The sequence below is a fragment of the Mytilus trossulus genome, chromosome 3 (genome assembly GCF_036588685.1).
Source record: "Mytilus trossulus isolate FHL-02 chromosome 3, PNRI_Mtr1.1.1.hap1, whole genome shotgun sequence".
In the NCBI taxonomy this organism is placed as follows: Eukaryota; Metazoa; Mollusca; class Bivalvia; order Mytilida; family Mytilidae; genus Mytilus; species Mytilus trossulus.
Genome location: NC_086375.1, coordinates 21,003,351 through 21,291,708, shown reverse-complemented (window position 1 = coordinate 21,291,708; position 288,358 = coordinate 21,003,351). Strand labels below are relative to the sequence as shown.

The 288,358-nt window shown below is 31.6% G+C and overlaps 10 protein-coding genes and 1 long non-coding RNA gene across 24 annotated transcripts; 4 read left to right on the top strand and 7 right to left on the bottom strand.

The window, feature by feature from the left end:
* Positions 1-35,487: 35,487 nt before the first annotated feature.
* On the bottom strand, positions 35,488-38,263 carry LOC134710367 (uncharacterized). Of its 2 annotated transcripts, XM_063570722.1 has the most exons (4): positions 38,188-38,263; positions 37,334-37,480; positions 36,584-36,955; positions 35,488-36,538 (listed from the first exon to the last, which is right to left on the bottom strand). In XM_063570722.1, the coding sequence occupies exons 2-4, from the start codon at positions 37,467-37,469 to the stop codon at positions 36,441-36,443; spliced, it is 606 nt and encodes a 201-aa protein (XP_063426792.1). In that variant the 5' UTR covers positions 37,470-37,480; positions 38,188-38,263; the 3' UTR covers positions 35,488-36,440. The 2 variants fall into 2 exon arrangements, with proteins under 2 accessions (XP_063426792.1, XP_063426791.1); XM_063570721.1 differs by having other exon boundaries at positions 35,488-36,955.
* A 13,536-nt stretch (positions 38,264-51,799) lies between these two features.
* Positions 51,800-56,775, bottom strand: LOC134710365 (keratin, type I cytoskeletal 9-like). 2 transcript variants are annotated; one of them, XM_063570720.1, is made up of 4 exons: positions 56,670-56,775; positions 55,921-56,041; positions 54,479-54,567; positions 51,800-54,433 (listed from the first exon to the last, which is right to left on the bottom strand). In XM_063570720.1, the coding sequence occupies exons 2-4, from the start codon at positions 56,036-56,038 to the stop codon at positions 54,128-54,130; spliced, it is 513 nt and encodes a 170-aa protein (XP_063426790.1). In that variant the 5' UTR covers positions 56,039-56,041; positions 56,670-56,775; the 3' UTR covers positions 51,800-54,127. The 2 variants fall into 2 exon arrangements, with proteins under 2 accessions (XP_063426790.1, XP_063426789.1); XM_063570719.1 differs by having other exon boundaries at positions 51,800-54,567; positions 56,670-56,773.
* An 11,586-nt stretch (positions 56,776-68,361) lies between these two features.
* LOC134710528 (uncharacterized) lies at positions 68,362-80,009 on the bottom strand. Its single transcript, XM_063570899.1, has 6 exons — positions 79,986-80,009; positions 79,435-79,519; positions 78,417-78,857; positions 70,726-70,772; positions 70,056-70,140; positions 68,362-69,097 (listed from the first exon to the last, which is right to left on the bottom strand). Exons 1-6 carry the CDS (start codon positions 79,992-79,994, stop codon positions 68,613-68,615), a joined length of 1,152 nt encoding a protein of 383 aa, XP_063426969.1. The 5' UTR covers positions 79,995-80,009; the 3' UTR covers positions 68,362-68,612.
* A 10,013-nt stretch (positions 80,010-90,022) lies between these two features.
* Positions 90,023-91,806, bottom strand: LOC134710364 (keratin, type I cytoskeletal 9-like). Of its 4 annotated transcripts, none has more exons than XM_063570717.1 (4): positions 91,741-91,806; positions 91,432-91,516; positions 90,599-90,898; positions 90,023-90,547 (listed from the first exon to the last, which is right to left on the bottom strand). In XM_063570717.1, exons 2-4 carry the CDS (start codon positions 91,511-91,513, stop codon positions 90,417-90,419), a joined length of 513 nt encoding a protein of 170 aa, XP_063426787.1. In that variant the 5' UTR covers positions 91,514-91,516; positions 91,741-91,806; the 3' UTR covers positions 90,023-90,416. The 4 variants fall into 4 exon arrangements, with proteins under 4 accessions (XP_063426787.1, XP_063426786.1, XP_063426788.1 ...); XM_063570716.1 differs by having other exon boundaries at positions 90,023-90,610; positions 90,644-90,898; XM_063570718.1 differs by having other exon boundaries at positions 90,023-90,610; positions 90,707-90,898.
* Positions 91,807-94,744: 2,938 nt separating this feature from the next.
* On the top strand, positions 94,745-98,454 carry LOC134710362 (uncharacterized). Of its 4 annotated transcripts, none has more exons than XM_063570709.1 (2): positions 94,745-94,970; positions 95,540-98,454. In XM_063570709.1, the coding sequence occupies exon 2, from the start codon at positions 96,696-96,698 to the stop codon at positions 98,229-98,231; it is 1,536 nt and encodes a 511-aa protein (XP_063426779.1). In that variant the 5' UTR covers positions 94,745-94,970; positions 95,540-96,695; the 3' UTR covers positions 98,232-98,454. The 4 variants fall into 2 exon arrangements, with proteins under 4 accessions (XP_063426779.1, XP_063426782.1, XP_063426778.1 ...); XM_063570708.1 differs by having other exon boundaries at positions 95,534-98,454.
* A 22,020-nt stretch (positions 98,455-120,474) lies between these two features.
* On the bottom strand, positions 120,475-123,111 carry LOC134710363 (ctenidin-1-like). Of its 2 annotated transcripts, none has more exons than XM_063570713.1 (3): positions 122,883-123,111; positions 122,402-122,522; positions 120,475-121,797 (listed from the first exon to the last, which is right to left on the bottom strand). In XM_063570713.1, the coding sequence occupies exons 2-3, from the start codon at positions 122,517-122,519 to the stop codon at positions 121,319-121,321; spliced, it is 597 nt and encodes a 198-aa protein (XP_063426783.1). In that variant the 5' UTR covers positions 122,520-122,522; positions 122,883-123,111; the 3' UTR covers positions 120,475-121,318. The 2 variants fall into 2 exon arrangements, with proteins under 2 accessions (XP_063426783.1, XP_063426784.1); XM_063570714.1 differs by having other exon boundaries at positions 122,879-122,897.
* A 9,696-nt stretch (positions 123,112-132,807) lies between these two features.
* On the bottom strand, positions 132,808-203,064 carry LOC134710358 (proteasome activator complex subunit 4-like). 2 transcript variants are annotated; one of them, XM_063570705.1, is made up of 47 exons: positions 202,779-203,064; positions 201,073-201,213; positions 199,420-199,536; positions 198,874-198,918; positions 198,096-198,245; positions 197,245-197,308; positions 196,777-196,851; positions 195,200-195,319; positions 192,662-192,751; positions 192,133-192,191; positions 191,170-191,376; positions 188,446-188,632; positions 187,007-187,096; positions 186,284-186,348; positions 183,212-183,356; positions 182,775-182,873; positions 182,240-182,312; positions 181,100-181,167; positions 179,827-180,042; positions 179,117-179,271; positions 176,684-176,776; positions 174,737-174,795; positions 174,010-174,072; positions 173,062-173,117; positions 172,425-172,523; positions 168,056-168,118; positions 167,619-167,714; positions 167,153-167,278; positions 166,627-166,818; positions 157,939-158,078; positions 157,574-157,627; positions 156,081-156,210; positions 150,248-150,486; positions 148,280-148,475; positions 146,414-146,578; positions 145,613-145,717; positions 144,526-144,617; positions 144,115-144,246; positions 143,251-143,402; positions 142,411-142,515; positions 142,034-142,110; positions 141,156-141,284; positions 139,410-139,562; positions 139,094-139,168; positions 137,372-137,575; positions 136,445-136,586; positions 132,808-134,900 (listed from the first exon to the last, which is right to left on the bottom strand). In XM_063570705.1, the coding sequence occupies exons 1-46, from the start codon at positions 202,970-202,972 to the stop codon at positions 136,452-136,454; spliced, it is 5,490 nt and encodes a 1,829-aa protein (XP_063426775.1). In that variant the 5' UTR covers positions 202,973-203,064; the 3' UTR covers positions 132,808-134,900; positions 136,445-136,451. The 2 variants fall into 2 exon arrangements, with proteins under 2 accessions (XP_063426775.1, XP_063426776.1); XM_063570706.1 differs by having other exon boundaries at positions 136,451-136,586.
* LOC134710361 (uncharacterized) lies at positions 169,158-171,266 on the top strand. The gene is made up of 3 exons (XR_010106120.1): positions 169,158-169,376; positions 169,892-169,960; positions 170,723-171,266. It is a non-coding gene; the product is annotated as an uncharacterized LOC134710361 (long non-coding RNA).
* A 45-nt stretch (positions 203,065-203,109) lies between the features above and the next one.
* LOC134710360 (acylphosphatase-2-like) lies at positions 203,110-213,615 on the top strand. Its single transcript, XM_063570707.1, has 4 exons — positions 203,110-203,284; positions 204,829-204,845; positions 208,094-208,203; positions 211,858-213,615. The coding sequence occupies exons 1-4, from the start codon at positions 203,218-203,220 to the stop codon at positions 211,979-211,981; spliced, it is 318 nt and encodes a 105-aa protein (XP_063426777.1). The 5' UTR covers positions 203,110-203,217; the 3' UTR covers positions 211,982-213,615.
* Positions 213,616-216,874: 3,259 nt separating this feature from the next.
* LOC134710357 (crossover junction endonuclease MUS81-like) lies at positions 216,875-245,136 on the bottom strand. Of its 3 annotated transcripts, none has more exons than XM_063570702.1 (21): positions 245,006-245,136; positions 241,098-241,245; positions 240,207-240,279; positions 239,719-239,775; positions 239,150-239,304; positions 238,241-238,345; positions 236,909-236,989; positions 236,167-236,255; positions 235,566-235,727; positions 234,935-235,011; positions 233,742-233,826; positions 231,040-231,185; positions 230,147-230,447; positions 228,508-228,629; positions 224,579-224,691; positions 224,127-224,243; positions 222,714-222,809; positions 220,482-220,607; positions 218,689-218,792; positions 218,072-218,155; positions 216,875-217,341 (listed from the first exon to the last, which is right to left on the bottom strand). In XM_063570702.1, exons 2-21 carry the CDS (start codon positions 241,233-241,235, stop codon positions 217,275-217,277), a joined length of 2,298 nt encoding a protein of 765 aa, XP_063426772.1. In that variant the 5' UTR covers positions 241,236-241,245; positions 245,006-245,136; the 3' UTR covers positions 216,875-217,274. The 3 variants fall into 3 exon arrangements, with proteins under 3 accessions (XP_063426772.1, XP_063426773.1, XP_063426774.1); XM_063570703.1 differs by having other exon boundaries at positions 245,062-245,107; XM_063570704.1 differs by lacking the exons at positions 240,207-240,279; positions 245,006-245,136 and having other exon boundaries at positions 241,098-241,183.
* A 149-nt stretch (positions 245,137-245,285) lies between these two features.
* On the top strand, positions 245,286-277,469 carry LOC134710355 (Bardet-Biedl syndrome 1 protein homolog). 2 transcript variants are annotated; one of them, XM_063570699.1, is made up of 16 exons: positions 245,286-245,399; positions 254,965-255,131; positions 255,649-255,738; positions 256,438-256,562; positions 257,675-257,721; positions 258,437-258,548; positions 259,471-259,602; positions 260,271-260,377; positions 262,387-262,404; positions 264,011-264,134; positions 264,893-265,121; positions 266,887-267,045; positions 267,492-267,625; positions 271,501-271,635; positions 272,680-272,766; positions 273,541-277,469. In XM_063570699.1, the coding sequence occupies exons 1-16, from the start codon at positions 245,350-245,352 to the stop codon at positions 273,625-273,627; spliced, it is 1,803 nt and encodes a 600-aa protein (XP_063426769.1). In that variant the 5' UTR covers positions 245,286-245,349; the 3' UTR covers positions 273,628-277,469. The 2 variants fall into 2 exon arrangements, with proteins under 2 accessions (XP_063426769.1, XP_063426770.1); XM_063570700.1 differs by lacking the exon at positions 262,387-262,404.
* Positions 277,470-288,358: the final 10,889 nt, after the last annotated feature.

Here is a 288,358-nt window from a genome sequence, read left to right as displayed (position 1 = left end):
AGAAAAGTTTAAAATTTCCTCTGTATAAATTTAAAATAATGATTATCATTAAACCACAGTGACTCAAGTATTAAAAATTATTAAGTAAAAGTTCACAATACAATCAACTGGTAAAACAAATTGTTCATAAATTTCAAAATTTACAAAAAATCAATGAAAGCACCTCGGAAAAAATATGTCTTAAGATCCTTTTTAAAAATGCAAGAGATTGTTCATTTCGTAAGGATGAAGGTAAGCTGTTCCAAAGAGTTGGTGCAGCAATATCGAACCGTCGTTCACCATAGCGTTTTGTCATAACATCGTTTGGTAGTCGTAACAGCATGCTTTTCTCCGATCGCAAGGCTCTACCAGGTTTGTAATGTTCAACTAATTCCTGTAGGTATGATGGTGCCTTGCCATGAATTGCTTTAAAAATGTACAGCAGGAGTTAGCAACCTAAACATAATTATAAAAAAAATGAACCTGTTAAGGGAAGACAATTCTCGTATAACTTTTTCGAATTGGCACATAATACCACGGAATGTCACTCATCATACAAATGGCACATCCATATAATTAATTAACTGCGCAATCGCGCTCCACCTTCAATGATGATTCTGAATTATAAATATAACCAAAAGTTGTTAATCTATAGATAGTGAAGACTAATGAAAGCTAACCCACTGTAAAAATATTTTTTTGCACTTTTTTAAAACTTCCTCAGGAAAAATTCTCAAGCCACTTGACTTTCATAGCTCAAAATTAACGTTTTAACAGAATATTTGAATAAAGTAGTTACAGATTATTTGCTTCTCAAAGTGTACGACGCAATAAAAATCGTATGCTTGCACAATCTTACCGAAATACGGATTTAATTAAGTCCTAAACATTTTGACATTTCTTCGTATATTTTTATCGAAAACCGGTTTAAACAAATCACACGTACGTGTTAAGATTCGACTAAATACCCATTTCCCGATATGGTCAGGTAAAATTGCTAATTAAAGGTACTACTTCCTTTGTTAGAATAAACATGACTTATCAAAGGGGTTAATATAATTTGGTTTAGGGTAGCTATTACTTCCATTTAGAATACTTTATTATTTCGATTGATATTTGTAAGGGATGATACAATCTTCAATAAATAATTACGACCCGAGTAATAGTTTCTTGTATAAACTGCAATGAAGTTATTGACACAAGATAATAACATAGTTTCTTGAATGACAATATAAGTTTCCTTTTGGGGAAAGAAATAACAGGAACCAATCTATAAATGTGACAAGCTTGAAGTGAGGACAGTCATAATTATGATATATCATTTAGCACTGAATGTAATCAAGACTTATTGAGAAGAAGACACCCAAAGGGACATAAGTAGTAGGCTGGTTTTTGTATGTTTGTGTTTTTACCGGGGATAAATATTGAAACAGTTGTATTGATAATAGGCATTCGGCCACTCAAAGGATTCGTATATCTTAATTGATATAGAACTTCCTTGACTGTGCAACGAAAGGAGTTAGAACACATATTAACTGTTTTCAAAACTTTTCCTTTTAGAAACACTGAGGTTTTTCTAACTCAGGAATTTGTTACCTTAGCTGTATTTGGCATCACTTTTAGGAATTTAGGGTCCTCAATGCACTTCAACTTCATATTTGTTTGGCATTTTAACATTTTTTTTATCGAGCGTCACTGGTGAGTTTTTTTTGTAGACGAAACAAACGTTTGGCGCATATACAAAATTTCAATACTGATATCTATGATTGAGTTAAATTGTCACTTCATTCAAATAGGGATAACAAGTATCGCCCTGTTTAACTAAAAAATAACGCGTAAATTATAAATTAATAGTTGGTGTTAAACGTCTCTTTATGGGTACACTATGTAAGAAATAAATGATTTCGATAAAAGAAATTCATATGTTCATGTGTGGTGTGGTATACTTTGAAAGTTTCAAATCCACTAAATATGTTCTGGATATTGTCAAGCACTTTACTGTATACCCTGGCGTTTTTATTCTGATCTATTCTGGATAATAACATTCTGAATTAAATCCGCAAACAACTGTGCAATTTTATTTTCGTTTCCTTTAATAGCTGTGAGTATCATTAGTCCGTAATCTATAAATATTGCCAACAAAAATGAAAGGTTTGTCTTCTTACTTACTGTTGCTTTTATTTATTGTGAATTCGATGTTTAAGAAATGATTTCCTACATGACAATGGCAAATTTCTCAGATAAAGGCATATTACACTCAATTGCAAAATTTAATACTCAAAACTTTTTTATTTGTATAAATAAGGCAGTACCTTTTCAATGCTGTTACTTGAACACGACCACCTTCTCTAATAAGAATACTGATTGTGAAGTATGTAAAATTATAAATTGATATTAAATATTTGTTCATCTAAAAGATGTATGACCAATTTCCACAGGTTTTACTCTACACCAGGGTCATATCAAAAAACTTTTTGTCAAAATTTACTTACAATTTATTTATCACAGTTCCATGTGTGTTCTCAAAGGTTTTATCATAAGTATGGTTTATTATTTTTGTATCAGACATCCAAACTATAAATATCGATTGATTTGGAAAAGGTGCCGTATCTATCCACATATGTACAAGAAGGACATCTTTTTGAAAAACCAAAGTTCCGTTTAAAGTTAAACCATACACAGGTTGTTTTTTTCCGAATACGAAATATTTCATAAAAGTATTTGACGTGTTTTGATGCATTGTTTTATTTCTCCTTATAAAACATGAAAATTTGCAATTTTGTATGAAAATACAGAGATGTATCTGTATTTTTATACAAAAAAAGTTTGATTTTTGAACATATGTAAAATTGTTGAAAAATGTTTAGTAATTTGATATTGACTTTTATATTTATCTCGAGCGCTACAGTTCAGCGATTCAAATCCCACTAGGGTCGAGCTTAAATTTGAAAACGTTTCTCTAAGCACGCTGCATAAGCAAGTCAAGAGAACAAAGACTGGTTGGCTCGGAGTCCAAATGATCCATGGTTCATATTTATTTCGAATTAACATGTTCCCTTCCTAAACATACAATTTCTCTTTTTCTTTATATAGATTAGACCGTTGGTTTTCCCGTTTGAATGGTTTTACACTATAGTAATTTTGGGGCCCTTTATAGCTTGTTGTTCGGTGTGAGCCAAGGTTCCGGTTTGAAGGCCGTACTTTAACCTATAATGGTTTACTTTTTAAATTGTTATTTGGATGGAGAGTTGTCTCATTGGCACTCACACTACATCTTCCTATATCTAATTAATTTAAGGAACACATAGGATCAAGAATAAAACCACAAAAACTATCAAAGGAAAACATAAAGCGAGAATGTAACCGCCAGAACCGTCCAAGGAACACTATACGGATCGAGAATTTAACCACAAAAACAAACAGCGAAGGAACACAACTGATCGAGAATTTAAACGACCAAAACCAGTTGAAGAGATACCAAGGATCGAGAGTGTATAACTACCAATACGACCTTAGAAACATCTGTACAATGAGAATGTTACAATAGAAACTAGATTCTGAAACAGCAGTTTCTATTGTGTGCTGATTCCTCTTCAAAATTTACTGTCAAATTATATATTCTTACTTTTAATGAACAAAACAAAATTACAAATTAGATAATAACGTGACAACCTTACAAATATTCTATTCATGGCATTATGGTTTGCAAATGATATTGAACTCAATATTCAGTATTATAGAAGAATATATGAATTTTGATGATGTATGTCATAATGAATGAACACAGAAACGAACGCGACTTTGTTCTATGAAACGTTGACCTCTTGAATACAACAAATCAACAAAAGAAGTGACAAATATTCACTAACCATCTTGTTTACTCCATTATAGTCAAACACTAAGGAAACATAATGTATATTATATGAGGACGTAATAACATTGGGAATAATGTTTTGAACAAAACATTTTTCAAGAATCAACATTTCAACCACATCAAAAGTTTATTGTATCAGTATAGCCAGGCACTTTGTGCTGGCAGGAGATATTTGTTTAATTTATTTCCATTTTTTGTAGACTGGAGACTTACATTTAGAGAATGACATTGATGCATTAACACCTGTCTATTGTTGAAGTTCTTTCCAATGCTTATTGGTTTTGCCTGTCGTTGTTGTGCTGTATCATTGATGTACATTCCACTTTTCTCTTTATTCATACAGTTTGATAGCCATTTTGACAAAATAAAATATTATTAAATCTCGTACAGCCTGTCCTTTAAAATCAATGTATGCTTCTGAGAAGTATTATCGTGTTGAATAGAGGATTTCGACCATTTTGACTTCAAAATACTACTAGTATTTAGATCTGTTTGAATTGAATTTAATTAAGTTAAGACTGAATTATTCAGCATATGCTGAAATATTGAAGCGGGGTCAGGTCATGCATATTGAATTTAGCATATCATGCTTTGATATAATATAACATATGCTAGTATAAATTAAGCATTTGCTCAGATCAATAACTAAGGGTGCATTTCTTTATTACACACACGATGCAAACGGCTTAGCGCGCACATGTTTAAACGATGTATTTGTTTCTACTTTTGTAGCGTTTATAAAACAACAACAAACGCCATAAAACTTTTACAAAATGTTGGTAATAAAGAAACGCACTTTTTATCTGACCTTGATTCCGCGCCAAATGTCCGATAATCAAACGTTTACAAGCGCACATGTAAAATCAAACTTGATTAGCTTAGATTGTCCTAGAAGTTGTAGGATATGAATCATCACTCCAGCTCATGATCGGTTTATCCACGTCTATTCAATCTACGTAAAATGACAGTCACTTCGTTGGTATCAGGAATTGAGGGGCTGGAGTTGGAGCCGAATTTTGGCACAGCAATGAGTCGCATTTTATTCGTTAAAGATAAACAGGATAGACACTAAATATATATATAAATACGTACGTCTGAGCCAGTGACAACTCTACAACAGATTTATCCATCGGATCACCAGCAGTGATGGGGATACATGGCTGTGTACATAATGTATATACAACTCGTCTAAACATCATCCCAACAATGTTAGATCAGTAAATTTGCTTTTGCAAATTTTTTGTTCTTCCCTCGCCGGGATTCGAGCCCATGCTACTGAGATATCCTGGCACCAAATCGCCTGCACTGTAGCCGTCCCGCTAGACCTAACGACCACCTGGTCTTCATGAAAATGAAACTTTCGGTGGCCGAGTGTTACCTTTCCACGTCAGTTTTTATCTAGCGTCGTACTACAATACATTATATATAAGACATGGAGATGTTATTTTTACAGATCAGCTAAATTATCTAAAGTGAAGGATCCTACAAATTACTGTAAGATATAGTCACAGAAAATAATTATATTTATGAGTACGTCTGATCCAGTGACAACTCTACAACAGATTACTCCATCGGATCACCAGCAGTGATGGTGATGCATGGCTGTGTACATTTTGCATATACAACTCGTCTAAACATCAACCAAACAATGTAATTTCTGTAAATTTGCTTTCGCAAATTTTTTGTTCTTCCCTCACCGGGGTTTAAACCCATGCTACTAAGATATAGTGACACCAAATCGCCTGCACTGTAGCCGTTACGCTAGTCCACACGTCAACCTGGGCTTCGTTAAAATGAAGCTTTCGGTGGCCGAGTTTTAACTTTCCACGTCAGTTTTAATCTAGCGTCGTACTACAGTACATGATATATAAGGCATGGAGGTGTTATTTTTACAGATCAGCTCAATTTTCTATAGTAAAGGATCCTACAAATTAATGTAAGATACAGTCACAGAAAATAATTATATTTATAAGTACGTCTGAGCCAGTGACAACTCTACAACAGATTACTCCATCGGATCACCAGCAGTGATGGTGATACATGGCTGTGTACATTATGTATATGTTCATGACCGTCTGAGTATTTGGACTGTACGCGTACGGTCTGGACCATATGCGTATACTCGTACGGTCCGACCATACGCGTACGGTCGGACCGTACGAGTTTACTCATACGGTCTAGTACGAGCTGGACCATACCGGTATTTGGACCGTATGGGTATATTTTAGACAAACATTTATCAACAAACTTTTATTGAGTTTTACAAATTTAATAATTTATTACAATTAGATAAATAAAGTGAACCAGTGAACATTTAATTGAATTCAATAGTTCTGAAATTGATTGTCTATTGAAATCCTGTTTAGGCACTCTCGGCCCGGGTGATACTTGCTGCCACAAGGAACGTCTGAATTCTTACATTTGACGGTTTTTCTAAATCTTCTAAAAACTTTTCTCTCCACATTTTGTTTACTTCTAAACAATCTAACTTCAATTCAGTGAGCAATATTCAATTTCGTGTACATGTATTTCTGACATGCTAAATACATGAGATTAACGAATTAAATTAACGCGACTTTTTTTAATAATTAAAATATTATGTTTTTATTCCAATTACTATTTTAAATTTATATTAATTCGAGATTTCAGTTATGTTGACCTGTTATATACATTCGTATCTAAGGAACTTGATCTATTTCTTAAAATCAGTCAGACCGTACGCGTACGGTCCAAATACTCATACGTTCTGGAACATATATACAACTCATCTCAACATCAACCTTACAATGTTTGATCTGTAAATTTGCTGTCGCAAATTTTTTGTTCTTGCCTCGCCGGGATTCGAACCCATGCTACTGAGACATCTTTACACAAAATCGCATGCACTGTAGCCGTCCCGCTAGAAGTTTTAATGAAGTCCATGTGGTCGTGTGGTCTAGCGGGACGGCTACAGTGCAGGCAATTTGGTGTCACGATATCTCAATAGCATGGGTTCGAATCCTGGCGCGAGGGAAGAATATTAAATTTGAGAAAGCAAATTTACAGATCTAACATCGTTGGGTTGATGTTTAGAAGAGTTGTTTATATATATATAAATATATTCTTGATGACAACTACAAAATTTAAACAGTATAAAATCTACATAAAAGTATGAATAGTTATCAAAGGTACCAGCATTATAATTTAGTACGGCAGACTCGCGCTTCGTCTACATAAGACTCATCAGTGACACTCATATCAAAATAGTTATAAAGCCAAACAAGTACAAAGTTGAAGAGCATTGATGACTCAAAATTCCCCAAAGTTGTGCCAAATACGGCTAAGGTAATCTTTTCCTGGGATAAGAAAATCTTTAGTTTTTCGAAAAATTCAAAGTTTTGTAGTTTCGTATTCAATAAAAGGTGTTTGTTTCAATATGTTTTGGATATGCCATTATCGCTTTCTCTGAATTGATTATGTTTAATCGTGTTTTGTAAATCTACACTCGCCGTTTTTCTGTTTTTTACACAATAATGCCTGTAATTCCTAAAGTAAGACAAAATTTCATTTTTTTTTTATCCCAATTAAAATAATGATAGCGAACATAGCGCATTAACCACAATATATTGGTGTAAACAAGAGACACCTCTATCTGTCTAATGTCCTCGGGGATAAATCTTATTCACATAGTTATCATTTCAACCTTCAAATGAGACCATGAGAAGTTATTGTTTATTTACAATGCAATGAAATATATGGTTACCTACTCGAAACGATAGACACTCGAGTTAACGAGCACCAAGGACATATCAATTTTGATGATATTTATATATTACATATCAACAATCAAAGTGACGTGAGACAGATAATGTAAGTTAACAATAGTGTATAGTTGAATTACTTTTATTCTGTAAAACATTGCCCTTTTATAAATCAATGACAAATACAAAACCAAGTTCCCAGTTTTATTGTCATTTGGTACAGATTTATAGCTTAGACCATTGCAATGAACATGCTCTAACAAGAACAACGATACTTTAATGAAAGTTTAATGTTCCCGTTTATAGTATTTGAAGCTAAGAAGAAAGTGTATGGTGAAATTGATAACAGTGATATTTTTTGTGCATATGGTACTCAAATACTCTGCTATATATATATGTAGGACTCAAATCTATGGTGGGTTCCAAATCTATGGCAGATTCGTAATCTATGGTAAATGTGACGTCAGGCCATCCCAAATCTTTGGCAGATTTTTTCAATCTTAATCTATGGCAAGTTTTGTAGTTTCCTAATCTATGGCAGATTTGTTTTGGTTTCCAAATCTATGGCAGATTTTGTGCAAATTTAGAAAAAGGCAGTACCTATGCGATCACTAACTTGTCTTAAATAAGTTGACATGTACAACAACGGGAGCATGTCTAAATCATTTGTGAAATAAAAATTCCATTATGGTCAACCAAATCGTGATGCCAAACATAAAAATGTGTAAAAGTGATATACATGTACCATAAAAAGGAAATAAGGATTAAAATGATCTTTTCTGAAAAAAATAAGCATTTCTTAATCTGTGCATTGTACCAGTTTGATCCATTTATTAAAACAACTAGAAAAAAGTCCATTAACAAACAAGAAAAACGAGACAGCATTTTTAATATAAAAAAAAATAAACAGTATAAATATTTATTTTATCGTTAATCAATCTTTTTTTACTGGCGACAATTTATGTCAACTTGGTGGTATCCTGTAATTTCATTTTCTCACACTAAATACTTTGCTAGCCGTAGACGCTAAAATATTTACTATAACTCTATTTCCAAAATTTGCACAACTAAACCAACTATGCCTTTCTTCATCGCGAGATTCGGACGGTATATCAAATAATCATTATCCATCCCATAGATGAAAGATTACATCTTTCTTTAAATTATCGACAAATTGTTATAGAGGGAAATTTTTAAACACAGGACTGCAGGAAAGTTAGCAAAAGTCGGCGACGACTTATATATGGCGTTATTTTATTGTGACGTTATAATTTTCTATTTTTTGCCGGATAATAACGTAATTCATAAATCTTCCATAGATTAGGAGAAAACAAAAATCTACCATAGATTTGACGTTTGTAACGTCATATTTGCCATAGATTAGGGATCTCCCTTAGATTTTGAACCCGCCATAGATTTGAGTTCAATATATATATATATATATAAAATGACTGAATAAATATATATATCTTGTGTAAACAGAAATCGTAAAACACAAGTTGAATTACTTTCATTCTGTTAAACATTGCCCTTTTATAACTCAATGACAAATACATAACCAAGTTCCAAGTTTTATTGTCATTTGGTACAGATTTATAGCTTAGACCATGTTTAATGTTTCCGTTTATAGTATTTGAAGCTAAGAAGAAAGCGTATGGTAAAGTTGCGAACAGTGATATGTTATGTGCATATGGTACTTAACATTACAACTCTGCATTATATATATATCTTGTGTAAACAAAAACCGTAACTCACACGCTATTAATTTCAACACTAGTTGAATTACTTTCATTCAATAAAACATTGCCCTTTTATAAATCAATGACAAATACATAACCAAGTTCCAAGTTTTATTGTCATTTGTCACAGATTTATAACTTAGACCATTGCAATAAACATGCTCTAACAAGAACAACGATACTTAATTGAAAGTATCATGTTCCCGTTAATCTAATTTGGAACTAAAAAAGAGTATGGTAAAACCATAAGAACCTGAATTATATATGTCTTGTGAAAACAGAAATCGTAACTCACACGCTATTAGTTTCAACACTAGTTTATTTTTTTTTTCATTCTGTAAATCATTGTCCTTTTAATAATCCATATCAAAAAATAACCAAGTTCATAGTTTTATTGCCATTTGACACAGATTTATAGTTTACAACTGTGGTCCATTGAGAGGAACATGCTATAACAAGAACAACGATAATCAATTGAAATTGAAAAAGCTCCCGTTTTTTTCATTATTTGGAACCAAGAAAGAGTATGGAAAAAAAGCAAACAGTGATAAATACGTGTATATGGTATTAAACAACTCTACATTACGCACACACATATATATATATATCACATCTAAACTGTCACAACCTTTCGAAATTTAGAGATGTACCAGTTCATATCGCGAATAACTATTTTTATTTTGAATATCTTTGTTATCTTTGCTCCGAGTTTGGACATTTTAAAATTGTATCAGCGTCTGTGGTGTCCGCTTAAATTGAATAAACGTTCAAGATTTTGATAGTGTCTCAATTTGAATATATTGACATGATTCATTTGACATCGTGCTATAACCGAAGAATGGTATCTGTTATCCGAAATATCTAATATTTGTTCATTTTATAGTTATTTAATGGCGATGTTGTACCCTTTTTGACTTGTTATATATTATATTTTGTAGTGTACAGAATCATATTACATGTCCCATCGCCCTGTACGATTAATTGTTGACTATTTATTCAGTTATTTTATATATATATCATGTACTATAGTACGCCGCTAGATTAAAACTGACGTTGAAAGGTGTGGAAAGGTAACACATGGCCAGCGAAAGCTACATTTTTATGAAGTCCAGGTGGTCGTGTGGTCTAGCGGGACGGCTACAGTGCAGGCGATTTGGTGTCACGATATCGCAGTAGCATGGGTTCGAATCCCGGCGAGGGAATAACAAAAAATTTGCGAAAGCAAGTTTACAGGTCAAACATTGTTGGGTTGATGTTTAGACGAGTTGTATATACATAATGTACACAGCCATGTATCACCATCACTGCTGGTGTCCGATGGATTAATCTGTTGTAGAGTTGTCACTGACTCAGAAGTACTTATATATATGTAGATCCCAGGTGGTCGTGTGGTCTAGTTGGACGGCTGCAGTGCAGGCGATTTGGTGTCACGATATCACAGTAGCATGGGTTCGAATCACGGCGAGGGAAGAACCAAAAATTTGCGAAAGCAAATTTTCAGATCTAACATTGTTGGGTTGATGTTTAGACGAGTTGTATATACATTATGTACACAGCCATGTATCACCATCATTGATTGCGATCCGATGGATACATCTGTTGTAGGGTTGTCACTGACTCAGACGTACTTATGAATATAATTATTTTCTGTGACTGTATCTTACTTTAATTTGTAGGATCCTTTACTATAGATAATTTAGCTGATCTGTAACAATAACATCTTCATGCCTTATATATCATGTACTGTAGTACGCCGCTAGATTAAAACTGATGTGGAAAGGTAACATATGCCCACCGTAAGCTCTTTTTAAGAGAGCCCAGGTGGTCGTGTGGTCTAGCGGGACGGCTGCAGTGCAGGCGATTTGGTGTCACGATATCACAGTAGCATGGGTTCGAATCCCGTCGAGGGAAGAACCAAAAATTTGCTAAAGCAAATTTACAGATCTAACATTGTTGGGTTGATGTTTAGACGAGTTGTATATACATTATGTACACAGCCATGTATCACCATCATTGATGGCGATCCGATGGGTACATCTGTTGTAGGGTTGTCACTGACTCAGACGTACTTATGAATATAATTATTTTCTGTGACTGTATCTTTTATAAATTTGTAGGATCCTTTACTATAGATAATTTAGCTGATCTGTAACAATAACATCTTCATGCCTTATATACCATGTACTGTAGTACGCCGCTAGATTAAAACTGACGTGGAAAGGTAACACATGCCCACCGAAAGCTCTTTTTTTGGGACCAGGTGGTCGTGTGGTCTAGCGGGACGGCTGCAGTGCAGGCGATTTGGTGTCACGATATCAAAGTAGCATGGGTTCGAATCCCGGCGAGGGAAGAACCAAAAATTTGCGAAAGCAAATTTACAGATCTAACATTGTTGGGTTGATGTTTAGACGAGTTGTATATATATATATATATATATATACAGAAACCGTAACTCAAACACTATAAGTTATCCTGAATGGGAGTACCTGTCATTATGTAAGTTTATCGCTATTTTGTGCATTTTTTCTTTGATTTTGTATTTGTGATACTTTTCATATCATGCATCTCGCTTGAGATGGAAAAACTATCGCTAGAAACTAAGGAGTCCACGTGGCGTTGTTAACGAAATTGACATGAAATTGACAACGTCGTCATAGGTAAAACAGCGATAAACAGATTATCATTGGTCAATTCAACTCGATTGCTTTTCTCACTTTCGCTGTATCAGCAGCTCAAGCGAGAAAATCAATCTCGTTGAGATGATCAACGATAATCTATAAATACGTAAACTAAAATGTGAGTTTTTATGAATGATATATATTAGTAGAATACCAATAACGTGGTCGTCATCATAAACATGTAACATTTAAAAAATTTAGAAAAAATACAAAATGCTTATTTTTGCGCAATAACTAATAACATGTTTGCGCTACTGGTCTCGAACCTACCTATTAGTTTGGCTCTAAAACTGTAATATGTGTTAAAATTGAACCAATATTTAGATATATTTATATCTTATTTAAAAACAACTCCCTATATCCTATCTTTTATCCAGGTTTAGCGATGCTGAAGTTTTTGTGAATTATCCATGTTGGAAATCTGGTGTTTTATATATGCTGTCTGTCTTTTTGTCGTTTTTTGTTGAATGATATGGCGTTGTCGGTTTGTCTTCAATTTATGGGTTTGAATACTACTTTAGTATTCTTCGTCTCTCTTGATACTTGTTTAAAATAAACTTTGACATATTTCAATCCAATACAATTTGAATATAAACTTAAGATACAAAAAAATCAATAATACAGAATCAAAATACACCATGTTAAAAGAATGAGTTAGAAATTAACGATGATTTTTATTGATTTCAGGCAGGATCATCAAATTTAATTTATCAGACAGATAATTCTATGACAATAGGATCAAAGGTCTTACATGAATCAAGGACCAATAATATCATTAAGGCAATCGCGGTTTACCAAAACATAGAAGCAATCTAAACTTGCATGTATGACATCTTTTTTAAGATATCTTTATGGCAACAGTCACATTACGTCAGAGAAAAAATGTACGAGTATATAGAATATAATCGCATCCCATGAAACTTTCATCCCTACATGAAAATTATTGTTTTGTTATGTAAGTATTTATATGTTTGTTCTTTTTTTATAATTGTTTGCATTTGACTTTATGGGCATTATCGTTTCTTTTAAGCATTTTGTTTTCGATGTTAATCGTTGTGATGTTGTCTTTCAAAATCTTCATTTCATTGTCTAGCAAATGGTAGATTAGATGTCTTTCACTAGCTTGGAAATTTTGAATTCCAACCCAGACAAGAGACTTAAACAAAACAAAATTGTGTGCAAAACTGCATGTCAAAACCAAGAAGCTTTGCTTCCTTGTATATAGCCAAAACTAATCTACTATATATATTTTCACCTTTTTTAACGATGTATCATCATTTTTCATGAAATGTTTTCATAATAAATTATAACGTCTGTCTTCTGTGTTATCATTATTAATGATTTTTAGTCTTCGCAAGATTTACATACACGATGCAGTTACTGTAAATAAATCATATCAACTGTAAAATGTAACTATAACAATTGTCATACAAGTGTAAGGCTTATATAGCTATAAAGCGAGATTTCACCCACCAAAACAGATTTTGGAAAATGCTTGTACCAAGTCAGGAATATGACAGTATCGTTGCTTAAGTTCTTTTGTTAGATTAATCGATTGTCCTCAATTGCTTAAAGTTCTGTATTTTTGTTATTTTTTTTCTTATAAACTAATCGTTAGACTAATCGTTTATTAAGTTCCATTTAGTTATTTTACATTCTCTATCTGCAAACAGCTCATTTTAAACTAAATACGAAACTAGAATAACAAGATAAATATGGTTCCACTAAATCAGATTAAAATCTTAATGAAATACAATAAAGTACATCTTAGAATAAAACAGAGTCACCAACAGACTTCAGCAGTGTCAATAATTCTAAGTGATATATCTATTGGGTGTTTAAAATTACAATGTTTTATTAAAGGATGCCTGGTGATATCCGTATAAAAACAGATGAATAAACAAGATAATGAAAAAGTCGAAAGATCCCATTTGTTCAACATTGCTTCGTCTAAATTTCTTGTTGATTTATATTATTTCGAAATAGAGGTCGTCTGTATATATCCAAACATAGATGGTTATTCATAAATAGAAATCAGAATATCCTACAGATTTTTTTTTATTTATATGTGAATGTTAATTCACCAAACAAGAAATTATCCATGTGAAAATGTATTTTTATAGTTTTACATGGTTAAAATCAGCTTTATTGCTAAAAATAGCAAAGCTTGAAGTCGTTAATTAACTACATGAATAGAGTCGCTTACCCATTCCCTCTCCTAACCCAACACTGTTTTTTCCTTTTGTTTCTTTTTCCTTCAAAGTTATGATTCTAGTCATTTGGTTATATTCTGAAAATGTTTTACATGCAGCCGATCGCTCAAATGCGCTAAAAAAACAAACGTAAAGTCTTCTTGACAGACAATGTAGATACCTGAAAGTTCGCAAAAAAGGAACTAAAACATTTTGATTGGTATATTAGTTAAATAATTGTATTTTTCTTTAGCATAAACATAGTTTCGTTTTGGGGTTAAAGTCGGAAATTTAAAAATAATATTGTCGCCACATAAAAAACCCAAATTACTCGTATGGTAGATTAAAATTTGTACTTGTTTAAAAACGGAGACGATAGACATTTACATTTTAGTGTTGCGATTGATATAAGTTTGTAAGACCTTTATGTAAATGTATCTTCAGTAATATAAAGTGTTCGTGCATGGAAAGTAGTGTTTAAGCACCGAAACCTGCAGACAAATATTTATAGATATTAAGATGTAAAACATTTACTTGTCAAAGTATTTTCTATATTAACCATACTAATATCAACCTTCTTGTCAGCTGTTAAAATATTAAAGCCATCTTTAACAATATCAGCAGTATTGTACAAATAAACATCAATCAAAATGTATTAATATTAAAAGCTTTAAATATATTATACTCTTTCGTCGAGGTAGCCTCTATGCGATGAATTCTAATAGTTTTACATTAATAACTCTCTATACTAAACAAATATTGCAATAAATTTATAGTGTAAATTTTCATGAACTGATATGATATTTTCCACACATTATAGTTTAAATAGACACCATTAGATTCGATATTCGTGTGCTAATTAAAGCTTTAATGTGAAAAGTAATATTTGTTTAATTCTGTCATTAAGATTTTAATTAACCGGTGCCTATCATATTTTGAAAACTAAAGAAAACTTCACAGAATATTTACAACCATCAAACATATTTTGGAATCAAAACCATCATTATTATCTGTTAACCTGACCCCCTGTTTTATGACTTCATACAGGAACTTCTTAGGAAGAAAGATAAGAAGTTAGCAATATCCTTCAACCCTACTTTCCGCTGTATAAATGATGTTCTTTTACTAAAATATTCAAAATTTGGTGACTATGTCGAACGCATCTATCCCATTGAACTAAAGATAAAGGATACATCAGATACTGTTAGGTCTGCCTCATATCTTGACTTACATCTAGAAATTGACAATGAGAGTCGATTGAACACAGAACTTTACGACAAAAGAGATGATTTAAGCTTTCAAATTCTGAACTTTCCATTTCTAAGTAGCATTTCAGCAGCACCTGCATACGGTGTATATATCTCCCAATTGATACGATATTCCCGTGCTTGCATTTCCTATCATGATTTTCTTGATAGAGTGTTGTTGCTCACAAGGAAGCTATTAAATCAAGAGTTCGAAATAGTGAAGTTGAAATCATCTTTTCGTAACTTTTACGGACACCATCACGAGTTGGTTGACCGTTATGGAATAACCGTTTCACAAATGACATCGGATATGTTCCTTACGTCGTTACTACAATACCATTCCCTTTAATAAATGTGACCTACCGAATTAGACTATTTAGAGAGTTTTCTATGTTGTGTCATGTGTACTATTGCTTGTCTGTTTGTCCTTTTAATTTGTAGCCATGGTGTTGTCAGTTTATTTTCGATTTATGAGTTTGACTGTCACTCTTGTATCTTTCGTCCCTCTTTTATGGTCAATAGATGTATTCGCCAAGAATACATTATGGCAATGTAACCAAAAAAAATACTTGAAAGTATAAATGGATTCGCTTAAATAGATGAATACATATGAAATGTGCATTAATGTATACAACTTGTTCTGTTTGTCTGGCAAATTTCTTATCACTTGTTTTAATCATTCTTGTTCATGTCTTGTCACTATATTTTTCAATTACGAAATTCTGTCATACAATCCATCTTGGAGTGGACATTTGATGTGTTTTGTCTATAAGCCTTTTTGTTTTTCTTTGTTGGCATATTTGTTTGTTTTTATAGTGATTAGAACTATAACAATGTTGAATGCTGTACCCCTATTTTTGAAATTTCTACCTATTATGTCTATTCGTTTTGTTCACACATCGTTGTCAATATAATGGAATTGTATGCGACTATCATACAAGTGAAACTTTTAGGTAGCTTTAAAACCAGGTTTACTTATTTTATACATATGAAAATTCCTGTACCAAGTCAGGAGTATGACAGTTGAATTCCAATCGTTTGGTGCTTTTGATTTTGCCATTTAATTAGGTTCTTTCCGTTTAAAGTTTTCCTCGGAGTCTGGTAACTATAAATGAGTTAATAACTTTTTTTTTAAATTGCGAAACTTTTGTCAATAAGAACTGTCGTTGCATTCATTAGAAGTGTGTGTGTGTGTGTGTGAAGACACTAAAGAAGTTTTTTTAGATCATATCACTGTGTATTTAATCAGTTAGAGACATGTGAAGTAAAATGAAAATAGATTAAAACAATCGGATCGTAACAATCTTTATGTCAATGTTAATTTGTATGCGTCAGAACAATTTGTTACAGAGCAAGTCTTTTGCCAACGGTTAAAGACCTACTGCTGAGTTGTTTCCGTATTGAATTAAAATTGCTATTGGCATACAGAGTTAAGACCTTATTTATTGTGTAACAACTGCCAAGAACTTGAAGCTGTAATACAATTTTCTGATATATTATCCTCATTGATCCAATCATTATTGTAACTAGTGTTCGCAGGCAATGCTTAAATAACTACAGAAAATATTAAATAGATTATGATCCTTCCAAGACGATTGATGGGTCTGTGACGGATATGATGTTCCTGAATAATTCCATATAAATCTTGGGTAAACATTCAGTTATACATTTCATACTGGAGTGACTGGCCTTCGCTGATTCAATGCCATTCATATGAGAAATTAATACATTGTTGGCTGGCTAAATATCGTTTGCTTTACTTGACATAAACCAGGAACTATTTTTACATTTAATTCAGTACATCACATAAAAAGTAACAATACAAAATGATATTCATATTGCAAAGCATGACTGATCATGTGTTGGTCGAATGGTTAAGGGGGGTTAGGTGCTGGCAGACTCGTCTATCAAGTTCGCAGATGTTCTTTGGAATTCACATCTAGCGACTTTAATGGTCCTGACAATATTGTTCTGAGAAGGAAAATATATGTTTACCCTAACAGTATGGGTCTCCGTATAGTTTGGATTTCTGCAGCAGTGTTTGTACCATTGACTGTTATATTACGCAGTTGGAAGACCGGGATATATCGATTTCAAACTGGAGAAGTAATGCGTCACCATGGCGATCTTAACATAGTCCAGTTTGTTTTAATCTCAATCATACGTCGTAAAGCTATACTCTTTCAAAGTTTCAATCGTCGGGCGACTTCAATTTTTGTAGGGTTTAATTTTATAGTAACGACGACAATTGCCTGTTCACCACACGTTTTTACACGATTGGTTCAGAGTTTTTAATACCAAGAATCTCTAGGAATACATATTCAGATTTGCTTTCAAGGAAGCTGCAACCTTCATTTTCAATGTCTGGATAAAGAAAACCTCTTGTTATAGTAGGAAAGGTTTTAATAGCCTTTCGATTGACATCAGAATGTTGCTGTAAATGTATATACGAGACTTTCTGGTGATTATGTTGATATCATTTGCTGTAGCGAATTATTTTTAAAGATGCTAAAACTGTATTGTCAGTTTCCGGATAACAGCAAAATATGAAACAGACTGAACTTGAAGTATCTATAGAATCCTTGATATCAATTTCAGTAAGATTAGCGCTTCCCTTATTAAGATGTCTTTTCGAAATATTTACGGATACCATCTTCATTTGGTTGACTGATATGGAATATTTTTGTTACAGACGACCGTCATGTTTCAATTGTCGTAACCTTAATTCCTTCATATTTTCCTCGTTTATTATAACCGAGAACTATGACCGCATATCTTGGATAAATCAACTTGGAAGGTCTACAATGTTACGGAATAAAGTGTATAGAATATGTATTCCAGCAGGAACAGATATAATTACAATATTTATAACAAAGATTCTACTGAGGGGAAAGTCTGTTAGACGGAATAAATATACGTTCACAGTGTTGTCTTTCTGCCTTCAACATAAGTTGTATTTCATTTCATGCTTATTTTTGCACTATACACGAATGAATTTATCTCATTTTTTTTTCTAAAAGAACTCAAACGTAGCGCCATCAAAGTGACTTTGTTTGTGTTTACGAGTACAATTATCTTAACTAATTGTTCCTAGAACGAATATTGTTATTTCAGACAGTTTATGACATATTCTTTATAGATGACTATTAGAATTGGTTTAGTGAAGAAAATCGTGAATAAACGAAGCAGTTAAATTATTAGAAGAAAACTTACGTGATCTTTTTGAATATATTACCATAAAAAATTCAAATAAAGTAAAATAATCAAATAGGATAAGCATTGAGATAAGAAATTACTCTTTTGAAAAAGACATATATATTAAAAAAAATATGTATGGAAATGAAACTAGATTATAAAAAGAACAGCTAGATGTGACTACTAAATAGTGAAATAATTAAAGAGTTATAATAGAGCAAATATAAGCCTCAATACATAAATTTTCAGCTTGAATATTTTCTCTCAGCGTGAATTGTATTTCATTCATTAATCATATTTTACAGAAATGGGAAAGATGTGTTCTGGAGTGACTATCAAAGATCTGCTTTCGAATCCAAATGATTTAAAGGACAATAACATTTAGGTTTAACTAAAGACAACTGCTGATAAGGTTCCTGGATATGGATCGGTACATGGACACGAAGCTGGGTTGAACTAGCTTTTTACGCACTCAAAACTTTTTCAGGCGTGATAAATGCAATTTCAAATAGTCAGTCTATACCATTTTTTAACAAGGAACAGTATAAAAGGGAACTTTAACACTTATACAAACGTTCAGGTAACTCGTATCAATATAACATACGTTATCAAATAAACGTTTAGTTACTCAAAGTTCAAAGTATTTCATATGCTGAATATCGTCATACGCTTTAATATCGGCAGCTGTTACAAATTTGAAGTTGTCATTCATGATATAATTCAGTCTCGACTCTCGCTGTGGCATCCTTTATATCAATTTTGTTATTATAGATTGTTCAGCATTTGCACCAAATTATGAGCTATTTAGTGAAAAGCTACTGTTATACAGTCTTCTTTTCAATCTTTCTGTGCATCTTCGTACGTTTACAAAAAAGGATCACAGATCGTTGTTGTAGGTATGCCAAGTGTCTGTTGGAAAATTACATCCTTCGAACGTTACAAATATGTTGTTGATTGAAATGTCAGTCCGACAGATATTAAATGCAACCAGGGTTCATTAAGAGAACCTATTTGCTTAAGCAGAATGGTTATTTATAGAGGGGTATTTATTCAATGATATATCAAGAAGATTTGTATCTTCATTGTTAACTTATTCATAAAAGAAAGTTTTAAAGTTTAGAATGAGAAATTACAGTGGAAAGGTCAGAGAAGTCAAATGATTAAAATCCTTGCAAGATGAAATCTACTTCGATTGTATATTTTTACTCTGACTAGTCTTTGAATACCATTTTACTACTGTTGCCTTTTTTTGCAAAAGTTTAGTATCCATTCCAACAACCCTAAAGTAAGATGTTTCGCAGTATGTTTGTTTTCCTTTTTTTATCATATTTTGATTATAATGATTAAACAGTCTTGGACAATTTTGAAATTTGGGTATCCAATCTTTCATCTCTGGTTGAATTTTCCAAAGCAACAACAGACTTATATTTCCGTTTTTGTAAGTTTCGTGGTGATATATGTTAGGATTTCAAATGAGTTGTCAATTATTCGTTTTCAAGCATTTAAGTATGTCATGTGACTAAGTTAACAAACAAATTCTAAATCATACTTCGGCGGGTTCATGTGATATAGGAGATGTCTTTTCATAGTTTTTCTTCTAGATGAGAAAATATGGCCACAACAAAATAACCGTTTCCGGCTATTCTAAATAATAAACAGACAGAATTCAACGCCAAGGAAAGTTCACGCAAAAAATGTGTACGGTGTTAGTAACTTAATTTTATCAAACAAAAACGTTTTGAAGTAATACTGGCTAAACTTTACATGCTAGTTAACGATTTTGTTAAAAAGAGAGAGAAAAAAATCAGATTAATTATTCGTGCACCGTACTCCTTGTTGTGTCGCTTATGTTTCATTAGCAAGAAAGATTATTGAATGAAAATACTATATGATTATAGAGGTTAACATTAATTCCATTTTTTCAATGTTTAGTTAAAACAATCGTCTTCTTATACATTCATGTTGCAAATCTATTTCTCCTTAATCCGAAATTTTTCGTAATATATTGAATATCCATTATATATTTCTTATAGACCAGTTATCTGACTAGAATTTTTAGGGCATATACATGAATCAACATGCGTGTTGGATTATAACTTAATTAAAATCAGTTTTTCAATTTGATAGAGAGATGAATAATAAGGGCTGTCAAATTATTGTGCGCTTCAAACTTGTTTTTGATGGAAAAAGATTTCTACCAACGATAACCTAATCTTTGGTGTTAGAAATTAATTGTTTCCAGCAAAAAAGTTGAAAGTGATATTTCATTCACATCAAATCTCCCAATTATGTAATGTTTCAAAGAATCAATCTGATTATAGAATACGACTTTTCCATTTTAGAATTAATCGCTTACAACATACATAAATTATCCCTTAATCGTTGCACACTTGCTGCTTTGAGAAATCAAAATGGAAAAGTACTTAAAATGACTCGCCTCCAGTCAAATGTCAAGCTTATTTAAACTTTCAGATTAACTACTTTACATTGACAAGGTTTTAGGTGCAAGTTATGAACGGTTTCTTATTTAAACAATTTAACATGTACAGCGATTCTGCGGTGGGCAGGTTTCTGGAATGACTTTGAAAAGTCTTATTTCAATAGAACTGTTTTACTACTTAGTATATATATGATAATAAGGTGTGGTTTAAATGCCAATGAAGCAACTATTCAACATAGTCTAAATGAATCGGATTTAAGCAATTATATGTCATCGTTTTTTACTAGATCATTTTTTCTGTTCCAAGTCGTCTTGACTCTCGCTAGTGGAATGGAATGTGAAATCATAATTTGTATTGATTCTTTGACAGATTAACATTTATTTCTCATCGTGCTTGTGCTTCAAACACGTAAAAATTACTTACACCATGTTTGAAAATATATCACTTAAATTAATCATCGTATTACAGATCCCAACCCAGTTACTCTGTTATGATTTGCATAATTATTTACAAACTTCAAATAGTATTTGTACTTTTAGATAACACTTCGATATCGGATGATGAGCGAGTTACATTTGGGTGCATTGGGTATAATTGTTTTTACGATTGCGCGCCAGTTTTTATTGGATTTGCTGGTACTTGTTTACAGGTAACATAGATAGACAATATTATAGATTGTTATGATTGATATGAAAATCTCCTGGAGTAAAACAGATCTTAAACAAACCGAAGGAAAAGTTAACAAAGTTATGGTCAACATGTATATATGTATGGTGTGCAGACAGAAACAATAAGTGTAATACCAGCATCGTTCACATTGTTTATGCAGTTGTAATGTACAATGCATATGATAGAATGCTGTCGATTTCATTGCTTGGAACTATTTTGAAAGGTCAAGCCAAAACATATATGAAACTAGCATTTCATACAAAGAATTACGAAAGAGAAAACTGATTGCTTATTAGCCAGTTCCGGAAATATCACAGTTATTACTGGAAAGCTGTTAATTTCAGATATACAGCACGTATTCTGGCATATAGAATTATAAATATGTGTTAACAAACCCATATTTATCATTATATTTTCTTAAAATTTAGCTGGTAACTGAATGTACGCAAAAGGATTTGTGCATTATTAATACGCTCAAATGTAATGATAATACGACCTAATGTAATGACAATACGATCAAATGTAATGAACAAACGATCAAATGGAATTGCGATACGATCAAATGTAATAGCAATATGATCAAATGTAACGACAATACAATCCATCGTAGTGGAACGATCAAATATAATGACAATACGATCAAATGTATTAACAATATGATCAAACGCAATGACAATACGATCTAATGCAATGACAATACGATAAAATGTAATGACAATACGATCAAATGTAATAGCAATACGATCAAATGTAATAGCAATACGATCAAAGGAAAAAGCAATACAATCAAATGTAATGAGCAAACGATCGAATGGAATTGCGATACAATCAAATCGAATGGCAATACGATCAAATGTAAGAGCAATACAGTCATATGTAAAGGAAATACGATAAAATGGAATGGCAATACAATCAAATGTTATTACAATACGATCAATGTGATGACAATACGATCAAAAGTAGTGACGATACGATCAAATGTAGTGGCAATACAATCAAATTTAATGGCAATACGATCAAATGTAATTACAAGACAATCAAATGTTATGACCAAACGATCAAATGTAAGGGTAAAATGATCAAATGTAATAGCAAAACAATCAAATGTTATAGCAATACGCACAAATGTATTGCACCGGATTGATCTTATACATTGTTATACTTTCTGAACCTATGTTAACACTAAGCGATTTCACAATGATATGTTCATCTTGGATTCCAAGAACATTGAAGTTGAAAGAAAACATCAAATGGTGTGTTAAGAATTATCATTATTAAACACTTTTGTTCAAAAAGTAACATGAATTTGTGAGTGAATTGGGTCGCTGACTCGCAAACTTTACACAACGTTAGCCTATTTTTGAATCCACTGTCGACTTTGTTATCGTCTGTGTATGACAGCAATCAACCACGACTTGTACCGTGCAAATATTGAAAAATGATCAACAAATTATAGAATATCCGAATTGCTTCTTTTACTTGTTGTGTAGTCAGTGGTATGATATATTACCACAGAAAAAAAATTCCAAATATACCAGACGAGACGCACTAGAATGAACCTGCTGTAGTATCTTTAAAGTATCACATACGCATTTTTTTTCTCTTTTCTTTTGATATAGATCGACGCCTACAATGTGATATACAAGGCGTCTGCAGCTTGAGTGTTAAAAGTTATGTTATTATTAGAAAGAAACACGCCACACATTATCAGTTTAACTTTTATACTAAGTTATCGTTGTTTTTTTGTTATTTAAAAACAAAGTAGTTTAGGAGAATTTTAAAGTGAACTAGTACATGTGTAAAGACGTATGGTTACGACTGTCTGTAGTCACTTATTATGAAACGGTAACGCATCCAACGTTTTATGTATTTGTCTTCAAAGTTTGATTGCAAAGACTGTTCTTCGTGATGAAATGAAATAATACTCCCTCGACTTTCGGTGTCAAAATGTAAAATTGAGAACGGAAACGGGGAATATGTCAAAGAGACAACAACCCGACCAAAGAGCAGACAACTGCCGAAACTGTGTCTGTATCAACCTGTCGCTATTAAAACCTTTTAATACATCTGCTTAATCGTATTACTATAATTTGTACTTCCTGTCAAATATATGTATTAATTATATATACTATTATTGCACCTTTGTTAACCATGTTGTTCTAATGTAAATACGTTCACACTTTTTTTGTTTGTTAAAAAATGTTGTACTAACATACCCCATGTGGGGACTTTAGGGAAATAAAATGTCTTATGTCTTATGTCTTATGTCTTATGCTAGGCAGAGTGGCTTTATATCTATAGACATCGAAATATTAATCTCCTGATACATAAAGCTTAGAATGTCGATCTAAGAATACTCATCAATAACAAAAATAACACAGAATTATACTTTATTCTGATGGTTTGAATTGTCTTCAAAGCCCAAATTAAAGATAAATCCACAAATAAAAAGTATCGAATTAATGCAGAATTTCTTCCTAAGATATGCAATTTTGTCATTATTGTTTCAATAAAATTCCTTCATACGGGGACATCTTTGAACATTTGGTTTTATGCTATTCCTCGTATCTAAGCTTCTGGTATTTGTCATGTTTCCATTCCAAGAGGTTATAAATTACAGAACAAATAATATTTTTTCAATTAAGATTTTAATTGGTGAACCTTTTTGATATCCAATGAAGATAAAAGACGACATTGGGTGCTTGACAGTCCATTAGAACTGTCAGCAGAACAGGAATGTACCTCTTCAGAAATCAATGTACAAAGATCTGTCATATGGTTTTTACATTTGCTCAATTAGCTCGTATCTCCGTAGCCTTTTCTCGGCAAATCTTAGTATAAGCTGATTGCTGCTAATGAGTAAAATTAGTAATGAATATATTAATGTTGCTGTTAACTAAGCTAATTGGGGGTTAAGGATCAGAACTTCGCTGTAATTACTGTCTACTTGTACATCACAAATAAAAGTATAAACAAGCTGAAACAACAATATTATATGTTTTTTTTACTTTTGTACTACATTTTGAACTTCTATAAGATACAGAGTGTTTGTTGTAACCTTCAGTGTCATTGTTCTGTCATTTAAGATAGAAATGATTTTCCAGCATTGATTCAAATCAATAAATGTCTTTGTTTCAGTTAACGTATTTTATCTTTACATATAGCACTTTGTCAATGAGGTTTTGACTTTTTCACACCTACTAAGTGCTTATCTGAACTAAACTCTGTCTGGAAAAAGGCATGGACGTTCATTTATGAAAAGGCATTTAAGGTGGTAGAACTTGGTTCAGGGAGATAACTCTTTAAATCAGTAATGTGTTTGTTAAAGTCAAGTTTCATCAACGTATTTTAAGCATTTACCTGAAACAGATTGAAAATAATCTATGTGTCCTAGAAGCTTAGAACTTATTTATGAAAATGGTTGACACAAACGTACTGATGATTTTAAGAGTTATTTCCCTTAACCTAGGTCTACCTCCTTAAGGCGAAGTGTACGTAATTGCACGCCCCTAGCGGAATACGGGATTAATAACGTTCGACGTTAGTTACGCAAGTTATCTTCCTTACTCCAAGAAAGGACACACGAAAGAGAAAATACTTCGTGCGGTCCATCATAAATCCAACAAGCACGCCCGTGCTGTCTTAAAAAAACCTAATCATGAGAAATTATCTGAATTACTCCAGTTAGAATTCAAAACATTCTATTGTTTCGTGCAGCCTGACTTTAATACAAGTTGATTTTGTTTTTGTTTAGACGCATGGGACATGAAAGGCATTTCGTGTAAAACTTATGATATCAACAGATTGTGAAAACGCCTCACAACAGAATTATAGATAAATAAACATGTGACGATTCTACTTCTATTAATATCAAATTAATTAAAATGAAACCTGAATTGACCCAACAATATCGTTTTAAAAGCCGTAGTTTTGAAGAAAACACACGTACAGTTCTCAACATAAAGTTTTAGGTTACCGAACAAATAATGAATGACATGTGAAATTAATTATTAGATTAAAAAGATGTTGACATGTTCGTATTTTGAGCAAATGAAAATTTTAGGACTTGTATTTTATCCATTTAGAAAATAAGACGATACCAAGAGAATATAATTTGACCACTAGTCTAGGGCAACACTTAAAAGTCGGAAGAACAAAGACAAAAATTAACAAATTAGGCCCCAAAAAAAACTCATAGTAAACTAAAAAGGGATCACTCTAAACATTTATCTTAGAATCAGTAAAAAATGTGTCATTCAACTTCCAGTTTTAAACTTTTTCTACATGTGCAGAAAATAAACAGGTGTCTTCTGTCTATTCCGTCCGAAATTTATGGGAAAACTGAAATTATAAGAGAGTATAAAAATGCATAGATGTACAATATTAAACAATATGGTTTTGGCACACACGCGCATCATATTTACAAATCTGAGAATAAAACACTATTTTTGGCATTTAGTACACAGGTTTTAATAAAGGTTAACCTATTTCATTTTGGAAATGACCTGCTGTATCTTTGCATATTTCAACAACTATATCAATTACAACTTATTTATAATAGCTGACATAAACTTTGAAAGAAAATGTACCGCAATCTATATGATAAACCTTATAGTTTCCGTTCTAAAGTGACAGTCATATTTGATATCTTTTCTAACATTGCAAATATTGAAATTGTGTTACTAAAACTAGGTTAGGAGAAAAATGCATTAGAACACTGTATTTAAAGTCGCACGGACGTCCAGCGGTGATTTTACAGCTACGCGTCATTGGGTAATCTCGATTTGCGACAAGAAAATGGGTAATTGCAGAGCTTTAGATTTTAGATGTATACAGACATCTCAAAATTTAATGCGTTGCCTTCGTCTATTAAATAACTAATCTCGCAATTCCAGTTGAGTTTGGCGAAAATGATATATGTCAAACATTTCTCAGTTGATTCCGGTTTCCTAGATGAAAAAAAGGACTTCACAGGTTTTTGATAGTCTTGAGTTATCGAATTCTCCCTATTTATTTTAAAGATATGAACTAGAATTGATTTTTTTATAGTTTGTTTTTAATATGAACATCGTTACAGGTAAAGGGAAAGGGCACCAATTAACATGACTTTTTTGTTAATCCACGCCACATTATGTATGTCCCTATCCTAACACAAGAAGCTGTAATCTATGCAGGGGTTTTCGTTGCTTGCTGTCTGTCATAATTGTTTCGATTTTTTTTTTATCTTTGTTGTAGTATATTTAAATCAAATTGTTGGTTTTCTCTTTCACATTTTGTCAAGCTTACTATACCTAATCAGTTTTGCTCTTTGTTGAAAACCTGATGGTGACCTAATATATTTGGCTCTTGTTCTGTATATGGATAGTTGTCTCATTGGCAATGATACCACATCTTCTTACTTTTTGATGTAACACACACAGATAAATAATTGGAAAACTGCAGAGAAGATTTTTTTTACAATAAACCTGCAAGTGTTAATCTAATAAATAAACATAAATGATAGTTGAAGCATATATTTTGAATTGGGCCTACAGACGTAACAAATTATAATATCACTCAATTTTGGTTCTATGTCATTTGTACTGTTGCTCAAGGGTTTATAAAATGTACGTAACATTTATATTCTGACAAGTTTGTTTTAACTTCCGCAATACTAAAATGCAGAATGACAATTATCAGACAATTTTGAATTTGTGAATTATAGAAAAGTTTCAATGATTGAAGTTCATTACAATTCTCTTAGAATAATTAGCGAATTTTATTTTTAACCAGAAGGCGATGCACATAAAAAAAAGGAAAGGTGGATTTGCCTAGTGCACAAATATACCGAGTATAACTAAAAATCATGGATACAGTATAACTTTATTTATGCGACGTCTTTAAAACTTCATACACTAGGAACCATTGCTTTTTTTACTTTATCAATTTCCTATTTGTCGAGAGGTTTGCTATAGTGTTTCTTTGATTAACATTGCAGCTAAGCGAACCATTTTCTAATTCAGAATCAGCTAGTTTTCCGACATTTCCAATAATTTACTTTTTATTTTGATAAAGCGTATAAAGCCTTAACAGCCTTCTCATGTCAAATAAATGTACAGTTCAATTGGTTTTGACATGCAGGTTGAAATGTACAAATTATATTAATCTTAGTCTATGAAGAGAGAAATAAGTTGAAATGTAGTATCATGCTGAAAATTAAAATTTGTTGAATTGAAAGTTAGACAATATGCCTTCGCATGACATTGAATAGGTTGTTTTAATTACAGTATAGCGATACTATTAGATCAATGTTTCCTTTGTATCAAATTAATGCCAACAAGTGCACAATATTTGTTTGCCTTTTTTAGATTACTAAGAATAAAAAAGTTTATCAATTCCAAATTAGAATATGATTGTCGAATTTCCGTTTTCTGTTTCCCGTTGGCATACTTTAACTGCTTCTGGTATTCAATATGCATATATATGACATAAAAACAATTATGTATCAATTGATAGAAGGCCGGAAGATGCATGGGGGAAGAACATGGTAGTTATATATACAATTCTGCACTTATATTTCAAGTGGTTAATACAAAATTCTTCTCAGTTGGATCACTGTTTAAAAAACATATAGGTCGCATTTTTCACTATTGGGTTGTTTGGTGAACATTAATATTCTGTACTTTAGTATCAATTGTAGGAAGATCGTGTTAAATTCATTGTTGGAAATTAAATTGCTGTTTTATTTATAGCCCAAATGTGGTCATAATCATCAATGTAAACATTTTCTTTCATTTCAATTCCCATTTCCTAGCTATATATTTGTCACTTTGAATAATGCTCACCTTTGATTTTTCTCTTTCTATTACGCAATATGTTTGTAATAGCAACATTATTTAACTTAGTATTCTATTCATCTTAGACACAGACATACTGAAGAATTAATCGTCATTCAACATCGCTGCTATCAGAGAGAGTAGAACGAAATTGTTATCTCAAATTCTGGTTCAGTGATTAATTGTTGTATAGTGTCGCTGAAGCTGACTTTCCTTTCTCTAATGAACAATGCGATGGTCAGTTTGTACGGACAGAAAGGCCAATGGTCATTTGTTGTGATGGATTGAATTCTTATGCGGGTTGAAATTAAACCAAGGAAAGCAGAAAGTGTTCATAATGTAATTTTCACTAAAGGCATAGATTAACTGGCAGAACCCCGCGGAAAGACATATGTCCCTGCCACTCAATGTAACTTTGTCCTTTCGTACAACTGGGTTAATTAACACAGTCTGTTGTATTCAGATGTATTCTGACATTTAATTGTATAAGGATATCGCGTGTGTAAAGTCCTTCCCATTGAAAGTGTGGCAGCTTATATCTGTCTGCGTCAATGAGACAGTTACCGAATATGACAAAACAAGTACATTCGGACAAAGTTAAAGAATGATCAAGTTGTATTAAAAGGATGTAAGAAAAAGTATATTATGCTACATTATATTGTAAAGTAATTTATTTTTTAATAAAATGAAATATTTGGTGGGTTCAGATAAAAGATGCAGTGATCATAAACTCACTAACATAATTTTATTTTAGTAATTATTATCATAATTAGTTTTCGTTGAATTATAATATAATTTTAAAAATATGTATTGATAAATGAATATGAACACTTTTTGGTTTATGCCATGTCGGTATACTAATATTTATTGGGGTTTAACTAGAGCATGGATTTTATATATATGTCCCTCCTCTTATTAACAGGTACATAATTGAACAAACTACAGCAGTCACCTTAACGAAAACGGTTGAATAAATAACAAAAAGACAAGTATTTACCAAAGCAAAAAATAATAATTCCGTAACAATTTGAAAGAATGTTCGAGTTACTTAAAGCAATACCTATTATTTTATTTATTCAGATTTCAGTTTTTCAAATAGAATGTATACCATGAAATATTAAAAAAAAACACGTCAAAATGAAATATTAGTAGTACGAGTACATGTATCTTGCATACTGCATGCGCAGTAATAAAGTGATTTCTGACACGTTTGACTATCGTTCCTTTGACGAGGTTTAAACTGGTTATTGTTCTCTGTATGCAAAATATTGCCGTATTGAGCCAAAAATCTTTTTTATACGTGACAATGTTAGCATGAATTTTTATTTTGATACGTGCGAGTATATAAGCAAATAGATCATCAAATTTAATATAGGTCAACAGTAGAACGATAATTAACGTATTCAACATTAAAGTAGATTTATCTTGCTTACACTGTGTCCTCGACTGACGAAAAAAATCTTTATCGCTCGAAAATTACTTCACAATGCAATCAATCATTGAAAATGCCTTGAAATTATCTTTGGATGACAAATTGTTATATTTTACGGCAAGCAATATGCGAATGATTGTGAATACAAGAGAAGCATTAATGAGGTTTTCTCCCTGATGTCGGAATTCGTTTTACAAGAAAAGTCAATTAAATAATGATACTGTTGTCTGTTACCTCTCCGGAAAAAATTACTATTTACTATTGGCCTATTAAACTAATTAAAGTCAAATCATCCTTAGTTGAGAACATACAATAGAACTGTTTTCTGCAGACGAGACGGAAGCTTTTGTCGCACATTTCAATGGTTCGTTATTGTGGAATATTGATTTTGTCTTTGTAATTACTAATTCCAAATCTCTATAATGTTTATACGACAAGACATTATTCAAGTGGATGTTTTATTTACTTAACACTGATTGCAAAATGAAATATAAAATTGAATTATAGTGTATGGTGAACATACAGAAGTAATCATAAAAAAAACAAAGTCTTCAAAGAGGACAGTCATTTTTTATGTATTTCCATATTATGAAAATTTATATTAAATAATTGTAATCTGATAAAAGAATGTCGGGATCGACTGCAGAGATGCATCTTTTAAAGAAAAGGCTTGAACACGCCAAATATATAAAAAAAAATCATGTGTTTGCTTGCTGTCCAAAGGTAATTTACTTGTTTGTTATAATGAATTGTTTTAAATGATTACAATAAACCATCTTATGATAGCATGATCAAACTCAAACGACACCACTGATAACGCGCGTGAACTTATTCAATCAACGTCACGTTGGATTGGCGTTTTAAAAGCACCATATCGTTTTTGTTACATTAACTTTGTTTCTCTGTATATCTGAGGTACCACATTTGTCTTCGAGTTGTAATTGTATAGAAGTCAAATTAAATATGATCAAGTACCAAGGAACATCAATCTGTTATGGTTATTAGCGAGACAGTCAATAATACAATTCTTCATTGTTTCAGAATAAGCTTGGGTAGGTTTTGCACTAATTTTTAAGGGCATGCTAGTGCAGTCGATAACTGTTTAGTGTCTTCAAATATCAGCTGTTCGAGTCTTATAAACAAATGTAATGCGAGCTTCAGCGAGTCGTTACCCCTGGTTCAAGCCGATTACAAATACAGCTGATATTCAAAGACAATAAACAGTTACTAGTAGTATCTTTATCTTCCAATTAATTTTTAATTGTTCTTGTTTTGAAAGACAAAAAAACTCACATCTAATGCATATATTTTCGATTAAAATCCTTTGAGGCCCGCGTATTAATATTAAAATCATAATAAAATCACTTGATGACGGAAATGCCGAAAAGAATCTCGTATGGTCGACACCTTAATTCGCAGGAACAAATGACAAGAATATCAGAACAACATTTCTACGATAACATTTGGCAACAAATTGGTTGATGTTGAAGTATATATAGCGCATTCAGCCATTAATTCTATATTTCATACTTGATTTATTACAAGATGAATTTGTTTAATGCATTATTTATATCATTTCGTACTATCATTTCTGTGTATGCAGTATCAAGCAATGTTAAATCGGAGCGAGTATATGAAACGATTGATTCAGCGACCCGGTTAATAAGAGAGCAAGCATATTCATAAAACAGTCATATTAATAGCTTATATGATAGATGAAAAAGTTAAAGGGAAGTCAGCAAGAAAACATGAATCAATAGGGACAATTGTCCTGGATTAACATTATTATCCCAAAAAATAATGTAGATATTTAACCTTGGTGCCAATAAAACATTTAAAGTTCGTGTCTGATGTTTTCGCTTTATGATGCTTCATTTGCGGAAAGCAATACAATACAAAACTCTGTCAAGGTCAAGTTGGACATGTCCATTATACGGAAGATGGATCAAAAACGCAATACTTCAATTGAGTAGACTATGTTCATACTATTTTAGTGTTTACAAAATCCAAAAAAAAACATGTTAATGTGATGTTCAATAACTTACATGACATTAGTGATATCGTTCTTATCTCGATTTCGGAACTTTATACATATACCCGTGAATATTGCACAGAAACTGTAAAATCGAAGGCTTTGGGTTTGTAGTTGCTGCTCATTTTACAACAACATATGCCAAATATATGTTTTCCAAAGGATAAAATCATTTCTCCAATAATTTCATTGAACTGGTTAAAGATTGACAATCTAAATATGATAAACATGTAAGTGCACACTCAAAAGAATATTTGATTAGAGTACAAATAAAAGGTTTTGTCCGATTTTATTAAAGTTACCATTTATAAACTCTAGAGGTTACTAGAAAACTACGAAGTTTGCAATTAAGTTAAACACTGCAACATGTTATATCTAATACTGGTTGATAGGTGCATTTATTGACCGGATGTGTCATTTTTTTGGTTGAAAAAAGAAGAAAATTTGTCATGCATTAGATTAATATGCGCTACTTAATCCAACGAAGGATATATACAACACTACAAAACGATCTTAGTTGAGGCAGGAAGATAGATGTTGAAACATAAATTCAAGTCCTTTTACTTTGTCGGTCGCGATGTATCTTAAATTACACCAACTTCACTTTTTAATATTTTTCAAATCCTAGCATGGTTTAAACATTTTACCAATATCTAATAACTAATGACTTAACCCACGACTCTCAAAGTTAATGTATATCTGGGACCAAATCTCATCAAAAGTTAATATAAATACCAATTAATTTGTCTGCAATTTAAAAACTAATATTCTACTTTCTTAAAAGTAATCAGCTGTGTTGAAATAAATTCTCGAAGGACTTACTGGCAGACAACCAAATATCACATCTTGATAAATTTGTTTAACATCATGTTCATAGTAAGCACAAATGTATTAACATCATTGTCCATTGTTGCAGTCTGTTTGGGGGCGTAAATTCAATTTTCCTTACAATCGGTCTACACATTTACACATTTAAGAACCAAGTTACCGCAAACTGGTTTTACGTGATTAAGCGCTTGTCACTACGCGGTTGTCCACTGAAACCAAAAATCATCACAACAAGGAATCGTAAACAAACGATGCTAAAATGTGTTGTAAGCCATATTTTATAACATTTAATACATATAAGTAAATTATCATTTAAATTCATCCAAAACTATCTAAATAGCAAATAGATAAAGTATGTCACTAACTCAGTTTGCTCCGTTATTTTAAGGCAATTTAATAGTGCGTTTATTAATAAGAACGGCAAATATTTGCCTCCACATAGGCGGCGCTTCGGTCCAAAAGAATTGCCGTATTTGTCCTATTAGAATCGAAATAATTCATGGGGCTTGAAGATATCGTGATTTTACCACGGATTGTCCCTTTATTCCGATATTTTACCCCTAGCTATCGCTCAGGGTAAAATATTTTGCAGAAAGGGCCAACCTGTTGTAGAATCACGATTTATTTAAGCCCCAAATAATAATTTCTTAATTCTAACATGACGTTCTTCAAACGCTTTGAGTACACATCCGTGATACAATATGAATATATTGCTCTGTCTTTTCTGATCGTACTCCCACATATGTTTTTTTTTACGCTTCCGACGTCATAGAACGATTCTTTTCGCCAATTTAATACTGCGTTTATTTATGGGAACGGCATGTATTTGCCTCCACCTACAGCGCTTCGATTCAAAAGAATTACCGTATTTGTCCTATTAGAATGATTGGGGGCTTGAATATATCGTGATTTTACGGGCGATATCTTTTTGCGCCAAAAATTAACTCATTTGCGCCACAACTTAACTGCGCCAATACCTCTTTTGCGAGTTGGGCCTTTATGCCATTATTTTACCCTGAGCGATATCCTTCTATTCGTGTCACTGTAGTCACTACTTTGATCTGTCCAATGCTATACATGTATATGGAAAACTATACTGCTTTCAAAATATAGAAATTGTCTGAATAGATGATTACATACAAGGATCGTCATGATGATAATGCATTGTACAAAGAGTTCCCATCTCTATTTTCATGGCACTGGATAATGAATTATTTTTTTTATGTAAGGTGTATGTACTTGCGTGGAAAATGCCCCAGATTCGCATTTTGGCAATTAGTATTTGATCAAAGATGCCTAAGTCTAAAATCCAAATCTTATCAAATAATCATGATCATCTTATAAAACAAAGAAAGACAAAAGGTATAGTCAAAGTCGGGCACGAAATCAGAGCGTTGTATTCACTTCAAGGAGATATATTCCTTTACCAAACGGTTTCGAAAAACATAATTCTTCTGTAACATAATGTGTTTAAGTATATAATAAAAAGTTTAATCAAATAGAAATAAAAGTAATTTTATACAAGCATGTAGCATTTCATGATATTTTAATAAATAAAATTCCCACCATGAAGAAAAAGTATGTTAACGTGTTATAACGAAGTTTAAAACGTTATCCCTTCTGATAACTGCTGAAATTGTATTTCTATTCAAACATAATTTGCGGAAATCTTTATGAACAACTTTTATATTTCAAGTCATTGGGATAAGAAAATATAGGAAGAAACGCTTAAAAGAAATTTAATCGAGGTCAGTATCCAGAATGATCAAAATTAACTTTGGTCTTTAAAGGTAATTATAGAACAATTACAGCCATTCTAATGCCAATAACTGTTTGTACGAAGAACAATTATAGCAAGAATAAAGATATAACTCCTCCGGTTATGGCATTATTTCCTATCATATTAATTCAAAAGTAGTAGACTATAAAAAAAAAAGAAATGATTGCTATAATAGCGATAATGATAAACTATAGTTCCTAGACTATTAGTCATCACAAAATCCACCAGTTTTTATTTGTCAACCAATTAAATCATAATTGTTTAAAAGCTGTAATCATATAACATTACGACAAGAAATATAGAGCAATGAATAATATTTGATAACCAAATAATAACTCAAGAACCCAAAAACTAAGAGTCTTTGTCGATATTTATTTTTTCTGGCTTTTTAGCTGATATTGTCACTAGGTGAGATGTATGTGCTCCAATTTTTGTTTCAATGCAGTACAATAACTGATTACAGATGGCATTTTGGTTATTTGTATCGTTAAGTTGCTGTCTTATTGACGCATATCCAACATTTCCTGTTATTCATTCATTTATCCTGATTTTGACATCGTTACGAAGCAAAATATTTGATAAACTGAAGCTGATATTAGAAAACAATCTTATGAATATTTAAATGTTCCTTCTTGCAATAACCTGCTGATGTAAATGTAGTTAATTTATTCACCAAGGAGACAGAAGAAAGCATCAGTTATTATTTATTTGGCTTCCCATCTTTTATGTATCTTATGTTGTACTAGATGGTGATTGCTTTAAACATGAATGTCTTTGCTTCTCTATTACTGAAGCCTCAGTTACAGTCATCCTAATGATCTAATGACATATAAAAGAAAAACTATACACAGTTTAAATACATTTATTGTAAATAGTAGTACATTTAAAAGAATACTTTAAAAACATTGAACACTAGTTTAAAGCATCACACTAAAAGGAAGAATTAACTAAAACAAATATACGCGGACTTCCACAGGCCTGTGGAATATAAATAATCTGACGATAATATTGATTGGGTTTGCTATACTCCGCATGAGCGCAAAAAGGCTATATCGCGACAAACTTACGATACTAAAAACAATTATCCTGATATTGATAATTTTTTGCAATTTCATTAGCTGATATTATTGTCCTAATAAATTTCAGTACATTTTTTTATTACGTCAATTGGAATTATCTCCCCTATACCATTGACCTAATCGCCTCACACCTGCTATGAGTTTTATTGACCCGATAAATTCTCGTGTTGCACAATTGCACACTGTAACTTATATCATCAGGTCAGCGTAAATTACGGAAAAATAGTTCTTTTTCTGTTTTTTTCCCCTATGTTAAATTTGATTGAAAGGAGGCAATATGGAACAAAATCCGAATTAGTCGATATTTTTTTTAAAGCTAGCAAAATAATGCGTTTTATTTTAGATTTTCAAAGACATTTTCGACTCGATGTTTTTATTTGGTACTTTTGTGAATTACACATACTACATGCCGAAGTTAACAAATAACAATGGTAACAAGAAATAAAGAAATTATGCAACTTATTTCTAAGAATTCGTTAAATTTGTTATTCATTCCTAGAAAAAAGTTTTTTTCTTAAATTATTATTTTTTTTAAATTTCAAATGAATATTTGAATTGTACAGATGTCGAACAAATTAATGTAATCGAATACGTGCAGATACCACACATTTCTATTGGAATACATTAAATTATTTGGATCTTTTTTTATAACTCACAAAAAGTTCATATACACATATATCACAATTGATACTCCAAGCAGTAGATTTTTTTAAGTCTAATTTAGTAGATTGGTAAAGAACCTCCTGATGAACCTTGATAATAACTGCCACCACCTGCTCCTCCAAGTGATGACTGTCCAGCGAAATAACTGCCACCACCTACTCCTCCGAGTGATGACTGCCCAGCGAAATAACTGCCACCACCTACTCCTCCGAGTGATGACTGTCCAGCATAGTAAGAACTACCCCCTCCAATACCGCCAGCTGACTGGCCGAGGTAAGAGGAACCACCTCCAATACCTTGTCCGTATTGTCCTTGACCTTGATAAGAATTTTGCATACCACTGTATTCACCTTCGTATGATCCAATGTTCTGGCTATACTCTCCTCCTCCCATACCTGATTGATATCCACCTTGATATCCTCCAATACCTGATTGGAATCCACCTTGATGTCCGCCAAATCCTCCCTGGAATCCACCATAGCTTTCTTTAATTCCACCATTTCCTCCCATACCCCATTCGTTATAACCATAATCACCATACCCATCATCTGAAATACCTTTTACCTCATAACCTGAAATACAAATGATAGATTTAAACTCATAATTTGGTGAACATCTTTTAGTATACTAGTAGTGATTAAATAGAGGCAAGTGGAAATAATCCAGATAATTATTAGTCCAGACTCAGCACTTTGCAAAGATTTATTTATGGTATGCAATCCACGATGGTTTAATCAGAATGCAATTATTGTTTGAATTGTTGCAATGATTTTACAGGAGCTGCAATATAGACGTTATCTTGCCCATTACTCGGTTTTGGAGATTCAATGACTTTAATTTAAAGATAATTAAACAAGTCTTATTGTCGACCGGGCAATCATATTATTTTAATGTTTGATTCCTTCATGATTATTTGAAAATTATCTCTACAAAAGTGTTATGATCCATACCATAATCTTCTCCGTATCCTCCATGACCATATCCCCCTCCGTATCCTCCTATACCAGATCCTTTGTGTTGTCCATAACCGCCAGCTGACACCATGGCAACAGTGGCGAGGGCGAGAATAACTAGTTTGGTGTTCATGGTTATACTGACTGAAAGGTGTTACAAAATAAAAAGCATGAATATACAGTCAGGTATATTTTTCGATCAGGTGCAGGAAAGCATTTAATCCAAAGATTGTGCATCATTCAAACTCTAAAGACGTCTGCGAGAAAACGGTTATAACTATTATATTATAACCCTACGCACAGTACCAAAGAAGGTATCTAGAGGGCACCGTACAGTCTTAGTTGTTTAACAGTTATGTTGTAAGATCTGCAGTGTGGTATGTCGTTTTTCAGCTATAACAAAATGTTTTAATTCTCTCGGTTTTGTTGATCTTTCATTTCGTTTTATCAAAGGTATTCCACGAAATGTTGTATTTTTCAAATAATCATATGAATAGACAAATGCATTAAAAGTCATCTAAAACCCATGAGTACGTTTGTTCACAGAACAAAAATGATTTAAAAAGAAAGAACGAATTGTAATGATTGCGGCTTACATTTACAAAAAAAATGTGAACATATGACATATATACAAGTATAGAAAATAAAAAAAACATACTAGACCTACTAGACAAACACCTTTATGGTGGTTAATTTATATTAACAGAACTATTTTACTTTGAAATATTAGATCGCAGGAAAATATTTTGAATAAAATAAATAATTGATAATGTATTAGAGGATATATAAAACTTTATGATAAATATAATTTTTTAGGGGACACCAATATCGAACTTTTTTTTTTAACTTACGATTACTGGAACAGAATGTGTAATGATTGAATACACGTTAAACCTGTAGTATTTATAGCTGTCAAATTGAACAACGTTACAGGGGAGTATAAGGAAGACATGTGTTATTGTTACATATGCATAGAGAGTAATACACATGTAGTGTCTGGAATAATTCAATTTGTCTGTCTTTATTTGTTCGGTTTATTACTAGAATTCAGTTAATATCGGATATGGCATACTTTTGAATTGTTTTGGCGTAAAAGAAACGTGTCAAGGCATTTTTAATGTTATTTTATACATAGTATTAAACTTTCTTGTGTGAGTGTAATTAAAAAAAATATTAGGACACATAAGGACTATTTCTAAAGGATATACATGTCTCAGGAGAATTACTTGTCTCAACAAATGAATTGGATTTGGATATTGGACGACACAATATATAAGCTTGACACCATCCCTTTGTTTCACCAATTAATGATGCTATTGTTAATCACAGTTCTTTATCAATCGAAGTTCTAACCAGCACAGACTTTCAGAAATATGGGTGACCATAAAAAAAAAACCCAAAAAAAACCACCTAAGTCAGTATAAATTATGGACGTCTGAAACGCATATTTACAGGGGGAAAAAAACTTTAATTTGTAATATTTTTCATCTCATTTTTGATATTAGGTCTTATAACTTTTAAATGTTGTACACACGAATTATTGGACGTATTGCATTTCCGCTAATTTTTCAAATTCTCAATACTACGTTTCCGCAAATTTTAAGTATACGTTTCCGCAATTTGCATTTAGTACTTTTCCGGAAATTTACCTGGTAAATTATATATAATATTTAAATATAAATATTTCTTTTTTTTTAATAAAGAAAAGGTTCTGATCTTATATCTTCAATATATTAGATATATAGTTGACTCTGGATTTTGGTAAATAGCTTACACATTTCTTTGGTATGGCTTGCTTGCCAACTGACATGATTAAAGCATGATTTGTTGAATTGATAGCCGATTCTTCATCTGACCAGAAATGGATTAAGTTTGCCATTATATGTTGGAATTTTATATACTAGTAGATAGTAATTCGATATTTCCACCAACCATTTGGGCATCACATCCTGACAACGACCAAAAGAGAACAACGAATGGTGCCGAGTTTTTTCATGCCAACCTGAACGAGCAGAGTGACGCTAGCCATCCTACTATATGTTTGTCTGTGTCGATGTGTTATTGAAACTGCAAACAACATCATTACATAAAGATGAGAATTCTAACTGAAAAAGCACCCGTTCGGAAATATGAAAAGGAGAAGATGGACTAACTTCTTGAACAAAATAAAAAACTTGTAAACGGTGAATGTACTACTGTGGACTTTGTACGACGCTTTTATCCATTTTAATGATGACTTTTACTTGCATGTTTTGATGACCTTTAACTTAATAATTATTGTTTTTTTGTTATTATGGCTTTGCCTCCGATCAACAGTTATTCCTGAATTATTTGCGGAAAAGTAATAATTATATTTTTGCGGAATAGTTATTTTTTTCCCGGAAAAGTAAGATATTTATTTGCGGAAACGTAAACTTTTTTTTCCGTAAACGTCATCTTTTTTTTTCGGAAAAGTCATGCCAATTTGCAAACTCCGGACAGTGATCGTTTCCGTTCCGGAACTTTTTTTCCCTTACTCCATCAGTGTAGAGTAGTATTCGGGCCCGTATGCGGATCGGAACTGGAACTGCCGGGGAGTTTGGCCAATTTGCGGAAACGTAAAACGCCGGAATTATTTGAATTTTACCTTTAATTTTTTTCACAAATTCAAATTCAAATCTTTATTGTCATAAAACTACATATATATAGTATGTCACACAACATAACAAAATGAAAATAAAAAATAACAACAAGACAATAAAAGTAAATATTTTAAGAGTCCCATGTCCTTAGTTCAATAGACTGCTTTAAAAAGGAATTGGGTTGAGTATATATGTTATTTTATCTATGTCCTTTAAATTTATTAAGTGGATATTTTCCTTTATCAAAAATTCAAAATAAACTTTTCTATTATTATGGTTTCTATTACAATATAAAAAGAAATGAATTTCATCTTCAATTTGTTTACAGTTTTTGCATAATCTTTCTTCTCTTGGTATTTTAAGGTATCTTCCCTTTTCTATTAATAAATTATGGTCACTTAATCTAAATTTTGTTATCAGTTTTCTGAATTCAAGTTTTGAGCAAGTTAAATACTTTTCTTCTGTATTATTTATTTTTACATGTTTATAAATAGTGAGTTTGCTGTTATCCTTTATATCTGATAGTTTATCATTTACTAGTTTTTCATAAAAATGCTTCAATTCTAACTTTATTTGTTCTCTTATATTTTTAGTTATCTTTTGTGAGGAATATGTTTTCCAAGTGTCCAAATCCATACCAGTTTCTTCTACTATATGTTTTACATATGAGAACCAAGAATAAATTCCTGCCGAGTCTTAGTTTTGAGACAAAATAAAGGATTCTTTAAAGAGAGGATTAATTTCACCAGAATATAATCTAATAATATTCAATATAGATTGAAATTAAAAATTAAGTTCCAGAGGAAGTCTCCCCAGACCAGCTCTTGCACCTAAATTTGATGAAGTTTTCCCTATACCAAGTGTATATTTACAAAACTGTAGGTGTAACTTTTCTATAGGTGTTTTATCAATGAAATAAAAGGGATCCAATTGTTTTCCAGAGTTATTTGCACATTTTTTGCCCTAACATATGTTATATAGGAGTCTAAAAATGTAACTTCTGAATTATATAAAGCTATAGGTTTAACTAATGAATCAAAGAGATTATTTGCAACTTTAACTGGTATATTATTCAATGGACTAGTATATGACTTCATCGCAAAGAGAACATTTTTTTAGCTTTTTATGTTACTAGATCAATAGTACTGTGCAAAAGATTTCCATTATTTTTAATCAACATTCCTAAAAATGTATACTCATTTGTGTCTGATATTGGAATATCTTTGTATTTTGCCAATGAGTTAGCGGTTTTGCAACAGTTTTGCTTTAAAATCATAGTTTTAGTTTTATTTACACTTACATTTAATTGCCAATTATCACAAAAAGCACTTAAATTGTTTAAACTATTTTGTAATCCCTCTTTAGTTTTAGATATTAAAAGAAGATCATCTGAAAATAGAAGAGAGTTAATATTTGAAGAAACTAATGAAACTGGATCTGAATGTCTTTTATCTAACTTTTTGATTACATCATAAATAAAAGGGTTAAATAATGTGGACTCAATGAATCCCCTTGTTTTAACCCTCTTGAAATGTTAAAATATTTAGAAAAAATGACTTTTATATTTAATTTAAGATTCTGGTTTTTTTTAATATTATATTGCTCTTTTATAACATTGAAAAACTGTTTTCACTAATTTATACAAAAGACATATTCTCCATACAGAATCAAATTCAATAGTAGACCACGCTTTATGGGGGAGAAAACCTTTTACACACATTTCTGTTGAAGGACTGTTGTATGAAAATATTTCTCACATACATCTCATGACGTAACTAGACACTTCCAAGCATAACCTTCCCATCAATAATAGTTTACAGTAAAAAAAAAAAACAATATTTTGATATGAATGAAGCATATGTCGCTTTGTTCTATCAGTAAACTATACATCAAAATCAAATTGCTGTTTTTGAGTTTCTTCCCAAAGTGATTGAAGTTAAATAAGAAACCACAACCTTACTAACGAACCATGATATCTTTCATTTATCTACTTGTTTCTATGATTTTATTTTTTTCCAAATGACAAGTGCTCAACATAGATAATATGTATTAGCACAAACACTTTTACATTAAATGGTTATGGCATATTACAGTATTGAGGCAATAAACTGACAATAATTAAATTACATATGCATGTATATTCAAACAATGTGAATATTTAGCAGTGTTGGGTGCCAGTATGTTTCCATCTTATATATAGATCACAATAGCACGCTAAAACATTGGCTCAAACCGGCTCATTTCCAAGCGAAATAAACAGTTCTAAACTGATCTGATTCTCTGGTTTGAAATTGTTTACGGTCACAAGTCCTTTAAATGAGACGCCTGATCCGAAGGTCGGATTTGACCTTGTTGGAGTCATAGTATTTGTAGATAAAATAGAAAGAATAGAAAATAAGATATTAACACAAAATTCAATTGAGTGTGTCAATGTGTTTAATCTTAATTAAGATAGTTTCGTTTTTCTATATTTCATTGGAATAAAACTTCAATTTCATCAGGTATTGACCAAGACCAACATTGGGATATCAATAATGATATGAAAGAAAGTAAATGTGGTTTTAGGTTTAAACACAGTACAACAGACAATTAATTTACATTGTCAGCTTTTTTTAATAAAAAAAAGTTATTGTCAGCCTTTATAGATTTTACAAGAGCTGTTGATACCGTTAGGTGTGATAGGCTCTGGTTTAATTTGCTTACTCAACATATAATCAGGAAAAATATATAATGCAATACTAGATAATTATCCATGGATAGGAAAATATTGAATCATATATTGTTTACAATACTTATGTTTCTTACATGTTTGTAACAAATGTGTCCATCAAGGCGAACACTTGTCCCCTATACACTCTTTTTCTTATGATACAGTTCTTAAAAACAATCTACGGGGGCTTGAGATAATTTCTTAAGAAATCGATTCAAAGCTTCAAATTTTTCTAAATATGAAAGAATCCATCTGAAATTCGGCAAACATCTTTCGAAACTGAAAAATTCTACAACATCCTTCACGGTTTATGGGGAACTAGGTAGGTATCCTTCGGAAATTAGCATCTAGTTAAAGATAGTATTTTGTTGGTGTAAATTAGTATCTGCTAAAGAGTTTAAAGTATCTCCATCTGCATATATACGCTTTTAATATACTATTTACTGTTAATAATGTATATACGTTTTTCGTAAGTTACTTTAAAAACATATCGGTTCTAGATATTTAGTAGTGTTGTTAACGATTTGTTTTGAAATAAAATGACCAATTTAAATTGTACCGGAGTACACAGTTACAAAATTCTCCAAAAGCAGTTAATTACAGAGTTTTAAAGTTGGAATTAATTTAAAATATACTTTGAGATCTTGGATGTAAATATAGAACCACAAACCAGACTCCTGATAGAAATAGGCAGATGAAATAACGTTGATTAACTGGTAGAAAAGTATGTCATCTTGTTAATCTTGGTAGTTGGTAGCATTGGAGAGGAATTTCAGTATCTGCTAGAATGTCCATTTGTTAACTACAGTATTTACTATACATGGATAAACTACTATTTGGCTCGTGTTACAAATTATATCCAGTTTATAAAATTGATTAGCCAGTGTGAAAAGACATAGTTGATGTATCATTGACGATGCCTCAGTTGACAATGTTTTCTCGGGGTAACAATCGGCTAAATGAACCTCCCAGCTACGTGTTATTTTGATAATGTTATGCAAGACTCCACTTTTTTTATTATGTGTGACACAATAATAAGTATATATTAATACCTAAACTATTTGTCATGACAACTATTTGGGTAATTAGTTATGTGTTGTATACCTCAAATGTTAATTTAAAAAGAAAACTTAAATGTCGATCTAGATTTGCTGTTTCTACTTTTGAAGATAATAATTTATCGGTATCTTTTTTTTTCAGTTTTAAATGAATCATGTGTTTTCATGGTGCACATTTAAAATCATAATGTCTACTAATCATGTGTAGTCCTGTTTGAAAACATTTGTACAATGTTCTCGCAATAAATAAGGTATGATTCGCGTTGTACTGAAACTACTGTATGTTCCTTCGAAATTAAAACCCAAACTAATACTTACTTGTATCCTTCAGAAAACGCATGAATTGGGAATTTGGTAAAATTATACGTATGTGATCTATTTTCAAATTCTATTTTTTTATTTTTTCTATTTAGAAAATAACATTTTTGCAAATAAACTAAAGGCAGATATCTATATTAGCCCACAAAACCTATGCTTTTCATTCCAACATGCCACGATGATATAGTTATATGTCTCTACTATGGCGTATCTTTCTTTGGTTTTTCTCTCATCCGTTTTTCAAACATTCAAAAGTACAAGTAACTTGGAAATAAACTAGTCTCCTATTTGGTAAGTTGGTCATATTACGTCAACTGTTATTTACGGCTATATGAATGTTACATGCGTTTCGATGTAATAAAACATAATTAAAGTTGAATTTTTACTCGGAGGGATGGTTTTATGATGCTCCGATATTAATTAAGACGTACCTACTAAGATTAAATTTGAGAAACTTGAAATCAGTTTGTCTGTAGGAAAAGTTATATTAATCAAAGTGTGTTTGATTTTTAAAAGATCATAATAAGACTAGCAAATATTTGATTTCTGAGATTGCACAAAAGTCATATTATCGTTTATACAAGCGAGGCATTATAAAAGTCGGAAATCGTGTTTCATTTAGAAAGACTTGTCTTTCAAGCAAACAATATGAACAAATCAAATAAGCATTTCTATGTGCATCTTTTTTTAATCCTTATAAAATCAACTGACGCTAAATTACAAAAGTACAGAAATAAAGTCGGACAATTGTGTGTATTGTCAACATTATATTTTGGACAACATTCTCTGGGTAAAATTAGTTCATAAGACGATTTCCTATGAGGGAAAAACGGCAATATTACGCTTACCCAGCTTCAGGTTTGTCTTCTAAGTACCCAAGGCAGGTGAAAGTAGCCAACTTTTTGGAGCTCTGTGATTGGATATAAGGGTTTAATATATTTAAAAAAAATTATTCACGAATAATTGCAGTGTGTATATTTACAACACACATTTTAAAACCCATTGAAATGTTTTCTTGAGAATTATCAGACAGACTTTTAAATTTTCATAAATTTAATGTAAAATGACTGTAGGCTATATGTTATCAATTTCTAAAATAGAATGATAAGGTACTTATACCACACATAACTGTTTTTATTATAAAATGTAGCAAAAGAAAGTGTTAGTAATGTCGCCTATGGAAGTATAGTTACAAACATTTCCCCTGATGATCGATTGTAATCTTCTATACTATTAAACGAGAAGACCTCATTTTGGGTGTCGCTTCTTTCCTTTCCACAATAAATTAATCAACACGCCTCTGTGTCCTATAGGTACAGTGCATAGTGCCATTTGTCATCCATTCATATGATTATTCAGTTTGAGATATTTTTGGAGAAAAACGAGAAAAAAGGCATCCGGATATTGTCCCGTCATTGGACAAAATTTTAAGTCAGATTAGACTTCCGGTTTGTATACTTTGAACGTTCACATACAAAGAATAAAAGTGTATTTTCCGAATTCTATCTGTTATCATTTTCAAGTTTACTATCCACGGTAGTCATAGAGTTTAATAAATAGAGAGGGTATGTATACTATATCAATGACCACTATGGATTGATTAGTAAACTTAGAATTGAAAGTTAATACACTATATTTTTATATAGTAAGGCAGCAACCATTTGATTTTCTGGGGGGGCTATGAATTTTTTTTCTGTGCAAACTTTTTTTTTCGCCTTCGGCGAAGAACAATCTATTTTTTTAGCGACAAACCGAAAACAATTTTTTTCTTTCACTTTTAGCATTACATATAGTGGCAGCTGAGGGTGAAACAAATATTTTTTTTTCTCAGGGTCCAAAACAAATTATTTTTTTCACCAAAAACTGAAAAACAAACTTTTTTTTCCAAAAAAAACCCCCCCAGAAAATCACATGGTTGCAGCCTAATGAATTTTCATAATATACAGATAAGCGCTAAAAATATTCATGTGAACTTTTGATACCTTTTCTGAAATTCTCCAGTCATTAAATCTTTCACGAAATTCATTGATTACAAAAAAAAAGAAGATGTGGTGTGATTGCCATGTTGAGACAACTCTCCACAAGAGACCAATATGACACAGATATTATAAACAACGGTAGGTTACCGTACGAACTTCAACAACGCGCAAAGCCCATATCGCATCCTCAGCTTTAAAAGGCCCCGGACTGACAATGTAAAACAATTCAAACCAGAAAACTAGCGGCCTTATTTATGTTCAAAAAAATGAACGAATGAACAAATATGAAACACATAAACAAACAACAACCACTGAATTAAAGGCTCCTTACTTGATGGTTCATAACATACTTAATGTATGTTCATATTGAAATTGATAGAAAACCAAAAAATGGGAATATTGGAAATAAAGGAGGAGGGATTAAAAAAAAAGCATTTTCCTGTCCCCAATAACCTATGACTTATGATACTTTTGCTGAAATTCTCCAGTCATTCAACATTTTACAAAATTCTTCCAACAACACTTTACATATTTTAAACTACGCTCTGTATGCCCGCGATTTCGCGGGTGTGTTCTAGTACATATAAATCGTTTACATAGTGTAAAATATTACTTGATGAAAACTTCAAACGGTGCTTATTTGTCTTTTTTCAATATTGGTCCTTCTTTTTTTTCTTTTTAGGTCAGATTTGTTAACTACAAAAGATATTATACATCATCTGAACAGCCAGCAATCATGATTTCGAAGAACAGGAGCAAACACCTTACTGTAAGACGGCATCAGGTCAATATCATATTTTTCTTATTTGCCACTCCGTTTTTAATGCTTATATTTATTTAGGGAGATCCTTTTCCTTGAAAGTCTTAGAATTCAAATGTAAAAAAATAAGTTTGCAATTGCATATAAGGAAACTAATTTAGTATTGACCACTATTGGCTTCGAAATAACACTCGTTCCTCTTACAAAACGTGTAATTGTGAATTGTGAAGGTAGATTTGTTTTATATATATATTCCCTGTCTTATAATCCTTAACTGAACCGGATATATCAGGCAAGTTTTAGTACATTGAAGTAAACACTCATCGAAAGGTTAGTTATTTTCATTTATGTTCTAATTCGCCAGACTTAAACGAACATAAATTATTTATACAATAAAACTCAACACATGTATCAGAAATGAGCTCGCCTTGTGAGGGTAGCATACTTTCGAAATGAGCTCTCCTTGTGAGGGTAGCATACTAATTTTATTAACGAATGTATAATAAATTTATCAAATCAAACAGTTCGTTTCAAAAGCCATTCAAGCACACTACTGCTTATTCTCATTATTGAGACACTAAAAAACAGTCATACTGGCTCAGTCACAGTCAGCCATTCATAATAAATGCAAAATATATACACCTATACACCAATCTACAAAACAAGAAATACAAGTTAAATAAATCATAGTAACTAAATTACTACTTTCAACATGAAAAACAATATAAAGTCTTGTTGATAGTGGTTGGGGTGGGGGTGGGGGGTAATACAGGCAATGCAGTAGTACGGCGTATGCTAACCAGCGTAAGGCAGAACTTCGAATAATGACATTATAAATTCCATTTAATTTATATCAAACAACAAGCACGAGAAACACGGGCCAAAATCATACGATACCTAGACTACCTGTTTTTAAGTCGCAATGCGACAAAATATTGTCCAATGGAATATATTGTAAACATTACAGGTATTCTAAAAACACGTGTTGATGTAAACAATAAACAAACACACGTGTTTTACCAAAACAAATACATGTGCTCCCGTACTATTAATAAATATATTTATGTTTAACATATCGCTATGTGTGATCGATGACAAATGGCAATATGCACTGTACCTATAGGACACAGAACCGTGTTGATTAATTTATTGTGGAAAGAAAAGAAGTGAAATCCAAAATGAGGTCTTCTCGTTTAATAGTATAGATGTGACCGCCGTGGATACCATGGTGGTCATTGATATAGTATACAGACCCTCTCTATTTAATAAACTATGTGACCGCCGTGGAAAATGATAGCAGATAGAATTCTTACAATACAGTATACAGAAAAACGCAAACCGGAAGTCTAATCAGACTTAAAATTTCGTCCAATGACGGGACAATATCCGGATGCCTTTTTTCTCGTTTTTCTCCCAAAATAACTCAATCTGAATAATCATTTGAATGGATGACAAATGCGACTATGCACTGTACCTATAGGACACAGAGGCGTGTTGATTAATTTGTTGTGGAAAGAAGAGAAGCGACACCAAAAATGAGGTCTTCTCGTTTAATAGTATAGATCAGTCGCATAAAGTTCTAGTTAGACTATACTTGTTGGTAAGCCTCAACTAAAAAACTCCCTAACCTAACAAACAAACAAAAAATAAAATGGGAAACCAAGTGCATCGTCTTGGAAATTAAATGAGTTATCTATGAATATATCACACATTATATATACTGTCAGTAGGTCAAGGAAATTGTTGATTGAATATTAGCCTGAAATATCAGACCTTTGTATTCAGGACAGTGGCAACGGTTATGAAAAATACTCAATCACAACAGCAAAATATCTTTTCAGGGAAACTAAATATATAAATGCCATGAATTTTAATTTAATTGATTTATATTAACAATTGCAGAATTGAAAACATTTTCTGACCTGTCTACAATCAAGAAAACCATTGAAACTATTGATTTTTTCAACAGCGAGTTCGTTTAATGTCATTCGAGTACAAGCAAAAATTTCCAGTCTATGAAAAATATCGACAGCTTTTAACAAAGTACCGTGATATTATTCCTTAAATAAACAATGCCACATATATCGTTAAGGCTATATGATATTATTATGTCACATCTATAAATTGCAATAAGGGTCGATTGAGAGCAAAACCTAACGACAAAATGGCGTATTAAAGCTTCCAAATTGTTAACTTTCCTTTTATATGCAGCAGCGTTACAACAGTCCCTGCATATGGAGTAATACTTTACTCGTATTATATACTGTGTTTTCTATCATTGGTAGTGGTAAGGTTAAAGACTGCTCTGGAAAATTTATTCGGACGCAATCAACATATAGGAGTCGGTTCACAAAAAAACTAACAACTATGATTGATCCTAATTATACTGATTTTTTCATTTATTACGACCAATCTAAGTCATAAGTTTTTTCAATGAAACCAACTCCAGGCTGACTGTTATGAAACATCGGTGTTTCAGATGACAACAAATATGTTCAAAAAAGTTAAATCACAAAAGTACTGAACTTTGAGGAAAATTCAAAACGGAAAGTTCCTAATCAAATGACAAAATCAAAAGTTCAAACAACTGTCATATTTCTAACTTGGTACATGTATTCTGTTGTAGAAAATGGTGGATTGAAACTGGTTTTATAGCTAGCTAAATCTCTCATTTGCATGAAAGAGGGGCGAAAGATACCAGAGGGACAGTCAAACTCAAAGATCGAAAATAAACTGACATCATGTCAAAAAATAAAAAAGACAAACAGACAAACAGACAAATAATAGATTCTGATATGTATGAAAGAACAAGCTATACATTCGAAGAAACATATGCATGAGTATTTATTAAAGAGTTTACATAAACTTTGTTTTTGTTTACCGACAAAACTAACCGGAACAACAAAAATTAACAGATAAAACATGGTATCATCAAAACTATTTGTATGTTCAATGCAAAGATAAACAAAAGGCCAAAATTTTAAAGTTTTGTAAACAGTTTATTTATATATATCAATGATAATTGTAAAGTGCGGAGTTAAAGAGCTAGAATTGAGGACAAATAATTCCTAAGAGTGTTACCAAATTCAGCTTAGGTCATCTATTTCTAAGATAGAAAAGCCTTCGTATTTAAAAAAAATCGGTTTATTTATAACTATGACCATATCAATTATTAGGGAAAACGGTACTATTTATTCTGCCATAGGCGACAATACTAACATTTTCTAAATTTACCAGTTTTTATAATAAAAACCTGGACAAAACAGTTATGTGTGGTGTTACAACTTTATTATTGTATTCTAAAAATTAAAGCCAAATAGTATCATGACCAATTTCCAACGGAGCTAGTTTATGTTATCCATGCCCACCGTCATTTTGCACCAAATTTTTGAAATTTTGTAAGCCTTTTCGAATAATTCTCTAGAAAATATTTCAATAGGTTTTAAAATTTATTTTATAAATTTACACACTGCAGTTATTCATAGATAAATAAAAAAATATATTGTACCCTACATCCAATCACAGCGCTCCTAATTTGACTTCCTTCACCTGTCTTGGGTACACAAAAGGTCAACCTAATGCTGGGAAAATTAAATACTACCGTTTTCCCTATTATTCATGTCAACAAAGAAGTGCTGACTACTGGGCTGGTGATACCCTCGAGGAATAAAAACTCCATCAGCAGTGGCATCGACCTAATTGTTGTAAATAAACTCATCATAGATAACAAGATTGAAATTTTGTACTTGCGCGATACGCGCGTTTGGTCTACAAAATCACTCACCAGTGACGATTGATTAAAAAAAGTTGAAAAGGGCAAATAAAGTACGAAGTGAAAGAGCATTAAGGTCCAAACATTCCAAAAAGGGTTGCCAAAAATCGTTCAGGTAATCTATTCCTGAGGTAGAAATGTCTAAGCATATTAAATTTCAAAGTTTTGTAAACGGTTGGTTTATAATTGTGATCATATCAATGATAATTCATGACAACACAGAAGTGCTGACTACTAGGCTGGTGATACCCTTGGGGAATAAAAACTGAACCAGCAGTGGCATCATAGATAACAGGACCAAACGCGCGTTTCGTCTACAAAAACACTCATTAGTGACGATCGATTAAAAAACGTTGTTATGGCCAAATTAAGTACGAAGTTAATGAGCATTGAGGACCAAAACTTCCGAAAAGTGTTGCCAAAAACAGTTAAGGTAATCAATTCCTGAGGTAGAAATGTCTAAGCATATTGAAGTTTTAAAGATTTGTAAACGGTTGTTTTATAATTATGATCATATCAATGATAATTCATGTCAACACAGAAGTGCTGACTACTGGGCTGATAATGATGATGGGGAATAAAAACTCCACCTCTGTATTACATCGATTTACTAAAAAAAAAACCTGACACTTCAGGATTTTTTGTGTTATTAAAATTTGCTGTTACAAAATGATAGAAATTACTATAAATTAAGGAATGTATCTCCCTCGTGCAAAGCTCTGATTTCTTTCACGGATTTGGCTATACTTTTTGGACCTTTTGGATTATAGCTCTTCATCTTTTATATAAGCTTTGGATTTCAAATATTTTGGCCACGAGCATCACTGAAGAGACATGTATTGTCGAAATGCGCATCTGGTGCAAGAAAATTAGTACCGTTAATTTTATTGATACATGTAATATATTTATATGACACCGATTTCCTGATAAGTGCTTTAAATAAAAGAGAGGCGAAAGATGCTGAAGGGAAATGCAAACTCAAAAGTCGGAAATAAACTGACAACGATATGGCAAAGAAGAAAAAATATCATTATGACCGATATCGTAAAAAGTTCGACAATCTAAATACGTTTCAGAGTAAATTCTTTCGAACAAGTTTTTAGCTGAATGTCTAACAGAAAATATTTTTTTATTTCGATAAAACCATACTCTTCTGTTTCGTTGCACCAAGAGATATTCTTAAAAACGGTTACAGCATTTGAAAATATTCACGAACAAAAAAGGGACACAAATACATCAAACATATTGTTGTTGTCACATTTTTATTATTCTGTGTTTTTCTCTGTCAACATTCAATAATATAATACTAACAGCAACAACTGATAAAATACATTTATGCAATGGATACTTAATTCTGACTAAAAATCAGATGGAATGGAGTCGTAAGTTTTTACCAGTAAATGAACAAAACAAATGCCAAGATCTTTCTCATATGAGAAGGCCACCGCTTAGTTTTTATAGTGTTCTTATTCGATTGTCATACATTGTTTTTGTTTTAATTTATCATTTAGTCTGTCATTAAATGTAAAAAAAAAATACAAGTGCCTTATGTTGGTTTTTAGTTACATAAAAAGTATTTGAAAAAATAATCTGTGTATGAAATAACACATTATACAATAGTTTGATATAAAGGACTTTTAATTAATTTAAAACAATCGGTGATCAAAATATTTTGGTGTATACATTGAAGATGATATACGCTCATTTAATAATAATGCTTGTATACACGACACCAACATAAATTAGAACTTTCAAACTTATTTTAACGCCGCAGACATTGTTTTTCATACATAACAAAATATTATGTTTGTGTTATTTTTAAAATTAATCTTTTCTCATTAGTGTTTATTCTTTTCATAATCATTTTAAAAAAACTCCCCTAATTGTGTACGTCATCCATGGGATGTTGCTCAACAAAATTTGCAACGATGTAGGGGTAATTTATCATATTTATTTTACATCGTGGCAATTTCCTGAAAGTTGTCGAAACTTTTCTAAAATCCACGATATCATCGACGAATAAAACAGGTGTATTTTGTATCATGTTACTAAATAATAAATACATACAGAAGCTTAATAAAACTGAAATTTTGATAGCTTTTGATTAATGCACCATTATTTAGCCCCAAAATTGAAAAATATTTTCACCTTATTCAAGCCTTCCAATTTGAATCAGTTGACCTTATATAGAAACTTTAGTAAACTTATAATATCTTAATAACTTGATAAGCATGTAGAAATTACGTATTTCACCTTAAATGGTAATCTAACCTATATATATATATAAGGGCTATTACTCATATCTAAATAATGATGAAAAGGTCATAAAATGAACTACTTTTTTTTGCATTTTTCATGTTGTGCTATAAAAATTAGAAGTTTGTAACTAATATTCAAAGACAATATCAAAAAAACATTCAACACTGATGTCCGACATACTAATGTCTTATGATCACACGAAGGATTTTATTTGGTAGATTTATAAACTGTTTTATTTTCAAAATTCAAGGGGCCAAGTAGTTATCAAAGGTACTGGGGTTATACTTTATAAGTTACCTTATCTTACAATATCAGTTTTACCTTTTATCAAAAATGTTATAAGGAAACCAAAAATTTGAAGTAAGAGTATGCGGAAAGTGATAACGTCTCTGGGCTTCCAAAATGTTGTAAATAACATTTTATTCAAGAAAAAAATATCTCACAAACAGGCTTTTAAAATTTTGACAAAATGCATGCTTCCAAAATGTTGAATGTGAACTTGAACATTTTGCAAATAGCAGTGAATTAAAAACTTTGACATTTCTAGATTAACCGAGAACTTTAATCATTCTCACAGAAATTAAGAAATGTTTAATTATTTTATTCCCAAAGCTACTACACAACGATTTACAAATTTTCACACAACATTTTGGATGCAAACTTTACAAACAACTGACATTGGCAATTTTGTAATCTGTCTTAATTTAAGCGTTTTGATTGGTCTAACTGTATGCTATTTTGTAATACCGAAGAGTTCCTCCCGCCCAGACCATTGGTTTTAAAAAAGTATTTTAAGCCGAAAAAGTCATATACGACATTTTAGAAGCCCAGCGACGATAAGTAAATATAACGTTATTATTGATGGTTCGATCTTTAGTGCGAAAAAAAAAAGACTTTAGAAAATAGGCAATATTGACTACAGGAATGTATAGTACTGAGAAACATTTTTATCTAATTCAAAACTGTAAAAAAAAATTGATTAATTTCGTCCATAATATAATCTTTAATAATTGATTAGTAGTCGGTTTTAACCATATTTAGATATTAACCTTGAGAAATTGAGGGGTAATTTGACCCTACCTCTTTAAAGGAATCTTTAGGGTGAACCATAAGTTTGAAAGAGTTATATTCATTTCATTTTTTTTTTCAACAGGTGAGATTTCATCTCAGTACATGAATTTTATCTTGATACATTCATTGTCACTTCTGTGTATTTTTCATTCATTATCATAATTCTGAATAGTAAAAAGGCAATTGTCGGATAAAATGTGCATGACATTTTTAATTTTTCCAGGATATTCCAGGATAAGAAGGTTAACCTTGGTAATAGGATCCTCCAGATCCACTTAATCCTCCATAAGATCCACTTAATCCACCATAAGATCCACCTAATCCTCCATAAGATCCACTTAATCCACCATAAGATCCACCTAATCCTCCATAAGATCCACTTAATCCACCATAAGATCCACTCATACCACCATAAGATCCACCTAATCCACCATAAGATCCACTCATACCACCATAAGATCCACCTAATCCACCATAAGATCCACCTACTCCACCATGATAACCTCCAATGCTTCCTCCATATCCTCCCATACTTCCACCATATCCTCCTCCATATCCTCCCATACTTCCACCATATCCTCCACCATATCCTCCCATACTTCCGCCATATCCACCACTATAACCTAGAGAGTGTCCTCCGTATCCGCCACCATGTCCACCGTATCCCTTTCCGTATCCTTTTCCTAAAAAGATATAAAAGTTCTTTAAGCCAGAACTTACTATGAACTTCCATGTAGGTCTTAAAATATAGATCCCGAAACTTAGCAATTATAAACAACCCTTTCTAATTACAAAAACAGTTTAGATTTTAAGCAAATGATGAACGGTTCCAACTATCACCTCTTCTGTGATGCTCGGGGCCAATTCTTTGACATTTCAAAAATGAATTATATAAACGTTGAATAACCGATTTAAGTTTTAAGGACCAACATTATAGTTCAATCCGTATACGGAATTAGAGTTATGTATGAGTAAGATGCTCTTCTTTATTCCGATGATTTTCTAAGATTAATAACAGAAAATGCTAATAGAACAATATCCGTATTTGCAAGACAGTATTGAAGTTATCTGCTCATGAACTTAGCTGATGATACCCCCGGAGAACAAAATTCCAAAAACAGATCGGCATAATGATAGATAAACATTAAAAGAAATAAAGCAGTTACATAAACAAATTCCTAATGGAAATACTAACGTTATAGTTAAGTTCGAAAGTGTCATTTATTTCAATATTATCAAATAGTGAATGTAACATTAAAAGTGTATTTTATTTTGCACTTCACAAATTATTCAAAGAATTTTTGATGTTGAAAAGATATAAACTGAATCAGATCCTCGCATGGTTTCGAAACTTATTTATTAATGAAAAATGTCCTCAATTCTAACCGCATATCTATCTTGCATTACTTATTTTCAGTTCAAAATTAGCTGTTAAAACTATAACTACTAAAATCAAAGTTGCCGAAAATAATGTATATACCAACCTATTTGTTAAATCAGAAGTCATCATTTTGAGAGTAAACCGATTCCAGATAAAATACATATGTAATTTAAACTATTTTAAAGATTTCATATCAATTATGACACAGAAATTATAGAATATCTATCATTTTTTAATATTCTGTATCAATTGTTTATATTATGCAATTTTGTAAATGCATTAGCTTTGTAAGTTGTTTTGAGCAAATATTTTAAAACTATTTTTTAAGCTTTTTTAGTTTTAAAAATGTAGCAGTGCAATTTGTAATTTCTGTCACTTGTCTTAATTTTTCTAACGGTCATATTTTTACCAAAATGTTTGATTGATTTAAATTGACTGGCTATTTATTCAGTCTCTGATACGAAACGATTTTTTCTGAAATACAATTAAGATAAGTTAATGTCAGAGCAACTTTGTGAATGTTTTATCAATGTCAAACTTGTATAAATTTATGATGCAGTTTTCAACAGTTTAGGAAGCATATATAAAACACATATATATATATAGAATACGATAAACAAATGTTTTGTTGACATTTTTCGAATCACTACTTTACCTCCATGTCCATATCCTCCTCCTCCATGTCCGTACCCTCCTCCTCCGTGTCCATACCCTCCTGCTGAGACAACAGCGGCTAGGGCAACAGTTACAGCAACAGCAAGGATGAATCTCATTTTCTGGACAAAAACATAATTCAATTAATTATCGTCATTTGTATTGGTTATCAAATAAGAATTATATTCATAAAATTAATAACAATTAAGACAACAACAAAAACAACAACTACAGTATAAGTTGTAAGAATGCTATGTGTCTTAGCTATAAAGCTAATAGTTATATCAAAGGTATCAGGCTTATAATTTATTCCGCTTATCTTTATAACATGTTGTTTAAGTTGCGAAGAAAAATACCAATCATTCTATTTACGATACACTTATTTGAATTTGTCACAGTTTAAACATATGCAGCTAATTATTCCTGAAGAAAAGGACCAATAGTATATGTTAGAATCGAACTATTAACTTGAATTGCATTGAAGAATTTGTAAGGGTCAATATTTTTAAAAGGGAACATTTGTAGGATGAAAAAAAGATTCCGTCCAATACAATGCGTTATTTCTGATTTTTTTACTGCAATATTTCAACTTTCTCTTATTCCTTTAACTCACCTTGAACCAAACAAAAACCCAAAAGGCATTGATTAACATAAAATAATAATGCTAAAAATATATCTATGTTAATTTGTTATTCATATTTGTATCGTATTATATTGTACATTGAATTTTAACTTGGAAAATATACTTACTTTTCCGTTAGATAGTTTTAAGTTAGTGAGTGAACTGTGGTCGCTGTTCTATATATACATGTAATTGGGTTGATATGTCACATGATCATGTGTATTTTAGACCTAAATAATATTGTAACAAATTATAATAATGTAATGTATATCAATAAGGACGACTTCTGGTCAGCCGTAATCATGTCATTTTATCTAATGATTTTATATTATGTGAATAGACATAATTGCACTCTTTAGCAGAACATATTAACATTTAAGGATATTTCATATGTTCTCATTTGTTCTTATACTTGATTTTGTTGGTTTTCCTTTATTCTTGATCTTCTTCAAATTTCAATACATTCTAAAAAAAAAAATACTATTGGTAAAAAAATGGATGTTTTCTGTATATCTTATAAGACGAAAGCTAAAGTTAAAATCAGATTGTATTGCTGATTTATTTAAAACTAAACAAAAAATAGCGTTAATGGTTCATTTCATATATAAGACTGCTTTATAACGTCGTATGCATTTAACAAAAATGAATGAATAATAACAAATATAATTGTTACAAGGACGAATGCAAAATAAATAAATATTGTATGTTTTTAATATATAACAATTTACGCATTAAAAGATTCTATATATTTTTTACGTATGACTATTGAGTCATACAAATATACCAATTTGAACGCCAGACTTGCATTTCGGCTGCATAAGAATCATAAGTAACGGTGAAATAAAATAAATTGGAATGACAAATCAATCTCTGTCGATGCACATCTCAACTATATTTAAAACTGCAAATTCCAAAAGGTAAAATATACATTGTTCACCTAGTCTTTGGGTCCTTTTACTCGTTGACTTACTTAAAAATGTTTGATACTCTGTTTCAATATAACAAGTTTTTAAAAGATTATTTTGAATTGATAGTATATAAATAAAGGAACTAAATAAGCAGACAAAAATGAAAGGTTTCTTTCAAAAAGTACGAAAAAGTGACAATGAAGGCTATTAGATATTCAAATATGACTTTTGAAGCTATATGTAATAATACTATGAAAAGATAAGTAATGGTTAGCGGGCAAAAATTTTTAATGGTACTATATGGATAAAAACAGAGGATTATGAATATCTGTCACAAATTCAAAAACAAGAAAAGAGAACTTTAAGGGTCCGAACTTAAAATAAGGTCAGTTTCACAATTTCGTAAATAAACGTTTGTAACGTGTGGAGAGTATTGCAATTGATTTCCAGTTGTTCCGATAGACTCATGCTTGTATCAATAGATATCCAGATGTCTCCATAGAAACTGGAACCATTCACATGTGTCTATACAATATACAATTATGGCCCGTTGAAAAGGTAAATATCTAAAATTGTCAACACGAGAAGGTTATTTCACTGAGGGCGCAGCGCGAAGTGAAATAACTTTTAAGGGTTGACAATTTTGGATATTCATCGATTCTTAAGGGCCACAATTGTTTTATCATACCGAACTAACAGTGGAAGGGCCTTTTGTACACTTACAGTACATATTATATTTTTACATAAACAAACACAAGCTGACGTTTGAAAAACATTTTGTGTTTTAGAAGGTAGAATCTTTTTGTAAAATATTGATGGCCCTGAAAAGGACCGTTACTCTGTGAGAGATATCATCTGCTGCTGGCACTCTATTTACTTCCAAAGTCTTATTTCCTCGTCTCTCGATGAGCTGTCAGTGTAACGTGAACGCTGCCATTTTGTTTATTTACGCCTGTGACGTAATTTTCATGGGAGGTAACTCGAGTGCAAATCTAGACATTCAAAAGGTTATTCACCGGTGAGTAATAGGGTTATTCACCGCTGGTGTAAAATTTAAGGGTTATTCGTCCTCCCTTACAATTTAATGAAAATTATCTGAATATCCATGTCACGTGAAAAGGTGTTATCCAATAAAATTTTTGTAGTATATGTAAGGTATAATAATAACAGATATTCTTTTGTGCTAACAAACATTTGTTTTTAAATAATACTTACTCAGTATAAAGCTAAATTATGGCGTATCAAAATATTCTTATTGTTTGTAATCTATGACTTTTCAAGTGGTATTTCATATAAAGTTTTACTGATTATGACTTGGTTTACCGGATTTGGTACGAATTTCTCTGTAAGTTCATATAAAGTTTTACAATTACGACTTGAAATATAGAATTTGGTATGAATTTCTCTCTTTATTCATATGAAGTTTTACAAATAATGACTTGAAGTATCGGATTTGGTAAGAGTTGCTCTCTCAATTGAGTATGGTATCATATGTGGGACATTTTAATATAAGTATATTGTAGGATAATCACTTCATACAACTCACATATAATGACTTTTCAAAATTGCATTTATACATATTAGGCGTAGCAGACTTGAAATCTGCTGTAATAACGCAAAAGATAAATGATATTATTAGGAAATAAAAATAGCATTTAAATAAAGGCAACAGTAGTATAATAAGGAAACAACAGAAAAACTTCAGTTAAACTAAAACAAATTCCAATGCAACATACATATAAAATAACGATAAGAAAACAATTGCCATATTCCTGACTTGGAACAGGGCATTTTAAGAAAAAAATGAACTTTAATAAAAAAAAAAAAAAGATCGATTTCATCATGAAATTTTGTTGAATAGCTCACATCATGACAATGGTCAGTTGAATATTCCTTGAAGTTCGATATTTTTAATACTGTCTAAATATAGTAATTAGAGGTCGCACTGTATATTTCTCTCAGGTAAAATCAGGAACTAAAGTTTTGAATGCCAAATTAATTGACGTTTGCTGTGGAATTCAATCGATTTCTGCTTAAAGGCTTGTCAAGTTATAATACACATGCAGCAGTTCTTAATAAATTGCATAATAAAACCTATTAAGTTATACTTTAAATCTTGTTTGTCGATTCCTTACATGAAAGAGCTATATCGTTAAATCGACTGCCACAGACAACCATAGAAAGTCACAGGCCACCATCAAGATATTTGTTGTGAATCGTCTGCAATTAAATTTCAGATTGGTTAAAAGTTTTATGGGACAATAAACAGTATTTGTAATAAAGAATAAAGTAAAAAAAATCATGTTATTTTTGGACGTCTATTCCATACCATAAAAAACTTTATTATTACACCCACTACATTTTTACCACTTGAAAAGTCATAGATTACAAACAATATAAATATTTTGATACGCCGTAATTTAGCTTTAGATTGAGTTAGGATTATTTTAAAACAAATGTTTGTTAGCACAAAAGAATATCTGTTATTATTATACCTTACATATACTACAAACAGTGAATACCCTTTTGAATGTCTAGATTTGCACTCGAGTTACCTCCCATGAAAATTACGTCACAGACGTAAATAAATAAAATGGCATCGTTCACGTTACACTGACAGCTCATCGAGAGACGAGGAAATAGGACTTTGGAAGTGAATAGAGTGTCAGCAGCAGATGATATCTCTCACAGAGGAACGGTCCCTTTCAGTGCCATCAATATTTTACAAAAAAATTCTACCTTTGTTGTTCATTCGAGAAATTCTAAAACAAAAAATGTTTTTCAAACGTCAGCTTGTGTTTGTTTATGTAAAAATATAATATTTACTGTAAGTGTGCAAAAGGCCCTTCCACTGTTAGTTCGGAATAATAAAATATTTGTGGCCCTTTAGAATCGATGAATATCCAAAATTGTCAACCCTTAAAAGATATTTCACTTCGGGCTACGCCCTCTTTGAAATAACCTCGTGTTGATAATTTTGGATATTTACCTTTTCAACGGGCCATAATTCACGGTATATTATTTTTACTTCAAGAAAAAGTTAATAGAATATAAACAAACTTTCTACGCTACATTATTAGGGATACATATTTCGTTAAAAAAAACTTCATATATTATGCATATTTTACCACATTTAAAATAAATCAGATGATGTTATTTTACCATGGAGGAATATTCAACTTTTCTAATACATAGTTCATGCTCAAGGCCAACCAAAGAACTACTGCATATACATACTACAAAGGTATACACGGCATAAGTGGAAACAACAATATGATATAGAATAGTTGCCAAAAATCGTTTGATTGAAACAGCCAGTACTACAGGTTAATAATACGGTTTATCTCATTTATAAGATAAACCAATTTAATTTAAGAGAAATGATTATTGCCTCATTCGGATCCGGTTATTGTTTCCCGCCAATCAACGTCTCATGACTCGTCAGCATTACATTGCACTAGTCAATCTTGTAGATATGTAAAAGTTTCAAAAAATGCAATCATAAAATATCAATGAAATCCGCATACTATATTCTAAGATCATGAAATGAAACTATCGTAGTAGAGACAAGACAATTTTCCAAGAAAGGATTTTCATTTGCAAGGGTCAGCAAACGACGATATTAAAAGGTAAACCGAACTGTCACCACACGATCCGATGCCATCAACACGAGGAACACATCCAGCTTCTTTCGACGTCATGTTTATGTTTTTGATATTATTAGAACAATTTAATAAATTATTGTATCTTCGCCATAAAAGTTATACAATGCTCGAATGACAGGGACAGCTTCCAATTTGTCAGTGGCTCATTGACCGGGGATCAATTTAATGGCAGAATAAAATCTTCACACCAGGAGCCCCCGTTAAGAATTCCACACAGCACAAGATGCACTTGTAAGGAAAACACGATTTAAAAGAAGGAGAACCACTGATCCAAAGAATTCACTACCTGGTTCCAGCGGTTTGCAGATTTCGTCAAGCTCTAACCTTGGTATGTTGAACTTTTATATAAAAAAAGAAGTTGATGTTTTGCGGTGTATAATTATTCTAATTGATATTTATCTCATTAGGAATAAGATTATCTGATGGTGATCAGATAAGATTACTGAAAGGATTATTTATTATTATAATTTGATGTCATATATATTTAATTCGTGGCCTATTTTACATGTTTCTGCTTTAATGTACATAAATTATGTAACCATGCAGTCGTTTTGAAGACGCACCTAGCGCTATTATACAAGATACACACGAGGGCAATTCCTCAATCTTTATTTACTTTATAGATTCTACAACTATTTATACACAATTATACACTATGTGTTAGATTGCTCAGCTGACGTGTAAATGAAATACCCTATATGAGAGTTAGAAGGCAAATTTTGTGGCGGATGAAAGCGATAGCTTTAGATTAAATCCATCAGGCTTAGATTAAAATATTTACAAGTGGAAATCCTTTGAACATGTAGTCTTAAATATTTCCTAAACTATTTGATACACTTAAATCGGCATTACTATATAAAAAAAATGTACATAAATTATGCCTACTGTTTTCTCGTTTGACTTGTTTAACATTTTTCTTTTTGGTTTTGAATTGCTCATTAATGCAGTATCATGGGCTCTGCTCATTGTTGAATGCAGTACAATGACTTTGTTTAATGTAGTATGGGCCCTGCTCATTGTTGTAGGCAGAAAAGTGATTGAATGTTATTAATGCGACTTGGGCTCTGCTCATTGTTGACGGCAGTACAATGACTTATTGATATTAATGCAGTATGGGCCCTGCTCATAAATGAAGGCAGAAAAGTGACTATTTATAGTTAATGTGGCATGGGCTCTGTTCATGGTTGAAGGCAGTAAATGACTTTTTGTTATTATTTTATTTGCTGTTTCTTCTACAGTGAAGAGTTGTCTCATTGAATCATACCAATTCTATTTACACGAGTGAGCTTCTCAGTTACATGTATATATTTATACTTTTCAATTTGTGTTTATTTTCTTGTTAGCTTGCTTGTTTTAATTTTTGCATGTTTGCCTAGCTATTTACATTATGCATGTGTTTCTGTTGTAAAATATGCTTATATTAAATTTGATATTTGATTTTGATATGAAATATCAAGTCAGTTGAACATGTTTACGTTGCTGAATCCTACATACCAAGCCCGACCATAAATTGCCTGACTTACGTAAATATAGTTCATAAAGTGATACAAGCAACAGTTTGTATAGGTTTCAAATAGCTTACTTATGCTCATGGACAGGACAGTAAGTTTACCAACAAGTCAACTTAGAGCAAATAAATGAATTATGTGCACTATTCACACAATTATCAAATTACTTTATAACTCACGAAGCAGCAGACAGAGCATGGTACACAACATCCTCTTTACTTGAAGTGCGATAATGTTATTGTTAATATATATACATGTACATGTATTGTTTAAATTATTTTTTATAGTCTTATCTAACTCAGATATGTGAACATTGAGGTTTTAAACGTTTGTATTTTACTATCATATTTATTTTACATGTCGGCACGAACTATGGGTTTTCCCCACATCTATTTTTAGAAACAAAACAAATAATTATGCGGTATATAAGTTACTGTTAAGGACTTTTACAAACAAACACGCATATTATCCAGATGGGAAACTCGATGAATTTTTAAATTTATTTCAAATACTCTTGATCTATTTCCTTATATTAAAAGGAACATTTAGCATTCTTATCTATATACAAAGCTGATGGACACTTTTTTAATTCTAGTCGGAATTACTCAACTATCTATTACTTAAAGTAATACCATGGAATTTTACTCTAGCACCTTGTTCTTTTAGGTCACAAAATATATTCAACGCAAAAACTATTCAAGATTGAACTTTCCAAAAACATGTATCCCATTTTAAAGTACTACTAGGAATGCATGGGGTTGCCAATTTAGTACGGGAAACGCCTAGTTCTTTTAGGTCACAAAATATATTCGACGTAAAACTATTCAAGTTTGAACTTTCCAAAAAAGCGGCACATACTGCTTAGCTATATCCGAATTTTAAGTACTACTAGGAATGCATGTGATTGCCAATTTAGTCATTTTATTACAGGATATATGGTACTTTCTATGTATTGATTGGTATGATTTTATTTTTTGTGTACGTTCTACACCCTTGGTTTTTAAAGTATTGGTGACGTTACTTGTTTAACATTAATATATAGCCTATACAAATGTACACGACTTTGAAGGAGTGCCTAGAATAGCACATATTATATATACAGGTAATGTATTTTCGTAAACTTTGTAGAGGATAATAAAATGGAAAATGGAAAACTAATATTAGTGCATATTACAGATTAACAAAGCAATTGAGTAGATTCATGGCATACCACCATCTTGCATTGTACTTTTGCATTGACCAATCAGTCTAGTTTACCCAAATCTCCGAATGTGTACACAGATGTTCAATTTTATTGATATTACTGTTTATTTTTATGAAGAAACTTCCTGATTTATCGCATTAAATCTCTTGGAAATATTTAACAAGTTCCAAACATATGTGCTTTAAAATACATTTTGTTCAACTAAGCCGGTTAAGGCGAGATAACTCTTTTAGTAAACCCATTGATAATTCATGATCGGTTTATCAGTGGATGTATTACTGCTAAAATAATGTGTTTTATGATGATTCAAATATATATATAACATCATGGATGATACAACGAAAGAAGTGATATCTTCAAAAACAGCACCTTTATAACAAAGATATTACAAAAGAAAAACTATGATTGTCTAAGATTCAAACATATTAACAGAGAATAATGCCTTCTTAACTAGTTCACCTAAATGGACCTTTAGGTGTGGGAAAAGGGGGGGATTCTGATGAGTGTGTATAGACACACTCAAGTGGCAAGATTAAGGGGTTATGATCGTTTCCCGTAATTGTACGTCGGATCATATTAGGTTTTTACTTTCCTGCGGTACCGCAGGAAGTTCTGTTGAGACCATCTCATGTCTACCCTGAGTGGCCGGTTCTGAATTGGTACCAGTTCGAGCTTGACTGTTAATGATACATAATATGGCCTATGTATTCAGTGTTTTATAATATAAAAAATGTTAATCTTTACTCCCCTGAAACCAGGGGGTGATGCGAATAAGACCCGACGTATTTGGGGATCATAACCCTCGTTCTCTTTAGAATTTAACCTGGAGGAACTTGAGCATCCATTGCTACCAATGGTGCACAGATTTGTCAGTTAAAAGTAGCATGTCGGCATTCTGTAATCATGTCAGACCTCGTCATTCTTATTGAACTGTGGCCGTTATTTCCACATTAGTTATTTGTTTGTTATGTTTTTGCCTGAAAATGGATTCTTTGATTAATACGGTTTATCTCATTTATAAGATAAACCAATTTAATTACAGAGAAATGATTATTGCTTCATTCGGATCCGGTTATTGTTTCCCGCCAATCAACGTCACACGACTCGTCAGCATTAAATTGCACTAGCCAATCTTGTAGATATGTAAAAGTTTCAAAAACCCACCCACCTCCCCTTGCAATCTGCCATCTAATAGCAATTCTTGTGTCTGCTGCTGTTTTATTTATCTTTTCAGAATGACCAGAACATGCCGGATCTATAACTTTTTTGACAAAAAGAGGAGACAATCAAGCCGATGGATTTGCTAGCTGAATCATACGTTCGAGAACTATAACTATTATGTAAATGCTAATTTTCATGGATGGCTACCACCTTTATCATAATATTTAGACACAATCAGTGTGAAAATGGAATTACTAATGCCTGGTATTAGTTCTTCGCCTAGATGCATTTAACTTTTGACTTTATTTGGATAAAAATCATGCAGAATTTATTTTAATTACTCGATTGTAATTGTTCATTGTTTTGTAATAAAATCATTCGTCACAGTCAAAAAGGATGTCGAGATTTGGCAAGATTCAGGGGTTATGATCGTTTCCCGTAATTGTACGTCGGATCATATTAGGTTTTTACTTTCCTGCGGTACCGCAGGAAGTTCAGTTGAGACCATCTCATGTCTACCCTGAGTGGCCGGTTCTGAATTGGTACCAGTTCGAGCTTGACTGTTAATGATACATAGTATGGCCTATGTATTCAGTGTTTTATAATATAAAAAATGTTAATTTTTACTCCCCTGAAACCAGGGGGTGATGCGATAAGACCCGACGTATTTGGGGATCATAACCCTCGTTCTCTTCAGAATTTAACCTGGAGGAACTTGCTACCAATGGTGCACAGATTTGTCAGTTAAAACTAGCATGTCGGCATTCTGTAATCATGTCAGACCTCGTCATTCTAAGTGAACTGTGGCCGTTATTTCCACATTAGTTATTTGTTTGTTATGTTTTTGCCTGAAAATGGATTCTTTGATTAATATAAACGTATAACCCATATTTCTCTGCACACGACACATCTGGATCAACATTTAGCGCTTAACTGTGTCATTTTATGTAAAAATCTATTTTATGAGAATTGACAAAGTTATCGGGCATCTGAACATGTTTCATTTTGTGATATTTTATATAACACATTTAGAAGTTCGCGCTAAACATTTTGAATACATTTTACAAGATTTATTTTAACTGTTTAGATAACTATAGGTTCAATTATTCAATGTTTGAGGGTAGCTTAGTCAATGTATACGATATCCTCGGGCTTTGTGTTGCCAATCATTGTTTCTTTAATCGAGGGTTTCTGCTCACAATATAAGCTTTTAAACCAAGCGTTCAATATTGTAAAGTTCAAAACATCCCTTCGTAAACTTTACGCAAGACACTCTCTGTCGTGTTTTCTGTACTATTGTTTGTCAGTTTTTCTTTTTCTTATTTTATCCATAATGTTCAAATTTTGATTTATGAGTTTAAATTGTATTTTTCGCCCTTTCATTTCAAGTTAATTTTAAGTAATAAAGTTCTATACATGATAAAAGAACCATAACTGTTAACTGAAAACTAATCCTAAAAAAACAACTTTATCACCTACTTTGAAATACTCTCAACCATCATCCACCCTTGTTTATATCATATACAATTAATGTTTATTGATCACAATATCTGATATCAAGCTTCTTAATGATCGAAATAAGTGTAGTTGTATTTTTTCTAGAAGCAGATATGAAACGAAATTTATTACTTTTCTACTTGTTTGGGTTTATAACTATTTTTATCTGAGCGTCACTGGCGCGTCTTATAAAGACGAAACACGCATCTGGCTTATAAAATTATAATCTTGGTATCTTTGGAAACTATTAGAGCAAACCTGATTTCAGATACAAATGTTCATAACGTCAAGTTTCATCAGACCTAATATTTATATGAATCTAGCCATTGTTGGGTAGCTGCCACTAAGATGGTAATTCTAAGGACATTGTCAGTTTTTATGGTCTTGAAGTATATATTCTGCATACTGACGTTGTTTATTATCTTAATAACGTGTTATATGTTCTTTATCTATCTTATTATTATTACTTTTACTGTTTGGTCTAATATTGGTGATATTCATTTGACGTGGCTCTGTACTTAGCGCCCCGTCCTTTTGTTAGTGCTCTTTATTTTTTCATTATCTTTCATCTTTGTTTAAGTGCTTTGTACGTGTGACTTTTTGTGCCTCTTTGATATATATATAAGTTGTCCCTGTACTTAAACATCCGGTCATTGTGTTATTGATCTGTGATAAAATTTGTATTCGTGTCTTTCAAATTTGCTATACTGTGTCTATATGCCCTTTTCTGTTTTTTTTTATTACATACCTACGTGGCTTTCATTATAAGCATAAGGACAAGGGAATTTTTTATTATATTCTGCAGATGATATGCCTATAAGAACTTTAGACTATAACCTTTTCATACTTTGAATGACAAAATTATTTTATATTTACCTGTTTTACGTTTACATTATGATCAACTGATGTACATCATACTCGAAATTCTACAAAAGAGTTAATGTTTATCTCACTTGCCCCAGTACTTCAATTCTTTTAATCCTTTTGGGTGGATTTAACATATATAAATAAACTACTTAAACATAAAAAAGCAATAAAAAAGCAACCTTAAATATGTATGTATATGTCTGCTTCTTTGTTAAATACTGTAAACCAACTTATTTTCGCGGATACTTTATTTCGCGTTTAGCCCTTTAGAGTCCATTTCGCGGCAATTTAATTTCGCGATTTTCTAATTAACTTGATGTTGTTAAATAATAAAAGATCCAAGATTTACATTTTCGCGAAGATTTAACTTCGCGATATTTTTCTACTCGCGAAAGTCGCGAAAATGAATCGCTCGCAAAAATTAGTTGGTTTACAGTATTTGATTGCTTTTTGTTATGTTTTAACACAATGTTGACTGCTGTAGCTCTATTTTTGTCATTTTTATCCATTTTGTCTGATTGTTTGGTTTACGCATAGATGTTAATATAATGAAATTCGATGCGAATGTCATACAAGTTAGAGGTTTAGCTAGCTATAAAAACATATTCAATCCAACATTCTCTACACAAGAAAATGCTTGTACCAAGTTAGGGATATGACAGTTGTTATTCATTCGTCAACATTTTATTAATTGTTTGTAAGTTATTCTATGATGTTCATGACTTACTCGTGAGTCTTTAGTGAAAAGATCGATCAATATATGAATATTTACGGACTGAAAGGCACACAAATACAACATATATGTACACTTTGTTAAATCTTTATTTATTTATATTTTTTCACTGTCAATATTCTTCTTGAGTATTGCAACATATAACAAAATACCATTATGAAATTGATACATACTTCTGTAAGAAAATAACAGGATTTTGATTGTTTGTTCCGGCTTTTATTATAAGTTAGCCAAACAAAAATCAGGTCTAAAACATGAGTGACATGAATTTTAAAAAAAAAACGTAGTGTCTTCATATAAAACATTTTATCCGTTTTTCTGCAGTCTCTTTTTAAATGTTAATTTTAAAGTTTATTCCAAATTCATTATTTTTCTTTTAAGTGAAGTTGATTTATATTTGAAATGTTAATAATATATAACACTACATATGTTTGTTTTCATCGACTTCGTTCTTTTAACTGCATGTAATCCTCATGTAAGAGAAGATTAACATCTCATTTTGGTCCATTATATGGCTTCTACAGTCATTTAATAAATTGACTTGGATATTCCACCGGATTGGTAGTATGAACCACTTCCTTGACCATAAGATCCACCTAATCCACCATAGGATCCACCTAATCCTCCATAAGATCCACCTAATCCACCATAGGATCCACCTAATCCTCCATAAGATCCACTCATTCCACCGAAATATCCATTTCCTGATCCACCAGAATATCCTCCAATGCTTCCACCATATCCTCCCATACCTCCACCGTATCCTCCAGAATATCCTCCAATGCTCCCACCATATCCACCAGAATATCCTCCAATGCTTCCACCATATCCACCAGAATATCCTCCAATGCTTCCACCGTATCCACCACCATATCCTCCGATACTTCCACCATGTCCTCCGATACTTCCTCCATATCCTAGAGTGTGTCCTCCGTATCCGCCACCATGTCCACCGTATCCTTTTCCATATCCTCCGTATCCACCATTATGTCCACCGTATCCTCCGTGGTATCCTAAAAAAACAGAACCATGTAGAAAATTTTACAAAACTACCTTGCAATTCACTATATTTTATGTGAAATAACACCAAATCACAATTTGTCACATCCAGTTCAACGAAAACGAGAAGAAAAAACATTTGTTTCATTGCATTTGACAGTTATAAGAAATCAACCCTGCATTTCATTTCAGAAAATGATATTTTTTCATATAAATATATGTTGGGTCCTAAAGAGTAATTTCGTGTTTCTAGAAAATATTTTGTTAACTTAAGGTGACATGGTTATAAAAGCTTGTAAATTGAAAGAAGGGGGAGGGGATAAAAATTAAGTTGTTTACTTCCGGTGATGGTTATTATCTTATAACGAAATGAAATTTCATTTGAAATTTTCTCTGTAGTACGGCAAACAAAGACTATTTGGGGAAAACAAAGATACGTGTAGTAATACATCTTCGAACCATTTAGATGATGAAATTTACAAAATGCAAACCCTCTAAGAATTTGTCGTGAAAATAGAAACGTTTATCAAGGTTATTCAATCTAAGCTCTTTTCAATAAATAAAGATATAATTGATATAGAAACATTTAGCTCAAACAATGTTCCTTATTAATGTACAAGCATGTTTTTTTTCTCCAAATAAGCATATCCATCTCTAATATTCCAGAGCTTTTATCGATACAACTTGTATAAAGTTTAGTTACACAATTCTCCAACTTTAATACCAGTAACCATCATTAAATGAGTATACCGAAAATGGTTGATTCGAAGGAGATTAGCAAAATAGCAAATTCACTTTTAAACGAAAATAGATGCGTGTAGGGTATTTCGAACTATCGTTATATGTGAGTTTATTTGAGACTAGACTATACTTATGACGTGTATGTCATCAGATAAAAAATAAAAATATATTAATAGACATTATTCGAAGTTAACAATTGCATTTTGGGTGACATTTATACAAAATCCTTACCTCCATGTCCTTTACCATATCCTCCTGCTGATACAACAGCGGCTAGGACAACAGTAGCGACGACAGCAAGGATGAATCTCATTTTCTGAGAGAAAAAATTGAAGTATTCATACATTAGTTAAACTCACTTATTTTCGAGAATAGTGCAAACTTGTATTATCTTATATAATTCAAAGAAAAACGTGAGAAGAAATTGGCGCACATTTGGAAATCTAAATGTTTACACAAAAGTATTATCCTTTAAAATGAGGTCTACAGCTTTAGAATTATTTTTTTTAATCGGAAATACCGTTCAAAATACAACAACGAAATATTTAAACTAATACTAATATTTTTTTTAACTTATAATGATTGGACGATAAAAAAACATTAATGATAATATTAACCGATCAGTTTTATCCTTTTAAATAAAAAAAAAAATGACATGCAAAGAAAAATACATTTCAGCTAAATGTACATTTTTATTCTTTATTTTTAATATTTTGTTTCAATTTTTGTTTTTGTTTTCGGGGTAATTTTTTTTCAAATAGAAGCAACAATTGAAAATAAATTTCAAAAAACTAATGAAAATGCGTAGGAATAATTTTACTTGAATAACTGTTTTCAATTTTTAAGTCATAATTATAATTGGTTATATAGAACTTAGAAAAATGATATTTACTGTACTCACTTTATGATTAGTTAGTTCTAAATTATTGTAAATGGTATGATTGCTGTCTTATATATATATATATAGCTGGTTGAATTATGTCATCCGAACATGTTTATCAGACACAAAAATATTGTAACATGTTGTCATGCGAATTATATCAAAAAGGATGGGTTTTTGTAACCCGACACTGCGTCATTTAATGTAATTATTTTACATTATATGACTGAACCCATTAACCATATTATTTGATAAGATTATTTTTACATGTTGCGGTGTTTATTATTAGAATAACAGAAGTTTGCGCTTACAAGTTCATTAAAGAATTACAAAAAAATACCCTTTTTGTCTTAATAAGTACAGTCATAGGACAAGAGTGGACTACAAAAATGTCCTATCATTTCAACCAAAATCGATATTAAAAAAATTACTGCCAAGTCATTTTATGAGCGATTTTTATAATATAGATATCATAATATGGAAAAATGTCTAAAGTTTAATTCAATAATTGGCCATAATTTTCATGAGGTTTGTTTTCCTTATCTGATTGGTTACACACAAATGCAAACTTTTATGATTTTAATTAGGTTAAAACACATAGCAAACTTTTCAAGAAAAATTTAACTTTCTGTTTGCCTCATTTAAAAATGGAAATGAGCATGAATAATATCATGGCCAAATAAACAATAAAATTTACCTTCAAACATTTCTACATCTTATGGTATTTATTTGATATAAATCAGACTTGTGGTTATTTGGGAATTATTTTTTGAAAAATATTGATTTTAGTTGAAATGATAGGACATGTTTTGAGTGGGAACTCACTTTTGTCCAATGACTGTATAGTCATTAAATTTTAAAAGTCGATAAAGAACTACTGGTCTTGTCCCTGACATTAAAAATTGATAACATTTTACCGCTGCTAATTTATTTGGGAAAGTACGTGTGAAGATTTGGGTATATGAATATATATTAAACAGTTAAAAAAAAAAAAAAAAAATTTAGAGAAGCTATATGTTTTTTTCTGAAATCCAGGACCCTCGTAAGTTGAAATTTTATTTTTCTTTAAATCTATATTTTGGCCTTTTCAGAAATTCAGATTTCAGAACTTAATATTCCATGAATGCAAATTTTATATACAGATATTAAGATTATGAATAAACTTATTAGAAATGGATGTATTTTACAACCATAAGAATTTTTCGAGGAAAATGTCAACAGATCTTTTCAATGATATAAATTTTTCCAAGTGCTGTTGCAGTTGACATTTTCACTTTCAGAATTGAATACATCTTATATAGAAATTGTTGGAATAAATCTGATTTTATAGCTAAATTTACCATATAATTTGACCAAAAAAAATATTCTTAACTAACATAAACATGATAGATAATACTAGTAAATGATAAAAAGTACCTTGTCATATCAACCAGTAAACATTCTTGGTACATGTGTTGGACAAGAAGTGTGTCAAAAATTAAATGGTAAAACTCAAGGTAAGAAAAGTTATTAAATCATCTTCTTTACGGGAGGGAGTAACCTCCAAATATCAGACAGAATACATATTTAAAAGATCTATAAGTTCCTTATTTTACATTTTAATGTAAAAATAAGGAGATGCGGTATGAATGCCATTGAGACAACTATCCATCAAAGTAAGTGGATGTTAGCGATTATATGAAACCATACGGCCTTTAACAATGAGAAACAACACATACTGTTTAGTCGACTATAACAGGCCAAACATGAAAAATATTAAAAAATTAAACATCAGGCTTATTCATAATCGCACAATTTACGAAAAACAATTATAGCAGAGATGAACCAACGACAACTTCTTAAATGCAAGCTCCATTTAAGGAAAGAATATGGCGGGGTGAAACATGTTCGTGAACGCTCAGCTATCTCCCTAACCTTAGTTAAGGTGTTACAGCAAAAAAAATATTTACAATAAAGATTGCTTAGAACTGACAGTTATTGTCAGATAGCTCAAAAACAACAACATCTATTTCAAACAAATCATGTACGACTGTTTAAAAAAAATGATGCTACTGCTGAATGAGGTATATTCCAAGATAGTATCAGCAATCCAGTAATCTTTTGTGTTGACCTTTATTTAGGTTTGTATAATCGTAATCATTAATCCATTGTTTATACATAGAAACTAAAGGATATTGCTCACTTCTTATCTTTCTTCATAAGAAGTTCCTGTATGAAGTGAGCCTCATAATAAGAAATAAACACGTCCACCGAACTTAACAAATATGTTGTCAATCAAGAAATCAAGCATCTTGATAATGTCAGTTTCAGAGAATTTTTTGTTTGAATCAGAGTGATCGTTTACAAAGTAGGACTAATCCCTTACTAAGACAAGATACTTGTATCTACGTCAGTCATTGTTTTTTATGAAACAAAACAATAACAACTCTTTCAATTTGTCTTTTAGTTTGGAAATATGGAATACTTTTGTAAAGTGTAGAAAAGTCAAATGACTCTAAAAGATCTTTGTTTTTTTTTAGTCTCCACATCTGATTCATGCCACCTCTAGAATAGACAGTTTCCCAATAACTTTGAAGCCCGTCTTTGATTGTTAAGAATAGAAAAATGCAGTGTATACAACAAAGAAATAAATACCCTGTTAGAAAAAACAGTAATACATTTTTCTGCTAAATGGCTCATTCCTAAATTTATGAAAGTACAGTTATGTGAATTTTTGTATCTCAATGCAGTGTTACTTTTGGAAAATTGTAAGGTCACTTGCTTCTATGAATTTATGTATTTCAATGCAAAAACGCAAGAAATGTGGGAGTGTTTTTTAGAAAATATTTGAACAAGAAACATATCGGGTAAGAAACAAGTTTGCATCCTGTAGCAATATTTTTGCTTTGACCATACCATACAAATTTAATCTGTTTGCATGTAAAGTTATTTAAATCAGATGACAGTTAAGCTTATATGCTACTCCGTAAGTTTAAAACATATACCTCAGTCACACTACAGCGGTGACATTTGAACAGGTTATGTGATCTAAATTTTATCAATTCAAATGTGGCGTAATGTTTGTGCCTTTTCGCCATCGTATGTGACGTCATTTTAAAATTCATGATTTACTGCGTTTAGGCCTGAACTGAGTCGGGTGTGTCTATTCTGTGTTGGTCTTAGCATTATGTATTCGGGTTTAGTTTTCAGTAATTAGTTTATACTTCAGTTTCATTATGTATATCTCTTTCATTTGATAAAATTTACTGTTTACAATAGCATTAATTGTTCTAAATAATAAGGATGTTCTTCTCCCAAGCATTAAAACTACGCCGTATTTGGCACAACCTTTTTCAACTTTTGATCTTCAGTGCTGTACAACTTTGTACTTTTTTTCACTTTCGATCTGTTATATCTGGGCGTCACTGGTGAGTCTTGTGTTGACGAGGCGCGTTTTTGACGTATTGAATTTTAAACCTGAATCTTTTTGTTATCTTTTAATCATGTGTTTCTTTGTCTAATATGTTCTCCTATTTATTTGTATTGTAGTCCTGTAATATTATGTTGTCATTTCAATGTTATATTTAACTTTGCCATTAAAGTGCGAGGTTTGGCATGCCACAAAACCAGGTTCAACCCACCATTTTTATTCTCCTTTAAAAATGTCCTGTACCAAGTCAGGAAGATGGCCATTTTTATATTATTGTTCGTTTCTGTGTGTGTTGCATTTTAATGTTGTGTCGTTTGTTTTCTCTTATTTTTGAGATATTAAGATAAGACGTGGCACGGTACTTGTTTATTCCAAATTCATGTATTTGGTTTAGATGTTATATTTGTTATTCTCGTGGGATTTTGTCTGATGCTTGGTCCGTTTCTGTGTGTGTTGCGTTTCTGTGTTGTGTCGTTGTTCTCCTCTTATATTTAATGCGTTTCCCTCGGTTTTAGTTTGCTATCCCGATTTTGTTTTTTGTCCATGGATTTATGAGTTTTGAACAGCGGTATACTTCTGTTGCCTTTATTTGTAGCAGGAAATTTATAGAAATGACCATGTAATTGATATTCATGTTAACATCGAAGTCCTGACTACTGGGCTGTTGATACCCTCGGGGATGAAACGTTCCTTTTATTTTGCAGGTAATGAAGCAATAGGTTCTTCACTCATTGCAAGAAGCTGTATTTTCGAGTTTAATTAATACTCTTATAAACTATTTATGATGCTATCCATGTTTCATGCGACAAGGACGTGAACTTTGATAAATTTTGTGAAAACATTGTAGCGCTGGATCTAAACCTATTATATATCTTTGATTCATTGTATTCAAGCTTTTTGTGTTTTTTTTTATATAATTCGAAGCCGGTTCGTATTAATTTCGGACTTTAATTCCTGTATTTGTTTCGGTTGCTTCATATATTCCATTCTTCAAAGTAATGAGTGACTGTTCTCTTTCAAAATTTCAAGATTGTCGGACCACAGTGGTCACTTCATTCGAAATTTCACAGTTTCACGTGAAATTATAACACATGTACAGTGTGAAAAACAAAGTCATACTTGAAGACAGTTTACAATATTTGCAGTTGTTATCACATAGCTCATTTCTATGAATGTTTGGGTTTGTTTTTGTTGCACATCAGTATTTCTTTCTGTTTTCCTCGGTTTTAGTTTATAAATGGAATTTGTTTCCTTGCAATCAAGTAATTACTTTTGAGCAACGGTATACTAGTGTTGTCTTTATTTTTCAGTCTGAGCATGTAAATTGAAGATTATGTTATATATTTTACAATTAACACATTTGCTGAACAAAAATATGTGTTATTAGAGTTCAAGATAGTATATTAATTGACAGTTTTTCCAATATTCCACAATTGTACCAAGTCTAAGAATATGAAAGATGTTTTCCGTTCGTTTGATGTATTTTATCATTTGATTTTGCCATTTGATTAGGAACTTTCCGTTTTGAATTTTCTTCGGAGTTCAGTATTTTTGTGATTTTACTTTTTAAATAGGAGTAAACGAGTCGCGACTTAAATCCATTGTAGTTCATTGACTGAATTTGTCAGTTTTTAAAGACCATGTGTCCTTGAATTTGAGAAAATAGTATGCAAATATATAGTTACGTGTGAGCCTGACCATTTTTTTTTATGAGTTTAGTATATTATCTCTAGCCTCTTCGGGAAAAATAACGTATTTAAGATAAACACATTATATTCATATTCTATATAAACATTTGCAATATTTACAGATTTTGAAATATCTTAAATAAACCAAGAAAAATGATATTTGCCAAAGAAACATTTTTTTTATTTTCCACATGTTCATTGAAAAATAGTTTTTTTAAATAATTCGTGTGTTCGAAATTCTTTTCTAGATACACTTTCATCAGGGATGTTCAAAACTATACATTCAAAGCCAACCCCGGTTTTTGATGGGTAAATTGTTGCTCAGCTTTTGGTTCTTCATGTTGTATTTTGTGAACTATTTGTCTTTTTTTTCCTTTTTGCCAATACATTGTCTGTTTATTTCAGACTTATGAGTTGGAATATCTTTTAATATATTTCAACTCTCCTTTAGGATAATAAATATGTGGTCACGTCAGAAACTTTTAAATTGTAAACTGGTATTTTTAAGACTTGTTTGCCATAATTATTTTTAGTAGTGTGGCTTAGACTATTGAAATGATGATACATAACACATACAGTTTTAGCAAAGTCGTTGGAAAAAATCTAAGATAGAATATAATAGATAAAATGATTTACAAACCAGAAGCTCATTTTAGGTAAGATAACGAGTTCCGGAAACCTTCTTGAAATATTGCTGTGCTAATATTTTGGAAAGAAAGTTATTAGTGGTATGATTTTTTTTGTTAACTATTGCAAAAAAAGTTTCGTCTGCATATGACTCATCTGTGTGGTCAAACAACACAATATGGAAAGCAAAATCTTTAACGACTATGATAAGCATTGAAAACCGATAACAATGCACTAACAACATGTTAGTTATCTACTTAGATATTCCCTAAACTTTTTGTATCAAGTATTATGAACCTTTACTGGTAAAGCTGAACAAGGGAAGTAATATTTTTCAGCGAGTGATGAATTCTTGATATTATATTTTACAGCGAGTGCTATATTCTTGATGTTATATGCTACAGCGAGTGATATATTCTTGTTGTTAATTAAAACTTAAGCAAAATATATGGTTATATGCTAACATCACCACAATGCTGTATCATACTGATTAACATCACAAAGAAAAGAAAAATTCCAACAGCAATTGTTAACTATATACAGGTCCTTATCTTGAACTGCAGTTTAAACTTTATACAAAAGATAATGTAAGTATTGATAATGCAATGGAAGTGCGGGATTAAAAATGGATACGACAAACGATTGCAGATACATTGTTTATTGAAATTTCATATGGTAAAATATAACTTATTCTCATTTTCTTTATGGTCAGTTTTACTATTTGACTCTCTTTATGTTTTACTCTAGTTATGCAGTTTTATATATCACTAGTTCCTTTATTTGGAAACACAGCGTAATTAGATTTTTTTTGGTTTAGAATGTGTACCCAAGTTAAATCCAACCATTTCTTAAAGATACCGTATGTAACATGTTAAATGAATGCTATTCGATTTCCAGTTTTTCCTGTGTATAAGGTGAGGTTTTGGAATTTTTTGTCAGATTTTTGAACTTGTTTTTTTTTCCCAACGATATAGGTTATACATTTTGCACTAAAATACCTATTTGTCGTTTAATAAAAGACATCAATAGCATATAAATGGTAATTTTCAAAAATGTAAGCAGATTTTTAATTCTTTTTTCTTTGGATTTGAGGCCCAAATAATACCAATGCAAATGTAACGTAAAAGTCAGAGTAAGTCTTTTCACCTAAGTACATAATGAAATGTAGACACCTAGTTAGATTTTCAATGTAACTTTTGCATGGTGTTATTAACAACCAGGTAACAAGTACCTTGACATCGGCCATGAACATTTCAATTTTTTTGAGAAATTATCAGTTGAAGTTTTGAATTTTTCTTTCAGAGACAGATATAGATCTGAATAAAAAAAACTCTTTATATTTTTGTTTCTGTCTTGGGTTGTCGGGTTGTTGTCTTGATGACGTAAACCTCTCATTTCTTGTTGCTCGTACTTGGTGGCCTTTCATCCTTTCCGAATGCGTCCTTTTTAATCATATATCTCCTCATTGTTTTAGATCTTTTATGTTTCTAGCGTTTATGCAATTCATGAACCAAAAGGCAGACAATTACAACATATATATTTTTATTAAGTCTTTTATTGCTTTTTCTCTTTTGTATTTTAAAAATATTATTAATCAGTAATGCACTAATGAACACAATACAGTTATGCAATCGAGACATACTACTGACTAAACATGAAAGGACTTATAGTCAACTATCAAATTTTTTTTTTGAAATAAGAAGGACATACATTATTTTTCATTTTTTGTTTCCAAAATAAAATTTCTTTCTTTACAATTTTTTTAAAGTCTCTCTTCAAATATTGAATAATAAGTTAATCGGTATTCTAAGTTCATTAGGTCTCTTTTAATCGAAATCGAAATCTATTTGAAATATAGTTAATAACACTACATATATTTGTTTGTACCGACTTTTTTGTTTATAAATGCATTAATCCTAATGAAATAGGGGTGAACATATCACCGCTCTGTTTGTTCTACACTTCTTATTGATAGTCATTTCATATTTAATAAATTGATTTAGATTGATAGTATGAGCCACTTGATTGACCATAAGATCCACCTAATCCACCATAAGATCCACCTAATCCTCCAGAATATCCTCCCATACTTCCACCATATCCTCCAGAATATCCTCCCATACTTCCTCCATATCCACCACCATATCCTCCCATACTTCCACCATATCCTCCGATGCTGGCACCATATCCTCCCATACTTCCACCGTATCCTCCACCATATCCTCCCATACTTCCTCCATATCCACCACCATATCCTCCTATACTTCCATCATATCCTCCGATACTTCCACCATGTCCTCCCATACTTCCACCATATCCTCCACCATAACCTATAGAGTGTCCTCCGTATCCACCACCATATCCCTTTCCATATCCTCCGTATCCACCACCATGTCCACCGTATCCTTTTCCTCCATATCCGTTGTATCCTAAGAAGAGACAAATGTGTAAAACCAATATCATAACTAACCGTTAAGTTTAATTTCCCTAACCATTTAGATAAAAAAATCATTCCAAATGCAAACTATTAACTTTTGTATTATAACGCAACGTTAAACAAGGTAAGTTGATGAATAAAGATACATTTATAAATAATACAAAGAAATGTACATAACACAATGTTCCTTAGGAACATATAAACATGTTTTCAGTGCCAAATTATCTGTCATCAACAATAGTCTAGAGCTTTTAACGATGAAACTTAGAAAAGTTTTTAACGATAAAACTTAGAAAAAATTAAGTACAAAGTTTCATAAATCATCATTCAATCAGTATACCGATATCATTTGAAAGAGATTTGTAAAATTTAAAAAGAAATGCTTTTAAACAAAAATATATTAGTGTTCGTATTAAACTATTATTAAAATGTACGTTTATCTAATACTGATCTATACTAACAACGTGTATATCATTAGACATAAAAAAAAAAAAAAAAAAGATAAAATAGTTATTATGAGAAGCTAGCAATTGTATTTTAAGATGACATTTTAATAATCAAATCCTTACCTCCATGTCCTTTACCATATCCTCCTGCTGAGACAACAGCGGCTAGGACAACAGTAGCGACGACAGCAAGGATGAATCTCATTTTCTGAACAAAAATATATGTTATTAGTACAATAGACAAGCTCACTAACGTGAATGTAAATCTTCACGATTAATGCAAACTTGGATTATCTTTTGTATGATCGCGTTAACAGTTTTTGAAAATTAGGAGAACAAATTAGCATTTATTTTAACCAAACTTGCATATAAAAGTCTTATTACATGAGCTTAACAACCTTGTAAATGAAAAAAGGAAGGATAATCCGAAATATAATACCAACCACAACAGCGAAAGTCATCATATAAGTACTTATCATTTTGTATTTATGATAAACACATTTTGCGTAGCCCGTATGAAAAAATCATTTCTGTTAAATTCACGTTTTTTGTTGTTATTATTTATATTTTGACCCTATTTTTTCATTTTTCGAAGTTCTTAAATGTAAAAATTGAAATGAAAAAAACAGCATTAGAAATAAGTCTAAATAATTTTACAAAAGTAAATGTTTTACTTCGTTCATCAAAATTATAATTGGTCTTTAAACATATAACTTAGACGAATATTATTTTCTGTACTTACTTTTTGTTTAGCTTTGAATTAATGATAATAATGCGATTGCTGTGTAATATATATAGGTAGTTGGATTATGTCATCCGTGTATATCAGACCTAAAAATATTGTAACACTTTGTCATGTAAATTTTATCAATAAGGATGTTCTTTTTAACCTGACACTACGTCATTTAATGTAATAATTTTAAGTATTCGAAAATACAGATTTATCTAATTGCCATTCTTTTTACATGTTGCGACACCTACTAACTGAACTTAAGACGCTTGCGCTTAAAATTCGATAACAAAAATATACAAAAAAAAAACCTCCGTCTAGATAACTATAGACCTTAATTCTCAATGTTGATAAAAAAAAAAAAAAACTAGTGCCTACATCATTGGTATAACAAATTATAAAATTCTGTCCCATGATTTCAATTTGTTAAAAATAAGGGTATATAAATTAATATAAGATACTTTAAAATTATTATTAAAGTATCTAATATTAATTTTATGATTTTGAAGGGAAATTAAAAATAACTAAAGGTTTGTTTTTAACTTTTTTTTTAAGTGAGAATCTTGTATTTCTATATCTCTATATTTTTTACTTTACAGGAATTAAAAATTTTAGAATTTCATATTCAAATGAATTCAAATTTTATATAGTAACATTTAAAGTAAGCAAATTAAAGATGAACAGATTTCACAATAAATCAGACTAATTCGAGGGAAATCGAAAAAGCTCTTTACACTAACATATTTTTAGCATGATGGGTTGCGGTCGAGATTTTTGCTTTTATGATAATATACCTAAAACTTGAAGTAATTAGCTTGGAAATTCAGAGCATTCTGAATCCAACTGTTAAGTAATAATTTTGGGTTTATTGGCATATAAAAAGTGTTAGTACATATTTAAGATGCAAAACGTATTGTCAGAAAAAGTACTGTTCAAGCGCAGTTAGAAAAGTCATAGAAGATTATTCCTTACAGGGTGTAGTTCTCTTGAAGTGAATTCAAAGTGCGTATTGTTATGCGTTTACTTTTTTTTACATTGGTTAGATATACAGGGGAGGGTTGAGCTCTCATGTTTAACCCTGCCTCATTTTTGCGCCTGTCCCAAGTCAGGAGCCTCTGGCCTTTGTTGGTCTTGTATTATTTTTAATTCTAGTTTCTTGTGTACAATTTGGAGTTAAGTATGGCGTTCATTATCACTAGTATAAATATTTGTTTAGAACCTGCGGTTGCGGGAATTTCTCGCTGCATTGAAGACCTGTCGGTGACCTTCTGTTGTTGTCTGTTCTGTGGTCGGGTTTTTGTCTCTTTGACACATTCCCAATTTCCTTTCTCAATTTTAACATGAAAGAGAGAATAAATGTTTAGAATGTTTTTGGCAGAAAAGGTCTTGGTTTATCTCTTGGATGTAAAAAGGAGTGTACAGAATTGAATGAAAAAACACTGTTGTAAATAAAAGAAATAACAGTAGTAATCCGCTGTTCGAAATTCATAAATCGATTGAGAAAAAAAACCAAATCCGGGTTACAATCTAAAACTGAGGGAAACACATCAAATATAAGAGGAGAACAACGACACAACAGAAACACAACACTCAAATGCAACACACACAGAAACGAACTATAACATAACAATGGTCATGTTCATGACTAGAAAAGTTATCAATCATTATTCTTTAAGTGAGTGAAATAAAAAAAATGGAATTTAAAATTTATGAAATAAATCGAACAAAAAGAACAAATAAATATTGATAAATTATGGAACTTCTTTTTGGGATATTTTTTTTGGTTAAATGGTGGAAAAGGCAGACTCGGTATAGTAACTATGCTTGCATTGGTTTTATGTGTGTCAAATCGAAAGACAAGAAATCTAGAATCTGCTTAAACTTTGGCATTTTATGAGCTATTAAAGTATTATATGCAAACAAATATGGGTTTTATGGGGCACAATATTAACCCTGTATCGTAGAAAAAAATATCTGAAACAAATTCTCAAAAGGTGTAATGTAACCTAAACATGATAAAGGCAATAAATGTTATATGTAAAAGTATCTTAAAGTTCCTAATTTTACACTTTTAATGTAAGCTGATATAAGAAGATGTAGTATAAGTGCCAAGAAAACAAAAGAGGAACGAAAGATACCAGAAGGACAGTCAAACTCATAAATCGAAAATAAAACTTATACAACGCCATGGCTAAAAATGAAAAAGACAAGCAGACAAACAATAATAGTACACATGACAAAACATAGAAAACTAAAGAATAAAAAACACGAAACCCACCAAAAACTAGGAGTGATATCAGGTGCTCCGGAAGGGTAGGCAGATCCTGTTCCACATGTGGAACCCGTCGTGTTGCTTATGTGATTACAAATCCGGTGAATAGTCTAATTCGGTAGGTCACATTCATGAAAGGGAAGGGGGTTGTAGTTACGACGTAAGGAACATATCCAATGTCATTTGTGAAACGGTAATTCCATAACGGTCAACCAACTTGTGATAGCGTCCGAAAAATTTACGAAGTGATGATTTCAACTTTACCATTTGGAACTCTTGGTTTAATAGCTTCATTGTGAGCAGCAGCTCTTTATCAAAAATCATGATAGAAAATATAAGCACGGAAATATCGTATCAATTGGGAGATATATACATCGTATGCAGGTGCTGCTGGAATGTTTCTACTTAGAAATGAAATGTTCACAATTGGAAGGCTGACATCATCTGTTTTGTAGTAAAGTTTTTTGTTTTCAACCGACACTCATTGTCAATTTCTAGATGTAAGTCAAGATATACTGCCGACTTAGCAATACCTATTGTATCCTTTATCTCTAGCTCGATGGGATAGATGCGTTCAACATAGTCACCAAATTTTGAATTATTTAAGGAAAGAACATCTTCTATATAGCGGAAAGTAGAGTAAAAAGATATAGCTAACTTCTTATCCTTCTTCCTAAGTAGTTAATGTATGAAGTCATGAAACAACTCTCCATTTAAGTTATACAGATTAAACCTGTTTTAATAATGATGCCATTCTAAATATAAGATTTACAACGGCAGATAGTAGTCAGTCTTTGCATAAGTTGTCATAACTATAAATTAACTGTTTACAAAACATCGAACTTTTCTAACTCCTTTTTTTTACCCCCAGAATAGATTACCTTATATGGCAAAATCTCTTTTTTTTCGAAACCCAAAGCACTTCGGCTTTGTACTGCTCTTCAACTTTGTACTTTATTTTGCAGTTTTTTTATTGTTCGTCACTGATAAGTTTTTTAAAAACAAGACACGAGTCTGGAGTTTCAAATTTAATTTGTGCTATCTATGACGTGGTTATGATATATATTTGCATTGGAAACTAAAGTCAAATCTTAAACAAGATGATAAATGAAAGTGCAGAATATGTATTGGTTGATTTACAAAATAAAATAGATATTAGACAACTGCAGATACATTTCATAACTTGACAGTTATATCAATTATTATTAATTTATATAGTTTGACACCTTGACTTATTTGACTATACAAACGAATTTGTGTGAATTCTATCAAAATGTGAAAAGAAAATAACAAAGATATCAAATTCCCAGAAAATGGAATGTCCATTATCAAATGAAAAAAAATCAAATCTAAAACATATCAAACCAATGGAAAACAATTGTCATATTTCTGACTTGGTTCAGACATTCCCATATATAGATAATTGTTTTTTTTATCTAGCTGAAACTCTCACCTATATGGCAGCGGCATAAGAATATTCCATTATATTTGACAATGTATAAACAAATTAAACGTACATAAAAGATAAAAATGTCAAAACGGGGTACATCAGTAAACTTTGTATAATAATCGCTATAAAAACCAAACTAATTTGTCAACAAATAAAAACAAAATGGCATTAAGACTGAAATGAAAGTCAAGAATACCAAAAAATTACCATAACAGAATAACACAATGAACGGTGGGATGAATAAATACCGAGTTACGCCAAAAGGATATGAATAAGAAATTGTCTAAAGAGTAAAGACAAATAAAAGAACACTGGGACACATCATTAAAATGACACACACCGCCATTTTATCCGTTGGACGTCCGTTCAAAGTTTTGAACATGCTCAAAATTTTCCACGGATATGCAACGGATATGGACGGACGTCTAACGACTAACGGACATGAACGGATGGAAAAAAAGTTATCCGTTAGGCGTCCGTTCTAGACTAGACCATTCGCGCGGGTCCTTATATACCTGAGTGAAAAAAACATACGCTTTATTTTTAGCCTGGATTTTTAGAATTAAGTCATATTGTTGTTTTGAAATCAAACTGACAATGAGTTGCACAGTTATGTCCAATGACGAAGTCCATGAGTAGCGTGTAGCCATGCATACAATATAAACATATAACATACACATAATGTTCAACCTGCATACCGTGGAGTTTGTGTGTGATAGTTGCCGCAGTACATTTAGATCTACGTTAGTCCTTGTAATATTATCCTGGCTCATGACAATCTTAAACCTGGCTACAAACTAGTATTTTATTTTCCTCTTAAATTCAGCGCGTGAAGCAGTGTACTTCCGAGGTTAATACAATTTTCATTGCGACACCATGGCTCCAGTTATCATTCTGTACCAATATACTTAGAACTAATATCAATGATATACCGCAATATAAAATCGTTATGTAATCGATAAAAAATCAAGACAACACGTTATACAATCTTGGGTTGGGTTCAATATCGTAGCGGCTACGTAGCTGCCATCAATATCTATGTAGCAACTAGTATATAGCTACACGTTAAATTGTTAAAATTTACGTAGCACTACGCAGTTGCAATGATATTGAACTCAACCCAGGACTCCAAAGTGTATTTGTGGATTTTATTTCCTCGTGAACGACCAAAAGCCGAATATTTGAAGGCCAATAGCTTATAAGAACTGCAATAGCAATAAAAGTTAAAGATGATTGTTCAGATTTGTACATTTAATAATTTCACCTGCCAACATGATTGCAGATAAATAAAAAAAGAGTCGTAAATGAAAAAAAATATGAGGGAATATTTATTTTATGCCTAAAGTTAACGTACAGTAAAATATATATTAATACTCAACCCTAGCATACTTGTTGGCTTAATGCGAGTTGATAAGTGTTCACTGTTGCTCCCATATGATTAGCGTTTGGAATACATCAGAACTGTGGATGTTTAATTAATTCTCTAGCTTAATTTCTGCACACCATTATCAGAGTAACAAATAATACTTTTGGTAAAAAATCATACTAATGGCATCTGAGATTATTACTTTTACCTTTAAAATAAATTAATAAAAGTTTGTCTGAATACTCTAGTTACGGTCATCTTTAAAAGTTACGACCATCATCCAAAATACTATAGTTGAATTTACGACCATCACATATTTAAAGTTACGACCATCATGCTCGAATTTTTGAATGACTATTTTTCTAAAATTGGAATGATTTTGTCTATTACATTAAGTTTCAATATCAACGCACTCACGATAAGTGTGTATGAGACAAGCGGTTTGGCTCAAATGAACCTTTTACTGCAAGAAAATCGGAAAAGAAAAAAATATCCCTAGAGTTGTTTCCCATCTCAGGATGGTCGTAACTTTTAGTTACGACCATCCGCTTACCACCAGTGCATATGCAGATGAAATTGGTATTTTGCTACCAAGTTGTTGGAATTTTTTCTGTATCTTTATAAAATGTTTTGCTTTTTCGTAATCTCTGCAAAACTTTCAAAACAATCCTAAAAATAAGTATAATAATGTTGATTGTGGTCTTTCAAAATTCTGGATATAATATGAAGCATGTATCTGTTTAAGGCGGCACAATACAAAGATTGTTTTCTAGCCCATTCATCAACTTTAAAACTCACAAATGAGGAAACAATGAAGGAAAAAGATGTCCCCCCCCCCCATATGGTTATGACTTATAGTTTCATTAATTAAGGAATGACTGTAATATGTTTTCTGTCTATGAGGAAATAACATAAAAAAAAATGGCGCGGGTTATTTAACAGTGTGCACATCATTTTTTATGTTATTTCGAATAGACAGAAAAAAATATTACAGTCATTTCTTATAATTTAATTCTAAATTCCATTTTAAACCGTAGAAAACCATGAAAAAACGTTGATGACTCACGGTCACATGACTTAATTATGTCTATGGGCTCATAACAAAATAACTTCAGCCAATCAGAAGACGCGTTACATCCAAAATTGAATTATTGAAAAATAATTACATCATCAATCATTATGTTATGTGATGTACACATGTGAATGAAATTAACCGCTGTGATATTCATAGCATCCATATGTATTAAAAATGATGTAATGTAACACCGTTTGACCTCCAAAGAGTGTCTCAGGTGTTTACCGTTGTATATGATTGTCTCAAACCTTCAATTGGGTATGAAAGCTTATTTCTAAAGATTTCTCCAGATTTAATTTGGTATAAAACTTGCTCTATTGATTTGATTTCATTGGAAATCTTAGTATTCGAAGAACAACACATACCTACCGAAATCAGACATATTGCGGCATCCATCTAGTAGCTTATTTCATTTAAAACTACGTGGGTCACAATTGAATAAATCAGGACTTTACTACTTTAACCTCACTTACTTCAATCTTGTTCACACATGTACAATGGGGATACTTCAGAATTTACTCATTAATCAATTTGGTTTTGACCACTAAAAAACATTTCAGCAATTCTAAAAATATAATGAAAATGCACATGATGTACATCAAAATTCAGATCAAGCAAATGAAGTTATATCGCATTTAACCTTGCTCAAGATCAGTTGCTTAATAAGTGGTCAAAACTCCGTCCATCTGAATAAACATTCACTGTGAATGATCTGAGACATTAAATTCCACATTGCATTTTATTTCTTTATTTGGTTAATATTCCTTTAGTACATACACCATATTGTTTTGTTTTTAACATTACAAAGGAAAGTTTTGATTGCGTACATAAAGTTATTAGGTGATGCGTCAGGAGGATTCATATTACACATTGTATTTAATTGTAATTGCATACAAAGAAAACTTGTGTTTTATATAAACTAAAAATATGATAATTTAGTATTTTGAAGTATGTTTAATTGTGTTTTGTATTAAAAAAACAAATAAACTTCAAACATTTATAAAATTTACTAAATAAAATGATATTAGAATCATCATGAAAACATCAGCAAAATTAACTGTTGACCAATTTTATCTGTTTAAATCTTGTACATTTATATTTTGATTTCCCATATAACAGTTTGTTTCTTGTTTTTTTTCTCTTCGCATGTTTTTTTCATCAGTCTATTAACTTTTTTTTCTATTACCCCCTAATCCGCCTCTTTTTCAATAACGGCTATTTTGATAACTGGTCGGTGGTCACAAAGCTATTAAATGATCATGTTGATAAACTTCAAATCATTGTTCTGTTCACACGTACGTTCTTACATGTTTCTGATATCACTCAAACACGTGCATAAGTTTACAAAATGAATTATTATTAAAACCCACAGTGTAAAAAATAAAATCCAAGTTTTCGTCTTCTATTGTAAGTAAAAGATTTCAAAAACAACTGAAAATGAAATTTTGATAAAATAGTGTATTGTGCTATACTTATTATAATCAATAAATCACGGGGAAATAGAATAGTGTATACTGGGGATATCGTAAAACCTGGTGACAAACGGAAAACTCATTTAAAATATTACCCCAAAAATCTAAAAATAAGTAATATATTTTTGAATACAGTTATTACAAAATTCTAAATCTATTAAAGTGACACATTCCCCATTTCCAATATATATTTATTACACAGTGGAATATAAATTGTAATTCCGTGGATATACTCAATAAATCTAATTATATAATGGAATATATAAATAAAATATTTCAAGTAATTCATAATTATTATTTTGATATTTCACAACAATAAATCCCTCTGGACAATGCTCATACCAATATGTAATGAGCAACTTTTATTGAGGTAATGTATACGTGTTATGTTAAACATTTATTTGTCCTGGAAATTTACGAGTTTGTCAACATTCCCAAATGATATCAAATATTGAGATTTGAGTTATCTTGTATTAAAAGAAGTCAACGAGGTTTTTTCAACTATTTTAAAGAAACTCAGTTGGATATAAAGAGCAATAAAGAAACAAAACAAACCGAAAAGAAATACCATAAAGTTTGAAGTATTAAATACCAAGAAGAAAAAACCTTTATAAAAATAAATTCTGAATTGCTCATTCCTTAAAATATGAAACTGGAGTAATATCAACATTTAAGTGTAAATATAGTACTTATTTGGCCACTTGCTTCGAGAAACATTTATATTTTATAAATTTTATTTATTATTCTTAAATGAAACACATAGGAAAATCTACCTTCCAGTTGTCTTAACAAAATTACCCGAATTAGACCTGATTTGTACTAATTTTAGCAAAACGACGGGTGTCGCATGTGAAGCAGGATTACTACCAGGTGTTGGTGACGTACGTGTTGCCCAGTATTTATTTTTCTATGTTATGTTTATTGATCTGTTGCTTTTCTGATTTATTTTTTTTGGTATTTTTTACCCGTGACATTGTCAGTTTATTTTCGACTTTTAATGTCCCTTTTGTATACTTCGTCTCTCATTTACAATTGATATTAATTAACCCAGATACAACTGTATAAGTCACACTAAAGCAGTGGCATTTGAACAGATTATGTAATTGGACAACAGCAAGGTAGAAATACTAATTCGAATAAGAAGATGTGATATGATTGCCAATAAAACAACTCCATTCAGATGCCAAATGACGTAGAATATAAATGCATGGGTGATTAGCAATTCAAAAATTCTAACATTACTTACTGATCAATTTAAATTTACCAATGGTAATATCAATTTTACAATCTTTGTTGAGTAATAGGTATATGTTAAGTACAACATTTACAGTACAATATCATCAGTATGTCGTGGGTTCTACTGCAGCTACCAGAATGTGACATTGGTCAGACGATTCGTTAAGGTCTTAGCTCGGTAGAGGTTTGAATTAAGTTGTCCGATATTTCTCTTCAGTTATCTCTCCTGGGATTTTATTGCTTTTAGAAAGCTTGTTGTCCAACCAATCGCCCATCTGTTCAACACTCTGTATATTCAATTTTACTTGGTTTAACCGAATTTTCATCCAATACTTTATAAAAGTTCTGTTATCTAAATTAATAAATCATGTAAATAAACTCATCATAGATACCAGGACTAAATTTAGTATATACGCCAGACGCGCGTTTCGTCTACAAAAGACTCATCAGTGACGCTCGATTCCAAAAAAGTTAAAATGCTAAATAAAGTACGAACTTGAAGAGCATTGCGAACCAAAAGTCCGAAAAGTTTTGCCAAATACAGCTAAGGTAATGTTTGCCAGAGGTAGAAAAGCCTTAGTATTTCAAAACATTCCAAAATTTTGTAAACAGTAAATTTATAAATATAACCATATCAATGACAATTCATGTCAGCACAAAAAAGTGCTGACTACTGGGCTTGTGATACTAGTTATCAAAAGTACCAGGATTATAATTTTATACGCCAGACGCGCGTTTCGTCTACATAAGACTCATCAGTGACGCTCAGATCAAAATAGTTAAAAAGCCTAACCCTCGGGGAAATAAATCTCCGCCAGCAGTGGCATCGACCCAGTGGTTGTAAATAAGCTCATCATAGATACCAGGCCTAAATTTTGTATATACGCCAGACGCGTTTTTCGTCTACAAAAGACTCATCAGTGACGCTCGAATACAAAAAAGTTAAAATGCCAAATAAAGTACGAACTTGAAGATCATTAAGTAAGAGCAACTCTAAGTTATTTAGAAAGATTTTTGCTGAATGATCAACAGCAATTATTTCACACAACTGTATCGCTGCACTACAAGACATTCAAGAGTCCAGCATTTATAAAATTCTAGAACCAAAAGGCAAACAAAAACAACATTTATTTACTCTTCATCGAATATTTGATATGTCATTCTTTATTCTCTTTAAATATTCTTCATAAGTAATGCAACAATAAAAAAAAAAAACATTTTTCAATAAATACACAATTCTGACTTAATTAAAGTTAACGGACTTTGAGTCACTTTGTTTTCGGTATTCAATTGACCGTGGATGAAACAACTATCAAAACCTAAAACCACTTAAAAGAACATGAATACTTTTTTAAAGCACACTGTATTTATATATAAAGTTTGATCCGTTTCAATTTATGTTTACGTCTCTAAAAGATTAAAATTATTTTATCCCTATGAAACAAAGGGTGGACATCTCACTTTGTTTGATGATATGATTTATAAAGTGCTGTTTAAAAGTCATTTAATAAATTCCTTTGGATATTCCACCAGATGGGTAGTAGGAACCACTTGCTTGACCGTACGATCCACCCAATCCACCATAAGATCCACTCATACCACCATAAGATCCACTCATACCACCATAAGATCCACCTACTCCACCATAAGATCCACTCATACCACCATAGGATCCACCTAATCCACCATAAGATCCACCTAATCCACCATAAGATCCACCATAGGATCCACCTAAACCTCCATAAGATCCACTCATTCCACCGTAAGATCCACCTAATCCACCATAAGATCCACCTAATCCACCATGATAACCTCCAATGCTTCCTCCATATCCACCAGAATATCCTCCGATACTTCCACCATGTCCTCCAATACTTCCACCGTATCCACCACCATAACCTACAGAGTGTCCTCCGTATCCACCACCATATCCTCCGTATCCACCACCATGTCCACCATATCCTTTTCCGCCAAATCCGTGGTATCCTAAATAGATAAATAATGTTGTTTTTCAAAACTAACTGAAATTCACTTTATTCTAACTAGATAATGAAACATAATTAGAATGCAAACCCTGTCGTGGTTTTTATGCTATTAAGTGACGTTCAACAAGGTTGTTCAATGAAAGCTCCGTTTTATAAATAAAGATTTACATAATATAAAAAAAGCTAAAACAACGACCTTATGCATGTACAAAAATGTTTTCAGTAGTGAAAAGCTTTGAAAGATAAAACTAAGATAACATTGCAGTATAAAGTAACTGTCATATCAACAATAATCATGCAATAAGTGAACCGATACCAGTTGACGGAAATTTTAAAAAAAATATACAAATTAAACTTTTAACGAAATTATTAGAGTGTGGCGCGTTTCCAACTATCATTAACATGTACATTCATCTTAATTATATATAGAACGATTATGTAATATGATACAAAAAAATCAAAGCAATCAAATAGAAAGTATAAGAAGCGTATCAATTAGATGTTTTGTAGAAATGTTTACTATGAAAACGTTACCTCCATGTCCTTTACCATATCCTCCTGCTGATACAACAGCGGCTAGGACAACAGTAGCGACGACAGCAAGGATGAATCTCATTTTCTAAACAAAATAATAGCATATTTTATTCACTTGATGCAATTTTCTAAATATTTTGCCTAATTTTTACTTCTCTTAGTTCTTGAACAAAATCAACAAATAAGAAATAATTAAAACTCAATAAAAAAATTAACTAGAAATGATTTTAAAGAACGTACTATTATAGCTCGTATTTATAACAGGTTATTAACATTGAACTTGGAATACTCATATTTTTTTGTACTTACTTTGTGGTTAGTTTTTTCTTATTGGTGAAGATAATGTGAAAGGTGTTTTATATAGGTGGTTTATTATGTCATCCTATCAGGTATATATCAGACCCAAATAATATTATAACACGTTATTATGCAGATTATTTCATTAAGGACGACTTCTGGTCAGTCGTCACTGTGTCATTTTATGTAATAATGAAATATCATAAGAAAAGACATAATTACAAAATATAGCATATATTTTACATCTATCATTATTTGATTGAAATAAAACATCAATTTATGGTAAGAGTATTGAAATAAAACATCAATTTACGGTAAAAGTATTGAAATACAAAAAATGATACTAAATAAACATGAATGAGAGACCAATATACCATTGATTTTTTTCAGAACAATTAGCATAGTCCTCCGATTTCTCAAAAGATTTAAATTCACTGTACATTGTAGTTCAAAACTTATTTATTCAGTTTCAATAAAAAAAAAAAAGAGAGAGAAATAAATTACTAAAAATATTAAATTATAAATACGAGATCCAAGATATAATTATTTTTGATTTGTTTTAGAGCAGAAACTTATATATTTAGGTGTCAAAATTCAAGATAGAGAGTAGTGAATACTTTACATATTGAAATACGAAATAACAACAGTTGAATTGCTCAACATGTATGGCACGCCGTTTTTATATTTATTCAAATTTGAAGATATCTTATTTATTTAACAAGATATCTTATTAAGTATTAAGATATCTTTAATTTTTATAAGATATCTTATTTAATTTGAAAGTAAATAAGATATCTCTATTAGTTTATAAGATATCTCTATAAGTTAATAAGATATCTCTATTAATTAATAAGATATCTTATAAAGTATATAAGATACCTTACTTCTTCATAAAGATATCTATTAAATACAAACTTTATAAGATATCTTATTAATTAATAGAGATATCTTATAAACTAATTAAACATTCCCCATTTCCATTCTCAATTTTACTCTATAAGTTAATAAGATATCTCTATTAATTAATAAGATATCTTATAAAGTATATAAGATATCTTACTTCTTTATGAAGATATCTTTTAAATACATACTTTATAAGATATCTACGGAAGCCTGGAGCTGCCTTGTGTCATTGTTTATAACTAAACCATATTTGATAATCATTGCGATAATGTTTTGTATATTGCAAAATGACGCCTTATTTATCGCGATAAATCGCTGTATCTAACACCAAGGCACTTTATTTAGCGCAATGATATGTTAAATTTAACACTAAGAAGACTTAATTATCGCAATATTTGCTATATATATACCACAAGTCGCCTTATTTATGGCAATATTTCGTTATATCTAACAACAAGACGTCTTTGTTATTGCGATGATTTTATTGTGTAAAAACAGTACCACTTAATTAACGCGATTTATGATTTTTTTTCGCTTTAAATTTCGGAAGTTAAAGCTAAGTCATCATAATTATGGCGATAGCACATTTCAATTTACATATGTAGCGTGAGCAGCCATTCAACGGCCATTTTCGATATGATCAACACCCGATCAACCAGACCATTTTCTCTCGTATGAATCATTGTTTAATAATTTCTTCATTTGACTAGAGAAGACTAAGTGGACCTACATACAAAGGAAGCTAACCCTCATTCTGAACAATGTTTTTGGTAAGTAAATATTTCATGGTATCAACATAATAGCTACTGTTTGTTCTTTTTATACCATCCACTTGAAACATGGGGGTATATAGAAATTGTTGCCCCCGCCTATCTTTCCGTCCGTTATGGTAGCCATGCAGGAGGTGCCAATCTTTTATGTGCGAGACTCATCCTTGTCCATTGAACAAAACTTAATAAAACTTTCACAAATTCTTTATAATATAATGCCTCTTTGCACCTTTTATTTCATATATTAATTGAAATTTATATTTTTGGGGTTTGCCATAGCAAAACATGGACTTTGCCTTCCCTTATGCCCGCGTCACACTGTCCCGATTTTTACGCCGATGACAACACGATTATGGAAATTTTCAAAATCGGGACTGATCGTATCCATATCGGGCTATTCTTAGTGCCATCTTTAACCATCGTAGAACCATCGGCCACTTTTTCTAGCCTTCGGGGACAACTTCGGGAAGGGTTCTAAATTTTTAACATGTTAAAAAAATCCCCGAAGGTGCGTCCGATGTTGAGGGTTCGTATTGAGTTCGTATCACCATCCTCACCATCGTAATATCACCGGGAATGTATCTTTGAACATCGTATTGCATTCGTGTTTCCATCGTTTCCATCGGGAAGTATTGACATTACGAAGTCTACACGAATGAATCACAAAGCTACCCGAAGGTCGTATGATGGCAATACGACTACGTGAATACCTCGTAATCCCGTCGTGTTGCCATCGAATAAAAGTACGAAGGCGGCAAGATTGAACTACGAAGGCAATAAATCCAGCTATATTTAAGTTAATTTTCGCGCTAATACATTTAAAGTGCCATGCGCGATATGCACTAGTCAGTCTAATACGACAGGTAAGAAAGACGTTCACCAAACATGGAGCTCTTATCATATGATTCTATGAGATCAAGAAAGATGACAGCGTTGTTTCTATTAATTCAAAAGGAACAGGAAGAGCAGCTATTACAGGCTCAGAATTTACCTTTACAAGTCAAATATTATTTTTTGTCAATTTTTCATATCAAGTAACATAATGAAAATCATAAAGGCGCTTCGTACACCAACACTGTAGGTACACGTATATAGGGAAACCAACTTTTTTTCATTATTCTGATTTTTATATGTATCGTCTGAGTTGTTGTCACACGAATGTTTACTCCATAACCATTTTATTTTCTTTATATCATATTTTGCCGCATTTGTTGCGTTCTCCACATCCTTCCTTTTGTCTATATTATTATGATATTCTCCTGGAAAGAGCTCTTTTTGAATTAAAGGGATCATTGAACCCATTACCTTACCTTTAAGATAGATCAGTAAATATGGGCATAAAAGGATTTAAAATCTACAATTTTAAAGCCCGTTATCCATTGGGTACAAACTCTAATATTTTAATTTGGGTAGGTGGTGGTTCACTGTTGGGTATTTAACATTTGTGTTGATTAGTTTGATCGCAACCTCGCTTTGGTCTTTTCGAAATACGACGGCAAGGTTTCAGAAGACGAAAATTGGACGAGAAAATAATCTTCTTAAAAAAAGTTGAAATAACACCTGAAATAGGTTTGATAAAGGGTTATAAGTGTATATTGATATACAATAAAGACGGATTGATATCGATTTAATCACGATGTCTTGAAATTTTAGTTAAAAGCGACATTTTAAAACATACAAAAATTTAATGTGCAAATGAATTACGAATTTAAGTAAACGGTCACAGCCAAAATAAATCAAAACCAAGATTTTGTTTAGACATTAAATTTTTATGCAATTTGAAAGTGTGAAGGAATATATGATATGTTATTGCCGTACTTTAGGGATATGAAGGGTTTCCAAATCAACCAAATGTTTTCACGAGGAATTATGAAACAGCTTATTGTCAGCATATAAGTTGATGCAGTAGATAACTTAGTTCATCTAAATACAGGACAAAAATGAGCAAAAAGTTGAGTGTTTTGACTATTTATTGACAAACTTGTAATGAAAAAATTTCCGGTTAACGGTGGGCAAGAACCGGATTTGATAAACTCGTATGTTCCGGATTCGCATATTCACTTTTAATATTTTATATAGATAAGGTAAAGTACATGTATTTATTTGAATGGAGATAACACATACACTTTAAGTTTCAGATCATGTATAGGAGGTCCGGCAGAAAAAGGGTGCCGACAAGCAGGGCAAATAATGGAGGCGCAGCGGCAGCTGCAAAGAAGTCGAAACAGCAACAGGAAGAGGCGACTGCTAATATTGCAGATAGATTAGCCAGGAATTTACCTAGTTCAAGTGGAACACCACCTGTACAGCTCGGCTCAAACACTGTGACAACTAATGTACTACCACAGAGCCCAATAATGATCCCAGCAACACTGCCAGCAGAAACAATTTACCCTGCTCCAGGTAATACATTACACCAACCCCTAATTAACACAGGTTATGCCTTACCCATTGAAACGGTTAAGGCGTCAGATGACATAGCGCGAAACGTTTCGCAAAATGTCAAACAAAAAGTAATAAATGGGGAATATGTAGATATGGGCAGTTTGTTAAATAATTCACAAAACATAACAGGAGTGAATCAAACACTTACATTTAATCAGGGACAGATTATATTACAACCTAGGCAACAGGACACAAGAATTACCACAATAGGTATATGGACGGATGCCTTTTTAATATATATCAGTATTTATTGTTCTATACATACATCTCAGTTCCAAGAACTGTTGAAGTATATGCAAACTGTCAGGTTAGGGGCTAAACGCTATGCAGGTTTAGGATGGAAATTGTATGATGAACAGTTTAGACTACGTAGATCACAGGATCCTGCTGGATCCTGGTCTGTCATAGACACTGAGCTATGGTTATTGTATATGCAACCAGCAGGTCCTATTAATGGGCCAGAGTTCAATATTGCACAAAAACCAACAAACAATTTTCTTAAATGTTATGCATATAATTATAATGGGACGTGCACCCAACAATATTGCACATACAAACATGCTTGTTTAAAATGCAGTGGGGTACATCCGGTTATACATTGCACTAATAGCAAAGTGACTAACTCTAATAATCCTCAGTCACCTGGGATTGTTCAGAGATTCAGATCAGCCCGGCCTCAAGCACCACAGAAAACAGCTTCTAATTTTCAACCCTTTGCACCTAGGCAAATGCAAAATAACACAAGATTCCGTTCTCCTGGAGCATTTATGGGACAAAGGCAAAACCCCAGTCAAAATTGAATCATTAAGAGAATTACTGTCAAATTATGAAAACAAAACAGATGCAGCAATGTTATTATTGGGATTTATAGAGGGGTTTAGATTAAACTATACTGGTCCAAGGATCTCGAGTTTTGCAAGCAATCTCATTTCGGCAGAAGTTCACAAAACCGAAACGAATTTAAAATTACAAAAAGAAGTGCATCTTGGTAGAATGTTGGGCCCCTTTTCAAAAATACCAATTTCAACTTTAAGAATATCTCCTATTGGGGTAGTTGCAAAAAATGACGGAGGATGGCGTCTTATAACTCACTTGTCATATCCTACAAACTGGAGTGTGAATGATTTCATTGATCCAGAAATTTGTAAAGTAAAGTATTCTTCTTTTGATAAAGTAGTTGGGATGATCTCTGAATTAGGAAATAACGTGCTTTGCGCAAAAATGGACATTAGTCAGGCCTTTAGAATTTTATTGGTTCACCCAGCTGATTTTGACCTTCTGGGAATTTTCTTTGATGGGAAATATTATATTAATAAATGTCTGCCTGAAGGCTGCTCTATATCATGTGCCCTCTTTGAAAAATTTGCCACCTTTTTGCATAAAACAGTTGCATTGAAAGCTGGCATTGAGACTTTAGACCACTATTTGGATGACTTTTTCTTTGCTGGTGAAAGTTCAACGGATAATTGTACCATTTTGATGGACACTTTTAATGAAGTATGTAGGCAGTTAGGTGTTCCACTAGCAGAGAATAAAACAGTAGGTCCTACTACATGTATCACATTTCTAGGCCTTGAAATTGACACAGTACTTATGTTGGTTAGAATCCCCCCTGAAAAACTGGATAAACTTAAATTTATGCTTGATCAGGTCTTGTCAAAAAAGAAAATGGCACTGAAGGAACTTGAATCAATTACTGGTTTAATGGCATTTTGTTCAAGGGCTATTATATCAGCCCGTGCATTCATTCGTCGTTTTTACGATTTGATAGCTTCAGTTAAGAATGGAAAGCCTTATTATACTGTCAGATTGAATTCAGAGGTCAAAGCAGATGCTAGAGTTTGGTTAAATTTTCTAGATCAATTCAATGGTCAGTGTTATTTTCCTGATAGATGTTGGTCGACTAATGAAAGTCTGGAATTATTCACTGATAGTGCAGGTAATGTTTTATTAGGTTGTGGAGCTTATTTTCAAGGTCACTGGGTACAATACCAGTGGCCCCGTAGTTGGGCTGATACTAGCATTCTATTGGATATAACATGTTTGGAGCTTATTCCCATCGTGCTGTCTTTCATGATATGGGGTCCTTCATTTAGAAATAAAAAGATTTTGTTGAGAATAGATAATCAGGCATTAGTAAGCATTGTGAACAAAAGAACATCAAAATCAAAGAGAGTTATGATATGGATAAGACAACTAGTTTTTCTCACTATGAACAATAACATACAATTTAGGGCACAACATATTGAGGGTGAGCATAATGCAATCGCAGATGCTCTTTCTCGATTTCAGGAACAACGTTTTATGGACTTGGTCCCGAATGCAGACAGTTCTCCAGCAGCAATCCCACAAGAATTCCTGTCGATGATTTCAGAACTGAAATGAATCACTTACTTATAAATTCATTAGCACCCAGTACACAGAGAGCATATTTGCATAGCATGGACATATTTGTTAAATTCAGAGAAAATCATGGTTTTTCTGATGTCTGGCCTATTCCGCTTGATGACTTGACATCATTCATTGTTTATATGTTTAGAAAGAAATTGTCCCACTCAACAGTATCTGGCTATATATCAGGCTTAAGTTACTTTAATAAAATCAACAATTTAGAAGACAATACACAGAAATTTGTGGTCAGAAAATTGATTGAAGGAATAAAAAGGTTGGGGGGCCCAAATCAAAAGGACACTAGATTACCTATAACAAGAGATATATTGGAAAAATTATTGAGGTCACTGGCGGTGATTTGCAAAAACGGGTATGAGACAAAACTGTTTATGACTTCATTTTCGCTAGCCTTTCATGGTTTTATGAGAGTAGGTGAAATAACAGTTGATTGCAAAAATAAGCAGATGCATACTGTAAAATTTGAAAATATAAAGCTTTGTGATACAAGATTAGAGGTGTTATTGACGTCATCTAAAACTGATCAGTTTGGTTCTGGAACAACAATCGTTATTTCTAAGCAGAAAAACAAGAATATATGTCCAGTACAAATAATGGCTAATTTTATTAAAGTTCGCCCACCTTATCTGGGACCTTTATTTTGTCATTTTGATGGATCCCCCCTTACAAGATACCAGTTTTCAGCATTATTAAAAAGGTCTCTGTCAGTAATTGGTATAGAAAACAATGGATTTAAGTCCCATTCCTTTAGAATTGGAATGGCAACTACATGCGCATTAGAGGGTATTTCTGATGAACAAATTAAAGAAATGGGACGTTGGAAGTCGCAGGCCTTTTTGCGATACATTAGGATTTAAATGTGCCTGAACATTATATATGTACATTTATGTGTGTAAATATGTTTCAATTTGCTTATTTCATAATGCAGTCTTGAGCTGGCATTTAAAATAGTATATTATGTAAATAAATGGTATGTCCTGCATCAATATAAGCAAGTAATAATTGCTTTCTAAGAATTGCAGGACATGCTACAGTTTGGATCGTTGGATCCTCGATTATTAAACATGCCTTTGGGGAAGCCAGAGGACGACCGGGAGGGGTAAACTTGGGGCTGCAGAGGATGGGAGTAAATATTTGGTGGCAAGGAAAATGTGGAGGTAAAGTGCTGGACATGAAAAAACAAATAAGAACCATGTTAAAATATGAAGATCCGCCAACTATATTAGTTTTACATATTGGAGGAAATGATATAGGGAAAGAAAGTACAAAAACTATTTGTGAACTAATAAGGAAACAGTTCAGTTGGATGCGTCAACTGATGTTGGACACAGTTTTTGTCTGGTCTCAAATTATTCCCAGATCAAGTTGGCGTTACTCCGACAATATTAATGCCATGGAAAAATGTAGATTGAGGGTTAATACCTCTATAGCATCATTTTTAACCAAATCAGATGGTTGTTACATCCGTTACCCTGAGATAAAGGCTAATGAATTATTCTTAATGAAAGATGGAGTGCATTTGACGTCTTTGGGAAATAACATTTTCTTGAATACCCTCCAGGGAGGATTAGAAATGATCCTCAGGAATCTTGGCATTAATTTAACCTTCCCCGACTGTAATTAGATACAACTGTTATGTTAACATTTTATATCTGACGTTTCAAGTAAGTTACTAGGAAGTAACTTGAAAGTTATATATATTAAATTGTATTTGGCACAGCTTCGCGCAGCTTCACCCCCTCTTTTCAGTGGCGGTTGTCCAATCAGATCAAGTTGTTACTCTGATCTTATCGGACAATTTGGCACATTTCGCTGCGCTGGATTTAACATTCATATATTCAGTGAACAGTAATGATAGCCTCTGATTACCAGGGCTCATCAGTCAACTTCTCGTACCAGACATATTACTTAAATATATTTATATTAGTGGTCTGCCATAATTTGCGGTAGCCACATTATAATTTACATATATATTAAATACAGACATTGATAAATATATTTCAGAGCAAGATTGCCAATTTAAATACATATTATATATCATATATGTTATATTTTATTCAAGATAAAGCTGTGGCCAAATACTGCCAAAACCTTATTATCTATTTGTTGTGTTTTGGGCCTCGAGGATAAAAGGATTTAAAATCTACAATTTTAAAGCCCGTTATCCATTGGGTACAAACTCTAATATTTTAATTTGGGTAGGTGGTGGTTCACTGTTGGGTATTTAACATTTGTGTTGATTAGTTTGATCGCAACCTCGCTTTGGTCTTTTCGAAATACGACGGCAAGGTTTCAGAAGACGAAAATTGGACGAGAAAATAATCTTCTTAAAAAACCCACCACCCTCCCAATGTAAATTAATTTTGTGTTACATGTGTATTTGTTCTGAATGGAAGTAAGAAACCAGATACTGCTTTTAAGTTTATATTTCAGCTTATTTCTGCTAATGGTACTGAGATGGGAGAGTAGGAGACAACTAGTGAACATAAAGTAGATGTAAAAGTTGGACATTGGCAGAGCACATTTCGCTGCGCTGGATTTAACATTCATATATTCAGTGAACAGTAATGATAGCCTCTGATTACCAGGGCTCATCAGTCAACTTCTCGTACCAGACATATTACTTAAATATATTTATATTAGTGGTCTGCCATAATTTGCGGTAGCCACATTATAATTTACATATATATTAAATACAGACATTGATAAATATATTTCAGAGCAAGATTGCCAATTTAAATACATATTATATATCATATATGTTATATTTTAGATCAGTAAATATGGGCATAATTATGGGTGATTATTCAGACTAGTCTACACATTTTACAGTTAAAACAAGGCAATGCCGAGCGTGGCATCCCCTCGTATGTAACATATTGGGGACAAATATGAAACCTAAATATAACGGAATTTGATGAGACTGTCATCAAAGTGAGAGGTTTAGCGCTATAGAACCAGGTTTATTCCACCATTTTCTACATTTGGAAATGCCTGTACCAAGTCAGGAATATGACAGTTCTTGTCCATTCGTTTTTTCTGCGTTTTGTTATTTGATTTTGCCATGTGATTATGGATTTTCCGAATTGATTTTCATCTAAATTCAGTATTTTTGTGATTTTACTTTTTTGTATATGACACATGCAGAAAATGGTAAATTGAATATGCATATTTGATACATAAACTATTTTTATAGAAATCAACCAAAACATTCAGTAACTGAGAAAAAACAAGTCCATCTGCATGACCTTGACCTTTGGCCTTGAACGTAAAAATGTCAGATCATTTAATACAAGGAGGAACAATATACCAAATGTGGTTAAAATCTTTTGAAGCATACTTGTTTTAGAGTGTCCACAAGGGTGATATTGCCTTGTATTACAACTGCCACTGTTACATTGACCTTTGAACTTTAAAGTCAATAGCGCTTATTTAAAGATAATTATTCTTAACGAGTAACACCATACCAAGTTTTGAGCATTTTGGTTCTAGAGTGTCCATAACAATTTTATCTACACGCAACTTACATGTAGTAGGCGAGGGGATGATAAAAGTTTTATAAGAATTAGACAAAAAGAGCGATTTCCCGCCATGCATGGCAGACTTGTACAGAAACGATATGTTGTCGAAATTCTGTTCGTATCATAAAAAAGTTCAAAACAGGTAGAACGCATTTTAGACATCGTATGGCCAGCGCGCTATCATCGTAATCCATCGCGTAGCCTACGTAATTCGTCGTGTAGCCTTCGGTTGAGATATGAAGCTTAAATACCCGTCTTCGGTTAACCTTCGTATGTCCATCTTTTGCTATCGTATATAATTTCGGCACCATCGTATAGACTTCGTTATTCATCGTACTTGCTTCGGTCACTTTTTAGTATTTTAACGAGATCGGGACCACCTTCGTACGAACTTACAATTTTCGCATTCGGTGTCCATCGTATATAAAAATCGGGACAGTGTGACGCGGGCATTACCAAAGGGTATTCATTTCTTATTCGCAACTGCAAGATCAACCTAAACCGATGAACAAAACTGACGGACATACGACAATTATATACCATAATAGATCCGTCAAAATTTTGACAGGCGTATAAAAACAGTTCAACTACTTTTACAAGGCGAAAAGGAAAATAGAATCGTGAAGTCAGTAAACAATACTTATTTTAATCTGAACATGCAAATTGAATAGTATGTTATGTATTTTACATTAGACATATTCACAGAACAACACCATCTATTATGAGAGTCCCAGAAACTATAATAGTTGACAGTTTTCCTACTAATTCCACGTGTTTCCGAGTCATAGTAAACTCGAAATAGCCTACAATGCATTGTAGTTCATTGAGTCGATTGGTCAGTATTTTTGGAAGTGCATGACTAAATTTTTACTACTTTAGTATGCAAAATATTCTCACGTCAGAAAATATAGAGTTCCCGACCTGTTTATAACAGGCATACATGGTTAACCATATCAAATCATATACAATTTTACTTGTGTCATAACAAAATTATTTTGAGTAGTGCATGCTTTCTGATCCCAAGGGAAAAATATTAAATAAATTGTTTGGTTCCGATTCAGCCTGAAAAGAAGAAAGGAAAATAATCAACTTTAGTTTTTACACCTTGCATGCATATCAAAATGAGCAAAAATACAGTTTCTTTACATTTGAACTGCTAAGAGCATGAATTATTTGAAATAGATTTGTATTGATCATGATTTTCCGTGGTTTTATTCAAAAATGTTTTTAATTATTACTTTTATGTCAAAAAAATACCACAGAGGAAGTTAGAAATAAGCAAAAATAAAAAGGAGCGGATGTTAGTCTGGTCAACAAGTAACTGTGATTTAGAAACGGTTGAAATTACAATCCAAATTTTCCACACAAACCTTTCTTTAATCAACATTAACATCGTGATAGAATTTCAATATGATCTATTTGGTAGAACAAAATTAACCTTAAGTCATTTGCATATATTTCAACATCCATTACTCAACATTAACCTCAAAATAAGACCTATAACATTGGCATTGAGGAAACAGTTTTTAGAAAGCTCGTACGAGTTCGCTAGCAACCCTTTGCAGGTTTTTAATTTGATAGGTGAATTTTTGTTAAATATTTCTTTGTTTTGAGATTGTGACACAAGTATGACTGATATACCCATACTGTGGCCATTTGACCTATTATGTCTGTTTTGTTCATACATGTACATCGTTTTATATATAATGGAATTTGATACGACTGTCATACAAGTGAGAGGTTTGGCGCTATAAAACCAGATTCAATCCTACATTTTCTTCATTTGAAAATGCCTGTACAAAGTCAGGAATATGACAGTCGTTGTCCATCCGTTTGATGTGTTTTGCCATTTGATAAGGGACTTTCCGTCTTGAACTTTCATCGGAGTTCAGTATTTTAGTTCCATTTGATAGGATAACGTCATTAATTTGCATGGCATCAATTGACAATTGATGTTATGATAATGTACACACAAGCGCAAACGATGCATGGCAGATTTAAAATTTATGATTTGAGTTTTCTCTCAGTTTCATAAGAATGAAGATAACAATATTTAGTTTAAGCTCCACGGCATCAATTGGTGATTTGAAGATCGCAAATACCCATTTACTGGCTCTGCCAACGCGTTGCCAGTAAAGTTAATTTGCGACCATCCAATCACGAATTGCTACCGTCGCAGCTTAAAATATAATACAGTTATCTACTGATAAATATCTTTGCATACATTAATTTTGATCCAATCTTTAAGGCTATCTGAACATCTTCCCCAAGTTTACTATACATCGGATAAGACCATTTCAGGGGAACAAATGCAATAACATAACAGTCTAAAGTTCTAAGTTGTACACTTTTATGTTTCAGATGGTAATTGCTCTTCTCCTGTTCTGCAAGGCCAGTGCTATTCCATATCCAGACATAGATGCATCATTAGATGAACTAGTTGTATACTATACAAGTTTTTCATTTTCAACAAAAGAAGTACTCGGGTTTTACTAAACATACATCATATAATGCTGAGCGAAAGATCATTTTATAGAATTAAAAAACGTTTGGGATTGCAAAAACGAGGAGTTGAAAGTGCTATTGCTGATATTGTTACAAAAATTTTACAGTTAAGACATGCAGGATATACCAATATAGGTTATCGATCTTTATGGAATGTACTTCGCTGCCTAGGCGTAAGAGCTTCACAACACACGGTTAGGCTAGTTTTGAAAGCTATTGACGGAGACGGCGTTTTAAGGAGACAAAGACATAGGCTTACAAGAAGACGATACACTAGTAACGGACCGAGCTTTTGCATCCACGTCGATGGATATGATAAGTTAAAGCCGTTTGGAATATTTGTCCATGGTGGAATCGACGGTTTTTCAAGAAAGATACTTTGGCTGAAGGCTTCAAGTTCAAATAAAAATCCCCGTATAGTTGCAGGACATTTTCGTCAGTACTTGAAGACAAGCAAGAGGGTTCCAAGGGTAGTCCGCATGGATGCAGGAACTGAAAATGTTATAGTTGAACGTATTCAAATAGCTTTGAGATCATTTCATGCTGATAGCATGGCAGGACATAGAAGTGTTTCAATAGGAATTAGATCAACGGCCAACCAAAAGATCGAAATGCTATGGAGTTTTCTGATGCGAAATTTCACAACATTTTGGAGGAATTTGTTTAAAGATATGGTAGATGAAGGTATACTAAACAATGCCGACCCTGTGCATCTTGAATGCATACGGTTTTGTGTCCTACCACTTATTCAGAGACATTTAGACATGTTTCTACAATCATGGAACTCACACAGAATAAGATCTCAAAGAAATGTTGAATGTCCACATGGTATACCTGACGTTATGTACTACCAACCTTTTATTTACGATAAATATGACTGCTCTTATGAATTGCCGTGTGACATAGTTGTATTGGATTACTTAACTGATATATACACGGATGCTGTTCTACCTAGAGGCACTACAGAAGAATTTAGACAATTAATAAATACTCTCACGTTTTTAGATTGTCATTGAAACTCCAACACAGGCCAAAGAATTGTTCAACTTATTATCAGGCGTAATATCACAACATTTGTTAAATCGATAAACATTTACAGATTTATCATTTATTATTCATGACAATTATCTGTTATGTCACCATGTTGTCGAATATATGGACCCGAATATATACGCGCATAAGCTATTTGATCTGTTGATGCAAAGAACAACATTGAAGTGCATAATGTGTACATACTAATTTTCTTGTTTTTCGTTGATAATGCTTCTTTTTTGTCAGAATCGATATAAATATTGAATGAAAATGTTCTGTTATATTTAGTATTATAAAAATAGTTAAGAATAAATGCCTAATGTTTCTTTTAACAAGTCTTTCCTATGCCCGAGTCATCATTAAATTGATAACAGTTCAACACATTTAAATATGCCATTTTGGTCTATTCCTTCATTATGTAGCTGAGTATCATTCAGTCATTTTTCATATCTGTTACAATAACCAAACACTTTTCCATAAGATTTAGCGTGTCATACATTAACAAAATATTAAGTACAATGAAATCTTATTTGGTGTCAACTCAACCAATCCATTTCATTCTTTTTTTTTGTACTGGTATGGATAGTAAACCCCACATTGACAGAAACAAGTGCCTGTGTAAACTAAAGAGAAACAAAATGTATGATGTATCATGTCTGTCGCTCACGTCACTGAGTATAAAAGGGGCAGGGTTTCACATACACCTCGATATTTGGAAGGTATATAACGTCACAGTACACGAATCGCACCGAGGACCAAATATGCACCTACTAGTATTCAACAAAAATACTGAGGAAATCTTACTTATTTTCTTTGAGTCTAAACCCTTGGTATGTTTCGGGGTATATGTATGATTTGATACAATGCACGTCATTCAACATTGCTGAACATATTTAAATATACCAAACCAGTAAAAATCAACAGATTTGTTTTTAACCGACCCTCATTGTCAATTGAAGATGCAAGTTATAATATAAGACAGACTTAATTGTATATATGTTTTATCCATTTATTTCATGATCGATGAGATCAATGCGTTCAACGTAACATTGTCACCAAACTTGACTTATTCAGTGAGATGCAAATATCTGTATAGCTGCTTTTCATTCGTCTTTAGAAGCTAATGTAAACAGATAAATAAACTCATCATAGATATCAGGACTAAATTTAGTATATACGCCAGACGCGCGTTTCGTCTACAAAAGACTCATCAGTGATGCTCGAATCCAAAACAGTTAAAAAGGCCAAATAAAGTACGAAGTTGAAGAGCATTGAGGACCAAAATTCTTAAAGTTTTGCCAAATACAGCTCAGGTATCGAAATGCATGAACAAGTCGAGAAGAAAAGAAACACGTTTTTTTCCTCATTACAATGCCGATTGGTTACTAAAGTATTGAAAAACACATCTTTCGAACGTAACAAAAATTAAGAAACCTTTTCATTTCTGATTTGAGTGGGTTTTCATTTTTCAAAAGTACGAGTTATCTCTCGTTAATTCAACGTCTATGTTGTTTTATGTATGTTGGTAGATTATGGAAGACCAATTATTTAAATGTTTCCTCAACATCGGAATGGTGCATATTCGTGTCAATTCTTTTATATTACTGCACAATAAAACATACTTTGGTTGTATGTAGTCTAACAAATCTTTAGATTTTGTCATTATCCACTTTCGATTCCAAGGTATCTAGGGCATGTTATTGTAGTTACACAGTACATAAAAGTTGGTATAGAAATAACCTGGCAAATGAAATGCTTAGAGTCATATTACTAGTACCTAATGTTGCTTTATTGTTACATAGATTTGTCTGTTTAAGCCGTTTTAACTATTTATGTTTTTTCAACCTCGGAGTTTAGCATGACATCCATTATCACTGTACTAGTATACATATTTTTAAGGGGCCAGCTGAAGGACGCCTACGGGTGTGGGAGTTTCTCGCTACATTGAAGACCAATTGGTGGTCTACGGCTGTTGTCTGCTCTATAGTCGGGTTGTTAACGCTTTGACACATTCCCTATTTCCTTTCTCAATTTTACCTGTACCAAACACTACAATTATTAGTGTGTTTTTGTTTCTTATAGTAAGTTTTATTGTTAAAGACTGTCACGTAGGAGACGCTAATTACATCACTATAAAATAACTGAAAGTTAATGCCAGTTAAAAAAAAGGAAAGTAATACATTAGGTGCGTTTCAGAATAATTTGGTTTACATTTACGAGAAGGTATCTGATATCATAGTATCTGAGAACCTACATGCATGAACTATTTTTGGGAGAAATTTTATTTGCTTATACAGGAAATGAATGAATTATGACCGGAGCGGGTCCCCACTTAGGCATGCAATTGGCCCCCATTCATGAAAATTTCTGGATCTGCCACTGAGTTTGTCAAATTTTTGTTTCACAAAAAAATACATTTGCATAATAATGGACTAAGCTTAAAGCAACGCAATTTACTAATACATTTACAGAAAGAACTCATGATCAATACAGTGATATAATGAGTACTGGAAATACACGACATTCATGTACATTAGTTCTTCCTATTTATACTACAACTATGATTTAGGTAGCACTCCACAGTTCGGTGTGTAGTTTCGCATTTTGGTCACTTTTTCAAATAAAATTGGGGAATATGTGTCATTTTCACCCTTCTTTTTGCAATATGTTACGTAAATAAATGCAAAATGTTCCCATGGATACACAAAACAGGAATTATATTTCACTCTTTTAAACTTTTGAAAATCAAATCTTTGAAAGACACATTTGAACACATATATAACACAAACAGTTGGGTTAATGTATTTGAAAAATATGAATAGAGGATGATGAAACATTTTGTGGTTCAATTTCAATTAATGTTTTTCTAACTGTACAGTGCTACTCAGTGACCTTGACATTAATGTAAAACTACGTGCATCAGAAGTCCAGCAAAAGACATGCAATTATCAAATTATATGTTCGTACTATGGATAAACATTCGATTCAAAGCAAGTAATTGTTCAATAGGAAAAATACTGATCAGCCCAATCGTAATAGTTAATGGGACTTTGTATGGTGACCTGTGTCCTTCTGTACGAAAACCTTTCGGAGTATCAAGTTAAAATAAAGATCAGTGTTGCTTTATTTCAAAGCGGGTTTAAATCACATTACATCATGATCATGATGCCATTTGTATAGACTTGATTGTAAAGAATAAACATATGAAAGCAATAACTTTCCTTTGCATACCATTAAAACTCAATCCTTGTCACTAAATAATTGAAAACATACATTTACTATTACGTTTACCCTCCTCTTTACCCTTATACGATTTCAAAGTTGTAACACTTCATTGTTTTGGTCCCCCTTGAGAGTTTGACTGTGTCATTGGCAATCACACCACATCTTCTACTTGTTTTTGTTATACGTAGACATTATCTATCAACCACATACATCATATACGGAATGCATCTTGCAACCCAAGAAACCAAATACAGAGTGAGACTGTGCCTGACAACCACATACACCCTATACAGACCGTATCTAACACCACAGACACCATATACAGACTCCATCTAATAACCAGACACCATATACAGACTGTAACTAACAAAAACCGACACCATATAAAAACAACTTTTATTTTGTTATACGTTGACAGTATCTAACAACCACAGACACCATATAAAGACTACATATAACAACCACAGACACCTTCTATATACAGACTTTATCTAACTACCACAGACACTATATAAAGATTACATCTACCTACCACAGACACCATATAAAGACTACTTTTAACTACAACAGACACCATATAAAGATTGTATCTAACTACCACAGACACCATATATAGACTACATCTAACAACAACATATACCATAATAAGACTACATTTAACAACCACATTTGGATGGAGAGTTGTCTCATTGGCACTCGCAACACATCTTTCTATATCATATAAAAACTAGATCTAACCACAGACACCATATCTATACAGACTTAATCTAAATACCACAAACACCATATAAAAACTAAATCTAACAATCACAGACACCATATATAGACTACATTTAACAACAACAGATATCATGTAAAGACTAAATCTAACAACCACAGACGTCATATATATATACAGACTTTAACTAACTGTCACAGACAGCATTATATATATGAAGACTACATCTTACAACCACAGACAACATGCATATATAGACTACATCTAACAACCACCGACAACATCTTATAACCACAGACACCATATATACAGGCTGCATTTAACAGTCAGAGACACCATACATACAGACTGCATAAATGTGTTAGTAGAATAGCCTGGTGGTTTAGGCAAACATGTACTTCTAGCGCCCCCATAGACTTTTATCTTGTTCTTGAGCAAAGGGTGTCACCAAAGGTCACCTCTCATAATCCCCTTAAAACCCGTGTGCATTCATGCGGAACCAATAATTTTATTCTTGATTTTTTGATATTTTTTGCATTCTTTAGTTCTTTTCGCTGCAAGCAGTTCTGGGGAGACAAATGTCTTCCACCTCTTTCTTTTTAGCTGACTGGCCCACAGGGCCAAGTAAGCTATTCTTATCACTTGGTGTCGTCCGTGGTCCGTGGTCGGAAAACTTTTACAAAAATCTTCTCCTCTGAAACTAATAGACCAAATTTACCCAAACTAGGTCACAATCATCATTAGGGTATCTTGTTTAAAAATGTCACCCGGCCAAATAATCAAGATGGCCGCCATGGATAAAAATAGAATATAGGGGTAAAATGTATATTTTGGCTTATATCTCTGAAACCAGAGAGTTAAATTGTTTATCAGGTGAAGATCTTTCTGCCTGCTCTTTATAGTCAATTTTAATCAATTTTCATATTTTTTGGAAAGTTTTTACAAAATATCTTCCACTGTAATTTCTGGGCCAAGTTCATTATAGATAGAGATAATTGTAGCACACAAATGTTCAGTAAAGTAAGATCTACAAACACATAAACATCACCAAACCAACAATTTTGTCATGCATTTATCTGTGTCCATTGTTTAATATGTTAATATGCAAATAGACCAAGGTGAGCGACACAGGCTCTTGAAAGCCTCTAGTTTATAGTTTGTTTAGATGGCAGATGCTCATAACAAACATGGTGTCGTTTAGTCTAAATTACCTTAATAAATTTATGAATGCGGATATACTAGAATGTGAACAGTGTTTTTAAATGTTTTTTTATGGATAAATATAAGGATTACACGGACACAACCAGTTGAGGTATTCTAGGGTAGGGATTATGACTGATGGTGTTTAACTCTACTTTCAACACTATTGTGCTATTTCGTGATAGTCGGTTTAAGTTTATAGATGAACTCGGAGGATGGGAAAGGGAAGAGGGCATTATTATTCATTTTAATATGTCGCCAACCATGTCTATTTTTCAGCTCTTACAAGGCAACCATATATGAAATCTCCTATCTCCCAACCTAACAAATGAATGGATTTAAAATGGTTTTCCTCTTTATTAACAAAAATGTAATTTGATTGACTGTTTGTTGCAAAATTTAACCCCAGTGAAAAATATGTCATGTTTGTTTAGAAAAACAAGACTTAAAAAGTCAGATTTATAATTTAAAAACAAAGAAATGTGATATATTGCTAATTTAAATATAGAGTGGATTCAAACAATAAAAGGAAACTTTCAAAATGGTAAAACCCGATACAGTAAAGTCGTCTATAAAAGGCTTGACATGAAAAGTGGGAAACAATTTACACACAAAATTGGCCAAATTAAACATAAAACAAACATTTACAAAATATTAATTGTGGGTCGAGACATGAACCACTGACAACCACTAAACTACAGGTTCCTGACTTCTGCCAATACATACAGATACAGATACAAGGAATTTATATAAAAAAGAAAAGAGAGAGGGAGGGAAAAAATCAATCTAAGAAACATCTGGTATACGTTGTATACTTGCATACAGATCCATGATATACAATAAAAGATTTTATTCAAAGTATTGAAGTACTGAACATCGGATGATCGCAAAATCTTGTGGTTGGTCAAAAGCACATGTCATAGAAGACCATATCTCTATACTTGTAATTGAGGTTAATGTACACAGGAGTTGATAGATAGTCTGAAGTGTGGGAATATATATTAAAATCAAAATCTTGCGATAACTAAGGCGTCTTGTTAGTATTGCGATATATAAGGTGTCTAGAGCAAAGCATTGCAATAACTAAGACGTCTTGTTGTTAGATATAGCAAAATATTGCGATAAATAAGGCGTCTTGTTATTTATAGCAAAAAATAACGATAAGTAAGGCTTCTTTTTTTTAAATATAGCAATGCATTGCTCTAAATATGGTGCCTTGTTGTTAGATATAGCGAAACCATTGCGATAAATAAGTCGTCTTATTACATAAAGTAAATTCTTGCGATAATTAAGTCTTCTTAGTGTTAAATTTTACAAATCATTGCGCTAAATAAAGTGCTTTGGTGTTAGATACAGCGATTTATCGCGATAAATAAGGCGTCATTTTGCAATATACAAAACATTATCGCAATGATTATCAAATATGGTTTAGTTATAAACAATAATACAAGGCAGCTCCAGGCTTCCGTAGATATCTTATTAATTAATAGATATATCTTATAAACTAATAGAGATATCTTATAAATTAATAGAGATATCTTATAAACTAATAGAGATATCTTATTAACTTAAGGAGATATCTTATTAAGTAAATAAGATATCTCTATTATTAACTATATAAAAGATATCTTATAAAGTTAATAAGATATCTTATAAATTAATAGAGATATCTTATATTTTAAATAAGATATCTTATATATTTAATAAGATATCTTTATAAACATTTTAATAAGATATCTTATTTAATATATAAGATATCTTATTTAATATATAAGATATCTTATTTAATAAATCAGATATCTCAATTAATATATAAGATATCTCATTTTGTTATTAAGATATCTCAATTAGTTTATAAGATATCTCGAAATTGAATAAAATAATAACGGCGTGCCATAAACATGTATGCATTTTTTGAATAAAAAATAAGGTAATATAAACACTGCTTGGGGTTGTATAAGTGATTTTAGATTTTAAGACCAAACAAAACTATGCTTCGTTTTTATAAGACAACAATATTTCGAAAGCTGTAACTAAAGTTAGACATTTAGAGCACACCAGGGTATTTATTAAATTAATCTAAAAATTATGATAGTTGAAAAGTGAGTCAAATGAACTGCAACTTTTTGTAAATATTTTGCTTTAAAAGAGATTGACAATTTTTTCCTGAAACGCTGTAACAGTTATATTTTTTTTTTTAAAAGCAAGCAAAGATTATTCTTTATTGATACATTATGTTAGCATGAAATTGAGAATTACTCCTGAACAGTTTCTATGTTTCCTAATCATGCTAATGCTACATTTCTAACGTAGGTCTCAACAATACAAAAGAGAATTATTAGAGTCTATACTACTGTTGGCACTCGTATTGGATGGAAGATGAATACAAAAACATATGGGGGCATCTCCAAAAGTATAAATACTGTATCGTTTTTTATTACCTGTGTGACCACTAAAATGCGTTATTTATAGTATTCACGGGTGTTATTCGGTTTATTGAGAGAAATGAGCGTGAAAGAATATCTAACGGCGGTCAAGTATTGAGCGACGATCGTGAAATCTCTGGTAACGGATCGTGAAAGACATTTAATGGAAATTCTAGGTCAGAATCTTTAAAAATATCGCTTAATTTTCAAAACGCGGAACAAATCCGAATAAAAAAAATGTGTCTGTCAAAATGGTTTAACTTCCCCAACATAACTGTGAAATAAGAAAGAGAAAATATGCAGTACTTTATGAAAAAACACAAAAGGCGCAATGCATGTATATGCAATTAAATACAAATAACACGCTTTTTGTTACTATAATGGTCATGTTTCAGTTCATTGTGATATATTTGAAATTTAATCTTTGGTGTATCTGATAGTACAGTAAAATTAAGGTATGTTCTTCTCTTAAAAGCATTAATTTGTATATGAAAACCTTGAATTTGTTGAATATCCATCAAACTTGATCGTGAAAGATCAGGCAACGCATTATTTTGATCGTGAAAGATAATGCGTGACCAGACTTATTACTAGTAATTAGAAATCAGTATTTCTTTTACCATTTGATAAACCTGCAACTGGTTGAAGCCTGTTACTATTCAGTTTGATAAGGATAAACATTAAAGCTATTTTTTTTTATTCAACGCTTTACATCGAAAGTTAAAGAACAACAACTAAAACATCTCTAGATAAGTTTGAAAGATTCAGCTCTGAGAATCGGTCAAGTGCAATTTTGGCAGACTGACACTATTTACTAATAGTCAATAATATGGATATGCAACGTTTAAACCAAAACGATATCCATCAAACAAAAAAATACAGCAAAACAGCATCTTTCATGAGTAATTAGAGATTGAACGATAACCAACATTTTGTGCAACAGTACTTTCTTAAGTTATGTATATACAACGCAGATGTGGGTTGATTTAACTATATACTACAGACTATATAACACTAGATCGCAAATGCTGTAATGTCTCGTCTGCTTTACTTATGATAGTTAATTTTATGGAACGTCTATAATATCAAGGGTTTTACTAGAAGTGTCAAATGCGCTTAATGCGCTTAATGTATTTTTGTCCATCTGATGAATTAAGCCTTTTCAATTGATTTTTATAGTTCGTTCTTATGTTGAACAGTTATACCACTGTGCCAGACTCGGGGGATGGTTGGGATCCCGCTAACGTGTCTAACCCCGCCACAGTATTTATGTGTGTCCAAAGTCAGGAGCCTGTATTTCAGTGGTTGTTGTTTCTTTATGTGTTACATATTTGGTTTTCGTTAAAAAAAATTATACAAATAAGGCCGTTAGTTTTCTCGTTTTAATTGTTTTACATTGTTCACTATGGGGGCCTTTTATAGCTGACTATGGGGTATGAGCTTTGCTCATTGTTGAAGGCCGTACGGTGACCTATAGTTGTTAATGTCTGTGTCACTTTGGTCTCTTGTGGATAAATGTCTCTTTGGCAATCATACCACATTTTTTTTTTAAATTATGATTGTCAATGGTTAATAAAAAGAGTGCAAGGTCAGATGAACCATGACATACAGATCTCTACAAATATCCCGTGGACCAAATAAATGTGTTCCGATCCTTACAGTGCCTTAGAAACTGACAAATATAAAAGTTATGCTGGCCAATTTATTCGAAACATAAGGTCAAAAGTATATGAACCCTGACCGACAGCCAGACATAGACATCTTACTATCATTCAATATATCAAATACAATTATGGTCATTTATGAAACATGCAAACAGACATGTACACCTTACACGAAATACCATGGCGCTATAGAATACAGGTACATGTCCAGAGGCTAGACAACATAAAACGAGCATTGCCGAATGATGCATGACAATGGGTTCAATGTCAGTTGAAACCTTGCAAAAGTCGAAAATGTACACCTCACAATCATAACAACAGATACTTATCCCAAAGCTTAACGAATCCGCGATACGGACTTGACCACAAAAATGAATCTTCATCCATGAAATAAGGCAAATTCGGGGTCAGGTGAATCATGTCATGACGGACATGTAGTTTATAGGATCCAATATACCAAATGTGGATATCCTATAACTCGTGATAAGTGAGTACTTCACATGACAATAAAAAGCTTCATCCTACAATCATCCAACTATTTTACATTTCATTTTCTGAAAATATTTATACTTTTAAAAGCTTAAACCTATTGAGGATGTTGACCTATATAGCTTTTCTAAATACTAATAACAAATATTAACTATGATATAATTGAAGAACAATTTGAACGCCTTCGTAGCATCAGATTTTTCACGATCCTTTTCACGATCTTCAAAAATACGGTACAATCCAAAAAATCCATTTTTGTGTAAATAGTTCTTTATTTACCAAGTTTCAGATTATGTTTATACAAAATAACTATAAGAACCATTTGATTAATTCAAATAGAATGCTCTTATTCGTATTAAAGTAGGTTTTCTAGTCGAATTTGTGACAAAATCATGTTTGTTTACATTTTTATGCCATTGAAATGTCGAGAAGCAATCTGCCTTTTGTTGTTTTGTAATAACTATGTACTTTTAAAACTGGATATTGTCACATACTGATCATAATGTTGAACCATTTTGACAGACAGTTTTATTTTGTCGTAATTTGTCTGTGCAATTAATTTAATTAGAATATGTATTGACCTTTCATATGTCTTCTCGATTAAATGTCTTTCACGATCCGTTACCAGAACTTTCACGATCGTCGCTCAATACTTGACCGCCGTAAGATATTCTTTCACGCTCATTTCTCTCGATAAATCGAATGGCACCCGCGGTATTCAAGTAATACTCAATCGAGCATTTTCAAAGGCCCAAAATTAATTTCTAAATGTGAATTTTAAATCAATTACGTTGTATATTGAAAATAATTATAACCCAAACATGCAGTTTTAATCATTTGATTACGAAATGCAAAAGTAAAAAAAAACACACACTGAGGCAAATCTTTTCCTTTTGTGGAAAAAGGGAGGATATGTTTTCATTTATTTTCAGAATCAACAAATGCTTGGAAAGATAAAGGAACAATAGTTTTGTCACGCCTTATCTCCCCATGGAAACAAACTGTCGTTTGACTCTCATTCTCGTCTTTATCTTCTCCTAGGAGACGATATTAAGAATTGAAGGATGGACAGTCAGTGCGTGAATGCTTCTTACTACCTGATTGGAAGATATTATGTTTTTTTTTGGAAGATATTTTAATTTTCGTCGCCGTTTTCTGTCTTAAATTAGGTTTATTTTATTGTGTGACAATTGGTGGTTAATTTACTTTTGTAATTGTGAATTTGAAAATGAATTGGGTTCTAGATATTCATACGGGTTAAGTATATGCCAAGTTTAGGTCAATACATGTCATAGGCGGATCCAGAGGGGGGCATGGGGGCCCGGTCCCCCCTCTTTTGTCGGAAAAAATTGGTTGATTATATAGGGAATCACTAAACCATAACTTGAGAGGTCAGTCAGATGGCGACCCCCCCCCCCCCCCCCCCCCCCCCCCCTTTTAGGAAAAGTTCTGGATCCGCCACTGTATGTCGAACTATGACGAGTCGAGAGTGTTAACAAGGATATCAAATAAATAGTATGTCCAACTACGACCTTGACCTCGATAATAAACAGGATGCAAGATGTCATCAGGACTAAGTTTTACTTAGTTTGGTCAAAATCCTAAAACGATGTTGTTATCTAAAGAAGTTATTAATTCAAGAATTTCAAATGGTGAAGTTAAAATCACCACGAGTTGGTTTGCCGTTTTAATTGGTAGCGGATATGTTCCAAATCCGTTCCCTTTTCACAAATGTGACCTACCGAATTAGTCTTATTACTGGGTTTACACTAAAATGAGCAACACGACGGGTGCCACATGTGGAGTAGGATTTGCTTATTCTTTCGGAGCATCTGAGATCATCCCCGTTTTTTTTTGTGGGATTCGGGATGCTAGCTTAGACTTTAATATTCTATGTGGTGTTTGTGTACTATTTTTGTCTGTTTGTCTTTTCTTTTTTAACGATGCGTTGTATATTTTCGATGTATGCGTTTTAATGTCATTGGTATCTTTTACCCTCTTTTATCAAGGGTTTATAGCGGTGGAAAGAAAGACGGAAGAACGGAAAGACGGTACCGTTACACGAACCCCCCTCTATTTTATTGACGAGATGATAAAATACCATTTGAATCGGGCATGCAGACAAATGTTATTATACACGATAGCAATGGGGACACGAAGGGTTGGTTTAATTATATCAACACAAGCCCTTTATAGGGAATTAGATTGCAGCTAAGAGAAACAATGTCAGCTGAGAATATTTTTTTTTCTCTTTTGTTATAATTGCTTGCAAACATTTTACTTCTAAAATCAAAATCATTAGAAAAGTTGTCATCTTATCAAAGACGCTGGATTAGAATATATAGCCAATAACTGTTTATTGTCTTTAAATATCAGCTGTATTTGTACGATGCTATGAAACAAGGTGTATGTGAGCTTTTAGCGAGCTACTACACCTATTTCGAGCCGAGTTCAAAGTACAAATGGCCATCCTTTCATTTATAAATATGTAAAGGGGGCGAAACTCGCAAGGTTTAACATACTATGAAACTTGCCTTCCATTGTTTAAGTTGGTAAAATATTTGTTATCATAAATAGATAGCAAGCATCTTGAATGAAAGTATAGATGAAAAGAGAAGAATAAGTGTATTTCTTAAAATTTGTATGATTCTTTTAACGTCAACAACAAAATTATTCACTACCTTTTCAATCCAAATTCAATTAAAATATCATATTTCTTTAACTCAACACAATTTATCTTATTTGACTTGACAATTGAAAGGTATTATGATATATGTTTGTTTTAGCTCATCTTGAGCCAAGTGAGCTTTTCTCATCACTTGTCGACGTCGTCCGTCGTTTTAACTTTTGAAAAAATCTTCTCCTCTGAAACTACTGGACCAAACTTTACCAAACTTGGCCACAATCATCATTGGGGTATCTAGTTTTAAAAAGGTGTCCTGTGACCCGGCCAACCATCCAAGATGGCCACCATGGCTAAAAATAGAACATAGTGGTAAAATGCAGTGTTTGGCGTATAACTCAAAAACCAAAGCATTTAGAGCAAATCTGACATGGTGTAAATTTGTTTTATCAGGTCAACATCTATGTGCCCTGACATTTTCAGATGAATCAGACAACCCGTTGTTAGATTGCTGCCCCTGAATTGGTAATTCTAAGGAAATTTTGCTGATTTTTGTTATAATCTTGAATTCTTGAAAATTAACATAAATAGTAGTAATACCCTTATAATATCACAATTGGTATCTTGCAATGTAATTGTATCTTAGTATGAAAGCTGGGAACAGTATATCTAATATATGTGATCCTGATGAAAGTCACAAAGTACCATGACAAAAACCATAATAATACTATCCACACTGATCTGTGTCCACACTTGTTTTTAACAAATAAATCATAATTAAATGTGGATTGCTGTTCAGCCTATTGAAAGTCACAAAGTACCATGACAAAAACCATAATAATACTATCCACACTTATCTGTGTCCACACTTGTTTTCAACAAATAAAACATAATTAAATGTGGATTGCTGTACAGCCATGATCAATTTTTGCCTTAAATTCTGTTGAGGTTTGTATTTTGACATTGCATAATGTCATGCTATCCTTATATTGTTTATGAAGTTTATGCAAAATCTGATTATGTAATGATTGATATATTAGTCTAAAAGAAACAGTTGTTCTTAATATGTTGTGGCTATTACAAAACTGTCCAAACCAGAACAGCTAAGGAGTATTCTTAGTCAATGTGTTATCCAGTCGTATGCTCCATGTGTCTGTCCAAAGTCTGAAGCCTGTAATTCAGTTGGGATTTTTTGTGGGTTTTTTTAGGGGGCGGGGGGGGGGGGGGGGGGGGGGTCAGAGATTACTGTTTAATATTATTTTAAAAACACCAAGTCTCAGGTGTTTCCCCCTTAGAATTGTGGCTACACATTATGTCATGAATGAACCTTCATTGAATGGGTTGTATTTATTGTCGAAGGTCGTACGGTGACTATATAGATTTAACGTGTCTTCTGGCAGGTATGTTTGACTACAATATTTAAAGACACGGATTGTCACTTTTTCTACCGAAGATCAGTGTTCTATCCGGTAAACCCGGCTTCCTGAGCCAAGAAAATCTGACCGCCACGATATAATACATTACCGCTCAAAGTGGCGTAAAAATATGTACATGATGATATGAGCCAGACTTTACATTATGCTTGTCGTAATTCAATTAAATCGTGTTTTATGATAATTAAAAAACACGCTACTTTTAATCATCTAACAAAATTTATTCTTTTTGGTTTATACAGTGTATGATTTAAGGCCGTTTTTGTTTCTTGGTACACTGAATTTGAAAAGAAAAATTATGATAATTCAGTTAAATTACACCTTTAAATATAAAAAAAGAGGATGTGATATGATTTGCCAATGAGACAACTCTTCACAAGAGACCAAATTACTTAGAAATTAATAGCTATAGGTCACCGCACGGCCCCTTCAACAATGTGCAAAGCCCATACCACATATTCAGCTATAAAAGGCCAGTTTCGATTGGTAATCTATGATAACCAGGTCTAAATCTACCAAATATAACCCTATTTCTATCTGGTAATATATGACACCAAATGCTCGACTTACCAAGGGAAAACAATTAGATCAATCTCATTCTTTATCCTTGCATTTAGAGTTCGAAATGAAGGATAATAATTATTGCTTATAGTTCAATAATATTGACAAAATTTTATTTGCATCCCCAAAACACATTCTGAACTAATTCTATGTATACTAATGAGATAAGTGTGCATAAAATTACGAATTTCATTTTCAGTCTGTAATTTTAAATACCTGTATATCAATATGTACTTGTCATTGGTTTAAGAGTGTGTGTGATTTCAATGCTCAGCGAGTAATACGTATTTTGTAAATTTGTTTTCTTATTCTGTAAATTTGTATAATTATTGTACAATTTATGTAGTTTTCGATGTTCATTTTCGAACTTTTTACAACGCAATAACTATATATATTTTATAATCTACGTGTTTAATATTTGTAATTATCAGTGTGTGTTTTTAAGCTTTTTAAACAAAGTTGTTTTTATAACTCTCGGTGTGGCTTTTTATTTTAGCAATGTTAGTAAATTCGACATCAGAGAATGTTATTATCACATCTGACCACGAAAGACCACCATAGAAAAGTAACAAAGTGCAATATATTTGTTTGGACTGATGTTTAACATAATTTCCTACAAAATAATTAAAATAAGGAAATGTGGTATGATTGCAAATGAGACAACTATCCACCAAAATTCAATTAAAGTATATGTAAACAATTAAAATGTAAAGGCAAAAGGCCGTACGCCTTCAACAATGAGAAAAACAAATACCGTGTTGTCGGCTATAAAAGACTGTTTCAATGCTCGCCATTTCGGCACACAAATACAACTAAAATGTATGAACTCTTTCTAAAATTTTAATTGATTCATTTTCTCAAAATATTGTTCATAAATGATGCTAAAACCAATAAAAAGTTTAAACAATATACATTTTATGTACATGACTGTATACAATGCATACATAGTTTAAACAAAGAATAATCGGGGTAATGAGTCATATGGGTCTTTTTCAGTTGTCAATGAGAAAATAATTTATTAAGATCTAGGGGAGAAAATAAGTTTTGTTATAAGCACAACCGAATTCAAATATAATTCTTTTTTATTTCAACAAATTTTACGTTCTCTTTATAAGATATACATGTTAGAAAGCGTGTTAAAGGTTAGAATTGCTACAATATTGGTGGTTTTTTTACCTTTTTAATTGAAATTAATCAAGGCTTCTTAAATGTTTGGATTACTTTATAAAATATTCAGTATTCAAAGTATTTTAAATTATTTTAACATAAGATATGCTAAAATATAATGCTTGATTTTTTTTGTTTGGTATTAAAAAAATCATAGTTTTTAATCTGTCAATGTAGGCATCGAATTAAAAAAGCAATACTTTTCTTTCTTAATATGCTACTAAAAGCTAATTTGCTCTTCATTCGAATGAATCTTTTATTTATATTGAATGCTGAAAAGAGGTAATTTTCGTGTTAATTCATATTTTTTCTTTCTTTTTTAAAAGGTTATTAATTTTTTATTCCCATCCATACTTTCATATTCTGAAAGTTTAATTTTGTTCTATGTTTTTTCCTTATCACAAAGGTTAGTATCAACAAGTTATGAAAACGCCATATGCATTCCACTTCTTGATCCTCATTTGTGACGATAATTTCTATTGTTCTGAATTGATGTCATTTAATAAATTGGCATGGATGATCCTGGATATGAGGATTGGCCTTGGTAATAAGATCCACCAGCTGATGAGTAGGATCCACCTAATCCTCCATAAGACCCACTCAAACCACCATAAGTTCCTCCCAAACCTCCATAAGATCCACCTAATCCACCATAAGATCCACTCATACCACCATATGATCCACCTAATCCACCATAAGATCCACCTAATCCACCATAGGATCCACCTAATCCACCATAAGATCCACCTAATCCACCATATGATCCACTCATACCACCATAAGATCCACCATATGATCCACCTAATCCACCATAAGATCCGCTCATTCCACCGTAATATCCACCTCCCATGCCTCCACCGTATCCTCCAGAGAATCCTCCATATCCACCACCGTATCCCTTTCCACCACCATATCCACCACCATATCCACCGCCATATCCGCCTCCGTATCCCTTTCCATATCCTTTACCGCCATATCCTGAAAAAGATTTATGAGTTTTTATTACTATCATTAATAATTCACAACCACTTAAAAATTTAAAACCAACCATCACAAATGAGTAGCTTTTCGTTTCGAAATTCATGCATATTTAATTCAGACTGAGAGGTTGTTCAATGCTAGTCCTGTTAAATAATTAATCCAAGTGGGTCATCAGATATTTTCTTCAACAACAAACATTAAGATCAAGTTCCTAGAACATGTGAAAATATATAATGTATGTCCAAATCGGCAACCCCCTCCTATGACAATGAGCTTTCCTAAAGTGCTAACAATTGCCTGGTAGATAAATACTAACCAACCTCTCAAAGAAACTTTAGAAAAAAAAATAATATCTAAAGGGTACTATATATATTTATCTTGCATCTGTTTCGTTAAAGTTAAACAAACGCTGTTAAAAATCATTGTTACTCGTTTAAATCAAATTGCAGGGTTCACGAATGTTCGTTAATTACTATCATGAACACAGGAGTTATAACAGAATGTGTATGAATTTATCTTTGAATGTATTTCTTTTGTGTCAGATAATAATAGATATGATACAGATGACAAATAAATGAAATATTTAAAACTCTAACTTTACCTCCGTGTCCGTATCCTCCTCCTCCGTGTCCGTACCCTCCTCCTCCGTGTCCATACCCTCCTGCTGAAACAACAGCGGCTAGGGCAACAGTTACGGCAACAGCAAGGGTGAATCTCATTTTCTGGACAAAAAAAGAAATTTTATTAATCATAAATAGATACATTTGTACTGAGTATTAACAAAAGAATAATAATCATAAAAAAATAAAAATGATGATAATGTTAATAATTTTGCTGTGCTTATTTACTGAATAATTTCATGGTCGTTTCATTGATGTTAACTTGGCATGCACTGTTTGCTTTTTAAAAGTGAAAAGATCTCAGAGACATTGACTTTTTTTGCATTTGTCCCCGATTCTCTCTTTTTTTTTTAAATCATTTTATTATTTATTTTTATTCGTATTCATAACTAGTTTTATTCAATATTTTTTTAATCATATTTTGAAAATATACTAAAATACATGTGTGTTTTTCGTACTTACGATTTGGTTAGATAGTTTCCAAATAATTGTGGATATTAGGACAGCGATCTTTATATATATAGCTAATGTAATGATGTCATCTGATGGTGTACATTTCAGACCTCAAATAATATTGTAACAAGTTATTATGCGAATCTATATATCAGGAAGACTTCTGGTCATTGGTCACAGTGTCATTTTATGTAATATTTTACACTTTATGATCAGACAGAATGATCTTGAACTTTCTTTGACATTTTGCGTTATTTGATATAAGAACTTTCGGACGGTGGTACCTCTTATGACTAGATTTTAAGAAAAAAAAGTTAACGAATAAAACCGAAAATAATGAACGATACTGAAGAGGGTTGGGTTCAAATTATAAAGCACTTCATTTTAAAAATGACAAACGCATCCATAAGACAACTAAAGTTATGAGCATAAAACACAAAAATGTTCTTGTTTATTAAGGAGGGGTGAAAGATACCAGAGGGATATTCAAACTCATAAAACAAAAATCAACTGACAACGTAATAGATAAAAATAAAAAAAATAAAAAACAATCAGACAATCAGTGGTTCACCAATCACAACATAAAACACTAAAGACTGAGCAATGAGAACCCCACCAAACAATGAGGTGATCTCAGGTGCTCTGGAAGGGTAAGTAGATTATTATATACGAAATATTGACTGCTTTTCTAAATTATTCCTTCTAAATAATATGTTTAATTCATTTTTTTTAAAAGATTAGTACGGAATCTTTTTTGGTAAGATTAAATTTTGAAATATCCAGATTTAACTCTTATTTACGAAAATTTCAAACAATTTAGCAATAATATTTTTCGTGTCTAACATATCTAAACGTTTTTTTTTTCTAGTATTATTTCGCTTCTATCGCCTTGAAGTCCATAGTTCTCAGTTACGAGTTTTATTGTCAGTAGTTGAACAAGGGATGATATGCAACTTTTTTGAAAAATACAAGGTTTTATTAACCCTTCGTTAAATAGTTGTCACCTGTTTTCATGGCACGAATTTTTCTGAATATACAAATTGAGGCTAACAAATTCTGTAAGCACATTTGAAATCATAAAAACTCAGCTTCAAATTGTATGACTTATAGAGACAATGGGAGATACCCTATTTCTTTAAAAGCTTATCTACGAATGAAAAAATTTTGATTACACAAATGGAGATGAAAGAGGGACGAAAGATACCAAAGGGACATTCAAATTCAAAAGTCGAAAATAAACTATGACCCTGCTAAAAAATACAAAGACAAACAATCGTTCACAAAACACAACACAAAAAACTTTAAAGTCTAAACAAAACGAACCCAACTAAAAAGGAGGTGATCTCAGAAGTGTAAGCAAATCCTGCTTCACCTGTGACACCCGTTGTGTTGATCATGTTAGTACAGACCCGGAAAAAAGTCTACTTCGGTAGGTCACATTCGTGAAACAGGGACGGGATTGTAGTTACGACATTAGGAACATGACCGCTATCATCTGTGAAACAGATATTCCATACCGGTCAACCAGCTCGTAATGGCGTCCGTAAAATTTACGAAGGGATGACTTAAACTGAAGCATTTGGAACTCTTGGTCTAAAAGCTCCCTTGTGAGTAGCAACCCTCTATTGAGGAATTCATGATAGTGAGAGTACATCATCTATATAGTGGAAGGTTTAGTAAAAGGATACTGCTAACATCGTTTCTTTCTTCCTGAGAAGTTCCTGTATAATTAAGTCTCATTAGAATAAAAGAAAAAGTCGGAAAGACTATAGGAGCATAGTTGGTTCCTTTGGGGATGATGATTATTTGTTGAAAAAAAAATTCCGTCAAACGTAACAAATATGTTATCAATCAAGAAATGAAGCATGTTGATAATCTTAAGTTTAGATCATTTATCGTTTGAATGAGAGTGATTTTTTTGAAAAAGGATGATTTACCCCTCCCAACGACAAGATACTTTTATCCACGTTGGCCATTTTTTTTTATATATAAAACAAAGCAAAACAAACTATTTCAATTTGTCTTTTAGTTTTGAATGGATAATACTTGTGAAAAGTTTAGAATAGTCAAATGTTTTAATACTATTGCAAGAATCAGGAATTGTATGTACTTCAAAAGATCTTTGGGATGTTTTAGTATTCACATCATATCCACGCCACCTCTAGACCAGGCAGTTTCACCATTACTTTTAAGGCCCGCTTTGATTGCTGATAAATTTGATGTTAGTAATTTGGAAAGAAGTCTTTTTGGAGAGCTTGGAAGACCCAACAATATACCCTTGTTTAATGACAATTGTGTAGTATATGATCCAATAAAGTGATGGAAGATCAAGTTATTTATCTTTGGTTGAAATTCCAAAGGAACATAGAACAGACATATGAGTATCCAGGATTTTCCCTTTGGTTAGTGTTGTGGGGATATATGTTGAGTTTCCAAGTGAGTTGTCAAAACGTAATGCATTTATCAAGCAGTTTATGTAATGTGATTTACACACAAAAATGATGTTGTTTGTGGCTTTATCTGGGGGTTCACAGCATATTTTTCATGGAGGTAGGACAAGTGATTCGCAACATTTGGATCTTTAAAGATTGATGTAGTATGGGTATTGATTAAGTTTCTTAATTTGGATTTGTATCAACGACCTCACAGCTTGAATCAATTGGGACAGAGTATCTACGTCTTTTTCTTGCGTTTAACCTACTGTCTGGTATAATCCTCACTAAATCCATCAGTATTTCGAAGTTGCCTTTCCAAACAATGGATTTAAGCTCATGATATTTCGTACTTTTGGATAACACATTTCGTAGGGATATGTTTTTGACAATGTTGAGGTCACCGGTAATAACGTCGTCAGCCGGAGTCTACAAATAAGAGGTTAAGCTAGCTTTTAAACCAGGTTTAATCCACCATTTTCTACATAAGAATGTGACAGTTGTTATCCATTCATTTCACGTGCTTGAGCTTTTAATTTTGTAATTTGATTCAATACTTTCCTTTTTTAATTTTCCTCGGAGTTCAGTACGTTTGTGAGTTTATTTTTTAGATACGATAAAATTGAGAATGGAAATGGGGAATGTGTCAAAGAGACAACAACCCGACCAAATAAAAAACAAACAACATCAGAAGGTCACCAACAGGTCTTCAATGTAGCGAGAAATTCCCGCACCCGGAGGCGTCCTTCAGCTGGCCCCTAAACAAATATATACTAGTTCAGTGATAATGAACGCCATACTAATTTCCAAATTGTACACAAGAAACTAAAATTAAAATAAAACAAGACTAACAAAGGCCAGAGGCTCCTGACAAAAATGCGGCGGGGTTAAACATGTTTGTGAGATCTCAACCCTCCCCCTATACCTCTAACCAATGTAGAAAAGTAAACGCATAACAATACGCACATTAAAATTCAGTTCAAGAGAAGTCTGAGTAACCCTCCCCCTATACCTCTAACCAATGTAGAAAAGTAAACGCATAACAATACGCACATTAAAATTCAGTTCAAGAGAAGTCTGAGTCTGATGTCAGAAGATGTAACCAAAGAAAATAAACAAAATGACAATAATAAATAAATAACAACAGACTACTAGCAGTTAACTGACATGCCAGCTCCAGACTTCAATTAAACCGACTGACGATTATGATTTCATCATATGAACATCAGGCACAATCCTTCCCGTTAGGGGTTTAGTATCATATCATCATAACATATATGAGAAGAACATAACCCGTGTCATGCCAACAACTGTTTTTTAGAATAAATGTGTTTAGTTCCAACGCAAAGACCTTATCAGTGACTCAATATTAACGCCAAAATATGCAATCTTTAATGACTTGACAACAGTATCGTAATTATATCCCTTCTTAATAAGTCTATTCAAAGGTTTTGTAAGTTTCTGAGGTGAATACTGACACCTTTGTGCTTTATACAGAATATTTCCATAAAAAATTGGATGTGAAATACCTGAACGTATAAGAAGTCTGCATGTTGAGCTATATTTACGAATGATGTCTTTATACCGATGATAAAATTTAGTAAAATTTTGTAAACTTTTATGGATACTTACATTTTTGTTTGATTAGCTTTTTATATTAAAATATAACTAAATGGTGCTATATTGATATTATAAATTATGGTCCTATGGCCTGCAGATACGCTGTATTTATGTTTTTGGAATGCACAATGTTTTGTTTTCTCAGACAATATATTTTATCTTTATAATAGTTATCAAAGGTACCAGTCTTATAATTTAATACGACATTTAGTAATTTTGATTATGCAAATGTTGAAATCAAAATAGCAATACTTTAACATCTTACACAAGTTATGCAAGTATTCAAAGTCAATGAACCGTGACTGAGTTACATGGCCAAATAATCTCCATGTAAATGAGATGTGCCGATGCTAATACATCTGCATACCAAATACCATGACTTATTACAAGTTGTTCCAAAACCCAAATACAAACATTAACTTGTAAAAGAGGGACGAAAGATACAAAGGGACAGTCAAACTCATAAATCTAAAACAAACTGACAACGCCATGGCTAAAAATGAAAAGTCAAACAGAAAAAACAATAGTACACATGACACAACATAGAAAACTAAAGAATAAACAACACGAACCCCACCAAAAACTAGGGGTGATCTCAGGTGCTCCGGAAGGTTAAGCAGATCCTGCTCCACATGTGGCACCCGTCGTGTTGCTTATGTGATTACAAATCCGGTAAATAGTCTAATTCGGTAGGTCACATTCATGAAAGGGAAGAGGATTGTAGTAACGACGTAAGGAACATATCCGATATCATTTGTGAAACGGTTATTCCATACCGGTCAACCAACTCGTGATGGCGTCCGTAAAATTTACGAAGCGATGATTTCAACTTCACCATTTGGAACTCTTGGTTTAATAGCTTCCGTGTGAGCAGCAATCCTCCATCAAGAAAATCATGATAGGAAATGCAAGCACGGGAATATCGTATCAATTGGGAGATATATACATCGTATGCAGGTGCTGCTGGAATGTTGCTACTTAGAAATGGAAAGTTCACAATTGGAAAGCTGAAATCATCTCTTTTGTCGTAAAGTTTTGTTTTCAACCGACCCTCATTGTCAATTTCTAGATGTAAGTCAAGATATGAAGCCGACTTAACTGTATCTGTAGTATCCTTTATCTCTAGTTCGATGGGATAGATGTGTTCAACATAGTCACCAAATTTTGAATTGTTTAGTGAAAGAACATCATCTATATAGCGGAAAGTAGAGTAAAAGGATATTGCTAACTTCTTATCTTTCTTCCTAAGAAGTTCCTGCATGAAGTCAGCCTCATAATAATAAAGAAACAAGTCGTCAAGTAGAGGGGCACAGTTTGTTCCCATTGGAATACCGACAGTGTGTTGAAAAACACGACCTCCGAACGTAACAAATATGTTGTCAATCAAGAAATCAAGCATCTTAATAATATCAGTTTCATATCAGAGAATTTTTTGTTTGAATCAGAGTGATTTTTTACAAAGTAGGATTTATCCCTCCCTGAGACAAATACTTGTATCTACGTTGGCCATTCTTTTTTATGAAGCAAAGTAATACCATCTCTTTCAATTTGTCTTTTAGTTTGGAATGTGGAATACTTGTGTAAAGAGTAGAAAAGTCAAATGTTTTAATACTGTTACAAGATGAAAGAGTTAGATTGTATGTACCTAAGAGATCTTTGGAATTTTTAAGATTCCACATGTGATTCACTCCACCGCTAGAATAGGCAGTTTCACAATAACTTTGAAGCCTGTCTTCGATTGCTGATAAAATAGATGTTAATAATTTAGAAATAGGTTTGGTGGAGCACTTGGAAGACCCAGCAATATACCGTTGTTTGTAAGGACACTTATGTAGTTTAGGTATCCAATACAGTAACTATGTAAAAGTTTCAAAGTCCATGTACCATAAAGAGGGGGTGGGGTTATATATTCTCCATGGAAACAATATTTGCAAATGCCAATAAATTTGCATACCAAATATCATTGACTTAACATTAGCAGTTCATCTTAAACTGATCTTATCACAAACTAATACATGTTAACTTAAAAAAAATGTGAAAGTCAATAAACAATGACTGAGAGGGCAGGGTCATATAATATCCATGTAAATGAGATCTGCCAATAATTATACAACTGCATACGATATGATTGACTTACCACATGTGTTTCACTACATCTAATCACAAACTAATACATTGTTGAAGCCGTCGCTGCCGGGAACAGCATACAGGTATGTCTCACTTTTTGACTCTGTCAAGGCGAGACAATTCGGTACGTCTAAACACTGCTAAGGACTCCTTAGTGCACTAAGGACTATACAATGCCACTAAGGACTAGAAGGACTACTGTTATACGTGTTATTTTTGCATATTCTGTTAAAGATTGATATTTAATGCATAAATTTCAAATTTTATAGAAAAATAATCATAAATAAAAAAGATATTCAACATTTTCTAGGCACGTGCCCATTTTTCTTTGATATACCGAAAATCAATGAACCGATTGACACGTGCCAAATAATATAACAACTGATTAAACAATCATATATTCTTTAATTTAAGAAATTGACAATTGTATCGAAAAGATTAATACTTGATTATCATAATAAAATGTGTTGTTCTTATTTAAAAGATTAAATGATTAAAAGGACAAATAATTTTGCTTTTGTTTCATTTATTTCCCGACATAGTTATTTGACATAGGTTTTAATGTTGATGTGCGCCAACTAATAAGTAAGAGTGTGGTCAGCTTGGTAAAATGTTTATGTAAGAGACATGAAGACCAAATGAATATATATATTTATAACTTTTTTGTTTTTATTTTAATTCCGACAAAGATGCGTTACGAGTGGCTTCACTAAAACATGAGTAAATTCCGAAAAAAAACCTATAAATCATGATTTTTATTTGTCCACTTTCTATTACTGCTTTTTACGTACTAGTACGAAAAACGATTGAATTGATAAAAAAATCATGTGGCGTCCTTGTGATTTATCAAAACCACTAGTTTTCAACCAGTTTGATATCAGTTTACAAAGGCGGTACTTATTAATTTGAAATTGTTTGACATTTGTTTTTTTTTTTCTTCTAAAAGAAAAAGAAGTTTAAAATAATCATTTAACGAATTTTAGTCAGATTAGGTTTTATTTCTAATATATGAAAGAGAAATGTTTTTCAAAATGTTCCACAGTGTTTAGTACATATTTACGAATAATTTCCTGCATTTGTTAATTTAAAGTTAAAGATATAATGTTGAGAGTGCTTTGTAAACATTACTCACTGTTGAGGGCCGTATGGGTAACTTAAAGTTATTAATTTCTGTGTCATTTTGTCTCTTGTGAATAGTTGTCTCATCACCAACCCTACCACATCATTTTTTATATTGGTTGCAAAAATTTATTATCGTATTGAATTCGTTTTTGTCCAGAAATATATTGCTCAAACGTGTTCTTCATATGATAATAAAATTTGAAAATGAACCATAGCATACGCACAAAAACATGATTTCTGTCTAAATCCGTCTGTTTACTTGTAGCTTGCATTAAATAAGTTTGGTTACATGTAGTAAATATTTTTTATCAGATGGATTTTTTTTTGTCCCCAAATACATTGCTCCAGAGACATATATACGTCTCTGATTGCTCAAACGTCTTCATATGTAAATTAAAAAAAAGGATAAAATTTTGAAAAAGTACCATAGCAAACGCACAAGGGTGGTTGCATGTAGTAAAAAGTTTATTATCTTATTGATTACGTGTTGTCCAGTAATACATTGCTTAACGTCTCCACATAAGAAAATAAATTTTGAAAAGTGCACCACAAGAAACAAAATAATGTGTTTCGGCTCCATACCTGTTCGAACGCGTGTCCGTCGTCGCCCGTATTCTGTCATTTATTAATATATGAACATCAAATTAAAAAACCTTCAATACACTTGAGAAAAAATACTTCTTCATTCTGAAAAAAACACATTAATAGTATTTCAACAACAATTCATTTTTTTACCAATGTTGTCCATTAAACACAACAAATACCATGATTCCCGTGTAATCAGTTATGTAATATGACACGTGTCAAACGGTTCATTGATTTTCGGCACATCAAAGAAATACGGGCACGTGTCTAAATAATGTTGAATATCTTATTCATCTATGATTATTTTTCTACAAAAATTGAAATTTATGCATTAAATATCATTCTCTACCATATTGTGAAAAGAAATTGCATGTAACAGCACCCCATCTAGTCCTTAGTGGCATGTTATAAGTCCTTAGTGCACTAAGGACTCCTTAGCAGTGTTTAGACGCACCCGAGACAATTACCATATAATTGATATTCATGTCAACACAGAAGTGCCGACTACTGGGCTTTCACCCTTTGGATATGTATAGATTGCTACTTAATCTAGGAGAAACACCATTAATAACTCTATTGTCATTGGCTTTGAACTAGATTTCATTAACAGTTAGTTCTTCCATCAATGCATTGTGTCTTTTGTTTTTATATATTTGTTATTTGTACTTCATGCTAATATGAGTCTGGCCATTTCAACTGATTTAAACAATTTGTTATGTTGTGGTGTTAGTGTACTAGGTAAGAGGGACAATTGAGTGCTCACAAACATGTCACTTACTTAATGTGCCTCTTTTATGCCATGAACCTGCAAGGTAGTGGTTGTTATTGGTTGCTGTTGTATTTTTTCCTTTTTATGTTTTTTCTAGTTGTATTGTTTCATTTTCATTTTATGGTAAAAAAAAAATTATAATGAAAGACTGTTTAGTGTCACAGCCACAAATCCAACTAAGTCATACACAAATAATATGAAAACAAGTGTGTTAAAACAACTTCAGAGTATGTAGTAAAGTGAAAAATATAAAGCTTATGATATAAATAGGTGACTTACCTTGTGAATGTTTAGCAATTCTTGATTGTTTTTTACTTCTACTGCATACTCGGAAGTTGGTTTAAAGCACTTGTTTTCATATTATTTGTGTATGACTTAGTTGGATTGGTGGCCGTACTATAGTTATGATTCCATTTAGATGAGAAAAAAAATGGCATTTTATCGACCACTGGGTCGATGCCACTTTTCATCCCAGAGGGTTTCACCAGCCCAGTAGTCCGCATTTCGGTGTTGACATGAATATCCAATTATATGGTAATTTTTAGGAATATTCTGTAACAAAACTTGGAATTTTCGAAAAACTAAGGATTTTCTTATTCCAGGAATAGATTACCTTAGCTGTATTTGGCACAACTTTTTGGAATTTTGGGTTCTCAATGCTCTTCAACTTTGTACTTGTTCAGCTTTACAACTTTTTTCAATCTGAGAGTCACTGATGAGTAAATATGTAGACAAAACATGGTCTGGCGTATTAAATTATAATCCTGGTACTTTTAATAACTGTTTACTAAGTTTTTGTTCTACAAATGTGACAATTTGACAAATTAAGATTTTATTTGTCAAATGTAAATCAACTTCAGATACAACTTGGAAGAATAAAATCAAAAGCCCTGTCCAACATAATTGTGTGCCAGTCAATAAATAATCCCAAAAAACATGCACTGTGTAAATCTTTCTGGGGTGACAACTGTGGTGCCCATACAATTAAGGATTTGTCTGATTTTTAACAACTGATATCACATTGAAAAGATGAATTGATTTCCACTGAAGGAAATTTGTCCATTTTCTAACAAGATTTGGACTATATTTTGATTTTGACTGATGGAAATGGGTACTTTAGAAAAACACTGCAATTACAACAAGCATGTTTCATCATTGACTGGAATTCAGATTGTGTTAAATAACATTGGTTACCTTGGTTTAATTCCAGGATTTGTTTTCAGTCAAAGACGATAAAACGACATAGTAATATTGCAATTACAATTATTAACAGATAAAGAAATGTACATAAATATTTTATTTCCAAGATCTTAATGGCAATATTTGTCTATAATACAGGAAAAAATGTCTGAACATTCATACACAACTTGGACATGAACTAATTACATTTTCATGAATTCACTGCACTTAACTCAAATTCTTACTTTACAGCTAAGGAGAAAGCCGTCTTAAAAACATGTCAACTAATACCATATACATGTACCGATATTAAAAGAAATCATTTACACTTTTATCACATAACAATCTAAAAAAATCTTTAAATTATTAACAAATCTAAAAACCTTAAGGTCACATGTTATAATTATATAGCATGTGAATATAACCAATAAAAAAGTTATTATAAGAAATTGCTTTATTTCACCAACTCCAAAATTATATTCTTATTTACAAACTAGGTTAACCTATTAATTCTAAACAGTTCATAATATATTTATAATATATATATAATTTAAGAACCACCAATCATACTCTTTAGGAAAGATTGTCAATGAAGACTAGTTCAATTGTTATAACTGAAGAAAACAAAAACATAAGATTAACCAAAATGTATGATTTGGATTACTCCCTCTTGTTTTTCTGTATGCACATTTTCAAATTATAGGTAAGATATAACAGCACAAATTGTTTTCCAATATAATGCAACCAGATGCTTTATACAACCGCAGAGGTCAAACCCATAACAGTTGGGGCAAGTATGGACACAACATTTAAGCTTGATACAGCTCTGAATTTGGATTGTGATTAAATAGTTGACACAACATAGGTTTTTGACACAGAATGAATGTGGTCTAAGAACTTAAACTTAAAAACTTAATTTTTTTTAAATTGGACATTTACCTATAATGGTCCAATATACAAAATCTAAATACATGGTTAGATTCAGCATATCATAGAACCTCAAGAATTCAATTTTTGATGAAATCAAATAATGTTCAATTTTAGACCCTTTAAACCTCAATGTGGACCAATTTGATAACCCGCCCAAATATTGAAAATCTAAATACATGTTTAGATTCAGCATATCAAAGAACCCCAATAATTCATTTTTTGATGAAATCAAACAAAGTTTAATTTTGGACCCTTTTGGCCCCTAATTCTTGGGACCAAAATTCCCAAAATCAATCCAAACCTTCCTTCTGCGGTCATAAACCTTGTGTTAAAATTTCATAGATTTCTATTAACTTATACTAAAGTTATTGTGCAAAAAACAAGAAAAATGCTTATTTGGGCCCATAATTCCTTAACTATTGGTACCAAAACACCCAAAATCAATCCCAACCTGCCTTTTATGGTCATTAACCTTGTGTTTAAATATCATAGATTTCTATTTACTTTTACAAAAGTAAGAGTGTGAAAAACCAAATGTCTTCAGACGATGATGTCAAAGTGATACCAATATACAACCAAAATTTTCAATTTTTGCTGTCATATAATAATACTGCATACCCCAGTAATGTTTAGAGGTCACAAATATCTGTAAACTTCTCTAAGTGCAAATGTATAGACATAAAATAAATACCTTTTTGGTTTTTTATTGATAAATGATATTTGATTAAGCAGGTATGGTTGTTAATATAAAGGTACAATAACTCACACTATATAACTTTGTATGAAGTTTATCTACCTAAATCTATTCAATATAATACATATATCACCAAATAATAAAACACTTGTAGTTACCAAAAAGTGACTGAAGGTAAGGATACTTTTACAATCAAAACCATACACAAGTGAATAAATCATTATATAATGTATTCAGTTTTAATTTTCATATACTGGTAATTAAACATGAGCTTATTATTAAAATCAAAGCAGCTTACTTGAATTAATTTTACAAAAACAAATCCAAATCTCAACTGAGAATTCAAATTGGAACACTCATTAGGTTCAAAGAAGGAAAATGAAATAAGTATTAATTCTGAATATTTATTTGTTTCTATGAGAGAGGTTTCAACTGATTACCTATAGAAAAGATTTGAAGAATGTGATATCAACACAATAAAAGTGTACGTCTTCAAATGGTTGTTATCATCAACAAGATTTCCAAACTTCAAATTAACAATGTCTTTCAATCTTCACCAACACATCAACCTTAAAAAAAATTTATATAATTAAATGGAGACCTAAACAAGAATTGTTTGAGACCAGAGCTACGTATACATACTGCAACAATACCACATTTAACGGATATGATATTCATTTATCTAGAGGGATAAGTATCCAAAATTTACAATGAAAGATCTGTTTTCCCATTTTTAACATGTCAAGTCCTGTGGTATAGATTTAAATGTCAAGCATTTAAGAAATTTTTATGGTCATTCATAATATATTTTTAACTTTGTATAATAATTTTTAATATATATATCACAGCTGAGATCATTCATCACTGCTTAATTTTCTTGTAAAGGATCAATAAGTTCTTAATTGTTACAAGAGATTTTAAAATTTGTTAAGATATATTTCTTTAGAAATTCCATCTGGTTAATCTATATTTCAACAACACTATTTTTTTTAAAAATTGATTAACTACAAGAAAACAGATTAGTAGATGAATTGCTTCAGTTGTCAAATTCTAAGTTTAATTGCAATTTATCTCATTTGCAAACAAAATATCATGCAAATGATAAATATAATATCAGATTCTGCCATGATGAAAAGATTAGATGTTCCTTTGTGATTGTAATTATAGGGACAAATAATGTTAAATTTGTATTTGAAAAAATTGTACTTTTTAACTACCAAGAAAATATCTGAAATTCTTGTACATGTTTATGCAATTAAAAGGTAATTTTGAATCGCATTTGGATATAATAATCCCATATTATTTGACAAATGACTTGAGGCAGCATGTAAAACAGCACTTGTCAACGCGATATGATATTTATAATACAATCTATATATAGGGAAGTAATCTAAACCATTAAATGGACATGCTATAATAACCTCAATCAGAAACAAATTAAGGGACTAATTTTTATAAATTTCCAATATTATACTCCATTAAGAATTGGATCAGGAAGATATTGTAATACCTCACTAATTAATATGAACCAAAAAAAAACTTTGTCAACGGTGAATAAATGTACATACATACAAATCAGAATATTATGGTTGCGGTATGAAAATGTTTAAAGCCTGATGATCCCATATTTATTGTTCAGTATTCAGTCATCACAGATTGCAGAAAATCTCTTTAACAGTAAATGCCAAAACCAAAATTCTAATTGGATGTGATCAGTATTTTTGTTATCTGACCATGTCTTAAAATTTCTAACATCAAATGGAACTTTAATCAACAATAAGGGGAGAGGGGATGGATTAAAATCAAGGTAAAATTGGGGGGGGGGGATTCTAAGGTAAATGTAAAACTCAAACTTGACCTATATTACGTTAATCTATGGAATTATGTTCTAAATTCAAAAGATTTGCTAAAGTTTGGTTTAACTACTGTTAGAACTTTCTCAGCACATTCTCCCTCTTAAAATATTCAAATTACATCATGTTATGTTACCCCCTAATATCGTCAAATGTAATAACACTAAACAGAACTTTATAATTTTTGGGGTTAAAAAAAATTTAAACACCCAAATTCTTATATTTCACCAATACTATAATGTTAAAAGAAAATATTTTACCATTACACTAGGCATAATATGTAGGAGAAACTAATAGATCTGTCAGTATAACTAGCTGATCATCTGTAAACATCTGTTTATGATCATGCCAGTTATCATGGTGGGTACGTCGGAAATTGGATAATGTCTTCTTCACAGTCATCTGAAAGAAAAAAAGTTGTCTTTAAAAAATATTGTTTTATTCTTCATTACAGCATAATGTTAGGAATGACAGTTTGGTATACGCTTGTAAGATAGAGTATGAAGTACTTTTGAAGCTACTTTGTATCGAAAATGCAAATTAGTGTTTCTTCAATGCCTAACATAATTTACTAATGCAGTGTTGTCAACTTCTAGCAAAAGTTTTACGGACCATTGTAAATCACAGTGAAATGACCAACATCAGTTTGGGTTTTGCCATTAGTGTTTAGGAATTTTGTTTCATGAAATAACATACACTGTCCATAGTTTTCCATTTAATAAAAGAAACCTTGAAATAACTATTCATTGAGCAGATAAAATTAAACTGAACTTCCTTTTATATTTCAAACATTTGATAATCTCCCTTTAATTAACTTGAAGATGGCCTAAATCCAACTGAGTAATTCAAAACATGAAAAGGATTTTACAATCAGAATATTTTAAAATGACAAGGGGGTTTTCTTCCTTCAGACATATAGGGAGACAGAGTTCAAGCAAAAATCTATCAAAATGATCTTATTCAGGTCAAGACGATCTCATTAAAATGTATGTGGGAGGGTAGGAAGGGACTTTCAAATATCCCTACAATCAAGACCCATTTTTTAAATAATTTTGTTTTGCAAAATGGTAATAGACCCTTGACCAATATTCAATGATTAAACTTCCCTTCCTACCCTCCCAAATACATCTTGAATAGCCTGAGTGTAAAATATGAAAGTAATTCTGAGTCACATGATAAGAACTGACCTGTATAGGCTGAGGGTCATCTACATGGTTACTTAGGTCCATTAATATCTGTGGCATGAATTCTGGTACATCATATGGATAAGCTTGTACAAAAGCACTAAGTCCTAACACTCCAGCATGACGTTTTATCAAAGCATCCAAGGTTATATTTTCTGTAACTCTTCTTTTCTTCAACTTGATGCGAGTCAGTCTCTCAAAATGATCCTGTTGGAAAAAAGAAGCATAACAGTATAGAACTATGTTAAATTCCATTTGAAAATATAATTTTAAGGTTTAGCAATTGAATAATTAGAACTATTCTCTATAAAGTAACATTCTGTACAAGGCCATTTCAGCTTCTTATGAAAGTATTTTAATATTATTTTGGCATTAAGTATTTTGTGACTTCCAATTCAACGTAGCGTAGCTATTATACGTTGTTTTAATTAATCATCATTGTAAAAAAGCAAACATAAACAATTATTGGCTACACACAATTGACAAAGTTAGGTTGCCAAACAATTCATAAGGTCATGATACAATGAACACCAACATTTGAGGGAAATGAGGCCAAGATTTAAAGTCATATGAAACTTCAAAATTAGAAAAGGTTGAACATGTTTTATATACAAGAATGGCTTTAAAGTTTTACTCTAAAAGAAGGGATTGTAATTTTTTTCTTCTCAAATAATCCTGTATATTATCTTCATAAATGTACTGATATTGAGATCAACAACCACTGAATGAAATATTGTTTGTCGATAATAAATAATAGATGCTTAATAAATATATAAAATGTGCATACAAGACTTAGTTTATTTCATAAGCATGCATTGGTTTAATAATATCGAAAACAGTCAAAATTCAAGAAACTCATTCATATGACTTTAACTGAAATTTATTATAGCGAACCCTATTGAACCTTTCTATAGATTCACCTGCAAGTTACCTGTCCATTTAAACTTTTGGCAGTTCTATTGTCCCATCTAACAAATACAACAGGTATTGTTCTCTGTATAGTTTATTCACCAGGACCTTTAAATTTCTTCTAGGAGAAATATATCACTCATTGATTAATTTACCTCAGTAGAAAATTTATCTGCTAAATTAGAAGGAAATAACATGTGTACTACTTTTAAAAAACTGTATATGAGTTTGAATGTATTATATTTTCAATCTGTTGAATGTAAACACTAATTCAGACATTAATAAAAGTTGATTCCTAAAAAAATATTAACATTATTCCTATTTCCAAAAAATAATTGATAAAAAAAAACTAAAAATGTTGATGTTTACATATTAAGGCCTTCTTAAAAGTATTCTATAACTAAACAAAAACTAAAAAATGCAAATTTTCATACGAACAATACTTTTTATTTTAAAAACAAACTGTTTATGATTAAGTTATTATTTATTTTGAACATATTGAAAAAAATATTATAAATGTTTAATAAACACGAAATCACAGGCATTTTTTTTATATGTGAAACATGTAATTTCTATCAATTTAGCAGATAAATTTTCTACTGAGGTAGATTAATCAATGAGTGATATATTTCTCTTGGAAGAAATTTAAAGGTCTGAGTGAATAAACTATACAGAGAACAATACCTGTTGTATTTGTTAGATGGGACAATAGAACTGCCAAAAGTTTAAATGGACAGGTAACTTGCAGGTGAATCTATAGAAAGGTTCAATAGGGTTCGCTATAAATTATTGTAACTGTTTATAACTTCTACATACCACCATATGTTTGTTCATTTGAAGATATCCACAATGTAATAATCCACTTAGAGTTACTGCTGCCATCTCCCGTACCTTTAAAAACAATTAAACTGATTATATTTGCTTGTCAATTATCAGGAAACCGAATGTTAGATCTGAGAGCAGGATTCAGAATAGAATTGTGTTTACAGGTTACAGGTTAAGTTAGGTAAAATTATCGGAATTCAGGCATTGTTATGAGTAAATCTAGGCCTCGTTATCCAGTTTCACAGACTGAGTAAGCTTGGTTCATTTAAAGTCAATTCCTTTTTATTTTATTGATTTCTCATTATACCTCTAATTGTTCATCACATATAAGATGGAAGACAATATCCTGTATGTCTTCTATGATGGATGGTTGGTGAACTGTGAAGAAGTTGTTAAACGTCATAACCTGAAGGTAACCCAGTAAAGCTACTCTTGCATGCCAGGACTTCAAACCAATTATCTGGAGAGAAAAAGAGAAAATATATTATCGATGAAAAATTACTATCATTCTCTACATTTAAGCTTAAAAGTTGTATTGAACCAAGGACAAATAGCTGGTTAAATCATTTGATTTTATACTTTAGCAGCCAAAGTGTCAATTTACAAATGCCTGTATTCCTGCTCTATTTATGCAAGAACTTTCAGAATCATCATTCTGCAGGGTAGTTTAGAAAAAAATATTCCGTAAGTTTGTAATCTTAATTTCCATACCACTTGAAGGACGGTGACCAATTTGTTAAAATATAATTTTTCAAATATTTTGTGCAATATATTTTCCCCGTTCTTAACATGTGTTGGAAGTGACGATGGCTTCATTTTGACACATGATTGATTCAAGTAACTACCATATCTCGCAATTGGTCTAATGCTGATAATTTTTGCTGTTAACAGTTTCAAACTTGAAAATTAGTAAAAAACACAACATCACTTAAGTCATACCTGTCAACTCACCCGTTTTTTGCGGGTGACACCAGTTATATTCACCTCTCACCCGGGAGTTTTTCTTTACCCGGCGGGTCCCAGGAATTTCTAACATTACCCGTTTCACCCGGATTTCTGACCGGAATTGTTTCCGGTATTTAGAAGTAATACGACCTTCGGTTTTATCGGTCTTTTTCAATGTAACCAAAAGCCAAAATGTAGGACTGTTTACCTGAGCTACGTAATGATATTTTCAAGGTAAGATTAGTTTTTTAGTGAGTATTATTCAGTTAATTAAATTAAAAAATAGTTTGTCATTTCAAAATTATGTCGGAAAGAAAGCGGTCCATGTCTGGGCCAGCTTGTTCCACACCAAGTAAAAGGAAAAAGTATTCATGTTCATACAGTAAATGTTGGGAATCGGAATTTAAATGGGTTAAACCAAGTGAAAGGAGCCAGAATGATGCTTATTGCACACTTTGTAATTCACATATCAATGTTAGCGCAGGGGCAAGAAATGATCTTGTCAGACATTCTAAAACAATGACTCATTCAAAGTTGGAAAAATCTCAGGCAGAATCTAAGGGCATGGCATCTTTCTTCACAACAGCAATGCAGACAGTGAGAGGGCATTTTCTTTAGTAAAGAAAATAGCTACAGAGTTTAGGGCTGATCTTAATAAGGATACACTGTGTGCTCTTCTTTCTTGTAAAATGAATACACATTTGCATTGCTATGAACTGAAACAAGTGCAGTTCTTTTAAAGAATGCCAAGTCTGCTACTATGGAATATAACAATAGTCTGAAATAAACTTGTATACATGTTCTAACTGTTTCATATACATATTGACTATATAAATTATATGTAAACATATTTTTGTTCTTCAATTGAGCCCGCAAAATGTCGTACGCGTTATGACCTGAGATTTTTTTTCTCAATGCAGGTCATGACCTGACTTTTCATTTTCAGAGGTTGACAGGTATGCTTAAGTTAGTAAAGGGACAGCCCCTTGCCTTTGGTCATATTGGTATTTTAGTGAATCTTTTTTTAAGCTTACAGTTTCTACATAGCTATTATGGATTTTGAGATACAAACTTTAAAACCAGTGAATAAAAGGAACAATAAACTCACTTCTCTCATAGTACTAATAGCTACAGGAATGACTTCAGGTTGAATAAGAGCTTGTGAGAAGCAGGCAAGACTTAAAGTACAAGATGACTTCATTTCTTCATCTTTACTTTCACTTTGTAATGTGCACATCTGTAAGAATAAATTGTGATAAACCAGTGTCACATATAACATTTAAAATATGGTTTTCTTCAGTTACTGACATTGTTTATAAATAGATGAGTATCATTAGACTTCATTAAATCGCAAAAAATAAGACAAATAAATGTGACAATTTTAAAGTTCATTCCTTTATTCTCTTGTTAGGTGGTACTCCTGTTTAGTACATTGCCTGTTCTAGTTTTAGGATTCCCTTTTTACTTGTTAAATCATAATTGATCTTAAACTGGGATTTTCAGAATAACTTAATAAACATGATAAAATTATGTCGTTTTCTCTGGACTATTAATAATTCAAAGAATTTTTTACCCCAGGAATTGATAACCTGAGTCGTATATGGTCAAAGTTTAAGGAATTTTCAGTCCAAAATTCTCTTAAACTGCATGCTTCATTTGACATTTTTAACTGTATTGATTTGAGCGTTACTGATGGGTCTTTTCTAGACAAAGTTTGGGTCTGGTGTACAAAATTCTGATATGTCAGATTATTTTAATTTCAAATCCATTTATGTAATACCCAAGTTTCCTTACAATATATGAAATAACCAATGCCAACATGTTTTAAGTACAGGATGAAAATTTCAAGAAATAATTCTAATTGCTTATACAAGTACAATGTATCTTTCAGTAGATCCAGCAAAGTTATAATGTGTTTTCAAAGACATCAGATTGAGGAGTGATGTGAATTTTTTTTATTGTATTTTAATTGAAGGCAGTACTTACAATAGGAAGAATAGGAAATATTTCTGGTGGTGCTGTAGTTAATGTTCTTCCTAAACTATTAGTTAACCATTTCATTACTGTAAATAAAGTAAATACAATGTACATTACTGTAAATAATGGAAACCTTGTACATTACTGTAAATAATGGAAACATGGTGTACCTAATTTCAAATAAACCAAACATTGTACATTACTGTAAATAAAGGAAACACAATGTAACATATTTTAAAGAAAGGACAAAGTGCAATGTGTATCATTTATCATTCTTGCTTATGCAATTTGTATCATTTATCATTCTTACTTATCATTTTCTAAAAGGCATCTTGGTAGAAAGCATATTTTAGGCAATAACGTTCAAAGGTTTCTAATATACTTACTAGTTTTACATAATCTAATGGCTATTTTCCTTTCATCTGTTTCTTCAGTATCAACATTCATAGGCTCTTCACCATTAGTCTCATCTACATGGTTTACTTTATCATCTATAAATATAAACATAAGTGTGTGTTGGTAATAATAAGTATTTAAATTGACTACAAGGAATGTTCTTTTTTTAAGCAGGCAATTGAAATTTCAGAGAGCACATATTTATGAAGAGTTTGTCTTATTTTCTATTTACTTTTTTTATAAACCACAAGAATTAATTCTTATTCAAAATATTCCTGTAACGTTTGATTTTGCCTCTGCGGTGCCAAATATATTCTTTAATTCCACTAAAATGTCAACAATTATGACAATATCATAACCTCTTATGTTGCTTTTAACATACAATTTCATATAGTTCTGACAATTTCATTATCATTTTCAAAACAAACGCGAGCGTTCTAATTTAATGTCAGCTTTCTATGTTTAAAGAATAAAGAAAGATATTGTTACAAATATGGATTTTGGTTCAAATTAAGATTAATTTAATATTTGCCTTGAGCTGCTGATAAGGGATTAAATCTGAAATATGTTTTCAATAGATCAAATTTTCAGATATAACTATGTTGAATCTAAAAGGGGACATGATCACCGACTTGGTTTAATCTAGAGAGTCATATAAATAATAGCTTACTTATGAAAATTGTTTTTTAAAGTTTCATTGTTTATAGCAATAGAATATGGTGTAATTATTTATGACATTAAATTCATACACATTCTAGTCCAAACTAAAAGCAAACACAGTGTTTATTGATGTTCTATAATTAATTCTGCAACAGCTGATTAAAGCATACCTGTTTGATTTGTATCCAATTCATCTATGACAGTAAACTTAAGACTATCTAGCTGAGGTATTACCATATCTAGGAATGATTTCTTCTTAGGTGAAGAAGTATCACAGAAAGAACTGACTTTATAGTCAAACAAGAACAGATCAGATATCATACTGAAAATATACATTTAAGGTATTTATGTTTCATATGTTACAAACTGGCAATAACTATTTGGAAAGGCCAATTGAAGAATTGTTTCACTTCTTAATGTAGAACTTTTTTTGCTGTAATTTGGTGAAAAATATGACTTGCTTCTAAGAATACATCAATTTGCATGCAAAAAATCTGTAAATAGAATTTCTTTTCCTTGCATTGTTTTAAACTTCAAACTTGTGAAACGCAGGAGAGGTATGTTAATTAAAAAAACAATCAGTATGTATGAATATGCTAGAGTGATGGATTAGTTTCTGTCTTATGTCAATACTTCAGCTTCAGTAATCTCATACCAAATTAAAACCAAAATAAAAACTAAAGCCTGCATACTCATTTAAAAAGTTTTGAAACAACAGGGTACAAATGTATAATACACAAGAATAGCAATGACATTTGATTATTTAACCTGATAAGACAGCTATAAAGTAGACTCTAAAGGCATGAGTGATCACATACTCATCAAATCTATCACAACCAGCTTTTAAATTGTGGTCCAATGGCATTCATATTTTCACAATGTGGTTGAACATTAGGTATAGGGAAAGGACAACATCCATAGTCAACTTACAGTAACACAGAAATCTTTTAAACAAAGATATATGATAGACTTTTGAAATCTCTATGGTACAGCCTATGTGTGACTAATATAGGGAAATTAGTAGACAATATTACCTTCCAATCCTATCCCTGACAATTTTATATGGATGAGATAAGTGAGGCTGTACATATGTTAGAACTCTATGAAGTAAGTCAGGAACTCTCCATTCTTGTTGGATCAAAGCTTGCTGTAAGGCATACATTCGACTGTAATAAAAAAATATAAACACATATTTAATCTAATGGGCATGTTGACTTAAAGTGGCAATTTCAACTACTGAAGATTCATTGTTATTCGTCAGGTTTGTAAATTTCACAGTAGTTATATTGACTTAATTTCAAAATAATGAAAAGTAAGCATGTTCACTTAGTTTTTCATAAAGACTGATATTCCTCTACAATGGTTTAAACAATAGCTTTATTTCAACAATTCAGAGAATGCCTTTATGGTCATTTGACTTGCAGTGTCAGTAACACAAACATTACCTTGTATCACCAAATGATCCACCTTCTCCATTCAGAGGGTTCTCTAACAACAGCTCAAAAAACTTATATATCTTCCTTGGATCTCTACTTTCCTGTTAGAAATATAAATATATGCAAATTGAGAGAGAAACAAGAATGTGTCATAAGTACACAGATGCCCCATTCGCACTATCATTTTCTATGTTCAATGGACCATGAAAATGGGATAAAATCTCTAATTTGGCATTAAAATTAGAAAGATCATATCATACCAAAACTTTAACCTGAAACAGGACAGACGGACGAACATACGGACCAGAAAACATAATGCCCATAAATGGGGCATAAAAAAATGTAATTACAATGTTGATGGATAATTGATTTTGTGAACTTTACCAATTTATATTTAAGGTTCACATTTACCCACAAAAATAGGAATCCCATGAAAAATTGGATAACATAACAGATTGAAAACTGAGAAAAATCAAACTGCTTGTGAGCAGGGAAGGTAAAGATTGCTTAAATTTATCAGTGCAAAGTAAAATCAAATATTGCATTACATAAGTTCAACTACAATTCTGAACAATGGAAGATAACTCCAATCTTTACAGATGACTTGAACAATGACATCATTGATATTTTTAGAACAGATATTACAGTCCTGCACCTTGCACAATTTATGTAATTTCTCGACAGGTATAACATCATTTTGCGACTTGAATAAAAAACAATATAATTCATTAATAAATTTCTGGATAGGATAAATAGAATGCTATAATAATGCACTATATTTTATGTATCTCAAAGGTAGTGATAAACATTGAAAGAATTTAATATTAAGTCAGTAACATAGAATCTTGATTGTATTTCTTGCAATCTGTACCTAAACACATTGATATTAGGGGCATTGGTTGATGCAAATAAAAGATAGTGTTATTGTTATATTCGTGACTGGTAATGTTTACCCTGATTCCTTGACAGAAACAAATGTACAAGGCACATTTAAATATCTACACTTAAAATAGGAAATTAGTTTGCATCTCCATGAATTAGTGATTTTCCTAAGAAATTAAATTATAAATACACAACAACATATGACAATACTTACAGAAACTGATGAGAAGAAATTACCCCAGTCAGATATAGTTGACACAGTAATTACACTCATTGCTTTTCTAATCACAGGAAGTGCCCATTCCCACATTGCTTCACTCTGAAATAAATTAAACATACAATAATGTGTGACTCATCACATTGTTTTCTTAAAAATTAGGCTGTTACTTTTCTCAATTGAACTGTTTCATATTTTTATGTTTTGGGCTTTTATAGCCAACTATATTTTTCTCATTGAAAAGGCTGTACAGTTGCCTAAATTTGCTTACATCCACTTCAATTTAACTTCAGTGGATAGTTATCTCATTGACAATCAACTACATCTACTTATTTTTATATAGCTTGATACGATAAAGATTTTTTGAAGAGAAGGAAACACAATGCAGATAATTAATATTTTTTATATGATCAAAAGTAGAAACTGCTTTGGCAGGACCACTTGTTCCCTCATAGTTTTTATCAATATATCAATACCAACTAGTCCATAGAATGTGTGAGTCTGCAAAGTACCAGTGCAACCTGCTCTCTCTAAATACAATAATTTGGTATGAAAAACCCAAAAATTCAATGATATAAAATTAAAAAAGCCGGTGTATAATTATCTGTGCAAGTCTGGTAAAATTCTATTAAGTTATTTCAATTAATGAGTTACAGATTAGCAAAGTGTGACAAGAATGATGATGCAATGGTGCAATAATTGATCCCCATGCCTCTACTACAGCTTTGGTTTTAAACAACACAATAACCATTATATTCATAATGGTAAAAAAATGTCTAAAAGACAGCAGTGCTTTACCATATCATAAGGCCAATGTTTAGCACCCCTGAGAATTCCAGATAGCATCTCCATTCCACATCTCTGATGACTATCGTGTTTATCATGACTAGAATCAGCAGTTAATTTTTCAATATGAGGTTTGAAGCTCTCCAAGAATGTGTCACCATAGTTACGAAACAATCCCTGTAATAATAGGAAAATGTTATTAAAATTAATGTTTTTTTTTCTCTTTTTAAATGTATATATTCATGTGGTATTTTTCCTCTTTTTAAATGTATGTATATATGGGTTTTAAAAAAACAACTCAATAATGTGAAAAGATTTATTCATCAATATGCAGCACCTTATTTCAAAGGGAAAATAATGCCATCCAAAATTGGACAGTAAGATATAATATAAAAAACTAGAGGCTCTAAAGAGCCTGTGTCGCTCACCTTGGTCTATGTGAATATTAAACAAAGGAAGCAGATGGATTCATGACTAAATTGTGTTTTGGTGATGGTGATATGTTTGTAAATCTTACTTTACTAAACAGTCTTGCTGCTTACAATTATCTCTATCTATAATGAACTTGGCCCAGTAGTATCAGTGGAAAATGCTAATAAAAATTTATAAATTTTATGAAAATTGTTTAAAATTGACTATAAAGGACAATAACTCCTTAGGGGGTCAATTGACCATTTCGGTAATGTTGACTTATTTGTAAAGCCTACTTTGCTGAACATTATTGCTGTGTACAGTTTATCTCTATCTATAATTATATTCATGATAATAACCAAAAACAGTAAAATTTCCTTAAAATTACCAATCATGGGCAGCAACCCAACAAAGGTTTTTTTGATTCGTCTGAAAATTTCAGGGCAGATAGATCTTTACCTGAAAAACAATTATAACCCACGTCAGATTTGCTCTAAATGCATTGGTTTTTGAGTTATAAGCCAAAAACTGCATTTTACCCCCCATGTTCTATTTTTAGCCACAGCGGCCATCTTGGTTGGTTGACTGGGTCACGCCACACATTTTTAAAACTAGATATCCTAAAGATGATTGCTGCCAAGTTTGGATTAATTTGGCCCAGTAGTTTCAGAGGAGAAGATTTTTGTAAAAGATAACCAAGATTTACGAAAAATGGTTAAAAATTGACTATAAAGGGCAATAACTCCTAAAGGGGTCAACTGACAATTTCGGTCATGTGACTTATTTGTAAATCTTTCTTTGCTGAACATTATTGCTGTTTACAGTTTATCTCTATCTATAATAATATTCAAGAAAATTACCAAAAACAGCAAAATTTCCTTAAAATTACAAATTCAGGGGCAGCAACCCATTAACGGGTTGTCCAATTCGTCTGAAAATTTCTGAACAGATAGATCTTGACCTGATAATCAATTATATCCCATGTCAGATTTGCTCTAAATGCTTTGGTTTTTGAGTTATAAGCCAAAAACTGCATTTTACCCCTATGTTCTATTTTTAGCCATGGCGGCCATCTTGGTTGGTTGACGGGGTCACGTCACACATTTTTTTAAACTAGATACCCCAATAATGATTGTGGCCAAGTTTGGTTTAATTTGGCCCAGTAGTTTCAGAGGAGAAGATTTTTGTAAAAGCTAACTCACAGCACTTAATTCAATTCTTATGTTAATGGAAAAAAATGCAATGCAGTGATTAATGAAAGAACCTTTAGTGAATTAGCTCATAAAATTCACAGCTCTCTAAATGGAATTCTCCTGAAAAAATGGTTACCCATTTCAGAATATTTTGAAATTCAGATGAATCAAAGCCTTCATACTCAAGACTAAAGTAAGGATCTGAAATGGCAGATATCTAAGAGATTTAAAGTTTTGAATCTGATTAAAAAGTACTTTCCTAACTATAACCTACCTTAAACAATGTCAAATATTTATGCCTAAATTTGTCTTTGCCTTTGTTTTCTTCTAATGCCAAGAAAGACACAAATTTTTTAACAAATTCCGGGTCCATAAATGCATCATAAATTGGTTTTTCATTATCTGGTAATTCTCCCCTGCTTCTTCTGATGTTTGGTTGATCTTCATAAGGGGCATATACTTCCATTTCTCTGAAGAAACAAATAAGATGAAAATTCATATCTGTAAAACTCATTTTACTATGCAGCAATCAGTAAGAAACCATTATGGATTTTTGTGACTTTGCCTTTTGTCTGTTATTTGTGTAAAATGATCTCAGATAAATCATCATCTTCTCTAAATGGATGGCAAACAATATAGTGCTTCAAAAGAGAACATTCAAGTTTGTTTCAATGATTTAAAAACTATGATTTCATTCAGTTGGTTTCTGGGTTAGAATTTTGAGGATATACAAGTAACTCATTTTTAGTAAATGATTGACATCATGTTTAATGTCTCTAGGTTCAATAGCTAAGTAATGAGATTCACCTTTGACAGAACTCACTGATCATTCCCAGTCTGGTAACATAAAGTGTATAGCAAATTGGTTTGAAGGAAAACATTGAAAACTATAAATGAATTAGAGTTCATCACTGAAAGTGTCAAATATATGTAACAAAAGAGAACATCCAACCTCTACTGTGAATTAAACTTGTTGTTTTATATGTACTGAAATTAAGCAAAGTTTACAAAGATGATCATATGACAAATCACACCAACAGTGTTGACAAAAGCCTTAAACACAAATCACTCATCTGTTCAAGTAAGTTTAGGAATTTCTCGTTACATTGAAGACCTGGGGCCAGTTGTTCAAAAGTGTCGTTAAGCTAACGACTAGTTAAGCCTAACAACTCGTTAAATTTTAACATTGTTGTTAGTTAATTTCTGTGTTAAATTATGTTGTTCAAAAATATTTAACGACTGCATTAACTAACAACTTGTTTAATTAATGTCATGCTCTTTGCTCATTTTAACATGGGTAGGCATTATATTTGTCGATATTTTACACTGAGCGTTAGCCAGGTGTAAAATGTGGTCAAATATAATGCCTACCATGTTAAAAGGAGCATAGAGCATGACATAAAGGAATTATTTCGATTATAATATGACAAATACAATATATTTAAAGGTGCGTACGAAAATACCGTAAGAATGTTTGGTTGTTCCTGTGTCCTCCCCAAGGAGTCTGTATATTACATTTCATATTTGATATGTTTAAAAACTACGAGCAGACCAAATATATGTTGTTTGATAAAAATATATAATAAAAGTTTATGTTAGCTGCTTAAATGTAAATATTTAAAAGGATAACAATGGAAATAACGTTAATATAAACAGTAAGTCTGTGCGCATGTGTCAAACATATTTTTTGTGCTCATTAGAACACGGCTTTGTTTACAAAGTGTAATAAGGACGTCATATTAGAATAAGAATTTAACAACTGATTTATTTATCATTTTCAAATAATTCCCCAAAATTCCACCACTTCCTGTTTAACAATGGCTGAAGAACAAACCCCCAACAAGAAACTACCAAGAAATAGAGGAACTAACTTAACAAGTATGGAAGTTAATTTGATCAGTAAAAGAGTGGTGGAGGAGATAGGCTTATTGAGAGGAAAGTTTGGCCCTGACATAACTGCAGATGCAAAGAACAAGATGTGGGCCAAGATTACAGATGAGGTGAATGCTCTGGGGGTTAGTTACAGGAAACTTTCAACTGTTAAAACCAAATTCAGGAATCTAACCCGAGATGCCAAGGAAAAGTGACTTTCTGCTGTTGTTTTTTTCTATGGTCGAGTTGTTGTCTCTTTGACACATTCCCCATTTCCATTCTCAATTTTATTATAAATATAATAAAAGTACTAGGATTATGTAAAAATGTAAATACCTTATAAAGGTATGTTGTATTAATTTTGACCTACTTTGGCCAGGAATAATATCCCCAATGTGTCTTCTCTATAAAGATCAGTTTGTCATATTTTTCCTTAGTTGTTGGTAAATCGTCAGAATTATACAATATCCATTTATTGTCTTTCCTATCCCCTGGACAGAACTTTGTTGTAGGACGTTCTGTACCAGATAACTTATGAGGATCTATCACAACTTTTTTATGTTTCCTTTTCTGCTGTTTCAAAAGGGCAGATACTGCTGCTGTGGTAAGCTACAATGAATCATTCAAAAGAATAATAAAACAGAAAATGTTTAAATCACAAAAATTGTACAGATAATAATATTTAAGGCTGTAGTCTTGCTGAAGACATTATGGAGTCCTTTAAATGTCTTTTAGTAATTGAATCAACGTTAACTTATTTACTCATAGTAGGCCTATATAAAAAAAAATCATTATAAGAAGGCAATATATGCTGCATAACTGTAGAAGTATATATTTATAAAGAAAAGAATGAAAAAGAGTTTTGGGTTTCACAAAACAGTATAGTATTAACTATTGGTCACTATTTCAACTTGAGTTTTGCGTCACCGTGACGGTATGAGAAAAGGGGGGAGGTAAGTCGTTTGATACTAAATTTCTAGGGAATAAGAAATATAATTTATTAATTTTATTTCACATATCTTTAATTTGAACATAAAGATAACATGTACAGAAATTTAAAATAGTTGATTATCAACAATGATCGCGATTTCTTTCTTTCATATTTTCGCGGGATTTGAACAGGAAGTTAGATTGCCCATGCGCATTATTCAAACACGTACCTTTACTGTATTTGAAAAAGAACAACAAAGGACGAAGTCGAAAGAGAAACCTCCCGTTTATCACGTATATTTATGGTATGTAGATGTTTGCATGTGGCTATCACGGTTTGTTATATTTATGAATTGTGTTTAGAAACTCTGAATTGGTATCATATTGCACAATTAGAGAAAATTATAACGTCAACATTGTATTCCAGAAAACAGATCAGAACACATGGAAGGGCCATCACATATAATTTCCTCCAATAATACTATTTCTTAGAGCATTTAGTGTGGAAAGCATATTTAGTTTCATTTTAAAGTTTAGGTAAAGATTGTTACAATTATTATGCTTAAAGATTCACATAAGAAAAAGGGGGGGGGGGGGATAAGCAAGTGTTTACATTATTTTGCTCAGGTAAATATTCCCCAACATATTTACTTTATACTATATATATGCAGTTCTTTTAGTTTAACTTAAAGGCTTGGTAAACCACATACTTTTTGAAGATCATATTAAACAATGAATTTTAACTGGACAACAAAGTATTGAATTTGAATGATCATGGAATAGTGATACTTTTATTGTTTTATTTTTACAAAAACAAGTCAGTCTGAACCTTTACTGATCTACAGGTGATCTCTAACTCTGTGTAATATGAGAAATGCATGTTTACATTAATGTGTACGTAACCTGGTTTTGAATGTTATAGCAGATCATTAACATGTATTATTTATTTTACAGAAGCTTGTCAAACAGATCAATGACTAAAAGGCATCAAGTGGAGCAAAATTAAAATTCAGTATTGGGAATTCCAGTCTTTAAAATCATCAAAGTTAGGTTTTTTGTCTGTATAGCTATATACCATTTGTGTTCAAAGATTAATCTTTTATTTATTCTAATTTTGTTTACCTTACATACCATATTATGTTTGTCTTTATATCTAAGTTATTCTAGTAAAGTTCTTTATTTTATGTTAATGGAATTGTGTGCAGTCATCAATAAAAAAAAAAACGTCTTACTTAGGTAAAGTGTTTTCATCGTTAACAATAACATAGTGAAACCCTCAGTCTTACAAAACTCAGGTTGAAGCTTCTTCATTAACAAAAAAATACTAATAGTAAACATTAATGTATATTTTTTTTTTAATGATTATCTTATTACAATATGTGCTTCGTCATTATGGTTTTATTTATTTTCAATGCTTCTAGAAACAAATTGAAAGTGGCTCAAATTTAAAATATCTTTTCAGGACATACAATTTATATTTATCATATATATATAATCTGATTTTTTCCAGAGTTTAGATATACTGCAAGAGTAAAATGATGTCACTTGGAAATACATATCTGAAGACCTCTCCTGCTTAAAATTTACCGCTGAAAGATCCTGAGGTGGTGGAAGAATGATGACGTGCAATCAGGACAAAAAGAGACAAATATAACAAATGAATTTATAAAATAAATCTTGTATCAAAAGAAATATCATTGTATTACTATTTTTGATATCATTGTTCCTGAGTAATTAAGTATTAATGTAATGGTTTATGAGGGTAATATATACATTTATATAACATATATGTATATATAATCAAGGACCTTTGTTTTTTGTGGACAGTTGTCTGGTTAGCAGTCATGCAGCATCTTCTTATTTTCGTAAATATTGCGATCATCCTGAACACACATTGGATCTAATAATGTCTTCACTCTTCCTAGATATATATACTACTTTCTAGAAGGGTTTAACATTGGTTGGTCATTTAATAAAAACTACGTTGAACTATTTATTTAGATGTCTTCCATTTAACTTATCTATTTTGTTCATATGTGTATTGGTGAGAGGGAAAAACATTAAAAAAAACCATGTACACCCACACTGCCTGTTTACAATCTACCAACAGCAAAAATTTGGAAAGCAGGTAAAAAATGTGGTGTTTGTAGCTTTATAATTAATTTCATTATTATACTTTCAACTACTATTCAACCTTGAATCAACGTTGAATGGATGTTGAAACTTCATCGTTGAAATGACAACGTTAATTCCAATTTTAAAAATCAAACATAAATTTGACATTATTTCAACGTTGAGAAACAACCTTGTTTCAACGTTGAATCAACGTTGAGTGCCTGCTGGGAATCCTATATATAATTATACATTCTCTTCATATTTTATTTTAATTCTTTTCGTATTCTGTTTTGTTCAATTTGAAATTTACTTCTATATAGATAAATTTTGAATTTTTTAAGGGTGTTTCGGTTAAGGTTTAACTACAATGGCTTTTCCTCATCAGGTATCCAGAGCCTCTTCAATATGATAATATTTAGTCTAGAAGGAAAGTTCCCAGCATCTATGCGCATAAAATTTAATTTCCTGGATATTGGAGACCGACTGGACTTTAAAAATACTTATTTTCACTTATCCCCAACTTTAAAGAATTATAAGTATTAAACGGCTTTTAAAAGGAATTTATTTGTGTATCAACTGGACCAAGTCACTCACAAAAATTTCATAGTGAGTAAATTGGCCCAGTTTATACACCAATAAATTCCTTTAAAAAGGCTTTTAATATTCTATAATAAACCTGTTTATTTACTTTTGACCTTATGATTTATTCAACACAAAAATAAATTACTGGTCAATCTGACTTGATTCACAAATTATCAAACACAAAACCAATAATAAAAAATTGTGTGCTAACATGTAGCAGGGATAATCATGATAATACTAAGCAGTCAAGGGTCTAACTTAAATAAGTTATTAGAGAAAAATAACATACATGTTGTTATTGTGAGCTGAAATATCAAAAAACTGTAATAACATATGTATGTTACATGTTTCAAAGGGAAAATATACAACCTTTATTTTGTTAAATTTTTCTCAAGTTCTATTGATATTATAATTTTCTTTATGTATACTAATCTTTGCAAATTATATAACAGCTCATAGCTTACCAATCATGCATAATACACCTATGTTATTACAGAAAATACATTCCTGCAATAACCAATGGGTGTTATTGCAGCTTCTCTATATCTTTTTAAAGGCTTTGCTCTGACTTGCATAAGAATGTATTTCAATTCATTGTAAGAAATGATGATCAGAGCTTGTAATGAGGCACTGTGCAAGATTCCAAGTGTCTCATTTACTCTGATATAGTAAATTACATGCTTGTAATAACATAAGCCTTGTTATTACAGCTTAGTTTGCCCTTAAAAGCCTTGTCTCATTGATTTACCATGGTTAATCATAATTGTATTAATGGAATAAGAAAATTAGTTATCAAGGTAATTTATTAAGCTACTGCGCAAAAGTTTTTAAGAATTCCCAAGTGCCCATTAAAGATAAAACATTTTTGATATATTTCACTGATAACCAACATTATGTTATTACAGATTCAGGAAAAAAGAGAAGACAACTCATGAAAGTGTCTGTAATAACAACATGCATGTTATTTTTCCCTGATAACTTATTTAAGTTAGACCCTTGACTGCTAAGCAGGCCTCGAGATTTTGAGCTGGACAACTAAAATTTTGATAAAATTTTGTTCAAAATACAAACATCATTTAGGAATAATTTGGTCTGGGCTACCAGCTTGAGTTTCCCCAATTTGTTTCCCCTGTGTATGGTGCAAACGTGTACTGTAGGGTGGGAAAGTGAAAGGGGGTGAACGTGAATCAAAAAAGTGGTTTTTCAAATTATTTGGTCCCATCCATACACAGGCACTTGTTTCTATCCATACGAAGGTCGACTATCCATATAAGTCGACCTTCGTATGGATAGAAACAAGTGCCTGTGTGTCAGGTTCAACATCTGCCTGATTGGTTATAATGCGGCTGATGCCAACATCTTCCGGTAACTCTTTGGACAACATGACCCCGGTTGTCTCATCTCTATTACACTTAACAAATTTGAGTGAACACGAACTTCTCTCTGGTGATCGCACTTTAAGTTTAATGTAAAAAAACGGTCCCTTCCCGGAAGTCGCCGTTTTGATTGACCATGCAACAAGAGATAAATTAAAACTCGCAGACCCGTACTCGTACTTTTTTTTTTTTTTTAGAATTTCGTAACAGTCGGCAGAAAAAATAAAAATAAAAGTAGGAAGCACTACTTTTATTTTTATTCTGAAATCGGAAGATGTGGAGTCGTCGGATCTCGTTAAACAGATAATAAAAAAAATCTGGCCTAAGGTTGGCATTACAGTATCTGATCCTTTAGATCTATATTATCTATGTAAAACCTTTTAATGTGTTGATAAGGTTGGCATTACAATATCTGATCCTTAAGATCTATATTATCTATGTAAAACCTTTTAATGTGTTGATAAGGTTGGCATTACAATATCTGATCCTTTAGATCTATATTATCTATGTAAAACCTTTTAATGTGTTGATAAGGTTGGCTTTACAATATCTGATCCTTTAGACCTATATTATCTAGGTAAAACCTTTTAATGTGTTGATAAGGTTGGCATTACAATATCTGATCCTTTAGATCTATATTATCTAGGTAAAACCTTTTAATGTGTTGATAAGGTTGGCATTACTATATCTGATCCTTTAGACCTATATTATCTAGGTAAAACCTTTTAATTTGTTGATAAGGTTGGCATTACAATATCTGATCCTTTAGATCTATATTATCTAGGTAAAACCTTTTAATTTGTTGATAAGGTTGGCATTACAATATCTGATCCTTTAGATCTATATTATCTAGGTAAAACCTTTTAATTTGTTGATAAGGTTGGCATTACAATATCTGATCCTTTAGATCTATATTATCTATGTAAAACCTTTTAATTTGTTGATAAGGTTGGCATTACAATATCTGATCCTTTAGATTTATATTATCTAGGTAAAACATTTTAATTTGTTGATAAGGTTGGCATTACAATATCTGATCCTTTAGATCTATATTATCTAGGTAAAACCTTTTAATTTGTTGATAAGGTTGGCATTACAGAATCTGATCTGTTAGATCTATAATATCCTAAATTTGAATTCTAATCTAAATTCAGATAAATTAAAAATACATGCTAGTTCCAAATGTTACATGTTAGTTACCTTTCTGGCATGTAGTGAATCATGGACCATTGTTTTAATATTCAATGCTACAAGACCTGCAGGAACTGGTGTATCATGTCTCAATAGTAACGATAAAAACACAAGTCCAATATGACTAAACTTCCAGGTTCTGAAAAAAAATTAATAATAAATAAACACCAGAATACTCCCTCAAAGCTATTGTTCTGAAATAAGCAAATAATAACAAGTAAACTGCGAGCTACTGCTCACTGATGATACCCACGCCGCAAGAGGATAATGTTAATAGTGTAAAAATATGCAAGTGTTCGGTAAACAGGAAGTTGTCGAGTGATGAATCTGAAAACGCATCACACTGTATAGCTGACTTATATAAATCCTGAAACATAATTTGGAAATCCTTGTATTGTAGTTCCTGAGAAAAATTTGACAAAAATTTTCAACTTGGCTATCATGTGTAAAATATTACAAGTGTTCGGTAAACAGGAAGTTGTCAAGTGATCAATCTGAAAACGCATCACACGGTATAGCTGACTTAGATAAACCCTGAAACCAAATTACAGAAATCCTTGTATTGTAGTTCCTGAGAAAATGTGATGAAAATTTTCAACTTGGCTATCATGTGTAAAATCATACAAGTGTTCGGTAAACAGGAAGTTGTCAAGTGATCAATCTGAAAACGCATCACACGGTAAAGCTGACTTAGATAAACCCTGAAACCAAATTTAAAAAATCTTTGTATTGTAGTTCCTGAGAAAAATGCGACGAAAATTTTCAACTTGGCTATCATGTGTAAAATCATACAAGTGTTCGGTAAACAGGAAGTTGTCAAGTGATCAATCTGAAAAAGCATCACACGGTATAGCTGACTTAGATAAACCTTGAAACCAAATTTCAGAAATCCTTGTATTGTAGTTCCTGAGAAAAATGTGATGAAAGTTTCATGGGACGGACTGACTGACGGACGGACTGATGGACCGACAGACGGACGGACGGACTGACAGACAGAGGTAAAACAGTATACCCCCCTTTTTTAAAGCGGGGGTATAAAAACATCAGCTCAGTATAACTCAACTTCTGGGTGGAGAAAACTAATGGTGAATAACATTTGTCATTCTGATTGATTGATTGTTGGTTGCTTAATGTCCAGTGTATATGACATTCTGACCAAACTTTCAGTTCTGAATTAAAGAAAAGGTACTTGAGAAGTTCAACATGTAATCAGTTAAATATTCAATTAACATAAATACTGCTGCCAGTTTTAGGTGAAAATTGCTACTCATTCCATTCTATTAAAAATTAAATAAAAAAAAAATAACAACTTCAGAGCAGAATTGTTTAATGTACATGTTGGGTAACTTTTCAGTGTATAAATATATATTCCAAAATCTATTAAAAAAACAAAAAAAAACACAATATAATGAATACAGTTTTAATGATACAAATAGTTTTGCACTTAAACTAACTTATTTTAAATAAAGTAAAGCTCATTAAAAGTCTTAATAAATACTCACAAATTTCCAGCATTCACCATCTTGACCAAGTCCTCTACAAGTTGGTTGTAAAGTCTAATAATAAAATAAAAAAACAGTTGTATTCCTTAACTTAATAAGACAGTATAAAAACATTTGGTTCTTTGATAGTACTTACTACATTTGATAAAAGTGTTTGTTGGCTCAGAATTAAATAAGTAGAAAAGGAGACAGAAACAAAATTTCTTTTTTTTCCATAATTTTGAAAAGTGTGCACACACTGAAATATCTGCTTTATTTATGATGATTAAATTTTATATCATACCCCAAATATTGTCAGACTGTTGATTATAACATCAAGAAAAATCCCCTAATACCAATTTAAAGTAGTCATCCACTTAAATTACCTTATATTTCTGTCATTTAGATTTCGTTCAAATTGCTGAGCTGATTTCAACTGCTCAAAATTTAATTCTTTGACATCAGATTGATATGGTTGTCTCTGCTGTAGCAACTTCTGTGCAGCAGTAAGAACAGACTCTGTTGTCTGAAAAAAGTCATCAAAGAAAACATTTTGAATTTGTTTATCTGATCAGTTGAACCCATTTATCTAGTTGCATATTATTAATAAGTACACAATTTACTTTTAAATATACAGCAAACCTAAGGAAAAAAAAGTTGCCAACTGTGGTGTTCAAAGTATAACATCACTTGTTTTTTGGATGCTGGCAAAAAAATTCCATGCTTTTAAAATTATATATATAGCACGCCTTTTACGAATTAACTTATTTAATTCATGAAAAGCGTAGGATTAAATATGTTAATGGGGCTTTTAAAGGAATTCATTGGGTGTATTAACTCGACCAATTCACTCACAAACAAGTAAAAGTCCTATGATATGTTTGTGAGTGATTTGGTGCAGTTTATACACCAATAAATTCCTTTAAGGTAACACGATACCGAATGACGTTACGCCACGAGTTATCGTTCCTGACGTTATCGAATAACGTTCACACATTCAAGCCAATGCATCAGTATTTGCAATCACAAAGTGATAAAATTAAAAAAAAATATTGGGTATTTATGTGACATTTTTAATGGTAACTTTTTCTGGATACTTGATGGAGCAAAGACTTATGGCCTGACCGATGAGGAAAATGTTAATAACTTTTTTTATTATTGCTCATTGTTTTAAAATCTTTAAAAATGTATTACTTTACTTTTAAATATTCTGTTTCTTTAAAATTTAAGCATCTGAACGATTATCTACATATAATAGACTGAGTTTTATCACAAGTCTTTATTCTTGGTAAATGTTTGCAATAAATACTTTTTCTTGATCATGATGAACCATGAAATTTTGTTTTGAAAGTAGAAATCTAATCTATAGAAACTTAGGATGATGTGTAAAAAAACACGGGGAATTGTTGGTACATCTATTAATTCTTGTTAAAATGGTCGTCTAAAACACCACTCTGGAAAAATGGAAAAAGGAAATTTATCTGGATGACAATACGGATAGAATTAGTCAATAATGCACAATACAAGCAGACTTTGCAACTCATACAAAAATAGTTTGTTTGTATGGATTGTTAAGAAAGGGGTTTACTTGGTTATTTTGCCGAATATATATCTTTCTCTATGTCCCAGTATAAAAGGTCTCTGAAATTCATTATTCTGTACAGAGTAGATCCAATATCGTTTCGGAACTATTTTGAAAATAAAGTGCTAGATTTGTAATGCTATAGACCAAGTCTACACAGGATATACAGCAACATCGGAATTAAGCCTGAAAAAGTTAACGTAGGCTGAGAAATACATGGGAACTTGATTTGGCAAAAATATAATGAAAAAAGCAGGTCCTGTTACAGTATGATTAAAGCCATCCCCAAGTTGCTACTTGCGCCAATAAACGCAAGTTGATAGTCGGGACTGGCTATAGTCAGACTGGTTTCGTTACAATTTTTTTTCTCTCCAAATTTACAATCAAACGACTGACTAATTATTATTCAAACAGAAAAAAGAGACTGAAATAGCTAAATCTTGAAATCCTTTAGATTTCATTTTCGTGTTAATTACGCTTGCATGGGTATTTGGTGGTATTTTTTTTTTTTTTTGTGATTTGAGGTGGAAATAATGTACATGTACAAGTTTGGAGACAAACCGATTGAAAGAGAATTAACATAGTTGCCTTTTTAGGCCCTGAGGGACATATTGCTCACATACTTAGGTAGCAACCATTTGATTTTCTGGGGGAGGGGGGGGCTATGGATTTTTTTCTAAACAAACTTCTTTTATCGGCTTTGGCGAAAGACAATCTATTTTTTTGGCGACAAGTCGAAAACAATTTTTTTCTTTCAATTTTAGCATTACATATAGTTGCAGCTGAGGGTGAAACAAACATTTTTTTTCTCAGGGTCAAAAACACCAGCAATCAATCCTACAATTCAAAATCGCCACTTGAAACTAATAGAGCACGCAACATCATATTGTTTCACCTGTGTAAATTCGACCGTCAATCCCACACTTGATAGTCTTTTTGCTTCATGTTTAAATTGTGCACCTATTTTTTTAAAGGTACGCATACCGTTTGGATTTTCTTATTTTTTTTTGTTCATGACAGGTTGCCTGATTAGGCATTTTGATAGATTATAAAGGCCCGCCCAGTACAGACTCCGGATAACATCTCCTGCATGTGGAATTTCAAGCTTGAGCTTTTATGTTTCGCAGTATGTTTTACTTATAAAGAATGCATATATGATCTCAAGATTTGTTTTATAAAATAATTTTCACAAATGCCAGACTGTTGAACTAATAGTGAAATTTTGCATACAGTTTGCAATGTTTGTCCGACTTGCTTAGCAAGCAACTCACACATTTACACCACGCAAAGTACACTATACAAATGTACGTAGCAAGTCAAGAATGAAAGTTTTGAATTTTTCTTTGAGTTTTTTTATTTTATTTATCATGCATGAACTATTTGCCACTGAACATTTAACAACCATCCAAAACAGAGCAATTATATCACTGTCAACTGAATCGAATTTTTAAAGTACTATTTTTCTACATGGATGAAGCAATGACAACACCATTGTCATAAAAGATGGAGTTAAAAACTCAGTAATTCAAATGAATCACATGTAAAACATTTTATGTTATTTTCACTCGAATTTTACAAAAATATGAAGGTATTTAATATGCTCCTTAAGTGTAAAAATCAGACGAGATTAATGTTAAATTCATGTTAGTGAAATTTCTATGTGTAGGACGAAATAAATTATATCAGTAGAATCTCATCACTAGGAAATTTACGGAAACCTGACAGGGGAAACGAAAATAAAATAAACACCCTTCAGATCCCGACACATTTTGTGTTTTCCATTTCTCTGGAGAATAACGTTACATTCTGTATTCAATAACTTCAAACATTTTAGGTCAAATTCTAAGGGTATCAATCAATTTTGAAGCCATTTATTTCAAAAACAAGGATGGTGACATATGATTTTCTATACATGTATGAATTCAGTTTGTAATTTTGAATATTATGTTAGTTTTTTGTTGTTCTCCGTATATAAGAACATAGCCATCCATTGGAAAATCTAAAAAGGTTAGCCGAAAAACAGGCATTTCCCCTATATACCTAAGTAAATTTGTCGCCCAAATCGACGTTTTCCAATGAAAATACCAAGAAAACAAAAATGGTGACCCCCATTTTTTATTACATATTTCGATGTAACTCGGTGCAAAGAACGCGTATGCCAAAAAGTTTGGAAATCGGGAGATATGCCATTCGGTATCGTGTTACCTTAAAAAGGCGTTTAACAAACTCTTTTAAAATTAAAGATAAGGAACATATTTTTCACACTCATTTCTTGAATTGAATTGATTAAATATGCCTGGCGCATAAATATATTTGTTGGTTAACGCAAAAATATGTACAATGAAATTTGCACTTTGAAAATAAACTACAAAACAATCATATTTCCATTCAAACGATTGTTTTTGTGTTTATTATTTAATTAAACGAATAATGTGCATTGAAAATAAGGTTTGTTAAAGCTGGTGTTATCATTGTAACTATCTTGAGGGTTATTCTCTTTTGTTGTGGAGGAATAATAACATCTTGCTAGTTTAGATGCTTTATGATCGTAAGATGAAAGACATACGTAACAATCACGTTACGTTACATTAACAATAGTGTGCGCGAAAGTACGGGAAACAATTACATAGGAAAATGATAAAAAGTCTCTTGGCCTATATTCACGACATTCTGGGGGCCTCAAAATGCATAAGAAATTAAATTATTTGAAATGATAAATAATCAAAACATTAAAGTTCTATAAATGAATCACATTGAAAGTTTTTTGTAACGGTTCACTTTACGTTAACTGTCCTTCACAAAAGTCCTTTAACAGTACTATAGTTCTAATGGATATAACTTCACAATTGGTCGTGTGGTAACTAGTCCTCTAGAAGTCCGTACTTTTGCTGCTCGAATAAGTCCATCTCCTCCTTTAATGACGTCTTCTATTGTTCCTAATCTCCATAAAAGTCGTGGCGATTCACTCCCTAGTTGAACTACATCGCCGATGTTAACTTGTCCAGTATGTTTTCCAGAGACTCGATGATATTCACGTAATCCGGTAAGATATTCATTAGACCATTTCGTTTTGCGAAATGGTCTAATAAGAGTCCTTTTCTCTCAAATAGTTTGTTTGCTGTGATCGTATCAAGTTCTTGAATATTCGCGTTGTGTTTGTCGTTGTGGATCTCTGTGGTCGTAATAATCCTCCCGTGTAAAAGATGAGATGGCGTCAAGGGTTCGGGATCTCTGATATCTGAAGATATATATGTAAGTGGGCGATTGTTTATAATCATTTCAATCTCAGTGAGTATTGTTGTCAAAGATTGTTCGCTGACGAGTGCTTTACCAAATACTTTCTTTAATGTCATTTTCGTTAAGCCAATTAGACGTTCCCACCATCCGCCATACCACGGCGCTCCTTTTGGAATGAATTTCCAGTTGATATGTAAATTCAGCTGACTTTGAAGTGCATTTGATGCGGCTACAAATGTAGGCGCGTTATCAGAATAAATAGTTTGTGGTGTTCCTTTTCAACTGATAAAACGTCTAAATGCTAGGATAAAAGTGTTCAATGACAAATCAGGTACAAGTTCCAAATGTATAGCTCGTATACATGCACATGTGAATAAACATATATATACCTTACGCGGTTGTGTTGATGTATCCTTGATGTGTAGAGGTCCGGCAAAATCAATCCCTGTTGGTGCAAAATGGTATGGTGTCTTTTACTCGATCCTTTGGTAGTGGTGGTGGTTCCGGGCTGTTGTACGGTTTACCAATTATTTTTTGGCATTGTACGCATTTACGTAAGACACTGTTCACACATTGTCTAATTGCTGGTATCCAGTAAGATTGCCTTATATGTGTTATTGTCTGTCCGACTCCTGCATGTAAATTTCCTAGATGTGCGTCCATAATAACAAAATCTGTAACTTTGTGGTTCTTTGGTAGTAAAATAGGAAACTTCGCGTTTTCTTCTATAGATGAATTTTGTATTCTGCCTTTACATCGTATGATTCCATTTTCATCCAAATATAAACGTAACTGTTGTACAAGCGGTAGTGATTTAACTTTCGGATTTAACGAAATGTATTCTAGCTCTTTCACGAACCTGTCTTGCTGTGTATCTTTGATCCATAAATTCATAGCTAATAAAATTTCCTCTTTTGTTAGAATTGTCTTGAGCTTCCTGTCACCTTGTGAACTCCTTAGTCGATATGGACGTTTTTCCTGAGAGTTCTTAACGAATTTTAAGACATATGCAGTTACAGTTAAAAGTTTATGTAAATTAGAATACCTTGACATATCTATGATCTGTGATATTCGCTGCGGATCACTTGGCATTTTATCGTCACTTCTGTGTGTCTTTGGTCCGTTGATATTAGATAGCTGAGTACTTATTTCCACATGTCCTGTCCACGTAGGCCATTTACACTCGTCCGTTAACCACTGGGGTCCATTCATCCATAATGTCGAATCTTCAAATTGCGATGCAGTCAATCCACGTGTTTGTAGGTCAGCTGGGTTCATTTCTGTGGGTACATATTTCCATTCATGAGTTTCAGTTAATTCTTTAATTTCACTAACACGATTTTTTACAAACTTGTTTAACGATTTCAATGAGGTGAGCCAATGAAGAACTATTTGGCTATCGCTCCAAAATACTGCTCTTTTAACTCCTATGTTTTTGATTACATCTTTTGAGAGTCGTGCTCCGATCACTGCAGCCATTAATTCTAATTTTGGTAGAGTAATTAATTTTAACGGTGCAACACGGTTCTTTGCGATAACAAGTGTCGACTCTGTGCCTTTACTCAAGTAAACTGAAGCTCCGTATGCTCTCTGACTTGCATCAACAAAAATCTGTAGAGTAGAGTCGCTGGTTTCCTCGTCATGGTTTGCAAAATAGTATCTCTGTATTTTAAGTTTCGTAGTTAACTGTAAGATGTCATTCTTCACCTCGGTTCAGTCGTTTTCAATGTCTTTCGGTAGTTTCTCGTCCCATGTATATCCTTTTTTCCAAAGTTCTTGAATAAGAGTTTTTGCTCTAATTGTTATCGGTCCGAGTAGTCCTAACGGGTCATATATAGCGGAAGACTGTCTCAAAAGTTCACGTTTTGTCAACTGTGTGTCCATCTTCAATTGTTTTGTTTCGGCAAAGCTGAGTGTATCTGATTCTGCATCCCAGCGCATTCCCAATATTTTTGTCTCCTTGTCTGAATCCAGTACTTTTTCCGATAGGGCCAAATCTCTGAGTTTGTCGCTGTTCGACATCCATGACCGTAAATTGAAGCCTCCCTGTTTTAGCAGTTCTCTGGATTCATTGAAGTATTTAATTGCGGCTTCTTCTGAGTTCATGCTAGATAGTACATTGTCAACATATAGATCTTCTTGTAGAATTGTTGCTACTTTGCTCTGATTCATGGATAAATGTTTCAGTAATGTTGCGTTTAAAATAAACGGCGAACACGTTGCTCCAAAAAGAACAACTTTGAATCTGTACATAATCAACTCACTTGTTGGGTCAGTTGAATCGGACAACCAAAAGAAACGTGTGGCGTCTCGGTCATCATTATCAAGTCTTATTTGTAAAAATGCTTTTTCTATGTCCGTTGTGATGCCATATTTTCCTAATCTAAATCTTGTAAGAATGCTTGTCAATTTATTTAAAATAGGTGGTGCTGAAGATAGGCAGTCATTAAGGCTGGGTAAATCTGGATTTCCATGGCAACTGCAGTCATATACAATTCTAATAGGGGTCGTGTTTGAATCTTTCTTAACGGGATGGTGTGGTATGTAGTGAATTCTTCCATGCTCGCGGTCTATTTCTGTAGTGGGTACCTTTTCTATGAAGTCTTTCAGTTCCTGTTCTTTGATAATCTTGTCGTATAGATTTAACATATCCGGATCTTTAGCCAACCTTTCTATAACATTCTGGGTCCTCCTTCTTGCTATATATTCATTAGTGGGTAATTCGGGATGATCTGGTTTCCATGGCAGTTTTGCGACATATTTATTTTCCTTAAAAGTTATGCTAGAGTTTTGGTACTCAAGCATTAGGTTTTGTACATTTTTTGTGTTTTCATCAGAATCCGCCTCTAATCCACTCGACTCAATTTCCCAAAATTTCTGTAAATCGCACTCCTCGGGTTTGTGCGCCACTAAAACATTCATCATCGTTGAGTTCCATTGTTGAGTATTCATATCTGTGTTCAGTGGTCCTGATAGCAAATAGCCTATTTTGGATTTAACTGCTGTTGGTCCGTCACCTCGAATAACTTCATCTTGTACTAAAGACCAGTAGTAGTCTGCTCCAACGAGAAGTGAAATGGAAAACTTTTCATCCTGCGTGACTGGGTGGGCAAGTTGTTATCCTCGTAAATAGGGCAAGCTGTTAATGTTTACTCGTTTCTTCATATGTATCGGTGCGGCAATTTTTGGAACAATAATTACTTCCATTGAAATTCTTTCTTTTCTTTCGGTCTCAACGGATAATGTTGCTTTCTCCAGGTTGCGTACCTCACCTTCTTTCCCGCCAAATGCAGAAATTTGCATGCTTACTATACCAGTTGGTTTGATATGAAGTTTCTCTACTAGTTCTTGAGAAATAAATGAATTCTGGGCGCCTTCATCGAGTAGAATGTTAGTCATAACACTTTCATCATGGTACCATACGGGCGCTACGGCGGTTTTCAATAAAATTTCGGTATGTGCTGTAACGGCAGAATGCATAGCGGTGCTTTTTGTTTCTGTGGTACTTTGTAACTCTTCGTTGACAGGTTTTGTTACGGCTTTATTTTCATTTGAAGTGAAGTTTTCATTTAGTACATTATTACGGCAGATGCTACTGTGATGTTTTTTACTGCAATTTCGGCAACTGTATTTTGACTTGCATTCCGAAACCTTGTGATTACCGAAACAGTTAAAACAAACTCGTTTTTCCTTTACGATTTGGGTGCGGGCGTTTATATCGGTGATCTTTGTACATTCATTTGGGTGATGCGGATTTTGACAAAACAAACACGGCCTTTTAGTCTTAACGGAACTATTGTTGTTACTATCTTTAGATATATCCTGGTCACGGCACCAATATCTTGAGGGTTATTCTCTTTTGTTGTGGAGGAATAATAACGTCTTGCTAGTTTAGATGCTTTATGATCGTAAGATGAAAGACATACGTAACAATCACGTTACGTTACATTAACAATAGTGTGCGCGAAAGTACGGGAAACAATTACATAGGAAAATGATAAAAAGTCTCTTGGCCTATATTCACGACAGTAACCATCTTGTTTACATTGGTTACAAAAAGAATTTTGGTCAACATCGTCTATCAAAAAGTCCCTTAAGTCCACACAACCAATCATATCAACAGATTCCCTGATATGCAAATCATAAAAGAGTTATTGAGTAATTCTGGTCGAATACAAAATCATTCCTCAATACACTAGCTGTCAGAGAAATATATGCAGACAAAAAAATAATGAATGCACATTGATAATAATACCTTAGTCACAATACCAGGGCTCTCCATGTTCTTGTCAACTTTATTGATCATATCATCTATAACCTTCAATATTGATGGTTTCTCTGAATGTTGGGCCTGTGTAATGGCAGGCCATAATCCACTGATTATCTCCCAGCTTCTCTTTGTGGCCATGTTTCTCTTCCCACTTCCAAGTATCACATAAAGAGCACCCTAAGATAAGAGAGTACTTTATAAAAATATTCTAAGATGCTCTTGAAATTTTTTCAAAATATAGATAGGAAATAGTTTCTTTTTCATAGAAAAATCCTGATCACATAGAACAGTACAGTACAGTTCATCAAATTGATAGAAATAATAGTTAGATAACAACCTTGAAACTATCTGGAAACAGAAGCCCAGAGTTTAAAGAGATTTAAAGAAATAACTAATTTACTGGTTAACTCTTTTATTTTATTATGGAGATTAGCATATATATTGTTTTAACATTTCATTGATCAGTGTAATATAGGTTTTATATGAGACACAGAATAACTCATTTACTTACTTTGAATTGATATTCTGGTGTTTCAGAGTTTTTGATATGGGTAATAACATCTGGAAGAACACATCTATAGGAATATGGTATGTTATTAAAACTACTAAACAATACTGCTTGGGATTTCTTTCTAACCTGAAAAAAAAAGAAATATGTAAGTGTAGGTCTAATAAAACAAATCATGCATAGTCTTATCTATTCACTTCAAAAATTATACATGAATTTATCATTGCAACTTTTTAAACAAATTATGATTTTAATTAGTGCGATTTAAGGAACAGCTCCATATAAATAATGCTATTAAATTTAAAATGGGAGTATTAATTTTTGTGACACCTATAAGAAACTATGGAAAATATGTTTTTAAAGTCCCTAGGTAAATAAATAGAAATGGCCTGGTATATTGGTTTTTTAATGACATAGCAATAACCATGAAATCCCAGAAATATAAAAAGCCTTTGATAGAATGTCATACCTCTCTATATCTACTGACAGACAGGTTATATAGGTCATTCATCATGTCTCTGTGTCTCTCTGTAAATATCCTTTCACAGCTGTACAACAATCTCATCTGTAAATAGTCAATCATAAAATGAATTTACAATGACAGATCTGATCATAACAGGAAATTTAGGTAATGGCCAAAAAAGTGTTTAGAAACTTTTCAGTTTATCTTTCTACTTACCCTAATAGTTATTTAAACATTAGATGTATTCAGTTTGGTCAGTATATTCATACACAATTTGCATGGTAGGAACAACACATGAACTAGCTTTTCTAAAATGCCAAAGTAGCTAATAACGGCTGCCTACAAACTGATATGAACCATATATATACCTCATAATGGTTGACCAACTTTATAATTAAATCAATATGTACCCATTATAACCATAGAAACAGAGGAATACTAACCTCTTGCTGTAATTGTACTCTGTCTACCAGCAGAGCCCTAATATGTCGCTTTCCTTTTCTCAGCTGAAACAAAAATTCAGAAATTTAAGGTCACTTAAGAACATAACATACCATATCCCTCCCCAAACCGATTAATCAATTTATCAAATGAAAGGTATTCTTTCATGACTTTATATAAATGTTTGAAAGGTTTCATATCTCAATATATTTGTTCCTCATTTGTGTGTTGATTATACTGAACACTTACATCATCTTGTAAATAAAATTGAGAAAGGAAATGGTGAATATGTCAAAGCGACAACCACCCGACCATAGAGCAAACAACAGACGAAGGCAACCAATGGGTCTTCAATGTAGCGAGAATTCCCGCACCCGTAGGTGTCCTTCAGCTGGCCCCTAAAATATGCATAATAGTACAGTGATAATGGACGTCATACTAAACTCCGAATTATACACAAGAAACTAAAATTAAAATAATACAAGACTAACAAAGGCCAGACAGAGGCTCCTGACTTGGGACAGGCGCAAAATTGCGGCGGGGTTAAACATGTTTATGAGATGGGACAATACCCCTAATGCGCCTTGAAATGAGGAACACAAAAGTCACGTGTAAACAAAAAATCTCTGTGTAGTGATATTTGACACATTTCTATGATAAGCAAATAACTGAGCTGAACCATTAGTGTTAATTTAGAAAATAAGGGAACACAGAATAAATGTGTAAAAACCATGGAGCTATGAAATGTGTTCAAAGTATTAAAATTTCAAAGAACTTATTGTGTTAAAATTGGGATTTTTTACCATGAGGAGCGACATCGCAAAAGGATACTCGGGGTTTGCTAAATTACGGAAAAATGAATCACACTTCGTACCCCGAAAATTTAACCACATATGTAAAAATGTCTCAGCTTCGAAACAAGCCATCATACATATACAAGTTTACGATATGGGCTGAGCAACAGAAGAAAACGTTACCATTACGGCCTATGGAATAACAATTGCGCATATTGCCCCATCTTGTGAGGAAGGATCCAGAGATGTCTTAAGCTAATTTCACCTTGTACACCACAGAAAATTGTTAAAATGATGGTTAGTAGTTTTTTATTTATACCTAGTTATCATAAATGATTCCAGATAAATATTATTGAAAAAGAACAGCAAAAATTCAATAAAATTTTCACTTTTAAATGCATTACTGGCACGGGGCTGAACACTTTTTTTAGGCACAGTCATAAATTTGTTTACCCCCGAGAGATCCGAAATGAATTGTTTATTCAATTGAAAAAGGCAAGAAAAAACTTACATGTAATATAAATAAATTGTAAGTAAACATGACACAATATAGTCTTTGTTATGCAATTATCACTCTGGTCTACAGGAATAGCTTATAATCAAGGGAGATAACACACTTCACACAAGTAAAGTGAGATACATCATACATGTGCTTTTATCCAATGATTTGACCCTGGTCAGTAGATATCATATGCAAATAAACAGAAAAAAAACATGTACATGTATTAAGAAAATCACGAATTACTATTGTTAATGCACACGAGCAAAACACAAAATATTGTCATTTCTCAGTGAAAAAGGGGGAGGGTCAAACCTTCTTGAACACAATATTGCTATTCAACTACATGTATTAAGCTAGTTAGCTACTACTCATTGCTTCTAATATAAACAGTTTAAATGAAGGTGGCTAAGCCACAAGGGAGAAGCATTTTTCTTTCTTTGTGATAAAATTTTCAAGAATTAGATTTTTCTCTCTCAATAATACTTATGTATTTAAATTAAATGATAACACAGTTTGAGTTAATTTTTTTTGTCTTATTTCAGTTCCAGACATATCATTACTTTTAAATATGAGATGACAAACTAAAGGTTTTAAAAAGTCCTGAATAACTGGTAAGCATTTTGATTTATTAGGTAAGCTCTAAATTATTTATTTATGGTATTTGTGCAAATGAAATTACAGTCGGTATGTTAAAAATATGCTTATATGAAAACTGTTGCTATGGTCTTGCTATTAAATGAAAAGGCTTGGTTACTGGTCTTTTCGACTCAACATTTCGAGTTAAATCTTGCGTCAACTGATTCTCATGTAACACTGCAAACTCTATTTAGCACTATTTTGATCTGTCATTATTTAATGACGCCATAATACGTGTGATGTCACAATGTTTCCTTTAATACCTCATGTGGATTTCTCACTGATAAAGGGTTTTCACTGAAATACATGTAAAAAGCCTTTTTTTCTCAAATAGAATTATGTGAATGGACAAGTTTTGAAAATTTGCACTTCATTGCACTCTAATTACATGATAAGAATGACTTTCCCAGTAGTTTTGAGGGGTTTCCACAGTATTATATACCAGATGTCCACTAGTAAGAATAGTTATTTTGCTGGGTTTTTTTTTATGAAATCTACATTTTTGCATAATTTCTCTGTCAAAATGCACTTTAAACACAAGAAAATGTTATAGAATGCTTTAATAGGGTCTGTGTATTGTTATTTAAGGTTATCATCAGAAGTTTTGTCCTTGTTTTGACTAGTAAAGGTACACTGGAAGAAATTAATTATACATGCACGTTGTATTAAAAATAAATGAATATAGCGATAAAAGTGTCATTGCCATATGATGCTGAAATGACTTTATTTTTTTTCAGAAATGGACAAAAATACACAGATTTATTCAGAATGTCATACCGATGAAGATCACCTAAAAATATTTGGAAAAATCAGAACTATGGATTTCAATATGGGACAATACCCCTAATGCGCCTTGAAATGAGGAACACAAAAGTCATGTGTAAACAAAAAATCTCTGTGTAGTGATATTTGACACATTTCTATGATAAGCAAATAACTGAGCTGAACCATTAGTGTTAATTTAGAAAATAAGGGAACACAGAATAAATGTGTAAAAACCATGGAGCTATGAAATGTGTTCAAAGTATTAAAATTTCAAAGAACTTATTGTGTTAAAATTGGGATTTTTTACCATGAGGAGCGACATCGCAAAAGGATACTCGGGGTTTGCTAAATTACGGAAAAATGAATCACACTTCGTACCCCGAAAATTTAACCACATATGTAAAAATGTCTCAGCTTCGAAACAAGCCATCATACATATACAAGTTTACGATATGGGCTGAGCAACAGAAGAAAACGTTACCATTACGGCCTATGGAATAACAATTGCGCATATTGCCCCAGATCTCAACCCTCCCCCTATACCTCTAGCCAATGTAGAAAAGTAAAAGAATAACAATACGCACATTAAAATTCAGTTCAAGAGAAGTCTGAGTCCAATGTCAAAAGATGTAACAAAAGAAAATAAATAAAATGACAATAATACATAAATAACAACAGACTACTAGCAGTTAACTGACATGCCAGCTCCAGACTGACCTCAATTAAACTGATTGAAAGATTATGTCTTCATCATATGAATATCAGGTACAATCCCTCCCGTTAGGGATTTATTATCATACTATCATAAAATATAAGAGAAGAACATAACCCGTGTCATGCCAACAACTGTTTTTTTAGAAATAAATGTGTTTAGTTCCGATGCAAAGACCCTATCAGTGAATCAATGTTAAAGCCAAAATATGCAATCTTTAATGACCTGACAACAGTATCGTAACTATATCCCCTTTTAATAAGTCTATTTAAAGGTTTTGTTAGTTTCTGAGGAGAATACTGACATTTTTGTGCTTTATAAAGAATATTTCCATAACATTTTGGATGTGAAATACCTGAACGTATAAGATGTCTGCATGTTGAGTTATATTTACGAATTATTTCCTTATACCGGTGATAAAGTTTAGTAAATGTTTTGACCAGTTTGTGATATCGAAAACCCTGGTGTAATTATTTTTCAGTAATACATAAATTTCTCTCGCTAAAATCTAATACGTTGTTACATACACGAGCGAATCGTACAAGTTGAGATATATAAACACCATAAGATGGTGACAAGGGAACGTCACCATCTAAAAATGGATAATTAACAATAGGAAATGAAAAATCATCTCTTTTATCATAAATTTTTGTATTAAGCTTCCCGTTTATGATATAGATATCAAGATCGAGGAAAGGTTAGTGGTCATTGTTATCATTAGCTTTATTTAAAGTAAGTTCTACAGGATAAATTTCTTTAGTATACATACTGAAGTCGTCATTATTGAGAGCCAATATATCATCCAAATATCTGTAAGTATTGTTAAATTTTTGTATCAAATGTTGTTTGGATGGGTCTTTGCTAATTTTAGTGATAAATTGTAACTCATAATAAAAAAAAAGCCATTTACAGACTTTATTTTTTTGTTCTTCATTTGATTGATGTTTTTACTAAACACTTACATCATCTTGTAAAGCCATTTTTACAGCGTGAAAACTTTTCCACCGGGAATCAAAATCATTCTTCTGAGCACCATGAAAGAATAACACAGCTTCATAAATCTGCAAGAGAAATGCAATACAATACTATTTCCAAGTCACTTCTGGTTTGAAGTACTTTCATGCAGCCATTCTTCTTCGCACATATCAACCTTTCATTTGTACAAAAAATTCTTTTGTAGATATTTAGCTTCAATTTAATTTGAGCCAATAGAAATGTCAAGGACTTTGTGTGTAGAATTTTCAGAATGTGTATATAAAAAAATTGACAATACTTAGATATATGAGGCATGAACTATGTGGGAGAAGAAAAAGAAGTTATTTTTCATTAAGTGATTGAATATATTATATAAATAAATTAAAAAAAGTCTTATCAACAGAAAAATTCAAAAGTGATGTTGCACAATGGGCATGCTACAGTTTTAAAAGTTAACTTGGTTTAGTACCCAATTTAAATGGTGTACTACGAAAAATAATTTGAGGTCGAGCAGTAAATTAAATTAAAAGTGTTTTTTTCAGAATACACAGAGATGTAGTTTCTTACCAAAATATTTGAAAACTTTCACTTGTTATATAAACATATATTAACAATAAAACTTACAGATAATATTTTAAGCATTCCTTTTGTATCATCTTCACAAGTTAATGTCATATGAGCTGAAAATATTGAAAAACAAATTTCTGTGAAAAAAACCTACTGATAATAATTAATCTCAACACATTCTCTGTTAAATATATCTTACAGGAGTCAACTGAAACATAACAGCTGTTTCACAAAATGTCTTCACTGATACAAGCTTTAAAATGGGACATTGTTTTAAAATGAATTCTGAACAGATATATCATGTTATGGAGGGGTATTTGTGAAAAATACAAGTTGAGGGACTTAAATTTCCCGAGCCGCTAGGCAAGGGAAATTTTGTCCCAAGACTTGTATTTCTTGCAAATACCCCTCCATAACATGATATATCTGTTTAATTACACCGAATAAATTTTATATTAATTTAAACTCTCTGTACTAGGAAAAGGAAATATTTACTTGAGGACAAGTTCTATCATAAAATATACCGCGGGAACTATACATGTACTTATACTCGTTCGCGCTGTCTTTATGTAACGTCATATCCAAAAAAAATGGCGGGAAGATGCTCGCGAGGGTATATAAGGAATATCCAAAATGGCAAATACCATGGTATTTGAGGCATATTCACCGGCAGTGGTGAAAACAATCAGATTCGTTTGAAATGAGGAAAAAATGTTAGAATATGCGAAAAATACACTGGCTATCAGCCAATCAAAAGCTGGCATTCTTATATAAAGTGTAATTATAGTAATAATTCTAGTAATAAAGAGTACTCTATTGACAGCAAAGGCCATCTTGCTATTGCTGCTAGGTGCCAACAGTTCATTAAGCAACTAAGGAACTCTTATCAACTATCCAATTAGAGAACAGCAACACTGTTCCTATAGCATATTAGCAATGTCTTTTTATTTCATGGCTTTTTGTCGACAATTACAAAGTTTCTTTGTTAGATTCTTGTCTACTTACATATCAAGGTACTCATTGCAGTAACCACAGCTTCTCTTATATTCCTACCATTTAATTTGATCTCTAAAATAGAATACATTTACAAATAAATTTTGGGAAAACAAAAGGATCAGAGAGCTACTAAAATTCTTGTATTAAGCATGCATCTATATCAATCAGTTCGAGTTTGTGTAATTTTTCAGTCCATAACCTCATTGAAAAGTCAAGTAATACTTCATGTCAAGACAGCCAATACCTTTCCACTAAACTGTAGAGTTTTGGCTGATTTCAATCTGAGGAAACTAAAACTTTAATGTGATATCTGTAAGTGGATGTACAATATCTGCCAAGTGATGACAAAGTTCAGAAGAAAACAAGAAAATTTAATGTCACAATCAAATCATTTGCCGAGAACAGATTTTTCAATAGTGAGGAGAAATATTTTTCTCACACCGGTCAGGAAATGTGAAATACCGGTAGCACAAAAATTAGAGAAAAACAAATGAATTGAGTGTTTTCAAAGATATCATAGGGAGACAGATTTATATATGTTCTTGTTTCCGAATCCCTATTTTTTTCCTATTGCATAATTGTATTTTGTGACCCTCTGAATTAAAATATTGTTTAAACTAAAGATGCAATACACAAAATGTACTAAATTATTCCATAAGTAACTTCATTACGAAAGTATAAAAGCACTTGTTACTAAAGAAGTATGCAAAAAAATTAAAAGATTACTAAATCTTACCAAGATCTCCTAATGAACAGGAACATGTAAATCTAAGCAGAGGTACTTGGCTTTCAATTCTAAAAAATATATAAATCTCTGCTATCATAAATGCATTAGATCTGATTATTTCAATTTAAATGCAGACATGTCATTTCTTATGTCACTATGCTGTCATAAACATGTTTCACATTAACATATATGATAGAAAAAAATGTAAAATAATTACTAACTGAAATGCCAGTCTGTTCAAGCTTTTTACAACTTATTTTGTCATTATTTCAATAATTTAGTGTATCTATTTGTGGTGTTACTTATAACTTTTGCTGTCTTTACTTATAACTATTGGTGATGTTACTTATAACTATTTGTGGTGTTACTTATAACTATTTGTGGTGTTACTTATAACTATTTGTGGTGTTACTTATAACTATTGGTGGTGTTACTTATAACTATTGGTGGTGTTACTTATAACTATTTGTGGTGTTACTTAAAACTATTTGTGGTGTTACTTTTAACTAGTTGTGGTGTTACTTATAACTAGTTGTGGTGTTACTTATAACTATTTGTGGTGTTACTTATAACTATTGGTGGTGTTACTTATAACTATTGGTGGTGTTACTTATAACTATTGGTGGTGTTACTTATAACTATTGGTGGTGTTACTTATAACTATTGGTGGTGTTACTTATAACTATTGGTGGTGTTACTTATAACTATTGGTGGTGTTACTTATAACTATTGGTGGTGTTACTTATAACTATTGGTGGTGTTACTTATAACTATTGGTGGTGTTACTTATAACTATTGGTGGTGTTACTTATAACTAGTTGTGGTGTTACTTATAACTATTGGTGGTGTTACTTATAACTATTTGTGGTGTTACTAATAACTATTGGTGGTGTTACTTATAACTATTTGTGGTGTTACTTATAACTATTTGTGGTGTTACTTATAACTATTTGTGGTGTTACTTATAACTATTTGTGGTGTTACTAATAACTATTGGTGGTGTTACTTATAACTATTTGTGGTGTTACTTATAACTATTGGTGGTGTTACTAATAACTATTTGTGGTGTTACTTATAACTAGTTGTGGTGTTACTTATAACTATTGGTGGTGTTACTTATAACTATTTGTGGTGTTACTTATAACTAGTTGTGGTGTTACTTATAACTATTGGTGGTGTTACTTATAACTATTGGTGGTGTTACTTATAACTATTGGTGGTGTTACTAATAACTATTTGTGGTGTTACTTATAACTAGTTGTGGTGTTACTTATAACTATTGGTGGTGTTACTTATAACTATTTGTGGTGTTACTTATAACTAGTTGTGGTGTTACTTATAACTATTGGTGGTGTTACTTATAACTATTTGTGGTGTTACTAATAACTATTGGTGGTGTTACTTATAACTATTTGTGGTGTTACTTATAACTAGTTGTGGTGTTACTAATAACTATTGGTGGTGTTACTTATAACTATTTGTGGTGTTACTTATAACTATTTGTGGTGTTACTTATAACTATTTGTGGTGTTACTTATAACTATTTGTGGTGTTACTAATAACTATTGGTGGTGTTACTTATAACTATTTGTGGTGTTACTTATAACTAGTTGTGGTGTTACTTATAACTATTTGTGGTGTTACTTATAACTAGTTGTGGTGTTACTAATAACTATTGGTGGTGTTACTTATAACTATTGGTGGTGTTACTTATAACTATTGGTGGTGTTACTTATAACTATTTGTGGTGTTACTTATAACTATTGGTGGTGTTACTTATAACTATTGGTGGTGTTACTTATAACTATTGGTGGTGTTACTTATAACTATTTGTGGTGTTACTAATAACTATTTGTGGTGCTACTTATAACAATTTGTGGTGTTACTTATAACTATTTGTGGTGCTACTTATAACAATTTGTGGTGTTACTTATAACTATTGCTAGCGTTACTTACAGATCAACCTTTTTATCCTCCCACATACTTATAACAGCACCAGCACCTTGTAAGCACTCTAATACAACATTCAGTCGACATAAAAGTTCCTCTCTAAAATTATAAAACTATACAAAATAATGTGAACTTATGCCTTAAGGAATTTTAGAGTCCCTATATCATAATAAACTACTAGCTTGCTAAAGGACTAATTTGTAGTATTAAATTCATATCATGGCTTCTGTGACTTTTCAACAATCTTGGGTAACAGCATATTAATTGAATGGTTTGGTTGTTGTGTTACTATAAATAAGTTATATTATGTTTTCACCAAGATCTCTAAGACTTGGAATGATTAGAGCTTGACATCAATATCTGACACTTTGGATAGAATCAAAGAGCTGAATAGCTCTGAGGGGAAAGACGGCCCTTGTTTCTATTTTTTTTAGGGGGGGGGGGTTGTATCTTTTGATAGTCTTCATATAAGGAATGAAAAAAATAACAGCTAGAACATGTAGAAAGGTTGACAATATTAAAATCAATTGTTTTTTACTGTAATTTCGTTTTTTTAATTTAGGATTCAATTTAGACCAATGGAAGAGATCAGCATCTTCTAAATCTAAACATTCAATTAAAGTTGATTATCTAAAATTCAACTAGTTGAATTCTTTCATTTAACAACAACAACAATATTTTTTGAAATCTTAATAGTGTACGACTGAACTGCAGGTTAGGGCCATTTTCCATTTTTTGTGACAGTACACTAAAGACTTTAATTTTTTTTCTTAAGAAAGTTAGGACTGAACAAGAATGTGTCGCCAGTACACGAATGCCCCACTCGCACTATCATTTTCTATGTTCATTGGACCGTGAAATTGGAGTAAAATCTCTAATTTGGCATTAAAATTAGAAAGATCATAGCATAGGGAACATGTGTACCAAGTTTGAAGTCGATTGGACCTCAACTTCATCAAAAACTACCTTGACCAAAAACTTTAACCTGAAGCGGGACAGACGGACGAATGGACGGACGGACGCACAGACCAGAAAACATAATGCCCCTCTACTATCGTAGGTGGGGCATAAAAATCTATTCAGGTTTAAATTTCCATTGATAAAGTTCCCAGCTACAACTCTCATCACAGGGATACAGGCATTTATAAAAAAAACCAATATGATTGATGTAAACTGTGTGAAGCTTGTTTCCAAATCCTACACCAGTTTTGAAATATTTGTAAAATTTCGTGAATAAATAGGTTTAAACTACAAAATGCAACATTTGTATTTTTTTTTGTTTTGTTACCATTACAATGATTATGTTGGTACAGAAAATTTTATTTAATGGAAGACTACTTATCATATACTAAATTTTTATTTTATGCCCTTTATGGGCCCTGTAATTTAGGAATTAAAAATATTCTATTCTATTCTATTCTATTCTATTATACACGCTGTGGCAACATGATATAAATAAATATACAAAAATGTATACTAAATGTCACATTTTAAGTGTTTATTTTAGTGGATAATTACTCATTAATTGAGGTGCTCCTGAATTGGAGGAAGATTCTCAAAACAGAGTTTTACAGAAAAAAATGAAAAAAATCGTTTCTTTCCCCAATCTCATGTAGCCCTCGGACTTTGTTTACTTTGAACAGTTGAAAGTTGTTGACCTACAAATAAAGTATTACATGCCATGTTGATGTTTGAATCATCTACAGCAAACATAATTGTGTTTAAATTTAACAAATACCAGTTTTTAATTAGTGCACAATCTATAAGAATGATTTAAATAACCAGTGAAGGATATCCCTGCTTCTGCGTAGTGTGGCATTCCAACAATGACGTCACTTTAAAATATAATGTAGGTTGGATATTTTTAGAATATCTCGTCATACTGATTTTTCCAGATTGTAAAAGAAACTTGAATAGTGTAAAGGAGAGCTCAATATACGATAATTTCGAGAGAAACAGAAGGGAAATGTGTAAAAAAGTGTTAAAAGTCATTCTATTCATTTGTGTCTCCCCATCTCATCAATCTCAGTAAGATTTGCTGGGGGGTTTTCCACACTATAAAAACAAAATGAATGATGTGAGGGAATGTCACTCTGGTCAACCCCATAGGGGATTGACGGCTTAAAGCCGTCTTTCCCCCAAAATAAGATGTGGTATGGGTGCTAATGACACAACTCTCCATTCAAGTCACAATGTATAATAATTTAACAATTATAGGTAAAAGTACCACCTTCAACATTGAGCCTTGGCTCACATAGAATCAGCAAGCTATAGACTGTTTGTTGTTGAAAACCTTGTTCCCGATCAATAGACGTCTTACTGGGTATTTTTGTCATTAATTTGCTATCTTATATCCAACATCTACTTTTTTACGAATTTATATTAACATTAGTTTTACAATTAAGAAAAAGAATGATAGAGTAAGCACTATTTTCATACCTTTTCATTGGTTTATCAGCAGATATTGACTGTACAGCCTCTAACTCTTTTCCTAATATTCTATGTAATATTTGTGAGGCAAAATTTACTTCTTCTGTGGAAGGTATATGCCAAACCATTCCTATTTTACTTGAATCACCAGGAACTGCCCAATCCTAAAATGAGATGATAAGTTAAGTGCTGTTCTCTGAATCTTTTTGTAATTCTTAAACATATATCATGGATTTATAGCTTTAATATTATATATCTTAAATGGTAACTATTAAAAATATCCGAATTGTACAATTTGCTTACAAGATTTGGTGTTGTTTGCATTTTCTTTATTCAATTAGAATTACCTTAAAAGTAATTAGAGAGTTTGAAGGATGAGTACTGGTACTTTTGGAATCTAAAATAAGTAATAGTTTGTACTAATTGCTGTTATGAATATCTTAGCACTTTCAAAGTTTGTGCTTATAATTAAAATCTTTTATCAATGGATCCCAGATTCCCCTGCAACATATATTTTCTTTAATTATCAAACTTAACAAGCTAACAACTAATCTGTTCTAGGATGCTACAGCCAAACAATAAACATACATATAAGGTCACATTGTTATCAAAATAAAATATTCTATTGTGAATAATAAAAAAATAAAGTTCAGGAAGCCAAAACAAAAGAAAAAGAAAGATATATATTGCATAAAACAATTATTTATTTGTTTACTTACATTAATAGGAAGATATTCAGTAACAGGTCTATCAAAAGATTCCGCTATACTTTTATAATCCAATGGATAATGTAACGTGAGAGCACGTAAAGTATATCTTATTAACTGTCCTGTCAGTTCATAGCCTTCTACACATTTTAAATGTATTGTTAATTCAATTATTTCCAATAAGTTGTCTTTGTATTTTACCAACTCTGCACCATTGCATCTTACAAGCTGAAAAAAATAACATAAATAATTGATTAAAAACTCTAAAACTTCAAATCAAGATTTGATTTTTGATTTTTTTGTGTTTTAACACAACTTTTAAGCGCTCCATTTAGGCTATTTCGTGGCGGCTAGTTTTTATTAGTGGAGGAAGTCGTAGTGCATGGAGAAAACCACTGACCTTGGGTAGGAAAACTGAAAGTCCCAGAAATTTAAGATTGGAGTTGAGTGCAACCCCACAAGCGGGGTTCAAACTCACAACCTCAGTGTTGACTGGCTAGTGATTACATTAGTAACTAACTGCTTAGATCACTCAGCCACTGAGGCCACTCAATAAAGAAGTAACATAATGTTTAAGTTGATACTGTCCATTGTGAATTTGACAATAATAAATGTAGTTTGAATGGGTACACAAAATTAAAATTTCTTCTATGAACCATGTAGACATGTTAACATACTAAAGGTTACATTAGAATAATTGATTGCTAAGGATTAATTCCATGTTTACTTTTTTTTACATCTTGATCTATTCACCAATTGTTACTGTGAACTTATTTGTACAAATTGTTCTGGTGAACATATTTGTACAAATTGTTCTGGTGAACATTTTTGTCATTAACTGTTTCATTACATCTTTTGTATTCTCTAAAGATAATAGCCAAAATTGTAAAAAATGGTAACAATATTCATTTAAATGTTAAAATTTTTGAAGTTGTTGTCCTGCAGTTTCTGTTAAAATAGTCATAGATATATCTTGCCACAGTTAACATTTTGTATCCTGTCAGATCTATAAAGGTTTGAAAGATAAAAGGAGAGTTAATAGGTTTAGCCCCATGTTTTACTTATAGCCCTGGCCATCATGTTGGTTTTGCAGATGGAACTATTAATGTAAAGCATTATAAAACTAAATACCTCAAGGATGTTTAGAAGTTTAGTTCAAATTTGCCAACTAATTTCAGAGAAGATTTTTGTAAAAGTTAACAGACAGGCAACAGATGTCAAGTGATGAGAAAACACTTGGGACTTAGTGAGTATAAAACATCACTCAATTTTTTTTTATCAGTACCTGGGAGAGCATCAGTAGATTCCAGAGAAAGCTGTTGTCTAATCTTTCTTCTTCAGCAAAATCTTCATCTAAAATAAGGAAACAAATGATATATACATGAACATCAAACTTTGTTGGGTTTAATTTCTCTAATGTTTGTGCTATTTTCACATTTCCTGATCGGTATGAGAAAAATATTTCTCCTCACTAGTGAGAAATCGATTCTCTGAAAATGATTGGTTGAAATTTAATTGTGACGTTAAATTTTCTTGTTTTCTTCTGAGTTTTCTTATTGTGACATCATGAAAAAAGGCGACCATGCCTGATGACGTCACATCGAAAGTACACAACTTTCCTCAAATCTTTTGAAAAGGATGGATAAAAATTATAAGAGAAACAGATTCCACCACTGTTACTGGTGTATTACGATATTTCTCCACTCTCAACAGTTAAATTCTAATTATTGAAAAAAAGCTTGGCAAGCCTCTCACTTTGAATATTAAAATTTAACTGTCTCCAGTGAAAAAAAATCCTAATACACTTGTTGCAGTTGTTGAATCTGTATTTCTATCATTGTTAAATTCAACTTTAATCAATTTGTTTTCAAAAGGGCCAACTAAATATAAGAAGTATTAGCTTTTTTTTCTCTATAGAACTAGACCTCATTTCATCAGTAACACTACACTATTTGTAAAATTATATGTGACCACAAAAACAAATTAATATTTTTTTAAATTAGCACCAACATATAATTTTGAACACAAAAAAATATTCATATTCTACCAAGATACCAAACTTGTTATCAATGTCATCAAACATCAATTTATACAATTGTCCAAAATTCTCAAAATTTGTTTTTTACGAACAAAATTTTTATTTTACTTTCACTATAAAATAATACGCACATTTACATATTGCGCACAAAAACCGTAATTTTTCTTTTATCTGCACCCTATCATGGCCATCCCTATCAAAAACAAAACCACCACTTGAGGCAAAGACACCTCAAAATTTTTTTTTATTGATTTTAACTACACTGCTTAACATAACAAAATAAAATAGACAATCATTGATAATTGTTTTATAACTGTTTTATAGCACTACCATGGAAGTATGAATTATGCATTTTATTTAAGGTCAGGTGTCTTTTATTGTACTTACGTGATGCAATATGTTCCTTTATATTTCTGAATAGATGAGGTAAAAATAATTTCAAAGTTGCTTCTGGATTTACCTGAAAGAAAGAAAATGCCCATTTAAATTGACTGATGTTATTTTTTTTAATATTTGTATAGAACATTCTGATTATGAAAATCAACCTCTTTTTATTCACAGACTTTATATATTCCATACTTTACGCTTACAATTAATTAAGATATAATCAAGATTAGCAAAACAAATAATGTAACATTAAGTGTTTTTCCAGATACATGTACTTCATATGTCTTCAAGATGTCTAATTTTCATCAAGTTGTGCTGCTTGGTAATATGTATATACACAAATCCATACAAATAACAATCTTCTACAAAAGCTAAGTTTCACTGGATTTATTCAAGGAAACTGACTTCTTAATGTTCATTTTAAAAGCACTGCAGAACTCAATTCTTTACTTAAAGTCATACAAACATTATAAATAGATTAGAATTAATTGCCAAGACAATTGAATTTGTTGTTTTTGATTGCAGCAATTCTTACTTTGGCAGCAGCTCTGCACAGATTGGCAGCAAATCTTCCTCCAACCTTGGTTTCATAAATGCTGTTGGCAACAAAGTGATGAAGATGTCTCAGGGCACTCTGAAATATATATATATATCTTTAACATGAAGCCCTTTAAAAACCAATTTAATAAACTACATTTCATGAAAAGTAAATCATTGTCCAAATTGCTGTATAATTCACTTTTATTCCACTGCCAGCTATATTCATTACAAGATGTTGCAGCCATAAAGTCATATCATATGTACATTTCATTACCTTTATGTATATAAATTACAATCACCTTAACTAATTTTACTTTCTCTATGTCCACTTTTTCTGATTCCTACTTTGTCACACTTACACTACATAAATATCATAAAAGGATAGATAACAACTTGCATAACTCTAAATTAAGTAGCATGAGCCATTAATACCTTAAATATGGCTGATGAACACTGTTGTAGAACTGAGGTAAATGTAGAGGACAATCCTACTTCTAACATCCTTTGTTCAGGGTTCAGTTTACTGATATCGCCATGGATATGCTCTTGAGCACTATTTTCTATCAAACCAAGCACCCTGCAATGTTCAAATCAACAAAAATATGTACAAAGACTAAATACCAAACATACATTTGAAAAGTAGCTAGATTATATGCTGTCTTCAAAATAACATGTTTGGTAGTCTCTGCATAATTTATTTAAAGTTCCAGTGATTTTCCCATTTTTGGAGTTCGTTATAAACATGTATATGTGCAATTGTCTCTTTCTGACAATTTAACCTGCAGGTTTTTATATTCTTGTTCCTATTACCTTTTTGCCTTAATTTGGTTGCTGTCATTTAATGCTTTATATTGTTCAATTTATCCTGTTCTTTAAACAAAAGTTTTTGATACAACACAGTGTAATAGAATTAGACTTTATAGTATATTACACATTAGAAAAAGGATCTGCTTACCCTTCAGAGCACCTTATATCACATTAGATTTTGGTGGGTTTCATGCTGTTAATAATTTAGTTTGTATGTAGACTTATGTAGTTTATATGTAGACTTATGTAGTTTGTAGACAGGGGTCGAAATTAGCGCTAGTCTGGTGGTCCAGGACTAGTAAAATTTGCGTCGGACCAGTAGATTTTGACAGCTGGTGATCCGGCGGACCAGTAGAAATTTGTCGATAAAAATCACTGATTGCATCGCAATCTCCATTTGTTTACAAAACAATTTACCTGTGAAATCAATTACATGGTACTGGGGGGTATTACAATTGATCAAGTCAATTAATATCTCGGGTGAGCGTCCTTCACAATAATATAAAATGTGGAAATTTATGGAAGGAGTTAAGGTTTATGTACCCTTTCTGTAGCCATTTTTGTACGAATTTTTCAAAACTCAATTGCATCAAAAAACTACAAAAAGTTCTAAGCTACCTGTAAATTCCAAAACACCTCGTGCTGAGTCACTAAAGTCGAGCGCACCCTAAAAGGTGTACTTGATTTTGGCCATATTTATATTTGTTTTAACCAATAACTACATTTACAATGTTGTTTTGAGGAAATCAATGCTAGCACTGCATGCAATAGTCCATTCTTCTAGTCATTAAATTGCCAAATATGAGAGTACAAGGATAAAGGCTGTGGATTTTCTATAAAAATCTTGATTTATTTGCCACAAAGTCCTCTTTTTCTATTAAATGCAATGAAACAGTAAAAGATAATGCATTGCATCAAGTTTCCCCTTTGAATATGTAAAAAATGGCCAATCTCTATTATTCATTATATCTGTAGTTTTGATACAATTGAGGTTTGAAAAATTCGTACAAAAATGGCTACAGAAGCGTACATAAGCCTTAAGGTTCATCATAAGGAATTGAAAAATATGGCCGTGTTTACACCTCATAACTTATTATGAGTACAGACAAACTGGTACATCTAGGAAAAGTTTTAAGGCATGGCAGGAACTAGTTATATGAACATAACATAACATAAAATGCATTTAAGATTTATATATCTAGTTCCTGCCATCCCTTAAAATTTTTGCAGGTGCATAGGTTTGTCTGTTCTCAGAGTAAAATGTGTGGTATAAATACGGACATAGTTTGTATGTATATGTATGTAGTTTGTATGTAGACTTATGTAGTTTGTATGTAGACTTATGTAGTTTGTATGTAGACTTATGTAGCTTGTATGTAGACGTATGTAATTTGAATGTAGACGTATGTAATTTGTATGAGACTTATGTAGTTTGTATGAGACTTATGTAGTTTGTATGTAGATGTTTGTAGTTTGTATGTAGATTTTTGTAGTATGTAGACTTATGTAGTTTGTATGTAGATTTGTATAGTTTGTATGAGACTTATGTAGTTTGTATGTAGACTTATGTAGTTTGTAGACTTATGTAGTTTGTATGTAGACTTATGTAGTTTGTATGTAGACTTATGTAGTTTGTAGACTTATGCAGTTTGTATGTAGACTTTTGTTTGTATGTAGATTTTTGTAGTTTGTATGTAGACTTACGTAGTTTGTATGTATGTTTATATAGTTTGTATGAGACTAATGTAGTTTGTATGTAGACTAATGTAATTTGTATGTAGACTTATGTTGTTTGTATGTAGACTTATGTTGTTTGTATGTAGACTTATGTTGTTTGTATGTAGACTTATGTTGTTTGTATGTAGACTTATGTTGTTTGTATGTAGACTTATGAAATTTGTATGTAGACTTATGTTGTTTGTATGTAGACTTATGAAATTTGTATGTAGACTTATGTTGTTTGTATGTAGACTTATGTTGTTTGTATGTAGACTTATGTAGTTTGTATGTAGACTTATGTAGTTTGTATGTAGACTTATGTTGTTTGTATGTAGACTTATGTTGTTTGTATGTAGACTTATGTTGTTTGTATGTAGACTTATGTAGTTTGTATGTAGACTAATGTAATTTGTATGTAGACTTATGTTGTTTGTATGTAGACTTATGTTGTTTGTATGTAGACTTATGTAGTTTGTATGTAGACTTATGTTGTTTGTATGTAGACTTATGTAGTTTGTATGTAGACTAATGTAATTTGTATGTAGACTTATGAAATTTGTATGTAGAATGTAGACTTATGTTGTTTGTATGTAGACTTATGTAGTTTGTATGTAGACTAATGTAATTTGTATGTAGACTTATGTTGTTTGTATGTAGACTTATGTTGTTTGTATGTAGACTTATGTAGTTTGTATGTAGACTTATGTTGTTTGTATGTAGACTTATGTTGTTTGTATGTAGACTTATGTAGTTTGTATGTAGATTTTTGTAGTATGTTGTTTGTCTTTCTGTCATTTTTTGTTTGTTTCTCACCTCAACTCTTAATTCTCACTTTGGTATCTTCTGAGGCAGAAAGATAAATTTTGTAACCCTTCATTCAAATACCATTTCTATGAATCTTATGTCTAAATGCACTCTATGTAACATTTTTCAGAAAATTTAATCAACTCTGTAAATATTTGGACAAAACAACTTTACCTATCCATGAACTGAAGAACAAAGTCTTCAAATTGAGCAGTAGCTGAACACAATTCTCTCTCATTCTGAAAGAGAACAAAATTGATACTGTTAATACATTTTTACACTTGAAACATCAATAAAAACAAAATAATAGTCTGAATAACATAATAATAATTTGCAATCATGGAAATCAATTCATACTTATATTTGTTAAATGATTTAAATGATTTCAATTGGTAAATTTCATTTTTATGAATAGTAACCAAGCTATCTTAAATTTGACTTTGTCAGAGTAAAAACCAAGTAATAGAAAATATTATCAAACAAATTTATGTAATTTACATCTTATACTTCTAATTTAACACAATTTTGGCACATTGAAAACTTTATTTACCAGATATTCATATGTTATATTCTTCATGATAATGCATGTAGTCGTGCCAATCATACCTCTTATGTAAAAGTATAAAAAAGCAGGTATCTCACAGATGCATCAAGTGCTCTCACTTTATGATTTGTTACTTTCAAGCTACTGACAGAAAGAATACTCCCACTCAGACACAATTAAAATACAGATCATGACACAATGTAACTTGACTGAGCTGGTGTAAATATGTTTACCATCATGTTTGTGTTTTGTATAAAATATAGGAAGATGTGGTATGAAACAACTCTTCATCCAAATAACAATTTATAAAAGTAAACCATTATAGGTCAAGGTACACTTTCAAGTATGTTTACCTCAGTGAGATCATTCCTCAAATGTAAAGCTTCAGAACAGTCTACAATGGGTACTAATGTTACAAATGTGGATATCATCTGGAATGTTACCTGTCAAATAGAAAAGTTATAATCAAAAAGAGAATTATCATTTGTGCTGTTGAAAGTAATCAGCATATATGAATAAAAAAAAAGATGTAGAGAATACATCAATGAGACAGACAAACAAGAGGATGTCACAACGACAGCAAACCGGATTTATTAACATTTATCTGGCAACATCAGTAACAACATATAAAAATTTCAAAAGCTTTGGTTGAACGGTTCATGAGAAAATGCACGGACATGACTGGAAACACCATTTTTCAATCTTTCAAGAACCATAACTCCTGAACGGTAAAAGTCAAAATTGTCATTATTGAACTTGACCTCTATTTTGTCATCAGTAACAACATATAAAAATTTCAAAAGCTTTGGTAGAACAGTTCATGCGTAAATGCACCGAAACGACTAGAAACTCCATTTTTCAATCTTTCAAGAACCATAACTCCTGAACGGTAAAAGTCAAAATCCTCATTATAGAACTTGACCTCCATTTTGTCATCGGTAACAACATATTAAAATTTGGAAAGCTTTGGTAGAACAGTTCATGTGTAAATGCACGGACACGACTGGAAACTCCATTTTTCAATCTTTCAAGAACCATTACTCCTGAACGGTAAAAGTCAAAATCGCCATTATTGAACTTGACCTTCATTTAGTTGTCAGTAGCAACATATTAAAATTTTCAAAGCTTTGGTTGAAGGGTTCATGAGTTAATGCACGGACAACATTTGATTGCCGCCAGCCAGCCCGGCTGCCCTCCCGCCGTACATCCCCAAATCAATATCCGACATTTTTGTCACAAAAATCCCCACCCCCCCACCTTACTTCCTGTTAAAAAAGGCTACAAGACATCTTCAGCTACACATGTTGTCTTCAACAGTAAATAAGTGACTTCACAATAAAATAATGTGCCAAAAAATATTGATTTTCAAACCTTAATTACACAGAATTTATTTTATCAATTGTGTTTTTTGTAAATGATTATCAGATGTCTGGTTGTTTCAGTTGGATTAACCACATCTCAAAAAGACTTAGAGTGCTTTGCTGATTTCAAATTAATGCATAATCTGTTAAAATTTTGTTTTAATCATATATATTTACTATTTTGTGAAATGTAACCCTGTTTTCCAGAAATATTTTTCCATATGAAAATCTGATTAATAATATTGTGTAGTATGGAAGGCAGTATGTAATGAAGATGTAATAGTCTGTAACTGATTTGAAAACAGCACTTTATTCAGTGCAATACCTCAGAAAGGATGTGTCTACTGAAAAATAGGAGCCAATTTTCCCTGTTGAAGAGATATGGTCTTGTATTGATTGATAAATGAAACTTTGTTTTTAATCTTTATTACCAAACATTTTTTGAAGTCATTTGGATCTATCCCTGGTAAAGCAAGATTGAGCAGTGGTAATACATGTGATTTCCCTTCAGGATAGTACTTTGGACTCTGTAACATTGGACGTGCTACTGCCACAATACAAATCATACATGCAATCAATCTATGTGGCTCCGTCAAATTCTCCATTGCTGGATACATTCTACAACATAATATTTTAATTAGTTATATTACCTTTAACTTATATAGATGATGACAGAGAGAACAGAATGTATTACAAGAAGGTTGCATTTTTTGTTTTCTTAATGTTGCTTTTTAATGTTTTTTCTCTGTACAAGTATCAAAGGTTCTAGTATTTCAATTTTGACAAAACAAATGGACAATATTTCTAACAGTCTACCACAACAGTTCACTAAGAAAACTAGAGGCTCTAAAGAGCCTGTGTGAGCCTGTGTCGCTCACCTTGGCATATGTGAATTAAACAAAGGAAGCAGACAGTTCATGACAAAATTGTGTTTAGGTGATTGTGTTGTGTTTGTACATCTTCCTTTACTGAACATTCTTGCTGCTCACAATTATCTCTATCTATAATGAACTTGTCCGTGTAATTTCATGTTAGTAAAAATTTACAAGTTTTATGAAAATTGTTAAAAATGGTTTATAAAGGACAATAACTTCTTAGGGGGTCAATTGACCATTTTGGTCATTTTGACTTATTTTTGAGTCTTAAATTGCTGTACATTATTACTGTTTACAGTTTATCTCTATCTATAATAATATTCAAGATAATAACCCAAAACAGCAAAATTTCCTTAAAATTACCAATTTAGGGGCAGCAACCTAACAACGAGTTGTCCGATTCATCTAAAAATTTCAGGGCAGATAGATCTTGACCTGATAAACAATTTTACCTAGATTTGCTCTAAATGCTTTGGTTTTTGAGTTATAAGCCAAAAACTGCATTTTACCCCTATGTTCTATTTTTAGCTGTGGCGGCCATCTTGGTTGGTTTGCCCGGTCACAAAACACAATTTTTAAACTAAATAGCCTAATAATGATTCTGGCTATGTTTGGTAAAATTTGGCCCGGTAGTTTCAGAGGAGAAGATTTTTGTACAAGTTAACTAAGATTTACGAAAAATGGATAAAAATTGACTATAAAGGGAAATAACTCCTAAAGGGGTCAACTGACCATTTTGGTCCTGATGACTTATTTGTAAATCTTACTTTGGTGAACATTTTTGCTGTTTACAGTTTATCTCTATCCATAATAATATTCAAGATAATATCGAAAAACAGCAAAATTTCCATAAAATTACCAATTCAGGGGCAGCAACCCAACAACGGGTTGTCCCATTTATCCTAAAATTTCAGGGCAGATAGATCTTGACTAGATAAACGATTTTACCCCTGTCAGATTTGCTCTAAATACTTTGGTTTTTGAGTAATAACCAAAAACTGCATTTAACCGCCATGTCCTTTTTTTAGCCGTGGTGGCCATCTTGGTTGGTTTGCCCGGTCACAAAACACAATTTTTAAACTAAATAGCCTAATAATGATTCTGGCTATGTTTGGTAAAATTTGGCCCGGTAGTTTCAGAGGAGAAGATTTTTGTACAAGTTAACTAAGATTTACGAAAAATGGATAAAAATTGACTATAAAGGGAAATAACTCCTAAAGGGGTCAACTGTCCATTTTGGTCCTGATGACTTATTTGTAAATCTTACTTTGGTGAACATTTTTGCTGTTTACAGTTTATCTCTATCCATAACAATATTCAAGATAATATCCAAAAACAGCAAAATTTCCATAAAATTACCAATTCAGGGGCAGCAACCCAACAACGGGTTGTCCCATTATCCTAAAATTTCAGGGCAGATAGATCTTGACTAGATAAACGATTTTACCCCTGTCAGATTTGCTCTAAATACTTTGGTTTTTGAGTAATAACCAAAAACTGCATTTAACCTCCATGTCCTTTTTTTAGCCGTGGTGGCCATCTTGGTTGGTTGGCTGGATCAAAAAACACAAATTTTAAACTAGATACATCAATGATGATTGTGGCCAAGTTTGGATTAATTTGTCCCAATAGTTCAAGAGAAGAAGATTTTTGTAAAAGATCATGGAGATTTACGAAAAATGGTTAAAAATGACTATAAAGGGCAATAACTCCTAAAGGTGTCAACTTATTTGTAAATCTTACTTTGCTGAACATTATTGCTTTTACAGTTTATCTCCATCTATAATAATATTCAAGATAATAACCAAAAACAGTAAAATTTCCTTAAAATTACCAATTTAGGGGCAGCAACCCAACAATGGGTTGTCTGATTCATCTGAAAATTTCAGGGCAGATAGATCTTGACCTGATAAACAATTTTACCCCCATGTCAGATTTGCTCTAAATGCTTTGGTTTCTGAGTAATAAGCCACAAACTGCATTTTACCCCTATGTTCTATTTTTAGCCATGGCGACCATCTTGGTTGGTTGGCCGGGTCAAAAAACACAAATTTTAAACAAGATACATAAATGATGATTGTGGATAAGTTTGGTTAAATTTGGCCCAGTAGTTTCAGAGGAGAAGATTTTTGTAAAAGTTAACGGTGGATGCCGGACAACAGACGACTGACGCCAAGTGATGAGAAAAGCTCACTTGGCCCTGGTGAGCTAAAAATTGATAGATTTTAGTGAAATTTCAATTCAACTGAATCTTAGTTAAGCTAAGATAAATACAATCACCTTTCAAGTAGATCAGGAACAACAATTTCTGGCCGTAGATTAGACAAGTGTCTAAGAGCTATTGCTGAGTCTTGACTGCCATATTTACTGAACATAGAAACACAGATTACAGGTCTCATACTCTCAACAAACTTGGTAATGTCATCTTCTGTGAGCTTCTCATTCTCTGGTATTGGTGTATGCCAGGAGGATTTCTTATATCTCTCTCTACATACAAAACAAAAAAGAACTGAATTTCATCATTTGACAAATGTATATATAAGAAAAACTAAAAAACTACAAATTTTGTTCCCTTTATCGTTTTTTGGTTTTATGGTTCACACTTTCATATTTGGGATATTCCAGAATTCCAATTAGATCAGACCCAACAAAAATAGAAATCTTCAAATATTTTGAATCTCACAAATACTTAAATACATATTATAACTTCTATCATTAGCATCAACCTTCTGCTATCATTTTCTACATAAAGTGTAATCTTAGAATGCATTAACAATATGAAGGAAGTTTATCAAGAGTTGTTACAATGAATTTATAAACTACTAAGATACTTGAATAATTTCAACAAATTTTTAGGAGCATTGGTGGCTGAGTGGTCGAAATAGTCCAACTACTGTATCACTAGCCTGTCAACAAGGTTGTGAGTTCAAATCCTACATGTAGTAGGGGTGCTGAACTCCAATCATAATTGACTAGGATTTTCCTACAGAAGGTTGGCACTCCTACTTCTTCCATAAATATAAACAGAGCCCCAAAATGGCACATTAGTGCCAAAAGTGATGTTGAACACAAATCAATCAATCAATTAATTGAATTCCAATGAAGGCCAATGACAAGTTACTCTTACTAATATTTAAACATTTAATTAAACTGTTTAAACCATTGCTGTCAGAAAATTGCCTAGCTTTGTCTTCCCTCCAGCTTATTTCTATCCAAGTGAGACATGTATTAAGTATATTTTACCTGTGTAATCTCTTGACAAGTAATTTTGGAAACCACATCAGCAATCCACTTAACTTGATCTGCAAAATCAAAAATATTTACAGCAAATAAATATATCAATCATCTTTTTGTTTAAAAAAAATTAAACAAGAATGTGTCCACAGTACACGAATGCCCCATTCGCACTATCATTTTCTATGTTCAATGGACCGTGAAATTGGGGTAAACACTCTAATTTGGCATTAAAATTTGAAAGATCATATCATAGGTAACATGTGTACAAAGTTTGAAGTCGATTGGACTTCAACTTCATCAAAAACTACCTCGACCAAAAACTTTACCCTGACATGGGACAGACGGACGAACAGACGGATGAACGAACAGACAGACAGACAGACGGACGAACAGACGCACAGACCAGAAAACATAATGCCCCTACTACTATCGTAGACGGGGCATAAAAACATTCACCATGACTTGAAATTGCTTAGTTCTGGACTATAATGCAAAACTTTTTTAATTATTCAATAACATTTACTGTCAAACTTACATTCCATTTTCCAAGGTTTGAAGGATGGTAAAATGTCTGTAAAGTCTTGAACAACTTGTTGATATGTTCCTGTACATCTTTGTTTTTTCCCTACAACAAAAACAAGTAATGTTCTTCATTACTTTATAAATAATTTTTTTTCCCTTATCTTTGACTATGGCAGGGTTTCCGCTGGCGGTCGCCATTTTCGCAATTTGCGAAAAAATAATAATTGTGGCGATTAAAATTCGTCATTGGCGAAAGAATTTGGCGAAAGAAATATATAGAACGATTTATTTCAGCCATCTTGTTTATTTACTTTTTTCGGGTTTCTCTGACTTTACCGATCAAACATACTCGGAATTCACCTTGAACTCGTTAATATTTTGACAGAAAATCAATAATCAGCTGATTGCATTCATAGCTAACGACATCAAAGGACTAATTAATAAAGGTGTTGATTGTATGATATGACAAAATAATATGGTTAAATAAATGGCTTCTGTCACATGACATAAAAGGGACTTATTAACCACTTTGCGACGCACGTGTTTGAAGCAAAGTTTTTACGCTTCCTCTACTTTTAATGATAGTCCAGAAAAGAAAATTATTGTTATGACGAAAAATGTCCAAAAGCAAGAAAAGTCTCTGATTTAAAACTTTATCATTTAACTTTCATATAGATCATTTATTTGAGTGGGTACTTCAAAGTCGTTTCAGTGACACACGTGTTTCAAGCATATAGTTTTACTTATTTACGATGGTCTAGAAAAGAAAACTGTTGTTATGAAGAAATCTATTCAAAAGGTTGGCATGAGAGTAACCCCTCAATGTAATGATTACACCTTACACGAGGGATCAATTCCAAGTGATAAGATACTTCGATTTGTTGTAAAAAAACACTTCTTATTTAGGAAGAGGGGGGGGGGCTAGAAAAAAGGAAAATTTTAAAAGAAAAATATATTTGTGTTACTTGGCGAAAAAAATAATAAAGTGGCGAAAAATATATTGCTTTGGCGAAAGAGGTGGCGAAAAAAATAATTGACCCAGGGGAAACCCTGCTATGGGGTTCTTTAACCCTGTTTGAATCTTCACTACTTTAATATCTTATTCCCCCAAAATATCCTTCAACTTTTTAAGCATACAATTTTTATGAATTATTGCAGGAATCAAATCTAAAATAATGTGCCTACTTTTCAAACAAATTTTATACGGAACACAAAATAATAATATAAACAAAACCTTGAAAATAGACTTGATAACTACTTCTTACCATTCAGGGGTGTGGAAATATTTGTTGTGAGCGCTTGTCCCTGGGCAAGTAAAACTGTAAGTTGTACTTGTCCAGAAAAAAAGTTACTTGCCCTGATGGTCCCAATAAATATTGAAGTATTTCATTTTTAGCTAATTAATTTATGATTCTTAGCACTCTTTTGCATCATAAACAAATGAAATCCATTTGTTTATATTGTGTAAAGTTTAAAAAAGTGAGGAAATGGGTTAATATCAATGGGACAGAAACCTTACAGCAAACCAACCAATGTGATAACATGCAGAGGACAATTTTGCAGCAGTTTTTGTATAAAAATTGTAGCCAGTAGGTACATATAAATCAAGAGGACAACAAGTGAAGCAATGGAAACTAAATAATAGATTAACCACTGATTTTTTGTGTTTCTCTCAAATTACACACTTGTTTCTTTTCATGACAATTGTCTTGATGGGTAAATCAATAGTCCCTTTTATTTACCACTTTGACAACAAATAATGTTGACCTTTCTTCTATACATAAGACAAAAAAATAATTTATTTTCTCAATTTCCATCCAAGATAGCCAAGGGCAATCTCTGATATACATGTTTCTGAAATCCTTGCTTCCGTATCTTTTTTTAAATACATTGTGTCCTCCATTTGTGTTTTAGGTTTTCTACTTGACTCATAACTCTTTTTGTTTTGCTTGACCAGTGTTTTATTAAATATTTATCAATCTAAATCTCGACATAAAATCTAAAGAAATGACACTTCTATGAATAATGGATATAACCTATAAATTGACGACCCCAGGTCAATGGACAAAGCCAATGCAACGTTACGTGACTCGGGTTCACATACTTATTTTTATCTATTTTCGTGATCAATCTATTTCCAGTATTATGTAATAATTATTGTCATGAACATTGATGTTTTTACTGATATCTTTGACTATGGGGTTCTTTAACCCTTTTCTTTTACATTAATTAAACATCTATATACATTTTGGAATTAATTATATAGTTTTGTTGGATTTGAACTTTGTCTTTTACATTTTTTTTACTTGTCCAGGGGCAAACTAGACAAAAATATTTACTTGTCCGGTTGTTCAAATGTATGAGTTGGGCTAGTTGGGCATAGCATTTCCACACCCCTGCTATTTAATGAAGACACATATATACAGATATATCTATAACTATTTTATTTTGTTGTTATGTTGTTCTCTCATTGACATATACATAAATTCTTTTTTTATTAAGAATAATGGTACAATCTAGAAAAGCCCCCCAAAAAATCTCGATAATTTACCATTAGAGAAACAACCCATGTGACAGTGCTGTGAACATCATATGTGTTATTTGTTCTTCCAATCTGTACTTCCTGTGTTCCAACTGGTAGGTTAAAACTTCTCAAGAATCTGTTGAATATCTAAGTGAAATACAAATCACACCATTTAAAAGATTATTCACATATATTTTATAAATTAACTATTTTGGGTCTGCAGAATGTGAAAAGATATGTCTTTGTGCGTCTCAGTGGATGTCTGATTCATAAGAGTTGTCTCATAAGCTCCATTTAATTATATGCAACATACATATGCGGGTGAATTGTGAAAAGTAATTCAACTGTTTCATTGTTTGAACCTCAGTTATTCCTTTATTCCTTCAAAAATATCAACACCATAATCATGGATTCATTACAAGAGTAAATTACAGCATGGATTTATGTAAAGCCAGTCATCATAACTGCCAACTTTCACGATTTAGGCGTGTACTACACAATTTTGACCCTTTGTCACGATTGCACGATCGTGATCGTGAAAACCCCTCTAAAACACGATTTTGTGAAAATCTACACGAAAAATATGACTGTTCCCGATTTTAAACTGTGTACAATGGAATACAATTGTGTTCAGCCAATCAAATTCTATGTTTCTCATTATCAAATTAATCAGCCAATCAAAAAAGTTTTCCCTCGAGAATATTCTAACATTCCTCTGTCTGGCCCGAGACCACAATTAATTCTTCTATCATTTCTTTATAACGTTTTGTCGCATTAAAAAAAATTCAATTGATCTTTTTGTCTATTTTTTTGTGTGAGTAATGTACAGTTCAAGTCCCAAAACATATGCAATTTCAGAAAAATTGCATGTTTACATCATACAAATTTGGCCAATACACATCCATACCCCTATAGGCAAGTCAAGAGATGTTCCGAAAAGTGTAAATATAACCTTTTTGCACCTGGCCTAATCACTCTTTCCTTATTAAAATCAGTTAAAATAAAACATCCAAAAGTTTATTTCAGCTCTCTCCTTTCATTCCCACCCCAGAAAAGCTAAGAAATGAATGAGAAAGGGAAAGAAAAAAAATAAAGAAAAAATACACTATAATTAAAGGGAACTATATTCGTGAACAACGAAAAGCGGGGTCATTAATTGTGGTCTTGGGCCGTCTGTTAAAATGGTGAACATGGCAAATGGCTTTTCTCTTGCAAGGAGGATCTTACACAGAATAAGTATAAAAGCATGACTGATTGACAAACTTCAATGATGCAGTACTACCATAAAGATAATAAATAGTAGTTTATTCACTAATTTATTGATATTACACTTGCTGTAACAAATGTTATAAATTTATGTATTCAATTAAATTACCAAATTATTTAAAGTACTAGGTACTGTTTTTTATTTTTCACATGGACAAAATAAAACCCCCACTTGAGGAATCTCTTAAATAAGGGACTTCCCTTAGTCAAGGGGTCATTTTACTCTTGTTTTTTTTTATTTAGAAAAATCATTAATTTTTAACACATCATCTTCAAGGATGGACTGACTAAAAAATTGTTACATCACAAATTGTAGCACCACAGACAGTTTAATCTACCTTAGATATGTGTGTTGTCCAGTCAATATAACCAATATTATCATGTGCCAATCTTGCAAATAAGTTCACCAAACTCTGAAATAAAATTTAAAAAAAATCATATACATGTAAACTAGAGTAATATTTTTGAAAACTTTAAGCATCTGAAATAACATTAGCAAGCATCTGATTAGATATTGGCTTCAAAATAAGAAAATTACTTCATCTCTTGACTGAATGTCAATTTCAAAATTTTAGGTAAAATCTGAAATGATTTGGTTTCATGAAATCAAATTTAGGAACAGAAAATTTGCTTGCGAGATAAAAATCAAATGACTACATGGAAGGATGACATGCTTTATTGCACCTCCTTACCAATTTGAATGATTTAAGGTGTCTGAAATTGAACAAAACGCAAAAGTTTTGACAGTATATTTGTACCAAAATAGTCACCCACCAATAAAAAAAAATGAAGTCAAAATAACTTACTGCTTCCCATGGTGGTGTGTTATGACAAGAATCCCATAAATCTATAAATTCTTCAAACCACAGTCTGAAAATAAAATAATGAAAATGATATGCTGTTGAATATTAATAACCTAAAAAAGATATTTGAAAAAAAAAAATTCTTAATTTTTGAAATCTGAAATGAGAAAAAATTGTACTCCAGTAACAATTAAGTTATTGTCTGTAACTTGAATAATGCTTCTATTTGGTACTTTTTTGGCCCCTTATTCCTACATGTTCGGGAAATTTACCCCAAACTCAATCCTAGCCTCCCTTTGTTATTTATATGGAACCTTGTGGTACAATGTCAGAGCGATCCATACATTTACACACAAGTTATTGTCCAGAAACTATAAAATGCTAGTTTTGGCCCCTTTTTGGCCCTTGACTCCTATTTTTGCATTTATATTAAAAACATCGCTGTATTAAAAGTAGTCAACAATGTTCCTGAAAAGCAATGCAAACATGGAGTGGATGTCTGAGAGATCTCAAAAGTGATCATACATTACAACATATCACTGTCAAGCTTCTGATCAAATATCAGATCATTCTCAAAATGATTCTGTTCAATAGTCCTTTGAAAGGTATAACCATGATAACAGGAATATTTGTTTAAATGAATAGAAGGAGGAAACAGACAAGATAAATACAATATAGGCCTTACTTTTAGGAGTAGGGTAAAATAAAATATCAAACAAACTTCATGTATCAGGTATATAATTATCAATGCTAATTTCTTTATTATACTCTGTTGTTTCTTTGCAACAAGACTTATATAGTGTGCATTGTGGGTTATCTTGAAAATAACCTATTAATTCATTAATTATACTAACTTAAATCCCTGATCATGCTCTGAAGGTGGTAGATTTGTAGGCAAAAAGTACTCAAAACAATGCATGGCTTTAATATGTGTTACATCAAAAGGACACATTAATGGTCTCCATTCATCTAACATCTCTTGGGTAGCTTCTATTGGGAAGTACCTAGATTTGATAAAATAAGAGTCATTTCACATTATACATTCTATCATTAAGTATATATACAAAAAAGAACCATTAACAAATTAAAACTTTCATTTAATACATATATAATAGTTGCATAACAAGAATGTGTCCAAAGTACACAGATGCCCCACTCACACAATCATTTTCCATGTTCAATGGACCATGAAATTGGGTAAAAAATCTTATTTGGCTTCAAATTAGAAAGATTATATCATAAGGAACATGTGTACTAAGTTTCAAGTTGATTGGACTTCAGCTTCATCAAAAACTACCTTGACCAAAAACTTTAACCTGCAGCGGGACAGACGGGCGAACGAACGGACGGACCTACTTTTCCAAAACAAGTGAATATCAAGCTGCATCAAGATTTTATGATCTGAGTCCTGAAATTATTTTATTATCAATAGGATAGAAATAAGCGGAATTAATTCCCATTTTGTTTTGACCAGAAGATTTCAATTTATGTTCATGCTTTCAAGTATATTGATGTATACTAGGACTATGGACTCGCACTGGTAAAAAAATGATCAAGTTCCATCATCCCTACAAAAAAGTTATTGAGAATCTTTAATGAATAAATAAGCATGTGAAAAAAAGATCTACTTACACTCTACATTGCTTGACTAGACTTTTTATAACATTCTCGATATTGCTGAAATGTAAAAATATATATATATTTATGGCATACTGTTACTGTTTATATTTACCACTATCATGACTAATGATGGTGTTTGATTATAAATAAAAATCCAAATTTATTTATCCAAATTCTTACTCTTGAGTCTTGTAAATGAATGTGCACCGGCCATATTCTGTAATTCAGTGTTTGAATTCTGACATAAACATTTAATCAAACAGTTTTAAAATTTTACATTTAGAACAGACTTCATTGTACATGTATGTTTAAATAAAACTAGCTCCTGTGAATTTAATACTCTGAAAAATTATATATTTGGCTTACTAAAATTAGGAGGCAGATGCAGCGGTTAATGTAACACCTACAATGTACATGTATGTTTCATGTTTATTTTCACATTAAAATTAAATAACTGGAGTTTATATAAAGTGATATCCAATTCCCCTGGTTATATATATATGAAACCAGTATATTTTTTACTAATAGCGCATACCAATTTTAAGAAATAACAATTACCTTGGAAACAGCTGCAAACCATGGTGTTCATATGGTGAATAAGCCACATATTCAATCAATTTATATAACGGCCTCCAATGAAGAACTAAATCATCTCTGTTAAGAAGATCTCTTTTCCTATAAATCATTCAACATCTATGATCATTCATAAGACAAAAATTAAAGGAAAAGGCGCATTTAATATATGACAATACATTTCTGTGTACAAACATGTTAGTTAATTGTGATCTCAAAACATATTGACATAGATCTATAATGCATGCAGGGGGATGAACTGGGGGAAAATGAAATTATTACTGTGGATTCATTATTATTTGTTGGATACCATTTTCATGGGTACAAGTGAATTAAAATTTTTGTGGGTACAAGTGAATTCAAATGTTCAACGAATGACCAATTTTATAGAGGCTCAAATAAGGACTTTGACAAAACCATGAAAACAAATATCCATGAAAATGTAAGTTTTCCTCAATGCTCAAAACAAAAAGTGGTACCCATGAAAATAAATGAATCCACCACAGTATAATAGATTTGCAAAGTCAGACAGAAGGGGGGGTTGGATACCTGTCAACTGACCCGTATTCTGCGGGATCACCCGGCGGGTCATTGAAATAACCTGGGAATTCCGGGTCTTAGCCTTGAGATTGATTTCATAAGTGTATATTCCTTTGAAATACCGTCAAATTCGTAATCTCCCATGAACAGGAAGTTCATCTAGCTATGTAATCTGTCAAATTAAGTGACCCATTAAGTGCATGGCTTCACTTGACAGCTTTGGTGTCAAATTCACTGTTATTTAACACCAATTACCTTAGCTTTAGGTGTAAATAAATTGCACTATTGGTTTACAAACAGTATATTTCAACTAAGAGTTATTTCCCCTTATTTGTCACCATTCAAAATTATTCCTTAATTATATTTACGTTTTATGGGTGAAAAAGATTAAATCATAAAAATATAAAATTCAAATACATATTTAAAAATAAATTTTCATTATTTTTATACCTTTATACAATTTTTAATGAAAATTATTTTTTACATTTATACTTCCTTTGACTGTATTACTTTATTTTGTCATACTCTAATTTCCTTGTAAAATTGAGATAAATTGTATAAATTGGCAACATAACCATTAGACTCAATATTTTTTAAATTACATTTGAAAAATAAATTCTTGTAATTGATGATTACAAAAAATAAAGAACATAAGAATGTGTTACACAAATATATAAAATATATAAAAATAAAATATTTACCAAGTGAACATGCATTGATGTTTTGGTATCTTTGATAAAAATTATAAGAAAATGTTCCATAAATACTGAAATTCAGTTTCGAAAAAGTTTGTACGCGTTATGACCTGAGATTTGATTCTTCAATGCAGGTCATGACCTGCATTTTCATCGTCACAGGTTGACAGGTATGAAACTCCTCCTTTTTTGGGGACTGTCAATTGAATGGGGACATACATGTATGGTTGGACCCCTCACCCCCTTTATCCTTGGTTGGGAATTCTCTTTTGAAAATGGCTTGATCTGCCCCTGAATGTGATGTCCTTATCAATTGTGTCTACCTGTCATGACAGAGTGCCTGACAGCATGTGTAATAACTTAATACTTCAACTTAATACAAAGTTTAACAGACGATACTTACTTAAGCAGATTAATCAACATCGCCGCAAACTTCTGTACTAACGACAACTCAAGTTCAGGCATCACAACTAGTTCATACATCAAGTTAATTAATGCTAGGTGATCTTCTTTACAAAACTTCATTCCATTTAACTTTATGTACCTACAACATGTACAATAATCAAATAAACTAAAAAAAATAAATGGAAATAAGATCATGCAATACTGAAACTTGCATTAAAATAAATTCCATATGATTACATTTATATTTTTATTTATATATAGAATTTTATTAATTTCTCTTTCTTTCATATTGATATGTTTTCGGAAATTTTTCAGATTCACCATAATCTATTTGCAAATATACATTTTGTAGCTGGACATGAATAAAATTTAAATGAATTTTAAGATCAAGAATAGTATAAACTAAATTGTGCTATGCATTTTTTATTGTTCCTGTAGTCCTAAAATAAATATAGTGAACTGTATTGATTGACATGGACAACAAAAATCTGCACAACAAAAGGTGATTTAACCTGTGTAACCAATTCAAGTGATAGTTTAGGCCATAACAAATAATAGGGTTGTTTGCCCAAATGCTACCTACCCAGAAAAAAGGTACTCAAATTCTTTTATTATCCTGATTTGAAGAAGTTTTTTTTTAATCAAATAGGCATGAAGACTTATAAACATCTGATACTTCAATTTCTTCTTTTGAAAAAAAAAATTAAAAAAAATGCCTACCTACTACTCTCAACATGCTCATTCTTTATTTTGATCGTCCAGTAATTTCATGCATTTAACTTTTTGATATAAACTAAATGACAAACAAAATTTGTTGGAATAATCCGTATTACTGTATTGTCAGATCATATATTTTAGTATGTCATATGAATTCATACTATGCATGCTTTTTCAATGGAAATTGTGACATAATAATGCATTCTAAAAAGCATGGAAACTAATAATGACGTATGAAGTTTTATCAGATTACATGTCCATGGTTTATATTAAATGGTTTGCGAAAAAGTATTGTATTATATGTAGTATAATAATAGGTGGTAAACTATATAGGCTTATGTTGTCTCTGTTTGTATACTTTGCCAACTCTAAATAAAGCTTAAGTTAACAGGAGTGGAAGTTTCCACTGGCTTCGTTTTCCCGTTGTCTACCCAAGTTCTGGGATATTGGACAAAGTACGTAAAACTATGTGTCAGAATATAAACAAGATGTTTATTTGAAGACTTACTTTATGGTTGAACATACGATTACATGAATAAATATACTACAATACGGTGGTGGCTAGTCTACTTGTATAAATAAGGTTTCCATCGCAAACCAAAGTATGAGCGTCTGCTCATTTTAAATCCTAGTTTAGACTGCCCTGAACCAATGAATGATGTCATACTTATAGTTCCTAGGGACAACGAGCCCGGCCGGGCACGTGCCAGAACAGGAAGTCCTGACAAGGATAATTTCATGGCCGGTCTCGGAAGAAAGAGTTGCAGAACTATAAGTAATTTTAAAGTCAACCAATTTCCCCAAATAGATAGAATAAACAAGTAAACAAAGTGACCACCATTACACCAATATGGTGTAAGATTTGACAATGAATACAGAATACAATGACAGCTCTGAATGAGACCGTTTTAAAACTTAATCATTATGTAATGCTAATTGTGTTTTCTTTGCTGAAAGTAAATAGATCTTAATCAAGTCATATATTACCTAGTTAATTGTCCACTCCAGTGGTTAGCACCTGTTTTAATATCTCTCAAGGCAACAGATTTTCCAAGGTTGGCCTTGATTTCCGCAAACACAGCATTTGATTCAACATCAAGATTGTCTGCATATGGTAAATACTTGTTGTAAATTTTCTCCTTTTGTGGGAGAAACCCCAAAATCTTTTCTCTCTCGTCCATTCTTAGAGAAAAGCTTAAAATTTGATACTATTCAGGATGACTTGCTACAGTTGGATCCATTTTGGGTTATTTAAGAAAGACGAAGTATGATTGGATAATCCCTAATGATTGATCCAATCAAAAATTGTTTAAGAAAGATATCACCTGTGAACAGGAACGACAATCCCCTTCACTTTCATTTTCACTTTGCCAAACACAAAAAATAGAGCTCAAAATAACCAAGTCATCCTGTTCTGAAATATCACATGACAGCAATGTCAGATTCTGGAAGATTCTCATCGGTGGATTATGAAATATACGGAAGTGTCCAAGGTATGAATTGCCTAAATTATTTTTATCAGATATATTATTTTGGGGCCCAGTTTTCTAGTCTTTTTAGTAGGATATAGTAGTAGAAGTATAGGTCCAAATCAAGGTTAAAAATTCAGATTAGTTTCATTTCAACAAAAAAATGAATATAAAGATAAGTTATATTTTATTACCAGTTAAAAGCCCACCATGCAAAAGAAAATAAGGATAACTATTTTATTTCCAATTAAAGCGCCCTACATGTAAAATTGAGAATGGAAATGGGGAATGTGTCAAAGAGACAACAACCCGACCAAATAGTAAAACAACAGCAGAAGGTCACCAACAGGTCTTCAATGTAGCGAGAAATTCCCGCACCCGGAGGCGTCCTTCAGCTGGCCTCTAAACAAGTATATACTAGTTCAGTGATAATGAAAGCCATACTAATTTCCAAATTGTACACAAGAAACAAAAATTTAAATAATACAAGACTAACAAAGGCCAGAGGCTCCTGACTTGGGACAGGCGCAAAAATGCGGCGGTGTTAAACATGTTTGTGAGATCTCAACCCTCCCCCTATACATGTACCTCTAACCAATGTAGAAAAGTAAACGCATAACAATACGCACATTAAAATTCAGTTCAAGGGAAGTCCGATTCTGATGTCAGAAGATGTAACCAAAGAAAATAAACAAAATGACAATAATACATAAATAACAACAGACTACTAGCAGTTAACTGACATGCCAGCTCCAGACTTCAATTAAACTGACTGAAAGATTATGATTTCATAATATATGTATATATTTAAATAGCTTTCATCACATTAATTTATATTATATATACAAGTACATAAGATTAGACATTAATTAAGAGACATATTAGAAAACAACACTGTCAAAAATACTATAATAGGCCAAGACAGAACCAGATAATACAATCAACATCTTTAAAATATAAACCATTTTAAATCGTATACCACTCAAAATATGAATAAATGTATAAGGGTAAAGCATAGATAATATAGAAAATCAATACACAATTACTATACAATTAGACTGTAAAAAAACATGGTTTATAGAATGTATATAATATATGTATATGACATGTATGAGAAATACAAACATGACATACATCTAACTTGATTAAGTTCTGTCAAGTTATGAAGCAAATGTGTGAGATATGGCGAAAATTGTAAAGATCAAAGAGATCAATCTAGTAGTTGTGCACATGTCATATGCATACATATAGTGTTACTCACAAATTTTCCTGTAATCTGTTGATTCCCAGTGGTTAAGAATTTAATAACCAATTTGCAAGTTCTAATTAATTTTTAGCAATTTACATATTTTCATTATGAAGAAAAAATGTAAGATATGTTGTATTTTGTTTGAATGAATTTTTGTAATTGTTAAAGGCAGTAAGTGCTTTGAGTTATATAGTTTACAGTCATTTGGTCTCTAATGGATGGTTGTTACATTGGCAAACAGACATGACAGACACCTTTAAATTTTTCCTATTTATCTTTGATTTGAATGTTATAACAAATGTTTCTTTAATAATTTCAGGTGTTTTTTTTCGACAGGTAAGTTAAGATGCTAAAATTGAGAATGGAAATGGGGAATGTGTCAAAGGGACAACAACCCAACAATAGAGCAGACAACAGCTGAAGGCCATCAATGGGTCTTCAATGTAGCAAGAATCCAGAAGCGTACTTATGCTGGCACTAAACAAATACTATGTACATTTTGTATATTAGTTCAGTGATAATAGACATCATACTAAACTTCCAATAGCATAGGTTCAGATTATCTGATTGTTCTATTTATAGTTAACCTTATCTTCTCACTGATTAATCAGTCTCACTTGCGGACAAACTTATCCCATACCAGTAGTGTTACTGTATTAAACAAACAATTAATATAGGAAATTATATGAAATAGTAACTGTTTGGTCTTTTATAATTTTAATTAAATATGATTTAGTAAAGACTGATTCAACATTCTTGTATAATTAGAAACATTTCTGAATGTTTATATAACAATATATACACTTAAAGGCTTGTTGTCTATATAGAGAAAAAAAAAAGTATCGAAGAATATTCTTTTTTGGTTGAAATATGAGTTTAAAATAGTAATGGAACGTATACTCTTTGAAAAGAAACCCACACAAAGTCCTCTTACATAATTCCCTATATATATAAAAAGAAAAAGAAAAGTACCCTTTGCAACAAAATTTTTTGCAAACTCTCTTTTAAAATTTTGTTAATTTATTTTTAATCATTATATATTAATATAGTTAAACACAATGTAAAATAAATGTTTTCTTTCCAATTTTACAAATTGATATGCATTACTGCTGTACATGTTATAAGTTAAAGTAATACAATCATGCTGAGTGTTTGTCCGCAACATCCGGGTTTTCAGAGATAAGAATAGCTATAAAATCTGCATCTCATTAGATGACGTGTAACATACGGGAATCTGAACCTATGCTATTATACACAAGAAACTAAAATTACAAATCATACAAGACTAACAAAGGCCAGAGGCTCCTGACTAAGTATGACAGGCTCAAAATTGTGGCGGGGTTACTATAAAAAAGAAGATTAGGTATTATTGCCAATGAGACAACTATCCACAAAAGACCAAAATGACAGACATTAACAACTATAGGTCACCGTAAACATGTTTTTTGATATCTCAAACCTCCCCATACCTCTAGCCAATGTTGTATGTTAAGCAAAAACTATTTATTTGAAGCTTAGTTATGTTCTAGAAATTTTACAAATGTCGGTTGTTGATTTGGGGATGTACGGCGGTCAGGAAGTTGGGCAGCCAGTAGGGCGGGCTGCAACCAAATGATGTCTGTGCATTTACTCATGAACCGTTCAACCGAAGCTTTTAAAATTTTAATATGTTGTTACTGACAACAAAATAAAGGTAAAGTTCAATAATGATGATTTTGACTTTCACTGTTCCGGAATTATGGTTCTTGAAAGATTGAAAGATGGTGTTTCCAGTTGTGTCTGTGCATTTAAACATGAACAGTTTAACCAGGGCTTCCCAATTTTTAATATGTTGTCACTAATGACAAAATGGAGGTCAAGTTCAATAATGACAATTTTGACTTTTACCATTCAGGAATTATGGTTCTTGAAAGATTGAAAAATGGTGTTTCCAGTTGTGTCTGTGCATTTACTCATGAACTGTTCCACCAAAGCTTTTCAAATTTAAATATGTTGTTACTGATGACGAAATGGAGGTCAAGTTCAATAATGTTGATTTTGAAGACTGAACATTCAGGAGTTATGGTTCTTGAAAGATCGAAAAATGGCGTTTCCATTCATGTTGTTGCATTTACTCATGTATCATTCAACCTGAGCTTTTCAAATTTTAATATGTTGGTACTGATGGCAAAATGGAGGTCAAATTTGATATTAATGATTTTCACTTTCACCGTTCATCAGTTAAGGTTTTTGTGATATTGCCAGGACACAAATAAATGTTAATAAATCCGGTTTGCTGTCATCATGACGGCCTCTTGTTTTATGATACAGTATTGAATTCTTGGTCAAGGTTTTAACTTCTGTCTGTTCTATTGTCCGAATGGAAAAATACAATAGATATTGTTATTTGTCTAGTTTATTCACTTGTACGCTTTATTTTTTTTGTAAGACTCATTGATTATTATACCTGATTAAAAGAATGGAGTAAAAGAATGCATTTACTCTTAAAACTGCATGTGATTTTGTGTTTATTCTATATTAGGCCGTAGTTTTTTTATTTTTATTTTTACGAACCCTCCTACCCTAATTTTTGCCAAATAGGAAAAAAAATAAAATTAAAAATGTTGATTTTTATTTATTTTTTTTCTCCTCCGACCCAGTGTTTTTCATGCAAAAATAAATAAATTTTAGTTCATAACTGCATGAAAGAATCTAAATTTATGCTCTTGGTGATTTAGTTAGTTGTTGCACATTGATTTTCAATTCAAACCTTGTCAGGAAAAAAAAATAGTTGTTACACTAGTAGAAAATCTCCTGGTGAAATAAAAAAAAAAAAATTTTGATATTGACGGTTGGTATTAAAAAAAAAATCAGCAGCAGCAGCAGTTTTTTTTTTTTTTTTTTTCATCCTCCTACCCATTGGTTTTGTCAAAAAATTTCGTAAAACTAAAAATATAATAACTATGGCCTTAGTAATATATTTTCAATCTGTTCAATATTAAAATAGATTCAAATATTAAAAAAATATTTCTGACATTTTCAACATTCTAACTATTGAAATTGATAAAAAAAAAATGTGTTTGACTTAAATAACTGGCAAAAGGGCAATGCTTAAATTAAAGCTCTTTTAAATGTATGTTTTAATTTAAAAATAAAATTCATAAGGGTTCCAGGGAACCCAGTGTCTTTAAATCCACTCTTTCTATTAATCACAGGCTAAACAAAAATGAGAAAATAAGTCAATAACATATTCCTGTTGATTCTATCTTTTGATTGTAAGAAACTTCTGTCCAAGTTTGGTGAAAATGCAGGATAGTTTATGAATCTAATAAATGTTTAAAAACTTTAACTGCAGACTGAAGGTAATGAATGTGGACGCCGACGCCCAAGGAATGTAGGATCGCTTAGTCTTGCTTTTTCAACTAAAGTCGAAGACTCAACAAAAAACCCAAATAATTGCAAAATTTCAATAGGATTGATGAACAATGATGAAAATTTTGTCTGTAATCTTCAAAGTATTGTAATCTGTATCTGTACAGTTTATAATTTTAGCTATCTATTTTATAAATGATCAAGTATATCAAGAAAACACTTTTATATTTTAGTATACATTAGATAAAGCACAATCAGTAGGAGTAGTAGGCTGGGTGATGAATACAGAAGCAGGAACTGTCAAGGGAACATTTCAAGGAACCCAGTCTCAAGTTAATGAAATGTATGTAGACATTTTGTAGTAACAACTATTGTATTTGAACAACATTTTATTTTAGTGAATCAATTTTCTCTAATTTTCAAAGTAGATAATTTAACCAAAGTCCATGTGATTTTTTGGAATCCATCTGTTGTCTTATGAAAATAATTACTGAAATGCTGTTTCTTGTTTTATGTGGTCCAGCTTAGTTTGTATTCTGGTACCTGCAATACAAAGTCAATTTAGTTTAGTTTAGTTTAGTTTAAACATATTTATTTATAGTGGATTGGGAAACAAGTTTTGCAACTTATATTAATCCCTTTCCACTTTGCGGGTGCGAGTGCTGCCTTGTAGCTGCATTAGCCTACTCTTTTTCGAAATCTACAAGGGTGTCTTTAACGTGCAAGAGATATGGCTCTCTCTCAACACGGGTCAGCCATTTATTGTCCCCTTCCGACGGACTATCATCGTTTCCTTAAGACCATACTCGCAAATGGTGTCAAGGGAGTGCCGAAAATTGAGTTCCTGAAATTTTCATCCCGAACGGGAATCGAACCAGGAACCTTTGTGTTAGTAGTCAGATGCACTAACCACTACACCACGGCTCTCAAAGTCAATGTAGCCACTGTTGACTTAGTTTGTATTCCGTAACCTTGAATACCAAGTCAATGTAGCCACTGTTGACTTAATTTGTATTCTGGTACCTTGAATACCAAATCAATGTAGCCACTGTTGACTTAGTTTGTATGCCAGTACCTTGAATACTCACTCAATGTAGCCACTGTTGACTTAGTTTCACTTTTGAAACTTTGGTACTGAAATGAGTGGGTCTCATTGGGGTCTAAGCATGACACGGGGATTGCTGATTATTTGTAAGCGTGATACATGAAAACCAAATTATTGTGTCGTGAAAACGGGGAATGAGGTATAGCAGGACCCGGGAAATGACAAAAAAATGAGAATTGCTTACGCACATAGTGTAAGCGGGATACAGGAATCTGACAAAACAGTAATCAGGATCAGGGATCGGAACCCCCCAATGAGACCCCCAAGAGAGCAATGTATTAAAGCCAAGAAAATAAAGGTTGCAACTACTGGTTTATCATATCATAACCATGCTGACAATTTTTCAGATTTTGTGAACCAACCTGATTGTGAAGATTCATAAACTAAGCGAATCAGGAAAGATTGTTTTATTTATGTTTATAAATAACAAATTAGGATTGGATCTATTTAAAAAGTTAGAATGGGAAGACAAATTTATGCAACTGTCAATAGACTATTAACATAATGTTTTGTGTCACTACAAATGATTTGCTGATCTTAAAGAAGTTGCAAACAAATCTATTTGAGCAAAGTGAAAGATCAGATTTTAAAGATGCACTAGCCATTAGTTATATTTAAAAAAAAAATAATATGATTTTGTTTGTTCAATCATTAATGAAAGTGAAATAGTGAAATTTATTATCATTTACTTTTAGCACCGAGTATGATTCAATTTTGTCAAAATTATCAATAAGCTAAAAAACATCAATGTTGAGTTATTTACAAATACAATAATTCCACCTCATTGAATCCCTATTCATAGGACATACGATTTAACCCCTTAGCTAGAGATGGATTACACATATGTTATTGGATCAGTTATTAAAAGGAAAAGAATGTTAACATTGAATGTGAAACATACTACATGTAGTAGCTAAATCATTTGATTGATTGATTCGATCCTAAAAATCCTCATGCGTATACTGTAGAAATAATAATTAATTTATTTTTTTAACCTATCACATGAAATCAAACAAACATAGAAAAATCCAATTGCACCAGGTTCCTATCTAGTTATATTTATATAGTGTTGTGTCATTGTCAGTTTTCAAAGGTCATCTAAATAGTTAAGTAGACGCTGTATAGACTAAAATACACACGAAAGTCTGATACATATTATCTAGTATATGCTTTGGTAACTGTTTATTTCAGACTTATTGTGATTTGGATATGTGTTTTATTAAGTTATTAATCAAATATGAGAATTTGAGTCAAATCACTGAACATGAATTCATCTGCTGGTGTCTCTTTAATCAAATTAAAAAGATATGTCGGTAAACATCAATGAAATGGTAGCTAAACAAGGCAATAAAACTAAAAGACATAAATATGTATTTACAGATAAAAACAAGTGTTGTTATACTAGGGGAATATTTTCTTTATCCTCATAATGGTCTCATCATTTGTAGTTCAAATGGCAGTCCAAATTCTAAGAAACATATTTTTTATGCCGGGTTTCAAGAGAATTGAAATTAAACATATGCATGTGCAATCCTTTATTTATGTGTCCCAAAAATTATCCATCAGCTGTATCTTTCGAAAGGCCACCAAAATACATACTTGTTTTACATGTTTTAGTGTCCCTCACAAATAATACAAGATGGTCTTGAAGGGTAGGTTTTGCGTACTGACGTTTGTTATCATCTTAATTACGTATTATAGAATTCTTTTATAAGTCTTTTTTAGATAATCATTTGAAGTGACTCAGTGGTTATGTAAACCACATACTTTGAACGGCAAAATTATTTCATTGATTGATATTACTTTTACTTAAGGATCTTGAATACTATGAATGACAAAACTATTTTATTCAATAATACTACTTTTTCTGTTTAGTCTGTTTTTCATGATATACATTTGACGTGAAACTGTACTTATGTATCCCGTCATACTTTGAACCACACCATTATTTTATTTATTATTACTACTTTTACTGTTAAGTCTGGTTTTTGGTATATCTACTTTACGTGAGTCTGTATTTATGTATGCCGACATACGACAAAATTATTTTTATGTCTACCTGTGCGAATTTCAAACGCGCTATTTTACACCAGTAATGAAAACCTTCTATCATTTATGGGTAGACTTTACATAGATGAATTCAGCATATTTGACGTGAAACTGTACTTATGTATCCCGTCATACTTTAAAGCACACCATTATTTTATCTATTATTATTACTTTTACTGTTAAGTCTGTTTTTGTTATATAAACTTTACGTAAGTCTTCATTTGTGTATGCCGTCATACGACAAAATTATTTTTATGTCTACCTGTGCGAATTTCATACGCGCATTTTTAAACCAGTAATGAAACCTTCTATCATTATGGGTAGACTTTACATAGATAAATTCAGCCGTATAAGAAAAGCAAAATGAGAATGTTAAATTAATGTATGCTTTTTTGTGCTTCTTTGTTACATTTGTTGTTTATGTAGAGATATTAAGATGATAACACAATATTGACTGTTGTACCCCTATTTTTGACATTTTTACTCTTTGAGTATGTTTGTTTTGTTCATGCATCGTTGACAATTTAATGGAATTTGATGCGACTGTCATATAAGTGAGAGGTTTAGCTAGCTATAAAACCAGGTTCAATCCACCATTTTCTACATTAGAAAATGCCTGTACCAAGTCAGGAATATGACAGTTGTTACCCATTCGTTTGATGTGTTTGGACTTTTGATTTTGCCTTTTGATTTTTGATTTTCCTTTTTGAATTTTCCTCGGAGTTCGGTATTTTTGTGTTTTTACTTTTCACAGTATTTGTAAGTTATGACCTTTCAGATTAGTCAGTTTTCTAGTTTTAATGTACTACAGAACAAATATGTATAGTATTCCCTTGTTTTCAGGAAACATTTTGTCAGCAAAGTAGGCAGTCCCATGAGTCAAATAACTAGAGCAGTTTTTACCAATGAAAGAGAACTAGTACAAAAAGACTACAAAAGATTTTCTGTGTCCGGTGGAGACTGGTAACAAAGGATAAATCTGTTTTGTGATGTATTTGTTCAAATTCCAGTGTGTTAGGTGATCTTTAAAATGGTTTTTGTGACTTATCAATGTATGTTTGACTGAAAATCACTTATGATTGAAACATTGTCATAAATGATCTGTTTCTTATGTCCCAACAGCTTTTTGTTGATGTCATAAAACAACCACTTTTGCATTGCTGCTTCAAGACATTTTCTCTGATGTCAACATTTTGTAAAAATGTTTGTGATGGGCAGTATTGGCCACAGATAGTGATAAGGTTGTGGTTTATGTTGGCCTTTTGGGAAAAGAGGATTGTTGACTTTTTGGATAAAAGATGGTACATCTTTAAATCATAGGTATCCTACCTTTACCAAACTTAAAGGAAACTTTTTTATATTTTGGCGTACATCATCTTTTGGTGTTTCTGTGATGTTTTGCATATACGTGTGTATAAATTAACTCTGTTATTATTGAATCTCTGCGAATCTCTATGAATCAAAAGGTTAAATGTTAAAAGTTACAATGACTTTAACATTTGGTTTGATTTCATTTGCTGACTTTTGGCTTGAAACAACTTGTAAAAGGAGAAAGATCACTACCAATTTTGACATTAGTTCAAAGCCTACATGAAGACTGTTTTTTGTTTTGTTTCTCAAACCAGAACTTCTACATCTTAAGCTTTTTTTGTCAATTGTTTTCATAATATGTTTTGCATTTTTGTAGGTATGTCCAAAAAAAAATAACAAGCATATGTTATAGTGAAATATGCTTTTTTTAATATGAACATTTTTTCTTTACTGTTGTCATGGTGTTTGTTGTACATGCATTTGGTATTACATTTGTATTTGTCTGTGAAGCATTTGTTGGCTGGGTTAGTTATAACTTATTTTATAATGTGAAAGTGAATTTAATTTCTATATTTATGTCATGTTTAAAACATATACATATCAGAGTTTTATTAACAAATGTACCTTATATTGATTTCTGATCTAACTTGTACATTTTTCTCTTGAAATAGTAAAAGGAAATGATATGAAATATTCTGTCAAAAATCACAAATGCATTACAGGTATATGTACAACAGATTTAGAAACATGTTGAAATGCTTCTTAAATCTGGTATACACATTATTTTAAGGTAAACCTACAGTATTATAGTTGAGACAAGTGGTGTTCATTTTACTGTTATGTTCACTTATATATTTATACAATGTTTTTATATTTTATTAAAGTTTTTTTCCACTTTTATAGATGAAAGTTTTTTTTATAGTTTATTGTGTTTGAGCAACTCCCGGAAGTCCAAAATGCTGAGATTTTTAAGAATCTTTGTAGATAACATCTTTCTGGAGTTGCGTCACAGAAAACATATAGATAATTATGCCACATAAGATTGGGCAAATCTTGAATTTTGATTTTGGTGCCAAAGATAGATTGATTTATTGATACAAAAAGCTGCTTTTAAAATTTGTCAATACATAATAATTAAATATCAGATGAGGTGAATTCTTAAAATGTTCAAAAGTGTGTATTTATAGGATTTTGCTCCTAAGGAACTTAAGTTTTATGATAGAAACTTTGAGGAAATATAAGTCAACTGCTCCTCAATACACACTGCTGTAAAGATACTACAAAAAGAAACTCAGGATGTTATCTTCTTTTCCTACATTTTAGTGCCAATCTGAAATCAAAGGCCATTGCTATGGGAAACAATTTTACATTGAACCATTTCAAAAATACAACAGATATTAAATTGTTCACATTAACATTTGTTGTTTTGGTTCCCCTCCAAATCCAGAGCTACCACCTGTGTAGCAGTCTCAAATTTAGAATGGACCTGGGGAGTATGTCAGAGACAACAACCCAACCAGAGAGCAGAAAATAGCCAAAGGCCACTAATGGGTCTTCAATGCAGCAAGAAAGATAGAGATGGCACTGTGGAAAACTTTCATTGTGTTCGCAATAACATTATCTAGTATATATGTCTGTTCAAAGTAAAGAGTCTGTTATTCCGTGTATGTTGCTGTATAAAGTCATATTTGTTTTTGGTTTGTTGTTTTATACATAAAACAGGTCTTACATAAACATAAGAAGATGTGGTACATGTATGACTTGAAGTTACTAGAATCTGAAAACAGGTCTTACATAAACATAAGAAGATGTGGTACATGTATGACTTGAAGTTACTAGAATCTGAAAACAGGTCTTACAGAAACATAAGAAGATGTGTTATGACTTGAAGTTACTAAAATTTGCATCATTTGGTTTCTGTTGGATGTTGTCTTATTGGCAATCATACCACATCTCCCTATTTATTATATACTATCAAAGATCTTCCAACAACCCCAATTTCAATTGATGACAAAAAATATGACACCTGCCAGTTGGACATATACACCTTACAGTCCTTCCATACACCAATATACTAGACCTATTTCTTATAGTATCTGAGATATGAACTGACCATCAAAACTTAACCTTGTTAACTGATACATGAAATGAGGTTGACTTTCAGTGAAAACTATCTGAAGGACAGGAAGACCTTGCAAGTTACGCACCTACCAAAAATAGCATGGTATCTGATTGCTCAAAATTAGAGAGAAATTAACATTACAAAAAATCTTTTAACTTTTTTTTTTCATTTAGTCTGTTGTCAAGGACAATTGACATGCAGGACAGAAACTTCAAAACATAAGGCATCTTTATACAAAGAGAGATTATTGTGTATGGGAGACGCAATTGATGCCCCAGAAGATGCAGTTTTATTTTAAAATACAAAGTTGTGAATCGGAGCACAAAGGTTGATGGTACACTGCAAGAGGACCTCTTATACAATTAAATACTAAAAACAAAGAATGCTAATGCTGAAATGTCTCGCCTTCTTTACTAATCATTGATATAATGTTGATAGTCCTAAATATAAAGCTATATTACAACTGTCACATAAACTTAATTAATCAAGAAAACTAAATATTGACCAATGAACCATAAAAAAAGGTCAAGGTCAAATGAACCATGCCAGGCAGGCATGTACAGCTAACAATTCTTTCATACAACAAGTATAGTTGACCTATTGCATACAGTATAAGAAAAACAGACCAAAACACAAAAACTTAACACTGAGCAATGAACCGTGAAAATGAGGTCAAGGTCAAATAAAACCTGCGCGACTGACAAATAGATCATAAAATATTTCCATACACCAAATATAATTGACCTATTGCAATTAGTATTAGAAAAAAAGACCAAAACTCCAGAACTTACTTTGAAAATGAGGTCAAGGTCAGATGACACCTGCCAGCTAGACACCTTTCAATCATTCCATACACCAAATATAGGAGACCTATTGCATACAGTATAAGACAAACAGACCAAAACACAAAAACTTAACTATAACCACTGAACCATGAATATGAGGTCACTGTCAGAAGACACCTGCTAGTTGGACATGTACACCTAACAGTCCATCCATACACCGAATATACTAGACCTATTGCTTAAAGTATCTGAGATATGGACTTGACCACAAAAACTTAACCTTGTTCACTGATCCATGAAATGAGGTCGAGGTCAAGTGAAAACTGTCTGACGGCATGAGGACCTTGTAAGGTACGCACATACCAAATATAGTTATCATATTACTTATAAGAGAAAATTTAATATTAAAAAAATCTGAACTTTTTTTCAAGTAGTCACTGAACCATGAAAATGAGGTCAAGGACATTGGACATGTGACTGACGGAAAATTTGTAACATGAGGCATCCATATACAAAGTATGAAGCATCCAGGTCTTCCACCTTCTTAACTATAAAGCTTTTAAGAAGTTAGCTAACACTGCCGCCTTCAATATATGAACAAACAGCCAGCAAAGTGAAAACTTCCTAGCATTCAAACTGAAGGAGGAGTTATCCGGAAACGCAATACACCCCTTTTGCATGCTTATACTCCAAAATGACAAAGTTCAACTATCTCCCAAAAGAGCAAAAATTAATAAAGATCAAAAACCTGACCACATGCACACATTCAATCTATGTACAAACTGCCAGCAAAGTGAAAACTTCCTAGCATCCAAACTGTAACAGGAGTTATGAGGAATAACTATGTACACGAACTAAACACATTTATTCTAAAAACAGTTGTTGGCATGACACGGGTTATGTTCTTCTCATATATGTTATGATGGTATGATACTAAACCCCTTACGGGAAGGATTGTGCCTGATGTTCATATGTTGAAATCATAATCTTTCAGTCAGTTTAATTGAAGTCTGGAGCTGGCATGTCAGTTAACTGCTAGTAGTCTGTTGTTATTTATGTATTATTGTCATTTTGTTTATTTTCTTTGGTTACATCTTCTGACATCAGACTCGGACTTCTCTTGAACTGAATTTTAATGTGCGTATTGTTATGCTTTTACTTTTCTACACTGGTTAGAGGTATAGGGGGAGGGTTGAGATCTCACAAACATGTTTAACCCCGCCGCATTTTTGCGCCTGTCCCAAGTCAGGAGCCTCTGGCCTTTGTTAGTCTTGTATTATTTATATTTTAGTTTCTTGTGTACAATTTGGAAATTAGTATGGCGTTCATTATCACTGAACTAGTATATATTTGTTTAGGGGCCAGCTGAAGGACGCCTCCGGGTGCGGGAATTTCTCGCTACATTGAAGACCTGTTGGTGACCTTCTGCTGTTGTGTTTTTTATTTTGGTCGGGTTGTTGTCTCTTTGACACATTCCCCATTTCCATTCTCAATTTTACCCATAATGGAACGGAAGAAAGGAGGGACAGGGAACAACATGTTTCATTTGCAGGGGCATAAAAAAACAAGCTGATGGACAGCAACATTGCTTATTAATTCAGTCTTTTGGGCAGGGCCTTAAAATGGTTGACAAACTGAAATGTGCAGACAGTAAAGTAATTTAATAGAAAATATCGTTTTTACTGTAAGTAGTTCATAATCATTTATACTTGAGCATAAAAACTTATCAACATTGAAAATTGTTAATTAATTGAAAGTCACTGGACCATGTCCTAGGGGACAGGGCCTCAAAATAGTCATCCAACTGATATGTTCTCATAATACTGCAATTTCATAAAAGGTACCATTGATCTGCCACAAGAAAATCCTATCAAACTAACTTAAGCAAAAAACTTAACAATTGTTGATGGCAGAGCTGTTACCAGAAAAACAATCCAAATGTTGCTTTCTGCAACTTTTGTTACTGGCAAGGCAAAAAAATAAACTCAGTAATTTTGACTAGAATATATTGAAACTTCTTTTAAGTAATTAGTCCTATTTCTTTAGGTTAAAGGTCCTGTGGTACAGTAAAGTTGATATATCTGACGACTCTGTGATGCTCCCAAATTCCTAAAAAAGAAATTAAATTTCATAGTACATGCATATAATTCTATTTGTACAACAGTTTTATTTCTTCAAAGTAATTCATCCTATTTTAATTGGTAAAGAAAAAAAAAATGCAACTAAATTGACTGTATCCTTTAGGTCAATGTAATTTCTAAAAGTACAGTGTACTACGATACTAAATATAGTTTGAAAATTAGTGATTAAGTCATAATCTTAAATAAAACTTAAAAAAAGAAATCAATTGGAAAAAAAATCAACACTGTAAACAAAAGCTTGTTTACAACTGAATCAGCTGTTGCTATATTCATCATGTCATACACTATTTAGTCCAATTAACTCTTGAAAGTTTCATAATTGAACTGACAAACAATACAGGTAACTTGAATATGCTTAAAAATAATAACTTATTCAATTTAATTCCAACAAGGGCAATTTTTGTTCACTTACATATTCCAGAAAATTGACATAGATTTATTCAAAAACCTATATCCAGGGCCCTTAGTACCAAAACAATAAGATGGAAAATATATTTTCACAGCACAGCCATTACTTAGTTGTTATTAATGATTTGTCTAATGTATGGTTCATTTAAGGAATTCTCTGCTTTTTTGTATTTTTCTGTTCCATGATAATAATTCTTATGTTCAGTACCTCTGTCATATCATCAAGTAAGAAGTGATTTTTTTTCAAAAATCCAATTTAACTAAGTTACATTTGAATAATTTCTACATACCTCATTGCCTTGCCACATTTTATTCCACTAAGCATTAATTCTTTATCCTTCTCTGTTCTGCATTCATTATATGAGTACAACAACCTGTATTGAAAAAATTAAGAGTAATATCAAACGAGTATCTGGTGATTATAATGTTCAAGGTATTTTAGCCAATGGATGCATATACATTGTATATACAAATTGATGTCCTCTTTGGCCATTTTTTACTAATCCAGAACTTGTAGTAGACAAATAGAAATCTTTCTGTGATTATCTTTCAAAACTTTTGGCTGATAATTAACATTCAGGTTTTGGTGCAGAAGTTTACCAATCATGACCTTGATAAACAATCAACACAAAATCATGAACCATGTGCAAAATAATGGTGATTCAATTGTTCAGTAATTTGACTCCTTCATTTTGAAATCAACTGCTTTATTCCATAACTGTTAATTCAATACTGTTTGTGTGTATTTATTAATGGGATTGATGAACAGCAGATAGAGTGCAGAATTAAAGAATGCAGTTTCATAAAATGCAATCAGAATTCAAAATCTTGAAAACACTAGCCCAATTAATTGTTAGCATGAATAAATCATCTAGAAATTGATTAAAGTACATAACAATATACTTACTGTTTCAGAGTATTATATCTATCACTGATAGCTTTAGCTTTCTCTGCAGACATCCCGTACAGTTGTATCAGCTGTTTACCAAACATTTCTTGTACTGTCAATATCTATAAATACACAGTTAACACATAGTTTACTCTATCTAGTTAAATTGCCTTTAAAATTTTATTCTTAAAAAAAAAGATGACTTTATACCTATCAATTTTCTTATGCAATTAAAAAAAAAATTGCACTATGTATATGCACAAATTAAATTTGAATTCACACTGGATTATATAGTCACATTTCTTTACACAACTATTGATATATTTCATCATTTAAAACTAGTAAAAATATGAAAACCTTAACAGAATAATGTCTCTGTATTTCAGAATATAGTCAACATAAAATGATAAGTATACTACATCTATCAAGGGCAAAATTTTAATGTTGAACAATGAATAGAAAAGATGACGTAAAGATCAAGTGAATCACTTACAATGATTCAACAGCTCATATACATAAATAGTTTTCTATTCTAAAAAAAATGAAAGGGTTCCACGGAACCCAGCGTCTCTCCTACTTTTGATGTTAATTGCAGTGGCAACAAAAATGAGGAAAAAAGTTGATAATAATATTCCTCTCGATTTTTTTATTGAAAGAATCTTCTGTCCAAGTTTGGTAAAAATCCAGGATAGTTAATGAAAGTTAAGGTTTGATAAGGAAACATATCTAACTACAATAATTCTATAAACCTAACTGGAGTTACCAGTAGCATATTATTCATAAGAATTAGGAAATGACCAAAGCACCAAAACTATATGAGCTTTAAACAATGAAAAAGCTTGAGGCTATGAGCATACGATACAGTTTTGATCCCGTATTTACAGTTTGATGAACATTTCCATATAGGCTATTTTTTGTATGATAAAATCAAATATGTAATGAAAAATATACCATCATGTGCTACTTTTTGAGTTAAATGAGGTCAAAATTTTGTATATTTCCTCAAAATTCGGATTTGTGGCCGTGTTTTTCCTTTCGAAAGAAAGACACAACTTTTTTGTTTTAAAAGATAAACACAAACTGTTTTTTTGTTAAATTTCTATATTTTATAAATATCCTAAAATTTAATGCATTTTCTATTCAGAAATAACTCATATTTATCAAAGGTCATGAATTGAGAAAAAAAAAGGTCATTTTTTTATGTAGATTTATCCAAATTAAAAAAAAATGCACTATTAACAGTTTTATAAAATTTGGTCCACATAATCTCCCTGCAAAATGAAACAAGATTTCTTTTTAAAATATAGGGGTCCATGCACTCGTTTTCAAATTAAATCAGTTTGAATGATAACAATCAGTCGAAAATACATCTTTTCCCGATATATCACAGTTTGACGTCACGAAAATAACATTTTACGTTAGCAACGTCATTACCTCCCCTGTAACTGTATCGTATGCTCTTAAACTCTTAAGAGAAAGACATGTACAAAATAACAGAATATATAGATGAATTTATACATTTTCTTTTACTCATAGCATGTATACAAACTAACATTCAGAAAACTTCATTTCAACTTTGAGCAATGAAAATAAGATTAAGGACATCTGACAATGTCAATGACAACTATATGCTATCTATAAACAAAACAAGGATTGTCAAGTTCTATTTTCTAAAATTATCAGGCTTTTAAAAGTAGATAACGCAATTTCTAGATTTACATATTTATGTCTCACATTCTGTAATGAAAAGTCCCAGGTAAGACAAAATTCTGTTTTATTAAGTTCATTTAAAGTGTTCTTTTTTTATTTACCTTAGACTTTACTGATCCTACATTGAAATGTTCAAATGTGATGAGCTTTTGTTCACTGTCATTGATATCAAACATTTTGTTATATTCTTGAATTTCATCAACACTACAGGCATGTAATGTTTTGTTCTGAAAATAAAAGACAAGGTTGTTCAAATATCTAAATAAAAAGCAAACTTAAACATCTTTTTCCCTTGTCTCAAATTGAAAATAATCATGACTCATCTCCTTATTTTATGCTAATCACATAATATTCCAATATTTTTTTAAAAGACAGACTCTTAACAGATATTTACCATAAATAAAGATTAATTTGGATTACAACAAGTGTTTTCTTGCTACATTGCAAAACATGGGGAAATTTAGCATAATACAGAATAATGTGATCACCATAGTAACTCAACTCATAAATCAAAATTTTACAAGAGGCTGTCACAACGACAGCAAACCGGATTTATTAATATTTATTTGTGTCTTGGCAATATCACAAGAACCATTACTGATGAATGGTGAAAGTGAAATCATCAATATTAAATTGACCTCCATTTTGTCATCAGTATCAACATATTAAAATTTGAAAAGCTTAGATTGAATGGTTTATGAGTAAATGCAACAACGTGAATGGTAAAGCCATTTTACAATCTTTCAAGAACCATAACTCTTGAACGGTAAAAGTCAAAATCATCATTATTGGAATGGACCTCTATTTTGTCATCAGTAACAACATATAAAAATTTCAAAAGCTTTGGTTGAATGGTTCATGAGAAAATGCACGGACACAGCTGGAAACACCATTTTTCAATCTTTCAAGGACCATAACTCCTGAATGGTAAAAGTCAAAATCGTCATTATTGAACTTGACCTCTATTTTGTCATCAATGACAACATATTAAAATTTAGGTAGCTTTGGTAGAACAGTTCATGCGTAAATGTTGTCATCAGTAACAACATATAAAAATTTCAAAAGCTTTGGTTGAATGGTTCATGAGAAAATGCATGGACACAGCTGGAAACACCATTTTTCAATCTTTCAAGGACCATAACTCCTGAATGGTAAGTCAAAATCGTCATTATTGAACTTGACCTCTATTTTGTCATCAATGACAACATATTAAAATTTGGGTAGCTTTGGTAGAACAGTTCATGCGTAAATGTTGTCATCAGTAACAACATATAAAAATTTCAAAAGCTTTGGTTGAATGGTTCATGAGAAAATGCACGGACACAGCTGGAAACACCATTTTTCAATCTTTCAAGGACCATAACTCCTGAATGGTAAAAGTCAAAATCGTCATTATTGAACTTGACCTCTTTTTTGTCATCAATGACAACATATTAAAATTTGGGTAGCTTTGGTAGAACAGTTCATGCGTAAATGCATGGACATGACTGGAAACTCCATTTTTCAATCTTTCAAGAACCACAACTCCTGATCGGTAAAAGTCAAAATCGCCATTATTGAACTTGACCTTCATTTAGTTGTCAGTAACAACATATAAAAATTTTAAAAGCTTTGATGAATGGTTCCTGAGTTAATGCATGGACAACATTTGATTGCCGCCCGCCTGACCGACTGACCGGCTGCCCGCAGTACACCCCTAATTCAATAACCAACATTTTTGTCACAAAAATCTGTTTAAAAATTCTAAATATTGTTAATATTACAAGGGCAATACCTCCAATTCAGGCTTGATACATCTTGTTGTACTGTCAGATCATTTTGCAATTTACACTTTTAAGTTAGTTTCGATAGTTTTTGAAACAATGGTAAGAAAATGCCTCAAAAAGTTAAAAATCAATATTTCAGGGGAAATAACTCTAAAATAAATGGACAGATGTCCAATTTTTCAGGGTAGATGGAAGTTGTTGCATTGTCCATTTTCACAATGTAAGATTTTCTCCAATTAATATAGTCTTTGAAATATTAGCTAAAATAGTTGACAAGAGACAGAGGAATGGAGGAAGGACATAATATGTTGCTTAAAGAGCTAAAAAAGAAAAGAAAAAAGGGATAGTTGCATTTTTTCTCCTCAATTCTTGGTTTAAAATGTAGCAAGTCAAATTTGGTGACGTTATTTTATTAAGTTACTTGACCTTAAGCACAAATGCATGTTTAAATTGATCAAATCATTTCAGACGACTGGCATTATACAGAAAATTATTGTACTTGGAACATGGTTGTACAACTTGGGGATGGTAAAAGATATCAGAAGTCTTAGGGTATTTTCAACAAACCCTATATAATCGTTGAAGATGTCTTGTCATAACTGTTAGATATGCCACTGATTCTTTACTGCCTTTTGTTCTTTTCAATTGAAATCCATCTATAACCTACAAATTATTGAATCTCTGTTATATATCAAATACAGAATATTTAGTTTAAAAACTAGTATTTTGCATCATGCAAAAGTTATTTAATAAATCATTACCATAATATTGCTCAGACTGTTGAATTTTTATTGAAAGATTTGTTTAATTTTGTTACCATTATCTTAATTAAAGATTATTAAGTTTGTAATTGAGATCTTACTGTAAAAATTGGTCATTGTTTGATTGATAGTGCTCTCTGTGATACTGAAGTAAATTTGTAATTCAGATCTTACTGTAAAATTGGTCATTGTTTGTGTGATAGTGCTCTCTGGGATACTGAAGTAAATTTGTAATTTCAGATCTTACTGTAAAATTGGTCATTGTTTGATTGATAGTGCTCTCTGGGATACTGAAGTAAATTTGTAATTTCAGATCTTACTGTAAGATTGGTCATTGTTTGTGTGATAGTGCTCTCTGGGATACTGAAGTAAATTTGTAATTCAGATCTTACTGTAAAATTGGTCATTGTTTGTGTGATAGTGCTCTCTGGGATACTGAAGTAAATTTGTGATTCAGATCTTACTGTAAAATTGGTCATTGTTTGTTTGATAGTGATCTCTGGGATACTGAAGTAAATTTGTTATTCAGATCTTACTGTAAAATTGGTCATTGTTTGTTTGATAGTGATCTCTGGGATACTGAAGTAAATTTGTGATTCAGATCTTACTGTAAAATTGGTCATTGTTTGTTTGATAGTGATCTCTGGGATACTGAAGCAAATTTGTAATTCAGATCTAACTGTTAGATTGGTCATTGTTTGTTTGATAGTGATCCATACCTGCCAACTTTTCAAAATGTCCATTGGGGTTTTGCGTGCAAGATGGCTGTCATTGTACTAAAAACGCTTTAAGGGGGCCTTCAAATACATTTTAATGTTGTTTTTAGCTTCTTCATACTTTTATAAGCCTAATGGCATTGTAAAATTAACTGTTTTGTTTTAAATTGTGGAAAATTTCAATTTGGGAGCCTCCATGGGGGAAATCCCTGGCAAATAGTGACAGTTGGCAGGTATGGACTGATCTCTAGGATACTGAAGCAGATTTGTAATTTCAGATCTTACTGTAAGATTGGTAATTGTTTGTGTGATAGTGCTCTCTGGGATACTAAAGTAAATTTGTAATTTAGATCTTACTGTAAGATTGGTCATTGTTTGTTTGATAGTGCTCTCTGGGATACTGAAGTAAAGTTTGTAATTTAGATCTTACTGTAAGATTTGTCATTATTTGTTTGATAGTGCTCTCTGGAATACTGAAGTAAAGTTTGTCATTAAGATCTTACTGTAAGATTGGTCATTGTTTGTTTGATAGTGCTCTCTGGGATACTGAAGTGTTGCATGGATCCATGATCTTCTACCAAAAATATAGGACATCTTAAACCACAGTGTTTTAATCTGAACTAATAAAAAATAAACTACCATAAAACATACTCAACTGTTACTTTTAAAGCATTCAATTTCTGCAATTGCTTTTGTGAATTAACACTTTTACTGTTTTCAAGGCATTGTACAATGTAGTTGAATTGTGTTTTTTTTGTGTATTTCCAGGGTAAGATAATAAAAACAATTCTAAAAATAAATTTATACTTCAAACTTTAAAATATATTCTGTTATGCATAAAAAACATTTTGTTTTTATTTCTTAATATTTGTTAAACAATCTGATGAACTTGAGTTGAGCATTAAACACTAAGCCTAAATTTAAATTTTGAAATTAAACAGAATACTCAATTCACCTTTTGATCTTTCAGTCTACCATCTGTACAACTGTGTACTAAATCATCCATTCGTTTTCTCTCCACAATGTAGTCTAAAACAAGTTCTTTTGGTTTATGATCTGGCATAAAATCTGAAACACAAAAATTCAGTTTCATTCATAATGGTGTTGTATCAAGGAAATATAACACAGAAATTTCCAAGTTTGGGCTAAATTTTTCCCAAACTAGCATGGTAACATATGTTGTATTCTTTTTGATTTTTCCTAGATATCATCTTAATCTAAATTAAGTTCCAGTCATTAGTTTATAATACAATGTAAAAGATTTGAATCAATGAATCTAAAAACTTAAGGAGGCTCGCGGGTATAACAAATTCGGCAAAAAATTAAACATTTGTTTTTTCATAACAAATTTTATTTATTACACTATTAGTCATTACTTTATAATATGGCACAGAAATCATACAGAAAAATCGATTTGGGTTAGCCACAAATGACTTTAAAAATATTTATATCATTGGAAAAGCTCCAAATTATCTCCCTTTGGTGCAACAAGAGGCTCTCAAAAGCCTGAATTGCTCACCTTAATTTTTTTGGTTAAATCTCTCATCAATGAATATTTTGGCTTTTCAATTTATTTAAATGTTCTTTGAATCATTCTTTTTTCTTCAAAAGCAAAAAAAAAATAATCATGTTCTCCTTTGTTCTATTTTGGCCATAGGAGCTATGTTTCTTGACATACAAGGAAATAAATATAAATTTATACTAGATACTCTGAAACTCATTTAGCCTAAGTTTTGCTATATTGATAAAGCAGTTTCAAAGGAGAAGATTTTTTAAAGTAAGTCAACATGATGAACAAATTGTGAAAACAGTCTTTAAAGGGCAATAACTCCTTAAGGGGTCAATTGACAATTTTGGTCAAATTGACTTATTTGTAGATCTTACTTTGCTCAACATTTTTGCTATTAACAGTTTATCTGTATCTATAATCATCAATTCAGGGGCATTATACCTGGAAAACCAGTTACCCAATTTGGCTGAAAATTTCAGGACTGGTAGACCTTGACCAAATAAATACTTTAACTTCTTGTCTTATTTGCTCTAAATGCTGGAGTTTTTGAGATATAAGCCAAAAACTGCATTTTACCGTGTTCTATTTTTAGCCATGACGGCCATGTTTTTTGACGAAATAGAAAATAAAACACAAACTTTATTTTATACACCCTACTGATCATTCAGTTGAAGGTTGGTTGAATTTGGTTGAGTAGTTTTAGAGGAGAAGATTTTTTAAGTTAGCAAATATGATGAACAAATTGTGAAAAATTGTCATTAAAGGACAATATCCCCTTAAGGGGTCAATTGAAAATTTTGGTCATATTAACTTATTTGTAGATCTTACTTTGCTGATCATTTTTGCTGTTTACAATTTATCTTTATCTATAATAATATTCAAGATAATGACCAAAAACTGTAAAATTTCCTTAAAATTACCAATTAAGTGGCAGCAACCCAACAATGGGTTGTTTGATTCATCTGAAAATGTCAGGGCTGATAGATCTTGACCTAATGAAGATTTTTACACCACGTCAGATTTGCTCTAAATGCTTTCGATTGTGAGATATAAGGCAAAAACTGCATTTGACTCCTATGTTCTATTCTAAGTAACGGCGGCCATGTTTTTTGATGGATCAAAAATCAAAGCACACACCTTGTGCAGGATAATCTAAGGAACAATCATGCTAAGTTTCATTCAAATCCATTCAGTAGTTTCAGATGAGAAGATGTTTGAAAAATTGTTAACGAAGACGAAGACGATGACGACGGACGCCAAGTGATGAGAAAAGCTCACATGGCCTAATATATTAGGTGTAATACCACCATTGATTTTCCCCTATTTGTCTTTGTTAAATTTGCACTTTTCAAAAAATTGTGCAGAATTTATCTTTGTTTCAAATAAAGAAATACTTGGCATGAGTAAAGTTTTATCCTGTCCAGTTCTATAGAAAAAGTTTCACATAACATTTCATTGCATATAAGAAAATAACCATCATTGGAAGTTAACCACTCAAATTTCTCCCCTTATTCTATCTGTGTACAAGGTTTAGTCACCATGTAACCTCAAGATTACAAAATTTTCTATAGAAATCACAAATAAAAAATAATGGTGTTTTGAAATACCCAAGACATATGTTTATGACACAGAAATAGTTTTACTGCAATAAAATGTAGGATTAATTACCTACAACGGTCAAATTCAAGGGAATATTTTTTTAGACCTACTTTCGTATGCAACCAGATGTGATGTACTATGATTTGGTGGTATTACACCTTTTAGGCAAGGTGAGCTTAAAATATAATTTTTTGACGTTTAAATTGAAATATCTTTTTTAAATTAATGGCGACCTATATTTTTTATTATTGTTTTCAAACAAGCTGTACATAAAGTTAATAATTGTAAAATTTAAGCAATTTCTGTAATTTAGTTCTTTTTTTATTTCGATATTACCGATATTTCTCCTATTAGTTCAACAGAAAAAAAAGAACGTTAGCAAAAATGTATGCTTCTTTCAGAGGCAGATTGTGAGCTTAAATGAAATGTGACCCCATATTTTTATTTCATATTTTTGTTAGGTATAAAATAAAGTTTAATCATAGAATAAAATAGAAAAAAATCCTATATTAGAAAAAAAAATTGATTTAGACCTGCCCTTAAGTTCCAGTCATTAGTTTATAATACAATGTAAAAGATTTGAATCAATGAATCTAAAAACATAAGTTCCAGTCATTAGTTTATAATACAATGTAAAAGATTTGAATCAATGAATCTAAAAACTTAAGTTCCAGTCATCAGTTTATAATACAATGTAAAAGATTTGAATCAATGAATCTAAAAACTTAAGTTCCAGTCATCAGTTTATAATACAATGTAAAAGATTTGAATCAATGAATCTAAAAACTTAAGTTTCAGTCATCAGTTTATAATACAATGTAAAAGATTTGAATCAATGAATCTAAAAACTTAAGTTCCAGTCATCAGTTTATAATACAATGTAAAAGATTTGAATCAATGAATCTAAAAACTTAAGTTCCAGTCATCAGTTTATAATACAATGTAAAAGATTTGAATCAATGAATCTAAAAACTTCAGTTCCAGTCATTAGTTTAAAATACAATGTAAAAGATTTGAATCAATGAATCTAAAAACTTAAGTTCCAGTCATTAGTTTATAATACAATGTAAAAGATTTGAATCAATGAATCTAAAAACTTAAGTTCCAGTCATTAGTTTATAATACAATGTAAAAGATTTGAATCAATGAATCTAAAAACTTAAGTTCCAGTCATCAGTTTATAATACAATGTAAAAGATTTGAATCAATGAATCTAAAAACTTCAGTTCCAGTCATTAGTTTATAATACAATGTAAAAGATTTGAATCAATGAATCTAAAAACTTAAGTTCCAGTCATTAGTTTATAATTAAGAACTGAATGCTTCTTTTTGTAACTTCATTGGGGTGTAAAAGCGTTGATCAAATACGTTTTATATGAAGTGTGGCAGTGTTCATTCTTAAAATGTGCACACAGTAAATGATTTTGCATCCCTATGAAGTTACAAAAAGAAGCATTCAATACTTATAATTACATTTTTTAGCTAGGATCATGAAAACACGATTTTATCAAGTTTTTATTCACCTGTGCACTTTATTATGGGACCTCGTGTCATCATGAATGATAAATTTTATTGTGAAATGTAATTGATTTAGAAATAACCTGAGATGTGCAGTTAGCCCATCAGAATAATGTATTATAATGAAACATACATCTAATGTAACTATTACAATGTAAAAGATTTGAATCAATAAATCTGAAAACTTATGCCATACAACTGCACTATTTTCATACATAATTACAACTTTTTCAACAAAATCTAATAAAAAGTTTTACTTTGTGAGTATTCTGGTTTTTCTCTAGCAAGCCATAATAAGTCTCCAACTTGTAATTCTCTTAAATCACAGTTTATACCATTCTTCATAAGATCTGGTAGCAAATTCTTACTGCCTTTCTTTCTGTTTTGTTAACATACAAAATATAAAAATAAAAAACTCTCTCTTTATATATATCACAACTACATCAATTTAACTCATACACCTGTACTTAATTTTTTGCGTTTTTTTTAAGTGGTGTGGTTAAAAACTGACAATTAGGCAATAACAGGTGTAAAACAAATGTTATGGTAATAACTTATTGATATACTTCAAACAGAATATTCATTTTCAGTCTAAACTCACATCTTTTTATCTAAATAGGAAGTTTTAAAAATAATTTCTCTTATTGGAACATTTGATTTTCTCTATAAACAGAACTTGTAAGTATGAAATAAATCTTCATCTGCAGTGTTGCATAAGTTGGTAATAAGACAATTGATCTGAGGATTTTTTACTATCGTCATTTTTCAGATATCAATGGTTTCTAAATTAAATATATATTTGAAATTGTGCTATATATAATAATTGAGATTAGTATTTGTTTTTTTCTATTGTTAAACATGATGCTTAGCATTTGTTATTTCTAGTCATTTTCTTGGCAACTTTTCTGTCTTTAAGAAAAAAAATACAGAAAGTTAACAAGAGTGTGCACACTGAAATGTCTCACCTTCTTTACCCTTCATTGATATTATGTTGATAGTCCTAAATATAAAGCTTTATTACAACTTTTAAATAAGCTTAACATTAACCAAGATAGCTAAACAAAGGCCAATGAACCATAAAAATGAGGTCAAGGTCAGATGAGCCATGCCAGACAGACATGTACAGCTAACAATGCTTCCATACAACAAATATAGTTAACCTATCACTTATAGTTTAAAAAAAATAGACCAAAACACAAAAACTTAACACTGTGCAATGAACCGTGAAATTGAGGTCATGGTCAAATAAAACCTGCAGGACTGACATATAGATCATAATATATTTCCATACACCAAATATAGTTGACCTTTGGCATATAGTATTAGATAAAAAGACAGAAACTTAAAAAACTTAACTTTGACCACTGAACCATGAAAATGAGGTCAAGGTCAGATGACATTTGCCCGCTAGACATGTACACCGTACAATCATTCCATACAACAAATATAGTAGACCTATTGCATAAAGTATCTGAGATATGGATTTGACCACCAAAACTTAACCTTGTTCACTGATCCATGAAATGAGGTCAAGGTCAAGTGAAAACTGTCTGACGGGCATTAGGACCTTGCAAGGTACGCACATACCAAATATAGTTATCCTATTACTTTTAATAAGAGAGAACATGAGGCATCTATATGCAAAGTATGAAACATGAAGCATCCAGGTCTTTCACCTTCTAAAATATAAACCATTTAGGAAGTTAGCCGTCGCTGCCACCAGACCACTATCCCTATGTCGAGCTTTCTGCAACAAAAGTTGCAGGCTCAACAAAAACTAAGGTTGATTATTATTCATAGTGGTACTTCAAGACCACAAAAGATTCTGCATGACATGTTGCTTAAAGCAGTCAATGAAGAGTCTAGCAGGGTTTTCTTTAATATAACTACACATACCCTCCTCCATAAAATTCCCTATTGTCAATGCACAAAACTATTTCAAACTGCCCTGGTCTTAGTATAAAATCTGGTCTTGGTAAACTGTATGTCGATGATACTGAACTGATGCTCTTTATAGAACTCTGGGAACTCTGAGAATCTAGATCTATTGTTTCTTGAAACTTTGAAAAGGAAGGAATGGGAGGTAAATCATTTAACAAGGGAAGTAATTTTAGTTCTGCTGATGGATTTGCCATAGAACTTTGCTGCTTTTTTTGTCTAGGTTTCTTCTCCTTAACAGGTTTTTGTGCTTCTTGAACTAAAATATAAAATAGCTTTAATTAAAAGAGAATACATGTATCTGATAACTTTGATTATGTTATAACAACCTACTAAGCCCTCTGAAAATTTAAAACATAACAAAAAGTTGTAATAATTAAAAAGTTACTTCTGTAAAGTCAGCTTAGCTTAAATTTTAATATTGCATTTTCTTTTTGCTGATCATCAAATGTCATCATAAACTTTTCTTCAAAGATAAAAAAAGGATTTCTGTAATATTGGAAAACCATACCATGCTAAGTGTTTAATAAGGCATTTCTTTTTTAAGTGTGATCATACTTTTACAACAAATCAAATAAACTAATTAATCATATCAAACTTGCTTCTAATTAATTACATAATTTAATGATTATTTCTCAATTTTCTATACAAGGACCAAGTTACTTCTATAGTTTAAATAATAGTTTTAAAGACTATATGAACACATACATTTAAAAAAAAATCTTTGGAATCTTAAATTTTAAGTTTTTCAATTTAAAGTAATGTTTAATATGAAGTTTATATTGATATTTCAAGCCATAGCTTCACTTTTGCAAATGTATGTTCAAAACAATTAAAAAAGTTTCCTTTACCTGGTATATAATCAGGTATGTTTGGTATTGTATGATGAACTTCATTATCTGGTGTGTTATTTAGAGTTGGTAAAGGTGGAACACCTGGTGCTACATCTGGTGCATCACTGTCTTTAATGAAGGCATACACATGGTCTGTCATTGGTCTGTTTTAATAATTATAAAACCATCAAACAAAAAATGTATTCAAGCCCTACAACCACCTGTAATTCACTGGTTGTCGTTTGTGTATGTGTCACATACCGTATAGCGGGTTATTTTCGCGCGGTGCAAATTTTTGCTTATTTTCGCAGACAGAACTAAATCGCCAAAATAAATTCCGCCAAATTAAAGGTGTACATACAAAGGTATTAATAAAAGTTTTTAATCCAGCAAAATAATAACCGCCAAAATATTTCGTATACCTTGTTCAATGAAAATCGCGAAATTTTACACCCGCGAAAATAACCCGCTATACGGTATTTGTTTTTTGTTCATTTTTGTCTAGCCTTCGACTTTAGTCGAAATGCGAGACTAAGCGATCCTAAATTCCGTCGTCGTCGGCGGCGTCAACAAATATTCACTCTGTGGTTAAAGTTTTTGAAATCTTACTAACTTTCATAAACTATCCTGGATTTCTACCAAACTTTGACAGAAGCTTGTTTATGATCATAAGATAGTATCCAGAAGTAAATTTTGTAAAAATAAAATTCCATTTTTTCCGTATTTTACTATAAATGGACTTAGTTTTTTCTGCGGGGAAACAAAACATTCACTCTGTGGTTAAAGTTTTTAGAACTTTTATAACTTTCTCCAAATACCCCTCGAACAGAATAACACACTTGAGATAAGAATTATTGACCTTTTTCCAGACCATTGAATTTGTAAGGACTAAACTTCCAGTTAACTTAGGAAGTGAATATAACTGTGCAATCTCATTGGTCACATTTTTCTGGTTACTGGTAACTAGTAAAAATAAACAGGTAACCAGATGAATTAAACCAATGAGATTGCAGAGTTATATTCACTTCCTAAGTTAACCTGAAGTTTAGTCCTTACAAATTCAATGGTCTGGAAAAAGTCAATAATTCTCATCTCAAGTGTGTTATTCTGTTTGAGGGGTATTCTCAAGGTACGTGAAAGTTGTTTCATTGTAAAGATAAGTCAATTCCCGAAAGACTGGTGTACTTTTATTCGTGAACAAGTCAAGAAAAAAATATTGGTTGAAGCGAACAGATTGAAAATTTCCGTTAGCTACCTTGTGTTTTTTTGTACTGGTATGGATAGTAAACCCCACATTGACAGAAACAAGTGCCTGTGTCTCATTGGCAATCATACCAAATTTTAATTTTTACAAATATCAATTTTTTTTGGATTTACAATCATTTTTTTCAAATGAGCCACTAAAGGGGATATGACTCTCTAAGTACAAAATTTATAATGGGCTAATAGGGATTTTTTTTATTTTTACTTGTAGCAAGAAAACAAGCTCGGTGATACCATGTTTTCCTTTTATTTTTCTTAAAACATATTATGAAACCTTTCTTCTCACAATTTATTTCAAAATTCTGTCTAATAGAATTTTGTTTATGCACACTATTGTGTTTTTTCATGAACAAACTAACCAAATTTTGGCAATTTTCAATGACTCATAGCTTGAAAAATAGCACGGTGACCCATACTTTTTATTAAATTTTCATACCTGTCAACTAACCCGTTTTTTGCGGGTGACACCCGTTATTTTCACCTCTCACCCGGGAGTTTTTCTTTACCCGGCGGGTCCCGGGAATTTCTAACATTACCTGTTTCACCCGGATTTCTGACCGGAATTGTTTCCGGTATTTAGAAGTAATACGACCTTCGGTTTTATCGGTCTTTTTCAATGTAACCAAAAGTCAAAATATAGGACTGTTTACCTGAGCTACGTAACGATATTTTCAACAAGCTACAAGTAACAAGATGAGTTCAGTGACTATCAGTTGACTCCATTAGATGAACTTCCACTTTGCACTTCCCCTGAAACTGACATTGGTACATTTTGTCGGTTAAAAGCTCATTAGAGCTTATGTTTGTCTATGTTTTATATACCATGCCGACCCTAAATAAAGCTTATTTATTATTATTATTATTTATTTTGGGGAGAAATGTCCAAGTTGCATGACATTTTTCTTAACAAGCCAAGATTTTTTGTTTTGTCAAAACTTGCTAAAACATTACTGGTTTTGCCAAACAGCAATGCAGACAGTGAGAGGGCATTTTCTTTAGTAAAGAAAATAGCTACAGAGTTTAGGGCTGATCTTAATAAGGATACACTGTGTGCTCTTCTTTCTTGTAAAATGAATACACATTTGCATTGCTATGAACTGAAACCAAGTGCAGTTCTTTTGAAGAATGCCAAGTCTGCTACTATGGAATATAACAATAGTCTGAAATAAACTTGTATACATGTTCTAACTGTTTCATATACATATTGACTATATAAATTATATGTAAACATATTTTTGTTCTTCAATTGAGCCCGCAAAATGTTGTACGCGTTATGACCTGAGATTTTTTTTCTCAATGCAGGTCATGACCTGACTTTTCATTTTCAGAGGTTGACAGGTATGAATTTTTGAAAAGAGCATAGTAAAATTTACATTTTGGCAAATTATAAAAAAATCTGTCTCAAAAAATATATACTTGTGATCTACCTTAAAAGATCTATATAGCAAACTAAGTACCTGCTGGTATCTAATTTATAGAGTAAGCCTGATGACAACAATCTTTGATAATTACACTTTATCAAAAATCCAAATCCAATATCATCTGAAATAAAATTCATCTAGCATATTAAACAAAGTGTCTGTAACAAACAGATGTATATTCCAAACAAATAATATACCAATGTTAAAAGAAAAAGCATATACTGGTAACATATTATACTTTAATAAATTGTTATCATTTGTTTTGAGCCAATAGGCAGTATATGTATGTTGAAGCTTGATAAACTGGAAAAAAAGATTTGACCAGTCTTTTCCAAAGCTGTCTGGCGAGGGAAATTTGTTTACTCCCAATACGGTATTTTTACAAATATCCCTTGTAAGCATGATATAATTATTTAATTCCAACGAATTTTCTAAGCATCCATCTTGACCTCAGAAATTTTATTGTAGAAGTTTCTACTTGACTGTATAATTTTGTACACACTGCAGCTGTGCTATTTGCACAGTCAAATTGCATTGGCCATATAATCATTTCTAATAATTTTTTATTTATGACAGGTTTTCAGAATTTTTACTTCATTTACATGGAACAGTTGTAGGAGTTGCAGTATATAAAGAATAACCATAAGTTTGTCCTTTAAGAAATAGAAAAAAAATCATTGGGTTATATTGAGAGAATTTTGCAAATACCCCTGCACAAGGAGTTCTCTAAAGGCAAATTCACTGGTAGATAAAAAAAAATAATCTCAATATTATTTAGATCAATTAGTGAAAAATCCAATGTCTCTCATCCAATCAAAAGACAGTATTAATACATAAGGTGGAAATACATAAAAATCCCATCTTTTTTGTGTGTGTGTTCTATTCAGTTGTATAAGATTTTTGTGAAAACATGATAAACATCAGAGCAAAGCATACAAGGGCATATAGGGTTCTTCATCGTTAAACAGTGATGAAACCTTTAGTTGTTTACATACTTTTCATTTGGTATCTGGTGGAAAGTTGTCGCATTAGCAATGAAGCATCATCTACTTATTGTAAAATAGATGAATGAACAACATGATACAAAGAGACAAAAATAATTGTATAATACTGCCTCACTAAGCACAGGAATAAAAATATCTTTGAATTCATCTCTCCCTTTCTACAGTAATAAAGTTTCATAGAATTCAAAATTTAAAAAAAATGCAGAGTTATTTTTAAATACTGACCATCAATTGAAACAGCAGCCTGATCTTTTGTGAATACTTCTGAATTATCCTCTCTTATGTACTTAAAGTTTATATTTCTGAAGAAGAAAAACATTAAGTTATCATTATTTCAAAGATTGACAACTTTAACCTCAATAACCATTTCTTATAACATGAAACAATTAATGAGCAACTTAACAAGGAAAAAAACATATAATTACAGTTTAAGAGGAAAAATATGATTCTAAAGAGATTGAATATGGATAAAAGAAAAATCTTGACGCATTCCCCAACACATTTTCATATTGATATTTCATCTTCTTCACATTAAAGACAGACAGGTGAATAGATAGATGTATGTATTAGGAGGAGAATGAAATAAAGCTGTTGAATAACTTTTCTAACAAACTACCTTTCAATATGACATATGAAGTTATCTTAATTAAGACTTACATATAATATCACTAGATGTTACAGTTTGTGCCACATTTGTTGGTGGTGTATCAGTAGTTCCAGTTCTTATTGCCCTTGTGTTTGTTAATGAAGACTTACATATTATTATCACTACATGTTACAGTTTGAGCCACACTTGTTGGTGGTGTATCAGTGGTTCCAGTTCTTATTGCCCTTGTGTTTGTTAATTAAGACTTACATATTATTATCACTACATGTTACAGTTTGAGCCACATTTGTTGGTGGTGTATCAGTGGTTCCAGTTCTTATTGCCCTTATGTTTCCAGTAGAAGGAACAACACCATCCTTTACAGCTTCTAATTTATGAGCAATTCCACATCCAGCTTCTGTCAAACTATACCTTTAATACACATTAAGATTGCTATAAACATTCGAGCTTTGTCATATGCGCAAACTTTTTCAAATCATTGAAAAGACTAAGAAAAATTGATTAAAAACTTTTTTAAATCATTGAAAAGACTAAAGAAAAATGATTAACAATAGGGGTGAATTTTCCCCGTTTTGAATTATTTTTCTTTTTATGAATTTCATATTTTATTTTACAGAGTCCAAGCTCTTTTTTGAAAGAACCATAGCAACTTTTAAATGCTTATGTCTGCAGGATATTTATCAAGTATCTTATAAATTACTATGATTTACATTTGAATCCTTTCAGAACAAGTTGATAGATATTTTAAAATGCGAATGAAATGATATCTGATATACTGCTGACAATATTTGTAATGAGAACAAATGCTGAACATGCTATAAGGTTTCTTTATTATCTTTAAATGTCTTACTTAGCTGGATTACTTTCTTTTACAACAAGTCCTTTGTTGATGAGGCTTCCCATTGATGACCATGCTGTGTATCTACAACTTGGATCTGGCTGTACGGAGAAAGAACTTTTATTGTAACCTTGTTTTTTTAATACTTTTGTTAAACATGCATATTATGCCATTAAAATGTTTAAACCTGTTGCAATTGTTTGCACCTGTCCTAAGTCAGGAATCTGATGTTCAGTAGTTGTCGTTTGTTGATGCGGTTCATAAGTGTTTTTTGTTTTTCTTATATACTGTAGATTAGACCTATTGTTTTTCTCATTTGAATGATTTTACACTAGTATTTTTTTAGGTCCTTTAAAGCTTGCTATTCAGTGTGAGCCAAGGCTCTGTGTTGAAGACCTTACTTTGACCTATAATGGTTTACTTTTTTAAATTGTGCCTTGGAAAAATGGAGAGTTGCCTCAATGGCACTCATATCACATCTTTTCATATCTACATATTATCTTTAGTTTCAAATATGTAAATACAAAGAAAGCATCTAAGATTTTTATGGGCATGTGAGTATAACAAATTTGTCCGAATAAAAACAAGCAAACAGATCACTGCTGATGAGCTATTTTAACTTTATACACCCAAAAATTTGTCAAAAAAAACCAAGCATTTAAAGAGAATGCTGAAGAAATAAACTATATAACGTAACAAAAAAGCATTAGGTTATACATTTAAATTTAACACATCAATCTAATCTATGACTTACAATAGAGAATGACTTGTCAGCTAAAATCTGTGCTTGTCTAATTAGGTCTGCCTTTGACATGTATGGTCTATCAGCATCTGACTGTTAAAAAAAAATTGCATAAGATTTCAACATTGGTAATTTTTCTAGATTATATTTTACATCTTATCTTGCTTCAATGATTAATGAAATAAAAACAACACCCATATTACTGACTTAGTCAATATATGTTATTTTAGTTGATATTTTTAACTTTAAGTTCTTGCATCTTAGATGTAAAATCAAACAGATTTTTTTTAGTTTTACCGTTAAAATGTTGTTTTTTTTGTAACTTGAAATGATTTGAAATGTTTAAAAATGTGAGCATAAAAAATATAGCAAAATAAAAGCAAACAAATTAGTTATACTGATTTTACACCCCAGCATTTTTTGCAATAATAATTGACACTTATCAGGGATGCAAAAGAGATAAGCTATCTTATTCTATAATAAACAGCTGCGCCATGAGCGCACGATACGCCCAACGTCTTATGTGGAAGTTATATGCAATAATCATAAATAGTTTCTGAGAAAGTTTTAAGCAATAACCATATATAGTTTTTGAGACACGGCGGGAAACCCCCCACCCTGTTTTTTTTTTTACAAAAAACTAAATATCACTAAAATAAAATTTTGAATCAAAACCAAAAAGTATACAGATCTTTAGATTAATATAACAAAGAAGTGTGTAAAGTTTTAAGCAATAATCATAAATCATTTTTGAGATACGGCGCGACATGTAAAAAAAAACTCCACTGTTTAACAAAATACTCAATAACTCAAAAATAAAATTTTGAATCATCACCAAAAAGTATAAAGATCTTCAGATCAATATAACTAAGAAGTGTTTAAAGTTTTAAGCCATAATCAAGAATCGTTTTTGAGATACGGTGCGACATGTGAAAAAAACACACCCCTGTTTTAGTTACAAAGTGCCGTAAATCAAAAAGTTTAAATCTAATTTTCACCAAAAAGTATACAGATCATTTGACCATCATAAGAAACAACTATATCAAGTTTCATGAAATTTGGATAAGTCGTTCTCAAGTTACGGTGCAACATGTTTACGCTGGACAGACGGACAGACAGACGGACGGACGGACACCAGACATGTGTATACCATAATACGTCCCGTCAAAATTTTGACGGGCGTATAAAAAGCATTACTTGGTAAATATGATTAAAATCCTGAAGCAGACTTTCAACAATTTAAAATTTTGGACATATATGTACATGTATAACAAACTATGTATTCTATGTGAAAATTTTAAAAGTAAGACCACTAAATATGACATGATTTTAACATTGATTTACCTGTGAATGTTTATACAGGGTTAACAACAGAGCATAAGGTCCTGATCTGTATGCTGGTACATATTCTCTTCCTCCTCCACCTTGGTTCCCAGATTTGTGTCTCTTCTAAAGGAATTGTAAGAATTGATTACTAAAATCTTTAATATCAAATAAAAAAAATAGCCTATTGGTTAACTTGTTTATCAATCAAGGTCATTGATAAACTTCCATTCTGTAGCATATTTGTAGGAGTTGACATTCCTTCTGTAATTGTATTTAAAACTGCTTCATAAGAAAACAATTTAATAATTGCATAATAATATAACTTAAGAATAGAGCAGAGAAAATGAGATTAAGGCATTACCAAATATCAATTGACATTCTTCAGTTATTAATCATAAACAAACTTTTAATCACATATACAGGAATTTAATGTTAACAACAGAACTTTATGTGTCTCCATCAATTTCATATAATTTTTTTTAGGCTTTTGGAGTTGACTTCTCAATGTCATGATGCCCCTTCACCATTTTCATATAGATTTGGGTGTTTCTTTCCAAGATTGAATGGTTCTTTTGTCAAAACCCATACATTTTTTCAAAATTGTTGATACAGATAGTTTTAAGGGTTAGTTTGTTATCATCATTGTATGTTAGAATTTGATATGAAATATTAAATTGTAAGAAATCCTTTAGAGGACTAGGAGGGTTGTTGTCTCTTTGAAACTTTCCCTGTTTCAATTCTCTTTTATTATATTCAAAATTTATATCAATCTTATCCTTTACAGTGATTCTGAATTGTATTATTTCTTATTTTAAAAAAGGTAACTGTGATGGAAGTTTAATAGCTCTGTTCATAATGTATTTCTTTAAGATTTTTCATTTTAACATTCAATATAAATGCATGTAGACAAGCTAGAACACAAAATACCCTAGGAACAGGTGCCTGGTCTTTATCTTCATTATCAGATTCTGCAGAGAAAATTCTATGATCCTGTTCTGTCTTTGCATTTTGTTTCTTTTGAGTCTTTTTCTGTTTTGGTGCTTCATCCTCAGTCATTAAAAATGGGGCATTATCAGCAGAACCTGTTGTTATAAGTTTGGATACTAAGATTTTTTATCAATCAAAGATGATACAGTTTTTGACATAAGTACACAGCAGCTATAGTGGAGTTTGCTTTTTCCACCTGCCCATATCTGTGCCAACTCTACTTACTCTAGCTATATTCTCCTTTTTTTAAATATTGATTACAAATGTTTATCTGCATTTTGCAATTGAGTATATAAGATCTTTTTCAATCTGATTTTATATATATGTTGATTATGATACTGTACAGCACAATTTTAATCAAGGGTCTAAAATTCTTAGTAATTAACCAAATAACCTGAATCATTTTGCATTCTTCTATTGAATATCAACCCTCTATCACTTGCAGAAGAAAAAATATGAAACATGAAAGAGGTTTTTAAGGTGAAAGAATAAAGCCTTAACTCATTTACCATATTCAGCAATGTGTTTTGCCAGTTTAACATCCAACATCTTGCATATTTTGTCTCCTGGAAAAGAAAATTTAAAAACTCAGAATTAAAAGGTTTTTTTACAATGCAATAAACTATATAAATTATGATACATGTATTTTTATCAGACCATAAATTCTAACGAAATTTTCACAAATATTATGATTTTTTTTAATAAATTGGTTTTGGTAAAAAAAATATGAATATTTCAACTGCATATGCACCTATATGTATGTGATATATAACAACAACAAATGTCGATTAAAAGCTTAACAGATATAATGAAGATATGAACAACTTCAAGTTGAACTTTAGAAGTCTATGTTTGGATTACTCTAGTAGCATTCCTCTCAAAGATATTCAGCCCATAATCACTTTTATTTTAACATTTTAGGCATTTCCAAAAAGTCAAACTTTATGACATTTTACAAAAAGTAATATCTTCTTTAGTATTGTTGGATAATACAAACCAAAATATTCCAACATTTTACAATCCTTTCCTGATGCTATTGGTAATGGATAATTCCTTAATGATTTCAATGCCTGTAAACAAATGTAATGTTTGTCATGGGAAAATTACATATACATGTACATATATATACTACAATTCTTAAAAGTAAAATCTAATAAAAGTTGTTCAGTACATTATCATACCACTTATTCTAATTATTCCATTATTATTTTCATCATGAAAGGCAATAAATTGTAATAGTATAAGTTTAGCAAAGTAAAGCAAGCAAGTCAACAGTGCCAAATTGAACAAATTTTAGACAAGCAAATTGGACCATGTCAGCGAATCTGGACCATGTTCTGTTTGTATGCTGATTTTCTTGAATGTTGGTTTTGTCTGTTGTCCTGTATAATATTTTGGGTAGTTCTTTTGTATGCATTATTTAAGAATACAATATATTCACACATTTGTTTATAAACTGCACCACCATAGGAGTCAGCAGCCAATCTATTATCTATCTGTAATGTTCAATTCAGCCTATCACCACTATATTAAAGCTCGTGTTTCTTAAAAGGTAAACTGCATATACTGGACTGGACTATATAATATTACAGTTAGGAATTTAGTTGCCTCATATGGGCAGTTATTCATAGAGAAATTTCAGTTTCCTCCATCCATAAAAATGGAACATGAAATTGTATGATTCAGATTTACAGAATGTGGTCCTAAATACCTAACAAACAATCACATGAACAGTTGATCAATCATTCTTTAATACAAACTCCATAAATAGACATGGAGAAATATTTTCTATAATACATGAACATGATGAACATGATGTATAAGGTCTGAAAGATTTAAAAGAGAAAATATATATTGCTAACTATCTGGAACTCTTTTTATATATAACCTTAGCATAAACAAACTGTGTCTTAATTCCTTTTTCTGTAGCATCATCTTTCCATTCTTTTAACCAATAGGCAAATAAAGGATTTGGACAAACAGGTTTGGTCTTTTTCCTTTTACCATACAATGGGTGTCTCTCCATCTTCTTTGAACTAAAATATAAAAATATTTATCTTTTAAAATTGCATCAGGAACTTATTTACCAGCTCACATGTTGATATCCATCCTTTCTTCAGTCTTCTTACAATATGAAACATGCATTTCAGGTGTAAATACATGAATTTTTTTATATAAATAATAGTTGTTATTGGCTTTCTTCTTAAGCAGTCAGTAACTGCATTGGTACTCTCAAATGATTCAGATCTGTACTACTTCAGTACTTTTTTGTTGTTGTTAAGGATGGGGGTGTATAAGACATCTGCTCAGTGTGTTTGTTGGATGTTTTCTGCTTTGTATCTGATGAGTTATAAAAATATATAAAAAGATGTGGTATGATTGTCCATGACACAACCCTCCACAAGAGACCAAATGACACAAAGTTGAAAAAAAATATAGGTCACCATACAGCATTCAACAATGAACAATCAAAGAGCTGATAGCCCTGAGGTGGAAGAAGGTGAATAAAAGGTTACTTGAATTACCATAAAAGCAGCCCCAATAACCCAGCCTACTTTGTTCCATTATGGTTATGACATATTTTTTTGACTTCAAACAAGAATGTGTCATGAGTACATGGATTTCCCATCCGTACAATCATTTTCTATGTTCAATGGACCGTGAAAATTAGGTAAAATCTTTAATTTGGCAGTAAACTTAGAAAGATCATATATATCATAAGGAACACATATGTACTAAGGTTCAAGTTGATTAGATTTTAACTTCATCAAAAACTACCTCAACCATAAACTTTATCCTGAAGCAGGAGGACTGACAGACCAGAAAACATAATGCCCACAAATGGGGCATAAAAATAGTAAGAGTTGTTACATACCTTTTGAAAGTTCCCATGGGGGTTTTTAGTGCGCCACAATTTTAAAAGTTACAATTTTAGCGAAGTATTTTGCACCATCTGGATTGTCTTAAAAATTGTCATGATGAACTTACATGCCTTTTTCTTAAGTCTGTTTGCGTGATTCTAGTTATTAAATCAGTAGAAAAGATGAACATGTAGCTAGCAGACCAGGGTTTATTTTCTTGTGTAAGAATATATGATGCTTGTTGAAATTTCCAATTTTGAATTATGCACAAAGATGGACCTTTTACAGGTTAGGAACAACACTCCAAATGAGGGGTAACCCTCATTGGAAGAACATAACAACACACTGTAAAAAATGAGCACCTTTATATTCATATAATTTGATGAAACTTTCCCTAAGAACTATGCATCTATCAGGTATTAAATGGTCAAAACAAGTCAAAAGATTTTTGTGATGTTTCTAAACTTATATCTTCTTTATTAATTTGACCACTCATTTAGAAAAGTTGTTCCAAATATAATGAATTTTCCCACTTTTGAGTCAAATTTTTTTTCCAACAGTAAAATGACACTTTTTTTTAAGGACAGTCCTCATAATGGGAGGGTGGGTCACAACCTGTTTGTTGGTCTTTGTGAAAAAAAGAATAGTACATGTACATTGTGCTTGCGGTGAATCTTCAGAGAAAATGTTTTTGATTGACTTATCAATTTGATCGTGAGAAACACAGAATTTGATTGGCTGATAACGATTGTTTTACCTTGGGAACAAAATAAGGAACAGATGATTTTTACTAAATCCTGTTTCGATTTTTTTTTAATTATACCCTTAATATCAATATTTTTTTAATAAATGCAAGGACATATTATAAAACGTCCTTGATATTACGTACTATATGGTAGAAAGAACTCAGGACGAAGAGACCAAGGGCGAACATGTAAACAGAGCGAGTGGACCTGATACCAAATTCAAGCATACTACAAATATCTACATTAAAAACATCCGGTTACAAGTAAACAAACAACGTTCATGTAGATCAGATGAAATCTAATAATTTACATAAATAAAAGGGTACATATTTACGATAGTGATTGTTTTTCTATCCTGATTTACAAACTAAATGATTCAGCATTGATTCAGATGCTTAATCATGTGTAAAAATTGGTGTCAACAATTGGAAGTGGGTTATGAAATTTTAATGCACAGAAACGGATGCCGCATACAGAGGTTCAATGATTTTGATTTTTTAACCCTGTATGCTAACATTGCCTATTTTAATTTTAAAAATGTTTGTCTGCACATTGAACATGTTGAACAACAAATTTATGTGATGTATAAAAATTTTCTGACGTTAGACACTCAAATAATCAATGTGTTCGTACGTAAATAGTAGATGTTTTTGTGTTCTGTTAAATTAATATTGTTCCTTTTAAAATTGTTATACGATGATGACTAATGTACCCATATTTTGACTATTTTATTTATTGTGGTTGTTTATTTAACGCATCAATGTAAATATAATGGAATTTTATGAGACTGTCATTAAAGTGAGAGGGTTAGCGCTATAGAACCAGGTTTAATCCACCATTTTCTACATTTGAAAATGCCTGTGCCAAGTTAGGAATAAGACAGTTCTTGTCCATTCGTTTTTGCTGCGTTTTGTTATTTGATTTTGCCATTTGATTATGGATTTTCCCCAATTGATTTTCCCCTAGTTCAGTATTCTTGTGATTTTACTTTTTATAGTCGGCACCATAGGTCTTCAGAAGACTTTGAGTCTTCTTCCACCAAAAAACCATACCACACAGTCAGCCTTAAAAGATCCAATAATGACAAATGAAAAACAATTCCAATGAGAAAACTAACAGCCTATTTTATCATGTTTTATCAAGGATTTGCATGATTTGTATAGTAAATATACAAATCATTGGTTTTAATAATGAATGGAAAACAAACATGATACACATGATACACAGCCAGAAATGAAAACCAGATTTTTTATAGCATTCTGGCTTGGGAGAGACAAATACAGAATGTGGCAAAGGTTTATAAACTAGTTTGTTTGTTTTAAACTGATTTCTATAGTTGGCTCTTATGCTAGCTTTAACACCATTGTCTCGGGAAGGCGAGGTTGTGCGCTCACAAACATGTCTAAACCCAAGCATTCTTTGAGAGCCTGTTCCAATTAAGGATCATGTAGTTCAGTGGTTGTCATTGGTTCATGTCAGTCATGTTTGTTTTTTCATGAGTATTGTATTGTTATGAATTTAAATTAGTTTTGTCAATTTAAATTAGTTTTGTCAATTCAAATTAGTTTTGTCAATTGAATTGTTTCATATTTTTCAAGTTGGGACCCAATTATTACGATCATGTAGGTCATTCTAGTTTTGTTTAAGGTTGATTTCATCATAGAGGTGCAGATTTATATAAGTTAGGTGCCGAAGTGTCTTTTCCTGTACCGATTTGTATGGGTGCTGATCATATAGGGGGTCTCATTGGGGGTTCTGATCCCTGATCCCGCTTACTGTTTTGTCAGATTCCTGTATCCCGCGTACACTATGTATGTAAGCAATTCTCATTTTGTTGTTATTTCCCATGTCCCGCTAGACTCTTTCCCATTTCACAGCACAATAATTTCACTTTCACATGTCACACCTACAAATAATCAGCCATCCCGCGTCACGTTTAGACCCCAATGAGTCTCATGATATTATATGTACCTAATATTCATTTATGACTGCCTTACAAGAACACTGCCCATGCTATTACAACGGAGCTCTTCCCTGCTGTGTATAAAAGCCTTAACATAATTTTACACTACCAATTCAGATCAATTCAGATTACCTCAACCCTGAAATTATATGACATATTCCAAACCTGTTCAAAATATTGACGTGGTGTTTTGTACACTAGTCAGTACACTTAGAAGTTGGTGTACCTTTTAAATTCTAGATATTTATATATTCCTTTTTGCTGCAAGTCAGAGTACCCTACCGCAAGTTGTGACACAATAATGATCTGGGGCTGCGAATCTTTGAAAATGGCGCCAAAATGCAGCAAATGATACTTTTGAGTAGATTTTTTTCTAATTACTTCACCATATCAATTATTTTGTATTCCTTTAAATTGTCGTTCCTATTAACGTTATCAATTTAATTACTGTAGAATATTTTTTGCAATTGAAATTATATGCGGTCTAGTCTTTTAAATCTACTTCCGGAACCAAAAGAATGTTTACATTCACAACAACAACTTGCCTTTGATTTTTTAAAGTCTTACAGAATGTCAACTGTTGACGAAAAGCAGGACCCTCCCACAGTAGACCAAATAAGGTTTAACACATTTTTGTGAATGAATTTGAATATGAGATCGCACGCCAGAAAAAATATTGCATTTTCAAGTAACAATTTTTTAATGATGATGTTAGTAAATGGTGTTTTTAAGCATTTTGACACGATGCAACTAAAACAACTGAAAAGCAAAGTTCACAAAATCTGTGTCTGTATAGTTATGTCGAAGGTACCAATACTGGCTTTTACTTGGAGGGAGAAATAGCCCCTATTGATGCAGTGCATTCATTAAGAGCCGGTACCCGGTACTTTTAACCGCCTACGGCAGCGTCTGGTACCGGCAGAAAAAATAAAAATACCAAAAATATAATGTGTAAAATTCTTTTGAAATCGTTTAAATCTAATATCTTACTTTATTAAAGTGATAATCTCCGTGTACGCCGTTCATGTGTATGTTTATAGGTGTCTTCGTCGAGGTCCGCGTTAAAGTATATTTATATATCTTCTGCCAATTTAGGTTCACCTCCAAAATAAGCAGAAGTGATACTTATAAACCATGTGTCTGTATCTGTATCGTAAGAGCGCTTCATAATGCGACGATTTAGCACTATATTTTCAAGCGGCAAATTTTTGATGAATTTAAACAACAACATAACTATGTCTGGTTATGCTTTCTATGAAAAGGAAAGCATCTTGTTTCACAGATTATTTTATGAATAAGAGGTTTAACAAAGGTGAACATTCTATGAAATCAGAAAGTCGTTAATTGTATGAAATCAGTTCGTTTCCCGTTGGACCGTACCTTGTCCCTGATCACCGTTTTCTCGATATGTGTTCTATGTTGTGATTTAAAAAATTATGACTGCTGTCTGCAGGAAATTTTAGTGTAAGATTTCGTGAAACAATCTGAAGTAACATACATAACTGTTACGTTAACAAAATATAATTTCTGACGAATTTTTAGACTTCTAAAATAAAAAAAAAAAAAGCTCTAAAGAAGTGAAAAAACACAATTTAACAGTTACATACTATAGTTAAGAAGCCTATAATTAATCCCCCCCCCTTTTACCTAATGATTATAAAAAAAAGTTGAAAGCAATAAAAAAAGCTACAAGTTTTATTATTTTTTTTAATAATATACTACATTGTATGTAACTTATGAATTTCATTCACCATATTGAACAAATACAAAACATTTAATAAAAGTATAAAACAAACAAAACATTGAAACAACATTTCACATGAAACCCCTGCATTATAGGTCATACATATTTTATAACTGATTTCAAAATAATTATAAGCAATGTATTTTCAGATAAATACTCTAGAAAAAAAACCAATTCAATTCAATGTTAACTTACCCAAAATGAAGTAAATATAACAGACTTTTCCCTATTTTTTAAAGTTAAAAATTAAGGCTGAAATACCTAAAATCCAGGAGCATCGGGGGGCCTTAGGCGGCCCCCAGATCCCTCGCCCTTTGGGTTGGTTCCCCCTAAAATCTTAAAGGTACCACCAGTCTTAAAAAATAATGAAACCCCTGTTGATGGCGTTGGAGAGCTGTTTTAAAGCTCTCAACTGACTTGGCGCATACTACAGTATCTCTTCTTCCAGTTGGTTCCAGTGAATCACAGTCTTGACAAAGAATGATTTCTTAAATTGCTCAGTTTTACAGTTTGTAGTTTCAATTGCCTTTCAGTTGTTCATTGTAGTCCTATAACATAGATGACTTCTCATTCTTATTCAATTTTTAACGTTTTTATACTGATATTTTCAATTTTTCTTTTTTTAGTATTTTTTTTTTATCAGAACAGCAAATAGAAATAGTAAATAATGCCCCAAGGTCATACATGTGATAGACTATGTTCATTGATGTTTGTGCTCTCAAAGTCCAAAAAGCATGTCGGTTTGATTATCCTTTTGGTTTTACTTTTTACTAAAAATTCGTCAGGTTTGATAGCTAAACCTCAACCACGTTGTACAGAAATACCAGTCTTTGGCTTGTTCTTCTGGACTGTAGGTTTTCAAGTTCCAGTACTGTTAAAATTTTGGTGACCGATCCTTCTCTTAATTTATAGTCTCCTGTCATGAATCAAGCTGCTCTTCTTTGGATTCTAATGAAATACATGCCTGTAGGTATTTTCACCACTGAACACCACTGCACACTGCTGAACACCACCAAACACCCCAGAAGTTTATTATTTTGTCTTTTACCGTTTTAAATGTGACTTAAATATAATATTCAAGTTATTAATTCAACAAATCAGAAGATGAAGAGTCCAAATATCTACAGAAAACATAAAGGAAGAGTCTATAAAACGGGTACCCCAATTTTTAAACTCCACAGTCATCTATATTTTGTTTTCCTTTTTTTTTTCTATTTTTTCCATAAAATAGTTGTACCAGTAATAAGAAAAGAGACAAAAAGTAAAATCTCACTGATGAATAGAGATAGAGGATACATGAACTGATTACTAATAATGAATATATATTATTTTAATAACTGACACAATGTTATCCAAAAAGTGATAAATACTGATTATACAGAGACGTTTTTCCTTACATTGATTATCGATTTTTAACATAAATTATGATGCCCATAAAAATCTAAAAATTGATTAAAATATACGTAATTTAAATTATTTATCGTTTTATTGTATGATACATGTATCTCAGTTTTTCTTAGTATTTGGTGGTTTTTGGGGTGTTCATTGGTGTGCGGTGGTGAAAAGACCCACCCAAAAAATGCAGTGTTTGCCTTAAGAGCCTATAACAGGCTATTATTTGAACTTGGAATTATTTTTAATTATGGAATTTGCTTGATTTCTTGTGTTTAAAATTTATGATAAATTTCATCTTTATTTGGTATTATAATCTTGTGAGTGGTTAATAACACTTTCCATACAAGGTATTTTGGTAAGATAGTGTTGTGCGCGGCACAGTACATTCTATTGAAAATACACTATTTTCTTTGTAATAGAAAGTGTTGTGCGCAGCACAGAACATTTCAGTATAGAATAAACATGGAATTTATTAAAAAATTCAATAATAAGAAATCAAGCAAATTCCATAATTAAAAATAATTCCAAGTTCAAATAATAGCCTGTTCTATGTTGGTTAGCAATTCAGATATATTATTGTGTCCAGAACAGTCTCACTAGTTAGCAAGAAGAAGTATCAGTAGAAGACAAAATAGTGAGAAGAAAGATTGTATACAATCAAAAAATAATATGAGGCAGGCATTACCTGTGAATAGGGACGAAGTCTGTATGAATTTATTTTTTTTGTAATTTAAATATTTGTTAAAAAAAGGAACGGAAATACCGTAATGTTTTCAATTTTGGATCTAGCTGTTGTTATGGATTTTACTTGCGACATTATTTAAGTTATGGTGTCATGTTCAATGTAAACAAAGAAACGCAATGCATCAGGTAATGTTAAGAAAAAGAATTATTAAAAATGAAATATTGGTATTGTGTTCCTTGAGTTCCTATATTTTACTAGACTACTCAAAGTCTCACAATAACGAGACCAGAAGAAGGAAGTAGATTTCTGCGTTCTGCACAAACGCAAGAATTTTCCTGATTTTAAAAAAAAAAAAATATTGATTTTTCTACTGTAATAGGGGACTTAGTCCCCATATAGCTTAACAATGTTTAAAGAAAAGGTCATCTGCATATGATTATTCGTTGTTTGATTAAGTTTCGAATTTGTTTTTATTTAGAAGCACTTTTAGTAATAAATTCTTGGAGAAAGAAAATATTACATTATTTTAAAATAAGAATGCGCAGAATAATTTTTGTCAGGAATTTCAGTATGGACCGAGATAAAGATTAGACCATTTGATATTTTGGTTAGTCTCAACCATGCTGTCTCTTATTATCAATTAACTGAAATAAAAATACACAAATAAAAAAAAATTATGCATCATGGTACATTTGTACATGTACATGTACATGTTTCTATACTTATTTATTTTGAATAATTTTAAAAAAAAAATCTTAGCTCTAAATTAGTCTTCTTGTTGCTAATTAGTGTCAGAGATCTGTTTGGGCAATTTTCTGATTACAAGCCATGATTCCATAATCAACAAATAATTACTGATTTTCATAAATTAAACCAAAATAATCATCTTCACAGCAGTAACTACAGGTACCTGAGTCATATTTTGTCTTGCCCATGATGTGTATAAGAATGCGACACTTAGGGATTAAAATTCAGCGGTGATGGCATACATTTTTTGTATAAAGCATTTTAGGTAGCAATACACAGTTAGGAGTTTAGTTTCGCATTATGGCCCCTGTGGATTTTTCAAATAGGAAAGTTATTGTGAAATAAAATTCATTTTTAGACAGATGAGTGCTAATTTAGCCTTCAAAGGTGGTTTATAAGAGCATCAAGATTATTTTTGACATGTTTTATGGGCTGTTTTCTGTTTGACAGTCCGTATTTGTATAGCTAGACCGGCCATCGGTCCAGAAATTAATGTACTGTTTACAAACACTCTTTTTCTACACGAAGTTTTTGACGCAATTTTACAAAAAAATGAGATGAAAGACATATGATTTTCATTGGATTTGCTGAATGATATATGTACACAGTTTCAGAAAAGGTATTACTTCAAGCAATTGAAATTCTACTTTTAGTCAAATTTTGGGGAAATATGTGACATCTTTCCCCCCCTTTTTGCAATATTTTATAACAAATAAATGCAGATTGTTGCCATGGATACACCAAAAAGAAATTATATTTTACCATTTTATAAACTGGAAATAAAATCTATGGAAGATTCTGATTACATACATATGCCCATATATGACACAAACAGTAAGCTTTATATTGCAAGAAAGCAATGAAAAGGGAATGGTAAAATTCATAAGGGCAAATTTTAGTATTTTTTCCTAACTGTTTATTGCTACCTTATAGCATACTTACCAAGCTCAGAATTGTATAATTTAAGACTTTTCATGCCACAAATCTATTGATATTTAGATTCAAAATCAACTTCTGAGTAAATTAAGTGTTTAACAATGACAATATGTGTCAATTTTATTGTTTACAGTCCTTAGCAACCAAAATTAGACATTTTGACACTAAGCTTTTATTTGTTCTCTATCGGCTTAACGCATGCTTCTGATGGATTGGGCTGCATGTAGTAGCCAAAGTATTGAACGCGTTGGTTTTTTTCTTGCGAATATATCATATTATTGTTTTTATCAAGATTTCATGTTACATTTTGGCATATATTATATGTATAGTTAAACCAGATGTAAGAAATTGATTCACTATCACCAAGTTTTTTTAATCAAGTCTTTGGTATTCAATAAGCATAAAGATTAACATTTTTATGCTTAAAATTGCTCAATTTTGTACAATGGTGCATCATCAGAGATCTTATTATGATATTCAACATTAAAAAACTGACAAAAGAGGTACAATTTTTAAGATTTGGCTAAAAATTGAGGTAGAGACAAGATTTTACACTTTGACTTGGCACCTTTCTTAAAATCAGTTTTTGTCGCGTTTCAGTGTCAACTGCTAACCTTCATAAAATATTCATTACTCAACCAATTTTCAAAAATAAAAGGTCAATTTACTCGTTTTAGCTAGCAGAACTCAGAAAATAAGTTAAAAGGGAGAATTTGAAAAAAATATTTACTATTAAGGTAGCAATACACAGTTAGGAGTTTAGTTTCGCATTATGGCCCCTGTGGATTTTTCAAATAGGAAAGTTATTGTGAAATAAAATTCATTTTTAGACAGATGAGTGCTAATTTAGCCTTCAAAGGTGGTTTATAAGAGCATCAAGATTATTTTTGACATGTTTTATGGGCTGTTTTCTGTTTGACAGTCCGTATTTGTATAGCTAGACCGGCCATCGGTCCAGAAATTAATGTACTGTTTACAAACACTCTTTTTCTACACGAAGTTTTTGACGCAATTTTACAAAAAAATGAGATGAAAGACATATGATTTTCATTGGATTTGCTGAATGATATATGTACACAGTTTCAGAAAAGGTATTACTTCAAGCAATTGAAATTCTACTTTTAGTCAAATTTTGGGGAAATATGTGACATCTTTCCCCCCCTTTTTGCAATATTTTATAACAAATAAATGCAGATTGTTGCCATGGATACACCAAAAAGAAATTATATTTTACCATTTTATAAACTGGAAATAAAATCTATGGAAGATTCTGATTACATACATATGCCCATATATGACACAAACAGTAAGCTTTATATTGCAAGAAAGCAATGAAAAGGGAATGGTAAAATTCATAAGGGCAAATTTTAGTATTTTTTCCTAACTGTTTATTGCTACCTTATTTCATAATGGATAAGACCTGGATGCAATCAGACCTTGTACACAGATGTTTTATTTTAAAATGAAGTTTGTCTGTCATATGTCCAATTCATTGTCCTTGACATCTTTTTCACTGATAAGCAGCTTTTTTTAAAATTAGTTATAGATTATTTTGTCAAATGAATTCATCACTTATTGTTTTTATGAGTATTACATTCTAAGAGAATTCAATTTGATAAACTAGTTCCTTGCAAGGTCAGTATGTATGTCCTACATGTTTCATTTGATCTTGACATCATTACATGAATCTTTGATCAAGGTATATCAATTTATGCAAACAGGTCTATTTCTCAGATACTACAAGAGTAGGTTAACTATATGTGCTGTATGGTAAGATAAACATGTCAGTCTAATTTGGGACAGGCATAAAAACATGATTTTTACAGAGGATGACCTTGAGGTCACTCCGATGTATTGTTATCGCTTAAATTTCCGTCATTCATAAATTCTAGTCAAATTAGTTTTGGGTTTTCAACACCAGTGAAAAAAGTGCATTTTCATACCTGCGATTTCTGTTCTCCGGTTGTACGATGTTTCAACAAAATATGGAATCATTTCAGTTGTTGATTTAGTGGTGAAAATTTGACTGAATTATATCGTAATAAATACGATTTTATATGTTTAATTGGTGTTTCAGAAAGAGGTCAGGTGCTCTTGTTCATTCATAAAATTATCGTTCATTCATAAATTTATCGTAAAATAAAAATCACTACACAGGTTATACGTGTAGTGTGAATGACCACCTGTAATCTAAAAATAGCGGTCTCACTAATAACGTCAAGAAGAACTTTTAGCGACAAGAAGCGTCAAGAACGGACAAGAAGACTATTTAGCGACATGAAAACTTCTCGTACCGCATGACGATGACCCATATCAAATGAACAATTATGTGTGGGACTTAGTTTTAAGAAATGATGTCAAAGTAACACTATGAAAATATTTTTAGTAAGCTGAAATATATATTTATTTTTTACATGTTTATGTCTTGTAAGTTAGTAATTGTATTGTTACTGTATGTAAAATAATGTTTGTATCTACATTGTATGTATCTATCAAATTAATATTCTTTTTCCTTATTCATGTATGCTCTGTATGCCCCTTGTCAGTCAGAGCTTAGACATAAATAAGTCTGAATCTGCTTTTGACTTATAGAGGTCTAAATTTGTAAGTTTTAGGATTTGTCTCTCTTTAATGCAAGAAAAAATACGACTTAAATAAGTCAAATTTTGTAAAGCAAGAAATGATTGACTAGAATCAAAAAGTTGCAAGTATTGACTCCTACAAGTCGATAAGTTACCAAAATTGGTCAACATCAAGACCCGCGCATATTTATAAAAAGGTCATGCATCTAAATCAAATAATGACAACATTGAAAGCCAATGCCTTGTCTTCTAAAGAAAAATATGAATGAGAGTCTAAAAAATCGGGGATCATGTTAATTAACCTTACAATGCAAGCACCTGGATCCACACTTAATGAGGTAAAACATCTGTGTTTAGTAAGGATGTTCAATTAGATAATTAAATATAGATAGATCAAGCCCTTGTGAACTCTCAGACAGGTTTTTACTGTCATAGGTGGTGTAGTTTGGCCACCAAGTCAAGTTAAGTTTTTTCATCAACATAAATAGACCTAAACAAGTCTGTCATTTTGTGACTTAGATAAGTCTAAAATTGAAAACACATTTTTATACAGAATACATGTTTTGACTTCTTTAAGTCAAAAACAGAAATAGACTTGTTTATGTCTGAGCTCTGACTGCTTGTGGGCCCTTAATTGGAAATAAAATATGTTCTGTTCTGTTCTGTTCTGTAAGTTATTTTATTTCTGTCCCATTTTTCAACATTAGCGTCTCGAAAGGTGAAATGTTTTAACTGAATGGTTAATTTAAATTAATTATGAAAATTGTTAAAATTAAATAAATAAAAGTAATTATTGCCCAGTTACAAACACTACCAGGGGATAATCCATAATTACCCCCAACTTTAGCCTGGTAAACTTGTTGTCTCCTTGTGAAATATAAAACATATTAAAAATGATTTCCTGCTTAAGTCTTTAATTGATATAAAGTCAAAACCTTCTTGCTTTTCACTAGACAACCATGTCCTGTCAGGTTTAATTCTTATATATGTAGACGAAAAATAAAAGTGTCCCAAAACATTAACATGGCAGCAATTGCTTTTACAGCCTATTAGACTTTGATTTTTTTACAGAAGAGTGTCCACCATGCACTTGCACTGCACTATAATAATAGTAGAATAGAATTATCATATATACAAATAGATGAAAATGACATTTATCGGTCGTCCAACTGTCTATATCAATCTGCTCAGCTCTTAATAAAACTCCATATCACGGCTTTGTGACGTCAAATACGTTGACCTGGCCTTAATAACTTTGACCCGGACATATCAGCGACGTCATAATGTTTGAACCGACGTTGATAAGTTTGCCCCGAACTTATCAAGTCAACTTCCGGTTGCTGATGAAACTAAGACAATACTTCAAAAAGACGCAAATGCAGCCCGATAAATCGATTATCAGGTTATCGGCATATTAATATTGTAAAATATCAGCTGCTCGAAATAATATGAAGGCTTTTTGATCTCGTTCGCTGCGCTTACTCGACAAAAAGCTTAATATTATGTCTCGCAGCTGATATTTTACGATATCAACATGCAGACAACCTGATAATTGGTACATACATGCAATCGTAATATTAATAATATATATAACAACAAACCAGTGTATTCTCTACGACTATTATTATACAAGTATAATAGTCCAAGGTATACTGATTTCTTGCACTACAATATAATAGTTATTACGGTGAGGTTGAATTTCCTGTCATTTATTCATCATCCAAGCACGAACTTGTATCAGAAAAAAATATCTCTGTAAATTAACCCAAGTTTCAGGTATAGAGATGTGATCTGTTTCTGTGACATGTGCTTTTGACCATCCACAAGAACTTGCGGTCATCCGATGTTCAGTACTTCAGTACTTTGATTTTTTTTGTTATTTGCAGAAAATAGATGAAAGGCACAAATAAACAAAAACAAAGGTCCATTAGTCAGTACTGTGTCTGCATTGAAATTATTGCCAACCAATATTGCAGATGAATGGTTAGATAATGATCTATTACATGCATTATAGAGAAATCTTCCCAATTGATATGTGTTTTCTTTTCTCTAATAACATGAATTTCCTTATAATCACAATAATGTTTTCCTTTTAGTCAGGGAAGTGAGAAGTGGTTGAATGCTTACTATGATCCAGTAGCATCTCTATATACCTTGACACAATGTGTTGCCTTATCAGATATACAGGCTGATGGGGATTGGAAACTTGTTATTGCAGATTTGGGAACTGGATCATATGACATGAAGTTGAAAGTTTATAAAGGTAACAGGTTCTTCATATTTTCTTCAAAATTCCATTCTTTGAATAGGATGATTTAGAGAATGAAATGTTATTGTTACAAAGTGGATGATATATTTCTATTGAACATGTAGATTATGTCTTCACCTGGTCAATGTACTTGGCATCTCAAAGCTGTGAAATGCTAATTCATAAAGGGGCTTAGAGCTGAGAAAAGTAATACATGTATGGTAACAGATATGATCAGTAAGAAATAATGCTGTTCTTCATTATAGTAGTTGATGTACTTCTATAGGGCAAAAAGGGATGTCGCAAATAGTACTGTACAGGAAGAGAGGAACTTGTGGTGTAAGTGAAATACTATGTCAAACACTAATATACATTTGTATGCAAGAACAATATGATAAAGAAAAGAGGAAAATTTTCAGAAAAAAAAATCAATAGAAAAAGCCACTAGAAATTAAATCATGCCTTGTGGCTTGTCCTCTGACCTGAATAAAACCTCATTTGTATAAAAGTTGGTATTTTTTTTTATTTACAGGCACAAATGTGATGAGTGAAAATGCGATTATAGATTTACCAACTGGTGTTGTGACCTTTTATATGGATGTGAATGAACCAAGAACTCCAGGTGCATTATAAAATACAGATTGTCCATCGAAAGATTGAAATACCACATGACACTGTTGATATTCATGTAAAACAAGTCCGTCTTTATTTTTCTATATTGTATATTGTGCACAGTTGATTGCCTTTTAATTTTTGCCATGGTTTGTCAGTTGGTTCTCATCTTATGAGTTGAACTATCCCTTTGGTATTTTTCACCTCTCTTTTATCCTGGTACCTTTGATAACTATTTATACCACTGTGTCGATGCCACTGCTGGTTGATTCAACTTTGTACCAATTTCAAAATGTCTTATAACTATTTTGATCTGTATGTCACTGATGAGTCTTATGTAGATGAAACGCGCGTCTGGCATATTAAATTATAATCCTGGTGCCTTTGAAAACTAACAATTGTATTCACAATAGCTGCTGATAAAGGATAAATTCACATAGATTAGAAAATTCTTCAGTTTTCTATCTCTTTCATTACAAAATGTAACACAGTATTACCATACATTTTTTGTACATCACCTTATTGAACAAATTATTTTTTGCAACAAAAGTTAAAACAGATACATATACCTGTACTAGGGAACAGGCATTATAAAATTTAATATTTTAAAGAAATATTGCTAACATACATGTATAAAGATGATAAGTTTTAAGGCTTGATATACTTTGTTATTGTGTTATATACTTAAGACCCTTAATATATTTTACAGCTGTAGCAGTAGCCTCAGGACCCTATATTTATATTTACAAGAATCTACATCCATATTTCAAGTTTACCTTGCCAACCCTAGATGTCAATCCTGTAGAATTAGACCTCTGGAACCAAGTAAAAGAGGTAAGAAGCACAAAATCTATCACAAAGAAATTTATTAAGGGGGCTCACGGGTCTAAATGATTTTTTTCTTAATATAGGATTTCACTATATATTTCTATAAATGAACTTTATCTTATACTCAATAGAAAAATAGAATAAAAAATGGGGTCACCATTCATTTACGCTCACAATCTGTCTTGAATGATTCAAACATTTTTGTAAAGGTTTTTTATCCTGTTGAACTAATAGGAGAAAAAGAGGTAATATCGAAATAAAAAAAGAACTTCATTTCAGAAATCTCTCAAATTTTACAATAGTTTAGTTTAAGTACAGCTTATTTGAAAATGATAATAAAAGATATAGGTCATTGATGAGTTATAAAAGATATTTCGATTTTAATGCCAAAAGGAGATTATTTGGAGCTTATTCAATGATAAATACATTTTAAAAGTCATCTGAGATCGATATGAATTGATTTTTTTTTAATGATTTTTGTACCATATGATAAAGTAACAACTAATAAAGTAATATATAAAATTTGTAATGAAAAAATAATGTTGTTTTTTTAAATTTTTGTACCCTCGAGCATCCTTAAGTAGTATAACCAACTGTGCAAGGGCAGTATATAAGCTATTCCAGGTCGTTAAAAACATCATCATCATCAAAGAAATTTTATTTAAAGGAGACACAATTTAAAGTATTTAATTTTTTTTTCAAATCTGCGTAATCTAAATAATGATTGACCAAAGGGTGCTTGACATTAAGTAATAATTATAATATGCATATTTTGGAGACTTAGATATTGATGATAAACTGATAGTTTGACCAAGCCAGGGATCAAACAAACTGCCCTTTGGGTGAACATTCTACCTGATTACCACCTAGGATCACAGTATCAAAATTTTAAATTATGTATATGAAATATATTTCATTCAGGACTGATTGACTTAAACATGTTAAGATATTTAAAAAAAAAAAGAACAATGCTTGCCCAGAAAGGTAATCTAACAAGAATTTTATTTGTGGTGTCAAAATATGTTGGTGAACATTATTACTTAAATGAGTCTGTAAAAGAAGCAAATAATATTACCGTTATATGATATATTTACTTAAACCATGATTTTTCATTACAGGAAAAGATAAACATTTTTGTACTTAGAGAAATGTTAGAAGGCATGAGGTAATGTATATAGTATATTGATACATTGAAATAAGTGTAACAATTTAAGAATCTATTTTTTTCAAATCAAGTGCTGGACTCATCTGGTTGATATACAAGGGTCCTTAGTGATATATTCACATTTCTTATTCAGAATTATTATACCCCCGCTTTGAAAAAGGGGGGTATACTGTTTTACCTCTGTCTGTCCATCCATCCATCTGTTCCATGAATATTTTTTCGTCACATTTTTCTCAGAAACTACAATACAAGATTTCTGAAATTTGTTTTCAGGGTTTATATAAGTCAGCTATACTGTGTGATGCGTTTTCAGATTCATCACTCAATAACATCCTGTTTACTGTGTCAGTGAGCAGAACCTCACAGTTTCACTTGTTATATCAAAAATAGATATTGAGTATTGTTTTAACAAGGTAAATGAATCAATGGTTAAAATGGAAAGGGGGGGGTAATACAGATAGTTAATATTGTGCTCATAATGATTGTATTGACTGCAACATAAGGGCTGCTGTTCCAAAAATAAATGTATGGGGGGAGGAAGGCACTTTTTATTTGACCCCACTATGCATACATTTTAAAGTGGATATTTCATTTAAATGTTCAAGCAATCTTTCTTAAATAACCATCACCCATCAAATTTTAGTAAAAGCCCTAATTGATTAATAAAATTTTATTGTTATTTATTTATGTTTCAAATAAACATAACTTTTTGTAGAGCTGAAGGTGCTGTTTTGACTGTAAGATCCTTACGATTTCTCCAGCTACAAGATGTTCCTGATTGTGAAGCTTTTGCCAACATGTATAAACATACACCTCTTAGAAGACAGGTATCACATTTGTATAGTTTTCTTTGTTATAATGCAAAATTTTCCAAGTTCAAACAACTTTTGAATACTCTGATGTCTGTTTTGGAAATGCTGAAGCAAGTTCTATTAGTCTTGCTATGCCCATTATTAGAGTATATTAACATATTAAGTCTCTTCCTATATGAAGGTGTATACAGATGTGCCGCTGGAATGGGTCCCTTTTTTGAGACATCAAATATATCAATGGGTTGTGAAATCACCAAGGTAATTTGTCAATGGGTCAATAATTTTCATCTTTCGATAAGATTTTTGTATAAATGCTGTTTTATGATTTAAAGTTTAGCCAAGATGTAAAAAAATTAATATGTGATATGAACTGAGGAATATATGAATGGGTTATGATTTTGCCATTAAATATGTTTATGGGTCAGGAATTCACAAGACTACAATATATGAATGGAGGGTGTTTTTGAAACCCCAGCTACACATTTGTACCCCAAATCCCCATGTAAATGATTTATAGTCAAGTTTTTCTGTATGGAAATTTAAATATGAGATTTCATTAAAAAAAAATATCAGTTTTGTATTAAGCTATATGTTAAGAGTTACTGAAATGAGAAATTTAGAACAGCAACTGCTTTACCAATATTTTTTGTTTGTTACAGGTATACAGGTATCTGTATATCATTTTGGGTATTTGTGATTTTGGGTTGTTATCTCATTGATACACATCTCACATTCCCATTATTTGGGGAAATCAGAATTTTGTAGGACTGTCTCAATTACTTCAGAAATTTAGCTCAAATGTAAATTACAATTTTAAAACAAACACAATTCAGCTACTTTAATGCCTGCTTTCTAAAAAAAAAAAGATTTTTAAACTTGAAAACTGTATTATCTTATTGAAATGTATAAATACAATCCATTATAATTTGTTTTCCAGACAGTTATTACATGTTTAGCAACAATGAAGAAGTCTTTAGCTGATGAAGATGCCATTAGTTGTTTAGTAATAGGTACAGAAAGTAAATCAATATATGTACTGGATCCTGAAGCTTTCACAGTCCTTACTACAGTAAGTCATAAATAATATAGAGACAGTAAATATAATTTCCAATTTTTTTTCTATTTTCACATTTCTTGAGTGGTGAGAGAAAAAATTTCTCATCACTGGAGAAATATCTGTTCTCAGCAAAAAATAGGTCAAAATTCAAATACGATGTTAGATTTTCTTGAATTCTTCTGAATTTTCTATTGTGACATCAGGTGACCTGATGACCTAATATATAAAGAACGCAACTTTCTACAAATCTTTAATGAGGAAGGATTATCATTTGAGGAACAGATTCCACCACTGTAATTCATGTATTACGATATTTCTTCAGTCTTCACTCTCAACAGTTAAATTTTAAATATAAAAAAGCTTGGCAAGCCTCATGCTTTAAACATTCAAATTTAACTGTCTTGAGTGGAGAAATATCATAGCACACATATTGCAGCATTGGAATCTATATATCGATATTATATTAATAAAATATAAAAAAAAGTATTTTAAGGTACAGTTCACCTGAAGTTGATTACTGGAATTGTACATGATATAAATGGCATAGAATAGATAAGAATGGGGGAAACAACAGTACATCTTAATAAATTATCACATTTACTAGTAATTATATATAAATAAAAAAAAAAACCTTCTGGGTAATGAATCAATACATCACTAGTAATTATATATAAATACAGATTGATCTACCCAGTGTACCTGTGTTCCTTAGTGTGACTGGTTTATATGATGTAGAATACAGAATTGTTGTAGCTTGTAGAAATGGTTGTATATACACCCTGAAAAGGTAAGCCAAATGTTTTATATCTCATTGCTTGAAAAAAAATATCTCCAGCTTCTATTTTAGCCATTTTGTTGACAGTTACTGTTAAAATGAATAAAATTGCTTCTGGTAACTGTCTTGAAAATAATGGAAAAATAGATAATTTGCCTTTCTGGATAATGGCTATTGAAGTAATATGTATAATGATAGACATAAGATAAGGCATATTTAAAAGAAAAAAAACAAAAAAACTTCTGGGTAATGAATCAATACATCAGTAAAGCATGTTTGTTTATTTTAATTACAGCTTTTACATTAATGCTAGCAAGACAAATCTTTGTTTGGCTTGCTTGCTTTGCTTGTATCAATGTTTGCTCAAGCATGGCAATTAAGATAGGCGGGGCTTCATCTTGTATACATCATACTTAAATTTAATTGGGCGTTATGTTTGAGGTTGAGGACACTAAATTTTATGTATTTCATTTGACTTATATATCTCATCTTTATTAATGTGATATTTTTATGTTATAAAGTCAACCTGTAGCTTTGCTACATAAAAATGATAGAATCTGAAGCGAGATGGTGTATCAAATATTCTTGCTTTGTACATTTTCAAGACAAAATATTCATCTCAAACACACCCTAACATAAGAAGGTGCACTCGATTTTCTAATAAAAAGGGATAAATTAAGTAAGGGGGATTGACTAAATAAATCCCTTTTTTTAATTTTTTTATGTCCATTGTTATTGAATATTGCGCACTTTGGATTTTTTTTTTGCTTGTAAACCTTCAAACTGTTTTATTGTTTATAGAGAAGGCGATAAATGCTTTCTGTAATATTTACTATAGCAACACAATTTAAAAGAATTAATAGAAACAAATAAAATAACAATTTTCTTCTCAAATACGAAGTGTTTTATTGTAAAAAACAGACATTTGTATAAGTTTTCAATTTATCTATAACATAGTTAAGCAGAACAATTAGATACTATCAAGTCGACGACATGGTTATCTATCAAGTTGAATGAAGAAAATGCATAACCTCCGATTTTTTTTAAAAATTACCATGGACAGAGAACAAATCAATCTATAAGTTCAGTGATTTCTGTGTCTGCCTTATCATTATGTGACTCAAGAAAAAAATCCAAAAATTGGTAACAATTATATCAAAAAAGAAAAAAATTGAGTGCACCTTCTTATGTTAGGGTGTGTTTGAGATGAATATTTTTTCTTGAAAACGTACAAAGCAAGAACATTTGATACATCATCTGGCTTCAGATTCTATCACTTTTATGTAGCAAAGCTACAGGTTGACTTTATAACATAAAAAAATTACAGTACTAAAAGATGAAATATATGGGTCAAATGAACAGTGAATACCTATGTAATGAATCACAAAATCAGAGTAGGTGTGTTTGGTAGCTTTTCTGTTTTACTAAAAGTACTTGACTTTAAGTTGGATGATGAAAATGCATATCTTCGAAAAAAATAATACAATTTTTTGGCTTCAATTTCTACGATAGCGCTTATATTTGTCATCCTGTGATGTTTTAATGACCAATAAAATTTAAGTATGATGTATACAAGCTGAAGCCCCGCCTATCTTAATTGTCATGCTTGAGCAAACATTTATACAAACAAAGCAAGCAAGCCAAACAAAGATTTGTCTTGCTAGCATTAATGTAAAAGCTGTAAGTAATATTTGTGTTGAATGTTAATTTTATTTCCTTCCAAAATTGCACTGTACATAAGACCTTCCTTAGAAATAAAATCTTATGACACCAACCCCTTTTTCATTCCATTGCAACACCTTCCATCAACTAGTAATGTGATTTTGAATTAATTAAGCAAAATATCAAAAGTTGACAACTAAATTTTTTATAGTTGATAATGTACTGACAGATATAAATAAACTTATGATAATGCATTTTATTATTGCCATCATTTATACAAAAGCTTGTTATGTCTTGTTTTTTTCTGTGATAATTTGTAACCGTTTAACCTTGCTTTAATGATAAATATTTATTTGTAGCGATTATAATTTGAAGAGGTAAATTTCAAAGAAAGTACATTGATTTAACACTGTTAACCTCTGTTAACAAAAACCTTGTAGAGTATATCATTTGTTTTACAAAAAATACTTAGGAGCTGATGTTCTTTGATTAATTTTCTATAAAAAAGATAAAAATTCTTTTTTGTGTGTTTCTCTCAACTTTATACATTTACTTATGTTTGTACTGTTCATACTATTGCTTTATAGTTATACTGTGTGTCATGAGAAACTACATATATGACCTTCTCTTACTTAAATTATCTTTTTCTCTCAAAATATACCATTGAGATTATGAGAGGCTGGTACATACTGTCAAACTAAGCATATAAATTCTGTCAATGCTTTATTAACCCTTAAGCTCACCTAGCCATGGGCTTCTCATTACTATCTAACAGCCATCATATTTCATGGAAAAACTCTTAACTATGGTTTTAAGTACCATAATATTATCCATTCAGGTTGGATCAGGAAATGCATTTCAATCAACTTTGTACATGTAGTAATAAAACATGTTTTGAGCGTACAATTTCCCAAAATGATTAAGTGAGTAACTTCTTGACCATTTTTCAAGGATTTTTACATTTCTCGGACAGTCAAGATGTATTAATGCTGTTTAGACAAAGTAGAGTTTTAAATTCAGCATTTATATCTTACCTGTCCATTTCAGTAGGTATTGCTGTGCATTCTAGGTTTGAATTTATAGATTGAAATAGACTTTTGCATTAATTTTTCTATCATAGGGTCAATATATCTTTTCAGTCCTATTTATCATAAAGTATATCTTTAAAAATCATGAATACTTTTGAATAAGATTCACTGTTCAAAACAGGTGAAAATTTGAATTAAGAAATAATCTGAATTAAGTTCTACATCATACTATGGGTAGAACATGTACTTCCCTGAGGATTTTCTAATTACCTTTACAATAAATTTTAATGATTTCCACCTTCAAATAGTAAGATTATAATATGAGGAGTGTTGTGCCTATTGACAAACATTGTGGTAAATTATTAAGTTGGTTCTTGTTTGTGCCTTTTACTTGCATGTATAAAAACTATTTAAAAATTGACCCCAAAAAAAGATGATTTTTTTCATGAATGTGTGTAGAAGGAACTTAATTTAATGTGTTGTACACAGATTGTAAACTTCATATTTTTTGTTTTCTTTTACTCTAAATTTTAAAATGACACAAATATAAAACTTCAATTTAAACTTCAAATTTCAAATATATTCAAATATTTTCAAATAAGTTCATTATTGCATCAGATCTTTTATAAAGACAATATTCGTGAATAATGTATGAAAATTATGTCTTATGATAAAAAATTACTGGTAAAAGGATAACATATACATTTAAATAAACTTTTATCTTTTTCCCCTGTACATCTATAAAAGGCATTTCACATTTTCACAGCTACCACATTATAACTCATTTCATCTTTAGTCAAATATCTAGTTAAAAACCAGTTATAATATCTTCCTTTATAAAATTGGAGTTGTCTTGATATAGTAATGTCATGATGGTCCAGTATTTTATCAGAACAAGTTTTTTATGCTCTTTATTAATAACAGGTTATTTGAATAATATGTGATGTATTTGTAGGGGAAGTTCAGACTACCTAAAACATTGTATAGAGCTGAACTCACAGCCAGTTGGCTTAGAAAGAATAAACAAAACAATATACGTAGGAACTATGGATGAAACCATGCATTGTTTCACATCTAAGGTAGGATTGATTATAATTGATGCTGTCTGTACACTGCAAAACTTCAGTGCATCAACCAATTTTCTTGTCAATACTTTTTAAGTTTTTACTCAGTGTTTCATCTAGGATTTGAAAATAGAGGGGCACGTTTTTTTAGCATGTTCTCACCGAAAAAAATCAAATACATAATGACATATTTTTAGCAAGCCTGTAGCTAAGTTAAATACTCTATACTAAGAAAGAAGAGTTCAAGTGCAAATATATATTAAACAACATTGACAAGCCTTCTGTTTCTTTGTCACAAGAATTTTTTCAAATTTAGTTTCGTCACAGTTTAATTTTACAGTGAATATTTTTGTAAAACTGGAAAATTTTAAATGTAAGTAGACCTTTGGTAAAGGTACTGCTTCAATGAAAGAATTTTGATTTCAACTTCTAAAATTTTCTTCAGATAAAGATTATCTGAATTTGTCTCCTTGCAAGCAAAACAGGTTAACACATGAATGGTTAAAATGGTTTCAACAACCACTGATAAAATGGTTCAGTGGCATTAAACCTTCAACAATTAAACAAATTATAGTAGATATATTCTACTTTCTTCTCCTTTCATAGTTACAAACTTTTAAGAACATTTTTGCTAGACAGTTGTTTATTAAATCCATAAAAGTGAAATCAAAAGCAATTTGATTATACAGATGTTAATTATATTTTCGCATTATTTTTTAAAAATAAGCTGTTTTAAAATTGAAACTGTATTTCTATCTACAACTGATCTACAGGGTAAGAAGGTTTGGACTGTAAAGTTACCAGCTAGTATTACTACAATGGAAACAATGGATTATCCATCTAAAGGATTTAAAGGTGTCATCCTAGCTCTTAATAACTGTCAGGTCCATCTCTACAAGGAAAAGTATTTAGTCAATGTTATTAGTACAGAGGACATTGTAACTGGTCTGAAGTTTGGTAGATTTGGGAGAGAAGACGCTACATTAGTAATGACCACTAGAGGTAGGAACTCAGAGGCAGATTAAGACTTTATATAGTGCTGGTTCTAAATGTTGATTGTTTAAATGCCTTTCACTAAACTCTTTTCTGCATGTTTTTTTTTTAAAACTTTGCATAGGATTTTTTTCAATAAAAAAAACAAACTAGGTTTTAAGTATTAATGCATTGCCAAAACAAATATTTCATCATTGAAATTCCAGTCAGATATTTTCATAAATATCCTTTTTATATTGGATGCAAATTTTATTAAGTCTGATACAGATTTTTTGTAGGCAATACTTTTCATTTAGGCACTACACAGACATCAATAGGTGTCATAATAGAGTACAGGGGGTGGCGTCAAAATGGAGGAAAGGGTTAAGTGGCTTCCAATCTCCACGAAACATTCATTATTTCTCATCTATTTCATATACATTTCAGCAAATGTTTTAAATTGTTTATTTCAAAATATAGTATACTTCTCAAAATAACAAAAAAATAACATTAAAGTTTAAAGATTTGAGTTCAAAATTTCAAATTGGTAGATTTTATGAAAGGATACATCAGTAAAATATGAAAGGAAAGGACGAATGATTACTATACATTTTGTAATAGACTTTGTGAATAATATAGTCCTGGATTAAGTTTAGTGAAATTACCTTCATACTCTTATAGATTATCCTTTACACAACATTTTGAATACTCAAATGGATTCTTTACATTACTTTTTTTGTGGATTCAGGGGTATCATCTACGTTAACCACTTATTTAAGGACATATGATACAGTTACAGGGGAGGTAATGACATTGCTAACGTAAAATGTTATTTTCACGACGTCAAACTGTGACATATCGGGGAAAAGATGCATTTTTCGATTAGTTTTTATCATTCAAACTTATATAATTTGAAAAAGAGTGCATGGACCCCGAAAATGACATTTTGTTTCATTTTGCAGTGAGATTATGTGGACAAAATTTAGTAAAACTGTAAATACTGCAATTTTTTTTAATTTTGATAAATATACAGCAAAAAAAAAGATTTTTTTCTCAATTCATGACCATTTGATAAATATTAGTTATTTCTGAATAAAAAATGCAAAAATTTTGAGGATACTTATAAAATACAGAAATAACAAATTATTTAACAAAAAAACAATTTCTGTTTATCTTTTTAAACAAAACAGTTATGTCTTTCTTTCGAAAGGGAAAATATGCGGCCACAAATCTGAATTTTGAGCAAATATACAAAATTTCGATCTTATTAAACTAAAGAAGTAACACATTGAGGTATATCTTTTATTACATAATTGATTTAATCAGGCAAAAAATAGCCTGTATGCAAATTTTCATCAAACTTTAATCACAGGATCAAAACTGTATCGTATGCCCTTAAAGGTTTAACAACACTCAAATTTCTTAAAGGATTGTATGCAGAATTTTACAAACTCAAGTATCAAAGAAAATATATTTTTTCCTAAATCCAATTATACTTGTATCTACAAAGAGACACTTTAGAGAATTATCTGAGGCAGATGTCAGTCTTAAGAAAGATATAAACATTTACTAAAGATACAAGATTTATTTGAATCAGCTTACCCTCTTTTAAGATGGAGATAACCATACAAAAACACAATTTAAATAGACATGATTTGAAAGGTTTAGTCAAGAAAAAAACATTAATATTAAACATAAAAATAAAATCATTTAACAAACAAGTGTACCATTATTTTACACAAAGAAAAATTAGAGAACCTAATAGTTTCCTAATAAGATGTTTTCTACATTTTAGGAGGAGGATTACTAATAAAGATCCTGAAGAGGAATGCAACATTTGAAGAAAAAGATATATCAGCAGGACCTCCAGCAGCACAGAATACAAAGCTAAATGTTCCAAAGAAAACTAAACTATTTGTAGATCAGACAATGAGAGAGAGGGAAAATGCAGTGTGTAAGTTCTTTTTGTACTTTAGAATAAAAGTTATGGAGCCTTAATTCTAGCTCTACTTTTTTCTCTACAAATTAATTTACTTAGAATTTTTGTACTTTCCAAAAGAAAGTTGGGAAAATTTATATCTGAAATCATCTGCTCCAATTTTTAATCCATCAAATGAAGAAGAAAAAAAACATTGATATATTTTTGATACTGTAATCAGTGTTATTTAATTTCATGGATTTAAGTTTTGACATAGGGTGCTAGTGTTTTCTTTAATAAGGGTCATAGAATTATTCTGATTAAAATTAAAATGCACACAAAAAAATCATAATTAAAGGGCAATCACGCCAATAAAAAATCTACTAACTATTAAAAAAATATTGACTTCTTATCTTGCTGATCATATTTGAAATTTAAACATTTAAATGATAATTTGTCAATTTAAAGATTTTTATTTGCAGCAATGCACAGAACATTTCAGAGAGATTTATACTTATTAAGATTGAATACAGCTAGAGAATATGCCAAGTCATTAGAAAATAGCATGAACCCTATATCATCTGACCCTATGGAGCCACTTAAACTAAATGCCACAGTAAGTTATTAAAGACAGGAACTACATATTATAGCTTTGTGGAAATTGTAATCAAACTTCATGTCATTGTGTTTTACCATGTGATGCGGTTTTAAATTCATTGCTTATCAAATTTGGTTATAGATAATTTATATATTAATCAAAAACATTCTACAGTTTCATGTTTACAGAATAAATAAAGCAGGGCTAATGGAAGTGAAAAATAGCTTACAGTAAAGTTTTCTATTCCTTGCACAATATTTATTAGACTTTTGAAAGAAATGGAAATTGCATGGATCAACGTGAATCAATTCTTATTTAAGGAGGCTCGTGGGTACAAAAAATTCTGCAAAAAATTAAACATGTTTTTTTCATTACAAATTTTATTTATTACACTATTAGTCTATACTTTATGATATGGTACTAAAATCAACCCAAACAATCGTTTCGGTTTGGCCTCAAATGACTTTTAAAATGTTTTTATCATTGAAAAAGCTCCAAATTATCTCCCTTTGGTGCAGAAAAGCCATTTTGGGGCATTGAAATTAAAATATCTTTTTTATCTCATTGGTGACGTATATTTTTTATTCTAATATGACGTGCTTCTTTTGCTTTGTAAACAACACTGTGATAAAATTCTCGATATATCTATACTTAGCGCAGACTCCATGGTGTACATAAAATGGCTGTTACAATATACATCCCACGTTAATCCACATTTATTGAAACCTATTTGCAAACCCTTTGCCGGTTTTATTGTTTTATAAATTGCAATTAAAAAAAGGCAAAATCACTTTTATTCTTATTTTGATGCATGATAAAAAGAAGTAATGCACAAGACCTTGGAGAAACCAACAAAATAAAAATAAATTAAAATTCTGCGAAAGTCTATTAATGTTTTTGGCGCATTTAAGTCATTTCAAAACATGACGTAATACAAACGAAAACACTAGAGTTGAAATTTTTCTGTTACGTGAACTATTGAAATGTCGTTTACTATTGTATTAAAATTGATTATCAAGGTAGGTTTTGTTTGATTTTCTATTCTATTGCATTATTCGCATATTTAATGATTTAAGCAAGTCAACATGGCGGCTCCTTAGTTACAAAATGTCAACTTTGAATTTGACGGTAGCTTTAATACGAGAAAAACATGTAAATCAAAATGACAATTGTTGGTTTTGAGAATGAAACAGATTTTTATTTTAGCGGTTGCTCACGAAATAATCCATGCAAGCAAAGGATTTATTAGAATGTTTGAGCTTTAGCTAACAGGGAGTAAAAAAGAACAGCTACACACACAGCTTTACCTACCCTTGTTTCAGTTTTTTAATGATCGTATTTGTCCTATTAGAATCGAAATAATTCATGGAAGCCATAGATTATTGGAAATTTACACATGGCCTGGGCCGTGATATGCGTTAATTTTATCCCTCGCTTACGCTCAGGATAAAATTCGAATATCACAGCCCAAGCCATGTGTAAATTTCCAATAATCTATGGCTTCCATGATTTATTTCTTAATTATTGTTTTTAAATAAGCTTAACATAAACTAAATAATTGTAAAACTTTAGCGATTTCCGTAATTAAGTTTTTTTTTATTCCGATATTTACCTTTATTTCTCCTATTAGATCAACAGAAAAAAAAAGACATTAACAAATATGTATGCTTCTTTCGGAGGCAGATTGTGAGCTTCAATGAACGGTGACCCAATATTTTTATTTCATTTTTCTATTAAGTATATGATAAAGCTCATTTATGAGAAATCCTATATAAGGAAAAACCAGATGCTCCGCAGGGCGTAGCTTTATACGACCGCAGAGGTTGAACCATCAACGGTTGGGGCAAGTATGGACACAACATTCAAGCTGGATTCAGCTCTAAATTTGGATTGTGATTAAATAGTTGACACAGCATAGGTTTCTGACACAGAATGAATGTGTTCTAATGAACTTAAAAATTTAGTTTTCTCTTAGAGCAATTCACTATGCTGTTGAATATTAATCCTCTCAAAAAAATGTTTGAAGATATTTTCTTTTTATCTATGAAATTTCAAATGAGAAAAATTGAACCCAATTTTTTTAATCACATCCCCCTTTCCCTTATTCCAAAACTAATCTCAATTAAAATTTCTAATGGAGTTTGCAACAATAACTACTCATTTAAATACATCATAAAATATTAAGATGTAAAAAAACTGCTTGTTATCACTGAATGGTAAAGATTATTTTAATTTATCAGTTGGTAGTAAAAAGTGAATATACATTGTATATTATATATAACAAAGATTTAAGTTGATTCTGGACAAAGAAAGATAACTCCAATTAAAAAAAAATCTTGCTATTGCACAATATTGTGCAATTAGATATTTCTTGCTTACTATTCTGGACAAAGAAAGATAACTCTAATTAAAATAAAATTGCTATTTCACAATATTGTGCAATTAGATATTTCTTGCCATTGTGCAATACTGTGCAATTGAAATGACTTGCTATTGCACAATTCTTAATATAATAATTTAAGATCCTGATGTGGACCAACTTGAAAACTGGGCCCACAATAAAAAATCTAAGTACATGTTTGGATTCAGCATATCAAAGAACCCCAAGATTTCAATTTTTGTTAAAATCAAACTAAGTTTAATTTTGGACCCTTTGGACTTTAATGTAGACCAATATGAAAACAGGACCAAAAATGAAGAATCTACATACACAGTTAGATTTGGCATATCAAAGAACCCCAATTATTCAATTTTGATGAAATCAAACAAAGTTTAATTTTAGACCCTTTGGGCCCTTTATTCCTAATCTGTTGGGACCAAAACTCCCAAAATCATTACCAACCTTCCTTTTATGGTCATAAACCTTGTGTTTAAATTTCATAGATTTCTTTTTACTTATACTAACGTTATGGTGCGAAAACCAAGAAAAATGCTTATTTGGGTCCCTTTTTGGCCCCTAATTCCTAAACTGTTGGGACCTAAACTCCCAAAATCAATACCAACCTTCCTTTTGTGGTCATAAACATTGTGTTTAAATTTCATTGATTTCTATTTAATTAAACTAACGTTATTGTGCGAAAACCAAGAATAATGCTTATTTTGACCCTTTTTGGCCCCTAATTCCTAAACTGTTGAAACCAAAACTCCCAAAATCAATCCCAACCTTTCTTTTGTGGTCATAAACCTTGTGTCAAAATTTCATAGATTTCTATTAACCTAAACTAAAGTTATAGTGCAAAAACCAAGAAAATGCTTATTTGGGCCCTTTTTGGCCCCTAATTCCTAAAATGTTGGGACCAAAACTCCGAAAATCAATACCAACCTTCCTTTTGTGGTCATAAACCTTGTGTTGAAATTTCATAGATTTCTATTCACTTTTACTAAAGTTACAGTGCGAAAACTGAAAGTATTCGGACGACGCAGACGACGACGCCAACGTGATAGCAATATACAACGAAAAAAAATTCAAATTTTGCGGTCGTATAAAAATTTAGACCCGCGAGCCCCCATAAATTAAAATTAAGATTGGAAACGAGTAATGAGTCAAAAGAGAGAACACCCTGAACAAAGAGCATAAAACTGCCAAAGGCCACCAATGGGTCTTCAACACAGTCAAAAACTCTCATCTGGAGATGCATTATATGAATATAGGATCTGAATTGTCTGTCTATAAGTTGCCAGTAATGATTTAAGCCTGATTTTATTGTCTAAATATTTGAAAAGAATCATTACATATAAATTTTTTATTGCAGATAACACTCATGATAAATATAATGGATAGCATGAAAATTAAATACATGTGTCAGTATTTATTACGAATCTCAAGAAGTAACATTTTTCATAATTATTTTTTTTAAGGGCTTAATTTCATCCTTTTTTGACATTTTTTTCAGGTGCAAGGAATTGGTCCAACGTTTAAGCTGACAGTCAACTTACAGAATACTTCATTAAATCAAGCATCATCCAACCTAATCATCACATTCCAGTATGATGAAAAGTTATATGTGTTCAAGAAAGCATACCTACAGGTAATCTAAATAGTTTCATATACATGTAAATGATATAAATCAATTTAGGTAGCAATAAACAGTTAAAACAGGAAAATATATCAAAATTTGCCCTCATTGATTTTACCATCCCCTTTTCATTGCTTTTCTTGCAATATTAAGCTTACTTTTTGTATCATATATGTGCATATGTATGTAATTATAATCAGAATCTTCCATTGATTTTCTATCCAGTATTAATGGAAAAAAATATATTTTTCTTTTGGGTGTATCCATGGCAACATCACTTGAAGTAATACCTTTTCTGAAGCTGTTTACATATATCTTTCAGTTCAATCAATGAAAATCATATGTCTTTCATCTCATTTTTTTGTAAAATTGTGTCAAAACCTTCGTGTAGAAAAAAACGTTTGTAAACACTTCATTAATTTCTGGACCGATGACTGGTCTAACTATGAAAATACAGAGAGCCAAACAGAAAATAGCCAATAAAACATGTAAAAAATAATCTTGATGTTCTTATAAACCAAAGCTAAATTGGTATTTCACTGTCAAAAAATGAATTTTAATTCACAATAACTTTCATGTTTGAAAAATTCACCAGGGCCAAAATGCGAAACTAAACTCCTAAAGGTGTACTGCTACCTTAAGATAAAATAAGTTAAGCATTGGAAAATTTAGTATGACAATAGTTTCATTTAAGATATATGAATAAAAGAAGATTTCAATGGAGTAAACATATCTAAAAAACATTTCATTCCAATTTGACACTGATTTTACAAAAATTTGTATGTCACATATGAAGCAGTTTGACATTCTCCAATATATTGAAGCAGTCTACACAACTGTACTTGCTATTTTTTTTAGTAAAAAATATATATGTGATCGAAATTTGAATGTATACAATTTTTTCAAAAGAAAACATGTCTGTATATATCTATATAAGAAATATGCCCCCAAACTTAGAATTTATAAGTGAATTTATAATTTTGAACATGTAAGTGGATTTAGTTACTAGTTTTTATGTAAGTATAACATGTATAATGAATTAATTTTTATCTTTAGGTTCCAATGCTAGTTCCAGGTTTGAACTATGCCTTCGACACATTTGTTGAATGTCAGAGTGATAAAGGAATATCTGATAATGTCAAGGTTTGTTTCCTTTTTTTAACTGATTTATTATTTACACAACCATTACATTAACACATTTATCCACATTAAAAACTTTGTGAAAAGGTAGTACCCTGTATTATAGTGGAAATGTATTTCCCAGGAACTGTGGTACCTGACTCATATATTGTTTCAATTGACATTAAGGGGCATATGATACAGTTATATGTGAGATAATGATGTTGCTAATGTAAAATGTTATTGTTCACATCATCAAACTGTGGCATATCGTGAAAAGATGCATTCTTTGACTGATTTTAATCATTTGACTGAAATCCAGTACATGGATTTCACTTTTTATATAATAATGACATCTAGCTTTGTTATGTATAAGGATTAGTTGTAGTTATTTCCAGAAAAAATCACTGATAAAATTGAGAATGAAAATGGTTTTACAAAAATCTGTTTGTATTTATCTTTTGAAACAAAATTGCCTGTCCAAAAGATAGAAATTTTGGGCAAATGTTTAAAATTTCAATCCTATTCATTTCTCAAAGCACCATGTGAAATAATATTTTTTATAACATATTTGATTTGACAAGGTTGTATTGTATGTCCTTAAGCATAAACTTTTTCATCTAAAAATTTACTGGTTGCGTTTACACTTTTAAGTAATGAAGAGAATATATTAAAAGAATGTAGAAAATCAATAAATGTTTTTTAGAAAACAAGTGCATTATTAATTGCTTTCAATTTCATCAATTACTCAAACACCAATTTTACTAGAACTTATACATTATTTACCATTTATTACAGGTGTTTGTTTTAAAAGAAGGAAAGAGTATACCCATTATAACAGGTGTGATAAGTATGCCAGTTAGTGAATCATTAGTTGTTGTGTAGTTTACATTTGGGAAGTTGGACCAATGAAGTAGGAAGGAGATCTGCAGACATCAAGGACATATTATTTGTTGTAAATGAGTGACATTTGCGGAAAAACTAAAACCCGTGATCGGTAACAACTACAGTGTCAATCAGGACCAGCCAGCTGACAATAATTGTCCAATATGAATCTCTTGTTTAAAGTTATGATTTAAAAAAAAACTGTTTTCTTTGTTATCATCACTTTTAGGATATATTGATTGTTACAACAAGAACTTTTTTTGAGATATTATCATCACTTATTGAAGCCAGTGTGTACATAATAGTAGGAAGTATGTCTATTACACTTTAATACTGTGGAAGTACTTTTATTCAGGGGGTACCAATTTTCATGGTTTTCGTGGATGACTTTATCCACGAAATTTAAGTGTCCAACGAAATTAAACAATCGTTGTCCAAATCAAGACATGGAAAGATCCCCATCAGTAGGTTGACTACTGATATGATCTAGAGAATATATTGAATAACGCCAAATCTGAGAATACTTTCATAGCAGTCACAGAACTACATCCGTATACAGGATTATACCCATTTAATCTTTAATAACCTAAACTGTACAACTTTTGATCTTTCAATTCTCATAAAACTATTTTTGATCGATGAAAGTCAGATTTCCGGTATTGATATGGGTGTATAATAAAGTGTTCATTTTATATCTTCATGGTTCTCGTACATGTTACAGTGAATATGTTTATAATCAGGGATTATGTAGAATCCCTGATTTTTCAGTGAATATGTAGAATCACTAAACTCATTAGTAATTATATATAATCCCTGAAAATGACCAGTGATTTTACATTATCACTGAACATTTTAATGATTATTCTACAAATTCCCTAGTATAATTTTAGGAATTATGAATAATTTAAGGATCCTGCGTTTGATAAAAAAAATATAAACAAATTATCATTTTACTTTCATATTCCTTGCCAGATGAAATAGTTTTTCTTTTAAAAACATGGGTTTCAGATAAAGTTGAAGACTTCAAAATTAATAATATCAAGATTCCCATTATAGCTATAACTTTACATGCCCGATTATGTATTGTTTGTTAATTTCAAAAAGCCAGCATCAAATGTATAGTCATGTCCTATTTATAAATCTACAGAACATGTTATTTGTTGTACATGTAAAACAAACGGTGAAGATTATTATGGAACATCTAATTTTTTTAATTTTTTGTTTGTTTTAATGAAAAAGAAATTCAAACAGAACTGTGAACTTACGCATCAAAATGTATAGAAAAACTAAAGATCGACAGTTAGAACAAAATATTAAGGGAAGCTGGCATTTGGTGTATTATTCTCATAGCAATTCCACAGTGTTAAAAAGGGAAGGGAGTCCCAAAAAACATAATGGTAATTGTTCTCACCAGAATTTTCATGGTTTTCGTGGATGACTTTATCCACGAAATTTAAGTGTCCAACGAAATTAAACAATCGTTGTCCAAATCAAGACATGGAAAGATCCCCATCAGTAGGTTGACTACTGATATGATCTAGAGATTATATTGAATAACGCCAAATCTGAGAATACTTTCATAGCAGTCACAGAACTACATCCGTATACAGGATTATACCCATTTAATCTTTAATAACCTAAACTGTACAACTTTTGATCTTTCAATTCTCATAAAAATATTTTTGATCGATGAAAGTCAGATTTCCGGTATTGATATGGGTGTATAATAAAGTGTTCATTTTATATCTTCATGGTTCTCGTACATGTTACAGTGAATATGTTTATAATCAGGGATTATGTAGAATCCCTGATTTTTCAGTGAATATGTAGAATCACTAAACTCGTTAGTAATTATATATAATCCCTGAAAATGACCAGTGATTTTACATTATCACTGAACATTTTAATGATTATTCTACAAATTCCCTAGTATAATTTTAGGAATTATGAATAATTTAAGGATCCTGCGTTTGATAAAAAAAATATAAACAAATTATCATTTTACTTTCATATTCCTTGCCAGATGAAATAATTTTTCTTTTAAAAACATGGGTTTCAGATAAAGTTGAAGACTTCAAAATTAATAATATCAAGATTCCCATTATAGCTATAACTTTACATGCCCGATTATGTATTGTTTGTTAATTTCAAAAAGCCAGCATCAAATGTATAGTCATGTCCTATTTATAAATCTACAGAACATGGTAATTGTTCTCACCAGAAGTCTGAAAAGGGATATCACCTGGCCTTAAAAAATGGTATCTTGCTGGAACCAGTTCGAGGTTGCTAATTCCCTTCTTTTTTTTGGGGGGGGGGGGGGGGTACCTACAGATGTGTTTTTACTGAACACTTTCAGGGATTCTAAATAATCACTGATTATACAAATTCACTGTAACATACATATAGAAAATAATTATTTTATGCTGGGCTTGATTTTGATAAGAATTATTTGACAGTTCAAGATACATTCATAGCATTTGTTTATGATACTGTTTTCTTTAGGTGACATGTTTATGGCCTAATTAGCACCTTTGATGGTCTTTAATCTGTTGATCAATTTATCATGGGTTAATTAGTGTTATTACTACACTTTACACGAGTCAATGTTTACTTTGCCATTTCCTTCAATCCAGATTATTTGCAACCTTCGTTTCAAAAGGCTTTAATTTTCAAATATTTTTTTTTAGACTAAAATCCACGATCATGTGAATATTGCTCAAACCACGAAAATTGATACCCACAAATTAAAGTACTTTCACAGTATCTGCAACTCTTCCTATATATAATTTTATGATATTTAGGATGCTTTTGAAAATTTTCAGCGATTAATTGCATTGTGCACTGAGTTATTGTTGATTTAAAATTTTTAATTGATTTTTATGGTTTCCTAAAAAAACATTGGACTATGCCATATCTACACAAATAGGGATATAAAAGAACTATTTGTTAGCTCTGCTCAGAATTTTTTTAAAGTTATATTAGTTTCATTGGTAAAGACATCAGAGAACCAATTAAAACTGATCTTAACATTTACATTCAATTGCACCTTAGATGGATAAAGGTAAAGGTTTGAAAGTAGTAATAGTCCAAATTGTGAAAATGTTATAATTTTGTGCATTCTGGAATGAGAGATTTTTGTTATTTTGACTACATGTTTTTTTTTTATTCAAGAGTAACTGGTAAGGTTTTGTAGATGAAACACAAATTTTGCATCCCAAAATTTAAAGCCCAGTGTTTATGATGAGTTTATTGTATTTTCAGAATTAAATGTTTATGAACAATGGTGATGTTGGTTTATGAAACAGCAACTTTAAGTTTGCATTTATTAGTGGAATCTTTTACAGCTGACACTTATGTGAGATTACAGTGACTTGATTCTAAAATAAAATCTGAACCTTCATATAAGACTTTACTATCATGAAAATATACAAATGAAATGACCAATAAGGAATTCACATCTGATAAGGATTGTTAGACTTAGTATGCTTTCATTTTACTTGCATTCTTATACCTGATCCATTGATCTCTATCCAGTTTTTTTCTGGAGACCGAATTATAAATCTCAAAAATTGCAATGAAAAATTCACACATTATTTACTGAATTTACAGTGTCCAAATTTTCACATGCACAAGAAAGTGCTATAATAGTAATTTAACTGGATTATATCCTTTACATAAAGCAATTATTGTTTCATGTCTAAAAGTTTGCTACTATACATTTAGACTTAACATGAACATCAAATGATGAACTAGTATTTTTCTCCTGTTTTGTAAATTAATATATATGTTTCATCTGTGTATACAATATCTGTGATAGTGAATAAATTATTTTCAAAAATTCTTAGGTTTCTTTGATTGAAAACATATCTGAAAAGTGGAATATGAATTGTTTGATATAATGTTTAATTATTGTGAACCAAATGAAGCTTTTCCTCTTGGTCGAGTTATTTTTAGCTCACCAGGCCCGAAGGGCCAAGTGAGCTTTTCTTATCACTTGGCGTCCGTCGTCTGTCGTCCAGCGTTAACTTTTACAAAAATCTTCTTCTCTGAAACTACTGGGCCAAATTTAAACAAACTTGACCATGATCATCATTAGGGTATCTAGTTTAAAAATGGCTTATAACTCAAAAACCAAAGCATTTAGAGCAAATCTGACATGGGGTAAAATGGTTTATCAGGTCAAGATCTATCTGCCCTGAAATTTTCAGAAGAATCAGACAACCCATTGTTGGGTTGCTGCCCCTAAATTGGTAATTTTAAGGAAATTTTACTGTTTTTGGTTATTATCTTGAATATTATTATAGATGGAGATAAACTGTAAACAGCAATAATGTACAGCAATTTAAGACTCAAAAATAAGTCAAAATGACCAAAATGGACCCTAAGAAGTTATTACCCTTTATAATCAATTTTTAACAATTTTCATAAAATTTGTAAATTTTTACTAACATTTTCCACTGAAACTACACGGACAATTCATTATAGATAGAGATAATTGTAAGCAGCAAGAATGTTCAGTAAAGTTAGTAAGATGTACAAACACATCACACTCACCTAAACACAATTTTGTCATGAACTGTCTGCTTCCTTTGTTTAATTCACATATGCCAAGGTGAGCGACACAGGCTCTAGTTACTTTTGCTAGTTGAAATATGAATTGACAATAAATTATAGTTTCATCTAGCTATATATACATATATACACATGCTACATACATTTTCTAAATTTCTAAATATTACAAGCATTTTCTAAATTCAGACATTTTGTTAATGCCAGATGAAATTTTCATCTAATATGTTAAAAACATCAATCTGGCTATTAAATAATCTCTGGAAGAAAGACTACTATTTTTTTTGAATAAGTAGGTCAGAAGTCCAGTTGACAGCATCAACCCAAGATTTAAGATTTACAAAAAAATGGATATCCAGGAAATTATTGAAATAAACACATGTGCCTTAATCCAAATGGATGCTGTTGCCAGCATTTGACTTAATTTGTCAGCAGATTTTAGCCCAGCAAAACTACAAGACAGAAATGTCTCTTTTAATTCAAATCAAAGCTTAGAAATCTGTAATGAGATAACCATTTGATTATTTTAAAGATTATAGCAAAGCAGATAAACTTGAAAGTCCATGTTCAGCAGTACTATATATTATTCTGATTCACCTTTATTACTCATTAAGATGCCTATAATATCTTCCCAATATTGTTACAACTTTGCAATAAGGGGTGGAACAAGATAACACCTTATATTGTATCCTGTATCTGGGCATTGCACATTATCATGTTTTTACTGACTGTTTATGAAGTCTTTACACTAAATCTATTGGATGTGTACTATTTAATAATTTAGTCTTATATGCATGATATTGTTTCATTTGTTTGATTTTGGCTTTAAACTATCTTTCAGTAACTGCCAGACCTCTTAGATCTGTACTTAGTGTCTTAGTGTTGTTGGGATTAAAAAGTAACCATCCACGTCTGTGTTTTTGTTAGATGTGTTTCTATTTATATCCATCTGATTAGTTAAGCTTTTATCAACTGATTTTTAGCTCCTGTCTCACAATCTCACCATATTATGTATGTGTCTGTCTGAAGTCACTTTTAAAAATTGGCTCAATGACCCTGTCTGTCAAAAAACATGGCTGAGATGGCTAAAAACAGAACATAGAGATAAAATGCATATACAGTTGTATTGTCTATTATCTTGAAAACAACAATAGAACAAGTAAATATTGATGCAAATTTTTTTCATTTGTGATCATTTGTGGAGATCTACCTACAGCAAGGTTGGCAAAAAAGCGGTCAATACTAGTATTGACCATGCCAGTGGTAAATACCGGTAATTACCGGGAAATACTGGGAAATACCGGCAAATACTGGTCAATTGAAATTTTGAGTGGTCATTACTATAAGAACCACTCTTTACCTGGTCAATTATAATTACTATTAATAAAGTGTTCAAATCATTTTTGATGCTATTAATGGTTAATGTGTACATAATATTATAGTAAAAGATAAAAAAAAAAATTGTCCTTGCTTCAAAATTTCTATTTCAAGCATGAAAAAGGTTTTGTCACACAATTAAGTAGACAGGAAATAATTTATTGTTAAAGGGAGTCTTCATATATCAGTTTTAATACTTTCAACCCATGTATTGTCATCTTTTATTGGGGGCTAATGTTCAGTATTTAAATTTTCACACCTAGCAATGCCAGGTAATAGGTAAAAGACACATGTAACTTCGTTTACCTGTAGTTTTATTTACCTTAAATTTTAATTACCTGTAAAATCCTACATTTTCAATAAAAAATATATATTGATTTATAAATGTTGAAATAATATGTAAATTTTTATATATATCTAAGTAAACAATATCATAATTCATAATAACTAAATTTTAAATCAGTAGGAATAAGTGTTATAAATGAAAAAAACATATAAAATTCATTAATTTAATAAGCTGACACATGCATAAAGATAACATTGAAGTATATTTGACTTTTTATCAAGTTTTTACTTTAATTAATAGTAAAAACAACCATGAAAATTTCAATCGACCAGTATTTGCCAGTATCGACCACTTGGGGAGTATTGTCCGGGGCGGTAAATACCGGTAAATACCACTGGTAAATACCGGGGGTGGTATTTACCGCCCAACCTTGACCTACAGTGCATTTACATCAAAAGTGTTGGACAACTTATAACACCTGACGTTGACCTCAATTTATGGATCAGTGATCTATGTTGAAGTTTAATTGTCAAGTCTGTATCTCAGATACTATCAGCAATGTGTCAAATATATTTGCTGTGTAGATTGATTGTAGAGTGCAGGTCAGACTGGAAACTGTCATCTGACCTTGATCATATTTTGATTTAAGTTTTCATGGTGTTGTTGATTTACCAGATACTATAAGCAGTAGTGCAAATATATTTGGTATATGGAATGATTGCTATATGAACATGTCTGTCTCCTATTCATCTACCTCATTGTCAAGGTTCATTAGTCAATGTTGAAATTCATGGTAATATTTTTATTTCTCGAATCCTACAATCAGTAAGTCAACAATATTCTGAGTATGGAATGATTGTTTAATTGGTGTTCATGCTGTATTGTAGGGTTCATCTGACCTTGACATCCCTTTTTTTAAAAGGCCAAGTGAGCTTTTCTCATCACTTGGCGTCCAGCGTCTGTCGTCCGTGGTCATCTGTCGTCGTCCGTCGTCTGTCGTCGTCCGTCGTCTGTCATCGTTAACTTTTACAAAAATCTTCTCCTCTGAAACTACTGGGCCAAATTAAACCAAACTTGGCCACAATCATCATTGATGTATCTACTTTAAAATTTGTGTAAACAGCAATAATGTTCAGCAAAGTAAGTCAACATGACCAAAATGGTCAGTTGACCCCTTTAGGAGTTATTGCCCTTTATAGTCAATTTTTAACCATTTTTCATAAATCTCCATGATATTTTACAAAAATCTTCTCTGAAACTACCGGGCCAAATTAATCCAAATTTGGCCACAATCATCAATTGATGTATCTTGTTTAAAAATTGTGTTTTTTGACCAGGCCAACCAACCAAAATGCAGTTTTTGGCTGATAACTCAAAAACCAAAGCATTTAGAGCAAATCTGACATGGGGTAGATTGTTTATCTGGTCAAGATCTATCTGCTCTGAAATTTTAAGATGAATGGGACAACCTGTTGTTGGGTTGCTGCCCCTGAATTGGTAATTTTAAGGAAATTTTGCTGTTTTTGGATATTATCTTGAATATTATTATGGATAGAGATAAACTGTAAACAGCAAAAATGTTCAGCAAAGTAAGATTTACAAATAAGTCAACAGGACCAAAATGGTCAGCTGACCCCTTTAGGAGTTATTGCCCTTTATAGTCAATTTTTAATCATGTTTCGTATATCTTAGTTAACTTTTACAAAAATCTTCTCCTCTGAAACCACAGGGCCTAATTAGGGCCCCGACTAAACCCCCGACTAAAAGTTGGGTCGCCCTATAGTGATCAGTCTGTCCGTTCGTCCGTCTGTCTGTCCGTCCGTCTGTCCGTCCGTCTGTCCGTCCGTCTGTAACACTTTCGTGTCCGCTCCATATCTAGAGAACCATTATGATTTCATACTTAATACTTAATATGATTATCAACCAACACCAGAGGGTGTATCTGTTGTATGTACAACTTTCTAGGTCAAAGGTCAAGGTCAAAAACTTTGGTTTTAGTTGACAACCCCGTGTCCTGTGGTGAAGATCATGTCCGCTCCATATCTAGATAACCATTATGATTTCAAAGTTTATACTTGACATCCATTTTAACCACCACCAGAGGGCGTGTCATGATGTATGTACAACTTCCTAGGTCAAAGGTCAAGGTCAAAAACTTTGGTTTAGAGTTGACAACCCCGTGTCCTGTGAGATTGTGTCCGCTCCATATCTAGATAACCGTTATGATTTCAAAGTTTATACTTGACATCCATTTTAACCACCACCAGAGGGCGTGTCATGATGTATGTACAACTTCCTAGGTCAAAGGTCAACTTAAAAAAAACTTTGGTTTCAGTTGACAATCCTGTGTCCTGTGGTGAAGATTGTGTCCGCTCTATATCTTGAGAACCATTATGATTTCAAATATTATACTTGACATCCATTTTAACCAATACCAGAGGGTGTGTCATGATGTATGTACAATTTCCTAGGTCAAAGGTCAAGGTCAAAAACTTTGGTTTAGAGTTGACAACCCCGTGTCCTGTGGGATTGTGTCCGCTCCATATCTAGATAACTGTTATGATTTCAAAGTTTATACTTGACATCCATTTTAACCACCACAAGAGGGCGTGTCATGATGTATGTACAACTTCTTAGGTCAAAGGTCAACGTCAAAAAAACTTTGGTTTCAGTTGACAATCCTGTGTCCTGTGGTGAAGATTGTGTCCGCTCTATATCTTGAGAACCATTATGATTTCAAATATTATACTTGACATCCATTTTAACCAACACCAGAGGGTGTGTCATCATGTATGTACAACTTCCTAGGTCAAAGGTCAAGGTCAAAAACTTTGGTTTAGAGTTGACAACCCCGTGTCCTGTGGTGAAGATCGTGTCCGCTCCATATCTAGATAACCGTTATGATTTCAAAGTTTATACTTGACATCCATTTCAACCACCACCAGAGGGCGTGTCATGATGTATGTACAACTTCTTAGGTCAAAGGTCAATGTCAAAAAAACTTTGGTTTCAGTTGACAATCCTGTGTCCTGTGGTGAAGATTGTGTCTGTTCTATATCTTGAGAACCATTATGATTTCAAATATTATACTTGACATCCATTTTAACCAACACCAGAGGGTGTGTCATGATGTATGTACCACTTCCTAGGTCAAAGGTCTGTCTGTCTGTTGGTCTGTCCATCGCTAACAAATTTGATCCACACTATATTTTGAGAGGACAGCTGTTATTATGTCATACTTTATACCTGACAAACATTTTCAACTTAACATTTATATAAACCAACACCAGAGAATGTGTCATAATGTATGCATCCTAGGTCTAAGGTCAGTCTGTCTGTCTGTCCATCCGTTCGTTGTTCTTAACAAATTGTGTCCGCTCTACCTCTCGAGAACCGTTAATATTTCATACTTTATACTTGGTGGGTCATAATATATTGAAGGCATAATTCTAAAAATATGTGACAAATATCAATTGGGCAGCACCTTTAAACATATTGTTCAAACATCAATCCATATATCCAGAAGTCACCTTAGAGAAGTCAACAATTAGTTCACATCATGCAGTCATATCACTATTATACTATGAAAGTAAGATGAGAATAAATATCAGTTTTAACTTAAAATCTTAGATTGAAATCACACATGAGTATTTACACTCATTTACACACTTATTTACCCCACGTTATTGACAGCGGGGCCCACAGAGATGGTTTCCATCTCAATGATATCTAGTTTTACCAAACAAAGCCAGAATCATTATTAGGCTATCTAGTTTAAAAATTGTGTTTTGTGACCTGGCAAACCAACCAAGATGGCCGCTTTAGCTAAAAATAGAAAATAGGGGTAAAATGCAGTTTTTGGCTTATAACTCAAAAACCAAAGCATTTAGAGCAAATCTGACAAGGGTAAATTTGTTTATCTGGTGAAGATCTATCTGGCCTGAAATTTTTAGATAAATCGGACAACTCGTTATTAGGTTGCTGCCCCTAAATTGGTAATTTTAAGGAAATTTTGCTGTTTTGGGTTATTATCTTGAATATTATTATAGATAGAGATAAACTGTAAACACTGCAATTTAAGACTAAAAATTAAGTCAAAATGACCAAAATGGTCAATTGACCCCCGAAGAAGTGATTGTCCTTTATAATCAATTTTTAACAATTTTCTTAAAATTTGTAAATTTTTACTAACATTTTCCACTGAAACTACACGGACAAGTTCATTATAGATAGAGATAATTGTAAGCAGCAAGAATGTTCAGTAAAGTAAGATGTTCAAACACATCACAATCACCTAAACACAATTTTGTCATGAACTGTCTGCTTCCTTTGTTTAATTTAAATATACCAAGGTGAGCGACACAGGCTCTTGGCTCTTTAGAGCCTCTAGTAATTATGCATTGTTAGTTTAAGATAGGGGGAGGGTTGAGATCTCAAAAAAATATGTTTAAACCCATTGCATTTTTGTGCCAGTACAAAATCAGAAGCCTCTGGCCTTTGTTAGTCTTGAATGATATTTAATTTTAGTTTCTTGTGTATAATTTCGGAGTTTAGTATGACATGATCCATTATCACTGAACTAGTATACATATTTGTTTAGAGGCCAGCTGAAAGATGCATGGAGTGCGAGAGTTTCTTGCTGCATTGAAGACCCATTGGTAGCCTTCGGCTGTTGTCTGCTCTATGATTGGATTGTTGTCTCTTTGACATATTCTCCATTTCCATTCTCATTTTTATCTTATTTAGGTTTGAATGTTACAATGGGAAAGGATAATTTGTTAAGTAAGGTCACTGGATAATGTGAATTTGATCTAAATTTGTCAGACAATTGCAGACGTGTGCACTCTTGTTATTCTAATTGGAGATTATTTACCATTTTTATCCAAATTAAAATTTGAGATGTTTTAGCATTTTTATTCAGATTTTGATTTGGGATATTTTACCGTTTTATCCATACTCTAATTTGGGATATTTAATGTTTACCCAAATTCTATTTTGGGGCTAATATTTTACTGTTTTATCCAAATTCTAAAATGGAATATTTCAGCTCTTTTATCAAAATTTTAATTGGGAAGTTTACCGTTTTTATCTAAAATTTAATTGAAGATGTTCTACCATTTTTATCAAACTTTAAATGGGGATATTTCTTCTCTTTTATCGAAATTTTAATTTTCCGCGGAACCCTTACAAATTTTATTGGTTATAAAAACATTTTTAATCCGTTTTTATTCTTTGTGTAATCATACGTTTTTTGATTGAGTTAAGTCTGCTAATTGATATTTTATCGTATGTTTTTAAATGTTGTGATGTTATGCTATTGTTTCAGAAAAAGGGAGAAGGTTTGGGCCCATTAAAACGTTTAATCCCGCTGCAAATGTTTGCACCTGTCCTAAGTCAGGAATCTGATGTACAGTAGTTGTCGTTTGTTTATGTAATATATACGTGTTTCTCGTTTCTCGTTTTGTTTATATAGATTAGACCGTTGGTTTTCCCGTTTGAATGGTTTTACACTAGTAATTTTGGGGCCCTTTATAGCTTGTTGTTCGGTGTGAGCCAAGGGCCGTACTTTAACCTATAATGGTTTAATTTTTAAATTGTTATTTGGATGGAGAGTTGTCTCATTGGCACTCACACCACATCTTCCTATATCTATCAAATTGGAGATTTTTTATCTAAATTTTAATTTGGGATGTTTTACTGTTTTTATCCAAATTTTAATTTAAATTAGGATGTTTTTCCGTTTTTATCCAAATTTAGATTTGGAATTTTTTACTGTTTTTATCCAAATTTTAATTGGGACTTTTTACCATTTTTAATTCTTTTGTAATTTGGATATTTTTCTGTTTTATCAATCATTTTATCCAAATTCAAATTGGAGATTATTTACCATTCTTATCTAAATTTTGATTTGTGATTTTTTACCGTTTTTATCCAAATTTTAATTTAATTTGGGATGTTATACATGTACCGGTTTTTATCAAAATTTTAATTTAGGATATTTTACCATCTTTATCCAAATTCTAATTGTGGATGTTTTATCAGGTTTTGTCCAAATTTTGATTAGGGACATTTTTTCTGTTTTTATCAATTATTTATTGGGGATGTTTTACCGTTTATATCCAAATTCAAATTGGAGATTATTTACCATTTTTATCTAAATTCAAATTTGAGATGTTTTGGTATTTTTATTACCGGTAGTATTAAAATTTTTAGTTTTTGTCGAGCCTGCAACCTTTGTTGTAGAAAGCTCGACATAGGGATATTGATCCGGCGGCGGTGGTGTGTAAGGAAATATTTTATGATCTATATGTCAGTCGCACAGGTGTTATTTGACATCGACCTCATTTTCATGGTTCATTGCTCAGTGTTAAGTTTTTGTGTTTTGGTCTATTTTTCTTAAACTATAAGTAATAACTATATTTGCTGTATGGAAGCATTGTTAGCTGTAAGTGTCTGCCTGGCATGGTTCATCTGACCTTGACCTCATTTTCATGGTTCATTGGTCTTTGTTTAGTTATCTTGGTTAATGTTAAGTTTATGTGACAGTTTTTAATAAAGCTTCATACTTAGGCAGTGGCGGATCCAGAGGGGGTTCCGGGGGTGCGCACACCCCCCCTTTATTTTGGCCGATCAATGCATTTGAATCGGGACATATGTTTTGCACCCCCCTTTATTTTGGCCGATCAATGCATTTGAATCGGGACATATGTTTTGCACCCCCCCCCTTTTGCCCTGGGCTAGCACCCCCCCTTTCGAAAATTCCTGCATCCGCCACTGCTTAGGACTATCAACATAATATCAATGATTTGTTAAGAAGGCGAGACATTTCAGCGTGTGCACTCTTGTTAATATTTCATGGTCAAATTTCAATAGTAAAATTAAGACTTTCTTCTTTGTTGTTGAAGGCCGTATGTAACGGTTGTCTATAATAGCTTATATCCACTTCATTTTAGCTTTATTGTATTGTTGCCTTATTGGCAATTTAATTCGTAAGAGATATAAATAATTCAAATGACAGAAGTCAGAATAATAATGAATCTGCAATATAAAATTCAGGAAACAGTTGTATACAAAAGCGAAAATAGATTTTCCTGCGCCGAAGCAACGGAAAACAAAATTAAGGGATACGATCAACTTCGAAAGTAAAAAACGAATTGACAATTTCATGGCAAAACCCCTCAAAAAACGACCAAAAGACAATGTCAGTGTACAAAACACAACATTGAAAACTAATTATAAAGACTTGACAACAAGAACATACTACTGCGGTGATCTGAAATGGAAAGCAGATTCTGCCACACACTGACTATGAAATTCGGCTATCTGGTCCGTTCACTACCAAAATACATGATTCAAATCTAACGATTGTCTGATCGGTTGTCAGGTGGAATTTTCAAAAATTCATAAACATTTAAAAACATTCTAATTAAATATTTTGTTGAAGGACAGACACGAGTTTTTAGTGGTTGAAGACTATAAACCCTTGTTATCACGATGTATGAAATACTCTTGCTTTGTACGATACCAAGACAAAATATTCAACTCAAACACGCCTAACATAAAAAGGTGCACTCGGTTTTCTCTTTTCGATACAATTGTTACCCATTTTTGGAATTTTTTATCATTCCATTTTTGGAATATTTTCTTGATTCACAAAATTGAAGGACAGACACGAAAATTACTGAACTAATATATTAATATGTTTTCCGTCCTTGGTATTTTTTTCTTTTAATCGGAGGTTATGCATTTTCAACATCCAACTTGAACAATACATATATGTCGCCGACGTCATGATATCTAATTGTTCTGTTTAAATCTTTATTTTATGGATTTTCTTTTATGAGTCAATTACGATACACTATTGTGTGATGCCAGAGACATATACTACAATAGAGTATTATATTTCTCTGGTGATGCCTAATCTGTTTGATATAACTTACCAACTTATTTCACGTCCGTAGCACTTAAATTCGTCATATCCAGGCGTTTATTAAGGTTTTGTGTTGAATAAGTTTTTAAGCATGTTAAGGTAGTTTATTGCTTAAAAAGTAATAAAACATTTTTTCTTTATTATTTTAGAATAAAGAGACACTCTGAAAAACGTAAAATGAAGGTTTTCTATTGTAAACTATTTTAAATTTGACAAAATGAAAAATGAATGTTCGATTATGATGACTTAAGACTAAGTTATTTGTCGCTAGTAATTGACTCATAAAAGAAAATCCATAAATCAAAAGATTCAAATCGTTAAAGTCAACTCAAGAAAGAACCTTAGAACTGCTCTCCTCATCTCGCTCATTGTTAAACAAATGGTCGTCACAAGATATCTAAATATCAATGACAAACTGTTTTGACAGTGTTTGCAGTTTTGCGCAAATTTGAGGATTTTAAAGCCTTAATCATAATGTTACTATACATGACAAAATATACTCTTGTCTGAGATAAAAAAAAAATAATGATGAACTCAGTTTTCAAGGTAATTAAGTATCTGCCTGTTTA

Excerpts from the sequence above, each read along its gene's own strand:
- LOC134710358 (XM_063570705.1), bottom strand. The coding sequence starts at position 202,972 with ATGGACGAGAGAGAAAAGATTTTGGGGTTTCTCCCACAAAAGGAGAAA. Across the intron at positions 197,309-198,095 it reads GAGCATGATCAGGGATTTAA|ACTGTGGTTTGAAGAATTTA; the intron begins GTTAGTATAATT and ends TTTTATTTTCAG. Across the intron at positions 148,476-150,247 it reads GGATATTATTCCTGGCCAAA|AGAAATGGAAGTATATGCCC; the intron begins GTAGGTCAAAAT and ends TTGTTTCTTCAG.
- LOC134710357 (XM_063570702.1), bottom strand. The coding sequence starts at position 241,235 with ATGGAGAGACACCCATTGTATGGTAAAAGGAAAAAGACCAAACCTGTT. Across the intron at positions 236,990-238,240 it reads CCCTGTATAAACATTCACAG|TCAGATGCTGATAGACCATA; the intron begins GTAAATCAATGT and ends TTTTTTTAACAG. Across the intron at positions 224,692-228,507 it reads AAAACCAGAATACTCACAAA|ATTTTATGCCAGATCATAAA; the intron begins GTAAAACTTTTT and ends TTTGTGTTTCAG.
- LOC134710362 (XM_063570709.1), top strand. The coding sequence starts at position 96,696 with ATGTTATTATTGGGATTTATAGAGGGGTTTAGATTAAACTATACTGGT.
- LOC134710363 (XM_063570713.1), bottom strand. The coding sequence starts at position 122,519 with ATGAGATTCACCCTTGCTGTTGCCGTAACTGTTGCCCTAGCCGCTGTT. Across the intron at positions 121,798-122,401 it reads AGGAGGATACGGACACGGAG|GATATGGCGGTAAAGGATAT; the intron begins GTAAAGTTAGAG and ends AATCTTTTTCAG.
- LOC134710360 (XM_063570707.1), top strand. The coding sequence starts at position 203,218 with ATGACAGCAATGTCAGATTCTGGAAGATTCTCATCGGTGGATTATGAA. Across the intron at positions 208,204-211,857 it reads CAGTCTCAAGTTAATGAAAT|GAAACATTTTGTCAGCAAAG; the intron begins GTATGTAGACAT and ends CCTTGTTTTCAG.
- LOC134710355 (XM_063570699.1), top strand. The coding sequence starts at position 245,350 with ATGTCAACTGTTGACGAAAAGCAGGACCCTCCCACAGTAGACCAAATA. Across the intron at positions 245,400-254,964 it reads CCCACAGTAGACCAAATAAG|TCAGGGAAGTGAGAAGTGGT; the intron begins GTTTAACACATT and ends TTTTCCTTTTAG. Across the intron at positions 264,135-264,892 it reads TGCATTGTTTCACATCTAAG|GGTAAGAAGGTTTGGACTGT; the intron begins GTAGGATTGATT and ends ACTGATCTACAG.
- LOC134710365 (XM_063570719.1), bottom strand. The coding sequence starts at position 56,038 with ATGAGATTCATCCTTGCTGTTGCTGTAACTGTTGCCCTAGCCGCTGTT. Across the intron at positions 54,568-55,920 it reads AGGAGGATATGGACATGGAG|GAAAAGGATACGGAAAGGGA; the intron begins GTAAAGTAGTGA and ends ATATCTTTTTAG.
- LOC134710528 (XM_063570899.1), bottom strand. Across the intron at positions 70,773-78,416 it reads TCAATCTAAATCAATTTATT|ACAGCAATCATACCATTTAC; the intron begins AAATATGAAATG and ends TATATATATAAG. Across the intron at positions 69,098-70,055 it reads ATATGGTAAAGGACATGGAG|GATACCACGGAGGATACGGT; the intron begins GTAAGGATTTTG and ends CTGTTTTTTTAG.
- LOC134710367 (XM_063570721.1), bottom strand. The coding sequence starts at position 37,469 with ATGAACACCAAACTAGTTATTCTCGCCCTCGCCACTGTTGCCATGGTG. Across the intron at positions 36,956-37,333 it reads AGGATACGGAGAAGATTATG|GTTATGAGGTAAAAGGTATT; the intron begins GTATGGATCATA and ends TTTGTATTTCAG.
- LOC134710364 (XM_063570715.1), bottom strand. The coding sequence starts at position 91,513 with ATGAGATTCATCCTTGCTGTCGTCGCTACTGTTGTCCTAGCCGCTGTT. Across the intron at positions 90,899-91,431 it reads ATATGGTAAAGGACATGGAG|GATACCACGGATTTGGCGGA; the intron begins GTAACGTTTTCA and ends TTATCTATTTAG.